Here is a 288,358-nt window from a genome sequence, read left to right as displayed (position 1 = left end):
CACAGGCCACTCAGGTCTCCAAGGGATCCTAAGGCAACTTGGCAGCTGAATCAGATGTGAAGAGAGGAAGGCAGACTGTCCCTTTCCCCTCAAAGAACAAGTCACCTCTGGGAGCAGTCAGGGCTACTCTTGCCTGAGTCAAGGGGTCAATTTGTTACACACTTCAGGATGGTGGCCATCTGGTGGTGGGAACACAAGGCCTAAGTTTGCTCCAAGAAAGAGCCAGCTTAGGCCCTAACACATGGCTATGACGCAAAACCACTGTCATAGGGCCAGAGATAGTACAATGATGGTTAGTCACTTGCCTTGTATGCAGCTCACCCAGATTCAATTCCCAGCTCCACATATGGTCTCCTGAGCACTGCCTAGAATGATCTCTGGGCACAGAGTGAGGAGTAGGCCCTGACCACTACTGGTTGAGGCCTTCTAAAAAACAAACAAAAATAAAACAAAATAAAATAAGACCATACACATTTAAAGGCAAACCATGGATGCCTGGTGTGCAAAGATGGTAAACTGGGGTTAAAATGATAGGTTGTTTCTTCTCCCTTGGTTTAATAAATTAATGGCATGTAAAAAGTGACAAAAAGAAGGCTGACAGCAAAAGAAGTGAGTCAGAGACAAAGAACTGGCTAGTTCTAATGGACTCAGGTTGGTATTCTTTGTACATAAAATGTGCTTGCAAAGTCAGTGGTAAATGCAAGATGAGGAGCTGTGCTGCTTAGTTAGTTGCTGTGTGTCACCTAGTGGGATCTTGTAGGCACAGGGCCAGGCCCAGCCAGCTTCATTCCCTAGCCGTATAAGGATCTAAGATACAGGACCCTGGTGTATGATCTCAGGAGGATATTTGCTGTGTTTAATTGATATCTGCACAGAAAAAAGAGGAAATAGTGACAGTCATGAGCTTAGGGTTTATTCTACATTTTCTTCTAATTTTTCTAACGTTTTAAATACAATAAAATATGTGTAATTAAAGTAGCATATAAATTGCATCCTAAGTGAATGATTTTAATATATGGTTATTTAACATAGTAATCATATATGCTCTATTATAATGCATGCATCATATGTGATCTATCAATGTATTTTATATACTCACAAATATATACCAACATCAAAATGACTATATAGATTCAATGCAATCCCTATTTCAATTAAGACATTATTCTTCAGGGACTTAGAAAATTCAATTATAAAGTTTGTGGGGAACAATAAAAAGACTGAGGATAGCTAAATCCACATTAAAAAGCAAGAAACTGGAAAGGTAGGACCTGTTCCCGCCATGTGCTTTTGGACATGAGTGCCATCTTGACCCTCCACTACTGCTGCCATGAAATACCCTGCCAAGAATAGCTCCTGACAGCACTTCAACAGAGGCGAGCTGACCCTGCTTTCAAAGGGCAAGCCAATGTCTAATCAAGAAGGTCATAGACCATGATCAAGTAGCTTTAACTTCAAGAATGCAAGGATGGTTTAGCATATGCAAATCAATAAACACAACACACCTATCAATAAAAGAAAAAATATAAACCATCTGATCATAGTGCATAAATGCAGAGAAAGTATTTGATAAGATTCAACTCCCATTCATGATAAAAGTTCTCAAGATGAGAATAAAAGGAACTTTTCTCAATATCGTTAAGGCCATTTACCACAAACAACACGGCAAATATTATACACAATGGAGATACAAATAAAACCTTTCCTCTAAATCTAGTATAAGACAAGGCTGCTCCCTCTTACCACTCCTATTTGACATAGTTCTCAAAGTACATGCCATAGCAATTAGGTAATTAAAAGGTATCATAGGCATCCAGATAGAAAAGGAAGAAGTAAAGCTCTCACTGTTTGCAGATGACATGTTACTATATTAAAAAAAAAAAAAAGAAAGAAATCTGGGGCTGGCAAGGTGGCGCTAGAGGTAAGATGTCTGCCTTGCAAGCGCTAGCCAAGGAAGGACCGCAGTGTGATCCCCCGGTGTCCCATATGGTCCCCCCAAGCCAGGGGCAATTTCTGAGCGCTTAGCCAAGAGTAACCCATGACCATCAAATTGATGTGGCCCGAAAAACAAAAAAAAATCTAAAGACTCTACCTAAAAGCTTCTAGAAGCAATAGATTCATATAGCAAAGTGGCAGGCAACAAAATTAACATGCAAAATTCAATGACCTTCTACACACAAATAATGATAGAGAAGAAATGAACTACATAAAAACAATCCCATTTACAATAGTGCCACATAAAGTCAAATACTTTGGAGTCAATTGAACTAAAGAAGTGAAGGACCTATACAATGAAAACTACAAAGCATTGTTTCAAGACAAAAGAGGAAACAAGAAAATGGAGACAGATACCCTGTTCATTTATTGGGTAGATAAACATCATAAAATGGAAATACTCCCCAACATTATACATATTTAATATAATTCCTCTAGGGAAACCCATGACATTCTTCAAAGAAGTGGATCAAACACTCCTAAAATTAATTTGAAACAATAAACACCCACAGATAGCTAGAACACCCCTTAGGAAAAAGAATATGGAAAGCATCACTTTCCTCAACTTTAAATTGTTCTACAAAGCAATAGTCATCAAAACAGCATAAATACAGACTCTCTGATCAATGGAATAGACTTGATGATATTCAGAGAATATTCCCTAGAAATAAAATCAATTAATCTTTAATGAGGAGCAAAAAACACAAAACGGAGCAAGAAAAGACTCTTTAACAAGTGGTGTTGGGACAACTGTTCAGCCACATGTAAAAATAGCAAACTCAGACCTCCATCTAACACCATGTAAAAAAGTCAAATCCAAATGAATCAAAGACCTTGATATCAAACCCAGAACATAAGGTTTACATGTAGGTAAAACACTCCATGACATTGAGAGACTAAAAGCATCTTCAAGGATGCCTCCACTGTCCAAACAAGTAGAAACAGAGATAAACAAATGGGACTACATTAAACTGAGAAGCTTCTGCACCTCAAAGGAAATAGTGCCTAGGATACAAAGGCCACCCATGGAATGGGAGAAACTATTCACCCAATACTCATAAGATAAGAGGCTAATATCTGAAATATACAAGGTTCTGACAAGAACTTAACAAGAAAAAAACATCTAACCACATCAAAATATGAGGAGAAAAAAATAAACAAAAACTTATTTATATAAAAATACAAATGGTCAAAAAGTACATTAAAAATGCTTCACATCACTAATCAGGGAGATGCAAATCAAAACAACAATGATGTACCATCTCATGCCACAGAGACTGGCACACATCATAAAGAACAAGACCAATCAGTGCTAGCAGGGATGTGGGGAGAATAGAACTCTCATTCACTGCTGGTGGGAATGCCATCTTGTCCTGCCTTTCTAGAGATTCATCAATAAATTGGAAATTGAGCTACCATATTATCCAGCAATAACACTCCTGGGGATATACCCTAGGAACAAAATAACACAATACAAAAATGCCCTCTGTACGCCTATGTTCACTGAAGCTCTACTTACAATAGCCAGAATATGGAAACAATGCTGATGCCCAACAACAGATGAGTCACTAAAGAAATTGTGGTACATATACACAATGGAATATACTATGTAGCCATCAGAAAAAATGAAGTCATAAACTTTTTTCCGTAGTAAACTTTTTTCCGTTTATGAATGGACATGGAAACTATTATGCTGAATGAAATAAGTCAGTGGGAGAGAGATAGACTCAGAATAGTCTTACTCATCTGTGGGATTTAAGAAAATAAAAGACAGGGGCCGGAGAGATAGCATGGAGGCAAGACGTTTGCCTTGCATGCAAAAGGAAGGTGGCTCGAATCCCAGCATCCCATATGGTCCCCTGAGCCTGCCAGGAGCGATTTCTGAGTGTAGAGCTGGGAGTAACCCCTGAGCGCTGACAGGTGGTACCCAAAAAGCAAAACAAAACAAAACAAGCAAACAAACAAAACCTAAATGAATGGGACTACATCAAACTAAAAAGTTTCTGCATGGTGAAAAAAAACCCTGGTTATAACTAGAAGAGAGCTAATGGAATGGGAAAAAATTTTGCATTCAACATATCAGATATATAGGATATTGAGACAATAATTAAGAACCTCCCCCAGAACAAAAGTCTAGGACCAGATGGTTTTACAGGTGATTTCTATCAAACATTGAAAGAAGAATTACTGCCTTTGATCTTCAGACTATTCCAAAACACCAAAAAAAAAACAGGAATCCTCCCTAATTCCTTTTATGAGGCTAATATCACACTCATTCCCAAAGCTGGCAAAGACACCACCAAGACAGACCAATCTAACTAATGAACATGGATGCAAAAATCCTTAATAAAATCTTAGCAAACCGAGTCCAACAATATATCAAAAATATTATACACCATGACCAAGTGGGTTTCATCCCAGAGAAGTAAGGATGGTTCAATCAATATCATACACCATGTCAACAATAAGAAAGACATGGTGTTTGCCTTGCATGCAGAAGGACGTTGGTTCGAATCCTGACATCCCATATGATCCCCTGAGCCTGCCAGGAGCAATTTCTGAGTGTAAAGCCAGGAGTAACCCCTGAGCGCTGCCAGGTGTGACCCAAGAACAAAAGGAAGGAAGGAAGGAAGGAAGGAAGGAAGGAAGGAAGGAAGGAAGGAAGGAAGGAAGGAAGGAAGGAAGGAAGGAAGGAAGGAAGGAAGGAAGGAAGGAAGGAAGGAAGGAAGGAAGGAGGGAGGGAGGGAGGGAGGGAGGGAGGGAGGGAGGGAGGGAGGGAGGGAGGGAGGGAGGGAGGGAGGGAGGGAAGGAAGGAAGGAAGGAAGGAAGGAAGGAAGGAAGGAAGGAAGGAAGGAAGGAAGGAAGGAAGGAAGGAAGGAAGGAAGGAAGGAAGGAAGGAAGGAAGGAAGGAAGGAAGGAAGGAAGGAAGGAAGGAAGAAAGGAAGAAAGAAGAAAGAAAGAAAGAAAGAAAGAAAGAAAGAAAGAAAGAAAGAAAGAAAGAAAGAAAGAAAGAAAGAAAGAAAGAAAGAAAGAAAGAAAGAAAGAAAGAAAGAAAGAAAGAAAGAAAGAAAGAAAGAAAGAAAGAAAGAAAGAAAGAAAGAAAGAAAGAAAGAAAGAAAGAAAGAAGACAAAAATCAGCTATCTATAAAAAGCCCACAGCCAACATTATCTTTACTGGTGAAAAACTGAAAGCATTTTTACTTAGGTCAGGTACTAGGCAAGGCTGTCCACTGTCTCCACTCTTATTCAAAATAGTTTTAGAAGTCCTATCAGTAGCAATCAGACAAGAGAAGAAAATCAAAGGAATCAAAATAGGGATAGAGGAACTTAAACTACATCTTTTTTGCAAATTATATGATGATATACATCAAAAACCCTAAAGAGTTCACATCAAAAGTCCCAGAAACATATAAACCAAGTGTCTGGCTACAAAGTCAATACACAAAAGACAGTAGCATTCCTCTATACAAATAATGAAGCAGAGGAGAAAGAGATTAAGGAATTGATCCCATTTAAAATAGTATCTAAAATTATCAAGTACCCAGGCATCAACCTAATAAAAGAAGTGAAAGACTATACTATGAAAATTTCAAAAAAATTCAGAAATAAATTGAAGAGGATCTAAAGAAGTGTAAGAACATCCCATGCTCATGGGTAGGAAGATTCAACATTATCAAATGTCTATCTTACCTAAATTATTATACAGATTCAGTGAAATCCCTATCCAAATTCAGACATCATTTTTTAAGGACTTAGAATTATAAAATTTGTATGGAACCATAACCCCAGGTTAGCCAAATACATATTGAAAAACAAAAAACTGGGTGGCATTTCTTTACCTAACCTGAAGCTTTACTAGGTAGCCATAGTGATCAAAACGGCATGGTATTGGAACAAAGACAGACTCTCAGACCAATGGATCAGAATAGAATACCCAGCGACACACCCCAAATATATAAAAATTTTGCACTTAACACATCAGATAAAGGGTTGATATCTAGAATATACAAAGTACTCAGAAAGTTTAGCTCCAAAAACCTAATAAAGCCATAGAAAAATGGGGAGAAGAAATGAATAGACACTTATCTGAGAAAGATAAACAGACTACTATATCTTAGTAATTTTTGTCCCTAATAAAGTATTTTTATTTGGTTATTAAAATGTCAACACCTATTGATGTTACTATGTGTTTTCTCCTAGGAAATGAATAAATCATACTCAAAAAATTTCCATGGGGAATCAATTATGTGTTGCTATTATAATCTATTTAGTTAAAATTGATCATTCTTTATAATAGATGAATTCTACAGGATAACATTTTGTGGTTTATGTTTGTGTGTGGTTAAGTGACTAAACTATTATTGTCCCCCTTTTTTTTACAACCTTCATCATATTTATGTTTATTCTTAATCAGGTCATTTATTAGAATCACACAGAAAGCTTTTGAAAATAATGATGTCCAGATCAAACTCCAGACTGAGTATGGATCCCAATTTTTAATACTCTGGTCATCCTAATTATGCAGAATATGCTATAGTTATATTGACTTATGTTCTCATTATAAGATGATAAATCATTCTAGGACTAAGCTGCTTAACTATTTTTTCCATATGCAATGTCTAACATTGTATCTAAAACAATCCAGGCATACTAGAAGATAAGAGAAAAATTAGAAAACCAGCAAAATAGACATTTATACATGGGATTGCAAATAATTGAATTATAAAGCACAGAGTATAAATTGCTGTCCTTAATATATGCAAGGACATAAAAGATAAAATTCTCAAAACTTTCAAGCAATAAAAAATATTTTCAAAGGGAAATTCTAGAATTTTAAAAAAACATAACCAAACTATAGAGATAGTTCAACAGGTTAGTGCAAATGCTTTGCTTGAAGAAGACCAGGCTCAATTCCTGGATGACATTGTCACTTGAGTATCATTAGGAGGATCTGAAAGCACTGGGTCAGGAATAGCCCCTGGGCATTGACAGGTGTGCCCCCCCAAACCAAAATTTTTTAATTCATAATTTTTCATTAAGGCACCATGACTTATAGGAATTCATCATTGAGTTTCAGATATGCAACTGTCCAACACCAATTCCACCACCAGTGTGAACTTACCTTCCATTCCACCAGCCTGCCTCCTTCACAGGCAAGTTTTTTAAGTTTGATTGTTGTAGTTTGGGTTTCATGATTTCAGTGTTGTTGGAGCTGTGGTTTAGTTTTGGTTTGGTTTGGTTTGGTTTGGTTTGGTTTGGTTTGGTTTTGGATCCACACCTAGTAACTCAAGGATTACTCCTGTATCTGTACTCAGAAATCACTCCTGATATGCTTGAGGAATTATATGGGATATTGGGGATCAAACCTGGGTCAGCCACATGTAAGGCAAGTGTACAACCCACTGTGCTCTCTGACTCTGTGGTTTTGATACCAGGAGGAACTCCTGAGTGCTGCCAGGTGTGACTCAAAAAGGAGAGAGAGAGAGAGAGAGAGAGAGAGAGAGAGAGAGAGAGAGAGAGAGAGAGAGAGAGATTCCTGAGCACAAAACCACTAATAAGTCTTGAACACTTTCAAGTATAACTCAAACCACCACACCCTTCAAGAAAATAATCATCCCCCTTACATCAAAGAAAAACTGTTAAAAAAATAAACAAAAACAAAAATACAACCACAAGGAGAACATTTTAAAGAAGCCTAAATAAAATAGAAAATAAAATCCTCAAAAGGGACAATAAATAAATGGATGGGTAGCATTTTGCAGAAATAGTAAAAATTAAAATAATGTGAAGATAGTTTCAAAGAACTGAAAGAAGAGCCAGAGAACTATTTAAAGTCTTAGCTTTTGATAGCTGCATTTATTAATTTTTAATACTCGGAGGCTTGGTGATCGCACCTGGGCTGGAGCACAAGCTTTGCCTGCAGGAGAATTTGGATTTGATCCTTCACATTGCAATCCCTGAGTGAAGCACAAGATACAGTAATTACAAACCTGAATTGTACAACCAGCAAAAATATCCTTTGTTGGTGTCGATGAACTAACAACATTTTCAGACAAACTTATTTTGTTTGTGACAAAAGTAGGCTCAGTAGCATAAGGCTGCTTAGAATTACTTTTTCAACAAGAGCAGAAATGTGATAAGCAATAGATTGTGGGCTTTGTGCCTGGCTTTGAGAACATCATGAATTGGATGCCTTTGGTCAGTTGCGATGGTTGGTGAGGATCACGAGCCTAAAGGCCTAAAGAGGAATAAATTGCATTTGGAGGGGGAAGAAATAAAGAAACATGGCAGCTGGGGGGGTTAATAAGAAAAAGATAATAGGGGCTGGAGAGGTGACACAAGTGGTAGGGCATTTGCCTTGCATGTGCTGACCTAGGAGACCTCTGTTCAACCACCCCCCTAGCCCATTAGGTCCCTCAAGCCAGGAGCGATTTCTGAGTGCATAGCCAGGAGTAACCCCTGAGCATCACCAGGTGTGGCCCCCCAAAATAGTATAACTGTATAGTATTTATGATGGTGAAATGACAGGTGCAAATTAGAATAAAAAATATGACCCTGCATAACTTTAAATAAGTTAGAGCTTTTCTTTTTCTCTTCTGCAGCTTAAAATCCAGGAAAAGGCCTAAGACTCTTAGTTCAGCAGCTCAAATATGTCAGGGATGAAGGAGTTGGGACTCTGAGCCTTTATTTTTTGACCTCAAAATGGCTGTTGGTGGTAATGACAATCAAATTCACATTTCAATCTGAGAAACAAAAGAGGGGGGGGGACAAGGAAAAATATTAAAACAATGGAAGCAAAAACCAAAATCTTCTGAAAAAAAATGTTAGGAGTCTTCCCCTTACATATCTGTTCAGAACAAGGTCATATGACCTTCTTCCCCAATCACAATGGAAACAGAAATACAACTGTGGTGAGGAGCAGGCTGGGGACCGAACCCCAGGCCTCTCTGCAGGCAAAGCACGGGCTCTAATTACCTGGCCCTAAGAAACAGTATTTTCTAGGGACCAGAGCGATAGCACAGTAGCAGGGCAACCCAGGGCAGACCTGGGTTCAATTCCCAGCATCCCATATGGTCCCCCAAGCCTGCCAGGAGAGATTTCTAAGCGTAGAGCCATGAGTAGTCCTGAGTGCAGCCGGGTGAGACCCAAAAACATAAGAAAAGAAAAAAGAAAAGAAAAGGAGCAGTATTTTCTAGTAAAATTACTCTGAACAAAAGCAGAATTTTGTCGGTTAAGAGAAGAGAGCAAGTAAAAATGGGGCGAACCATCTCCAGCCCTCCCATCACACCTGAAATTCATTATTCTGGCCTTGGAAAACCTTGGATTTGCAAAGTACCTCCATCTGATCAGTCAACATCTCCCTAAAAGTTACATTTTTTTTCTCTAAACAGCTGTAGGGTGTTTTGGATTGGGGAGCAGGGGAGTGGGTGTTTATTTTCTTACAGAGACTTCCAGGCTGAATTTGGGGACATGGTTTGGACACCACAGAGACTGTTTCATTCTTTCTGGTCAATGAAAAAAGTCCTTAGGAGTCAAAGAATATCATTAGAAATGCGATGTGAAAGGGTAAACACAAAATGACTTCCCAAAATGCTCCAATCGGATTGTTTTTCATTGAAAATGTCCTGAGGCTTCATTCCTCTCCACTGAGGTGGGCTGAGGAAATGCATTCATCCATCCAGTGGATAAACCATCTCAGCAGGCTAATGAGGTGCTCTTTGCTCAGCTCACACAACCTAACTAGAAGCAGCCTTCCCTGAGCCCCAGCCCGCCCTGCTCTTGTTCTCAGCAGGTTGGCCTTTTCTACAGAGAAAGCAGTTCCTTCCCCAGTGGAAAGAGGCCACTAATTGCAGGAGGGAGCTGCCCACTTCTACACAGCCTGAAGCAGCGGGCCAGACACTGTCCACTTCTTCAGACTAGCCCCTACATTCCCACACTGAGTTTTGTACTAATTTGGGAGATATGGGGTGATGGAATGGGTCACACCCCATAGTATTCAAGGTTTAGTCAAGAATCACATCTAGTGGTACTCAGAGTTAAGTCTGACTCTATGCTCACCGTATAGGGTTTTGGGATTGAGTCCTGGCCCAGCACCCACTCTCTATTCACCAATAGAGGGATCCAAGGCTATCTAGAGAACCCAGCTTTCACCCCAATAAAGCAGAGTCCATCCCATTTCTTCACCCACCTTGCTCTCCCCTTTATCCTGTAGCATGGGCCTGAGCTGCTGATCACCTCCAATCCCCACTAATGAAAGATATGCTTTGTTCTTTAAGAGTAGAACTTGGTTCGGGGCCGGAGAGATAACACAGCGGTAAGGCCTTTGCCTTGCATGCGGCCAACATAAGATTGACCCTAGTTCGAATCCCGACATCCCATATGGTCCCCCAAGCCTGCCAGGAGTGATTTCTGAGTGCAGAGGCAGGAGTAACCCCTGAGCGTTGCCGTGTGTAAAGCCCCCCTCAAAAAAAGAGTATTCCTTGGTGATTGATGTCTTTACAAAAGGCCAACTCAGGTGACAACCTCTAGCCCACTGCATCCGGACAGGCTAAATCTGACAGAAAAACTGCTCTGATGATATTGATGACCAGTCCTCAATGTAACCGTGTCATAGCCCACCTTTATAATACAGAAACAGGGGCTGAGTGACAACACAGTGGCAAGGTTTGTGCCTTGCATGCAGACAACCTGGGGCAAAACCCTATTCAATCCCTGGCATCCCATGGTCCCTCAAGCTTGCCAGGAGTGACTTCTTAGCACAGAGCCAGGAGTAACCCCTGAGCACTATGAGGTGTGGCATTAAGAAATAAATAAATATATAAATATATAAATAAATACAGAGACAGGACAGTGTGGAAGGAGCTTGCCTGATATGTGGCCAGCCAGGGTTCAAATCCACAACATCAAGCCCAAGACAAAATACACGGTTAAAGCTCTTGCCTTGCCCAGAGCTGACCTGGCTTTCATCCCCAGCAACATTTAGTGCCCCTTCTCCAAGTCGCATCTGGTGTGATCCCTAAGCACAGAGCCAGGAATAAGCTTTGAGCACCATCTATCTGGGTGCAGGTCCAAACTAAAAACCAAAATAAATAACTTAATCAAACATGTTCCTATGTTGTCTCCCAATGTGCTGACAAGGGCACTAAGTCCATTTTACTTCCTGCCCTTCTGACTAGACTAGGTGTTTGGGGGAGGTGAACAAGGGTAGGGGAAAGATGTAAAAAAAGAGGCTAAAATTTCTTCTAACACGCCCCAGAAATTTGTCATAAACATGGGACAGCAAAGCAAAGAGCAGGACCCATTCAAAGGGCAGATGTGTGTCTGGAGCAGCTGGAGCAGTGGTGTGACTGGCAGATCTGCTGAGCTGGGAGAGGCCAAGTATTACAGGTGGGAGGTGGCATGCCCTGAGCTGTGAAAGGGAAAGACAAATAAGAAGAGCAGCCATAAGGGGAAATCTGAGCGGGAATGGAGGAACTCACAGCGCTAACCCTCAGCCCCACACACTAGGTCAGCTCACATAGCAGCTCACTTGAAGCTATGCAGGCTGTCATGGAGAAAGAAGAGTGAGTGAAGAATCATTCAGAACCAGAAACATTACGGGCCTGACTTTTCAAAATGATTGTACTGACTCATTCTCAAATGGAGCAGAAAAGGGCTATTTAGTGAGGGGTTAAATTTGAGATGTTGGTAGATTGGTGCCATCCTGGAGGCACTGGGAGATAATCAGTATCTGCTTTTTCCGGAGACTAGACAAGGGCACCTACTTTTGATTACAGCCCTTTCCCCCAGCTCCAGTCAGCAACTTCAGGTCCCAGGCCAAGTCCTGCTCACTCTATCTCTTGCTTGTCTTTCGTCATCCAGCTGTGAAGACCCTAGTGACTCCATGGGGCCCTTCTGCATGACCCAGATTACTTTCCTACATCCCATCAGCAAATGAGGGGCCAGACTGTGAACTGGATACTGTGCAGGCTGGAGCTCCAGGTTCAATACCTGCTATCACCTGGCTCCCAGAGAACTGCTGGGAGCAACCTCAACCCCTGAGACATGGCTCCCAAAACAAAATAAAAGTGAAATAAAAGCACCAATTCACAGCCTTTACTCTACCAGCCACCTTAAGGTGTCCCTACCACATACATTGCCTATCGCATTTTCAGGGAATACAACCTGGACAATTTTGTGAGGTGGGCAGTATTGTTCTGTTTATCACACTCAAGTAAACCTTCAGCTCTCTGTGAAGAGAAGAACATAGTCCTGCTAGAAGAATCCCATGAGCTAACATCAATTCACTGACATCTAGAGAGGAGATTCTCTCTGAACTACTCTCACCCCAGGATCATCCCATGACTGGCCTGTTGGGAGCCCTTGTTCCGAGAGACAGTTCAGACACTCAGGGTGGTGATTCTCAGTACTGCTTCCTCAGTTTTAGTTCGTAGTTTGGGAGCGGAGGTTTCAGGAGTTAAACAGAAGTAAGATCCAATCTCAACAGGAGTGCATCAAGCCAGAGAGAGACACACAGCCTGCCCAAAAGCAAAGAAAGCTGAGGCTATTGAGTGTCCTAAAGAATAAAACTAATGAGGGCTCTCACAAGAATTTCAAAACATGGGGCCAGCGAGGTGGCGCTAGAGGTAAGGTGTCTGCCTTGCAAGCCAAGAAAGGACCGTGGTTCAATCCCCCAGTGTCCCATATGGTCCCCCCAAGCCAGGGGCAATTTCTGAGCACTTAGCTAGGAGTAACCCCTGAGCATCAAATGGGTGTGGCCCGAAAAAAAAAAGAATTTCAAAACACAAGGTCAATTATTTTAGCCATTTGAAAAATTAGGAGTTTTCAAAATAAACCACTGTTATTTTCTAGACCTTTTTGGGAGGATGGGGAGGATATATCTGAAACCCAGAACTTAGACATTTCATTTAGTACATCAAAATGTTATTCAACTTTCAAGTGAACAGCCCTGAGATCCTTCAAGTGAAAGATCTACCTAAATAAATTCATGCTTGAAGTAAAAGATGTCACAGAGATAAAATGTTGTAAAAAAAAAAAAAAAAAAAGGATTTACCCCACAATAGTGCTACGATTATTCAAAATTAATAATGGAAAGCAAAATTTATACCAAACTACTTCATATCTTCTAAACGGGGAAGTTATAAAGTATCCTTAGAATGAAGATTAGTGCTGTCTGTATTTGATAATTAAAGATTGAATTAAAACAATCACGTGGATTCACCTGTCAGCACTTAAGGGTGAGACCAATTCAGGGGTTTCCGTTTCACAGAGTCTCAGGGCGTAAGGCAACATTGCCACCTGGTGGCTGGATCCGATTTTTACAATTCATTTAGTGCGCTTGGCCGCCTTTAAAAGGAATTGCTCTCATTGGGGGGTGATTATAGTAATAGCTCCAACAAAAATGAACATGTCTGGGGGATAGGGTTGGCAGGCCCATATTAAAGCATGTACTGGAGCTCCAAAGCTTCCAAGGAAGCCACTGGCCCAGTTCCCTCTGTAGAAAAGAGCTGTCCTTCCTAACTCTGGGTGTCATTTCAGCCTTCCGTAACAAAACAACACAACAGCACTTCCAGGAACTTTTATTTGCTTGGCATAGAAGTCAACTCAACATTTAGCCTAAATAAAATCAGTAAGACTCTGGAGAGTAGAAGACAAAATAGATATTTGTCTAGTGCAAAGAAGCCTAAAAGACGCCTCAAGTAAGCTATCACTCAAATATACTGAACACTTCTGATTTCCATGGCAAACACATGGCAAGAGTTAAATTCTGGGGCTGAAAAATTTAGAAGAATCTCATACAAACAAAAAAGTAGGTCATTGAAGTGTTCAACTTTTAGTGGACAAAGAGAAGTTAATCCTTTGTGGAGATAGAGAGAAGTCACTCACCAGAAGTCCCCTGAAAGACCAACGGGGAGGATTTCCTGAGGTCTGACGAGGGGCTGAGTGCCCCTCAGTTGTGTGGAAGCCTTTTGATCCTAAAACCTCAACTATATGAATCCTAACTTCCACATAAATCATATATTGTCATAACTGTATGAACAATACCTAAAAATTTTAAGTTAAGACCACACGATCAAACAGCTCCATCAAATAGCTTTGTCATCAATGTACAAAGTCAAGCAGTGTGCCTTTCCTGAGCTCACTCCCTCACCTCATCCTTTGAGACACCAGGTGGCTTCATACCCTTCCATCTCTATCTCTCCTGTTTCGCCTCCTGAAGGAAATTCAGAGTCCCTCCTGTTCATCCAGACAAAATGAGTCAATCCATGCATGTGGGTCTCAACTTCCCTTCCTCAGCAGAGTAACCTCCAAGCATGAAGGCACGTTTCTCACAGGATGCCTCGGAGCTTCTGTAGGCCTGACACTGGCAGCCATGTTGCCTGCACTGGCATGTCAACTCTGATGGCTGTGGAGATCTTGGCAGTCACATGTCCTGTGAGAAAGGAAGAGAACTGATCTTCTCATGTTTCTCTCACTCCCTAATAGTGGAGTGGGTCAGAGAACAATAGTAGGCTAGAAAGACCCCAGAAATCTGTTCCACTGTGTCCCCAGTGGGGAAAAGCCAAGTTCCACAAAAGCACAGACCAATTGCCTGCAAACTCACCATCCCTGCCTGGTTTCTTGAGAGAAAACCTAAAAAGCATCCAAAGCCCCCCCCCCCCTTTCTCAAAACGCAATGAATACCTCACATCCAAATAATCACTTTCCTGAATGATTAATAATGCACAAAAATTATTTTCAGAAAAACTTCACCTCCATATCCTTGATCCTAAAACTCACTTAGAGGTCAGCAATGGGACTAATTTTCTTATACATGTTTCTTATACATGTTCATTCTCTTCTTATCCTCTTTTCTTTTTATTCTTATTCTCTTTTCTTATATAGATGTTCATTTTCAATACAATGATGGAAAAGTACGCAACTAAAATAACAGGGGATATCACTAATGCAAATAAAATCATTGAAATTTTCTAGAATCTTCTCTCAGATTCCAACATGGAACCAAAAAGGGCTGGTATTTTGCCAGCTAAGTAGAAATAATAGAATGAAGAATACTGTCTATAGAGAGAGGATTTGTAATCATGAAAAATATTTTCAGGTGAGGCACTTGCCTCACATACTGTCAACTGTTGGGTTTGATCCCTGGCACTGAAGAGTCCAGCAAGCACCATCAAGAGTGATTCTTGAGCACAAAGCCAAGAGCAGCCTCTGAGCACAGCTGAGTGTGTCCTCCCCCCAAAAAAGAAGAAGAGCCAGAGATAATGGATAATGGGTAGTGCTCTTGCCTTGCATAGCCAACCCAGGTTCAATTCATGGCACCCTACATGATATGCTGAGCCTGCCAGGAATAAGCCCTGAGCACAGAGGGGTGTGCCTCCACCACCACCAAAAAGAAAAGGAGACAAAATTGGAGTAAAATCTGAACGGGGAACAGTCCATTCCAGTAAGATGGAAGATTCAAATAAAAAGTAAAGGCATGGGGCCAGAGTGATAACACAGTGGTAGGGCATTTGCCTTGCATGCAGCCAACCCGAGACAAACCCGGGTTTGATCCCTAGCATCTCATATGGTGTCTTGAGCCTTCCAGAAATGATCTCTGAGTGTAGAGCCAGGAGTAAGCCTTGAGTACAACCGGGTGCCACCCCCCAAAAAAAAATTAAAGGCAGTAACATTAAAGTCCACAGGCCTCTCAGGAGCTCCCAGGGCTTCCTTGTCGTTGTCTGCTACAGCAAGGGGTGTTCTCCCACCTGCAGCTGCTGTGCTCAAGTCCAGACCCCGCCCAGCTGCCAGAGTTGTGCAATCCATAGCCAGGGAAGAGCTACATGGAGAACTGACTGAAAATTTTGGAGCTGAACAATGGCAAGGTTTTGTGTCATCTGATGTCTCTTCAAGATGAAGAAGCATAGCATGACTGGCATATAGGAAGTACCTATAAATATAGGAAGTATTGTGAGGCTGGTGAAGAGTGTTTCCAATTGTTCCTTACTAAGACAAGCTAAATTTTTATTTTTCTGCTTCAAGTCCTTTAAGCACCAGGAAGAGTACCTGGAACAAAAAAAAGAGAACTTAATAGTGAAAGAGGGAAAAAAAGAGAAGTGGTTTTTATTACTGTGTTAATTAAGAAACAATACAGGACCCATAACTAGATTACTTCTACTGCAAGTGATCTGTAAAATAGCTGTTAAACTAGACATGGTTATTAAATGGAAAGTGAATCTTCAGAGACAGAGGCCAGCCATAAAGTAGCCAGGAAAAAAAAAAGGAAATGAGAGTTGCAGTTAGAAATGCAGCATGAAAGGAGTATAGAGGCAGGTTCTGGCATCATTCCCAAGTTAAGGAGTTACAGTGGCATTGGTGGTATCGTGGTGAGCATAGCTGCCTTCCAAGTGAAGGAGTTGAGAGATTTGGGCACAGAGGGAAAGATCATCTAGAAAGATATAACACTGAGTATAGTCTCTGAGTCTTGATTATGACATCATGCTCCATAAGTAGCCAAAACGAGGCTAGATATTGAGGGTGACTAATGGAGTAAAGGAAGGGACAAGAATTGAGAATAGAAAGTGGAAGTCAGGGGCCAGAGAGATAGCACAGCGGTAAGGCGGTTTGCCTTAGATGCAGAAGGATGGTGGTTCGAATCCCGGCATCCCATATGGTCCCCCGAGCCTGCCAGGAGCGATTTCTGAGCATAGAGCCAGGAATAACCCCTGAGCACTGCTAGGTATGATCCCCCCTCCCCCAAAAAAAGAAAGAAAATGGGAGTCAGGAATATTGCAGTCCTGCAGGATATTTTAAGATTCTGACTTTCTGTTGTTCTAGTTTGATTTGTGGACCACCCCTAAATGTGCTCAGGGGAATACACCTAGCTCTGAGCTTGAGGTCACTGATGATGGTGCTTAGAGGCTGTATGATGCCCAGGATCAAACCCCAGGCTCCTGTATGCAAATCAGGGTAGGGTGCTTGAATTGTATGTCATCCCTTTGACCCATTTCCCTGGCTCAATATTCCAACATTTTTATGTTTGGGTTTTGCGATACACTTGAAAGTGCTCAGGGCTCACTCCTGGCTCTGTACTCCAGGATCACTCCTCGAGGGACTTTGGGGGACTATATGTGCTGCTAAGGCTCAAACCTGAATTGAATGCATGCAAGGCAAGGGACCTAATTGCTATACTATCGCACCAGGCCCATATTCCAACTTTTTACTCATAATTAAATCGAAACATTCTGGAGCATTATGAGCACAAGAAAGTTTCTCTGACTTTCACTATAAAAACAAACAGGGGCCTCATAGATAGTATAAAGGTTAAAGCACTTGCTTTGCATGAAGCCAACCCCTAACTGATCCCTAGCACCACATATGGTCCCCTGAACATTACCAGAAGGGATACCTGAGAGAAAAGCCAGAAATAATCCTGAGGATGGCTGTGTTGGCCAAAAATAAGCCTGACGTAAAGGTGAAGGGGCTGTGCATTTTATGGCTAAAACCCAATTACAAACCATGTGTAATGATGGTGCTTAAATAATATTATATTTTATTATAGATTATAAAATATATAAAATTATAAAATATATAGATTATAATATATATAATAAAATATATATAAAATAATAAAATAAAATAAAAAGTACTAAAAAGGACTGATGGAAAGGGGTAGTAAGTACACTTGTTATACAATTACTAAGAAAAAAATTAATAAATCAAGGAAACAGATTGGATTTAATAATAGAAGTGAAAAAGCCACCCAAATGCTGAGTATATTTTAAAGTAGAGTCAGAAAGCAATATTAGTAAGCTAGGCTATGACCCATGAAAGGAAAGAATCAAAGAAGATTCCAGCATGGCTCCATCAACCAGAGAGTGTTGGTGGTGAAGATTTCAGTGGAGCAAGAGTGGAGCATCTACTTGTAGTTGGGTTTGTAAATTTTTATTTGAGGGAAATATCTAATCTGGAGATACAGATACAGTTTAGAGGGAGAGAGAAGGAGAAAATGCAGCTCTGTTCACTATAGGGAGATCTGGTGATTTCCAAATCTCATAACATGATTGCAGTTCTCTCATATTCAGTAGTTAGATTGTATCACCACACTTAATGTGGGCAGACTATTTACCTGCTAAAGTCTCCTCCTTTAAAGGATTTTTATAGTTCTGACACCAACAGAAAACTGCCCAATTCCTCTACTAAGCTCCAAAAGAAAATGATGGCCCTGACTCATTCCCGGTAGTTTGGTTCAGGCTGAGAACTCTGGAATGGGAACAGGAAGATTCCCCTGTGAATGGGATTTATTTTAATGTCCATTTCTTCTCTATCATTATTTGTGTATGAGAAGGCCACTGATTTTTGCATATTCATATTGTAGCCTGCCACTTTGCTATACTAATCTAATGTTTCTAGAAGCTTTTGGTAGAGTCTTTAGGATTTTCTAACTATAGTAGCATGTTATCTGCAAACAGTGAGAGTTTGATTTCTTCCTCTCCTACATGGATGCCCTTGATACCTTTTTCTTGCCTAATTGCTATGGCAATTACTTCCAGTACTATGTTAAATAGAAGTGGTGAGAGGGGTAGCCTTGTCTTGTCCTAGTTTTTAAAGGAAAGGTTTTTAGTTTATCTCCATTGAGAATATATTTGCCATGGGCTTGTGGTAAATGGCTTTGACTATATTGAGAAAAGTTCCTTCCATTCCCATCTTGTGAGTTTTTATCATGAACAGTTGTTGGGCATTATCAAATGCTTTCTCTGCATCTATTGATATGATCATATGGTTTTTATTTTTTCTTTTGTTAATATGGTGTACTATGCTGATTGATTTGCATGTTAAACCATCCATTCATCTCTGAAATGAAACATACTTGGTCATGGTGTATGATTCTTGATGAGGCGTTGGATCCTATTTGCAAGTCTTTTGTTGAGGATCTTTGCATCTGTGTTCATCAGATAGTGGTCTGTCGTTTCCTTTTTTGCAGCATCTGTGTCTCCTTTGGTATCAGGGTGATGCTACATTCATAAAAAAAACTATTTGGAAGTGTTTCTGTTTCTTCAATATCCTGGAAGAGCCTAAAAAGGACTGGTAGTAGTCCTTCTTGAAAGGTTTGAAAGAATTCGCTAGTGAATTCATCTGAACCTGGGTTTTTGTTTTTGAGAAGACTTTTGATTACCATGTTATTTCCTCAATAATGATGCTTAGATAAGCTAGAACATCCTGCTTCACCCATGGAAGTTATAAGAGTCCAAGAATTTATCCATTTCTTCAAGTTCTCTTGTGGCATAGACTTTCTCATTAGAGTCTCTGATTACCCATTGAATCTCTGTAATATCTGTAGTGATCTCCTTACTTTCATTACTAATCCAGTTTATTAAGTTTCTTTCTCTCCTTTTCTCTGTGAGTTTTGTTAGTGTGGCTTATCAATCTAGTTAATTTTTCAAAGAACCACTTTTGCTTTCATTGAATTCTTTTTTTTTTTTTTTTTTTTTTTTTTTGGTTTTTGGGCCACACCCGGCGGTGCTCAGGGGTCACTCCTGGCTGTCTGCTCAGAAATAGCTCCTGGCAGGCACGGGGGACCACATGGGATACCGGGATTCGAACCAACCACCTTTGGTCCTGGATCAGCTGCTTGCAAGGCAAACGCCGCTGAGCTATCTCTCCGGGCCCCTCATTGAATTCTTTTAATTTCCACTTCATTGATTTCTGCTCTAAGCTTTGTTATTTCCTTCTGCCTACCTATTTTTGGTTCTTTTTGTTAAACATTTTCTAATTTTATAAGCTGTGTCATTAAGTTATTTATGTAGGCCCCTTCTTCCTTCCTGATGTGTGCTTGTAAAGCTATAGATTTTTCTGTTAATACTGCTTTTGCTGTGTCTCAATAATTCTAGTAATTTGTGTTTTCATTCATTTTGTTTCCAAAAATCTTTTGCTTTCCTCTTTGATTTCATCTCTGACCCACTGATTGTTCAACAGTGAGTTGTTTAATTTCCAGGTGTAAGTTTTTTCCTCTGTATCTGTTTGTAGTTCACTTTTAATTTCAGTGCATTCGGGGCCGGGCGGTGGCGCTAGAGGTAAGGTGCCTGCCTTGCCTGCGCTAGCCTTGGACGGACCACGGTTCGATCCCCTGGAGTCCCATATGGTCCCCCAAGCCAGGAGTGACTTCTGAGCTCATAGCCAGGAGTAACCCCTGAGCGTCACCGGGTGTGGCCCAAAAACCAAAAAAAAAAAAAAAAATTCAGTGCATTATGATCTGAGAAGGTAGTTTGTAGAATTTCTATGTTTTATGGGCCAGCATGTGATCTATCCTGGAGAATGACCCATGCTCACCCAGTTTTCTGAGTGGAGATATATATGCTATTTATATATACACTATATATGTATATATACATATATATTTATATAAATATATATGTATATATACTAGTTCACTTTCTTCCTTTATAGCTTTTTTTGTTTTGTTTTTAGGCCACACCTGGTGATGCTCAGGGGTTACTCCTGGTTATGAGCTCAGAAATCGCCCCTGGCTTTTGGGGGACCATGTAGGATTCGCAAATCGAACCAAAGTCTGTCCTAGGTCAGCCACATGCAAGATAAATGCCCTAACACTATGGTATCACTTTGGTCCCTATAGCTAGTATATTCTTGTTAGGTTTTATCCTGGTTGACATATCAAGTGATGACAGGGCAGTATTGAGGTCTCCCACTATTACTGCATTGCTACCAATGTCTTTCAGATTTCTCAAAAATTTTAAATATTGTGCTGGTTCCTCATTGGGTGTGTATATATTTAGGAATATAATTTCTTCCTGTTGTACATATCCCTGATTATTACATAATATCCATCATTGTCCCTTATAACATTTTTAAGTCTAAAGTTTGTATCATCTTATTAATATGGCCACTCCAGCTTTTTTTATAAGGGAGTTGTTTGCTTGAATGATTGTCCTCCAACCGTTGATTTTGAGTCTATGTTTGTTCTGACTATTCAGATATGTTCCTTGTAGGAAGCAGAATGTTGGATTCAGCTTTTTGATCCATTTGGCCACTCTGTCTCTGAACTGGTGCAATTAGACCATTGACATTGAGAGAGATAATAGTCATGGGATTTACTGTCTAATCTTTGTGTAGGAGTTTGGTGTGTCTGTCAGTCTGTCTTGTCTTAAAGTAGACCTTTCAGTTTGTCCTTTAAAGCTGATTTTAGTCTGTAAAGGTTCTGTGCTGTTATCTGTAAAGCTATATATACTTCCTTCAAACCTGAAAGTGAGTCCGCCTGAGTGCAGTATTCTAGGCGAAGCATTCACTTAGTTGAATTTTGTCACTAAGTCCCGCCACTGCCTCAGGCCTTGAGGATCTCTTGTGAGAGATCTGCTGTAAATCTCTGGTAAATTTCAAAAATAAAAATATATACCCAAAACAATTACAATAATTGAGGAATCAGTATGTTAAATGTTTTTCAATATTTATTGCTGAAGAAAAACTAAATTAGCAACAATAACTTTAAAACTTTAAAGTGCAGAAAACTGTAGCTTCACAGGTAATCAAGCTAAATCACAAAGGTTAAAATCCTTCAAAACTGTTTCCTCATCATCATCTGTATGTTCAAACAGAGCTTCAGCTGTATCTGATGTGAGGGTATCAGCATAGACATTATCATCACTGAGTTTGCAGGTATCATCACTGCTGTCAGTCTCATACAAAGCACAGAATATTGTGGATTAGATAGTTCAGTGGCATACAGTTCAGTTCAGCAGCTCAGCCTCGATTTGTGGACTGAGCTGAAGCATCGCCCCCTCCAGCAGAAGGCAGAAGACAACTAGACTAAGTGCATTTGACTCAGTGTGTGTGCACCAAATGAAATAACCTATATGGCCCACGTATAAGCTGATTTGGGTTTTTCAGCACAAAATTTGAAGCTTATAATTCAAATTTAAAAAGCTTATGCTAGAAGCTTATACTCGAGTATATACAGTACTTTAAAGCTCTTCTCCAATCTCTTCTGTTGTATGGAGCTATTATGCATCTCATCTTCCACTCACTGATTCCATCCTCAGCTGCTGTTACTGTTGGAATTTTCAGTGAGGTTTTCATTTTACCTATCTAGTTTTTCAGTCCTATTTGATTGGATTTCTTTCATTTCTATTTGTATAACCTCTTGATTCTTATTTGTGGTTCATTCAGCTCGATCCATGCTTTCTTTGAGTTCTATAAGGACCCTCTATATTTCTTCTCTAAACTCCTTATCTGAGAGGCTAAATAGGTGCTTTCTCTTTTCAGGTCATCAATGCTACCAATTCTGGTCGGTGTTGGCCTGCATTGTTTCCCTATTGTTATGCTTCTAGTGTGATGTTTTCTGCATGTCATGCTAGGGTTCATTGAATAGATGTGCTGGCAGCGGAGCAAAGTGGAGTAGCTTGGTTTCCCTGGCTCTGCCCTCTGTGAACAAAGCCAGCTCACCTCCATTCACATAGCTTTTATAGGCACTTCTGGATGGAGTTGGTTCCAAAACTGGCAGCCAGGGTTCTTGGTCAGCAATCATGTTGAAAAGTGTGAGGATGCCAGAGCGATAGCACAGCAATAGAGCATTTGCCTTGCACGCGGATCTTGGTTTCATTCCCAGTATTCCATATGGTCTCCGAGCCTGTGATTTGAGCACAAAGCTAATTTCTTTGCAAAGAAGTAAAGTGCAAAGAGTAACTTCTTTGCACTGCCCGGTGTGACCCTAAAGTCCCTCCCCCCAAAAAAATGTGTGGCAGGAATCAGGCTCCACCTTTAGTGAGTGGTGTCTGCTCGACTCCATTCACATGACTTCCACAGGCGCTTTGGATGGGATTGGTCCCCAAACCGGCAGCAGCAGGTCTTGGGCAGCAGCTGCATTGAAAAGCATGTGGCAGGGATCCAATGATAAGCTTTTTAAACTCACTTACCAAAATTCTACAGTTACAAGAGTGTATGTATAATTCAGGGGCCAGAAAGGTGGTGCAAGTGGTAAGGCATCTGTCTTGCTACTGCTGTTCAACCCCCAGCGTCCCATATTGTCCCCCAAGTCAGGAGTGATTTCTGAGTGCACAGCCAGGAGTAACCCCTAAGCGTCACCTGGTGTGGCCCAGAGACAAACAAACAAATGTATAATTCAGACACGGTCATGAAAGAGGGAAGTGTACTTTGAAGAAGCTCCATCATTCGCTCAAAGGCAGTCTTTTCAAAGACATAGCAAAGTTAAGTGTTTATCATCTGAAACCCACACAGCTTAGTTTGCTGACTCTTATAGGTGCTCAGGAAAGGCTATTTATTGCACAGGGCCATCCAGGTCTTGCCTTCAGCCTTCCTTGCTAATGATTTCAAATACAAAATTCTCCATTAAATACCCCCTGACATGTTTTCTTAATGAATACAAATGATCAGAAACAGTGCAGTTTGTTACCTCACAGGTACAATACACAGTCATCACTAATACTAGCTGGTTTGTTTTATACCATGCTCTGCCCATGACCTATAGCATTTGATGTTGCTCATCTCCTGTGAAGCAGCTGTGGTTACTCTCTGGCCTTACAGAAAAGCTGAGACAGAGAAACAAAATGCATAACATACATCCTAAAGTGATCAAGCCAAAATTACAAATTAAGGCATCATTCCAGACCTGTGAGAACCATTTGATATGCTTCCTTCCTAAGCTATTCATACTTGAGACCTTAACACATTCAGTACCATTTATACAACTATTAACTTAAGTATATTGGTAAGTTTAAGAGCAGCTGAATTTCAAAATGCTATAAATTTTGAAAACACATTGTGGCCACACCCCTTTTTCTAGCTATTACAGTACTGAGCAAGAACCTTCAGGGACATTCTTCTTGAGGCCAACGTTTTCCAAAGAAAGTATTTTATATACAACTCCTTAGGACGGAGAGCTATGTGAAATATCATGTTTATTGAACAGGATGCCGCTAAACCAGCTCCATGGTGCCATTCCTCTTTTTCAAAGACACAGAGAAGGCCCACACATGGGACCAGGGAAAGTTTTCAAACCTGGACAAATATATGAAAAGTTGAAAAGGTGGTTCTAAAAAGTATAAGTACCTGAGGTACAACAGGCATCCTTTTAAAGTAGCTTTTATTCCTATTCCCCAAACTTACGTTTTAATTGACCACATTTTGGACATTCTGGAAGGCAATCCCCTGCTGACAAAATTCCCTGTTAAATAAAGTATATTTTGCCCCCCAAAAGAACTACCTCAGATCCCACTATTTAGTCTTACATTTGTTATATTTCCCTATCTTCCTCCCATCCCTCGATACACCCAGCACAGGGAGACTATTCCTTAAGTAACTAGGGGGTACAAATACCAATGAAGATACAGACCAGGTAGACAAACATCAGAATCAAGTAATTGCAATGTAGGTCAAATGCACATATCCACACCCCCTACGGATATGCATGTAGTCTGCAGCAAATAGCCATGGATGTGTACTATCATGAAGATCTCAGACAGGTACATACCACATCTTTCCTTTCAGTTATTAAAGTGTATGTGAATAATTGCATCTAACAGAGAGACTTAGAGTGTACTTTTAGAGCAACAGTGTCCAGACTAACTGCTCTGGTCAGGCTTCCTATCTCTCAGTCCTAAAGTCAATCACCACCATTGGGGCTGGATAGCACAGTGGTAGGGTGTTTGCCTTGCACGTGGCCGACCCGCAACAGATCCAGGTTCAATTCCTGGGATCCCATATGGTCCCCCGCGCCTGCCAGGAGTGATTTCTGAGTGCAGAGCCAGGAATAACCCAAGCACTGCCACATGTGGCCCAAATACAAAAAAATAAAGAAAAAAGAAAAAGAAAGCCAATCACCATAACTGGCTATTGAGATCTAAGTAGTAGATGATATACATTGGAAACATTTATGCCATTCACATTAGATTAACTGCCACATTCTCAGTAAAAATAGCTTTCATTGTAATACATACAATGAAATATGAATACACTAACTTTTAGCACTCTGAAATCTTGGTGAAGGGTTTTTCATTTTATATTCCAAAATATCTACCTCCATGAAATTTCCATTCCACCCATCTTACAAAGTAATGCTACCCTTTTAGAAAGAGATGATGGGGCTAAGTTAAAGCATTTGCTTTGCATCCCTCCAACCTGGCTCAAATCCTTGGCACCACCTATGGTCTTGTGAGCATGACCACTAGAGGTAACATACTTAACACATTCAGTACCATTTATACAACTATTAACTATTAAGTATATTAGTAAGTTTAAGAGCAGCTGAATTTCAAAATGCTGTAAATTTTGAAAACACATTGTGGCCACACCCCTTTTTCTAGCTATTACAGTATTGGGCAGAGCCCCTGAGAACTGGGGATTGAAAGTGCCCTAAAAAAAAAAAAAACACACACACAAATTTTTTAAATTTTCTCCATAAGTCATTTCCTCAGTTCAGGACAGATGTCTTTTTTATGATTATGAAGTATACACATACCTAAAAGCATATATCTAATACTAGAATTTCTAAAAATATAAGGTAATTCCTAGCTAACAGATCGGATGGATCAGTGGGTCGGAGGCACAAAGAACAATGTAAAAGATTATTTTCTTGTCAAAGTGAGAATCCATGTATTTGATAAACAATTAAAAATATAAAAGAAAATATGAATTATGGGGTTGAAAATATAGCACAGCACTAGTTTTGCATAAAACTGACCTGTATTTGTTCCCCAAAACCCCAAGCCCCATTAAGAGTGATTTCTGAGCAAAAAGCCAGAAATAAGTTCTAAACACCACCTGGTGTGCCTCCAAAGCAAACAACAAAAGAAAATCCAAATTTTAACCCAATAATTTCATAAAATTTTGGGGTGGGGGGGTTTCCTGCAGTGCTCACAAGAGTTACTCCTGACTGCGCTCAAAATCGCTCCTGTCTGGTTCAGAGAACCATAACGGATGCTGGGATTCAAACCACCATCTGTCCTGGGTTGGCAGCATGCAAGGCAAATGTCCTAACGCTGTGCTCTCTCAGGCCCCATAAAACTTGATGACAAAAACATCAGAAAAGTATTTGCAGGGGCTGGAGTGATAGCACAGCCCTGGACAGACCTCGGTTCAATCCCCCACGTCCCCATAAGGTCCCTCATGTCAGGAGCAATTTCTGAGCGAAGAGCCAGGCGTAACTCCTGAGTATCACTGGGTGTGGCCCAAAAGAAAAGTATTTGCAACAAAACAGTTCCAAGCCCGGGGCCAGAGAGATAGCACAGCAGTGTTTGCCTTGCAAGCAGCCAGAACCTAAGGTGATTGGTTCGGATACCAGCGTCCCTATGGTCCCCAGTGCCTGCCAGGAGCGATTTCTGAGCAGATAGCCAGGAGTAACCCCTGAGCACCGCTGGGTGTGGCCCAAAAAAAAAAACAAAACAAAAACAAAACAAACAAAAAAAAACAGTTCCAAGCCCACCTGTTTTTTTCCTGTGAAATACTTCCCTAATTTTAAGCCAAAGTAGTGATATATCCTCCCTCATATGTTGACTATATATTTAAAGATATATACATTGCATTAAAACGGCAGAGTAAAAGCAAACCTTTCCTAAAATTGGTGCCTAATAATCCTCTACTTCTTGAATGTATGGAGGGATTCATTGCTCAATTTAAAACAAACTTCAATCACCTGAATTTCAACTCTTAAAACATAGTTGTTTATTTTGTTTTGTTTTGTTTTTTAGTTTTGGGGCCACACCCGGCGATGCTCAGGGGTTACTCCTGGCTGTCTGCTCAGAAATAGCTCCTGGCAGGCACGGGGGACCATATGGGACACCGGGATTCGAACCAACCACCTTTGTTCCTGGACCGAGTGCTTGCAAGGCAAACGCAGCTGTGCTATCTCTCTGAGGCCAAAAACATAATTTTTGAATTTAGACTTAAATCATCTCTTGGCAATTTTTACTTGGGATCTTAACTACATAACATTCTCTGTTCTCATAGAAACATAATGGTATCAAGAATTTAAACTACAGAATCATAATTCAGACCTAAGTAATCAATCTTAATGGATTCATACGAGAAAGAACTCACTTTCTCCTCCAGCCTTTAAAACATAATTTAATCCCATCTTTGCAATCTGTGTTGTTTTCTGCACCAGCAACAGGAATCAAACTTCTACTGGCCCTAATGATTTGCTTGAGTGGGTTCATGAGACACCCTGACTTGGAAACAGCAACAACTTACTTTCAGGGCAGATTTCCCTGCACCACCACCTACTGGTGAGATGAAACTAGAAGACGCTCAGTGATACACTGACTTCGGCATAGATATCTGTGCAAAAACCAAGATCTCTAATTACAGAAACCTGACTGCAACAACTGTGATTGTGAACTTTTACTGAGAACATGAAGACTTTGGGGTTAGACATTTTAGTATGCCCAGAGCTTGTAGTTGGTTTTATGTCAGGATGCTTCATGGGTAGGGTCTCCCTGTCTTTATCTTTAAGTCAAAGGTTTTTCCTATTTTCCCCCAATATTTGCTGCACCTATGAAAAAACTGCCCCCCCCCTTTTAAATAGGGTTCCTGCCTTTTTCATAGAACCTTGGGACACAGATCACTGTTTTTACCACATATTCCTGCATTTTTCTATAAAATTACAAAGAAAAAGAAAAGATGGGGGCAGGGCCAAGCGATCACAGGTGCATTGGAGAAAAAAATGACAGAATATCCAGGCCAAAGTCAACAACAGTAGAATCAAGAGACCTAAACTTTAACAATCTAAACTTAAATGGCCTGTTATACTGGCAGGCCAGGGGGCAAACGGTGATGGTATAGTTTGCACCTGGGAACATTGGTGGAGGGAGGTCAACACTGGTGGTGTGCTTGGCCCTGACACACCGTATATCTGAAATTCAACTATGAAAATCTTTGTAGATCAGAATGGTTTCAATAAAATAAAAAAAATAAAAAAAATAAAAAAATTTAAGTCAATTTATAAACCTTAAAGTTTTACAAAAAGAAATGTCAGTAAAGTTGCTTAGTGAAGTATGTTAAAATTGACTGAAGTGAGATAAATGGAATTCATTTACTTCTCATTTCTTCAGAATATATTCATTTTTTTTGTTTCCAGCTCTATACTTGGTTTATCGTGGGTGTTTTTTGTTTTTTGTTTTTGGGCCACACCTGGTGACTCTCAGGGGTTACTCCTGGCTATGCACTCAGAAATCACTCCTGGCTTGAGGGACCAAATAAAGGTCAGCCACGGCAAGTCAAGCGGCCTACCGCTGCTCTACCACTCCGGCCCCTATACACTACTTTTTAAATAAAATGTGAATATAAGGCCAGAGAGATAGCACAGCAGCAGGGCATTTTGATGCAGGGTTTATCCCCGGCATCCCATATGGTCCCCTAAGCCTGCCAGGAGCGATTTCTGAGTGCAGAACCAAGAGTAACGCCGCTGGGTGTGGCATCATAATCGTAGTTTTAGAGGCATTATTTGCCTCCACAAATTTACTTCCTTTACACAGTAGATTAGTCAATAAGGTAAAATAAATTAAGGTATTAAAATCCAGCCATCAGGATCTATATTTCTATCATGGAGCATTATAAGAAAGTCTGTGAGAATCTCTAAAATCATTCTGCCCACTGATGGGATGGCTATCAGAATAGTAGCTATTTCAAAGGACCCGAGTAAGAATTAAATGAGCTAACAGAGCTAAACCTTAATACATGGTGCTAAGCATTCTTGAAATCAATCTCCTATTTTGAAAAATACAATTCCTTAAATGGGTAAAGATGCTCAGTTCAGGTGTCAGCAGTGATTAGAAAATTGATTTTTAAAAGTTTGAGACAGTTCACTTCTACTTAAAAGTTAAAACTCTTAATGGTAGAGGCCATAGAGATAGCTCAACAGGCTAATCAGTACATTTACCCTCGGGAAGCTCAAGTTCTTCTATCCAAATAAAGCAAATTTAGGGCTCAGAAACATGAGTTGAATGAATTCATGCTCAGGTTCAATTCTCAGTACTGCATGATTCCCTAGGGAACAGCAAAGGCAGCCCCAAAACTAACAAGCTATCATTTATCAGTCTTCTCAGTTAATCCTAGACATATTCTATGGCTCTTGTACACCTAAAGATTTAACTTCTACTTTATTTAAATATACAAAAAAAAATCTGAAAATGAACTTTCCCTATACTGCTAGACTTAAATTTAACTTTGTATCTGACTGGCACTTAACCATAAAAAGCACCCTGTCTTACCACATTAAAATGACTGGAACAGTTCAAAAGCAGGGCAGGCCTCCATTGCGTACCAATAAACATCACTGGCAATAGTATGCAACCTTTAGATAATTTTTACGACCATATTAATGTAGTTTCTTAAATACCCCAGCTAAAACAAAATGAAGTTGCCTGTTCCCTGTACCCTTCAAGATGGTCTTTTTCACAAATACCTCTAAAATATAAACCTTTCGGCATTCAAGTATGTGGGAGGGATGGCGGGATGGAGGGGTACTGGGAATTGAACCCAGAATATAAGTATTCTATTGCTGAGCTATATCCTAGTATAGGAAACTGAGCTTTAAAATGACTAATGGGGGGGGGGGGCATTGCCTTGTTGCAAGCATTGTAGTATATAAAATATTCATAATCCTATGACCAAGAAACATCATAGAAACAAAGCACTTTGCAATGATTTGTACTTGGCTTTCATGGAGATCTTTTAGTAAAGAAAAAAAAATCAGATACAAGGTTATACATTAATGGGCAGGGGAAGAAAGACTGGAGGGTGTGATGTCAGAATGTTATAACTAAAATCCTATTGTTAACAGCACCATTTATTCTTGGTGTCTAAAAAGTCCTCTAAAATTACATGAATTGTGATTATGCTAAAACACAGTATCACAAGAAAATGTGTCCATAGAAAGTGATGCTACTAAATGGCAACGTTTGGTATTATTTTTCTAGTTTCAAAATTCCCTAAAATACACTTGCTTATTAGTTCTATAACCAGGTATGTACAAAGTTGAGTTTTTATCTTTCAAGGTTGACAAGAGTCAGGGAGATAAGTAAAAATAAATTCATCCTTTGCCTGAGGTACAGATTCAATCCAGGGAACCACATGGTTCCCTGAGTGCCATTGGGAGCAACCCCAAGCACTGGTAAATATGGTAACATATATTTATTTTGTCTGTATGTAAAATCGATGCTCATATGCTTGCTCTAATCTCCAGTAGTCTAAAATGCCACTGTACCTACCCAGAGCTCTCAAAGCACAACTGCTGCTTAGTGAACATAACTATCATACAAAAATGAAATGGCAGCTGCCCCATTTCCTACCAGAAGGCACTTCACTTCATGACAGATCACTTAGGTAAAGAAATGACATTAGAACCCAAGTTCCACTCAACAAGTATCTAAATATCATAAAGTTAAGATTTTTGTTGTCTTTTTTGAAAAGGAAAATGACACTTCGCCACATATTTTAACAGTTTATTTATTCACATGATAGACTGATTGCCTTTGAAAGCTAGAAAATAAAGATCATCTACTTAGCTTTAAATGTTTTTCCAAACATTGATCTTCTCTAACTTTCATGAAGGTCAACTTTAAAAAATAAAAAAAAAATCTATGCACATACCAAAATCACCAAATAGGAATGTGCAATGCTCTAGGAAAACTATTACCTGAATGTTTTTAGTAGTAAAACACAATTTGGGAATATAACTTTTAAGAACTCCCCTTCACCTTATTGATGTCTCTTCTCTTTAAAATGTTACATTTACATGATTACATCAAAAAGTCATTTCCACTGCCAATATCAATTGTAAAGGGAATTCCTGAGTTAAAATATTGGGAGAATCATGAATATATTCTTTGACCAGAATTTAATTTGATACATTTTTTCAAGGTGTAATTATATTTTTAAAGTTACTACACACTCAGAATGATTCTTAAATTTGTTTCTTGTAAATACAAGAATGGATAAAGATACGGTACATTAATTATAAGGAATAAAAGTAATACACTTAGCATCACAAATAAACTTAAGGCCTTAGTTACTGGATTGTGATTTCAGTAGTACCAACAGTATTATATTTCCCTCATGCTTACAAACATACGTAAGCAGGCAAAGCAAAAAAAAATTCTGAACATGTATGGAATGAAGACAATTTAATCTATATATTAAAGTTAAAATACAATTGGGACTTTTAAAGTAACCATTGGTAGTAAAATAATCTGATCACATGTCATACAGCAAGTAAAAAGAATAGAAATTCAGCTTCTTATACAATCAGAGAACTTCCTAATCAGTCAAGCAGCCAAGAAGCAGCTGTTTCTTGTATACTTTATTTTGTAATTACCCAGACTACAATCCATCTCAAAACCATGGCATAATGAATTTTATAAAACACCTGTTCAAAAGTACATTGATTTCATGTTTATTTATAGAGAGAATATGAGTGGACAAGGGCAGCAATTTTCTAGCCTTAACACTAAAACCAAACATGTACGAGACTGACTATTCAGCATTAGCCTGTAATACAATCTGATTGTATAACAAGACATTTAACATATACCCACTAGAATCTTATGCTCCTTTGTTTCAGTGATGAGAGATTAAGATTTTAAAAAAATTCTTTCTATAAAATTACCAAAAAGACAGTGATATAGAATCAGGAACAGATTTCTAGTCCAGCTATTTCTACCTATCTGTAAGACACAGGAAAGTTCTCTTAACCATAATAAAGTCCACAGACTCCTCTACTCTGCTCTCCTTACCCTCAATAAAGGCCTTAGACGCCTCAATTTTAAAGCAAAGGGAATAAACAAATTCTAATGTTCCCATAAAATGAGATTTTGATAAATTTTCAAATATTAAATGTTTAAAGGATGGCTATGAAATATCAAGCTTGAGACTTATAACCAGTATTTGAGTATATAGAGCTTTAAGCCAAGGAATTGCTGACTCTGCACTGATGGAACAAATGCAAGATTTTGGGGTAGAGGCATGCCTTTCCAGTTATCAGGAAGAATGGAAATTTTACAATGACTGAAAAGTAAACAGCAATGAAAACATTACCCCAGAAGCATGCAATGAACAGGTATTAATTGTGCTTGTGTTTAGTAATTTTACACATAGAAGAGGCTTTATAAAATATATCATAGAGAGCATAATGACATCTGATAAATTCAAAACACCTGAAAATAAGAATACAACAAAACTTTTCTTTACGTAATGTACACAGACCTGGGCCTAACATACATCACTGCACCACACCTAGTCCCAAAATCCAATTTCTCATCAGATAAAAACATTTTTTTCAGAAATAAAAATTTGATCAGTAATAGGCTGTACTAAGGATATAAAACCCCAATCAATATATTTCCTCTGGTTCCAAAATTTTCTATGCTCATGCACATGAAACAAGTTAAGATTAAGTGCAGAAATGGGGCCAGAGGGTTGGTGAGGTGGCGCTAGAGGTAAGGTGTCTGTCTGCCTTGCAAGCGCTAGCCAAGGAAGGACCCCGGTTTGATCCCCCGGCGTCCCATATGGTCCCCCCAAAGCCAGCGGCAATTTCTGAGCACTTAGCTAGGAGTAACCCCTGAGCATCAAACGAGTGTGGCCCGAAAAACCAAAAAAAAAAAAAAAATAAAGAAAAGAAATGGGGCCAGAGCAATGGCACAGCAGTAGGGCATTTGCCTTGCATGTGGACCGAGGCTCAATCCCCAGCATCCCATATGGTCCCCCAAGCCAGGAGCAATTTCCAAGCACATAGCCAGGAGAATCCCCTGAGCGTCACTCGGTGTGGCCCAAAAACAAAAAACAAAGAAACAAACAAAAAGATTAAGTGCAGGGAAAGTATTAGATCTTATAAGGCTTTTATTTATATGGAAACTTTGTTTCATATGAACAGATTTTGCGAAAGGAAGAAATCATTTTCACAAAAAAAATTTCCTATGGCTACCTTGGTAAATACTAAATATGCATAATGGAAATATATTTTGAGGGGCAAAATGAGCAGGTAAAAAAATACCTATTTTAACTATTAAATGCTCTAAAATGAAATTATCATTAGGTTTATTAAATAGCACTTGACTGAATCAGGGAGAATTTTTATCTTTGTTGAGAAAACACTTTGTAAGACCTGCTAAGAATGTGGAAAGTTAACCAGAGAAGAGTCACAGGACAAACTCATAAACTGACTCAAACCACATCAGTTTTATCCTTTTGGCGTTTGTTCAGATTATCTTGAAAGTACACTTATTATGGCCTTCCAAAATACCAAAAGTTGCTTGAAATTTTATCAATTTCTTTTCTTATTAGAGATTGAAAACTCTGAAGTCACAAAACTGCAGTGTCTAAAAGTGCTTCACTGAAGTGACAATGTACATTCTGAATCCAAAACTCCCCTTTGGTGAACTCCTAGTCTCCCCATCTAATGACACGACAGACACAAACAAGCTATTCAGCAAGAATCTGTTAACAGTTTTATTTTCTTTAATGTTAAATACCATGGGACAGGACTGTAAGGATGAGAAACTCAGTCAACAACTGCCTCACAAGGGGTAAGAAAATTCTGCCATGATATTAGCAAAGGTAAAGGAGAAAATTTACACTGTAAGAGGCACCATTTCCCCACAGACTACCTCTTGGCATTTCCTGAATGAGTGGAATTAGCAATCTAAATAAATCATATTTCAAGAGGTAACAGCAACAGATAAAATTTAAAGGGATTATTAAAATAACATTTACAAGACTCTGAACAATTCTTGAACTCTTATTAAAACCACAAAGAAAGAACAATTCTTTATTTATGAATTTCATAAAGGACTGAATGTGCAACTGACATCTGCTAGTGATCTGATAATATACAATTTTTGTCCAGTAGCCGAACAGTTTGTTTTTTATTGTGTTGTCTAACCGTAAGAGATCATTAAAGGCAAAGCCTATATGACGCTGTACACACACACACAACAAAAAAAAATGGTCACTGTGGGCCATACTACCAATGAAATGGTAGGTAAACAAATCTTTTCTGGTCAAGAGAAAAAAAAAAGAAAGAAAGAAATAGCACTCAGCATGCTTCACTCTACAAGATGAATTTCCCTAGAAAGAATCCAATGAAAATGGCTGCAATTACAACAAGAAGTGAAGGAAGGGGACTGGTGACATTATCTCTGAAGGATGCAGCTGAGGTTGATCCAGGTTTATCCGAATGTGCTACCTTTCTGAGCCGTAAGCCTTCATCCTAGAAAATAAAGCACAAAATTAAGATTTTAAAACAAGCAAGCATATAAGCAGACTACCAAACCAAAAAAAAACTATCAACAGAATGAAGATCAGTGTGTATATAGCTAGGAGTGAGAACAGGGGTTAAAGAGCAGAATCATTCTAAGGTGATATAAACAATCTATAACTGGATTCTAGGGATGGCTGCACAGCCCTAAAAGTTTATTAAAAATCACATTAGAGATATGCCCAGTGCCGTCTTTATGAAATGTGAATTATACCTTAATAACACATCTTTTTTTTTTCTTTTTTTTTCTGTTTTGGTTTTTGGATCATACCAGCAGCACTCAGGGGTTACTCCTGGCTCTATACTCAGAAATCGCTCCTGGCAGGCTCAGGGGACCATATGGGATGCCAGGATTCGAACCACCATTCTTCTGCATGCAAGGAAAACGCCCTACCTCTGTGCTATCTCTCCAGCCCTTAATAACACAAATTTTATAAACTTGTACTACTTCCAGAAAACTGAGGGAAAAAAGATATGGTTGTGTTTCCACAAAAGGAAAAATGCTAATAAAATTAATATGCATACTTCCAAGATAGTTCACAGAAATTCTTTTTTTTTTTTTTTTTTTTTTTTGGTTTTTGGGCCACACCCGTTTGACGCTCAGGGGTTACTCCTGGCTATGTGCTCAGAAATCGCCCCTGGCTTGGGGGAACCATATGGGACGCCGGGGGATCGAACCACTGTCCGTTCCTTGGCTAGCGCTTGTAAGGCAGGCACCTTACCTCCAGCGCCACCGCCCGGCCCCTCACAGAAATTCTTAAGTAAAATAGTTTTATTTTTAGAAATTCATGGGAGGGAGAGGGATACAGACAGATGTGTTCAAGAGAGAATAGTTTTCTCCAAAATGAAAAGCCCACAATATTGTTCATTAGTTATATCTCTCCTAGCCCCAACAGCTAGACTACCAAAATCAAACCTGTAAGGTTTTATCCTTGCTGGACCTGGACACTGGCACCAGAGGCAGAGAAAAGAGTTCACTGAAGGAGGAAACAGAACTGTGTAAGATTTTAGGGAAAGAGGAGACTAAAAAGAAATCTAAATAATGCAGTTTTTTATATGCTCACAGTAAAATAAAAGGCTCCTCTGTTAACATGTCAGCAGACCTGGACAGGTAAGATTTTTTTTTAAATGCTCACTAGGAAAGGAAGACACAAGTATGCACAAGATCATTCTTCTGTACCACATAACTCACTGAACATTGCCGTAGATAGGAGGAGGTCCCCAGCAACACCAGATGTGGACCTGGTGGTCCACAGTATGTGCTCAAATGCCCAAGCAGTGAACTATCCAGTCCATTTGGCCAAGTGGTCCCCCAAACTCAGGAACGTTTGCTTAGAAAAAGCAAAATAAGCTTCTCACTCCCCCCAGAAAAAAAAACCAACTGGATTAAGAACATAGCGCTACAAAAATAAAATGACATAGTGAAAAGACATGTCTGAGAAAGTGATTCTTGGCAAAAATGATAAAGATCTTATATGTGAAAAAATTAAAAGGCCTGAAAATTATTCCCACTTTTTTTTTTTTTTTTGGTTTTTGGGCCACACCCTGTGACGCTCAGGGGTTACTCCTGGCTATGCGCTCAGAAGTTGCTCCTGGCTTCTTGGAGGACCATATGGGACGCCGGGGGATCGAACCGCGGTCCGTCCTAGGCTAGCGCAGGCAAGGCAGGCACCTTACCTCCAGCGCCACCGCCCGGCCCCTATTCCCGCATTTTTAAAAGCATAAAGATTTTGGAGGTGATGGGCAGGATTAGATCAAACCGTATGGGGATTTCAGTACTTACTTCAGGCTTTTCTTAGGGATTTAGCAGTGCCCAGGGCCATATGCATATGCAATACTGGGGATAGAATGCAGGTCAGCCATGTTCAAGGCAAGCACCTTACCTGCTCTATTATCTTTCTCATACCAGCAGAATGATTTCTTCTAAAATAATCACTTTAGAGATATTAGCCAATCAGAGTACGGATAAAGTTTTATTCATCTCTCATTCAATCTTGCTATTTTCCGGTGCTGCCCACACCTGCTGCTATTCCTAGAATTTTTAGTTGCCATTTCTTTCTCTACCAAGAGACAGTAATTCCTCCCCCCCCCCCCCCAAAAACCACTGGGTGTATTTTTGGTCTTTCATCTAAACAGAAAAACATGGAAGTCATCCAAAGTAGATAAAGTAAAAGAACATTCCTTAAAACTCCCAAGCATAGATGTGGATGTGAAATGGTTATATTCTCCATTATCCATGATAGGTGCTAGCATAATGAACCCTTAGAGTGGTACTATCAATATGAAAACGATATTCAGAAAAAAATAGTATAACATAGATCAATTAAGATATAATGTCTTATTTAAGTTGGGTGGGATGTATGTGCCTGACCTGGTGGAGCTCAAGGATCAAACCTAGGCCTCCTGCATGGAAAGCACTCAGCCCTTTGAGTATAGCTCCTGGATTCACAAAGTATTGCAACAATTAAGAGTGTTTGCCTTCCATGTGTATTCAATCCTCAGCACCACAGAATATGGAGAAGAGTGTAGTTTCTATATATATTATACAGACAGGATAATCCTACATAGATTATGTCCCATAATACACTTTATTTCATATATATCTTTGTACCATTTGTTTTCATACAAAAAACTGGCATGGATGAAGTTATAGTGGGTAGGGTGTTTGCCAGTCAACCCAGGTTTGATCTCTGGCTCTACATATGATCCTCTAAGCCTCTCTAGAGTGATCCTCGGGCATAGCTGAAAGTAAGCCCTGAGCACCACCGAGTATGCCCCCCCCCAACACATATACACATGGGAAAAATAACATAAATGAACTTATCGAAAACTGTACATGCACTATGAATACAAAAGTCAATATACATAGTGATTGCCTGTGAGAATTGGAAAAAGACCTCCACAAACAACACAACAGTGATGGCAAGCAAATGTGAAACAGAATTTCAAACTTTTTCTTATGGCAAGAAAAAAACCCAGAAGAGGTTATACTGAAAAGGCAACAATAGGAGTTTCCAAGAGCAGTGTGGGTATGGATTGTATAGGCATGTTTGTATGCTTAAGGACAAGATTTTAGGACATTTCATAAGAAGGAAATGCTGAAGTTCAAGCAAAAGAAAAATGCTAAATTAGATGCTTCTTTAGGAAACTTATCCACTGGTCCAATGGAAAAGAAAGCTTCAAATGTAAGTCAATATTTTAAATATTCAAATGGCACATTAAAGGTAAAAAGAAACTAGTAAAGTCAATAAAATCTTAGTCAATCTAAAATAATATTTCTATGTCTAACAATACAAAGAGAAACCAACAGAATACATCTCAATCCAAGTACTCCTCTGGCAGAATTGTTTTTAGGGTTTTTTTTTTTTTTTTTTTTTGGTTTTTGGGCCACATGCAGTAACGCTCAGGGGTTACTCCTGGCTTGGAGGGACCATATGAGATACCGGGGGATCAAACCAAGTCTGTCCTAGGCTAGTGCGGGCAAGACAAACGCCTTACTGCTTGTGCCATCACTCCAGCCCATCGCTGGCAGAATTCTTTTTTTTTTGAGGGGGGGGGGGTTGGGGCCACACCCGGTGGTGCTCAGGGGTTGTTACTCCTGGCTGTCTGCTCAGAAATAGCTCCTGGCAGGCACGGGGGACCACATGGGACACCGGGATTCGAACCAACCACCTTTGGTCCTGGATCAGCTGCTTGCAAGGCAAACGCTGCTGTGCTATCTCTCCAGGCCCCGCTGGCAGAATTCTTAAATTTTTACTGGTGACTCATTTTTGCCCCCCCCCCAAATTTCTATAACTCCAGGTTCAATACTAATTAAACTTTTACTGGTAATAAGAATTTATTTTAAAACAAGTATTTCATGACCCAACTCACCCACCATTATTAGGGTCACACACATAGGAGTTACCCTAACTATGGGTTCAGTTGCAGGGGTCTCAAACTCAATTTATCTGCAGGCCGCAGCAGGCAAAGTCGGGGTGATCCTTGACTGCAAAGTCAGTAGTAAGCCTTGAACATTCGGGGATGTGACCCTAACAACTAAAACAAAAACAAAACAAAAAGATTCCTCTAGGGCAGGGCCACAAAATGTACGGAGGGCCGTTTGCGGCCCGCAGTCTGCAAGTATGAGACTCCTGGTTTAAGGTCTCAAGACATAGTGAAAGCAGCTTTATGCACAACACTAGGAAATTCAAATGCCTCTGGCACAGAATGGGAAAGCTGGTACAGGAGAGGAAACTAGTATTACCAGAGGACAGGTTACAGATACTTGGATCATTCACTAGTAATAGAACATAAGAAATCATAATAAAACTGTAAAAAATAAATAGGAATGAGGGTAAAAAACCAAGACATAATCAAAACGAGGAAAAGAGAAAGAATTGACCCAGAATAAATTTTAAACTGATAAAATGCCCTAGACCTGTTCACAAGTCCTGTGCTTGGTTTAAGTCAAAGAATCTTCCATATTAAAAAAGTAAGTAAATACTTACTCTCAGATGTCGATTTTCTTCTGATAGTTTCATCATTTCTCCCTGAAGTCTTTTACACTCTTCCATGAGTTTCCTTGTTTCAGTATCATTAAGTGAAACACTATGCGGTTTTGGCATGGGTCCATCTTGTTTAGATGCATTCAATGGAACAGCTTTGCTAGGTTCCATATCATTCTGTATCATTAAAATATCAGGAAAAAATTTTAATTTAAAACTCAAACAAATAAAACTATAAATTCCATATCCTGCTTTCCAAGAACTTATCTAAACAAAAAGGTTAAGAGTTTCCCATTTCATTAGAATTTTTTAAAACACAAGATTTTCAGTAAGAAAATTCAAAATAAGCAACCCATTCCCTTTACTCCCATAACCCTTGCACTTACCTGAGACTAAAGCACTTATCATCTATCAATGTATCTTTGATGTCCTTTCCTAGAACACTTCAAAGGCTGGTAGGGCAAGAGACAGTTTTCTGTATTTACCCCCTAAACTCAGCACTTTAGTTAGTGGTAGATATTCAATGACAGTATACTGAAAGACTAATATTAAACAAAATCCAAATATGAAGACCATTTTCAGACCATTTTCTAATTCTGCAATTCAAGTGAGTTTTTTCAAGGCAGAGGGCATTACTTGAATCAATCCAGTGAAATTAATTAGGAAACTTCCTAAAAAATATAATTTACAAGAACACCTAATTTCTATCAATGTAGAAAGCATAACTGAAGAATATAAACCTAAAAGGAAAATAATGAAAGTAATGAACACAAACTTATGGCAAAAAGACGGGGAAAGGACAGAAGTTAAATTCAAAACTCAAAGCATAAATGACTGTCAGATACTCAATAATACTTGGCTTTGATTCCAGTGAGTCAATTATGGAGGAATCACAGTAGCAGTTTTTAAAACTCAAAATTCTTACCACCAATTTTGAAATTTGTGACAAAAGCATCAAGATAACTAGGGAAGTATATTACTATGGCTTAAAATGCCTAGTATCATTTATAGTATCATATACACTCACTATGCCCCATACCACTACACCCAAATACCCCAAATATATGCTAAATATAAATGAATCATTCAAGAGGTAAAGCTATATTATATTTCTTTTTAAAGGGGGTATAATTTATCACTATACCCAATTCATGTAAAACATGTTATAAAGTACCTTTTATTTATGACTACATGACATATAACATCTGATCTTTGCCTCAGAATCTTCACATTCTGAATGATGTCTATGTCATTTCCCTTCTCAAAGTTCTCCTGTTGCTAGTTCTATAATTCTTTACTCTTTCCTATACTGTTCCAAATTCAATTCCATTTCCATTAAGAATTTGTTTTTAGCAGAATGTATAAGAGGTAAGGCACTTGCCTTGCATGAAACAAGCCCTGGCTCAAATCCCAGCCCCACATATGGTCCCCCAAGTATCACCAGGGGTCACGACTGAAGAGAAACAGGAGCAGCCCCAGAGCAAAGCAGGTGTGGCAAAAATAAAAGTTTAGATATATTTTTCTCTCTGCCAAAATTCTTTACTAAATAGTGTATCTCCCAAATAATCAACATACATAAATCACTTTTCTTTTACTGACTTAATAGCCTTTTTTAAATCACTTTAAATGATGTCATTGAGTAAGTCTATTCTATGCATTAGCAGAATTACTCAAAACATTTCATTGACAAGAACTTTTTCCATTCCTTGGGATTTAAGATTAAAAAGTCAGTATTTTTATAGAGGCAAATAGGGTTTTCCTGTTTATTAACTTTTCTTAATGCCAGAAACGTCACATATAATCTGTGGGACATAACCAAAGGAGTAGCATGCAAATGATAAAGCTTAAGCATTTCTCAAGAATGAGCTAATTATGTAATAAAACAAGCTACAGAGTAATTATTTCACATACTACTTAGGCCCCCCCTACAAAAGTCACAATATACATATATACATAAATTTCTTTTAAAAAATCTAATTTATTTATATATTTAAAGTTAAGATATATAACCTAACTTTGTTGGGCATTTAACAAGGGCAAGGGGATGAATCATTCATGTAATAACAATCTGAAAGTCCTGGTAGGAAACATTAAGGCTGCTGTGACTGTAAATTTATGATTCCTGAATTCAGGAGCTGCATTAGTGAGGTTAGGCTCCAAGAAAGCACCAAGTTCCTTCAGAATTTCTTCAGACTGATCCAAAGAGAACACTGGCTGTTCTGAGAACCATGAAACAAGCAAACTAAAGGAATAGGCTGTGACTTAAACTGATAGAAAAGTAACATTCTATTAACACATTTAATAATGTAACATGGAAGATTAAAGCCATGATACAATTAACATAAAACAACATATATTTTGAACTATTATTTTCCTTCTATAATATTTACCCTATTTATAATAATTCCTATCCATTACTTCATTTTAGTTCTGTATTCCTTTTAATACAGACCTCTTTAAACCTCTGGAATTTCAATTCCAATATTCTTAAACTATATCTACTGGGAATTAGGAAGAGAGTGAATTAAGGACTGGAATTAGAAAACAGTAAAATTTAGACAAAGTCAATATGGGCAATGCAGGCTTAACAATAACAAAGAAGTTAAGAAACACTTAACTTTGGGGCGGGGGGTGTGGGGGAGTGAAGGTGCAGTTGAAACTGAGGCTCCCACTAGTGCTCAGGAGGCTCCAGGAGCCAATCTCAGCTACATTCAACCTACCTGTTCTAGACAGGGTTCAGTGGGACCTGAATCAGTGGGACCTGATTCAGTGATGTTGAGGGCTTCCAGGTTTACCTGGCAGTTCTCAGAACAATAAAACTGAGGGCCTCTGCAGGTCCTAAGTTATTTCCCCAGCAGAGAAGCTACTGACTCTTAGTTTAATTATGGTACCTGAAGTATAAAGGAAGTCAAATGGCTAAAGTCAAGGAAATAGCACCAAATAATCAGAAGCATAATAGTGTCTAAATCGGGGACTTAAGAGACTATATAAATAAAGAGGACCTAAAGTCCTCATTATAGAAAATGATTAAGATGGGGCCAGAGAGATAGCACAGCGGTAGGGCGTTTGCCTTGCATGCAGAAGGATGGTGGTTCAAATCCCAGCATCCCATTTGGTCCTCCGAGCCTGCCAGGGGCAATTTCTGAGCATAGAGCCAGGAGTAACCCCTGAGTGCTGAGTGTGACCCAAAAAAAAAAAAAAAAAACCAAAACAACAATAACAAAAACCTAAAAGAAACAAAATTTACTTTCATTTTAAAAGTAAATTCTCTAGGATCAGTGACAAAAAAAACTAAAAATAAATGTAACAATGGGGCCGGAGTGCTAGCACAGCAGTAGGGCATTTGCCTTGCAGGCGACTGACCTAGGAAGAACCACTGTTTGACCCCACCCCCCACCCCACCTCCCGCGTTCCATATGGTTCACTAAGACAGGAGTGATTTCTGAGCGTATAGCCAGGAGTAACCCTTGAGTGTCACCGGGTGTGGCCCAAAAACAAACAAACAAAAATCAAAGAAACAAAAAGATTATATTATTTAAGTCATACTTGCAAAGTCAAGTATTAGAAACTTTTTCAAACTGTGGGGTTCCTTAAATTTCCAGTAAGGAAGAAATAATAAAGAAAACAAAGAAAACATACAATCAGTCACCCATCCAAAAGCTACCCTAAGTTTATTGATGTGCTGGCACTCAAAGAGAACAGAGTCCACTACACACACATACGTGCACAAATATTAAATTCATCTACAACCTAAGGTCTTTCGGACTTTAACCACAAATTCTCCTGTCCTTGGGCGCTGTAACTAACACTTAAAGAAGGATTACTGTTACATTTGGAAATAAAATACATGACTTTTTCATTTAGCTTTAAAAAATGCATTTATATAAGTACTTGCATAAAGAATTGTTATATGACAGCTCTGAGCTTTATTCCTAGTTCAGGCCTAGAACGGCCTACTAGTTTGTTCAAAATAAATGTCCAAGTAAATTTTGAAGTGTTGTTTCCAAAATATGAGTGGCAAGAAGAATATCACTAACTTTATAATACTGCTCATACTGATAATTTGCCAAACAGAAGTTTATGAGAGGAATTAAGTGATTTGTGGTTCTTACTAGTTGATCTATTGTAGGACACATTCAATATCCACATATTATAAGTAACTACAGTAACATAATCAGTAATACCAGTAGTTTCCTTATCTCTTAGCTCCCTAAAACAAACCTTCTGCTTCTCCTGTTTGAATACATTGAGTCCCCTGGAATCACTCTTCAAGAGAAAACAGGAAGGTGTAGCAACTGTGGTGGAGATGCTGCTCACTGAAGTGACAACTGGAACAGTCCCTGATGGAGTGTTGCCCTGAGGTAGCATGGGAAACATATTCTGAGATACACACCAAACTCTGACTTTTCTCCTGCATGGAAGTGGGAATGACTAACACAGAAATCATTAGGCTCTACATCATTTATATCTTACTATAAAATATCTCTAACATATATAAAATATTCATAGTAACAGCTCTATCCAAGTAAAAGTACAAGTTTCTAAACCAGTTTTTCATATATCCCAAATAAAATTATGACCAACCTGCACCAAGTTCACTAAATAACTGTACTAAATTTAAACTAGTCTCTTACTGTAAAAGATGAGTAGTTTCTAACTTTTTTGCTCATGATATGTCACTAATTAGTATTTATCTCTCTATTATATATTTACATATATGTGTGTATATATATATATATATAAAAGCTATTTTCTTATACTTGGTAGTACTCAACCTGAACTTTTTTTTTTTTTTTTTTTGGTTTGGGGGTCATACCCTATAGCACTCAGGGGCTACTCCTCCTAGGTCTATACTCAGAAATCGCCACAGCAGGCTTGGGGGACCATATGCGGTGCCAGGATTCAAACCATGGTCCTTCTGCATGCAAAGCAAATGCCTTACCTCCAATGCCATCTCTCCGGCCCCTCAAACTGAACAATTTTTAAATAAAAAGATTCTTCTTTAAATTCAAAAAATACAATTGTTTATAAAATTCTGCACTCAACACCCAAACTTCTCACACCAAACATTTTCGACCCCTTCAAGACCCAACAAACAACTGACATCCTCCCTCTGACCCTACCCCCATGCTCAGTGATCTCCCTGATAGTGCTGGATGTGAAGTGGCCAGGATAAAACACAGAGCCCCCCAAGTGCAAAGAATATGATCTAGACCACATGATTCCCTGAGTTTCACCAGGAACCCCCCCACCAGCAACTGTTAGAGGAGTAGCCAGCCCGTAGGCACTTCTAGTTATGAACACCCAAAAGGTTCTTGTGTATTTTTACATATACACATATACAACTAGGTACCATCTTTTGTTACAATAAATTGTAAAACATGTATTAGACACTAATAAAACATTCCAGTACTTTGAAGTTTCACATATTCTATAAAAGTGTAAGATCTAACATTAAACTCATGTGCTGACGAAAGAAAATCACACTAACAATTACTAAGATGGCACTGAGTTTCTGCTAGTTTGTATTCAACTTAAACATAATTCTCAATAAAAAAATTTAATGTGTGGTTTAGTAAATAACGTCACAATGAGTCTCAAGTACTAGTCTGTATTTCTAGCAGTGTATTTTACAGAATCCTATCTATTCTACAAGAAATCACATTATTTAAGTACAAATAAGAGTCACTGTGTTCAACATTTTCCTCTTTCATGCATCTCATATGCAAATAAATATGCTTCATTGCTTATACACTGAGAAAGAGCATTATTTTTAGAACTGTTCCAAATTCATTTGAACACAGAAGTCCTCAAACAAAGTACATTTCTGAGAAAGTATTATAAAAAGCAGTTTTTGGGTGCTGAGGAAGGGAGACAGACAACACAGAACAACTCCCAGGCAGTACTCAGGGGACCCAGAGGCCTCTGTCAATGTTACTCTGCTCAACTGTGTGGACTACACAAGAAAAACGCAGTGTCTTGCTGTTCACCAAGAACAAATTCAGCAGTAGTAAGGGAGAACAAACTAGAAATAAGAATAATAAGAAAAGGACAAAGTAGAAGATTTCCACATGGTACTAGTCCTTTGACTAGTCTTAGGCCTGTTAGTTCTTTTTTTTCATACTCATTAATCAAGCCTAGGTTTAGTTAGGTTATTTATTAAGTTATTAGGCCTTTCATTCATAAGTTTAATGAACTATCATTATTAAAATATAAAACCCCCATTTTATGTGCAAAACTAGAAATGTAAAAGCCAATGAAATATACTGATCAGAAATAATGGGCCAAGGAGGTCACTCAAGGGCTAGTGCATACATGAAGCTTCGGTTCAATCCTTGGTACTGCATGGTACCGCAGTGTCACCAGAAACAAGTCCTAAGCACTGTGTCAAGAATGACAACCCTAGCACTGTGTGGCCTCCAAACTAAATAAGGTGACTTTGACCTCTCTATTAGCTGCACAATGTTGCTAAACATTGAGTGCACACAAATCACCACCCTCACCCACTTCCATTCCCCACACCTACACCACCCCTACACCAGCTAAAAATCACTCATATAGACACTGTATACCAATAACTAACCACCAAAACACAGAAGAGACCTAATGCCTCCTGGAATGCATATATCACCTACAAAATAATCTTTCTAGGGCTGGGGAAACAGTACAGCAGGTAAGTGCTTGCTTCCATGTAGTCAACCTGGATTTGATTCCTGGCATCCCAGATGATACCCCAAGCCTGCCATAAGTGATCCCTGAGAACAGAGCCAGGAGTAAGGCCTGAGTCCCAACAGATGTGATCCCAAAACAAACAAAACCAGTAATTCAGCAAAAAACAAACTGAAGTTTTAAAAACAATCATAAAAAAAATCTCAAAGAAAAAAATAGGGCCGAAGAGATAGTATGGACGTAAAGTGTTTGCCTTGCATGCAGAAGGACGGTGGTTCGCATCCCATATGGTCCCCTGAGCCTGCCAGGAGCGATTTCTGAGCGCAGAGCCAGGAATAACCCAAGTGCTGCCAGATGTGACCCAAAAACCAAAAAAAAAAAAGAAAATACACAATATCTGCTCAGTAAAGAAATGTACAGGACAAACCCTATTAACTTAATGACTTGTAAGATGAAAGCAAAGATTAAATATTTCAAAATATATCTTCCATTAACACCAATAATGTAGATCTTATTTCAGACTCTATTAAAAGCAAAGTAAAAAATAAAACTAATGACATGTGTCAATATACTTGACACTTGATTACTAATAATAACGCTACTTGGTGTGATAGTAGTAATGAAATAAGTGTTTATGCATACATAAACACATTAATCAAGCTTTTAAAGACTTAATGAAGTTAGTCATTAAACTTTTTAACCATTTTAAAAAGTTGTTATCCATGACTAATACTTTATACTAATGATACTATTTTATGTTTGAGATTTTCCTGAAGACACTACATAAGATAGTGGGCTTTAAAAAATTGACTATACAATTAACAACTTATTAGAGTACATTACAAATGGTAAGTGGGGCCTGAGATGCAGCTCAGTAGCAGAGTCCTTGCCTTGCATTTGTGAGCTCCTAGATTTGACTCCCAGTACCAAGTGTTGGTGGGGTCAGACAGATAACTCAACAGACTGGGTGGAGCACATGCTTGGCATGCATGAGCTCAGGGTTTTGATCAAGCTCAAGAGAGCAACCCCAACCATAGAGCAGAGCAGTCCCTGAGCACCAGCACTAAATGCAGTATTTAAAAAAAAGAAGAAATAAAAAACTAATAGGCAATAATTATATCACAAATCCTAATGAAAATACATTCTGCAGCTAGTTCAGTCAGGATTAAATAGTCTCTGGAATAGTAGAACATCAATATGAAGGAGGTGGTTCTATCAGAGCCATGCTACTATTCCTTCTCTATAGTATTTTAAGTTAATTTGAAGCAAGATACGGAAGTAGTTCAATGGACTAGACCACATGTTCAGTCTGAGGAAGGCTCAGGACCAAGCCCTGACACCACATGAACTGATGAGCACCACCAGGACCAACCCAAGCAAATTAGCCCTGAGCACCACACCAGCAATAGTCCCTGACCACTAGTGTGGCTCACAAATCAAAAATAAAAATACAATTCAACTGATCTGAATTACTAGTAATATCTGGCTCAAGAACACTTCTAAAACCCAAGGAAGTTTGCTCATGCTCCATGATGAAAGAATCTGGATGTTCCACTCTGTATTTTGAACAGATCTAAAACCACTTTCTTAAATTACTTTTAGCTGTACAAAGTTAGGTATGTCTGACAAGGCTAATTGTCAGTCATAAATTTCTGTCAGTTGCTAGATTGGATTCCAAAGCAGTTCATGCTATTCTTAATCAGTAATATCAAATATGTGGTTGTAGCCCTTCTCCAATAAAATCTCTGCCAGAGAATAACAGAAGCCTTATGAAAGTCTGTCTGTTTATTAAATGACTGTAAAAAAATGACATACTATACAAAGAAAGAAAATACCCAAATGTGTTTTTAGAGTAAATCATTCCTTATTCCACTGAATTCCACTTCTGGGAATGAATCCAAAGGAAATGAAAACATTATCAAGGAGATGTGTGCTAACCCCACACTGAAAGTACTGTCTACAATAACCAAGACATGGATAAATAAAAAAAATATGAAATATATAGTAGAATATAATGGAATACTATAGGAATAAACCATAAGGGTTTTATGCTAAAGAAAATAAGTGAGGCAGGGGCCAGAAAGATGGCATGGAGGTAGGGTGTTTGCCTTGCATGCAGAAGGACAGTGGTTAGAATCCTGGTATCCCATATGGTCCCCCGAGCCTACCAGAAGACTTCAAATAGGAATCATAATTATGCCATGGAACCTCCCACTTTCCAAATAAGGCACTCATGTTGTTTTTAGTAAACAGATCCAAAAAAATTAGTACATTAAAAAAACAATTTGGTCAACACCTAAGTGACATTAGACAATTTTTCACTGTATTACAAATGCAATAACTGAACACAAACATTTAGACTGCGAGGTTACTTTTCAATAAGGCAAACGATCTTTAGATCTAGATTATGACAGATTGTGGCAACTTAATTTGGCCCTATTTATGTTAAGAGCTAACATTATCCATGTTACATATGTCCCCCAGTTCATCCCCCTCAAATTATATCTGCCTCAGACAAATCCAAAGGCAGCATGAAAATCACTAAGTATGGGGTGGGGGGGGGAGAAAAGAAAGAAAATCATTGAGTAAAATCAGGTACTATTTTAACCCAAATCAAGACTAAGCAAAATACATGAGAATATCTGCTTATTCATAGAAATTAAATTTAAATATTTTCCTCTTTATGGCATATGCACTTAACCACTTAATCACTTTCCCAGTCTTATAGAATATTCCTTTTAATTTCTAAACTATTCTTATTAATTACTAGAAAGCCCTTTCTGTAGACTACTTATTTTAATATACACATACCTCATTGATAAAAAGAATCTAAAATTATTTAAGTAGCAGAAATTTGATAGAATAAAATTCTCCATCATAGTGCTTGAATCAAATTATTTTTCCTTCAAACAAAAAGTTAAAAAAATTTAAACACGCTTTTAAAATACTGAAGAGAGTGAAGGCTGGAGCAAAAAGCACCTTGGATAGGACATTTGCCCTCTATGCAACCAACTTGGGTTCAATCCCAGCATCCCAAACAGTCCCCTGAGTCTGTCCGGAGTAATTTCTAAACACAGACCCAGGAATAACTCTTCAGTGCAGCCACCTGGTGTGGCCCAAAACCAAAAAATAAAAAGCGGAAGAGAAGTTTTAAAAAGTTATATGACTGGCACATCATACTCCACAAATGCCAGTATTAAAATTAATCTAACTTAATTATAAGCTTCCAATTTCCATAAATTTTCTACTTACCAATTTATCGTTTTCATTGGGCAGTTCAAACACACATCTCAATTTAGAATCCATTAATTCATCAGGTTTTGCCTCTTTCCACTAAAAACAAACAAAACCCAACATGAGGCATGGGAGATATGACCAGGGCAAGTCTGCATTCATTAACAAAACATGACTTTCCTCTTAGCAGTAGATCTAAATTGTTTCTAAGAAAATGCTTTTCCAAAATCCTTTAATACAATTTATCTGTAATGAACAGGCTTACCTTATTTTTTAAATTTTAACAATTATGTTTCTCAAATGAGAACTAAACAATCAGTTTAAACCATATTCCCCAAAATATATTCTGTTCAACTTCTATACTTACCACAGCTTCCATATCTGTAATGTTTGGTGGAGCAAAAATTGTCTGTACCATAAACTTGTGTTTACTCTTTTCGTTGGGATCATAGTCAAAAGGCTGAAGCATTACTAAATAAGAAAAAGGGACAGATTACATTGTCTTCTGTGTTTGCTCTTATTCCTATTACCTCATTTCACTAGTAATTAAATAAAATCAGGAAGGGTTTAAGAAACTGGAGAATTTACATCAAGAATCCAGAATCAAATTTATGGTTTAAATTTTTTTTCTGATTTGCTAACTCTTTTAACAACCCAGAAAATAAACAAAAGGCAACTTACAAAATGATTCTATGGTTGGCCTCTCTAAATTTGAGAAAATCTGCAAAATATTGCCAATATAACTATATAAGGCCCATAAGCTTGGGTTATACTGTCTTTTCAAGCTAGTTATTTATATTAAATGTTTCTATAATAGTTTTAGACAATCCAAATTATTATGTAAGTTTAGAAAATGATATTGAGATATCATTTTAGTATTTAGTCATAACAGCTCCTAAAGTTAGCAAACAAATATTTAAAGGAAAATAATCTAAGTAACTGACTAGGCTTTTTTAAGTTTTAACTGACATTTAAGAAGAGTTTATTGGTGAGAAAAGCTAGCTCCAAGGACTAGAGTCCATGCTTTTCATGTTATCTCCCCACCCCCAAAAGCACATAAGTGGGAACATTCTCTCAGCGCCAACAAGTATAGTCCTAAAACTTAACAACCTCTCCAAAAAAAAAAGTTTTTAAAGAACAAATTTTTTAAATCTGATTCCAACAAAGTATACTAGGAAAACAGTCCCATGATTTCTCACTTTTTTCCTAGCATTGTAAATGCCATATTCAAATTTCTCCTATATTTTCAATTGCCTGGTAAAGGTTCTCAAGATTACACATTTTTAATAAGTAATGAATTGACAGCTGGAGCAACAGCACAGTGGTACAGCATTTGCCTCGCACAGGGCTGACCTAGGAAAGGACCCAGGATCAATTCCTGGCATGGTCCTCCAAGCCTGCCAGGGGCAATTTCTGAGCACAGAGCTAGGAATAACCTCTGAGTGCCCTGGGAGTGGCCACGAAAATAAATAAAAATTAACAATTATACAAATATGTGTAAATATTATAAAAATAAATTTCCTCCCAATACTTAAAGTATGCCTAAGATCTATAAAATATAGATTAAAAAAACAATTTCAGGCCAGAGAAATAGCACAGCGGTAGGGCATTTGCCTTGTACACAGCCGATTCAGGTCAGATGGTGGTTCAAATCCTGGCATCCCATATTGTCCCCCATGCCTGCCAGGGGTGATTTCTGAGCGCAGAGTCAGGAGTAACCCCTGAACACCTCCAGGTGTGACCCCCCGCCCCCCCCCCCAAAAAAAATTCACTTTCAAAAATGCAAGTAAGTATATACAAAAAGCAACAATTACATAAGAAACAATATTTTTACATTATGTTCATTAAATTTCTATTATGGCTTTGAAGAAAATTTAAGTTTAATACATAGAAAAAAGAATACAAAAGACAAATGTCAAGATTCCCAAACATACATTTCCATTAGCATCCTTCACTTAGCAATCACTAAGTATTACAGTGAAACCTTAAAACATGGTTATAATTTTGAGTTCAACTCTAAAATTGCACAACATATAAAAATAAACAATTGTGTGTATGTATGAATTAAAAGTGCATATCTACAACCCTAAGTGCAAAGGAAAAGGAGGATAATGATAAGTATACAATAGTCAACCATAGAAAATTGCTGGAAGCAATATAGTAATTTGGAATGACTGGTAATTGGAAAGGAACTACTATAAAACGTAGAACAAAGGCTAGTACAGTGGGGAGGGCGCTTGCCTTGAACTTGGCTGATCCAGGTTAGGTCCCTGGCATCCCATACGGTCTCCCGAGCCCGCCAGGAGTGATTCCTGAGCGTAGAGCCAGGAAATAACCCCTGAACATCACTGGGGGTGGCCCAATAAAAAGAAAAAAATATCAGAACAAACAAGTTCTAATCACAGTAGATAAATGTAAGGATATAAAGTACAAATAGTAACCAGTGAGGCTGAGGTGCTCAATACAAATGTGGAAATGAGTGCTTTTAAAAGTTTATGCTTTCTTAGAAACATCAGCAATCTACAATCCTTTATAAAGTTATTTCTGAATAATGTTGTAGATACCTACAGAGGTGACAATAATAGCATCAAAAACTATTTTAATTATATGGATATAAACAATTCTATCTTCTTCCTACTGAACTAAGGGCTTAAAGAGTTAGAAAGCAACTTCCAAAAGAAAAGTTAAACCCACTGTTTATTTCAATATCCAGAATGTGTGTGATCGCTGTTTTATCGTGTTTCTCATTCTGTGTTTTTCAGATGAACTAACAACTTAAGACAAATGGAAAGCATTCTGTCCAGGCCATCACACTAAAAACAGCTTTTCTATGGTCTCCCAGTTCTGAGTTTTCAATTCTATCTACATTTGAGGTTTTAGTGTTACTCAACCTTGAAGGTGTGTCCTTTACTGTACTTACTGATAGGTTCCCGCTTCTGTACCACCCAAAGGGGCATTCTAGATTCACAATCATTGTGTGATTTGTTATTCATTTTGCTGTGAGCTTAAAAACCAAACACCTGATATAGAATTATTACATTTTATATTTTTTATATTATATTTTAGAATTATATCACCCAGGTTTAATTTTTAATTAAGAACTACAGCTATCTCTAATTACATACAAAATTACATTTCTCTAAGTGTACACTTAGATTATTGTTCCCATATTACAATAACCATGAGAGCAACTACTTCCCTCTAGATAAAGTATGAGACCTCCCCAAGATTCCTAGTATTCGCTTTGTTACTTGATATGGTTAAGGAGAATTGTCTTGGGAAGTCTTAGAAGAAAAGGAACCGTTTACAGAGGCATTAACTATGGCAACAGTATAGACTATGGCAAGAGTAAGCAATCCATATATAAATGGAAGCAAGCATATTCCTTGGATTACAAATAAATGAGAAAATTAGAAGTAGTTTTCAAATATACTGTTGGTATTTTTTAAAAAGTTCAATTTGATACACCAGGCAAAAGAGGTTCCTATGCTGCTAAGCCAAAATATAATATAGATGTACATAACCACATAAATAGGTAATAACAAAGACCTTAATGAAACTAAATATATCACAAAGATAATGCAATATTTCTAAAGTAACGTAAGCAGAGAATGTAGTTATAAAAATAAAAGGCATAAAATTTATAATTGATAAGTAATGCTTAAAAATTTACCAGTCTACCACTGTACTGAGAAATTTTCTGAGTTTGCACATAGTAAGACAACGGGACATCCTTAAAAATAAAACAGAACTTTAAAACTAGTACTCTCCACCTAGATAAATTCAATCAAAACCAAATCAAAGAATTTCAAACAATAAACTTTAAATTATATAAAATTGCATAGAAAGCATGACCTGATTGCTACCTGAAACGGTCACAGTTGACCCTGGTTCAATAATTCCACTGTTGGGCCTCACACAGTACCGTCGAGGGGCTGTAGTCTTCACTTTGAAGCATACTTTCCTATCCGATGGATTTCGCAACTTAAGATTTGTAGTGACTACATCTGTGAAGGGGCCTGTAAAGTTTAAAAACCAAAATTAGGGGAAAAGTCAGATTCACAAATACATTAAAAAAGCATAAATCAAAACTGCATATAACCTCAATTTTATTTGAAGTATATACTGAGGTTTACATATATAAATGACAACGTTGTTTCCCAGATATAAATTTCTAAGAATTGTATTTCTTCCTTATTCCTCACATTATTTTACAAATTATTTACACATATTTCTATCAAAAGCAGATCTAAATTTTCAATTCATGAAATAAGTCCATAATGTAGTCTTTTCATTTGTTTTGTTTTTGAGCAACACCTGACAATGCTCAGGACTTAGTCCTGGCTCTATATTCTGGAACAGCCCTAGTGGCACACAAGAGACCATATAGAGTGCTAGGAATTAAACCTGATCGGCTACATGCAGGGCAAGCAGCCACGCCCACTGTACTATTTCTCTCCAGCCCCTACATATACTCTTACAGCACACTTGACCAACTTGACCAACATTACTGATATGACCAGAATTTTCCCTGAATTGTACACACCAGCACCAATCTTCAAATTAATTTACAACTAGAAACATTTTCTGAATATAACCGACAAAAAAGTTGGCTCACTATCAACAGTGTTTGACTCATTCATTTATTCATTAGCATACTAGGTTTATTATGAACAGTGTCAAATATTTCCCAACGGTTTTCAACCACCAGTCCATGTGCCAGTAGCAGTTGCAGGAATAAAATGCTTTAAAATGCTTCCACTGTGGGGCCGGAGAGATAACATGGAGGTAAGGCGCTTGCCTTTCATGCTGAAGGATGTTGATTCAAATCCTGGCATCCCATATGATCCCCTGTGCCTGCCAGGGGCGATTTCTGAGCATAGAGCCAGAAGTAACCCCTGAGCACTGCCGGGTATGACCCAAAAACAAAACAAACAAAAAAAAATCCGGTGAGGTGGCGATAGAGGTAAGGTGTCTGCCTTGCAAGCACTAGTCAAGGAAAGACCGAGGTTCGATCCCCCGGTGTCCCATATGGTGCCCCCCCCCAAGCCAGGGGCAATTTCTGAGCACTTAGCCAGGAGTAACCACTGAGCATCAAAAGGGTGTGTCCAAACAAAAAAAAAAAGAAAGAAAGAAAACCTGCATGAAGAAACGTAATACTTTACATGGGAGTTGACTTGAACACTCTTGGCCCCATTGTATAGCTAGGAGAAGGAAAAAAATTGAGAAGAGAAACAAACTATTTGAAAAGATGGGGGGACAGGAGCCAAGAGGTCTCAGGTGTATTTGTGTTAAGAAAGGACAAAACGGGGGCCGGGCGGTGGCGCTAGAGGTAAGGTGCCTGCCTTGCCTGCGCTAGCCTAGGACGGACCGCGGTTCGATCCCCCGGCGTCCCATATGGTCCCCCAAGCCAGGAGCGACTTCTGAGCGCATGGCCAGGAGTAACCCCTGAGCGTCACCGGGTGTGGCCCAAAAACCAAAAAAAAAAATAAATAAAATAAAGGACAAAACTAAATACTAAGACAGAGATAACAATAATGTAATCATGAGACCCAAACTTTAACAATCAAAACTTAAATAAATGTTATGCTGGTATGCTGGGGATAGGGGTGGTGGCATGGAATGCACTCTGGGAACATTGGTGGAGGGAGATCGACACTGGTAGTGTGGGCTTGGGCCCTGATAAAATGTATGTCTAAAATCCAACTATGAAGAACTTTGTAAATCACAATGTTTTCAATAAAATATTTTTTTAAAAAACACTGCTCTCCAGAACTTCTGGTATTATGCTGAAAGACTATACCCTAGGCTCTGTCCTAGGTTCTGAACAAAAACCAAGACCACTAATCAAAGACTGATTACAACAGCAGTGATGGAACAGAACTTCTAGAACCATTATGAAAAATTCTCTCCTAACCTTCACCCTATGACCTACACAAATAACAAGATCTCCAGCTACAGAGGCAGGAGATCATCATCCCCATCTGAGTGAAAGTTTCCTGGCACCATAAAAAGACCTTGAGTGTGCAAAGGAGTGAGCATGGAGCCAGTAGTTGTTCCCATGGCCGTATGCTTCAAGGGTGGAGAAACCCTGAATCTCTTAGGCCAAGGGAATTCCTGCTGTAATTTTCCCTATATTTATTGTGCCTATAAAAAAGGAAGGAAGGAAGGAAGGAAGGAAGGAAGGAAGGAAGGAAGGAAGGAAGGAAGGAAGGAAGGAAGGAAGGAAGGAAGGAAGGAAGGAAGGAGGGAGGGAGGGAGGGAGGGAGGGAGGGAGGGAGGGAGGGAGGGAGGGAGGGAGGGAGGGAGGGAGGGAGGGAGGGAACAAGAAATAACCACCCTTTTTTTAAGTTGCTGGGGCTGTTTTTTTTTTTTTTCTGTAGCTGATGGTTTTGGTTTTTGGCTTATTCTGTGTTTATTCTTTTTGTAATCTTGTTGATACTCCCTTATTGTTTGTTTCTGGTTTGTCTTGTTTTACTACCTTTTTCTTCTTTTTTTCCCTTCCTTCTTCTAAATGGATATTTGTAACACCTAGACTTCTCCTACTTTATCTCTTTTTTTGTTTGCCTTTTTTTTTCTTTTTTCCATCTTCCCCCAGATAGTACCAAGGCCAGACAGTCTAATGTTCATTTGGTGGAAATAAAAACTGATCAGACATGCAAACCAAATCCAAAGTCAACAACAGAATCCATACCCAATCTACAACAAGTGGTACAAAGGGGGAACAGTTGCACTAGCATTATGGGGGTAAAGGAGGGAGATGTGGGATGCATGCTGGGAACAATGGTGGAGGGAGGCAACACTGGTGGTGGGAATGCGCCTCACTCATTGTCACTATGTGCCTCAAATATTACTGTGAGAGAATGGTAATTCAGTTCAACCATGATAAAAATTTAAAAAATAAACCACTGCTCTAATAATAAAAATTGTTAGTTTCAGTTATATACTCCTCCATAAAAGGGAGAAAAAAAAGAACCAAAAAATATAAAGCCAGATCTATCTTAGTCCCAAACTAGTATTAATTCCCTTCTATTAAGGGACAAAAAAATTACAACCACTTTTGCTTTTAATAAAAATAATCTGATCAAAAGAATGATGGGGACCAAAGAGTTAGACAATAGAGAAAAAAGGTAGGGTACTTGCCTTGCACATAGCCCACCTAGGTTCAATTCCTGGTATCGCATAGTTTCCTAAACCTACCAGGAGTGATCCCTGACCACAGAACCAGGATTAATCCCTCAGTATTACCAGGTGTGACATCCCTCCCTCCCCCACAAAAAAAAGGACTAATCAAGGGCTAGAGATAGACAATGAAAGGGGTAAGGTGATGTCATACATGCAGCTATAGAAGTCAGCCACAGCCCTGGTTCAAATCCCTGATTCTATATAATCCCCTGAGCACTGCCAGGTGTGCACCCCGTCCTCCCAAAATGCCAAAATAGTGTGACCTAAACTATAATTTAGGGAAAACTAAGTAAGTTACATTTTAATTGTTTAAATATATTATTTAATTGAATCACCATAAGATACAATTACAGGGGCCGGCAAGGTGGCGCTAGAGGTAAGGTGTCTGCCCTGCAAGCGCTAGCCAAGGAAAGACCAGAGGTTCGATCCCCCGGCGTCCCATAAGGTCCCCCCCAAGCCAGGGGCAATTTCTGAGCGCTTAGCCAGGAGTAACCCCTGAGTATCAAATGGGTGTGGCCAAAAAAAAAAAAAGATAAAATTACAAAGTTGTTCATGACTTTCAGTTGTACAATGTTCAACACCCATCCTTCACCAGTGCACATTTCCTTCCACCAATGTCCCAAGTGCAATGCTGTTACTGTGGGGTATCATGCATATTGCTTCACATCCTTTAAGCACCTAGTTCTTTTTCAGAGTGATCATTTCAACTATTACTGTCACAGTGGTCTCTTTTCAGTCTAACTGCATTCCCCACCTCTTTGTGGCAAGCTTCCTACCATGTACCAGTCCTCTCTAATGTCTTTGGGTGTAATTACCATACCAATTTTTTTTTGTTGAATATCCCACTTTCCTCTGACTGATTTTGCTCAGCATAATACTCTATATATGTATACAGAGTTCAGAGTATAAGCAAAGTTCCTGACTTCATTTTCCCTAACTCTATGTATCATTCCATTATATAGTTGTACCATAGTTTCTTTATACAATCATCTGTTCTTTGGCACTAGGTTGTTTCTGCATCCTGACTATTATGAACAGTGCTGCAATAAACACAATAGTGTAGATGCCTTTTCTGCATTGTGTTTTGGGGCACCCAATCAAATCAAAAAATGAAGAGAAGAGATAAACACAGAAATTCACTGAAGAAATACAAATGACCAAAAGGCACCAAAAAAAAAAAATTCCACATCACTAATCATCAAGAAAATGCAAATCAAAATTACTAGGAATCCTAAAAATTCATCAGATGCTCAGGGTTCCAGAAACAGAACCTAAGTTGGCCACATATAAAGATAATACCATAAACTCTGTACCAGATTCCACTTCTTAACTGTCTCAAAGTCCACAAATTACTACTGTGAATATATGCCCAATACTGTTTCAACATTAAGACATTAGCAACAATCATGAATTTAAAATATAATGTATGTGGCAGAGTACATCTCTGAGGCCCTAGTTTTAATGCCCCAAACTGCCAAATAAATATTAAATGAAAATACATAAGCAGAAATGCCTTTGTATTAGGGATGATTTGGTGACAGGGCATATGTTTTACATATGTGAGCCTGTATACCACAGAAAGTAATGAATTAAAAACTGGGGACAAGGGGAGTGACAGCTTAGCAGTAAGGTGTTTTTCCTTACATGCAGCAGACCCAGGACCAACCGTGGTTCAGATCCCCGGCATCCCATATGGTCCCCTGAGCCAGCCAGGAGTGATTTCTGAGCACAGAGCCAAGAGTAACCCCTGAGTACCAGCACCAGGTGTGGCCCAAAAAACACTAAATAAATAAATAAATAAATAAATAAATAAATAAATAAATAAATAAATAAATAAATAAATAAATAGTTAAGTTAAAAATAAATAAAAACTGGGGCTAGAGAGAAAAAAAATCAGGAATGGGGATCTTCCAAGCGGTGCTTGCAATAGGCAAGCCTGGCAAGGCAGCCCGGTACAAGGGCCAAAGATCCTGCAGTGTTGAGGATAACTGAGCCACTGTAGAGGTGCTGGGGGTGTCCAGGGCTACATTCAGCAACACTAACACCCTCCAGGGTTGCACCTGGCAATGATACTATGTATGGCCAGTAATCAAACCCAGGTTTGCTATATATGTGTACCTCAGAACACTAGTTACTCGTAACCTCAGAAACACAAGCAAACGCAAAGAATTTTCCTGAAGGAAAAGATTATGTTTGGGGAGATTTGGTTGAAGAGATGGTGAAGCTTATCATGATTACAATAATTCACTTCTGCATTTAAACACAGACTTCAGGTATATATAATTTTGACAATCAGGTTATCTTCAACAGAAGAGAAATTCACATTTGGAATTAGGAGGAGACTGAGCACTTATCTTTTGGAAGGCTCCTGAAAGTTTTTAACCCTGGCTGATCAAAAAATTTATTTACATTTTGAGGTTCTGAGGTTGGATGTATTCTAGGCATGAGCAAAATGCAATTATTAAGGCAATAATTTAACATTCATAAAATAAGTTAAAAATTATGCCTGACCCTGGACACAATTGTTAATAGCCAGCTTATTGCCACAATGGCCTCAACAAGAGGCTGGAAGTAAATTGTTGAGATTATCTCAATACTTCAATACCATGTTGAAAGGAGATGGGTTTTCTTATTGGTGGGGAGGGGAGTTGGCTTTGAATTGGGGGGGTAGTGCCCAAGGATTACTCCTGACTCTGTTGTCAGGAATTAAACCTGGAAGACTCAGGGAACCATATTGGATGCCAAGGATCGAACCCAGCTCAGCCACATGCAAGGAAAACACCTTACCTACTGTACTCTTGCTCCAAAACCACTTCAATTTAAAAATAAAAAATAAAAACCTGACAGCACTATTCAGAAACCTAAACTTAATTGTTCTGTGTTAAAAAGGACTGGTAAAAGGTATAAGGACTGCAAGCACCTGGCTAGCACAGAGCCAGACGTATAAAGGAATGCAAGCATCAAAACTGAAGTTTACATCCCTGGTGAATGCTTCGACTAAAAAAAGATGTTAGCACTTTAACCAGAAATGACCATCCCTCCCATGCAATGAGCATGTGTGGAAGCAAACCAAGTGTGTGAACCATTTATACCAACATAAGGAAGAAAAGGATAGAAAGGAGGAAGAATATATGATAATCATAAAAGAAAGTATCAAAGTTAACTTTGCAGAGAAAATGAACAAGAGCTTCTGGAAGGCTGGCCAGGTTCTATTTGTAGTCCTAAGCATTGGTTACATAAGTATTTTACTTTCTGATAATTTCCTAAACTGTCCATAGTTTTGCTTTATGTAAACAAAAATTTTCATCTCAGAAAAATAGATCTTTGGCCAGGGATATATACAGCTCAGAAGTAGACTACTTGCCTTGCAGTGAGATCCTGGAGTGGTTGGTTTAGCATGCTTAATACAATCTAAAAACAAAACTTCCTGGGCCAGGAAACTGCTGGATTGCAAGCTTTTGTTCAACCACTGAGCACTGCCAGGAGAGCCTCCAAGTACCTGACCAGGAGTTATCAGTACTCCCTCCCCCCCCCCAAAAAAAATGAACATTAGTTTTTATGAGAAACATGAACAATTAAAGCAGTTTCTATAGAAAAATAAATACTCATGTTCTAAGAATTCATAAAACTTAAAAAGTCAAACAATTCAAAGCAAGAGCCCTATCCTTATACCACCACCAACCCCCAACAGGCATACAGATATACTCAGTTTGAGATAGCCTGAGATGCTCTTTTGTTTGGGGGCCACAACCAGAGGTGTTCAGGAATTACTCCTGGCTCTGCACTCGGAAATCACTCCAGGCAGGCTCGGAGGACCATATGGGATGCTAAGAACCAAACCCAGGTCCATCCCGAGTGGGTCAAATACAAGACAAACGCCCTGCCACTGTGCTGGGTACTCTTTTTAACTAGAGTTAACCTTGAATGTTTGGTGATATTTAGAAATTTGAGAATTATGAAGTTGGGGCAATAGCTCAGCAATAGAACACTTGCCTTGCATGTGTCCGTTTGAGTGTTCTATCCCTATCACGACAAAAAAATAAAAGTTAGGGTTAATGAGGCTAAGGAGATGGCTCAAGGAATGGAACACATGTTTTGCAGCAGGGACCCCACTTCAATCTCCAGCATGGAGCCATTATTTGTTGAATATAAAAAGATTGACTATAACACAATTAAAAAGAGTATGTTTTTTAGAAGAGAACTTTTCAAAACTTTCCATTCAATAATTGCTTACAGTAAAGAGAATCAAAACGAGCAGTAAAATATAGCATAGAGCATATCAGTAATAGCTAAGGCCTCTGGGTACAACTTAAGAAAGGCAAGGTCCAGGGGAACAAGATCCCCCCACACCAGGCAGGTCTTCAGGGCCACGCCTGGTTAATCGGGCCCTGGGGGGAGGGGTGAGAAATTCCTCCCTATGCATCCAAAAACTACAGAGGCTCGGCTGGGCTCAAAACACTCCACATGCCAGGATTTCTGGTCCCTTTGTTTTGTTTTGTTTTGTTTTAGTTGTTTGGGTCACACACCCCAATGTTCAAGGCTTACTACTGACTTTGCACTCCGGATCACCCCGACTTTGCCTCCTGCGGCCCACAGGTAAATTGAGTTTGAGACCCCTGCCTTAACATATCCATCTATCCTATACTGAGAGAATTCAATCCTGACCTATCAGACCTAATGATTTTTGTTTAAAAATAACATAATTTTTGTTGTCTTTTTTTTGGGGGGGGGAGGTGGGGTCAACCCTGGTTCTGTGCTCAGGGAACCTTATGTAGAACCACATTTGAACTGGAGCCAACCACATGCAAGGCAAATAAATGCCATACCTCCTGTTATACTTCTCTAGCCATTACCTTATTTTTTTTGTTTTTTTTTTTTTTTTGTTTTTGGGTCACACCTGGCAGTGTCAGGGGTCACTCATAGCTCCACGCTCAGAAATCGCTCCTGGCAGGCACGGGGATTCGAACCAATGACCTTCTGCATGAAAGGCAAATGCCTTAACCTCCATGCTATCTCTCCGGTCCCACCTTAAATTTTTTTTTTTCACCTTAAATTTTTTTAAAGGAGTGCTTTTCAAACGTTTTGTTTTGGAGCTATACCTGACTATGCATTCAAGGACTACTCTTCTCTTGGTATTTGGGCAACACTCTGGAAATAGGGTATCAGAAATTGAACCCAGAACTGCAGCATACAAAGCATACACTCCAGCCCCACTGAATTATCTCCCCATCCCCACAATTCTGTGTGTGTACATGTGTACATGCACATGCATGCATGTGTGTTGGGAGGTTGTTTGGCCACACATGGCAGTGTTCAGGGCTCATTCCTGACAGTGCTCAGAAACCACTCCAGGCAATGCTCAAAAGACTATATACAGAGCAGGTGATCAAACTAGGGGATCCACTGTATGCAAAGCAAATGCCTTAACTACTATACTACCTCTAGCATCCCCCAAACCTTTTGATGCATAAATTGCTCACTCTAACTCACACAAACATCATGACATTCTTTAAAACAAGGGATAAAATAGATGGCCTTTACACAAGTATTTTGTAACATTTTTATATAAATTACCTGTCCTTCCACTGTGCAACCTTGTAACAAAAATTAAGATATAGTTACTTGATATATTTGCATTCAAGATTAGATATTAAATGTGCATGCTATTTAATATCTCTATTTTTAATTTTTGGGTCACACCTGGCAGTGCTCAGGGGTTACTCCTGGCTCTGTGCTCAGAAATCGCTCCTGGCTTGGGGGACCATTTGGGAAGAAGGGGATCAAACCTGTGTCCATCCCGGGTCAACTGCATGCAGGGCAAACACCCTAATCTCTGTGCTCTGTGCTCCAGCCCCCTACAGAAACCTTTTTTTTTTTTTTTTTTTTTGGTTTTTGGTTTTTGGGCCACACCCGGAGGTGCTCAGGGTTTACTCCTGGCTGGCTGTCTGCTCAGAAATAGCTCCTGGCAGGCACAGGGGACCATATGGGACCCGGGATTCGAACCAACCACCTTAGGTCCTGGATCGGCTGCTTGCAAGGCAAACACCGCTGTGCTATCTCTCCAGGCCCCATGAAACCTTTTAAATAGAGAAAATAGACTAAAAAAGAAACACTGCATGATGGGAAAGTACCTTATATGTTTTAAGGTGAGACCATACTCAAATTCATGTCATATAATTCACAGATGAAAGTAAACGTGTGCATATGTAAGCATAAGCCATAAAGAGTTACTAAAATGACTAAGAAACTTGTCAAATCATACAGCTAACAAAAAGTTTAAATCCTCATGATCAGCAGCTGGAGAGATAGCACAGTGATAGGGCATTTGACTTGCACACAGCCGATCCAGGACAGATGGTGATTAGAATCCCGGCATCCCATATGGTCCCCCCTTGCCTGCAGGACTGATTTCTGAGCGCAGAGTCAGGAGTAACCCCCAAGTGGCCGCAAGGTGTGACCCATAAGAAACAAAACAAAACAAAATCCTCACGATCAGTAATTTTTTAACTAACATTTAATTTTCAGAAACAATAACTAAACTTATACATTCAACCCTGGATTTTTCCTTTGGGGGAGGCAATCCTTGTAGTGATCAGGTGCTACTCCCCAAATGGTTGGCAAACACCCTACCGCTGTGCCCCACATTAGCCTCATTAACCCCCCAAACTGACAAGTCCAAGTGTTCTACTGTTTATTCCCAGTCCCATAATACACAAATTTAAAAACTGCACCAAACATTCATGGTTAACTCATTAGAAAGAACATCCAGACTATCTCAAAGTATGAATGGGAAGGAGGTATAAGGATTAGGGCTTTTACTTTGAATTTTTTTTTTTTTTTTTTTTTTTTGATTTGCAAGGAGTAGCCTAAGCTACTGGGTATAGCTCAAAAAAAAAAACCCCAAGTAAATCAGTAAGTAAGGGGCCGGGAAGGTGGCGCTAGAGGTAAGGTGTCTGCCTTACAAGCGCTAGCGTAGGACGGACCGCGATTCGATCCCCGGCGTCCCATATGGTCTCCCCAAGCCAGGGGCGATTTCTGAGCTCATAGCCAGGAGTGACCCCTGAGCGTCAAACGGGTGTGGCCCAAAAACCAAAAAAAAAAAAAAAAAAAAATCAGTAAGTAAAATAAATGCACCCAATTTGTCGAAAAAAAAGCAACTGAGCAAACTATATCTGAATGTTTTCTTAATTATTGGCCATAACTTACCAAAAAGGATAGGTATGAACAAATCTATTATATGAAGACTCAGGACACTGGCCTAATTTATTATTAAATGTCAGAACTCTAAAATATGTTCATGGATCGGAGAGATAGCACAGCAGTAGGGCATTGCCTTGCACTTAGCCAATCCAAGACAGGATTCCAGGCATCCCATATGGTCCCGTGTCTGCCTGGAGCAATTTCTGAGCACAGAGCCAGGAATAATCCAGAGTGCCACCGATGTGACTCAAAAAATTAAATAAATAAATAAATAAATAAATAAATAAATAAATAAACTATTTTCATTAGGGAGTTCAATCTTGTTTAAGCAAGGTTTTATTTACCATGAAAATAAAATCACAGCAAGTGACCAGAGATATTAAAGGGCTAACATGCATGCATTGCATGCAGTAGGACCCAGGTTCAAAGATGGCAAACAACCCCCAGAAACATGCTGGGAATGAACCCTGAGCACCTCAGATGCAACCAGTCTTTCCTCCACTACAAAAATATCCACAAAATCATAGCAATTTTGCAAGAATATAAACAATGGCAAAGACATAGGAAATGACTAATTCCTGAGAGCACAAGAATGCTTTGCACTCAGGGTCAGAGATAGCACACTATTAAAGTGCTTGTCTTGTACACCCAACTGATCGGGTTTGATTCCCAGCAACACTTAATGTCCCCAAAGTCCATCAGGAGTGAGCTCTGAATACTGTTAGGTGAGCCCCCTAAAAACAATGTGCTTTTCTTCAGCTCATCTCTCAACTCATTTCTACTTGCAAATAGCTGTTTCTAAATCTATGGCTTTAAGTTTTTAAAGCAATGTTTAAAAGGCCAATCTTATTTGGCCTACCATCTCCTTTTCAAGAAGAGAAAAAGTCAGTGGGCATTCCCCCTCCCCCCACCAACAGAAACCTGACTGTTTTAAAGGAATAAAAATGCCAAAACTGCCAACTGCATCACAGGCTACTTATTCCTCACCCCCCACCCCTGTCACCAGTGGTATTGTGATCACATCCACTTTGGGAAACTGGTTTAAAGCTTAGAAGCCTGTGCTCATCTCAGACAAAAGAGATTAAATTCAGATTCCACCTGTCAAACAGGGGTGTGCAGTTCAGCCAGAGAAGGGATCACTATGACAAAGATAGTTGGAAATGATCTCTCTGGACAAGAACTCATTGCAGAAAGGAGATAGTGATATACATTGATACCCCTTTGGTAACAATATTGCCACAGAAGAGGAGGTGAAAGGAAAAAGAAAAAGAAGGGGTGGAGACGAGAGACGGTAGAGGGGGGAGAGAGCCATGAGTAATCCTTGAGTGTGCCCCCCCCCCAAAAAAAAAAAACAAATAAAAAATCTGCCACAGAGGCAGGCAGCAGGCAGGGAGAGGGCAAGAAAACTGCAGTGGTAAGGTTGTTGTACATTGTATGACTGAAACTCAATCACAAACAACTTTGTAACTGTGCATCACATTATGATTCAATTAAAAAAATTATTTATAAAATATATACAAAGCCAAAGAAAAAATCATCACAGTAACACCACTAATGTTCCCCAGCACAAATACAAAAGGGAAGGCATTAAAACTGTGTCCATCACTAGCAAGTTTTATTGGTCTTCCTTGAGTTATGAGGCCATCACTGATGTTCAGGGGAAAAAAGGCTTATATAAACTTACATCGTCTTAAGTTCTCTGTGAGTCTCCGTAAGTTATCTGTTCCTTTGAGTCTGGACTAGATAAGTATATCTGTTTAGGGGCTACCTACCTGTCACACCTCTTTTATGTTTTCTAGAAGAGTGGGAAGATTGAAAACTACTGGTCAAGGATAATTCTTAGAAAATTAAATACCCCACACAAATATACATACTTCTATAAGACAATATCAACTCATCAATGAAGATCAATCAAATTTCAACACTCAAACTGGTTAGGTAAACATGAGTTTCTATTTGTTTTTATATGCCTTGAGTACACTGAACGCAAATCACAAATTATTTGCTTTTTTATAATAAAAAACTTCAGACTATGTAAAAAAGGTGTAACTTACTGGGGCCAGAGCAATAGCACTGCAGTAAATGAAATAAACAAGTGTGGCAACCATGCTAAGTCAATAAAAATTTCATGTTATAATTAATATATAAAATTATTAAATATAAAGTATAAAAAGTTTATTTTATTTTCAAAAAGTTTTTACATTCGTTTTCCAGTTTGGGGGGCACACCCAGTGGCGCTCAGGGTTTACTCCTGGCTCTTTGCTAAAAAATCGCTCCTGGCAGGACCATATATATGGGATGCTGGGATTCGAACTACCGGCTGTACTGGATTGGCTGAGTGCAAGGCAAACTACCTACAGCTGTGCTATCTCTGCAGCCCCTTTTAAGTCATTTTTATGCCATCACCTAGTAACCTAAATATAAAGCGAGATCATGACGGGCAATTCCTCAGTATTTCAGTACATGAAAAAGCAGTAGCTACAACTCATTGATTAGATGATTTCAGGGTCCAAATAGAAATTTTAAAGTCTTGAGGGGTTTCATCACAACAGATAATCGGGTGTCACCAACTATCCAAGTTTCCCAGTCCTAATAGACAGCATCAAGATTCCCCCAGGTAAGGAGGCCTGTCTCTCCAGACCAGTCCCTGTCCATGCTAGCTGCATGTCCAAGCCATTATTTGTATTTCTAACCAACTAGTCACAGATTGGATGCTCCCAGATTCTTTTTGTTTGTTTTTGGGACATATCTGGCAGTGTTCAGGACCTACTCCTGGCTTTGTGCTTAGGGATCATTCCTGACAGTGCTCAGGGAACAATATAATGTGCTAGGGATGAAACCTGGGTTTCATCCTGGGTCCATATGCAAGAGAAGCATCCTGATTACATTACTCTAGACTCTCAATCTTTTTCTTTTTCTTTCTTTCTATCTCTCTCTCTCTCTCTCTTTTTTTTTTTTTTTTTTTTTTTTTTTTTTTGGTTTTTGTGCCACACCCAGTAGCATTCAGGGGTTACTCCAGCTTTGCACTCAGAAATTGCTCCTGGCAGGCTCAAGGGACCAAACAGGATGTTGGGAACCAAACCCAAGTCCGTCAAAGGTCGACCACGTGCAAGGCAAACCCTCTTCTGCTGTGCTATCTCTACGGCCCAAAAGTGTTAATAGATTTTAAATATCACTCAAAAAATAAATAAAAATAAAATATCACTCAATGTGGCCCCCAAAACAAAGTGACCTCCATATGCATGCCAGCCCTATGGGATAACTCTTACCCAGTTTCCCCCTTTTTTTAATAAGGCTCTTTAAATAAGGTAACTACAATACTACATTTGTATTTTTAAAGGGTATTTCTGGCTGCAGTGTGAAAGAAGAGAAAGGAACACCAGAGAAAAGGAGACTATATGCTGAGTAGGAAAGAGTACATGAAGAGATTATTCAAAACCCAAACCTCTTGCTGAGTAATGTCTAATCAAAAGTATATTTTGGGGCCAGAGATAGCATGGAGGTAAGTTGTTTGCCTTTCATGTAGGTCAGTGGTTCGAATCCTGGCATCCCATATAGTCCCCTGTGCCTGCCAGGGGCGATTTCTAAGCATAGAGCCAGGAATAACCCGAGTACTGCCAGTGTGACCCCCACCCCAAAAAAGTATTATTTTACCGGGGCCTGAAAGATAGCACAGTGGTAAGGCGTGTTTGCCTTGCACGCAGCCAATTCAGGATAGACAATGGTTCGAATCCTGGCTTCTGATAACGTGCCGGTGCCTGCCAGGAGCAATTTCTGAGCACAAAGCCAGGAGTGACCCCTGAGAGCTGCCAGGTGTCAGCTATTTTATCAACATTAGAGTCCTAGAAAAACTTGAATGTATACAGGCTCCAAATCATAGTCCTCCTACCACTGTTCTGCACACCTTCAAATATGATGTCTGGTTATCACCCAGATATCCAGAATGTCTTCCTGCCATGTGTTTTATTTAATACATCATCCTCCAAAGCAGGAGGAAAAAAAAAAATCAAGAGATGTGCAAATACCTCCACTTCTCTCTCAATGGATACATCTAGAAGTCTCATTAGTCTTTCACTTTTCACCCTCAATGCCATTCCCTCAGTCCAAGTGCTTTGTTGCATGGACTGCTGCAATTACATAATTTTGATCTTCCTTCTACATCTTACTCTGTACTGCTACCAAAACACTAAAAAAAAAAAAAAAAAAGGCAGATGAGGTATCTATCCATTCCCTCTAACTCTAAAATGTTCCCCTACTTAAAATCCCTCAGCAGGTTCAATTTTTTAAAAGGAGCTAAGAAGGAACCCATGTTTAACTTGATTTATTAAACCCAGCAACACACTTGTCCTGTGAGTTTCCACTGATTCTCTCAGACTAGTAAATGTCTCCTGCTGTCTCCCTACCGAAATATCTGTGGATGAGTGGCTCCTGTTGTATTTTCCTTTCTTCTACACCTATTTAATTCAATCTTGAAAATTCGTAGTTCACTTGTGAAGGTATTTTAAGACCAGATCAAAGAAAGATGACTCAATGGGCACATACTCAGAGACCCAGTATTTGATCCCTTGCACCACATGGGTCACCCTGAATGCCACCAATGCATGACACCAAAAGTACAAGGTGGGAGTAGCACTGCTAGGGAGGAGAGGAACATAACTCAAAGGAAGAACTTTGTTATCTGCTTTTAAAATGACTTGTATTTATGTTGAAAGGAAGAAGCCAGTAGTGGAAAACATGAGAGGGAAAATTATCTGATGGGAAATTGGTCTAAGTATGAATCATGAGTGATTTTACCTTAACCAGCAAAAGCAGCAAAATAAGCTTGGCTGTGAGAATGGCTTTTCTTTCACAGGTAAGTATGGATGTGTGAAGATGAACAGATGTTACAAGAAAAATCAGTACATCATGAAAAAGCTTGTATGTACTATTCAAAGCATAAAAGTTTTATCCAGTGGGCAACCAAACTGTACTTGAAAGCTTTAAGGAGATGGAATAATAAATGACATCTATGTCCTGGCATGGACAGGGGAGAAATCACTCCAGGAGATTAACGTAGTCACAGTGAAGAGGAATGGATCTAAAACACCACCAAATGCCAAATATCCACAAAGAATAGAAACAGTAATATTCTATATCCTCACTTGTGCTTCCTGGATGATGCCTCAAAGTTGTTTTGGGTGACATATCACAAGTCGCTTGGTCCCACACAGAGCATAATTTTATTTACTCTTTGGTACTATTACAGACCACATTCAACACAATGGTTTAAATCTATTTTCCTCTTACTTTGACTACTGTATGAACATAAATATGCAACTTCTCTTAGAAATTCCTAAGCTTTTCAAACTTTCCTCCAAAACTAGTAATAAGTGAAAAGGATTGTTCATAAAATGTATACAAAGAAAAAAATTACAATAATAAAAATTTTAAAGACAAAAATGCCTTTCATATATGCAGTAATATCAAATCTCAAATCTGATGATTACATGTCAAATTACTATCAAATTTAAACAATTTTTAGAAATATGTTACTAGTTCAAAAACTGCTTTAAAACTCATTACCTCACTGTACAAAACACTGATAATCCAAGTTGTACTACAACAGCTGCATTCTGCACAGGAGAGGGCTAGAACACACACAGTCATTAGAGAGACCTTGGCTGTTCCTGGAAACTGGTTCAGGTCAAATTAACCTAACTGATTTTTCTATCAACAATATGGAGATTGCTGGAAGGGCTGAGCTTGCTTTGCAAACACAGTCCTAGTTCAGTAATGGATGCTCCACACACCTCCAAAATGGAGGGGTTGCTGATTCTATATTAGTACCCTAGACGTTGCACTCAGCATGTTTCCATCAAACAGCTTTTAACATTAAAGATGAAAGAGTGAAACGGGGGGGGGGGGGGGGGGGCCAGTATACAGCAGGTAAGGGGCTTCTCTAGAACGCTGCAGACCTGAGTTCAATCCCAAGCACATCCTAACACATCTTCCCTAAATCCTGCTAGTAGTAACCCCTGAGCACAATCTAATGTGCTCCACCAAAAGAATTAAAAATCAGATGATACCAGATGTCACCTTCAATTCCATCCGACTCCTCCTCCCTGCATTCCTTACCATTACTCATCTTTAAGAATCACACAAAACCAGGATATTCAAACACACATCAGACATTAACAATGAGTAAGCAATCCCCTCCTTGCCTACCTTCTCCTCCCCTGTTAAAAACAAACTTCTTCCTAAAAATGTGGAAGAGAGGATGAAAAAGGGGCATCTTTTATACTTGTGTATAACCTTTATTATATTTTTTCTGCCTCATTAGTTAATGGGGGTTCAAGAACAGAGTTAAGAACATCATTTAAAAGAAAGAACACATTTTGTAACTGGCTAGTTGCATGTTTTTCCCATAAACTACACACTACCTTTTCTTCACCTTGCTGAGTACAGAATTCCCAAATATAACTTGATTTGAAACCGGTTGAATTAATGTTTTTCTTTAATCAAATACAGGAATGGTACAAAGCTTTCAATGACTTTGCCAAACTTTTGGCTCAATGGAATGTGTCTATATACATTTTTCAAAATCAAAATCAAAAATTTTAAATGTGGTATGATATCCAAACTTTTTTAAATGGTGATTTCTAAGCTTTCATCAATATCACAGAATCTTTCCTAACTCCTATCCATAATTCAACACCTAAGTGAAACATGGAAAAGATGCTATGTAGGGTTGTTATCTAAGAAAAAGCATACTTCTCCCACTATTATTAATTTCTTAAATATGGCAACAGTAAACCTCTCTAGGGACTCTGAACCTAATACTGTTTTTAAAGGGTTCAACCTTCACAGCTGTACACACAAGCTTATACAGTAGCAAATATCACCCTTGCAAACTGTCAAAAAAATTTAAAACAAAATACTCTCCAAAGCAGGGGTCCTCAAACTTTTTAAACAGGGGGCCAGTTCACTGTCCCTCAGACCATTGGAGGGTCTGACTATAGTAAAAACAAAACTTATGAACGAATTCTTATGCACACTGCATATATCTTATTTTGCAATGAAAAAACAAAACAGATACAAATACAGTATGTGGACCGCGGGCCATAGTTTGAGGACCACTGCTCCAAAGAAAACACATGATAAAGGTTTAAATTTCCCTAGTTAATAATGGCTAGTTAAATAATGGCATAAAGAGGCAACTTTAAGATTCCCCAAAGATCGATTACTTCTTTTCAGTAAAATCATGGAAAGTCATGCATCATAAATTTGCTTCAATGAAATGAACTCGGTGGCCCCCAAAGTATTTCTCGGTTATTTTAAAACCAAAATACCTCCCCCTACTAAGCAGCTTGCTTACCGTTCAAAAGAACAGTTCAAAAGAGCTGTTCGAGAAATGTAATACCAAGCCCTCAAAATGCAGGAGTGAGACGCGACCACTCTCAAGTGACCAGGAAAAGAAAAAATAATTTTTTTCAACTGCTAAAATTGTTTTTCAACGTTACTGACGACCAACAACCCATTGGTTTTTCTTTTGAACTGCCTCCATATATATATATATAAAGAAAGAATCGGGGCCGGAGAGATAACATGGAGGTAAAGCATTTTGCCTTTCATGCAGAATGTGGTTCGAATCCCAGCATCCCATATGGTCCCCGGAGCCTGCCAGGAGCGATTTTTGAGCGTAGAGCCAGGAGTAACCCTGAGCACTGCTGGGTGTGACACCCCCCCAAAAAAAAAACCTCAACAACAAAACAAAAAAAAAAAAAAAAAAAAGGAAAGAATCGCTCCACAATGCATTAACCCTAAGCTGCCGAAACTTGAAATAGTCTCGCAATAAAAAAGGGCGACTGACCTTACACTGAACTCGAGATAGGAAGGGAGGAAGCGTGACTTTTTCATAAAGTATTCCTTCCCCAAGGAAAATTAAAAATAATAATAATAATAATAATAATAATAAATTTCAGTTTCACTCTCTCCCCTTAGAGTACCCCTCCTGCAGAGTGGCCCAGCGACTGGGTCCAACAGATGCAGGGAATTCCTCCAAGATCACGAGTCAGCCGTGCCCAGCAGCCTAGGTCTAGCATCGCTCCAAAATACATGAGCGAAAATGGGGCGCCCACCACCCCGGGTCCGCAGGGAGGGAAACGGCGGCGCAGCAGCAGCAGCGGCAGGCGAGAGTCCCAGAGCGGCCTGGGCAGCGACCGTGGGCTCAATCGCGCCTGCTCCGGGCACGGCCGTGCGGTCTCTGGTCTGCCGTGGTCCGGTGAGCCGCCTCCGAGCCAGCCGGGCAGCTCGCGGCCCGCGCGCGCCTGGGGTCGGTGGGCCTGACGAGCCCGACGCGAGGCGGGAGGCGAGGCCGCGCGGGCACCGGCAGCAGGGTCTGGGGCCGAGGGCCTGGGCTCTAGGGGCCGCCGGGATCCGCCTCCCCGGGCCCGAGTCCAGCCCGGGACCGCCGCCCCGCCCCGCCTCGCCCCGCCCCGCCTCGGCTCGCCCCGCCGCTGACAGCCGGCGCGGGAGACGCACGCAACTCGCGCCACTCGCGCCACCCCCGCCCGCCCGCCCTCGGCCCCGAGCCGCGCACGCCCTGAGGTCGCCGCCCACCCACGCCCGCCAGACCACGCCCGGCCCGGCGGCCCTCGGGGGCCCAAGGGCGAGCGCCAGGCGCGGGCGGGCGGGCGGCGGGAAGCCGGGCAGCACCCACCAGGCGCCCCACGGGACCGCAAGATGGCGGCGGGCCGGCGCTGGGAGCGGGCGGGAGGGCGAGCGCGACGCCGCCGCCGCCGCCGCCGCCGCCCTCCCGCAGCACCCGGCGCGCCGAGCCGGGCCAGGCCGGCGCCCGCCGCCCCGCGCGGCTGCCCTCGCCCTACCTTTGAATTTGAGGTCTGTGGGCGGGTCGAGGACCAGGATCTGCTCGTGCTTCGCCACGGTCCCGGAGGCGGACGCGGACGCCATGGCAGAGGCAGCGCAGAGCGGGGGCGCGCCCGCGGCGGCGGTTTGCTGGCGGCGGGGCCGGAGGGCGGGTGCGTGCGGGAACGACGACGGCGGCGGCGGCGGCGCCGGCTCGGCCCGACTCAACTCGTCTCGGCCGCCGAGGCCCAGCTCGCGGCTCCCGCAAGCCCGCGCGTCGCTCCCGCTGTCTGTGGCCGGGCCGCCCCGCTCGGGGTGTGGAGCCGCGCCGGGTCTCACAACTGACTCAACCCCACACCAGCCGCCGCGGCCGCGCGCACTGCGATCCTCCGCGGCCCACGTGACGGCCGCTGCGTGCCGACGTGCGCGCCCCCGACGCCCGCAGCCACTCGCGCTCGGCCCGGCCCGGCCGAGGCTGCCGCGCCTGCGCACTGCCGCCCCGCCGAGCCCGGCTCCAGCTGTCAAGGGAACGGGTGTGCTGGGTGGGCAAGGGGCGGAGCTTAAGAGTCAAGGCCCGACGACGTGCGCTAAAGAGCGCGCGCCGGTCCCGGGTCACGTTGAGTTGAGCTGAGCTTACGAAAGTGGAGAGCACGCCATGGCTGCTGAGCATCACCCTCTTCCTAGAGGGGAATGCCTCATGAGAAAAGAGGAGGGGGGAGTCTGGCTCGTGGACTACAACTCCCATCATGCTCTTCCAGGGAGCGGCCCTTTCGTCCAGGACCCGGTTCTCTGGCAGCGCCGCGCGGTGCATGCTGGGAATTGTAGTAGCCGCTGTTTGGTGGGCGGGAAGGAGAAAAAGGTCTGTTGGCAGGAGATGGGGTGGGGCGCCTGATCCTCGTTTTGACTCTGATAGTCTTTACGCAAGGAAAAGAAGAAAAGAAAAACAACTTTTGGGAGACTGACCCCCTAGTTAAAAATATAGATCTTATAATTAAAAAAAAAATAGCAACAGACTGGGGAACTATTTGCTTTCTAGTTGTAGCCATTCCTCTATTGGTAGAGTTAAATTCTGTCGTATGTTAAATCCAACCTCTCCTGATTCTTGAGTTCTCGCCAACGATGCAAAAGCGGTTGCGGATATACCTGGGTTTTTTTTTTTTTTTGGGGGGGGGGGTTTGTTTTGTTTTGTTTTGTTTATTTAGAGGCAAACCGTTTCTTTAGGAAAATCTGACGAGGCACTTTGTAGCTAGGAAGAAGCAGTCACGATTTACTGCATTCAGTTCCCTTCTTCAGTTTTGATGACTCGAAATCCCAACAGTTGTCACGTTCATAAGTTGGAAATAAATTCCATCTGTATAATTCACGGTAGCCTGTAGTAAACGGAACCAAATGAGGAAAAGAAATATCACGGCAGTAAAGTTGCTGACAAATCTTTAACCGATTGCCAGGGTAATCCGAGACTGGAGTATCGAATGAAACAAATGAATGTGCTGTAAATAAACCTTTATAGTACTACTTGAATTTAAATCCCCAGGAAGCAACCCTAAACAAAGGACGCATTGAGGCTGCTGCAGTGAAGGAGCAGCCGTTTGTCTAGAAAATAAATGAGACAAATGGATCACCAGTCTAGGCGTAGGCACCAACTCCTATCAGAGCTCACCCAGGAATAGCTCGCTGGAATCCATAACCCAGAGTTCTCAAAAGAAGGTGCTGTCCGGAGACTATATCTTAAACCAGGGGAAACCAGGGAGGATTCTAGGGCTTAAAGAGTTTAAAAAGCTCATTCTCCTGTACTTTTGCTCTGACAAATTCAAATAATTTGGGTGGGGGGATGGTTGAGGTTGATGGTGTGTTTCACAGGATGGTGTGTTTCACATGTATGACCCTAAAAGGCCATCCAAAACTCCCTTTTTTAATAAAAAAAAAAAAAAAGTCATCTATTTGTGTATTTTTGCTTCCTTATTCATGGGATTAGCCTTGCTAAACAGGTTCCTCCACAGCTGGATGGACACATCTTTTATTATCAGAAAACATTTGGGAGTCAACATGTGTGAACAGCCAATTAGCAGGTATGGTATGCTGAGAAAGTTCCCAGTCAGCCCTCTATGGGACAATCACTACCCATTCACCGGGAATTCAATAGGAAGTCTGAATTTGGCTTTATTCCAGTTTCCGGATCTCTATCACTGAGAAACCTCTGCCCTTTTACAGGCAGCACTTTTGAAATAAATGGCGTTTTTCTTCTCAAGATTACTGAAAATATGATCATGATCATCTTTAAAATCTGTTAGAATATAAATATTTGGTAGTCCATGAATATTTAGGACATCTTTGAAATAATCCCCCTATTGCTGTTTTAGAGTGTCACATTAATAATGACTCAGAATTCTGAATCATCCTATCAGTCACCAGTGTACTATTTTAAATAATTGTACGTGGTATTTATCAATACTTTTCTTTTCACAGTTCAAACATTTCTGCACCGCCCAGAACCACCTTATACCTGTTGGCAAGTGTTACTTCTGTTGCTCTGTTGTTAATTCTGGAAATGAAAATACAATAAGGGCATCTTCTGTCAATATAGAGCAGAATAATGATGAGAGCCAACTTTCACCCTAAATTGGTTACTGTTATCAATTCTGTGAAGTTATGCTCTTCTTGAATCACAATAAAATGACCAAAAGTGAATAATAAGCTTTCTTTGGGGACCACACCTAGCAGTGCTTTTAAGGAAACTAACTCTCTGACCCAAAGTCAATAAATGAAATTGCTCTCCTATTGCTTAACCTTTAATCTAGAAATATTAAAATATGAGTTTGTGGGGATTAGAGGGGACCTAATTGCCACTAAAGGCCATTGCTCTATAAAGCAGCCCATAGAAATATCTTAAAATATTAACAAAAAATATATAGTCAAACATAGTTCTCTGAGTCTAAGATGAGTCTAAGATGTATGAATATTGTTTCAGCCTTCTTGAAATACCATTTACCTTTGAACTGATCATCTATTATAGGTTTGGTAAGAATGAAAATTTTCCAGTGTAAGTAATCAATCACAAGGTAGACTAACCTCCACAGTTAAATATGTCATCTTTGCCATAGAGGTGCTTTATAATTATGAATATTCTTATGACCAATTAGGAGATATTTAAATGATATGATTTCAATAAATACTGAAGCAGCAAAGTTTATTTGGCATGCACGTTGAATCTGAATTGCTGGATTCAAGTGCCACTGATGTATTTCCCACTGTCTGATCTTAGCGACTTAATTCACCTCTCTGTGCCTGTTCTATGCCTATACATTAATGCATGAAGTGGAAGAATATTACAAGAACATTACAAGGTTCTGAGGATTAAATGAGTCAGTACAGAGTATAGAATAGTACCTAGTTCCAGCACTATTGCCTTATTTGTGTAAAATTACTGATAGTGCCCAGCGTTGTGATGGATGCTGGTCATACAGTAATGAATCAGTAGACATGTTCTCTGTACTCACAGGTTTATGTTCAAACAGGAGAGGCAACATTAAATAGTTCCTCTGCAGCTAGGAGTCTGTACTTGATGAGGTTTAGTCTATGCATTATACTTTTATCATCTATAAGTTAGATGTGAGACCAAGGCCAACTTTATGCTTTTTCTAGCTGGTTTTCTACTGAGGCAAGAGCACAGAGACTGAGGCTTTCCACGCCTGCATTCTAGGTCCTTTCACTGCCCCCCATGAATACCAGGAAGCTGTCAGCAGTTGCAAAGTCAGCAGAAGCAATGGCCCTCATGATTCCAGCTTCCTGTTATCTAGGTCAGAGGCTAGAGGTGCAACCTTGGAGGCAATTAAGTTCCTGCCTCCAAGGTATCATTCCTGGAGAGCTTCATCTAAAGTCTGCTACTCCATTTGCAAAGAAAAGTAGAAACAAACAAAGGAGACTAGAGCAAGCTGAAAAGATTCTACAATGACAAAGAAATGAGGCCTGAAATAAAAAGATAACCAACAGGCATGTGGAAAAATGTTCCTCATCACTGCTTAGCAGGGAAATACAAATCAAAATGACTTTGAGATATCATCTCACACTAGTGAGAATGGGCTATATCAAAAAGCCCAGAAACTGAGTTTTGGCAAGGATATGGGAAAGGGAATGTTCACACATACTAGTAGGACTGCAACTTGGTTCAGCTTGGAAAATAGGACTTCTCAAAAAGTATGATTCTGACCAGGTCAATACGAATAGATCCAACTCAGTCTTTTCTTTTCTTTGTAGTTGGACACTAGGGATTCTGTCTGTTTATCACTCAGGAGCTACACCAGGCTCACACTTTGGAGTTCACTCAGGAGATGTTGTTAGCTTCTAAAGTTAACCTCGGATTCCAGATCCATCCTACAAAGACCTACAGGAAATGAACAACACTGCAGTAAGATATGGGAGTTTATATACCAGCATTCTGGGGTCGCCCCTCTAAAGCCCTTACTGATCTCGCAGGTTCCAGAGGCTTCAAACCATCACAGTTAACTTTAAGTTGATTGTCTGTTGTCTAGGGTGTTTTCTTTTATGGTTAGATATCTAGAGTGGAATGTTGTGGTTAATGGAGCATCAGCTGAAGTAATAGAGGAGGGGCTTGACCACCCATTGGTCACCTGTGACCTTATCCACCCACAGGCTCCCAGGTGTTGCTAGCTTACCTAGCTAAAATAGTAGAGGAGGGACTTGGGTGCCCACTGGGCACTTGTGACCTTGTCTGCCCAAAGGCCTCCAGGTGACTGTTTTGGCCTAAATCTTTGTTCCTTAAAACTTGAGCCTATCATGGTGGCTGTACTTAGGTTCACAGCAAAGCTAGGTTACAGTTAATTCTAAATCAAACTTTAGATCCTAACAAGTCAGTGATAGAAGCCTGCTACCTCATGCAGAGCATGCCCTCTCAGCCTGAGCTATCTTTCTGGCCCAAACTCCATTGCTAATTACATAGCTTAGATTACCCCCATGCTATTATAATACCATTTGTTTACTCACTGATGAACCTGAAAATTGCTCCAGACCTAAATCACAACAAATAACACTACAGTGAGCATCCTTGTACATTTTACCAAAGGATTCTTTTTTTCCATATGGATTTTCACAGAGGTAAAATCCATGTATTAAAAATATTTCTTACTCCAATACATATTGCCTGCAACACAGGGTTGCAGCAGTTCTCATTTCTCCTGGGATTATAGGAAGGTGTTGAGCTCCCCCATCATCACCAAGTGTTATTATATCATACCACCAGCAACTGACCTGGTTTTTATAGTCAGTTGGATTATTGAAGTCAAGAGATTCAGGGCCCGGAGAGATAGCACAGCGGCGTTTGCCTTGCAAGCAGCCGATCCAGGACCAAAGGTGGTTGGTTCGAATCCCGGTGTCCCATATGGTCCCCCGTGCCTGCCAGGAGCTATTTCTGAGCAGACAGCCAGGAGTAACCTCTGAGCACCGCTGGGTGTGACCCAAAAAAAAACAAAAAAAAAAAAAAAAAAGAGAGACAGATTCAGTCTACAAGTTATACATATTCATTGATTCCTTCTTCCTCATACCATCTACCTTTTCTAGATTGCATAGATTAAAGCACTTGTAAACAACCAGAGAGTCTCTATAGCTAATATTCTCACCCACAAAGTCAGTTATTCTTTTTTTTAATTAATTAATTTATTTTTGGCTTTGGGGTTACACCTGGTGGTGCTCAGGGGTTATTCATGTTCTGTGCTCAGAAATCTCTTCTGGCAGGCTCAGTGGACCATATGGGATAAGGGGAACTGAACCCAGATATGTCCTGGGTCAGCAGCATGCAAGGCAAACACCCTGCCTCTGTACTATTGCTCCAGCCCAAAAGTCAGTAACTCTTAAGAGAAATGAAATTAAATTAAGGGGCTGGAGCAGTGGTGCAAGAGGTAAGGTGTCTGCCTTGTCCTTGCTAACCTAGGAAGTACAGCGGTTCAATCCCTTGGCATCCCATATGGTCCCCCAAGCCAGGAGCGATTTCTGAGTGTAACCCCTGAGGAGTAACCCCTGAGCATTACAAAGTGTGGCCAAAAACCAAAAAAATAAAATAAAATAAATTAAAAAGATGTCTATCCCAAAGGCCAGTCGCAGAATGGGAGAAACCACCCAATACCCATCAGATAAGGAGCTAATATCTAAGATATACAAGGTGCTGACAGAACTTAATAAGAAAAATGCATCTAATCCCATCAAAAAAAAAATGGGAAGAAGAAATGAACAAACAGTTCCTCAAAGAAGAAATACCAATGGCCAAAAGACACATTAAAAATATGCTCCGTATCATTAATCATTAGGAAGGCGCAAATCAAACAACTATGAGGTACCATCTTACTGAAAACAGTCAATGGGAGTGCTTAATTGACAGAGATCAAAAAAAAATGCTTTGCACTGTCTGACCACTGAGAGATCATGGTACTTTTAAGTCCAGGTGCATGTAATACATACTCTGTCTCTGCTTCACAAAATTTTTTATTAAAACACTTCTCTTTTTTTTTTTAAGATTTTTCTAATGCACTTCATTTTTTCTAAGTAAAACACTGGTTTGCTTTGTTCTATTGGGGGTGAGGGTGGGGGCTGAGGCATATTCTTGTTTTTTTTGGGTTTTTGCTTGTTTAAGAACAAAAATATTTAATGTTTACAGTTGATTTATTCACAAGGTTAGTTCACTATTACTTTACCTGATTAGATATAATCATTTAGTTGCTAGTCAAGAAGCAGAAAAGTTCAGTAAGTGAGTTCACTTACAAAGATGAAAGCCTGTGTGAAAAAGTGGTAGGAGTGTGAAGAAACCTTTCATCCAAGAAAGTTCTTGATTACACAAATTCATTCCTTAGGTACGTGTGTGTTTTGATAGATGTCAGCTGAGGGCATGTTGTCATAGAAGCAGGACTTAAGAACGTCAATGTGCTTAGGACTTTTTTCAGTACAAAGTTCTTTATACAGATTTTTTGATAACCCATCTTCAATTGAAAAGATTATGTCAGTAGCTCCAGGAATAGAGTGGACTTTAGCTCCAGGAATGGGCTATTCAACTTCATGACTATGGGGCTGCTTGGGAGCATTGACATAAAGTCCCATATAGTCCCAGAATGTGATCAAAAGATCAAAGTTCCAAATTTCAAAGTATAACACAATTTAGACTAAACACATGTTACTTTTACACCACCATAAAACAAAAATACCTAAACCTTTCTAAGACAGGGATCATGTGAAGTTTACTTAGTAAGAACGTTTTATCCACGAGGTTCAAGGGAGTACAGCAGGGACTGTGTTGACTTGAGTTAGATTTCTGGCATCACATATGATCCTCCAAACACTACCAAAGAATAATATCTGAGCACAAAATGAGGAGTAAGCCCTTAGCACCATTAGGTGCAGCCCCAAAGCATGAAAACAAACAAAAATCTTAGACATTTTGAATCTATGTTGAGTTTGAAAGAAGCTAAAGTCAAGTATGTGGCTGGATTTTGTATACATGTAATTATATGATTGTGTCATAAAAACTTGAAAAAATTCACTGACTTAGTTTCTGATACAGATGCTTTCTTCCCCTGGCTTACTCCAGTCAGGTTCAGGGTCTTCTCAAATCTTTGCTTAGTGAGGTCACTGTCAGCATTGGTTCAGAATTGAGGGGTGTAAACATGTGGTGCCTGGGATCTAACCTGGACATCAGGAATGCAAAGCATGCCTCCAAACAATAGAGCTATCTCTCCAGCCCTCTAATTTGGATTTTCAATGGGATAAAATTATCATGGATTTAATGTTTCACAAGATTTCACCATCCTAGGAATGTGATAGAATAAGCAAAAACATTTTTTTTGGTTTTTTGGCCATACCCGGCGGTGCTCAGGGGTTACTCCTGGCTCTGTGCTCAGAAATTACTCCCGGGGCCGGAGAGATAGCACAGCGGTAAGGCGGTTGCCTTACATGCAGAAGGTCGCTGGTTCAAATCCCGGCATCCCATATGGTCCCCCGAGCCTGCCGGGGGTGATTTCTGAGCATAGAGCCAGGAATAACCCCTGAGCATTGCTGGGTGTGACCCAAAAACCAAAAAAAAAAAAAAAAAAAAAAAGAAATTACTCCCGGCAGGCTAGTGGAACTATATGGGATGCCAGGGATCAAACCCAGGTCAGCCATGTGCAAGGCAAATGTCTTATCACTGTGCTATCACTCTGGCCCCAGAATAAGTAAATTCTTGAAGAAACACACAATGCCAACTTATTTTCAAATTCTACTTATCTCCTCTCAACTCTCTTATGATGATGGACCCACCAGAATCAGAACATGAGAGCAAAGCATCAATGTCACACCCCAACAGGACTTTGACTCCAAACCATAGCATAGAGCCCGATCTCTGGCTGCATTTCATCTTCCAGGAGATCTGCAATAAGCCTGAGACTGCATACTGTGTATTCAAAAACAATTGTTGCCATTGTCCCTCACCCTCCAGGGTGTTCCATGACCAGTTTTCTCACAGAGGGTTTGACACAACTCAGGCAAATAACTTGAGTGCAGAGTAGCTAGAATACAATTTTTCCTGTTCTTATTCTTGTAGCCCATTGGTACAATCACTGATACTAGTGATAGAATCTTGAAGAATCATAAACCTGATTGAAGGAAATGACATCTCAATTCAGAAACAATTCATAGATTCTAATGATGATGAATATTTTATTACAAATAAACTGCAATTGATAGCAGGTGGCTTAATACACCTAAATATTTTATCTTGAAAAATATGGAACATACCCATATACCTGGCTACAAGCATTAGCTAATAATTAATAGTAATTATTGAGGTACAGGGTGTCCCAGATAGCGGAGTTGCCCAGATTCCAAGCAGCAGTTGTGCATTTGATCCAGAACAGTAATCAAACTCATAGCCTTCTGCTTACAAGGCAGACACTTTTGCCACTGAGTTCCCCCCAAACATCAGGGGTCCCATACGTGGTTACAGTACTCACACTTTTCATTGAAACACTTGTTGGGATGGTATGCTTGGCTATGGCTTTTGCACACTGAAGATGGTGTTGGGAATTGCATGCTTGGTTGTAGTTTGCAACCTACATACTAGCAGTTCCAGGATCATACTGGAAGATGTAGGGTATTTTTTGTTTTGTTTTGTTTTGTTTTGTTTTTGTTTTTCGGTCATACCTGGCTGCGCTCAGGAGTTATCCCTGACTCTGTGCTCAGAAGTTGCTCCTGGTAGACTAGGCAGACCATATGGGATGCTGGTATTCAAACCGGGTCCATCCTATGTAGGCCTCGTGCAAGGCAAACGCCTTACTGCAGTGCTATCACTCAGGACCCAGATGCATGGGACTTGTGCCCACAACACAGGGGCTCAGCAACTGAACCATATCCTTGGGTTCTTTTCTCTTTTGTCTCCAGCTTGTGACAACTCGTCACTATTTTTGTTTTTCATGATCTTGCTACTTCTGAAGAATATGGGCAGTTATTTTGTATAATGTCCTCACACTTGGGATTTGTCTGAGATGCCTTGCTGAATTTGGGTTGAAATTATACAACATTAGTTGTGGTTATACACCATTGCATTAGTGATATCTATGAGACATAGGAGATGCCATTTTTTCTTTTGTTTTTGACCACACCCAGCGACACTCAGGGTTACTCCTGGGTCTGAGCCCAGAAATTACTCCTGGTAGGCTCAAAGGCTATGGGATGCTCGAGATCGAACCCAGTCAGCTGCGTGCAAGGCAAACGCCCTCCCACTGTGCTATCACTCCTGCCCAGAAGATGCCAAATTTGTACTGGGAGAAGTCCTGTGGTTAAAGTGGGATCTGCCAGGTTTCATGACCCTAAAGTTACTACTTTTTCCTTCATAGTAAGGATCTTGGGTGGCAATACTTAAACATAGGCAAATAAAGGCCAGAGAAATAGTTCAAAAGACTGAGCTGCATGCTATGCATGCACACCTGTATTGCAAGTTTTCCCCAGAGCATAGCATAGCCAGAAGCTATGACTAGGAGCAGCCAAAAAATAAAATAAAACAAAAGACAATGCAAATACCCTGTTTCTATCAGTATTTTCTTCACTAATTATTTTTGGGGTGCTGGGTCTCACCCGGCGGTGCTCAGGGGTTACTCCTGGCAGGCTTAGGGGTCCAGGGTTGGACACCTGCAAGGCAAACTCCCTACCGCTGTGCTATTGCTCCAGCCCCATCCTTCACTAATTTTAATCTCTGCTCAATTTTAATTCCCATCAAGAGTTCTTACCTGTCAGGGGCGGAGCGATAGCACAGTGGAAGGGTATTTGCCTTGCATGCAGCCAACCAGGGACGGACCGGTTCTATTCCTGGCATCCCATATGGTCCCCCGAACTTGCCAGGAGCGACTTCTGAGCACAGAGCCAGGAGTAACCCCTGAACATAGCCAGGAGTGGCCCAATAAACAATCAATCAATCAATAAACCTTTAAAAAAAAAAAGCTCTTTCCTGTAACAATACTGAGCGATTGTCCATCTCCATCACATGTACATTTTCCCCTTGGAATCTACACTAAAGAACAGCTTCCCTTCTCCCTGGTCATCATTTATTCATCTCTACTTTTTTTAGAAATATGGACTCAGAACTATTTGTTTTCTTATAACCAATATCTGTCAATATTTTATGTTCCTGGTTACCTTTTCCTGCATTCAGCCATTAGACACTCCTCAGATTAGCTCTGAAATCCTCTTACCATCCTTTCATTATTTTGAGTCTGGAGGAATTGAGCTACATCCGTTAGTGCCCAAGGATTGCTCCTGGCAGTGCTCAAGGACCATGCAATACAGGGATTGAAGCTGGCCCTTCTGCATGCAAAGCATGCACACCAGCCTATTTAGCTATTTTTGATGGTTTTGGTTTTGGGGCTACATTCAGTGGTGCTCAGTAGTAAAATCACACTACGCACCATATCTCCAACCCCAGGTAAATGAGTCTGAATCAGAGTCATGCATAATCTGAACTAGGCTGAGGGTAAAACAAAGATAATCTGGCCATCTTCTACCTAGAATCTCCACCAAGTTATTTGCCAGAACTGGTTTTTTTTTTTTTTTTTTTTTTGGTTTTTGGGCCACATCCTGCGGTGCTCAGGGGTTACTCCTGGCTGTTTGCTCAGAAATAGCTCCTGGCAGGCACAAGGGACCATATGGGACACCGGGATTCGAACCAACCACCTTTGGTCCTGGATCGACTGCTTGCAAGGCAAACACCGCTGTGCTATCTCTCTGGGCCCAGAACTGTTTTTTATTGAGTACAGGGAACACCCCCAGGTGGGGCAGCTATCCTGAGCCTGTACTGCCCAGATTTACATATAAGACGATCTCTGTTTTGGGGTAAATCCCAAATTGTGAACAAACGTACTAAGGAACCAGGGATGATCTGTGTTTTAGGTAATATAAGCTGTAACCTAACACTCAGGTTTTATTCCTGGTGGTACTCAGGACACCGTATGCAGTGCTAAGACCGCGGTTCGATCCCCCGGCGTCCCATATGGTCCCCCAAGCCAGGAGCAACTTCTGAGCGCATAGCCAGGAGTAACCCCTGAGCGTTACCGGGTGTGGCCCAAAAACCAAAAAAAAAAAAAAAAAAAAAAAAAAGAATCAAACCCAGGTGAGCTACATGTAAGGCAATGTACTTACATGTACTATCTCTGTACAATCTTCATTATTTTTTTTAAAATTACTTCCTTACTTTACACAAGGTTTCAAAATCACCTTATCCTTTCCCTGAAAGATTGCAAAATCCCTAGTCCCTATTATTGAGTAATGATATTTAGAAACCAAGAATGGCCTCTAGATGTGTTGATGGCTACAGGAATATTATACTCTCATGTAAAATATATGTGTATCATATATGTATTTTTACATGTACACATGCATATATTTAGCCCTATATCTAGTAATTTACATATATTAAAGTCCATAAGCTCATCCCGACCCTTTCCAATACAGTTCAACATCAGAGTTCAAGTAAGTCTTCTTTTCATTATTATTTGTAATTCCTTTCTCCAAAGAAAGAGATCTAATAATTATTATGCAAAATGTGAAAATTACTCATTTGCTCAGTCCTAGAATGTCAATAAAGAAATGTCATAAATGTTAACCCAGATACCTGTGAAGAGCTCATGCTTACTGAGTAACTTATGTTATTTGTATACAGTTCAGAAAGTCTTTTACTTTGCAGCATATAATCAAACATTTAATATGGTTCTGAGAATTAAAAAATAAAGATGAGTTTTTAAATTTTTGGCACAAATGAGCAGGTACATATATATTTTCTTATAGTCCTCATTCTACTTGAATAGTAGAATATAATTTTTTGCTCTTTTTTTATTAAATATTTTAGAAATCACTCCACATCTGTTCAGTCTTTTCTCATACCTGGTACAGCCACATAAGTACTCCATTGTGCCAATGTTTCTCAACTGCTTTCTTATTTCTGAGCACCTAGCTCTTTCCAATGTTTTGCAATAAGAAAATAAGGCTATTGAATAACCTTCTACACAAATATTTTTATATTATTTGGGTAGATTTTGTTGTTGTTGTTGTTGTTGCTGATGTTGTTGAGTCAGGTCATACCTTGCAGTGCTCAGGGCTTACTCCTGGTTCTGAGCACAGAAATCACTCCTGGAAACCTTGGGGGACTATGGGGTCCCAGATATTGAAACCAGGTTAGCCAATGTCCTACCTGTTTAGTATTGCTCCGTTCTCTATTTAGGTGCTTGTTTTTTTTTTTGTTTTTTTTTTTTTTTTGAGGAAATTTGCGTAGGTGCTGGTGTATACTCCTGGTTTTGTGCTCAGAGATTCATCCCAAAAGTGCTTTGGAAATCATGCAGTGTGGGGTTCCACTGCAGTCAACCACAGTCAAGGAACCTTATAAGACCCTTGTACTTTTTCTCTCCACTTCTTTCTCATACTTTTAGAAGTAAAGACCTAGTAGTGGGATTTTTAGATCAAAATATAAGTGCAGGTATAATTTTAGATATTAACTAATTGTCTTCCTTTTGACTTAATATTTTCCCCCTCCAAAAGCTATGTTTCAAAGTTTTCTCTTGGGGCCGAAGCAGTGGCACTAGAGGTAAGGCGTTCGTCTGCCTTACAAGCACTAGCCCAGGACGAACCGTGGTTCCATCCCTCGATGTCCCATATGATCCCTCCAAGCCAGGAGCGATTTCTTTGGAGTAACTCCTGAGCGACAACGGGTGTGGCCCAAAAACAAACGAAGTCAAAGTTTTCTCTTCCATACAATCATATTTTTAATTCTCTTGTTGGAAGTGCATACTCTGAACTCTCCTACTCTTTTGAACTATGTTCAGACTTAGTCATTTTTGGCAGTTATGTTTAGATTAACATTGCTAGTATTCTTCTTTTGTTGAAGTTTTTTCTCTCTCTTTGCTCACTTCAAGATCTTGTAGTGAGGAAATCATAGAACAAAAACATCAGAAATAAACTCTGGTATATCTATCTCCACTGTTGTTATTGTTTTTTTTTAATCCAACTTCAAGTGTGGCTGTAATACAAATACCTATCCAACTTCACCTTACACCTATATACTGAGTGGAGAAATCTGCAAACCAAGCTTGTGCTTTCTTCCTCTTTCATCTCCAAGTGGCCATGGATATGAGAGTGGTGGAAGAATATTGGGCAACCTCAGTGAATGAAATGGATTTGGCTACCTATTCAAGCTCTTCTACTTGTGCAATCTTTCCTGTTTGGGATTACTCTCAAATGCACTGTGCTCATCTTAGCAGAATCCATTTGTGGAAATCATCCAGTTTTATGATAGAAATCCTTGCCACAGCTCTTAGGTGTTATCATAGTTGTGTGGGTACTCAGTGCCCCAGTAACACTCCAAAATCTATTTTGCAAAGCTGTGAAATTCTCTGTTGCAGACCATCTGGGCATGACCAGAACACTAGAACTTACAACTAATTGTTCTGATTTTTTTGTTTTGTTTTGTGTTGTTTTGTTCTGTTATGCTATGTTTCAAAGATTCAGAACTCAAACATGGTACATTTTCTATTTCTGAGCCATATCCCCAACCTGCAGTGGGTTATTTTATTGTAACTTTTCTCACTGTTGACACCTCCAACCCCATGAACTCCGTTAGATTTTATGTGCCACATAGAAAGGCTAGGGATCCTACTCAAAACTATGGCCTTCCCTCCATGCCATTTGATGTAGAGACATCAATCCCAAAGTAGAATATGTTGCATATAAATATTAAAATTGTCCTTCCTTCTTGTGATAGGGAACACAGGAGCAAGAATTTACTTCTCAAGCCCTCAAATTCCTGTCGACTAACACTAAATAGATTGAATTATCAAGAATGAAATAAGGGCCTGGAGAGATAGCACAGCGGCGTTTGCCTTGCAATCAGCCGATCCAGAACCTAAGGTGGTTGGTTCGAAACCCGTTGTCCCATATGGTCTCCCGTGCCTGCCAGGAGCTATTTCTGAGCAGACAGCCAGGAGTAACCCCTGAGCAACGCCGGGTGTGGCTCAAACCCCCCCCCCAAAAGAATGAAATAAAATGGTGGTGGGAAATGTATACCGTATTTTCCGGCGTATAAGACGACTGGGCGTATAAGACGACCCCCTAATTTTGCAGTTAAAACATAGGTTTAGGCCTATATTCGCTGTATCAGACAGAACGTTCCTGTGCTGCAACTGTATGTACCACAGTGAGCCAATCACAACAAGCAAAGGTACAAAGTTTATACTGGAATAGAATTCCTCTCTAACTCTGGCCAATCTGAGCAGGCTTTTTACAGTGTAGATTCGGGTCCAAAACATTGTCTAATTTGCATGCATAAAGGTTGCTTGGATTGGCTGAGTTAGAGAGGCAGTCCGAGCAGCCTTGCAGTGATTGGTCCCTTATCATAGGCACCTTTTCTGGCAATTCCCTGGTGGTGTCAGTTAATCTCCCCCACTACATGAACCAAACAACACCCCATCCTCGGACCTTAGCACTGACCCACCAACACGGTTAGCTGGGTTTTGCCAGAAGTGGCCCCCAGATCTCCTGAGTACTGTTTGGGAGCCCCCAAGAGAGAGATTTGGAAACTCTGCGCCCTGATTTTGTTTATTTGTTTGTTTCGTTTAGCGGTATATTGAAACATTTTTCGGATATACTCAGCGTATAAGATGACCTCCGATTTTCGGTTGACTTTTTTTTGTTTCAAAAGTCGTCTTATACACCGGAAAATACGGTACTTGTGAAGGATTTTATATATTGTATGGCTGAAGCTCAATCATGAACAACTTTGTAACTGTGTATATGTTGGTGATTCTATTAAAGAATTTATTTATAAAGAAAAAGAGAAAGAAGAATGCAATAACAGGAAACTGAGTTAGTACAGGGGGTAGATACATGCCTTATTTTTAAAACATTGTTAGTTCAAATTCTTTAAAACTCTGGATCATAGAGGTAGTATAGGGGTTAAGATGAACCTTGCATGCAGCCAACACTGGTTTGATTGGTTTGATTCCCAGTACCTCTTAAGGTCCCTTAAGCATTGCTAAAAGCTACCTCTGAACACTGCTGGGTACGTTCCATTCCCCATAATAAATAAATAAATATAAATAAAAACAAAAGTGTCTTTTAAAAAAAAAGACTATGGGAGGAGGCAGGCAGTAGCACAGTGGGTAGTGTGTTTGCCTTGCATGCAACTGACCCAGGTTCAATCCCCAGCATCCCATATGGTCCCCTGAGCCTGCTGCAAGTAATTTCTGCATGCAGAGCCAGGAGTAACCCCTGAGCATCACTGGGTGTGGCCCAACAACGGCAATAACAACAAAATATGAGCTTGCCATTCAAGCCCGTGTTCTCTCTTAAACATATATATCACTTCCATGTCTCTGTTTCTCTGCTGCCCATGTTCTCCATTGAACATATCTTTCCCTTATTCTCTTCTCTCACATCTTTCTAGATACATTTCAATAAAAATTATCTTACTTCATAAAAATATATATTTATTTTGTCTGTGTTATTTTTGGGGAGAGGCACATCCTGTGGCACTCAGGGGTTACTCCTGGCTCTGCTCTAAGAAATCTCTCCTGGTAGGCTCAGGGGACCATATGGGATGCCAGGAATCTAACCCCAGTTTGTCCTGGGTCAGCTGCTTACAAAGCAAATACTCTGCTGCTGTTCTATTGCTCTGGCCCCAAAAATATATTATTGTTAAAAAAGTTTTTCAATTTGGAGAAGATATCTCAACATACCTGTGATTACAGGGCCCCTAATTTTTTCCCCAAAATTTCAGGTCCCTAAATCTCTACTATCTTGCCAAGCCTTGAGATCACTAGCCCCTTTGCTTTGTGAGCACAAAGTCACTATGACAGCCCACAAGCTATCAAATGTTCCTGACTTTTTTCATACTAGATGAGAAGAGAGGATGAAGAGGCTAGAGAATTAGCTCAGTGTGTACCTAGAAGAGAAGATGAGAAAGTTCACAATATCCTAGAGTAATCAAGTAATTAGATATTACTTTATTGTTACTTTATTGTGTTGTTTCATATGAATGTAAATGATTTATCTTCAGAATAGAAAAAGATCATACCTGCCTTGGCCATGGGCACTGAGGAGTGGTAAATGTGATTGAATACAGTTCTTATATGTACAAAGGCCTGGGTTTGAGTCCTAGTACCTTATGTCCTGGGTCACCACCAGGTATAGCCCTGGTAGTCTACAAACTCCATGAAATAGTCACAGTCCTTGTGAGGTCTTATTTAACTTTTTTTTTTTTTAGGTTTTTGGGCCACACCAGTTTGACTCTCAGGGATTACTCCTGGCTATGTGCTCAGAAATTGCTCCTGACTTGGGGGGACCATATGGGATGCCAGGAGATCAAACCATCATCCGTCCTAGGCTAGGGCTTGCAAGGCAGATACCTTACCTCTAGCACCACTGCTCTGGCCCCTGAGCTTCTTCATCCTTTTTTTTTTTTTTTAATTTAACTTTTTTAGTAATACTTCTATACTTTTTAGTAGCTGCTATGGAGCTCCAGGTGTTAACTTGGAGTTATTCTACCATTCAGATATTCTACCACTCAGGTTTTATTTCATTTGTCTAACCATTATGCTTTTGTTGTTGTTGTTGTTGTTGTTGTTGTTGTTGTGGGTTTTAGGGTCACACTTGCTGATGCTAAGGGCTTACTTTTGGTTTTGTGTTCAGGGATCACTCCTGTGTTCAGGGTGTGTTTTGGGGACACTGTATTGTGTTGAGGATTGAATTGCTAATGACCACTTAGTGGCTGGTGCCTTACCTACTATACTATGTCTCTGGTCCTTTCATTTATTATGTTGACCTGAGGAAAAAAGGCAGTTCAGAGTTGTGTATGAGCCTCCAACGTCTTACCCCACAGACCAAAAACTTAAAAAGCATGTTACTCCAGCTCACAATTATACTATATATTTATATATATATACTATATAATATATATACTTATATATACTCATATATATTTATATATAATATATACTTATATATATTTATAGAGTCAATAAAAATGACCTTTGGACACCTGTGTAACCATAAGAGAGTAATTATAAGCCATCCTTTAGCAGGACTATAAGATTGGAGCAGGGGCAGAGACTCACATACAAGACACACACACACACACACACACACACACACACACACACACAAAGTGACTTTTCCAATCCCTGGGCAGCCATGTCAACCTAGAAACCATGGCATCCCTCAGTCTACCATTACCTGCAAAGTCTGGTCAGCCCCTTTCTCCCAGTACCCCACAATCCATAGCAATAGTGAAAAATAGTAGAAAATTTCACTTGTTTATATTTCTTTGTTGGTATAGTCTTCATCTTGGGAACTGAACCATTTCTTCAAAGGGTTCTTTTTTTGTCTTTGTGATTTTTGGGGGGCCACACTCAGCACATCCTAGCTGTCTGTGGAGGACACTATTATATGTCATGAATTGAACAGGGGTCTTATGTGATCAAACAAGTGCCTTATCCTCTGTACTATCACTCTAAGTCCTTTTTCAAAAGGTCATACATGTGAAAATGTATTTCTAGGGCTGGTACTCCAACAGCCCTAGAAGCCAAGAAGATCCAACTATCTCCTCTATCTCAGCACTTTATTCTCTGATTGTCCCCAATGACCAATTTTATCCCCTACTGCACACTTCCCCACCATTTCTATGCCATCTTGGCTGATCCCACCTATATCTAACCCAGTAATCTGTGCAGGGCTTTTATACCCACTGTTCACACCACTAATCTTGTCAATTTTTGCAATCCCTTTCTGGGTTCTTGTGTCTCTTCCAAATACTTCATTTTCCAGTTTTGTTGGCTTCTCTAATGTCAGAGAGAAGATTCAGAGAGAAGGATTGTTTCTCTGTCCTTCACCTTCAGGAACTCTCCACTTCCCAGCTTATCAGATCAACTCCAATTTCTTACAGAGGCTGGATATGTAGACAGGCATATTTCAGCTTTTTGACTACAAAGGAATCTAATATTTATCCTAGAGGACTGTCAAGATTTTAACTGCTGGCAAGACAATAACCTTTAGAAGAATTTTAAGAATTAGAAACTAGCTTATTAATTTTAATTAAAAACAGAAGAATTCTTAGTTTTATATGTACCTCTAACCACTTTTCTCTAAAGGACAACCTAGACATTCTGAATATGTATAGCATTCAAAACGGTTCAGCAAACCAGGGATAAATGCAGTGTAGCTGTAAAGTGCTTACCTTGTCTGTGAGAGGACCTGAGTTCAATCTCCAGATCCAAAACAGTTTCTCTATATGCTGTAAATAGAGATCATTGCAATTCCTAACAAACGCACCTACCTTTTTGCCTTTAAACTGAAATGAATATTGTTAATAGGTATGTCTTGTACTTAAGTCACACACAGTAATCTTGTTCTTTAAAATACAACAAAAATAATAACAAAACAGAAACAAAACCAACCAAGTGGGGCCAGAGAGATAATACAAAGGGTAGGGTGCTTGCCAAAAAATGAGACTGACCCAGATTCAACAATCCCCAGCATCCCCTAGAGCCCTCCAAGCGCTGCCAGGAGTGATCCCTGAGTGCACTTTTGGGTTTAACCCCATCAAAACTAAACAAAAGAAGAAAGAAAGAAAGAAAGAAAGAAAGAAAGAAAGAAAGAAAGAAAGAAAGAAAGAAAGAAAGAAAGAAAGAAAGAAAGAAAGAAAGAAAGAAAGAAAGAAAGAAAGAAAGAAAGAAAGAAAGAAAGAAGGAGGAGGGAGGGAGGGAGGGAGGGAGGGAGGGAGGGGAGGGAGGGAGGGGTGGGAGGGAGGGAGGGAGGGAGGGAGGGAGGGAGAGAGAGAGAGAGAGAGAGAGAGAGAGAGAGAAAGAAAGAAAGAAAGAAAGAAAGAAAGAAAGAAAGAAAGAAAGAAAGAAAGAAAGAAAGAAAGAAAGAAAGAAAGAAAGAAAGAAAGAAAGAAAGAAAGAGAAAGAAAGAAAGAAAGAAAGAAAGAAAGAAAGAAAGAAAGAAAGAAAGAAAGAAAGAAAGAAAGAAAGAAAGAAAGAAAGAAAGAAAGAAAGAAAGAAAGAAAGAAAGAAAGAAGAAAAAGAAAAAGTTAGGAAAGAATCAGTGTTTAGATGGGGAATAAAGAAATGAATAGGGCAATTGATATCCAATTCATACAACTACAGCTTTATTTTAGAATTTCACATTTTTTGAAGGATTACTACTGGCTGGCAACTTGGGCCTGACAGTTTGGTTGTAGGGTCCAGCAGTAGTCAGAAACTATATTCTTCCAGGGAGAGAACTCAAGGTCTCCTGCATGCAAGGTCTGCTCTACATCTGAACCATCTGCCTTACCCCTATTTTATCATTTTATTTTTATGCACATATATGAAAAATAGTAGCCCCAAATTAAGAAGGATTATAATCTGAATAAATACATCATTTAACAAGTAAAACAACAAAATGATGGAGCTCAGCTCTAGAGTACCTGCTTTAATTTTGTGAGACTCTAGGTTCAATTCCTAGCAAAACACACACACACAATCTCAGGTGCAAAAACAGAAATTATTTGAAAGTAAGTGATTATCTTTATCATATGAATAAATTCAAATACACAGGAAGTGATCAAACAAATTAAAATTAATTAGAAAATAAGCATATGAAGGCGATCATTAAAATTCATGCAGATGGAATTATTTCTATTAACATTCAGCAGTTTCTGATAACATAGCACTACACTATAGTCTAACCACTTATTAAACTGATATGATTTAAAGGAAATCTTGAAAGCCTTCTCTGGGAGGTTGCTGGCCTCCACTGCCATTTTCAAACTAACATTCATTATCTGACTTGTGACTTCCTCCTTTATGTCCTAATGTCAGTGAAAAATATTGATCACTGAATCATTAGACTTGTATTCCACTTTGCCTGTCAAACTCCAATGCTTTGTGGCCTTCCTTTGGCCTGAGAGAGAAGCCGTTCTTTCCCCACCATCTTAAGTCCTACCAGTAAAATGGGTCTCTAGAGGGCAAAGACTTTCAACCACTGAGTGAAAACAGCAACAACATCTTCAGATGCTTTTTCTGTGTCATAACATCTCTACTCTTATTCCTCTCCTTGCTAGAGCTCGCACTTATTTGAAATTGCCATAAGATGGCTCAATTTGCATGCATAAAAATGATATGCTTCTGGGGCTAGGATGAGGTTGAGTGGCAGAATTCTGGCCATATAAATCTGGGGTTTTGGACTCAATTCCCAGCACCACCATAAAACACCGAGTGGGGTGAGAGATAGTACAGCAGCTAGAACCTAAGCTAATTGCTCAATCAAGACTCATTTCCCAGCACAAGGTGGTCTACACTGGATGTGGGCCAGAGCAATAGCACAGCAGGTAGGGCATTTGCCTTGCACGCAGATAACCCAGGTTCAATTTTCTGGCATCCCATATAGTCCCTTAAGCTGGGTGTGGGTATGGCCCAAAAACCAAAAATAAAATAAAATAAAATAATCACTGTTGTGGCCCTGGAGACTCCTAGCAGCATCAAGGTGACTCAGGTAATCCCCCACGTGACCCTGCAGAGTCCAAGCAGCATCGTGTCATATCCTCAGATTCTTGCATTGAACTGACTACTCACCTATTTGAGAATCACTACTTAGGATTCACTACCCCCAGTTCACTACTTGGGATGCCCCTCAAAAAATAAAAGAAAAAAATAAAATCAAAGTAATACATTCCTAGAATCATGGAGAGTTCAAATGACAAAGCATATGCCTAACATGTGTTAGATTCTAAGTTTGATCTCCAGTATCCTAATGTACCTTTCCCTGAGCTCAGCCGCAAGTTGTTCTGGTGGTACCTGGATGTTCCTTAAAAACAAACAACAACAAAACTTTCTAATCAATATGTAACAAGATGATGATTTTTTTTGTTTTCACAATTCAATTTTTCTTGATTCTAATTGTTGCCACTTTTAACCAAGCACTCTTCATGTTTTTCTTTTTCTATTGTCACCTTCATATGCAAATACATAATCATTTTTTGTATGAAAGTTGAAAAGTTTGTGTTTCTAGAGCCTTGGGGCTAAAGCCTTAGCCTTTATCTGACTCTGTATTATCTTGATCTCAATATTGGTCATTGTTGTATTATTGGGTAGTGAAAGTCATTGTAGATCTCAACTATATTCATGAAAGAATCTCCCCATTAAAGTACTAACACTACAGATAACTTTCTGTATTAAATTTTCCTTATGCCTTTTTGTTTGTTTTTGTTTTGGGGGGCTTCTCATAAATACCCAGTGATCCTAGAGACCACTACCATTGATACTTGACCAATTGGCCAGATAATTCAAAGCAAGGGCCTGAGGAGGTAGTGTTCTGGGTCCACTAGGATCACACTGATCCGGCCTTACTGCTAAGTCTGACTTAGCAGTGCTTGGAGCCTCCAGGACTGCTCCTGGGCATTCTGAGAGACCAACTAGATCTGTTGCTCTTAACCCCAGTGTTATCTCCTTAACCCTGGATACATTTTGTTTCTAAATTGGCTTCTATCTTCATAGACTATATTGAGGGGATATGGGAAACTTGAACATCTCTTCGAGGTGGGAGAGAGAGTACAAGATTTTAGGTGTTTTCCTAACACACAACCGACCCCAGAGATCCCTGAACACAGAGCCAAGAATATGCCCTGAATACTGCCAGGTGTGGCCCCCAAAAGCCTCCCCCACCTAAAAAAAAAATCTATTCAAAACCACAATGGAGGGCCAGAGAGATAGTATAGATGGAAAAGTCCTTGCTTTGCATGAGCCCATCCCAGATTACATATATTATGTATAATATATATGTGTTATATATATTATATATACAGGGCATTCTATATAGCCTCTAAAGCTCTGCCAGGAGTAATCTCTGAGCATAGAGCCAGGAGTAGGGCTTGAGTACTGCAAGGTGTTACTTCCTCCCCTCCCTCCAAAATTGAAAATACAACAAAATTCTCCAGGCAATGATAAACCCTAAATTAAAAACATTAAAATATTTGAATATCATTTATTTGATATATATATATATATATATATTTTTTTTTTAGGTTCAGGCCTCACCTGAAAAGTGATGCTGGAAGTGGACATGGGGGTGCAACTCCCTGCAATATTTGGCCCTATGTGAGCCCTGTGGTTCCATGCTTACACCAACTCTTGCAGCACTGCTCAGTTCTAAGATTCAGTGGGTCTCCAAAGCTATATTAAGAATTGTTGGAGATAACTCTGGGTGTAAGTTTTGGGACCCCAGAATCTTGAAACTGTTGTATGCAGAAACCCTAGGTTCAAATCCTGATACTGAATGGTTCCTAGAGTGCTGCTAAGAGCACCTCCTCCTAGCACTTCCAGATATGGCCCCCAAACCAAAAGAGATCCTCCACTCCTTTGTTTAGTTCTTCCAACAAGTTCATTGATTTACATGGCCTGCTGATTAAGTAGAATTGGCTGGTGTTATAATTCAGGGCTGGAAGCACAGAAAGCATGTGCTCCACTCCTTTGAATTATCTCTCTGGTCTCTCATCTTATTTGTGGGTATGAACCATGGAATAAATTTATAATATAAAGATGATCAGCAGAGTTGAGAGCCAGCAGCATCTCAAGAACATGGTTTAAGCCCTATACCCATCTGGAGCATTTTACATCCCTTAGGTGTTTTATTTTCTTTTTCTTTTTCTTTGAGGGGGGGGTACACCTGGCAGTGTTCAGGGATTACTCCTGCTCTGTGCTCAGAAATCTTTCCTGGCAGGCTCGGGTGACCACATGGGATGCTGGAATTCGAACCACATTTTGTCCTGGGTTGGCTGCTTGCAAGGTAAACGCCCTACCGCTGTGTTATCTCTCTGGCTCCACCTTAGGTGTTTTATTTTCAAGATCAAATGCTTTTATTTATTTTGGAGGGGCACAGCTAGTAGTGCTCAAGGATTAATCTTGGCATTGCACTCAGGAATGACTCCTGGTGGTGCTTGGGGATCACATGGAATTTCCTGAAATTCAGGGCTGAAAGGACAGAAAGCATGTGTTCTACTCCTTTGAATTATGTCTCTGGTCTCTCATCTTATTTGTGGGTATGAACCATGGAACACATTTATAATATAAAGATGATCAGCAGAGTTGAGAGCCAGCAGCATCTCAAGAACATGGTTTAAGCCCTATACCCATCTGGAGCAGTTTACATCCCATCAAACATGGGTCTACTACATGCAAGCCAAGTGCTTTACTTGTTGTACTATCTCTCTGGCTAATCAAATACTTTTAAAAGATTGGATATGTGTGTTTGGGCCATAACCAGCTGTACGAGATGATATTTTTGGCTCTTTGCTCAAGGTTTACTCCCAGCAGTATTACTGGACCATGAGGTGCTGGGGATCAAAGCCAGACTTTTTGCATGTAAAGAATGTTCTCAGCCCTTTGATCTATCTCACTGGCTCTATATTTTTGCTACAGCAACCTGCATTTTCACTGGAACTGGTTAAATCTGACTCTTTCCAACAAAAAACAAATATATTATCTAGCTCAAGACATCCACAATCACATAGACAATTCATTTCTTTTCTTTTCCTTTTTGGGTTTTTGGGTCACACCCGGCATCGCTCAGGGGTTACTTTTGGCTCTACCCTCAGAAATCGATCCTGGCAGGGGGACCATATGGGATGCTGGGATTCAAACCACTGTCCTTCTGCATGCAAGGCAAATACCTGACCCCCATGCTATTTCTCCGGCCCTCTGTTCTCTTTTTTTATTAAAAATACATTTTATGCAAAAAAGATGGTTACTTTGAAGAGATAAATTTGTCATATTCCAACCATTGGTCCTTGCTGAATAAAGTTCTTTCTCAACTCTGCCCTTTCTTCCATTGATTGACCCTCATAGAGCAGTGAATAAGGACTTCATGATATAACTATTGTGAATGAGACCTTTTTCATGTTCCCAATTATTCACCATTGAATTAGAAAATATTTTTTTCTAATTTTTAAAATATTACTCAGAGTATTGCCACTGTGTTGAGTTCTCATCAATTCAAACAAATTTTGCTGATTCTTTTGTTGTTGTTGTTGTTGTTTGCTTGCTTTTATTGTTGTTTTTGGGACACACCTGGCTCCACTCAAGAGATATTCCTGGCTCTGCACAAAATAATTTCCACTGATGGTGCTCAAGGAACTATATGGGATACTGGGGATTGAACCTGGATCAGCAGCATGTAAGGCAAGCTCCCTACCCACTATACTCTCTCTCCCACCCCCAAAAGATGTTAGCTTTTTTTTGTTTCTGGGCCACACCCAACAGTGCTCAGAAGTTATTCTTGGCTCTGCACTCAAAAATCACTGCTGGCAGGCTAGGGAGATCATTTTTGATGCCCGAAATCAAACCCTGGTCAGCCACATGTAAGACAAACATCCTACCTACTGTGCTATAGCTCTCATTAGTGTATTCTTGTCCACAGCCAATAGGATGTCCTGGACTCTTCTCATTAGAATTATTTCTTATATCTCTCTACATGACATGTTATAACTGATAGGAACTACTTGGCTCATTTTTTAAAAAAATAATTTGTTTTAATTTGGAAAACTTAATGTCCATCTTCGAGCATTCTGCCAGTGAACATAATTTTGATCTGGCAACTTTAAAAATGATCAAAGCAATCAAAAGAAATAATGCTTGCAGTTGGTAGTTTAGATCCTCCCTCCCCCCCCCCCGCCCCCAGGATTCAACTAGTTCATTAGAGAACCATGCATTTCTTTATCTTGCAGGATTATCTTCAAGGAATTGTATTTTTTACCCTTTCAGCTTAAATTATAAGGGACATTTGCTCAAAAGAAATAAGTGCTGAATTCAAACTTAAAAACTAGTAAAATTTTCTGGGCTGGGGCAGTGGAGAATGTATAAAATGTTTCTCTTATCTTGACTTCTCCCAAAAGTCTATTACCAGGAAACTAGGCCTTGATCAGAAATCTTTGTTTAGATCTGCTGATACAACAGAGTGTACCTCAGAGAACACTGAGAATTTATTGACTTTGGAAGTATTCACCAGTGTGTAAATAGTTCCTTCTGGAAGTAGATATTCCTGTTATTTTCTTATTAAAAGTTGCTCTTAGTATTGGAAACATAGTACACAGCAAGTAAGGAGCTTGACTTGCTTGCTTGCAACCAATTGGATTTGATCTCCCCATGTGTCCAGAGCACCACCAGCAGTAATCACTGAACAGTTGGGTGTGTCCCCAAGACAAAAAAATAAAAAATAAAATAGTTTATGACCATGCAGTCAAGACAGTTCTCTAAGATATGGGCTCGCCATTTTTCTGCTTGCTGACTTATTGCAAATAAATTGCTTTTTCCATATGTCATCTTGTTTCTTGATTGATTGACCTTTCTAGCAGCAATAGAATTGCACCTTTGTGGTTATAGGATAGTACAAAATCCCCTGGAAGAACTATTACCACAATTACTTAAAATAACTTTTGAGGTCCTGAGAGAAAGAGAGAGATCAACATGATCACCCTCATTTTTCCTGGCCTGCTCCCTTGATCACAGCCAGTAGTGACACACCCATCACACACATGGGTGTGTGTATGCACAAAGCACAACACAGAGCTAGGAGTAGCTCCTGATGCTTCTTGATGTGGCTTACAAACAAATAAACAAACAAAAGATACATATAAATATATTTTGGGGGAGTCGCACCTGGTGGTGCTCAAGGGTTACTTCTGGCTATGCGCTCAGAAATTGTTCCTGGCTTAGGGGACCATATTGGACACCGGGGATCAAACCAAGGTCTGTCCAGGATTGGCCACATGCAAGGCAAACGACCTACTGTTGTGCTATCACTTTGGCCCCAAACAAAAATAATTTTTAAAACTTTTTCTTTTTTGGAGGGGGGGCTTTTGAGTCCATACCTGGCAGCGCTCAGGGGTTATTACTGGCTCTGAGTTGAGAAATTGCTCCTGGCAGGCTCGGGAGACCACATGGGATGCTGGGAATCGAACCCCAGTCCGTCTCTGGTCAGCCATGTGCCAGGCAAACATCCTACAGCCATGCTATCTCTCCAGCCCTTTTTATGTCATTACTTAGAATCTAAATATACAGAAAGTCCATTCCTTAGTATTTCGGTATCTGAAAAAGCAATTGCTACAACTCATTGATTTGATGATTTCAGGGTCCAAATAGAAAATTTAAAGTTTTTTTTTTTTTTTTTTTTGTGGTTTTTGGGTCACACCCGGCAGTGCTCAGAGGTTATTCCTGGCTCCAGGCTCAGAAATTGCTCCTGGCAGGCACGGGGGACCATATGGGGCGCCGGGATTCAAACCGATGACCTCCTGCATGAAAGGCAAACGCCTTACCTCCATGCTATCTCTCCGGCCCCGAAAATTTAAAGTTTTGAGGAGTTTCATCACACCAGATATTGGGTGTCACCAACTATTCAAGTTTCCCTATTCAATTCCTGCAGGGTGTGTGTGTGTGTGTGTGTGTGTGTGTGTGTGTGTGTGTGTGTGTGTGTGTGTGTGTTGTACATGTGTGTAGACTTCCCCATATCAACAAGAAATTCTTTGACACTATTAGGTTTACAGAATTCAGTCCAATCGTTGAAATGTCTAAAATGGGATAGCACCAAGATTCTTCCAGGTAAGGAGGCCTGTTTCTTCAGACCAGTCCCTTTCCATGCTAGTTGCATGCCCAGGCCATTATTTGTGTTTCTAATCAACTAGTCACAGATTGGGTGCTCCCAGATTCTCCTTTTGTTTGTTTTTTTTGGATATATCTGGCAGTTTTCAGGACTTACTCCTGGCTCTGTGCTTAAGGATCATTCCTGACAGTGCTCAGGGGACAGACAATAGGGGGTCCTAGGGATGAAACCTGGGTTATCCATATGCAAAGGAAGCATCTTGCCTGCTTTACTCTAGGCTCTCGAAATCTTTTTTGTTTTGTTTTGTTTTGTGCCACACCTATAAGCACTCTGGGGTTACTTCTGCTTGGCCTTGGGAGCCCGCATCCCCAGTTATTTTGTTTTGGGGGAATTTCATTGATTGCTTCAACATTTCAAGGGCCCCTAGTAATTCCATTTGATTGCATTAACTACCCACCAATACTTCCAACAACCCACTCATGGCTCTCTGCTCTAAGATCTCAAAGAGCTGGAGCACATGCTTTTCATATTGGAATCCCCGGCTGAAACTTCTCCTATCCATACCCTAGCATCCTAAGAGTGGCTTCCAGCATGCTTGGAGATAACTCTCCCACAACCTTCCCATACACACACACACAAAGTGAGAGAGATTAAGTTTTTCTGATGCAGTAGAGGAAGTACCCTTGTAAAGGGAAAATCCCCTTTATGTACATAAAATTTGCTTTACAAAAAGACAACTTCTATTTAGGCCTCCTATGAAACAACTTAGGTCTAAAGAATATATCTTCAGGGTAGCTGGTTCTGTTCCCTAATCTAGCATTAATACTTTCTATGAGTCATTCTAGATCTTTTCAGAAAAAAAAAAGGCCAAGTATGAATGACACATAATGAACAGCTCAAAGAGATGTATGATTGGTTTCTCAGTAAGGAGATTACAGATAGGCACATTCCTGTGGTTAATTTAAGGTAAGGACTGTGGGAAAGAGAAACAGTACAGATGTTAAGTTGCTTGCCTTGCCTGCAGTCAATCCCTGGTTTATTTCCCTGCACATCCAGGGCTGATCCCTAAGCACTAAGTGAAGAGTAATCCCTGAGCAATCCACCCTTGTTTAAAAAAATCCAAAAGACCCCTGAATCAGCAGAAAATAGAATGGTGGCTGTTAGGATTGGGGATTATAGGGAGCTGTTGCTCTGTGGGTATAAAATTATACAATATGAATACAGTCTAGAGATTTGGTCTAGAGCAGGGGTCTCAAACTCAATTTACCTGGGGGCTGAAGGAGGCAGTCAGGGTGATCCTTGAGTGCAAAGTCAGTAGTAAGCCTTGAACATTGGGGAGTGTGACCCAAACAACTAAAACAAAACAAAAAAAGATTCCTTTAGGGAAGGGCCACAAAATGTTGTACGGAGGGCCTCAAACGGCCCGTGGGCCGTGAGATTGAGACCCCTGGTCTAGAACAATAGTTAACAAAATATAGTGTGCCCCTAAAATATGTTAATATGGATTTCATATTATTTGCATGTGTGTGTGTATATATATATATATATGTATGTAGTAAAAATCCATATAGTTTTATTTAGAAAATAAAAGTGAGTCTCCTAAAGAGAAAGGATATACCCCAAGAAGAGATATGGGCTACTCCAGAATGAAGTTACCTCTCATTATGTATTCTTTCTAGAACTGACTAAATAATTCTATTATTTGTCCAATGCCTTCACACCAAGAACTATCCCAAGGGGGTCTGGAGTAATAGCAAGAGGTAGGACATTTGCCTTGCATGTGGCCAACCCTGGAAGGACTCCGGTTCAATTTCCCAGCATCCCATATGGTCCAGTGAGCCTGCCTAAAGCAATTCTGAGCACAGAGCCAGCACCTCTGAGTGCTGCTGAGTGTGGCCCCACCCTCCAAAAACAAACAAACAAACAAACAAACAAACAAACAAAAACATCCCAAGGCCTGGCATCAACTGGAAGTGTTAGCTGTGAAGAAGCTATGTGATTAGTTGCACAGAATTACCATATACAAAGTCTCTCCCCCATCATCGTGTTGATCAATTAAAGAATCTGCACAGCCTGGCCCCCAAAACTGCAGACTCTCCAGAAGAAAAATCTATTTAAGACTCAGTTACTTCAGTTCTTGAGCTGGTCCCAAATGTATGTTGGGTGTATGTACTTCCAAAGCTTATAAAATTGTTTACATCTAAATATATGCAACTACCCTTATATATGTGTGTATAAGTATATATATATATACATATATATATGTTTAATGTATACATTAAACAATACACCAGCTATAGCCCAGACCTCAGCCTTTTGAACTCAGAAACATCTAGGTCTGTTAGTTACCCAGGAAACAAAGTACATATACTGAATGGTGGGTGCTGTCATCATAATGACATCAAGGATCATTCTGACCTCAGCCTGAATAATAAAGCCATTGGGCTGAGAAAATATACATTTTTGCACTTTCAGGTGCTGTATGAACTCAGAGACCTGAACTTGAGAAATCTGGAAGCATGGTTATGGTCTCAGCTCTGCCACCATCAAATCCCATACAGGTTTGGTGAAATTTCTCAAGCCCTCCAGAGCAATTTTTAAACAAAAGATTATGTTAGGATAAAAGAGGATGTTAAGTATATGTAAATCTTGCAAATGCTTTATTTCTAAAAAAAAAAAACACCTTCTTTGAAATCCCAATGAGCTAGAGAAGGCAAGATGATGATCACTCAAGTTTTAATTCTTACAGGTTTATCAAAATTCTAGTCTCCTAGAATTAGTTGAATTATTAAGAATAAGAACTAATACTCAGTTAAGACACTGGCCTTGCATGCAATTGACTCTTGTTCAATGCTTGGTACCACATATGATTTAACATAAGCAGGGGTCACTTGACGAAAACTCCTTTAGTTCAGAGTCAGAAATAATCTCTGAGTACCATGAAGTAGACCCACACCCCCACAAAAGCAATTAAAAGCAGAGGATTGAAATTGGGGCCAACTGAATTCCTTCTCACTTAAAAAGGAAATTTTAATATGAAACTCATCTATATACAAAAAAAAAGTGGCCACCATATGCTTTCATGCTTATTGTTTTTTTTCGAAAAGGCTAGAATTAACAGACTTGACCAGCAAATATTACCTGAAATACACATTTTGTAAAACAACAACAGCAACAACAACTCACAGCCACAAACATCTGACTGTTTAGGATGTTTCAGAGGACACAATTACTTTAATTTTTCAATAGTGGATTCCAGTTTGTCTTTAACGGCACCCCCAAATTCCTCCACCATTTGCTCATTTTTGTAAAATCGAAAAGCAGGGATGGCAAAGATGGCCTCCTCTTGGGCCAACTCTTCGCAATGATCTACGTCCACTTCCAGAAACACCACATCATCATGCTTCACAGACAGGGCATGGAAAAGGGGTTTCATGAGCCTGCAAGGCCCACACCACTGGGCCGAGAAATCTACAGCCACCAGCTTCTCCCCAGCCTCCCTGAGCGCCAGCTGGAAGTCTTCCTTGCTCAGAATCTCTCTGACATTGGCCTGGCGGGAGTCCAGGAAGGTGTCTGAGTCTTTTTTCTTGAAAATGTTACTCTCTGTAGACTGGACAATTTCTTTTGAGAGTTTGAGGGTGTCCTCCTGCTTGAGCAGGTTGGAATCCTTTGAGGATTTGAGAGTGTCCTCTTGGTTTGGTAGGTTGGATTCTTCTGAGGATTTGGAGGTGTCCTCTTCGTTGGGCAGGTTGGATCCTTCTGAGGATTTGGACGTGTCCTCTTCGTTGGGCAGGCTGACTTCTTCTGAAAGTTTGGGGGTGCCCTCTTGCTTAAGCAGGGTGGATTCCTCTGAGGATTTAAAGGTGCTGTCCTGCTTAGGGAAGGAATTTTTTGCAGAGTCACCCAGCTTGGGCAGGAAGGCTTCTTCTGATTTGGGGATGTTGCCTTGCTTCTTGGGGACCATAGGCTTGGTGTAAGCTTTCAAAAGGTCCGCTGGTTTAGAGGAGATGGTCTTTTCTGAGGGCTTGGGCATGCTGGGTTTTGCTAAGACTTTTGGGATATCTCCATGCTTGGGCTTGAAGGCATCTTCTGAAGACATGGAGATGTTACCCTGCTTGGGGATGATGGGCTTGGTGAAGGCTTGCAGACGGTCTCTCTGCTTAGGTGACGGAGCATTGCTAGAAGGCTGAGAAGTGTCGCCCTTCTTAGAGGGCATAGCTGCCTCTGAGGATGTGGAGAGGCTACCCTGCTTAGCATCTTCTGCAACCTTGACAATGTCGCCCTGTGTGGGGGTTTTTCCTAAGTAGTTGGGGGATTCATTCTGTTTGGATGCCATAGTCTCTTCAGAAGATTCAGGGATGCTGCTAGGCTTGGGGGACAATTGGTTTGCTGCAGAGAAGAGATTGCCCAGAATGGTGGGAAGAGTATGTTTTGGTGAGATTTGGGATGGGCCGGGTTTTGCTGAGGAACTTGGGATGTCAGGTTGCTTGAGGAGGATCTTTTTTTCTGGGGAACTAAACGTGTTAACCTGCTTGGGGGAAGCTGGCTTTGCTGATTTGAGAATGTCAGCTAGCTTCGGAGAGGTGGGTATTGCCGAGAATTTGGAAGTGCCAGCTAGTTTTAAGGGGTTAGGTTTTGTTGAGGTGTTGGGGGCATCAGTTTGCTGAAAGGAGACGGTTTTTTCTGAAAATTTGGGGGCGCCAGGTAGCTTGAAGAGGAAAGGCTTTGCTGAGGATTTGGAAGTGTCAACGAACTTTAAAGGAGTAGGTTTTGCTGAGGTGTTGGTATCAGTTTGCTGGAAGGTGATAAGTTTTTCTGAAAAGTTGGGGATGGTAATTCTTTTGGAGGAACTAGGTTTTTCTGAAAAGTTGGGGCTATCAGCTGGCGTGAGGTGGTAAGTTTTTGCTGGGAATCCAGAGTTGTTTTCTAGTTTGAATTGAATGGCTTTTACTGGATACTTCAAGACATTCCCCTGTTTAGGAAGGCCCTTTTCTTCAGGCTGTGGGTCTTGAGGCTCCTCCACTGGTGTGGGCTGTTCGTGGCTGATCTCATGGACAAAAGGGCCTTCTTTTGGATAGGGGCTGGATCCAAGACCAGATGAGTCACATGGCTGAACAGAACCTGTAATAATAAACTTTCTGAACAAAAAAGTAAATAAAATAAAAATGCAAAAGAAAAAAACCAAAGAATTCTGATTCTATTCTCCAAGGATGACTAGTGTTATTCTTAAGAGCCTATAAATTAAGTTCATTCATTGTTAACAACTGCATTCAACAGAAGGCAAGCAGTAGCTGCTTTTATACATATGTATATATTAACTTACAGGTTTTTAGTTTAGTTTTGATTTGTTTGTTAGTTTTGGGGCCACACCAGCAGTACTCAGGTCTTACTCCTGGTTCTGTGTTCAGGGGACCACATGAAAGCTGGAAAATCAAACTCAGTTTTGTGGAGTGCAAGGCAAGTGCCCTACCCATCGTGTTATTGCTCTAGTCCCTAAACATAGATTTTTAAAAAAATTGAAATATACATACAATTCATAAAAAGATATATGAGACATATAGTATATGTATACATATTAAATATAAACAATGGACTACTATTTGGTAATTTGCTACTATGTGGATAGAACTGAAAGGTATTGTGCTGCCTGAAGTCAGCAAGGAGAGGGACAGATGCAGAATGATCTCTGATGTGTGATATAAAGAAACATAGTAGGAAAATAATAAAAAGCAACAAAATCTAAGAATTAGTCATAGAAGTGAGTTTTCCATGATGAAGATATTGGAGGGTGAGAGTGGGAGATGTTGATATGATAGTGGGGACTAAGAAAGGTTTCAGGCAATAAAGGCATAGGATTGAAGTATATTCATGAGGTTTTATCATTGATAGTGTTGTACAATTGTAAATCATATTGATTAAAATAAAAAGGTGTATAAAAATTGTATATATATTTGGGCTGATGAGGTGGCGCTAGAGGTAAGGTGTCTGCCTTGCAAGCACTAGCCAAGGAAGGACTGCTGTTCGATCCCCCCGGCGTCCCATATGGTCTCCCCAAGCCAAGGGCAATTTCTGAGCACTTTAGCCAGGAGTAATCCCTGAGCATCAAACGGGTGTGGCCCCCCAAAACAAAACAAAACAAAAGTTTAAAAAAAAGAATTGTATATATATTTATACGTTTATTTTTTCTTGTTTGGGGGCTAGTCATACTTTGGGGACCCTCCTAACTCTGTGTCAGGAACCATGAGTTTGGTTCAAAGTTTCTCTGCTTATTTTGATACTGCCCTCTGCCTAAAAACAGGTCCCTAAAGCAACCATTTCCCATTTCCCTTACCATTAGTGCCACTTTGATTTGTTTCTTCTTGCTTATTGGACCTTTTTTCCAGTTCTTCTGGGACTCCAGCATTATCACTTTCCATTTCTGGATCCTTGTCTATCTCCATTCCTACTTCACAGAGGCCTCATAGAGCAGACAAAGCCATACCTTCTACCAGTTTCCAACATATCTAACCTAACTTATAAACAAAGTCACAAGTCACAGTTAGGTAATACTTACAGCTGGTTTTCCCTTTCTGTAATCACAACAGCAGTATTTGAAAATTTCACGACAAGGCAAGGACTTGGTTGTGGTGTCCACACTGATCATTGGGTTCTGTTCATTGGATGAGACCATGCCTAGTGACTATTATGCATTATTTCCTGTAGCAAATAAACCACTGAGGTAAGAGCCATTATGATCTCCACTTGTCCTCTGGAAAACTTTGACCTCAGAAAAGTTATGTAAGTGGCTCAAAGTCACACAGCTGGCAGATGAGGAGATTCTAAGACTATATTGAGATCATCCAGCTCCAGCTTTTCCTTTATGTCTTCTAACCATGGGACCTTCCTTGCCACATCCACTCAATGTTTTGAGCTACTTGTTAAGGAATAGACTGACTGATAGGAAGAAGCCTCTCATTAAGAGGAAGATCAAAACATCACCCTACCTATAGGTAAAGACAAGGAGCATGGATACCTGTGTTCTAGACTCTTGTTCTCAAGGGGAGTATAAATTCAGAGTAGACATGCTCAGAGATAGCAGGAAGCAAGTTCCAACTGGAAAGCTAGGAAGTGTCTATATTCACATGGACTCCATATATCATGGCAGCATGGTCCACTGGCAGAGAGAGTGACTAGAACATTAGGCCTGAAGCAATCTCATGCCAGGGTTCCAGAAGTCCTATCCATTTAAAATGGCCTGTGTGTATTCTGTAATGATTAGCAAATCTGCAGCTACCCTGAGAAATAAAAAAGAAGTTCCAGTGTAGGAGATTTGAAACTGCACGTGGCTGACCTGAAATCCCATAGGTTCTGTGAGCACCGCTTTGAATACACTACTGACTGCAGAGCCAGAGGAACTAACTACTGAGCACCACCATGTGTGGCCCCCAAACAAACAAGCAAAAGTACATCCCCCAATCCCTAGATGGAATTATAGTGGTCCTTGGGTCCTTAGTTTAGGGACCATGACAGATCAGTGACCTCACATGGGAGGTGAGCAAGAGGCAGAATTAGCAATTTGCTAATCCTACTGCTGTTCCACATATATTCTCCCTTATATATCTTTTGGCATTGGGATTACACCTGTTAGAACTCAGAAGCCATTTTTGGCTCTATACTCTGCAGCTATGTTTGGCATTCTTGGGGGTATCATATGTAGTGCTGGATTTAAATTCGAATGATACTGCAGAGGCAAGTGCATTTGCTTTGGCACTTCTCTCTGGCACTATTTACTAAGGTATTATGGAAAAGGAAGGAATAGAAGAGAGAACTGCTGCCAGAAGTAAAAAAAAAAAGTGCTCTGTAAGCTAAAATTCTGCAAAAGGAAAGAGTTAATTCTGCGGGCTGGTTCCTTGCCATACTTCCCCAATTTATTTTGAGAGAAACCTCATAGGGAAGAATAGATCCATTGTTAAGAAAAAGTAAAGTTAACATTATCACTGCCCAACTTAGTAAAAGGGAAGGAGGAATCTGTGACCCCCATTTCTTAGACCTGAAAATATGAGTTGTGTTTAAGTCTGTCAGAGTTTTTCTAATTATTTCTATTCATCATTTGACCATTCAGATAGATTCCAAGAACTTGAAATATTGATGTCTAGGAATATTTTATTTTTTTATAAAATGTATTTTATTCATTTCAAATCATTCCTTTTGTCAGTCATTCTGTCAGGAAAACAGAATTTTTTAATAAAACAAATGAAAAGTTTGTCCTTGGGGTAGATGTGGAGGAATGCTTTCCCAGAAAATTGTCAAGACTTGAAAGTTATTGCTAAAACTGATGACTTCATCAACTTTCTGCTATAGGATCATTCCACAATGAATTAGTGACTGTTCAGGCTTCCCTCTCCTAGAGCCAGAGATGGAAGAAGAGTAGAGCTCTCGTCTCCTCCACATTAGACTCCTGATAAAGGGATAATGATCTTCTCATGCAAGTTTGTTTACTTGGTAGAGCCTCATTGACATCCAGAATTCTAGTGGCAAGTATGTCAAGAAAATGTGGATTTTACACATGCAGCCTCTAGAAATTGGAATAAATACTGACTAAAAAAATTCATTTCCATCCCATGACAATATGCCAATTGACTTTTTTCCCCACTAAGTTAAATTGGCATGCTTTTTGTTCATAATCACAAAAATCATATTATGCTGTTAATAGAAAAGTTAGGGAACACAGCTATATAAAGAGAAAATAAAGGTTCCTTACTGCCAAGTCCAAGATATCATTCAATAGGTTAGGGACAGTCTTTGAATATAGAAAGCTTAGGTTCCATCTCAGGTGCCTCATGTTCTGCTGAGTACCATTAGGAACAATCCCTGAGCTATGAACTGGGTGTAGTTCTTGAGTACCTTTGGGTGTTATCTAAAATAACAACAAAAAATATGTATGCATTGTGGGGATCTGGGGCCACATCAAGCAGTGATAAGGGCTTATTCCTGGTTTGATACTCACTACCATATGCAGTACTGGGATCAAACTGGGGTTTGAAAGTGACTAATCTTTGTTCTATCTTTCCAGTTCTCCCCAAATAAATTGCTAATATTTTTCAAGTAAAACGTATCTTTCTATAGTCAATGTTGGCAAACATTTCCTTCTCTTCCTTTTTTGGAGAATGTTGGGGCTAAAACCCAGGGCCTTATACATGCAAGAACAGTGAGCAGTACTGCTGAGCACCAGCCCTGATTCCAACCAGTTTTGTCCTTAACAAAGCTAGAGTTTGACTTGATCTTTGCAGATCACCCTGTGCCAGGCACAAGCTCTCAGCTTTGTTATAGTTTGAATTGTGTCTCTTCCAAATTCATATGATTCAGCCTTATTCCCAGTATCTCAGAGTGTAACCTTATAAGGAGGTCATATTTGAGTAGGGTGGATCTATAACCCAGTATGACTGGTTTCCTAATAGAAAGGGGACACTTATGTAGCGACAGAGGGAGAGAAGATGTGAAGACGGGAATAAGAGAACCCCAGTTCGGCAAGGAGAGATGCTGGAAACAGGTCCTTCCCTCCCAACCAAATCCGTTACCTTGAAATTTTGGATTTTTAGACTTCAGCTCTGTGTGTTGGAAAGTACCTTTTTTTTTTTTTTTTTAAATAGTTGTATTAAGAAACAACTTACTGGGACCGGAGAGATAACACAGCATTAGGGCATTTGCCTTGCATACAGCCGATCCAGGATGGATGGTGGTTCTAATCCCGGCATCCCATATGGTCCCCCATGCCTGCCAGAAGCGATTTCTGAATGCAGAGCCAGGAGTAACTCCTGAGCATGGCCGGTGTGACCCCTCCACCCCAAAAAAGAACAAAAGAAAAGAAACAACATACACATATTATGAAGGTTTGCAACACTAGGGATTGATTTACATATGCTGTAGAACAATTACTATGATGTGTTAAGATAACCTCTATTATCTCATATAGAATAAAGAAAGAAGATTAGAGGGGCTGGAGTGATAGCATAGCAGATAGGGTATTTTCTTTGTATGCAGCCTACTCAGGTTCAACCCCTGGTATCCCGTAAGGTCCCTAAAGCCTGCTATGAGTACTTTCTGAGCACAAAGCTAGGAATAATCCCTGAGTACCATTGAAAATAAGAAATATAAATAAGAAAATAAGAAAAACAAAAATATCCCATCATAAAAACCTGTAGGATTTAGCTTTAATCAATTAATTTGTTTCCTTATTTTTTGTTTTTGTTTGTTTGTTTGTTTTTTGTTTTTTTTGTTTTGTTTTTTGTTTTTTGTTTTTGGGCCACACCCGTTTGACGCTCAGGGGTTACTCCGGCTATGCGCTCAGAAATCGCTCCTGGCTTGGGGGGACCATATGGGACGCCGGGGGATCGAACCGCCGTCCGTCCTACGCTAGTGCTTGCAAGGCAGACACCTTACCTCTAGCGCCACCTTCCCGGCCCCTGTTTTTTGTTTTTTGTTTTTTGTTTTTCCCAGCTCATTGCTCAGGGATCTTTCCTAATGACACATAGGAGACCGTGAAGTATTGCTGGGCATGGAACCTAGACTTCCTGTTAGTACTTAAACCTTTTGAATGGTGGTGTGTTATACACAGATATTACTTCTGCTTCTGCATTCATGAATTACTTCTGGCAGTGCTCTGGGGACTATATGGAATTCTGGAAATTGAACCCAAGTTGGTTACATGCAAAGCATGCACCATATCAGCTGTACTTTTTGCCTTCTGCCAACACTTTTTGAGTAGTCTTTCTAATCTCTACATTTTCAAAGGATACATATAAAGATTGTTTTTTATTTTTGATATTTTATTGTAGCAATAAACATTTCTTCTTTTATATATCATTATTTTTAAAAAGATTATGGAAAAGGAAATTTTTTTTAATTTATCGGCTACACCCAGTGGTGGGGCTTTTCTTGGCTCTGAACTTAAGAATCATTCCTGGCAGTGCTTGGAGAATGTGGTGTCAGGGATTGAACCCAGGTTAGCTATGTGCAAAAGCAAGCTTTCTACTTGTTGTCCCCAGAAAAGGAACTTTTAGATCAAATGGTATATATATATTTGGTTTTTTTTGGGTCACACCCGGCAGTGCTCAAGAGTTACTCCTGGCTCCACACTCAGAAATCGCCCCTGGCAGGCATGGGGGATCATATGGGATACTGGGATTCGAACCACCGTCCTTCTGCAGGCAAGGCAAAAGCCTTACTTCCATGCTATCTCTTCGGCCCAAGTGGTTGATTTTGTGTGTGTGTGTGTGTGTGTGTGTGTGTGTGTGTGTGTGTGTGTGTGTGTGGTTTTTGGGTCACACCTGGCAGTGCTCAGGGGTTATTCCTGGCTCCATGCTCAGAAATTGCTCCTGGCAGGCTCAGGGGACCATATGGATGCCGGGATTTGAACTGATGACCTTCTGCATGAAAGGCAAACGCCTTACCTCCATGCTATCTCCCCGGCCCCAAGTGGTTGATATTTTAAAGACTAGTCCAATTTATAACTATCAGCAAAGTAGGAACTTGAAATTTGATGAGAAAAAAATATGCTGGTGGCCAGAGCGATAGCATAGCAGTAGGGTGTTTGCCTTGCACCCTGCGGATCCAGGATGAACCTGGTTCAATCCCTGGTGTCCCATATGGTCCCCCAGCCAGGATCGATTTCTGAGCGCATAGCCAGGACTCCAGAGCTTCATCTGGTGTGGCCCAAAAAAAACAAAAAACAAAAATAAGTCGGTATCTTAACTTGCATTTTATTGAGTCAAATATATGTGCATATATAGTGTCAATTTCTATTTCTTCCAAAGCAAACAATAATATTTCTTTTTCTTGATAGATTTTCCATTAATTTAGGCACCATGTCTAGAATTAGTGTCAGTGTTGTACAGGATTTTAGCATGGGACATCATGGTGGCTCCACAGGTGGGCAGTGGCCCTCTCTACAGCAAGTGGTGACCACGACCTCTCTGCTCTATGGTTCCCCACTCACCAGTGACACTTTCTGCATTGTTTCCAATCACTGTGACTATTCTTTGATGTTATGAGAGTATATGCTTACTTGAACATATTCTGTGTAAGTCAGTTGGTGGGGTTACCTTAAGGAACTTTTGATTTTGGATTTTGATGTATCACCTCATTTTCTTTAGAACAAGTTTCACATATCAAAAGAGTTTATGTAGGTTTGCATTAAAAATGGTAAGCTAAAATTTCAGTTGAACATCTGTTGGAGGATTATAGTTTTTAATTTTTAGTTTGTGGGTCACACTTAATTGGTGCTCAAGGGTTGCTCCACATACTTCATTGCTTAGAGGTTCCTCTGGCAGTTCTTAGGGAAAGACATATGTGCTTAACCCATTGAGATTGCTCTCTGGCATTAGAAGATACTTTTGAAATCCAGTTTCTCAATGTCATAGTAACACATGCTATGAAAAATTCCAAAAACAGTTACGGTATGTTGAAAATCAAGGTGGAGTGGAAAATTGTTTATTGTCTGTATTTCTGGATTTTCTAGTTTCTCAAAAGCAGACATTTAGAGCAGGCCAGAATCTTATTTTTTGTTAGGGGAGAGTATTTCTTGGATTACACCCAGTTCTCAGTGGACCAGATGGCGCTGGAGATTGAACCAGGCCACCCCCTTACAAAGTAAGTGCATCAACCCTTTAATGTATCTCTCTGTCCTTAAGATATTATTAATTTTATTATCATTTTTGGCCTGGGATTATACTCAAATGTGCCCAATAATAATATTATTTTTAAAATTATGTTGGGTGTTTTGGAGGCTATCCCTAGGAGTACTCAGGGATCTCTCCTGGTGGTATTCTGAGTGTCCTGTGCCGAGCAGGGAATTGAACCAAGGTCTGCTGTGTGCGAGGCAAACACCTTGCACTTTACCCCTTGTACTATATCTGTGGTTCCAAGAGTGGGATCATGTTTTTAGTAAGTTAGCAGGCTTGTCATGTCCTTAGGCCAGGATGTTTCAGAAATAATCACTACTTTACCTACAGACCTGTGCCTTTGTCTCTGGCTCTCTAAATTCTTGCCTCATTTATTTCTCATCAGTTCTGAATGCAATAATATCTATGTTTTGTTCAAAGGAGGTTGGAATCTTAACTTTACATTGTCTCTTTCATTCTAACATTTAACCCTCAACATTTTTGTGGCTTAAATGACTTCTAATATAATAATGAAAGCTCTCCTGTGTGAATGTTTACAGGGAAATTTCATTTGGAGTGGCTTTGGTAAAAATCAAATTAGTTGTAAGTTTGTTGATGTTATAACACCACTAGAATGTAAAAAAGAGCTTTAAAATCCAAATGACCCCAGTCCACAGCTTTGAGGAGCCTATTACTCCTTACATATGGTCCCTGGAATCTCACAGTGCCTGCCTACCCCAGGATGTCTGATAAAGAAATTAGCAGTTTGTGCCTCCAGAACAAAGAGTAAGTCTCTTCTGGAGGCAGATTCCACTGAACATCTGTCCATGCATTAGTAGTAGCTTTGTAGAGCAGAGTCACCACTCTATACTTACTGGGAAGACCCAGTTCATTCTCCCCAGGGTCAGTTGGATATTCACCATAGGAATGGATGAAGGCACAAATGGGTGACTGCATGCATAAAGAGAAGGTCTATACACATCTTAAAATAGAGCTTCAGGCTGGGGGTGTAGCTCAGTGGTAAAATACTTGCTTTACATGTGTGGGCCTTAGTCCACATGGTAACTGGCACTGCCATTTTTTCCCCTTAAAAATTATCATTTTTATTTTTGGCTGGAACTTAAAGGAGCACATGTTATTTGACTCCTGCTACCACATGGTTCCTGAGCACTGCTAAGAGTGACCCTTGAGCGCAGAGCTTAGATCAATGTCAAGCATGATTGGATGCGATTCCAAATACTTCTTCCAAATTGTTTTTGGTGAAGGGCCTCCAAAACAGTGCTCAGGGAGCCTAGGAGCTATTTCTAGCCATTCTTCACTAGCCAGGCCAGATGTTCAGTTCTCTGGTCCTGTGACAGGCCCATGGAGCTGGAGGCTTCCAGTATAGATTGTGAGCCCTTGTCCCCTGGCCCTGGAGCTCTCTCCCTAGTCTGTGAAAGAATCTTTATTAATCTCTGGTTGACCACATCTACCATTTCCAGCTTGGCTATTAGTAACATTTGAGATGCCATTTATCTTTCTCTCTGTCTCTGTTTCTACCTCTTTGTCTCTGTCTCTGCCTCTTTGACTCTGGTTTGTTTTTTCTTTCAATCTTCCTTGTCTTTTCTGCTTTTTAGTATATAGGGACTGTCCACATGTTGTGTGTTTCAGGTAATACCAGGAGCCAGTCATGAGTGATAGGAAGACCACAATCCCCGTGGTCTCTGGATAGAGATGTCAGAAAGGTGTTAGATGGGCTCAGGAGGCCAAGAAGTTACACAAATCTTTAATCAGAAGCTTGCACATCCACAATCAGGTCTTCTTCTAACTTTATCCAGACCCCTGTAGGCACTGGCCCTCCTCACACCCCACTGCCTATTACTCTTCTTTCAAACCCAGGGCCTGGCACAAGCAAGTCAAGTGTTACTCAGCTATACCCCCAATCCCTAGCCTGCTTTTCCTTATGTAAACCTTAAACTCTGGCCCAAGAGTAAGATAATTTAGATCAACAATAAGTTCACCCTCTCCCCAAGTTGCTAAGTCCTGAATAAACCTGTTTTTCTCTCATCAACTGTTTTTTTTTTTTTGGGGGGGGGTCATACCTGGTGACACTCAGGGATTACTCCTGGCTTTGCAATCAGAAATCACTCCTGACTTGAGGGGCCATATGGAACTCTGGGGATAGAACCCAGGTCCGTCCTGGGTCAGCCGCATGCAAGGCAAATGTTTTACCACTGCACTACCAAGCCAGCCCTCTCATCAGCTTTTGTCTCTGAATACTGGCTTTGACATAGCACATTACTAGATGTTGGACTTAGTAACATGGCTTTTAAATAAAATAGAAAGGGAAAAGGGGTCAATTTAGAGTTAGTTCAGTGGGATAAGTAAATGTTTTGCCTGCTAGAGATTGAGTTCAAACCTCAGCTCTGGAGTCCCTATAGTATGACTGGGAATAACCCCTGCCCAGAATTGAAAATAGCTCCTGAGCACCATGCAGTGTTACTTCCAAAATACACAAACAAAAAGGTGAAAGAAGCTGCTCCTAGAAGACTTTCCCAAAGCATCCATAAGACATAAAAGAATATATCAAAAAGTGGAAAGAAAAGAAAAAGAAAATATCAAAAACATATATTTAAACCAAAAAAGATAAAACAGACACATACCAACACTTAGTCTTAGCACCTCAACCTGCCCTAGATCACACAGTCAGGGCCTCGGCTGCTTGCATCTCTTCCTTTGCTGGGTGTGAGCTGGGGACAGGGTCTTTGATTCCACTCTCATTAAACCAGACATTCAAGAGCATTAGTCCCTAAAGACTAAAGTATCACATGACTGTCTCTTCCTTGACATGCCCCACCCCCAACACACATACACCCAAGGTGATAGTAAGTCAAATTCCTGGTCTCTTTTATTTTTAGTTCTTTATGGGGGCCACTGGTCACTTTTTTAGTTATTTTTGGGGGGGGCCACACCCAGCAACCAAGGGGTTACTCCTAAATCTGCACTTAGAAATCACTCCTGGAAAGGCTCAATGGACCATATGGGATGCTGGGGATTGAACCAAGGTCTGTCTTGGATCAGCTGTGTGTAAGGCAAAGGTCCTACCACTGAGCTATCACTCCAGTCCAATTCCTGGTCTTTTGCCATAGTATCATGTGCAAATAATACAAATTAAAATTTTACTAGATTCATATTTTAATGCAAATAAAAAAGCACTGTTGGGCTGGGGAAATGCTCAAAGCACTAGAGAACATACTTTGTATGTAGACGGTTTGGGTTTGATACAATCCCTGGCACTTCTTGGACTTCCAAGCACTATGGGAGAAGCTGTTAGCATCCAGTGCTGCCAGGATTAGCCCAAAATCAAAAGAAAACAACCAAAAGTACAGTTTCCAACAAACAGAGTTTAACTTTAAGGCTGACTGATTGCTCCAGATTCTATAGAGATTACAACAGGGGCTGCTTACATCACCCCCTGCTCTGATGAGAGAGCTTTTTTCTCCTGTGTCAGAGTTGAATTTTCTGTCACCTTAGGAAGTCTTCCAGACAGTTTTGAGAAACTGACATATGATAAGTACTTGAGAAGACTCGTTCACTATTAATATGTACAATTAGTATTCACTGTCTGTACATATGTTTGAGAACCAAAGACAAAATTCAAAGACATTTGTTATGAAACTGCAATCATTGAGGAAAATGCAGGGAATCTAACTAGGGCACAGGAGGAGAGTGAAAAGACTGAAGAATTTCCAGGAACAAAATTTACATTATTTGGTAATTGCTTGGGAGAATCTGAAACTGTCAGCACTAAAACTTGAGCTACTGAATGCAAGTTAGGAAGCCCAGAAAATAAGGTGGTATAGGGCCTAAGCACCTCAAGGAGGCACAGGACAGCCCCAATATATAATTATAGAGTCAGTGCACTCAAAAATGATAAGGAATACCCCTGCACATGCCCACCTGACAAGTGGAAATCAAGGCCTAGTCTCTGGAAAGAAGTCAATCCAGACCACACATGAGAGGCTAAATTCCCAGGGCAACAATTGAAATTATGCAATTAGGTGAGTGCTGAGAAAGGTAATATATTTGAGCAGTATCAAAAGCAAGGATTTATAAGAAGACCTGCAGTTAAACATGGGGGAAGTGTAAGAGAGCCAAACCAGGGACCGGAGCTGTGGCGAAGTGGTAGGGCATTTGCCTTACAAGCGGCTGACCTAGGACGAACTGTGGTTCGATCCCCCCAGCGTCCCATATGATCCCCAAGCCAGGGGCGATTTCTGAGCGCATATCCAGGAGTAACCCCTGAGCATCACGGGTGTGGCCCAAAAACCAAAACCGAAAACAAACAAACAAAAACAAACCAGCCAATCTAGGAGAATAAAAAGGTTCAATGGGAGAAAAATGGGCCAAGTTTTTCCCAGCTCAGAAGGTGGAAAGAGCATGACCTGGAGGACGGGTGCTAAATAATAATATTATTTTTAAAATTAAAATTAAAATCTCAGATACTCACTGTGGGGCAAGGAGGTTCTGCTGGTCTTCTTAAAGAATGAGGGGAAGGACCATATATCAGGAAGGGTTACTAGAAGAGCATTGGAATAGGAGGAGCAGCAGAGAACAGTGGATGAGGAACCTGCTTGGAGAATTTCATTAGTGTGGGGGTCTGGGTATGTGACTCTGGGGTACAATATATTCCTTGCTATAGTGAGGTTCTGAATTTGATCCAGATACCATACCAATGTTCGGTCCCCTGCACCCCTCAACACTGCAACAAGAACAACAAAAAGGGGAAGGAATAGACAGATTAGAAATGACATAATCATTAGAAGTGACATTATGGATTTGGGACATTTTGGTGGTGGTGAAGATGCAATAACTTTGTAAATGAAAACCATAAACATTGTGCTGGGGAAATAGCTCTGGAGCTTGTCTTGCACATAACAGACTCAAGTTTGATCCCTGACCACCATGAATGACCTCTGAGCTCCTGGGCACTGCTGGTTATGGCCCAAACAATCCCTTCAAAAAACCTCTAGAAACCATGTTACCTCTACTACAAAAAAAAAATTTTTTTTTTATTGTGCTGGAGAGATAAAATGGGTTAAGGGACTTGTCTTGCATGTGGCCAGCCTAAGTTAGCACCCTGGTACCGCATGGTACCGTGATCACAGAATTAGAACAGCCACTAGTACAAACTTGGGTGTGGCTTCCTCCCCCTAAAAACAAATACACCATGACAAGATTTCTTTGAATTAAAAAAAAAAAGATCAAACATTCATTTCTGGGGGCCACAGAGATAGCAGAGGTAGGGCATTTGCCTTGCATGCTGCAGACCCAGGACAAATGGAGGTTCAATTCCTGGCATCCCATATGGTCCCCAGAGGCTGCCAGGAGTGATTTCTGAGCACAGAGCCAGGAGTAACCCTTGAGTTACTAGTGTGACCCGAAAACCAAAAAAATAATTATTACTGGTCTAGAGAGATAATAGAGACCTTGTTTTTTTTTACATAATTATCCAGGTTTGAATCCTTGGCATATAGTCCCCAATCACCTCCAGGAGTAATCCCTGAAAAGGGGGCACAGCCAGGTGTGGCCCCAAAAGAAACAATAAAAAAATAAGGATAAAGAGATGGGGCTGGGGCAAAGAGAAGGAGCTAAGATGGCTGTGTGTGTGTGTGTGTGTGTGTGTGTGTGTGTGTGTGTGTGAGAGAGAGAGAGAGAGAGAGAGAGAGAGAGAGAGAGAGAGAGAGAGAGAGAGAGAGAGAGAGAGAGAGAGAGAGAGAGAATGTGGGTGTGAGAAACTTGAAGTGCCTTTTAAAAATCTGTTGCGATCCTTTCCCAAAGCAGCAGGAAGAAAAAAAGAACCAGTACAAATCCAGAGAAAGCACATGCTGGGGAACTGCAGAGAAAGCAAGTCAACCAGTTTAGGGTTGGGTTCTCAGAGAGGCATGTTACAGATTTGAGGCCCTAGGAAGATGAAATTGCTGCACCTGACACAACTCATTTCAAAAAGCCAGTTAAGAACTTCAGTAATGGCTGAACAATGGTGTCAACACTGAGGCCAGGGATGCAGGAAATATAAATCAAACTGCCTGAGAGCAGGGGTCAAGGAGAGTCAGACCGGCAGTTTGAGATCAGATAACAGTTCAATGAAACCAGCAAATCTCATAATGGAGTGATTCAGCTTTTCAGGCCTGAGTTGGTTAACTCTTAGCTCCCCAGCTGACACTTTCTCCTAAGATGCAAGAATGGTAGCTCAGAACATAACAGGAATGAAGGCTGCCCTCCCTAGTGAACCATGGAAGACTGCAAAGTCACTTTAAGCCCTTCTCTACACTGGAGAAGAGTTGTGCAACCCTCAGGTTTGACTTGTAGACAAAATGAGATACCATTTGAACATATGTAGCTCATGAGAAGCTGCCAAAAACTGTGTACTTTTCATTCCTTTATATTGTGGTATACATTATGAGCAAAGAAAAGGAAATATGGTTGTAACTAATATTAAACTTCTCTCTTACACTAGTCTATACCGTATTCTCACATGTAGAATGAAAATAGTAACAGTTTCTAGTTCATAAAAAAGGAATTGACACGATTAACATGTAGCATAGTGCCTGGTACCTAGTTAGTAATTATATTTGTTTAGTTGTGTTTAGTTGAGCATTTGCTAAGAGCCAGGATGTTTAAAGGTACTTTTATATTGTTGTTGTTAGTTGTGATGTCTTGGTTTGATATTAGAGCCATATCTGGAAGTGCTTAGGACTTATTACTGAGTTTATGCTCAGGGGTCATTCCTGGTGGTGCTTGAGTGTCCAGATATCAATCCTGGGTTGCTACGTGCAAGGCAAGCACCCTACTAATGTGCCATTTGTGACTCCAAGAAGCACTTTTGTTTGTTTGCTTTTTTTGAGGGAACAATAACAGTGATGTTCAGGGGTGCTACTGCTGGCTCTATGTCCCAGGATTGCTCTGAGAGTATTTGAGATACATAGGGTGACAGTGAGCCATGTGCTCAATTTGCTGAATAATCTCTCTGACACCAGAAAAATTTCTTGATTATTATCTACCTGGGGACAAGAGACATAACTCAGTAGGCAGAAGCACATACTCTGCAGAACACATACATGCAGAACTGAATTCAGTACGTGGTAACCCATAGTCTTTCAAGAAATCCCAGAAGTGACCCCCTAAACTCTATCAGGCATGGCACAAAAATGGCAACAGCAAAAAACAATCACAATGTCTCCCAAGAAAATTAATGAAAATTAGTAACTGACAATTAGGAGGACAGAAGAAAAAGTTCTTCCTAAGTTAGGGCACAGGAGACACTAAACTTATTATAGCCTTCAACAAATTCTTGTTATTTGGATGAGTGAGTGGATAGATGGATGCATAGATGGACAGACGGATGGATGGATGGATGGATGGATGGATGGATGGATGGATGGATGGATGGATGGGTGAATAGATGAATGAGTGACTTTATGGAGTCAGTTATGATAAGGTGCTTACCCCAAAAATAAATGTCCTGTTTCACCTTCTCCTACCTTGCTTGATGTATGAAAGGTTAGACCAGAATGGCCATCCTAGCCATTTTGCCTATACTCTCCTATTTGCTCTGATTGTCCTGGACTGATGTTAACAGTATACCTTCACTTTCAGAAGTGGCCCAGTCTGGGTGATAAAGTCTGAATGTAAGGATTTTGGAACTCAACAGAACAGAACAGGTCCTAACAATGCTGGTGTAACATCATGACTGGTTCAATGACGGTCAATGGTCAATGGCCACAGGAGAGAAGCATAGAGGATGCTGAGAAATCCAATGTGCAGATACAATCTGGGTAACGTAGATCCAGCCTCTGCTTCCTATTACCTTCTTGGAAATGGAGTATGCATTGACCACACCCAGGGTGAATCATAGAACTCCAGTAAGACAGCAGAGTGCTGGCAGGCCCAGTGAGACAACTCCCCAACAAATATAAGGCTGTGGCATTACCACTCTCTCAGATTCCAGTTCTCTTCTAAATCTCCCCTGGAACCATAGGGGTGTGAAAATAGATATGAGGGAGCCAGGTGTGCACAAGAGGAACAGAGATCAGAGACCTGGGACTGTGGGTCTCTGATTTAAGCATTTCAGAATGCTTAAATGGCAACCATAAAACTGGATCCATTCTGTCTGTCTCTTCAGACAAATTTAAGGAAATGAGGAGCCTAATCCCAAAGGTTGTTTTAAATGTAAAAATGAGGGTCAGAGAGATAGCACAGCGGTGTTTGCCTTGTAAGCAGCCGATCCAGGACCTAAAGTGGTTGGTTTGAATCCCGGTGTCCCATATGGTCCCCAATGCCTGCCAGGAGCTATTTCTGAGAGATGTAATTGCATTGATTAGGCAAAAATAGGTTCAATTACATGCAGTCATTATAACTGGGACCAAGGGAAAAATTAAGTTGTTATAAAAAGAAACAAAAACAAAAGGATTACATTTTTGTTTGGGGACACCTGGCAATGCTGGTGTTTCTCCTGCTCTGTGCTCAAGGATCATTTCTAATAGTGCTCAGGGGACCACATGTAGTTCTGGGGCTCAAACCATAGTTAGCTACATGCAAGGCCTGTTGTACTATTTCTCCAGCCAGAAAGGATTATATTTTCTATAATCTTCTAGATTTGTGATCAGTATCACAAAACATAAATAATAAATAAATGGCACTATTAAAATATGGGCATAACTTTATAGTAGAACACTTGTCTTGCCCTGGGGTGAGGCCCTGGGGGTGACCACCGGCACTGCAGAATAGACAAATAAACAATAACAGTACTTGAAACAAGTGATACTGAGAACAAAATGGGACATGATTCACCTCTCTCAAGATCACTCTTGATGGTACTCAGGGAATCATGTGGTGCCAGAGGAAACAACCCTCATTTTCTGCATTCAAACCATGTACTCCCAGTCATTGGGCTATTGCTTATTTGCTTTTGTGATGCAAGAGATTAAACCCAGGTCTCAGTGTGCAAAGTATGTACTTTTAAAATTTATTTTGTGGGGGCCACACACAGTAGTGCTCAGGGCTTACTTTTACATGTGGTCAGAGATCACTCCCATCATTTCAGGGTCATATGGGATTCTGGAGATCAGATCTGGGTCAGCCTTGTGTATGACAAGTGCTCTACTCACTGTACTAGCTGATTCTAAGGCCACATTTCAAGACCTAATACTGTTAGTTTTAAGGACTATATTTATTTTATAGGTATATTTTAATTTACTGAATTAATGCATTAAATAAAATAATAATATATTTGGTTTTTTTCTAGCTTTTTGTTATTAGAAATCCTCTAAGAAACTAAGGTACAACTAATGAGTTGCAAATACATCTCACTAGTTGCATCTGTGATAGACAGACCCTGAGATAGTCAAGTGATTTCCTTGCTAGCTTCACCTTCTCATGAAATCTCATCCTGGACCCAAAAGGTCTGACCAGTGTAACTAAGAAGTGGCAAATCTCCAAAAAAAGAAAGAAAAAAAAAAAGAATTTGGGGACAGCGTGGTGGCGCTAGAGGTAAGGTGTCTGCCGTGCAAGCGCTAGCCTAGGACGGACCATGGTTCGATCCCCGGCGTCCCATATGGTCCCCCAAGCCAGAAGTGACTTCTGAGCGCATAGCCAGGTGTGGCCCAAAAACAAAAAACAAAAAAACAACAACAACAAAAAAAAGAAGTGGCAAATCTGACGGCGTGAAACCTCTAAGACGAGGTCATAGAAGACTACCTTCTGCCGATCTCTCTACTCATCACCTATTTTGTTGAGCTTCCTGTCTTGCCCTGACTAATGAACAGCCTCTGCAGAAGTCTAGATGGGGAAGAACTGAGGTCTCCTGCCAACAGTCAGTCAGTAGAGTAACTGGTACAGCCCCAGTACACTCAACTGAGGTCTTTATTTGCCCTGTTAGAGATCCTGAGCTAGAACTAGCCAGTTTTTCCTAGATTCCCATAAATTGGAGACATAAGACAACTAAGTATTTTTGTTATAAAATGGCGAGTGGATGTGTAATGCATTAAAATATGTATTAACATTAATTCTTGGAAAAATAGGATCAGTGGGTCATAAGATATGTTTTCCCCAATGTTTTAGATCTACATTGTCAAGCCACTCTCCAGAAAGATTGTAACAGTATATACCTTGACCAGCATTTTGAGATAACTATTTCCAGTGTCCTAGCCAACACTTGGCATTATCTATTTTATTATTTTATTCTGGGAGGGGGAAGGGTGCTTGGCTGCATTCATCTGTGTTCAGGGCTTTTTCCTGGCTCTGTGCTCATGGATCACACCTGAAAATGCTCAAGTACCCGGTGCTATATCTCTAGCCCTGTTATTATTTATTTAAATAATGGAATTCAGGAAAGATAACTTCACAAATGTTCAAGAAGACAATTCTATGTTGCTACAACATTTCTCAAAACATTAGAGATACATTCCTTGGGGCCAGAGAGAGAGCAAACGCCTTGTATGTAGCGATCCATCCAGCTGCAGATAGCATTGACCATATATCTGGCACCCCATATGGTCCCCCAAGCCTGCCAGAAGTGGTTTCTGAGCACAGAGCCAGAAGTAACCACTGAGCACTGTCAGGCATGGCCCAAAAAACAAAAACAAAATTAAAGAGAGACAGACAGAGAAGACATTCCTACAGATGAAGCTCGAGAAAGTACAATGATTTCTTCCTGCTCTACCAACCAGTAGGTCTTGCTCTTGGGAGAATCTTTGCCTAAACAGGATATGTTTAAGAACTACTTAGAGCAGCCATGAATATTGCTCCAGTAGACAAGCTGAACATACCTCAGGAGTGATCATTTTTATGGCCCTTCAATGAACTTAAATTGTTTTGCAAAAATATAGAGTGCACAGTGCATAACTCCTCAGAGTCCTTTGAGATAACCCTCTAAGGTGGGACTAATCAGTAGAGGCTGGGAGCCCCACATAGAATGTTATCTACACAAGCTAGCTGGCGTACAAAACTTGCTGCCCAGATCTAATCATGAGATGCTTTCTAAAGACATTTCCCAAAGCTGCCATAAATAAGTAACCACCTCTTAGGAAATACAAAAGAATGACTTGTTTTCTTACAAAATCATAACACCAGGTATCTTGGTAATGGTGGTTTGCGGCTTTTCCTTGTTTGGTTAAATATTGAAAACAGCTTCCTAGCCAATGACTTGAGTAGTGACTTAAATGTTGAAAATACAAGGCTCTACTTCCTTCCCTCCCTCCTTCACAGCCCGCTTTCCCGTATTCATCCACATGGAACTCTGCACAGAAAGAGAAGCTCTTTAGGTCACAAAGATAGCACAGGAGTTAAGACTCTTAGCCTTATGTGCAGTCAACCCGTTTGACCCCTCCTACTGTGTACAGTCCCCAAAGCACCACTAGAAGTGACCCGGAAGCATTATAGGGTGGGATCCAAAAACCAAAAGAAAAAGATGAATGCCTCATCAGAGTTTGATAAAGTATGTGCATGTCAGTGGCCAGCTGGGCTGCCTATGATGATGGAGAGGGGATGGGTAATAAGTGAACCTCATAACATTTTGAATACACGCTGACAACTCTGAAATTTTTCTTGTATGTTTAAGAAGTCTGCCTGATTATTCACTGTTTCTTATCTTCACATCCTATCTCTCTGGAAAAAGAAATGAAAGCAATCATAGAGACTAATAAAATGCACACCACAAAATTGCCAAGAGCTTCCATTCTGTCATTTGGTTTCATTTTTAATATTACTAAATAAAAATCACTGATAGCAAATTGCTTCTCTTCTAGGAGTCGTTGATTTACCTTACTCCCTAGAAGGTTTCTATTTGAGAAGAGGGTGACTGGGCTCCATTCAGTAGTGCTCAGGGCTTTTGACTCTGTTTTCAGGGTCATTCTTTGGGGTGTTCAGAGGACCATGTAGATCTAGAGTCAGTTGTAAGCAAGATAAGTACTTTAATTTTTATACTTTCTTTCTGGCCCAAGTTCTTTTTTTGTTTACATGCACACAATACGTCATTGTTTATTTTTGAAGTTTTTTTTTTTTTCGGACCACACTTGTTTGATACTCAGGGGTTACTTCTGGCTAAGCACTCAGAAATTGCCCCTGGCTTGGGGGGACCATATGGGACGCCGGGGGATCGAACCTCGGTCCTTCCTTGGCTAGCGCTTGCAAGGCAGACACCTTACCTCTAGCGCCACCTTGCTGGCCCCTGTTTTTGAAATTTTTATACTTTTGTACTTCAATTTTTTTTTTTATGTCCCTTCTGGCCATGCTGAGACTGAACCTGAGTCTATGGTCTGCAGAGCATGAACTGCACTGATTCATTTCCCCAGCATCAACCTTCTATATTTCATTTGCTTGGAGCCACAGTGCTGTTGCCCACACTACAGCTCCTGACGACTCCATTCATGCAGTCCACCAGGGGAGTGGTGTGTGTGAGAGTGGACATAGTGTAGCCTGCACACCATACATGCTGTTTTGAGATATAGCCTGATGCATGATAGATCTTGTATTCATTTAAATCACCCCCATCTCATAAAATACTCTACTGCATTTTATTTACTTATTTATGAAAGTCTTCAAGGGAAGACAAGTTGTGCTATTACAAATAGCGAGTACACTTTCTTTTTTCTTTTCCTTTTTTTTTTTTTTGCCACCCCCCTTCCCCAAGCAGTGCTCAGGAGTTCCCAGGGCCCTGCCAGCAGTTCTCTACAAACTGGGCCAGCAGTTTATATATCAAGAAAATGATGTTTCTTGAGTCCTGCAGTGCCAGGGGTATCCAGGCCATATTGGAGGTGCTGGGGGTCTCTAAAGCTATATCTGGTGATGCTTGGAGAGATGGGAGAGGATCATATCATGCTAAGAATTGAGCCTTGGGTTGGATACATACTAGATATGTGCCTTACCTGCTGAAGTATCTCCTGGCCCCCTGAATATTCTTTTGAGGGAGTGTCATACCAGGTGTTGCTCAGAGGCTCCTCCCTGCAGTGCTGACAGGCCACATGATGCCAGCGACTAAATCAGGGGCATCCACATGCAAAGCATATACCCTGTGAGCATTGCCCTCCCAGCCCCAGTGAACATTCTTACATATGTCTTCACAGATACAGGCATACAAAAAATATAAACTTGGTAAAACTTAAAGTATTTATTAGTATGAATCAGTGTGTTAAACCCAAAATGACAGATACAATTGGGTGTTGTCGAGGGCAATGCTTGAGTACAGAGTATAAATGGGAAAGGCACTAAGTGTGGCAAGGTCTTCTATATGCAAGAACTGGGTCCAGCCCAGACAAAAGCCCTTTAGAAAAAAAACCAATAAAAGGGAATGGTTTCCACAACAGAGCACTGACATTGAATCAACACTGGTTTCCACAATGATGGTTCAGAGCATAGAGCAAGAGGTTCGTGGATCCTTCTGTTGCTACGCCAATTCTAACCAACTCACTACAAGCACTGCAGCGCAAAGAGATGTGGAAGTCGCTCCATTTCAGTCCTCATGTGCCACAGTCCTTGATTTCAGAGAAGATACTTCCGTCTGCCAAATTTCTTAGCAAGTGAATTCAACTCTTTAGGGAGATACAGTTCTCATGATACCTAAGGGTTTGCTTAGGTCTTCAACCTCCTATAGTCTGCAAGGCTGCATCATAGTAATCACTCTAATGTAATATTTTCAACTGAAAAATTGGAGGCAAATGACCTACTCACAATAATTATTTGCATGATTCTACTGTAACCCTAGAGAATTCCACTGAGGAATAATCCCCATGAAAAGCCATCATGTGACACAACATAGACATGTGGCAGTCTGGGTGTGTGAAATGAATGTCATGATTGCCTAACAAATAAAAAACCATTTTTACACACATCTCCTCACGTACTACACAGGAAAAGCAAGGAAAAAGGGGAAGAGGCAAGTCTTGAAAAATAATAGGAAGACTGCCACTAGTATAAGAAACTCCTTGACATTTTGAACCAACAGTCCTTTTCGAGCCTTTCTGTAACATTAGGTGTTTATGACTCAATTCTTAGAACAGCCAAAAAGTCATCTGACGGCAACATTAAGAAAGATTTTTAAAAAAGGAAGCAGCAGTTTCACTGTGGACAAAGCTCCAGTGTGTCTTCAGCCAAGACTACATGTTTCTGTGAACTGTGCCCAAGTGCCTCTAATCTCCCTTCATCAATGGCTCCAAGTAGTATGTAAAGTCCTGTGACTAGCTTGAGTAATTAGGAGGTACATAAAGGTCAAAAAGAAGTTAACAACTCCTGCATTTATGAAATAAAACCATGGGTTCATTATGAGATGGAACTAAGATCAGATTTGCAGGCCAGAAACAAACACTGAAGTGCCAGATCAGAGCTTCAAAGTTGCAAGAACATATACTACCTCAGTTGGGCAATCTAGAGAAAAACTCAGGTTCTCAAACATTGAGAAAGGTTCCAAAACAAGCCAGGGTTGTCTCTTGGAAAGATGATATTTTATTTTTCAAAGCCTATTTTTTAAACTATAGAGATGTGAGAATTGCTTGACCTGCAAGCAGAATCCTGTTAGTCAGTCATATTGATAAAGGGGAGAAAAATGCTAAAACATTCCAGCAAAGGTCCTTCCAAGATCACCCAAATACTTGCTGCTAATAGTTTTTGAGGTACCTGTCAGGGAGCTCTAAGTGAAACTTTTGAAATAAAACTATGTTTCTGGCCTTCACATTCTAATATTATCAAAATGCTGGAGGTTGGTTGAAGTTGGACTAGGATCAAATTGATAGTATAGACTTTAATTAAAAAACCCAAGTCTGTGATTTCTACCTGAATGTTTTCTTGAGAGCAGTCCACATGTAGGAGTGTGAAATTGGCCTCAGTATCACCAAGTAATCTGGATTTTGGTAGTTGGTGGACTTGATTAATGATGGGCGTAGTTTTACTCTGAAGCACCAGTCGAGTTATGAAAATGCCAGGTCTTTAATCAGCTCCCAGTCCCTTTGCTGGTGTTTGTATTATAGGATTCCAGTCAGTGTGTGCTGGCCCTTGAATGCTCCTGGCAAAGAAATTTCCTTTTGGCTCTGCCATCACTTTCTGTGAGTCACTTTTTCAGAGGAATTCTTCTGCAGTTTTTTTTTCTTCACAAAAGATCCAAGTACACCGTAGGAACCTTTTTCTAATACAAGCTCTAATAGAAAGGAAATATACTGCTTCTTGACCCCAGATTTTCTGAAGGTAGTCATGGTCATAGGATTTGAATTATAACTGGAAACCCCTTCTCTCCTTTGCTTTTTCTCTTTTCTTTTGGATTCAAAAATTTTAAGCAAAATATAGAAAATTTAAAGGTTTTGTCAGACTGTTTTAGTTGGCAGTCTACAACTGGATCTCTTATTAGTCCTGATATCTACTTCCCCAAACTTGGTATTTCCGAACAAAATTTTTTATTTTTTAATTTTAGAGTTTACAACGTTAGGTACTGGTATTTCTGTTGGATAGTTTAACTATGATCTATGATTAAATCACTATTGCTAGAAATTGGCTCTATAATTTAGATGCAAACCTCTTCCAATTAGTATTTCCTCTCTACATTCGACACTGATACGTCTTAGGAAAACAAAACTCTGTGACTAATTCACTGAGAGGAAGGGGTGTGTGCCAGGCAACCTCTAGAATCATGTTTATATCACACATCTGTCACTCACTACTCACATAGATGAATCCATTTAGATGTTTCTTCTAACAAGGCCCCCAATCTCAAAATTACATATAGGATTTGAGTCAGGTTGTATCTGTTCATACATAATCACAACTTAGAAGAAAGTACATAAAGAGTCAGAGATGTGGACATGTCTAGGACACCATTCTCCACATCTGTAATAGTTTATCTCTTCGAGTCCATAACTTAAATGATGGTCCAATTACATCTCACTGAACGGTAAATCAGATTAAAGCAACCTTGTAGTGCAGGCTGGTAAGGTATCGAATCAAAGGCAGTGACACTGGAAAAGTAATTAAAATTTTGCTAAGAAACAAGAAATCAAAAAGACTATTTTAGTCTGATACAAAACCCAGGAAAACCCTTTTGTACAAATTTAAGAATATTTAAAGATTTTTAACAAAAGACCTAGACTTTACTATTTAGCTAATATCAACGCTCTTGTGAGTACATCTAACACACTAAAGGTCACTTTGTGGCTGGTGGAGTTTTCCCCAGTTTTCTACATTTCATTTTTATAGGGGCATTTCCTTCCCTGTTCCCTGGGGGGGTCTTCCAGGATGCAAAGCCCCATGGGCTTGTCTCTCTCTGAGTGGGGAGCCAGGCCACCAGCCCTGGGAGATGCCTGGGCTGTGCATGGGGAAGTTGGTTTGGCTTCAAGTACAAGCCCTAGCCCCGGGTCAGCAGCAACGACGCCTGGTTGGTGAGATTTGATTCCCCAGTCTTATGGCACCATTGTTTCCATTTTCATGAGGGTCCAAGGGTGGGATCTGACGACCTGGAACAAAAAAAAAAAAGGAGGTCAAGGTTAAGTTGCTTTGCCTCTATTGACACCACATGTGGATTGTGATTTTGAGGTGTAATAACAAGGAGAGAATTGGAGGAATCTACCCTTCCTCCCTCCTGAGTCTCCTTTCTTCTGCCCCTCCTTCAAGTCTTCCTTTCCCTCCTCTTCTTCCCTCACTCCCTTCAGGATTTCCTTCCTCTCTCCTTTCTTCTTTCTATCCCTTCACGTTCCCCTCTTTCCTTTCTTTCCTCCCTTTCTCTTTTGCTGCCTGACATTCAACTCAGAACAGCAAGGAAAAGGAAAAGCTGCTTCCTGTTAATACTGATTTCCTTGGCTCTAGAGGCTGTTGGCCAGAATCACTGGAGGGTGCGTCCCTGTCTTCAGGGACCAGCCCCAGCCTCTGCCTGGAAGAGCTGCTTCTCCACATAGAGGCTTCAGAATACCAGAGTACTCATCTTTCCTGCTCCTTAAAATAGAACTGGCCCAGAAGTTGGATCCTCCCTAGTACTATCATTTACTAACTCTTGGCTACCCGCATCCTTCATCCTGCCAATGGGCTTAAAACATTACTGGGTATCCCTAAGAGAGGCACTACACAGTATTTAATGCCATCCACAGTGATCTTTCTTTTTATTAATTTAGTGCTAAAAAGTATCCTTGAATCTCTATAAATAAAAACAAAGTCAAGACTAAAAAGGCAAAGAAAAGGGTATAAGATGTGGATAGCTAAAGAAGCTTTTCATTTTGTGATGATATAAATTTTAAAGCTGATTCTGAAGTTTGCACATATTTATGAATATACTAAATACCAGTAAGTTATAAACTTCAAATTAATAAAATGTACACACAATTCATACAATGTCCAAACCCTTCACAAATGAACATTTCCAGCCACCAATGTCCCTGGTTTCTCTCTTGATCTCCCCCATGTCCTTCTACCCTGCCTGCTTCTGAGGCACATTTTTATCTACTCTTTTTCTTTCTCTCTTCCTTTTCTTCTTTTAGACACCATGGTGTACAATTTTGAAAAGGCATCATGCACATCTCTCATCTACTTTCAGAACCTAGTTCTTGTCCAGAGTGATAATTTCCAACTATCATTGTCATAGTTTTCCCTTCTCTGCCCTAACTGCCCTTACTGCTCTTTGCGGCAAGTTTCCTACCATGGACTAGTCACTCAGGCCCTCATCTCAATTGTCTTTGAATATTATTATTTCTTATATATATTTTTAGTATTATACATATATGATCATTCTATGTTTATCCCCCCTGACTCATTTCATTCAGTAAAATAACCTCCATATCCATCCATATATAAGCAAATTTCATGACTTCATTTTCTTAACAGATATGGGGTATCTGGTATCCCATTGTGTACTACAGTTTATTTATCCATTCTTGGTCACTTGGGTTGTTTACAGATTCTAGTTATTATAGAGCTGCAATGAACATAGAGTGCAGAGGGCTTGTCTGCATTGTGTTTTTGGTATATTGTGTTAAGGGTATATTCCTAGGAGTAGTATTGCTGTGTAATATGGAAGCTCAATTTCTTTTTTTTTTTTTTTTGAGAAATGTACATATTGTTTTCCAAAAGGAATGAGAGTTCCCTTTCTCCCCATATCCATGCCAGCACACTAGTTGTTCAGTTCTGTGTGATGTGAGCCAGTCCCTGTGGTGTGAAATGATATCTCCTTGTTTTGATTTGCATCTCCCTGATTGATGATGTGGAGCATTTTTTCATGTGACTTTGGCAACTTGCATTTCTTCTTTGAGGAAGTTTCTGCTCATCTCTTCTCCCCATTTTTGAATGGGTTAGATTTTTTTTGTTAAGCCCTACTAGTGCCTTATATATTTTATATTTTAAACTCTTATGAGATGAGTATTAGGTGAATAGTTTCTCCCATTACATCAATAGTCTTTGTGCATCCTGGTCACTATTTCCTTTGAAATACAGATGCTTCTTAGTTTAATGTAGTACCATTTGTTTAAAGAGATGATTCATTTTTGAAAATGCTTTTACCTTTAATGGTAATTGAAAACTCTGCCTTCATTTTCCTCTATGTACCTTAGTCTGATATCAAGGTCTTTAACCCATTTTGATCAGATTTTTGTGCATGGCATTACAAAGAGATCTTAGTTCACTTTTTTGCATGTACCTGTCCAGCTTTCCCATCACCACTTGTTGAAGAGGCTTTCCTTGCTCCACTTTGTATTTCTTTCACATTTATCAAAGATTAAATGATATATAGCTGAGAGCCTGTTTTAGGATATTCAAGTCTATTCCACTGACCTAGTCTCTATTCTGGTACCATGCTGTTTTACCATACTGACGACTGCTTTATAGTATAGTTTGAAGCTGAAGAAAGTGATGCCTCCCATCTCTCATCTCTTTTTCCCAAGAATTGCTTTAGCCTCGTGTGGAGTATTATTGCTCCATATACATTTCAGGAGTGATTGATCTATTTCTTTGAAAAATTACATGGGTATCCTTCTATGGATTGCATCAAATCTGTACAACGCTTTGAGAAATATTGCTATTTTAGTTATGTTTATCCTCCCAATACATGAGCTGGGTAGGTGCTTCCATTTCCTTGTGTTCTCTTTTATTTCCTGAAGCAGTGTTTTGCAGGTTTTTTTGTAGAGTACTTTAACCTCTTTAAGGTAAGTTGATTCCAAAGTACTTGATTTTCTGTGGCACACTTGTGAATGAGATGTGTTTATAATATATATTTCTTCTCTTTCATTATTTGTACATAGAAAAGCCATAGATTTTTGCATATTAATTTTGTATCCTGCCACACTATACAAATCTATTATTTCTTTATGTAGATCTTTACGATTTTCCAAATACAGTATCATATTATTTGCAAACAGTGATAACTTGACTTTCTTCCATTCCTATCTGAATGTCCTTGATATCTTTTTTCTTGCCAAATTGTTATGGCAAGTATTTTCAGTACTGTATTGAACAGAAGTGGTGAGAGTGGGCAACCTAGTCTTGTGCCTGATCTTAAAAGAAAGGTTGTTTATTTTTCCCCATTGAGTAGAATATCTGCTGTGGGCTGTGGTGAATGGTTTTGATGATATTAAGGAAAGTTCCTTCAATTCCCATCTTAATGAGATCTTTATCGTAAATGGGTGCAGGATTTTGTCAAAAGCTTTCTCTGCACTGATTGAGCCTATGATTTTTTCATTAATATGATATATAATGTTGATTGACCTGTGAATGATTGATTTGTGAATCCTTTTATCTTTGGAATGAATCCTGCTTGGTCATAATGTATGACCTTCTTGATGAGTTGTTGTATTCTCTTTGCTAGTATTTTGTTAAGGATATTTGCACCTGTGTTCATCAAGGATATCAGGCTCTTTCTCTGTGGTGTCTTTGTCTGATCTTTGGTATCAGGGAGATGTTAGCTTCAGAGAAATTATTTGAGAGTGTTTCTATTTCTTCAATATACTGGAAGAGCCAGAAAAAGATGGGCAGTTCTCTTTAAAGGTTTGAAATAATTAACTAGTGAATCCATCTGGATCTGGGCTTTTGTTTTTGGAAAGCCTTTTGATTACCATTTTAATTTCTTCAATAGTGATAGGTCTGTTTAGATATTTCAGATCATTTTGGTTCAATTTTTGGGAGGTTATAGGAGTCCAAGAATTTATCCATTTCTTCTAGGTTTTCTTATTTCATGGCATTAAGATTCTAAAAGTAATTTCTGGTTATCCTTTGAATCTTTGAATTATCTGTTGTGACATCCCCCTTTCATTTCTAATTCAGTTTATTAGGGTTCTCTCTCTTTGTGAGTCTTCCTAATGGTTTATTAATCTTGTTTATTTTTTCAAAGAAGCAACTTTTGCTTTCATTGATCTTTGGATCAATGTTTTTTGGATGTCCAGCTCATTAGTTTATGCTCTAAGTTTTATTATTTTCTTCTTCCTACCTTTCAGCTTATTTTGTTGGTTATTTTCCAACATCCTAAACTGTGAGGTTAAATTATTTATGTAGATAGACCTTTTCTTCATTTTTGATGAATGCTTGAAAAGTTATAAAATTTCCTTTTAATACCACCTTTGCTATGTCCCACATATTCTGACAAATTGTGTCCTCATTCTCATTTGTTTCCAGGAATCTTTTGATTTCTTCTTTTATTTTCTCTCTGACCCAATGGTTGTTTAGTAGTGAGATGTTTAATTTCCAGGCATTAAAGTTATTTATCTATTTTGCTTTGTAATTCACTTTCATTTTCAGTGTATTGTGGTCTGAGAAGGTAGTTGATACAATAACTATCCTCTTGGTTTTATGGAGGTATTGTTTGTGGTCCAGCATTATATATAATTTTTAAAGAAATATGAGTCCTTAAAATGTTTACTTTTATTGATATATAATTGAAATTATAGCTATTTAAGTTTAAAGTAAGGTATATAATGTATTGATCTGACAGATTTAGAGATTGCAAAATAGTACCACTAAAGTGTTAGCTAACACTTCTTCTGTGTTATATAATGAATTATGTAATGCTTCTCTGTGTATGTGAGAGAGAGAGAGAGACAGAGAGAGAGAGAGAGAGAGAGAGAGAGAGAGAGAGAGAGAGAGAGAGTATTGGGAGCCAGTACGATTTAGTTCCTTTAGGTGCACACTTTACATCCTGGGGTGGCTCAGGTTACCTGTAACACAACAGTTAGGGCAGATATATCCTTGGGCCTCAAACTGAACCACCAAGACTCCAGGAGGAGACCCTGAGAGACCCAAGAACAGGTTAAAAGGCTTCCTAAGCTTCCTAAAATATTTAATGTTTTGTGCCCAGAGATGTGTCTTGGTGGGTAGAGAACACACTTTGCATGTACCTGTAAAACTGGTCTGAGCACTTCAGGTTTGACAAAATATATAAATGATTAGATAAATACTTAGTTTCCTAGTGACTCTGAAACTTAGAGTACAACATAGTTGTTTTGTTTTTTGTTTTTTAACATAGTTGTTGATAATCAAAAATGTGCAGGTTTTTTTTTTTTGTTGTTGTTCATTTGTTTTAGGGCCAAATCTGGTAGTGCTCAGGCTGATCCTGTCTCAGTGTTCAGGGTACCATATGATGCCAAGGACCAAAACTGGGATGCCAGGACACAAAGCATGCACTCTAGACCTCTGAACTTGGAGCTATGTCCTTGACCCTATGTGAATGTTTTGCTTTTTGTTTTCTTAAAAGGAGCCACATCTAGTAGGGCTGTGGTAAGCAGAGCCTGAAGAAATTGCTGGTAATATTCTTTTTTTTCTTTTCCTTTTTAAATATATTTTTATTTAAGTAACATAATTATAGTTGGGTTACAGTCACAAAGAGAACACTCTTCACCAGTGTAACATTCCCCCCTCCCAATGTCCCTCACTCCCTTCCCATCCCCTTCTTTTTTTTCCCTGGTAATATTCTGCCTTGTGATGTTGACATGTGGTATTAGGGATAAAACCAGAAAATTGAATATTCTTAACAAGTACTATACAACTTGAACCTTCTCTGTAGTCCCCTGACTTTTATCTCAATAAAATTCTCTTTAAAGGACCTGGGGATAGTCTAGACTTAGTGATGGAGTCCTGCCTTGCAGATGTGGCCACAAATTCAATCCATGACACAGCCTTACAGGTGGTACTGTTTGAGATCCTTGGCACAGCAGTAAAATATGTATACCTCAAAGTGCTGGACCCATGCTTTGCATGTGTGAGAGCTGGATTCATTGTTCAGTATCACATGGTCTGCCAGCACTATTGGGAAGTGATCCTAAGCACTTAGCTTTTACCACTAAATGTGGTTCCCCAAAACTAAAACAAAATGTGCTGCATCTTGACCAAGTAAATGACTCCTAATTATAGCAACAACAAAAGAAAGGGAAATGGAAAAAATAAACCAAATACAATAGGTAATAAAATCTTGCATAGAACTAAATATTTTAGAAAGTCACCATTTTGGAAAACTTTTGTAGGCTCCATCTTCTTGTCCCTGCAGGGTTGTTGTAATGGCAGACTTTTTCACAGTCTACTAACTTTGTTCTCAGAGCCTGGGCTATAGACTCACACTAATGCTTAGAAATCCTTATGGTTCTTTGATCATAACCTGCATCCAAATCTTCTGATGGATCCCAAACCTGTCTTTTGACCATTCTTCCACACACATTTCCTAGCCTAACTCTTCAACCCCCATAACACAGGCAAGAAACACTAGTTCTAAAATGAGGATCATTTTAATCAGCTAGTTATATGATCACCAGTTACATGATCATTTTCATCAGCTAGCTAGTATATCCATTCACTAAGTAATCAATACTTAGGAATAAAGAGGAAATCAGTTCCAAAGACAAAATCATCATGTGCAAGAGGATGTTACCAAGGCTGATAAGAAGCAGCTGAGTGTCCTGGTATACATTTCCACAAGGGCAAAAATCATTTCAAAAGAAAAGTAGCCATAACTTCAGACACTCTGATTAAGTCAGAACCTGCCAGTCAATTTTTTCCTCCAGAGAAAGTGATAATACCTTGGAGGAATGTCAGTGTCAAGCTATATCATTATCTAAATTAATATTTCAGGTGCTCCTAAGTTTATTAATAGTTGCAATAGGGACCTTTGCTTTTGCATCTAAAATAGTTTTGGACAAAATTGTAATGAATAATATGGTTGTGCTTTTTAATTAAGATTATCAGTACTGGGCTTGAGCAATAGTACAGCAGGTAGGGTGCTTGCCTTGCATAAAGCTGATGATGGTTTGATCCCTGGTATCCCATATGGCCCCCTTGAGCACCATCAGAAGTGATTTTAGAGTGCGGAGCCAGGAATTATCCCTATGCATCACTGGCTTTGGCCCGAAAAAGGTAAAAAAACAAACAAAAAAAAAGACTACAGTGCTTATTTATCAGTGTTTTAACAACATCAAAATTAATATCCTAGAAGTCAAATCAATAGCACAGCAGGCAGAGCATTTGCTTTGCACATGGCAAACCTGGATTTGATCTCTAGCATCCCATATGATCCTCAAAGTCTGCCAGGGGTAATTCCTGAGCACAGAGCCAGGAGTAATCCCTGAGCACTGCTGGGTGTAGCCCCAAATCAAATCCAAACTAAAAAACAAACAAACAAACAAAAACAAAAAAACAAAAAAATTAATTTCCTTAGGGGGTGGAGTACTGGAGTTAAGGTACTTGCATGTGGTCAACCCCATGATGATCCCATGTAGCACATGTGTTCATGTGTGTTCATGTTCCTGTGTTCAACCAGGTGTGATACCTGAGTAGAGCCAGGAGGTGTAAGTCCTAAGCACCTTTGAGTATGGCACAAAATCTAACAATAATAATTAGAAGAATATGTTTTTAGTTCTCCTACAATGATTTGTTCATTTTGGGGATGGGGGGTGGGGGCACATCCAGCAGTACTAGAGTTTACACATGGCTCTGCTCTCAAGCATCACTTTGGGCAGCTCTCAGTACCATATGGCATGCCAGGGATCAAACCTGGGTCATGTAAGTGCAAAGCAAGCACTCTACCTGCTGTATTATCTCCCTATCCCCTACAATGACATTTTTTTTTAAATTTTTGGGAGCTTTGGGTCACATTCAGCAGCACTCAGGGGTTACTCCTGGCTCTGTGCTCAGAAATTGCTCCTAGCAGACTCTCGTGACCATATGGGATGCTGGGACTCAAACCCAGGTTTGTCTCAGGTCGGCCGTGTGCAAGGCAAACACCCTACTATTGTGCTATTGCTCCGGTCCCTACAATGATTTATTCTATACACCCTGTATCATAAGCTCTACTACCTTTTTGACTATAAAAGAGATCGCAAGTGCAAAAAAAGTTTACGTATGATATTCATTAAAGTACAAAAGCAGTGTAAAATATGTACAAGACTAGTGCTATAACCCCAAGCTATGGAGTCAGCTCTAATAGAGTGAAAATTTAGAGACAAGATAGGTACACATAGCAAGCAAAGTAAGAAAGCAACATCCTTCCTCACTTTCCCCTTTTGCCTCTCACTAAGACAACAGTTGAGGTGAGATTGAGATAAGGATGAAAGATGTCACACTTTTTGTTTTAAACTGTCAGTAACACTTTTAAATCAGCCTTGAACCTGACTTCTTAGAGGTGCCAGGTTCTTCCTCCTGCTCCTGAGAACACCTAAAATCTCACAGGTACGAAGAAGATACTGCTTAAAGATGGAATTATTGCTGTTTCTGCAGATTTCATTTTCATTTTCTTTTTGTGTGTGTATCGTCATGTATATTTTATTTTTATTTTTTTAAAAATTATTTAAGCACCTTAATTACAGACCTGATTGTAGTTGGGTTTTAGTCATAAAAATAACACCCCCCCCTTCACCAGTGCAAGATTCCCACCACCAATGCCCCTCTTCTCACTCCTCCCCCACGCCCCTGCCTTTATTGGAGACAGGCATTCTACTTCTCTCACTCATTAACATTGTCATTTTTTTAGTTGCTAATGTAGTTATTTTTTTAACTGCACTCACCACTCTTTGTGGTGAGCTTCATATCATGAGCCTGTCCTTCCATCCTCATTGTCTCAGGGCATTAGTACAACAATGTCTTTTATTTTTCTTAAAACCCATAGATGAGTGAGACTATTCTGTGTCTATCTCTCTCCCTCTGACTTATTTCACTCAGCGTAATAGATTCCACGTACACCCATGTATAGGAAAATTTCATGACTTCATTTCTCCTGATGGCTGCATAATATTCCATGTACCACAGTTTCTTTAGCCATTCATCTGCTGAAGGGCACCTGGGTTGTTTCTAGATACTGGCTATTTTAAGATTTCATTTTTCTCACCTAGTAGAGATGGTCCAAGAGATGGGAGAGTTTCAGATGAGCTTGAGGAAATTGATTTACTATTTCCAAAGTATCTTCTCTTCATTTCTTTGTTTGTTTGTTTTTGGGCCACACCCAGTGGTACTCAGGGGTTACTCCTGGCTCTGCATTCAGAAATCACTCCTGGCTTGCATGGGGGACCATATGGGATGCCGGATTCAAACTACTGGCCATCTGGGTTGGCTGTGTGCTAGACAAATGCCCTACCACTGTACTATTTCTTCAGCCCCTTTCTCTTCATTTCCTAAGAGAGAAGATAGTTGCTTGACAAGAAATACACCACAGGGATATGTGATGAGGACTGACACAGGGCGAATGGATGATGATGGATGAGAGTGGTCAGTTATCTTAGGGTTTAGAGCATGACTTGGGATATTTGCATGGGACTTACTATAGACCCACCTCGCTCTTTGATAAAACACTCAAACCAGAAGGAGTCCCATACATTTCCATTTCCTGGGGGAAGAAAGTTTCCTATGTAGGGCAGAAAGAGTGGAAAGCAGGTCACATTTCATGAGGCAAGCAGCAGAATAAAGTAAGGCACCAAACAGCCTGTGAAAATACATGAACTACTGCTATCTTGTGGTGTCAGTCCTATGGCACTTACTGAAAGGTTAAATGTAATCAGACAAAAGAAAATTCTGGAAAGAAGTCACAGAAATTTGTACCAAGGTGATCACCCTAGAACAATACTGAATCTGTATTAGTTACACAGGAGGAGACATACAAAATATGTATAGAGAGATCTAAAAAGGCTTAAACATATCTGCACATTGTACTCCTACAAAATACCCTCTGAACATAACAAGTCATCCTTGAATATAAATTCTAGGCCAGTATTTATTATAATAAGGGTTGGATTGTGCTTGGGATAAGTTAAACGAATTTTTCCACCCAAGGTTAGTCTTCTTGCAAGTTGGCAGCACAGATAAAACAACACATTTCAAGCTTATAAATTTCAATCTAGCTCTGCGCTGAGAGCTGTAGTGCTTTTACATACAACCAAATTAGAATGGCATGTTTAGCAACAGCTGTCCCCTTCTGTGAGGGGTGGATGGGTCACTTCCTATGCAAACTTGGATACCTCCCTAACAACCTGTATTCTCCTCTCCTTTCACTCTTGTTCTGGTATTTCCTTGGCTCACTTAGCTTTTGTTGGGTATTCATAGTATCAGTTGTTGCTATGTAACCTCTATTGCTGGATGCCTATTTCCTGAATATACAGATTTATAAACTCACCAAATGTCTTGGCAGCCTGGACTTTAAATAATGAGTTCTAAGACTCTCAATGTGGGCGAGGTTGGGAGAAGAAAGAGAGAGAAGGAAAGAGGAAAGAGAGGAAGACACTCTGTGGCTCACATTCATGGTAGCCTGTCATAAACATAAAATGGATGACAGTGAGGTATAGTCAACCAAGTCCAGGCTGTGGCTAAGACAAGAAGCCTTGAGCTATGGAGGAAGACTAGACTGCATCTCAGGCAGATTTGGAGATGACCTTGTAAAAGTGACACAGAGAGCAACATGGCTTGAGATCAGGCCTTGTCCCTACAGTTTTCTATGGAAATTGGTGATAGGGAAAGCTGTTGGATTGGAAACAGGGGGTGGTAAAAAGTGCTCAAGGGCTACCCTGACTGTGCTCAGTGATCACTCTTGGCAGTGCTTCAGGATATCATATGTGGGACAGGGGATCAAACCAGGGTAAGCCATTCAAGACAAAAAACTTAACCCCGTATCTCTCCAGCCTTTAATGTTTTGGTTTTATGAAGTTTTAACCTATTGGAAACTGACTTTATGTGGAAAGAGAAAAATAGCTTGTTCTAGAAGCTCCTATACTCATTGAAAAGTCAAGCCTTGCTCAAAAGGAGTACAAAAGTTAATATGAACATTAAGTCACTGTTAAAAGGATTCCAATTTATCCATTAACTAGTTTTGTTTGTTTTATTAGGGGGTCATGCCTTAAGTACAGAGACAGGCCAGCTTACTCTACACAGAAAGGGCTCTGGGGTTGTGGGTCACTCCCAAGGTTGAATGGGGACCCTAATGCAAAAGACATCAGATGTAGATCTGCCCCAAACCCCAGTTTTCAGGACTTAAGAGAAACAAATCTTAGAGGCAATCTACATGATATTAACAGGTTAAAATCTGAGCTTGAGGATGAAAAGAAGAGTAAGCAGCTGGAGAGAGTCTAGGGGTTGCCTAGATTGAATATATTGCATGCAGCTGACCTGGTTTTGATCCTTGGCACCCCATAAGGTCCCGCAAGTACCATTAGGAATGATCCATGAGCAAAGAGCCAGTACATATAAAAATTTTTTTCATTACAGGTTCAGAGGGTAATTAAGAGGTAGAGCACTTGATTTACATATTTGAGGACTTAAGTTTGGTTCCCCATACCGCAAAGAAGAAAACAATCTTCCCACTATATTCTCAAACTAACCACAAACAAAAACAGTACAAACAGAAGTTTCCAGGTAAGATATTCAAGTCTCCAGGTAAGATATTCAAGATAACCAAGTGTTAGGTTCTGTTCTCTGTAGCTACATTAAAATGAACTAATGCAAGGCCCCACATCCCACCAAAGTTCAGGCATATTCCACAGAGCCTGCAGTCAATATTTTTTTTGCCTTCCAGGAAAATCTATTGCTTAAAGGTACTTGACAGACTGAAGAGATAGTGCTTTGCACACAGCTACCCCAAGGCTCAACCAACCCTTACCAGGAATGATCTCTGAGCACAGAGCCCAGAGCAAGACCAGAACACAAAAATAAATAAGAATAAAAAAACTTGAGTGACATAATGAAAACCCACAACTCTCAAACTGTGCTCTTTATACTACAAAATTCAGTTGCCAGACTCACAAGTTCAAGAGCTCTTGCTCCTCCGCCAAGCCTCCTCGCTCCAGGAACCAGAAGCCTGAGAATGTGCTTTTCTTTTGCACCCCTTCCCAGTCCACTGCCTTATGTCACTGTTCCCACTTTGAAAACATTTCTGAAATTAATTCACTTTTCCCTACCTTGTGTGAACCACCTTTCCTAGCACCCTAATAACCTCCCCTTCTCTGATATATTTCCAAAAGAGATATTTGGTCAATGTAAACGAGATAGTCTATAGCCCTGCCTCAAGCAAGAGATGAGGAGATTCAAGATATTGGCCTCTCCTGATCCTTCTAAAGTTATGAGGAGCTGGCTCTATTTTTAAAGCAATCTTTCAACACTGTCCTTGAATCTCCCAGTCCTCCTTCCTTACACATCTCAATGGTCCACCCCACACCACCACATAACCCACAACAAACCCCACCCTACCACATCCGACACACAACCACCCCAAACCAAAGTACCCCAAACCACAGCACCACACATTCATACCAACCCATACCATAGGACAACACCATAACTCACCACATCCCACCACACACATAGCACAGAGCACCATAAGTACATCATAATGCCCATGTCAACCATGCCATACCACACTATCCCCCATACTATATCCTCTTCAGAAACTCAGCTCAAGCTTGTCTAGAGTTCTTTGTCTAACATGTCTCATTTTACAAATCTAGCTTAAAAAATTTCCTTGGGGGAACCTCTTTCACCCACTGCAAGATTCCCATTTTTTTTTATTCCCACAATCCTTTTCATTGGTGTTTTTTTGGGGAGTGCTTATTATCATATGCCACTAACATCAATTTCTACCCACATGCTATTCATCACCACTGCCTAAGATCGGAAAAAGCAAGGATGTATTTGATGAATAAACACGTGAAGAGACATTGAGCCTATTCACTTGACTGGCATTATCCAAATTTAAGATCCTCTACCAGGGATCAGGGGGATAACTCAAAGGGCTTTGCAGGAAGGAAGCCTAGATTTGATCCCTGGGACCACATGCTTTAGGGGTTTGTCCCAAAACTGCAGAGAGGAAAGAGAGGAGAGGTGGAGAGGGAGAGAGAGAGAGAGAGACAGAGGAAGAGAGAGACAGAGGGCGGGAGGGAAATGGGGGAAGGGAGGAGAGAGGGAGGAAATAGCAACTATCCAGAAGTTGCTACTTTTCAACCTTGATCTCATCTGGGCGACTCCCTGTTCTGTGCACGGAGTCACTCACTCCTAGAGGTATTTTGTGGACCATGCAGTACCAGAGATTGAAAATTGGACCTTCTGCTGTTTATAAAACATGTGCTTAGTCCTTTAAGCGATCTCTTAGTCCCTTCCTTGTTCTTGACTTTTGATATTTTGTGCTTTTGGTTTTGTTTGGGGATATGCCTAGTCCTTGGAGCTTCATTCTTGATTTTAATTCCATTTAAATTAATTTCATTTGATTGAATCATCATGAGATCTGCAGTTATAAAATTGTCAATGGGGTTTCTGCTTTCCTATGTGAGGCAGCCAAAGAAGACCCTAGCAAACATAATCTCTTCAGGGCCCATCAAAAAGTCACAAGAAGACCCTAGCAAACATAATCACTTCAGGGCCCATCCATGTTTTCACCCATGATGGGTGGAGGCTGATTCCTGCCATGTGTTTGGGCACAAAAGGGACATTATAAAAGGCCACTTCTTTGCACCCTGTCTGGTTTCCTGCTTTCCTGTGTGAGGCAGCCAAAGAAGACCCCAGCGAACATAATCTCTTCAGGGTCCATCACAAAGGTAGGCTGTATCCACCCACAAAGGGTGAAGCCACAAGAGCACAGCTGTGCACATCTTCTAGCCCATGAACCACACCACAACATGTAGTAAAAACCACACTGCAAGCATGTCAATGGGGAAACAACGCAGGACAACAGCATGCTTAGCGAATGAAGATGGCAGTTCTGATGACGCAAAAAGTACCAACCACCTAGTTAGCCCCTCAGATAAGGAGTTTAGAGTAGAAATATGGAGGATGTTCACAGAACTCAAAGAAAGCGCAGATCAAGTTGAACAGACCACAAAGATAGAAATCAGAAAACTCCAAACTGAAATAACAGGATTGAAAAACTCGGTAGATGAAATGGAAGACTCAACGAAAAGTCTCTCCAACAGAGTACCAGCAACTGAGGACAGAATCAGTGAGCTGGAAGATGAGATGCATAACAACTCCATATAGCAACTCCATATAGCAGAAGAGATTGGATAAGAACCTTAAAGCAAATGACAAGACAATGGAAAAAATACTCAAAGAATGTGAACTGATGAAAATAGAGGTGTTTGATAAATTCAACAGAAACAACATAAGAATCATTGGAAGAAAATCCCCAGGAAGAATCAACAGTGAAGGACATCATTACAGAGAAACTCCCAGAGCTAAAGACTGCCTACAACCAAATCCTGCATGCCTGAAGAGTACCAGCTATAAGAGATCCAAAGAAAAGCATCCCAAGACACAGTCTAGTCACAATGATAAATCCCACAAATAGGGATAGGATACTGAAAGAAGCAAGATCAAAAAGGGAAATTACATTCAAAGGAGCATCCTTAAGATTTACAGCAGATGAACACAGATGCAAAGATCCTCAACAAAATTCTAGCAAATAGGATCCAACACCTCATCAAGAAGGTCATAAACCATGACCAAGTAGATTTCATTCCAGGCATGCAAGGATGGTTTAATATATGTAAATCAATCAACATAATACACCATATCAACAAAAAGAAAAATAAAAACCATATAATCATATCAATAGATGTAGAGAAAGCATTTGATAAGGTCCAACACCCAGTCTTGATAAAAAAAAACTCTTTAAGATGGGAATGGAAGGAACTTTTCTCAATATAGTTAAGGCCATCTACCACAAGCCAATGGCAAATATTATTCTCAAAGGGGATAAACTAAAATCCTTTCCTCTAAAATCTGGTACAAAACAAGACTGCCCTCTCTCACCACTCCTATTCAACATAGTGCTGGAAGTTCTTGCCATAGTGATTAGGCAAGAAAAAGATATTAAAGGCATCCAGATTGGAAAGGAAGAAGTCAAACTCTCACTGTTTGCAGATGACATGATACTATATTTAGAAAACCCTAAAGACTACCAAAAAGCTTCTAGAAATGATAGATTCATATAGCAATATGGCAGGCTACAAAATTAACACGCAAAAATCATTTTTATACACCAATAATGATAGAGAAGAAATGAACATTAAAAAACAACCCCCCCAAAAAAGCCAACCCCATTAACATTAGTGTCACAAAACTCAAATACCTGGAGTCTACTTAACTAAAGATGTGAAGGACCTATACAAAGAAAACTACAAAACCCTGCTTCAAGAAATAAAAAAGGACACAAGAAAATGGAGACACATACCCTACTCATGGATTGTGAGGATTAATATCATTAAAAAGTCAATACTCCCCAAAACACTGTGCATATTTAATGCAATCCCTCTCAGGATACTCATGACATTCTTGAAAGAAGTGGATCAAACACTCCTGAAATTCATTTGGAAAAATAAACACCTGCAAACAGCTAGAGGAATCCTTGGGAAAAGGAATTTTGGGTGCATCACTTTCCCCAACTTTAAATTGTATTACAAAGCTATAGTCATTAAAACAGCATGGTATTGGAATAAAGACAGACCCTCAGATCAGTGAAATAGACTAGCAGGGGTCTCAAACTCGGGCTGCAAACAGCCCTCTGTACAACATTTTGTGGCCCTGCCCTAGAGGAATCTTTTTTTTGTTTTTGTTTTGTTTTAGTTGTTTGGGTCACACACCCCCAATGTTCAAGGCTTACTACTGACTTTGCACTCAAGGATCACCCCGACTTTGCCTCCTGTGGCTCCCAGGTAAATTGAGTTTGAGACCCCTGGACTAGAGTATTCAGAGAATGTTCCCCAGACATACAATCAAGTAATTTTTGATAAAGGGGGAAGAAATGCAAAACGCAGCAAGGAAAGCTCCTATAATAAGTGGTATTAAGACAACTGGTCAGTAATTTGCAATAAAGCGAACTCAGACCTCTATCTAATAGCATGTACAAAAGTCAAATGCAAATGGATTAAAGACCTTGATATCAGACCTGAAACCATAAGGTACATAAAACAACACTTAGGTAAAACACCCCATGACATTGGGACTAAAAGGATCTTCAAGGAGAAAACAGCACTCTCCAAACAAGTGGAAGCAGAGATAAAAAAAATTGTTCATGGTTGAATTTCAGTCATACAATGTTCCAACACCTATTCTGTCAGCAGTGTACACCTCCAACCACCAATGTCCCCAGTTTCTTTCATGCCTGTCAGCTCTGCCCCATTCCTACTCTGCCTATATGCTAGAACCCCCTTCTCTCCTTTTCTCTCTCCCCCTTTTCCCTTTTAGACACTGTGATTTGCAATACTGTTACTGAAGGGGTATCGTGCATCTCACTTTATCTCCTTCTAGCACCCAGTGCTTGTCCATAGTGATTGTTTCCAACTATCATTTTCATAGTAGTCCCTACTCTGCCCTAACTGCACACACACCCACAATTTGTAACAAGTTTCCTACCATGAACTAGTCTTCCTGGCCCTCATCTCTATTGTCTTTGGATATTAATACTAAACTATCTTTTTTTATACTCCAGAAACGAATGCAGTCATTCTAGGTCTATCCCTTTCTCTCTACTCATTTCACTCAGAATAATGCTTTCCACATCTATCCATGTATGAGCAATTTTCATTTTTCTAACAGCTGTGTAGTACTCCATGGTGTTGAATACCATAGCTTATTTGTTCACTAATATATTCTTGAATTATTTCCAGATTCTAGTTATTGTGAATTGTGCTGCAATGAGCATAGGAATGCAGAGGACTTTTCTGCTTTGTGTTTTTGGGCCTCTAGGTTATATTCCTAAGAGTGGTATTGCTGTGTTATATGAAAGCTCAATTCCTCATTTTTTGAGACATATCCATATTATTTTCCAAAAGGCTGGACCAGTCTACATTCCCATTAGCAGTGAATGAGAGTCTCTTCTCCCTGCATCCATGCTAGCACTCGCTGATATTTTGTTGTTGTTGTTGTTGTTGTTGTTTTTCATGTATGCCAGTCTCTGTGGCATCTCATTGATATCTCATTGTTGTTTTGATTTACATCTCCTTGTAAATAATGAGGTGGAGCATTTTTTCATGTGCTTTTTTTGGTCATCTGTATGTCTTCTTTGAGGAAGTTTCGGTTTATCTCTTCTCTCATTTTTTTAATGGCACTGGATATTTTTTCTTGGTAAGTTCTACCAGCTCCTAATATATCTTGGACATTAACCTCCTGTCAGATAGGTTTTGGGTAAATATCTCTTCCATTCCAAGGGCCTTTATATCCTGGTCATTATTTCTTTTTAAATTACATCTGTCTCCAGACACATTTTCTCTGGAGCTTTGCTTTTAGAAGCATAGATGTCAATAATATGTCCTTCTATTTTGAGCTCAAGGCAGAATTCATGTAATACAAGTAGCAGTAAAGAGAAGAAAATAAATGAAATGTCTCCAGCAAGAAATTTAAGACATAATTAATGCCATGTTTTAAGTTAGCCTGTAATTAGGATAAATGCCTTATTCTGAAGAATTTCACCTTAAATGAGTGGGTTGGAGAGGCAACTTCCAAGTATCTCCATGGTTAGAGATTTGCTGTGGGCAAAATCTGTGCTTGCAGGCCTCTTTACTATGGTAATTATAACCAAGGTTTAATAAAACAAACAGTTGTTTGACATAGATAAGTAGATAATACAAGTATTTTACAGGAATATGAATGATTTGAAGCTTTGAACCCTTTGAACCTTGAGGGCTGTGAAAGAATTTTTCTATATTCTGATTCTGTAGGTCGCACCCAACAGTGTTCAAATCACACTCCTTTTTCCAAAGTGCTTGTGGGTTGAACCCAGGCTACCTGCTGGCAAAGCATGCACTAAACCCAGTTGAGCTATCTCTCCAGCTCCTATACAACATTTTTTTCCTATAAAACTTTATGATTAAAATAAAATTTTATTTTGCAGTAAAGGTGACTTAATTTAATTCACAACATGTAGAATCAATTGATTAAAGCTGAACATTGAGAATTTTATAACTAGCTCAGTATTACCAGTGCGTGCTATGAGTTTTTTTAAATAAGAAGTCATACAAATTTCTAAAGAGAGAAGAGCTCTCTTTCAGAACTTTGTAATTTTAAATTCATATATATACATATATATTTTTTATTTTTTGTTTGTCTGGGTTTTTTTTTTTTTGGTCATAATAAGTTGGTGTTCAAGGCTTACTCCTGTTTCTATGCTCAGGGATAACTCCTGGGTAGTGAATACTCAGGGGAATTAAAAAAAAAAAAGCTGGGAAATCATATCCAGCCTGGCTTGGGGGTGGGGGGTGAACACCAGTTGTGCTCCAGAGCCATGTAGTATTAGGAATTGAACCTAGTTATTTCACATACATCAGCCCTCAGATCCCTGTGACTTTATCTTTGTTCGTCAGAAGCCTACAAATGTACGCCAAGCTGCAAGAACAAGTTCAGGTACTTACTGATTCCTTGAAAGAGCTCTTCGATATTAATAGCATTTTTTGCACTTGTTTCAACCACAATAGCACCTATGGATTCAGCATATTCCTTAGCATCCTTCAGGGGAACTTCTCTGGAAAAGAAATCAAAGCAATAAGTGAATGCTTGTTTTTGCAAAATATAAATAACTCCAACAGATTATCCAAGAAGCTCAGTCTCCCTAGAGAATGCCAACTTGCACACTCAGCAAGGACTGAGAATCTAGTCTGGCTGAGCTTTCTAATGTGGAACACTGATCTCTTGCTTACATGGAGACAAGGCATGCCCAGCAAGACAGTGTGCCCAGTGCCACAGAAGAAAAAAAAAATTCTAGGACTGTAGGTAAATCATGAGGATGGCAGAGTACATTCCAATTTTCGGAGCTAAGATTAATTTCAGCACTATACCCCATGATACTGAAAAAATTTTTTTGTTTGTTTGGAGGCCACATCCAACAATGCTTAGGGGTTACTCTGCACTCAGGGGTTACTCTTACTCCTAGTAGTGGTTGGGGACCATATAGGATGCTGGGGACTGAACATGGGTCAGTCTTATACAAGGCAAGTGGCCAACCTACTATACTATCACTCCGCTCCCAATATTGACACAATTAAAAAAATTGTTTTGTTTTGTTTTGAGTCACACCCAGCAGTGCTCAGAGAGACCATATGGGATGTCAGGGATTGAATCCAGGGTGATCACACACATGGCAAGTGCTTTACTCATAGTATTAACTATTGCTCCAGCTGACTATTTTTAAAAATGTAGTTTTATGTTGCATCATAGTTTACAATACTATTAAATGGTTATTTTATAGCTGTAGAAATACTAATACAAAAATCTCTACCAGTTTCAAGATCTTTCCATCATTAGCCCATGGTCTCAGCCTATACCACCATTTTCCAGTTCTACTGATCATAGCTTTGTTTCCCTCTTCTTTTTTCTTGATACTTTCCTATGAGCCAGATCACTTAGTATTTAATTTTCTGATATTCTTCACTTATCACTTATCACGATACTGTCTGATTCATTCAAGTTGTAGAAAACTGAAATTGTTCTGCTTTTCTAATAGTTATGACCAGTTTTGTATTTCCATTGTGTTTTAGACAATTTACAATATCCAAGATCAATAAAAGATGAGTAAATACTTACACAATGTATTATTTTTAAATGTAGCAGGCACATATTTTTGTAGTACTTCCATGACCATTTTTCAAAAATTGCAGAAACCATAAGGCATGATTTGAAGATTTGGAAATAAACATTATTATAGCTAGAATGAATGTATTTTGGGACTTTTACCATTAAAGATAGCTATTTCTGCAAATATTTAATGGCATGCAATCCACTATAATGACTGATCTAGGCAAGATAAATAGTATAAGGAATAAGTTGCTTGCCTTGCAGGTTGACACAGGATTTTGTTGTTGTTGTTGTTTTGTTTTGTTTTGTTTTGTTTCGTGTTGGGGTCACACCCAGCAGTGCTCAGGAGTTACTCCTGGCTCTGTGCTCAGAAGTCGCTCCTGGCATGCTCGGGAAACCATATAGGATGCAGGGATTCTAACCAGGGTCTGTACTGTGTTGGCTGAGTGCAAGGCAAACGCCTTATGACTGTGCTATCACTCTGGCCCCTGACACAGTTTGATACCTGATACCATACATGGTCCCCTAAGCACTATGGCATATGGTCCTCACATCCAAAATTTAAAAATTAAAAACAATGAATAAAATAAATAATCTAGAACAACAAAATCCAGAGAAGTGGCTAAAAGGTCTTGCTTTGAATGTGGGAAGCCAAGCTTCCCCAGCACCACGTGTTCTTCTAATCACAGAGCTAGGAATCAGCTCTTAAGCACTACCAACACACACACACACACACACACACACACACACACACACACAAACCACACATACATAAAAGACAAGAAAATCAGAGCTGTGGTGGGGGGTGAAACTGTACCCATCTCTTCATTTCTTACCTCTCCCTCCCTACTCCAGCTATTATAGAAACGGCTTTAAATAGTTTCTAACGTGATTGGGAAAATGGCACTGTAACCCTAAAATGTTGCAGAGAAAAAGGCTTACATGGCCCCCTTCCTGGGTGGCACTGGCTGGGTTCCACCAGAGCACAGCTGCATCCTGAGTAGTGCCGTGGGGAATGTGCACTTCCACGACTTCATCTATCCTGCCCAAGCCAAGCTTTTATCCACTCTTCCCACAACTGGTCCAGGCTTCTCACAGGTGTTAAAAGAATCTTATGGTTTGGGTGATAAGTCTTTTTCCAGAAAAGGTCTTTCCTACATTTACTTTGGCCTGTTAGCCTGTGTTAGTGTTGATTTTTTTTTTAATTGCCTCCCAGTTTTTATCTGACTGTAAGCAGAAGGGTGGGTGAAATGGTAATCTTCGCCCTGATGGGGTGGACCTGGCAATTAAGGAAGCAACAGAGCCCACCCCCAGTCAAAAGTGAAGAAGAATACAGGCATAGTTTCCTACATTGCCCTCTTGTTGGCCCCATGGGTAAGCAGAGACAGAAGAGATTTGTTTGGGATGCAGATGAGAACTCTCACTTGCAGCAGAATCCATAGTACCAGCCTGGGAGCTTAGCATCAGGTGCATTCAGTAACCTCAGCCGCACCTTAGGTGGGGAGAGGAAAGCAGGGGCCTGAGTCTTTCCTCAGATAAATGGAGAGCTTAAGAGGGCACGAAGGGTAGGAAGTGGACAGACTCTGCTCACAACCTAAGTTCACTTCTAACAGGCATCCAGAGGCAATTTTTCTATCTTTACAGGCTGGTATCGCTCCCATGCCTACAGTTTAGGGGGGTTAAAACTCCTTCTACTGTAATCACTGGAGTCAAAGGTGGGTGGGAACCAAAGAATTTCATTCTAGGAGCCTCGGGTCCTCCGAAGTCCCTCTAATAAGAACCAGTTGAGAAGGCTCAGCCTTTCAGGCTGTGATGAACGGTGTTCACAGTTTATGTCCCCATCATACTTTGTTAGATGACTTGGTCCATTTGGTATCTTTCCTTGGTTCTTGCAAAGCAGAATCCCTAAGACCATGGATTCCTGAGTGACAAATGGACCTTTTGCTATCCACAAAGCATCTCACATGGATGAACCTGGATTTCTATAGCTTAACAATCAGGCTGGTTCCCAGAAAAACTAAATCATAAAATGAGGTTAGAACCTCAGGCCTAAGAGCTGCAGAACCCATGTTAGAAATAACAAGGCCGTGGTGGCAAAGCCTGAGGTTTTGGGACCCAGAAGCCACATTGGCAGTACTCAGGTGAGGGATGGAATAAGAATTAAAGACAAAGAACCATGGCTGCTCCACTTCATCCCGCTCAGAGGTGGGTAAGGGGTGGTCACAGGAATCCAATCTTTTGTGGTCTGCATCTATATGTGAGGTGACTCAAGATCAGTAGCTGGCATCTGGAGCAGAAGGCAATCTTTAAAAGCTGGGTCCCTAATTTGTGGGGTCTATGGCAATGTCAGTGAGTAGGATCAGAAATGAGTTGAATTGCAGAACATCCAATTGGTGTTGGGAAGTTGCTGTGACTACATTTGGATGAAGAGCTAAAGACAGATGAGAGTTGTCTTCCTTAGAGCCTCCTGAAGACAATGTCAACTAGTGATGGGATTTGGGAGGCTCCCACTGCATTTCAGTGGGGGCCAGCACAAGGCCCCAGGGCCCCAGGGAGCTAGTAAGTTGCAACCCTTGGCCTTCTGCCATGTTGTTTAATGAGATTATGGTATCCATGACTTCACTTTCAACAAATATTTATCAACACTGGACACTGTGTTAGGCAGTGCAGCAGGTGGACAGAAACTAGCTTGCCTAAGCCAACATATAAACACATACTGAGTCCATTTTGATGGGAAGACCATTTTTAACCTTTCTAGGCTAAAAGGCAAAAACTACATGCAAGAACGTTAGGACTTCCAGAATTCCCTGGAAAGCTTTTCTGTAAATCCACCAAGAAACCTAAAATCTCGTCAGCTCAGATCCTCCTCCAGGCAACAGAAACCAGCCAAAGGGAGCCTCAGCATGGGGAGGGGTGTCCTTATACACCATCAGCCCAGTGGAAGAAGCAGGAATGCTGGAGACCAGCAGAGGCTCCAGTCCCCTCACATAGGAGACACTGGGGTTCAGGAACATGCCAGAGACTAGAGTGGGGTCAGTGAAAAGGGCTAGAATCAAGTACTGAATGATGTGGTATAACAAGGGACTGCAGTTCAAAGGCTCACCTGTATGCACTTCCTGGTTCCAGAAACTGAGACTAGGGACAGTTCCTCCTCTCCGTCCCTCTAAACTGCGAGTGTTGGGCACCATCACTCAACTTGATACTCAAAGATGGTGCTAGGGAATCATATGGGAATCCTGGGGCTCCCATATGGTAAGCATGTGCTCCAGCCCTTCAAGCTATCTCCCTGGTCCAGGAAGCACTCAAATCAAACATTAAGTAAGCTAGCAAACAAATAAAATATACGTGCCATAGAGGAAGTAGCCAAGCATTCCATACTCTGAATCCTGGAATACAACTGCTAAAATGGTTAACACTTCCATCCCACCCCTTCATGTATAGTCAGTTCCCTTTCCAGGGTAAACCTTCAATCTTTTTTTTTTTTTTTCCTTTTGGTCAAACCATCCTCCTTGTGTAAGTAAGGTATTCTAGTCAAAAGGACAGGATGTCATACCCAACATTCCAACAGAGTCTTTGAGGAAGGCTGCAAGTTGTGTGCAAAAGCTGCTGTGCTAGTGAAGCAGTATTGTCTCCACAATGTCCCTAGGAGCCCTGAGCCTAACCCTCAGGGATCACAGTGCTTCTGTTAGATCACAGTTTCTCTAAATAGCACGATATTTGCATAACACATAGAAGACGCAACAAAGTTAGCCATAATTAAAGCAGCAAGAATCTCTCTTTGAAAATCTCTCTTTAAAATCTCTAGTTTAGGGGCCGGAGCGGTGGCGCAGTAGTTAGGGTTTTTGCCTTGCACACACTAAACTAGGACAGACTGTAGTTCGATTCCCCGGCGTCCCATATGGTCCCCAAGCCAGGAGCAATTTCTGAGCGCATAGCCAGGAGTAACCCCTGAGCGTCACCAGGTGTGCGCCCCCCCCCCAAAAAAAAAACCCCAAAATAAAATAAAAGCTCAGTTTAGAAAGACATGTGAAGGAGGCCGGAGAAATGGCATGGAGGCATGGCGTTTGCCTTGCATGCAGAAGGATGGTGGTTCGAATCCTGGCATCCCATATGGTCTCCAGAGCCTGCCAGGAGCGATTTCTGAGCGTAGAGCCAGGTGTAACCCCTGAGTGCTGCCAGGTCTGACCCAAAAACCAAAAAAAAAAAAAAAAAAAAAAAAAAAAGAAAAAAAAGAAAGAAAGACATGTGAAATAACAGAGGGCAGGGGTTAAAGGGATTCAGGTATTTTGGTGGTATTAAAGAAGCCATGGAGTCAACATCATAAAAATCATGAGACCCGGGGCCCGGAGAGATAGCACAGCGGCGTTTGCCTTGCAAGCAGCCGATCCAGGACCAAAGGTGGTTGGTTCAAATCCCGGTGTCCCATATGGTTCCCCTGCCTGCCAGGAGCTATTTCTGAGCAGACAGTCAGGAGTAACCCCTGAGCACCGCCGGGTGTGGCCCAAAAACAAAACAAAACAAAACAAAAAACAGAAAATCATGAGACCCAAACTTAAACAACTAAACTTATGATAAGATGCTTGTTGTGCTGGCAGGCTGGGGTGGTGGAGGAGGGAGAAAAGTATGGGATGGATTCTGAGAATCCTGGTGGAGGGAGATTGACACTGGTGGTGGGATTGGTTCTGGAACATTGTATGTCTAAAACTCAATATGAATAACGTTGTAAATCACAATGATTTAACTAAAAAATAAAATGCTAGTTATTAAGGGCTGAAAAGACATTATAGTGATTAGGGCACTTGTTTTGCAAGTGGCTGACCTGGGTTTGATCCCTGGCACCCTATAGAGGTCCCTGGGCCCATCAGGAGTGATTTTAAAGCTCAGAGCCAGGATAAAGCTCCGAAACAGTCGGGTTTGATCACCAAGAAAGTTATTTCTTGAGCCAGAGACAGCTCATCAGACTGGAGCACAGGCTCGGCATATAGGAGACCAGAATTTGATCCTTGGCACTGCATGGTTCCCTGAGCACCACAAAAAGCAACATGGAACACTGGGCTAGGAGTAGCCAGTCCAACATTCTCTGCTTTGGCCCCAAAACCAAACCAAACAGACTAAACACCAGATGGTAGTGTTTTTTTTGTTTTTGTTTTTGTTTTGTTTTTTGTTTTTGGGTCACACCCGGTGGTGCTCAGGGGTACTCCTGGCTGTCTGCTCAGAAATAGCTCCTGGCAGGCACGGGGGACCATATGGGACACCGGGATTTGAACCAACCACCTTTGGTCCTGGATTGGCTGCTTGCAAGGCAAACGCCGATGTGCTATCTCTCCGGGCCCCAGATGGTAGTTTTTACAGAACTAGTTCTTTTTTTTTTTTTTTTTTTTTTTGGTTTTTGGGCCACACCCGGCGGTGCTCAGGGGTTACTCCTGGCTGTCTGCTCAGAAATAGCTCCTGGCAGGCTCGGGGGACCATATGGGACACCGGGATTCGAACCAACCACCTTAGGTCCTGGATCGGCTGCTTGCAAGGCAAACGCCGCTGTGCTATCTCTCCGGGCCCCAGAACTAGTTCTTACACTGAGATTAGTTTACCTGTGAGGTGCATATAACAGGAAAACTTGTTGTTATTTTTTTTTAAGAAATGGAGAATAATTACCACCTTCACAGTGAATGCCTCATTGGACAAAAACACTTTACAATGGTCTACATGCTTGTCATGTGCACCCTGGGAAGAACCTCTGTTCCCACGGGCCTCACATGTTTCAGGACTTGTGTGCTGAGCTGCTATTCACCAAGGGCCACATTCTTGGTGTCAAGTTCAAGCGAGTCTTGTCAGATGCTTGCCACAGACTTAAACGAACCATTTCTCATGGAAAATGCTAGAGTTTGAATCGAATAAGGACTGAACAGAAAACACTTTCAAGGACTTTCTGGAGAGACCTGGCCTCCTAACATCCTTTTCCAGACAGAAATTGAGGCTAAACCCAGAGGTTGGAGAGAATCACTTATAAAGGCTATTGGCTGCCAACCTCTGAGCTGAACAACTGTCTTTTTCTCCTGGTTTTTGGAAATGCCTCTCTCAGGCATTTGCACTTCTCCCAAAATACAAAATAGCAGGGGTGAGAACAGCACAGGACAAGTCAGGTATAGAGCTAAAAGAGAGGCTCAAGGAACTTAGTATATGCTTTGCATGCAGGAGATTTCCTACTCCCATTCCACCTTACCCCAAGCAATTATCAACAAGTATCAGCAAGTGGCACAGTAATACGGCACTTGACTTGCATATGTGAAATTCTAGTTTTGTCTCCCAGCACTGAAAAATAAAGTCATAGTGGGTCAGAGAGATAGTACAGAAGGTAAGGCATTTGCCTTACAAGTAGCTGGCTCAGATTCAATTCCCAGAATCACATTTGGTCCCCCCAGCCCCCCATGGGTGATCCCTGGGTGCAGAGCCAAGAGTAGGCCCTGAGCACCGCGGGGTGTGGTCCAAAAAAAACCAAAGAAGCAAAAAAGAGTCATACGATATCCCTCTCCTAAAGATTAGAATGAATCATGTGGGTTTGTATTAGTCAGAGACATCAAGATGAACTTATGCTGAGCATAAAGTAGATATGGATAGAATGAGAAATAATTATATATGTACACCAAGTTATTGTGGTTATTTCCTAACTCTGTTCACTGAAAGGGCCTAGAACCAATGACACAAACCCAATTTCAATGAGTACATCTAACCTAGATCTTAGGCACTAAATACCGTTTTTCAAAACAAACAAACAAACAAAAAAACACAACAAAAAACGGGGCTCTTTAGAGGAATGGCTGCACCTAGGGCTAGAACCTAAAATGTATAAGTATAATATGAGCCTACAATGTGATGCAGACCAGAAAGTAAAACAATGCTCAGAAATCAAAAAGATATAATAGGCTCAGTGGCAGCCAGTTTGGTTTGCACATAGCAGCAGCTAGTTGGGCCCCTAGGACCAAAACTAAAACCAAATGGTAGATGCATATTAAAAGAAACAAAAAGAAATTTAACATAAAAGGCTGACTGAATTTGTCACAATATGAACAAGAAATGAAATAACCCAGTATTATAATATAACTTTACCTGCCCACAAGTTCTACTAATGTAAACCAGTGATTTAACATTCAAATTCAGGTGAGCTCAGGAATCACTCTTGGTAGTGTTCCAGAGACCACCTGGTGCTGGGCATTAAACCTAGACTTCCCTGGTGCAAATCTGCACTCAACATGTTAAGCTATTTCCCTGGTCCCATGATGTCTGACTTGAGTTTTAAAAGGCTGTTAAAGGGTCACTTCAGTTGCAAAATCCAAGTTTCTACAGTTTCCTGGTTCTGAGTAGCACAGAAAACTCTTACTTCAAGATCTAGAACAGTTCTCACAGACTACTTGGAAGCTGCCCTGTAGGTTTACTCTCTGCCTAGTGCTAAAACCTGAATTAGGAAGGGCCTTGAGATCAGAGTCTAGGAAGTCAGAGCCTCAAGAGAGCAGACATGACTTACAGGCAGTGGCTGCATTCTCACTCACAGTAAGAGAGGTGTAGGCAGGAGCATTTGCCATCCTATCTGGGCCAGAGATCTGATCACTCTGCATACTTTTAAGGCCATTCATAAACTATCTGTTCCACCATTCTCCTGGAAAAACAACTGGCCAGCTAATCTTGATGACTCCTCAGTAGTAACAAGTGCCAAACTCATGACCCCCCACCCGTCTCTTTGTCCATTATCTCTGCCTTCCTGGAACTTCCTCCCAACTAACTCATTCCTAGCAGCCCAGCTTGTAACATTCCATCTAGAACTCTTTCCAAAGCCCTCTATGACTGTGGACTTTCCCTTTCCTAAATTCCTCAGTCTTTTTTGGACTACAGCATAACATTTGGAACTTTATTAAATATAGCCTTGCATTGCTCATAGATCTCTTCCTCCCATGTGTGCTATTCTTGGCTCCTCCAAATAGAAGTAAATAGCTCTAAGGAAAATACTTCTCTTCTCTCCTTCCCACAGCACTTTGTACACACACAAAAGAACTATCAAAAAAATTGATTACTGTTTGACTGAATGCACTAATGTCAAGGAGTTCTTCATAAAATGAAGACAATCACATGACTTCTTTTTGTTTTGTTTTGTTTTGGAGCCATTTCCAGCGGCACTCAGGGTTAATTCCTGGCTCTGTGCTCAGAAATCATTCCTAGCAGTTCCGGGGGACCATATGGGATGCCAAGGATCAAACCTGGGTCTGTCCAGGGTCATCTGCATGAAGGCAAACACCTACCGCTGTGCTATTGCTCTAGTCCCTCACATGACTTCTTTACACAAGGGTTCTTTTCAGGCATATAGCTACCTTTTGTTTAAGAAAATATATTATTAAATTATACATAATGGAATATCAGAGCAACAAGTAGGATAATTTAACTTCTCTGTAGCAATAAGAAATGGATTTTTAGGCGGTAAGTTAGAGAAGAAAACAATGAAAGCGGTAGAAATAAAACTACTTGCTAATCAAAATACTAAACACTGAATTCAGAGTGGACACTTTTTTTTTCACTTCTGGCCCACCTGAACTTCACATGACCCCAAATCCTTTTCCCTTGGAGTACAACAACTACTCCAGGAAAAAAAAAATGTTCTCTAAAGACTGGCAACACCCTCACCCATTTCTGCGTCTCTTAGAGACAGCAGAAGTGTTGGGAAAATATTTCTGCTATTCCATTCTTCAGAAGAGAAAAAAAAAGGAGCAGAGATTAGCTTCTGGGCTTGGGGGATGGGGATGTACTTCTTTTATGGGAAATGGGAGGAGCCAGAAGAAGAGGTGGCCAGTGACAGGACTGTCCCCAGGTCACGTCCTACAGCTCCTAAATAGATGCTCCCTAGTCTCCATTGTGGCTTGTGAAGAGGGGTGAGGAATGACTTTGAAGTGACACCACTTGCAGAACAAAATACATTAGGCCGAGAAATCTTATATTAGCCCTTCTCAAAGCACTTCTCCTTCACCATTTCTGACTCTTCAGTGCTTAAACAACACCAGTGAGGTCCAGCATCCCAAAGAAACAGCCTGAGACATATTGAGCTGAAAGAACAGGTTCAAACATCAAGGTGCAAAAAAGGGATACCCCATCCTACCCAGTGTAGCTCAAGGGCTACTAGTTTAGTGATTAGGACTGGATAAAGGCAAGCACTTACTAAGCTTTTGAACTCTCTAGTTCCAGTGCTGGTAACACTGACTAGAAAAATTAAAGGGGGTAATTCTGCTTGGATCCATTCAGGCAGAATTACCCCCTTTAATTTTCCTAGTCAGAGTTACCAGCAAGCCTTCTTACAAATCATTCTTGGAAGCAATTTTTCCTACTCTACCTCCAGCCACCAGCAGGTCCTCATTCTGTTTCCAATGCTTGAACTTCTGTTTCTGATTGTGGTTTTAGAGCCACACTTGGCAGCACTGTGGGTTTCCCCCTGGTCTTGGGCTACCAAGTGAGTTCTGGGACAGCATCTAGGCCCGCAGCATGCAAGGCAAATCTTCCTACCCACTGTTCTATCACTCTGGCCCTTCCAGGAAAGTTATTAATATAGTTATTTTGTCCTTTTATACATTGGAACTACTCAAGACTAGTTAAATCCACCATTTGCTCAAGTGTGACTTCAAAACTGTAGTAAATTATACCTTATTTATTTACTATATGTGTGCATATTTTATAACTATTCTAATATCCATTTCCATTTTCCTCCCTCTTTCCCGACCCATATCACCCTTTCAAAATTATTTCTGGTAACCACTAATTTTGTCTATATTTCTAAATTGTTTTCATTTTTAAAATGCTATAGAGATGGGAGCTAGTATGGGGGGGGGAGGCATATGAAAGGCCTGCTCCTGACCCAGATTCAATCCCTAGTACCCATGGATGCCAACCTGATGGTACCCAAGCACTGAACCACTTGGTAATTTTCTTAAAAAGACCACATAAATGGAAATAATATACCAAGAAACCTGTGGGAGTGGTTTTCACTATTTGCACAATTTTCCTGGCAATGGAAGAGGGAAGGGGGACTAAAGCTACAGGGAGTTTGTTCTTGGCATTGCTGAGTAGTATTTCATGACACAGATGTGCCACAGTCTATGTTCTTAGTCACTCACCTTTTCAAGGACATCTGGGTTGATTCCAGGTTTGTACTATTCCAAAGCACCTATAAATATTCATGTGCAGGTTTGATGTGACTGAGAGTTTTCTGGGATAAATGCCTAGCAGTGTGATTGCTGAACCATAAAATTGCATATTAAGTTTGTTGTTGTTTTTACTTTCCCCAGCAGTGTTTGGGAGTCCTGGTGCCATAGCTGGTGTACTCAGCCTGCCTGCTAGGGCCACATGGTTCAATAAGGCCACTATTGTGGAGGCTCATCATGCTAAGAATACCAGGCCCACATATGGCAGAGCTTGGGGCCTCCATCACTACACGTAGAGATGTGGGGGTCCATGCAGTTTTCAGAGGACAGAATTTAAGATCTTGCATAGGCAAGGCATGTTTCTCTGAGTCATCTCCAAGGTACCTGAATGTTTTATCTTCTAAATTTTTGTTTAATTATTTATTGATAACTATGTATATTTAGTTCTTGTTTCCCTATAATGTTTCATTGATCTATGTGTTCAATAATATGTAGTATTTTTAAATGTTTTTATTTAAACACCATAGTTACAATGTTGTTCATACTAGATTTTTTTCACAGATGAAGTTGTTCATGACTGAGTTACAGACATGCAATGTTTAACAACCTTCAATATGTGGTATTTTTCTATCTGTGTAATTAAAGATATATAGTCCACACTTCAAACCACAATGGTAAGATCTTGAGTGGCCAAACTGGAAGAAAAAGGTAATTGCCTAGAGAATCTGGATGTCAACATTGAATACAATGAATAGCTAGAAGTCATTTGTCTTGGACTATCTCCAACTGGCACAGAGGCCAGTGAGGGAATTCATGGTTGGGAGTGAGAAGGAGGGCTACTGGTTAGTCGGGTATTAAAAAATTGCTCTTATAGGGAATTGCTGGACACAGCAGAAGGCTTGTTGAGGAGAATGCTTCATGACGCATAAAAGAATTCATCCACCCTGGAAAGGGGTGTCTCTGGTTATTGGCTATAAAAATAGGTTGTTCTCTCTCTCTCTCTCTCTCTCTCTCTCTCTCTCTCTCTCTCTCTCTCTCTCTCTCTCTCTCATTTTTGGACGTTCAGGGAATATTCCTAGCTATATGCTTGGGAATCACTTCTGGCAGACTTGGGGGGGTCATATAGGTTTCTGGGGACTGAACCTGGGAACTCAACCACATGAAAGGCAAACATGCTTCCTATTGTACTACTGCTCCAGTGCCCCCCAAACTATGCTTTCTTATTTTTTTAAGACCACCCACTCTCCCTTCTCATGTTCTGAAGAATGAAAATCATCTTGTGCCACATATCCTCTTCCTTTGCCTGTCATGCCTTGATGGGATACTGGAAAATCCTCCCATGGAAATTTAGACAAGAAGCAAAGAGTCCCAGGCAGTAATAAATGCAACCTAATAGACATGGAGCTAAAAGCAGTCATGCTCTCCACCAGCAAGAAGCAGTAACTCCCAATAAATCCCCCTTTTCCCTGAAATTAAGCTCAGATTGGTTTCAGTTTATATAACCAAGAGTCCTAGCCAATTCCATTGAAGTTTAAAGTAGCTTTTGCTTAAATTCTAACTCCTCAACTCTCCTCCAATACATAAGGCTTAATATCTTTCAAAGTGTCAGAAAAAACTATTTCTATGTTTTAGTCCCAACCTCTTCAGATGACAAAATTTAAAGTGACTTCACTAGTAATTCAAGGTGACTAAGTTGTTTTCAGATTACAGAAAAGATGTTAGTGATCTGAACAAAGTGTGAGGAATTTAAAGATTTATCCAGTCCCCAGAAAAACAAATGATTAAGTGGTGTTTATGGCTGTTATAATACACCAACCTGATGCAATGTGATACTAAGCTTGTGAAATCATGAAGAAACAAAGCAATTTGTCGAAGATTATGTTAAGAGCTTTTGCAAGGTCTATTTTCATTATTCATTGAACTTTGGCTTAATCATATTTGGATTAGCAAAACCTGAAGCAGTGTGTTGTATGAAAAATAGTAAAGGGATTCCTGAGAATTAAATTAATCAGGGAAACAGAGACAACATAAATTCACTATATCCTTTTAAAATAATCTTTAATTTAGTAAAAAAAAAATCTAGTTCATATCTAGCTCATTGGTCAAGATGGGACTATCATTAAATCTCCAGTCCATGTGGACAAAATATTTAAAACCTCTTTCTAAGTAAAGGAAATTCAACAATGCAGCATCTCTGGTGGAGCCAATATATGATTTATTAAATTCAAATCAGAGTTCAATAGTGAAGGGCTGCAGAGATAGTACAGGATATAAGGTACTTGCTTTGCAAGTGGTCATATCAGCAATGAGCCTAGATTGAAATCCAGCACCACAGGAGTCACTCCTGATCACAGAACTAGGAGAAGCCCCGAGCAGTGTTGGGTATAGCCCCAAAACAAAATCAACAGAATAATGAGATGATGACAGAGATTTGATCACTTAAGCTAAATACTTAAGCTAAATGACTGGAATTAAAACAAGGATGCTATAAAAAATGTTGAGAATTCTAACCTTCCTGACCAGATAGAAATAATACTAAAATGGTGGTGGTGGGGTGGTGGTTGTAGTGGTGATGATGATGATGATTATGACGATAATACCAATAGAAAAAATAAAATATGTGGGAGAGTGGTACAAATATATATTCAAAGCACAGACTCAAAAACACTAAAAACATGAGATCTCAGCTGTAACCACCAAACTTTGTAATGTACCTTTCAAGGTGTAGGTAGGGTAGAGGATGTGGGTGTTGCAGGGTTATAGGAACACTGGTATAAAGGAGGCTGACATTGAGGTGGGGTTTGTGTCGTAATATATGCCTAACTCTCAACTCTCAATAACTTTGTAAATCATAGTTCTTTAAATTAAATTTTAATTATTCTATTAAAAAAGGTAAAATATTGTTGACAATAATATTTTAGGTACATATTTACATAAAATCAGGGGGGATTCCCATCACCAAATTGTCCTCCCTACACCTCCGTTTCTGTCCTACCTCCCATTTCCTTTTCCCTCACCCCAGGGCGGCTAGAATATGTGGTCCCCTCTGTATCCAACCCACTACTTAGTAGTCTTGCACCTGTTTGGTCTTGATACCTCCCTTATTTCCCCCTCAAACTGGAGGCAGGACTAGCTAGTTCAAGTTGCGTGGTTTTGTTTGAAAAAGAGAAAAGTGATAAACTGGGGTAAGAGTCTAATACCCCGAAAATGGGCGGAGTCCTTCTAAAGGCTCTCATCATCAATTTGGGAGATGGAGAAAAAGAAGGTGAAACACTCCACTAGTACCAAAAGAAGTATCAAATATCCAGTGAGGGCTCCAGCTATATCGATAAGCACCTCAAAGAACAGACAATATGTAAGCCACTATGATCAAAATAAAAATTAAAAAAAAAATTAAACTACATAGCAAACAACTGCTGGTGCAGTTCCTAGAAATAATTGAAAGTTTTCTCTTCTCCCAGTAAGTTCATGTGTAGCATTTCTGAAAGTTATACAGTATATTAAAACTATATAATAAATACAACCTGTCCTATAAAAAAAAAAAAGAGAAGAGCCAACTGCCTGAAAGAGGTAAATGAAAATAAGCAACTTCTTAGTATTATTTCCTCTGTAACTAAATTCAGCATTTGGAATAAAACACTATTTTGACTGACAATGTGAAATGTATTACATGTATAAAATGTAATAATAATGATAAAATGATGGATAATTGATTTCAAATTTGTGAAAGATTTTCTACACATCAATAAAACCAAATATTCCCTGCTAAAGCTAAAAAAAAAAAAAAAGGTAAAATAAAGCTATAAACCGTTTCTCCCAATGACATCTAGAGTCAGGCATATAGCTGCTCTGTAGGGAAGACTTTATTTATTATTCATTATAGGACTGTCCATCATTTTTTGCATTGATCTAATGATTTCTTTTTTTATTTTTATTTTTTGTAGGTGGGGCCACACCAGAGGTTCTACACTCAGAAATCACACCAGGTGGGTTTGGAGGACTGTATGGGATGCAGGGATTGGATCTGGGTCAGCTGCATGCAAAGCAAGCACCCTGGACACTGTGCTAAGACTCTGGCCCTTCTAAATGTTTCTTTTAATCCTTTTATTTAAAATAGGAGTCACATCCAGTAGGGCTGGTAGGTGGTAGGGATCAGGGCTTAAAAGCCAGTGGTATTTGGGGGTCACCATGGCTATGTCCACAATGTTCAGGAGCCCATGTGTTGTGGAGAATTGGATTTGGGCCTAGTACATGCTAAACACGTGCTCTACCATTTGAACTATCTCCATGATCTGTTCCTGGAACTCTACTTGGATCAAACCACCAATTAAATCATTATGCAGAAAGAGTTTGGAAATGAATGCTTTAAGAGAGAGAGGATCTGAACAATACAACATGTCTTACCGAATGTCTGAGAGATCACACTTGTTCCCAGCAATGGCCATTACAATGTTTTCTGGGCCATGTTCTTTCAGTTCTTTCACCCACTTCTTCAAGGTATGAAATGAATCCTAAACCAAAAGTATAAAGCAATCATTGGAAAATGCATCAGCAAAATATTTAACCAAGTAGAAATTCAGCCCTAACACAACTTAGAGGCAAAATATTTTTAGGACTTTTACATTTTTTTGTCTCAAATTTTTAGATTACATTAAATTGTTTAATATTAACTGATCTTTTTGTATGCATAACTTTTGTTTTGGGGGCCCACAGCTGGTCATACTTTGAAGCTAGCCCCAGTTTGGAAGGTACTGCAGGCAATGGAAAAGGAGACCTTTGCATGATGAAGCAAGTACTTCACACAGAAAGCCACCTTTCCAGATCCTAGCTAAGTTAATAGTCTGTGGGAGGTACCTTTTTCAAAACTGAAAGTAATGAAATGAAGAAAATCTGTTTAGAATGTTCTTCTACAAGTCACTTTAAATCTATAGGCTTGGCCCCAAGAAACAGTGCAGTAGCTTGAGGCTCCTGCTTTGTAGACAGTCACGATTCTAATTCTGTAGTGTCCTAGGAGCACAGTCAGATGCTGGCAGCTCTGCTGGCAGTGATCCTCAGTAGAACTACAATTTCTAGGCCCAACACAACCAGGCATGTGTCATAAGAGCAGAATAACTAAAGAGATGTTTGAGTACTTCATCCAGGACGTACAAGATCCAGTGTGAGCACTGTAATGAACACTGATCCACCGCCAGTGAGTGTCAACTAAAAGTGGAATCCCTGGAAAGCAAGTGTGCAACAAAGAGTGCAGCCTGAAAAGCACTTTGGCCAAACGTATGAGCAGCATAGCCTGATGGATGACATTGGAGAGACAATAGTCTGGTGTGTGTGTGTGTGTGTGTGTGTGTGTGTGTGTGTGTGTGTGTGTGTGTGTGTGTGTGTGTGTGTGTATTACAGCAGCAGTGTTAGTAACAACTATGAAAGGTTGGCAGGAGTGGGGGAAGTGGAAGGGAAAATTATTGGGGAATAATATACTTTAACTCACTAAATAAATAAAATTATAACCATGACTCAATGTAAAGAAAGGGTCAGTTATAGGATTGAGGTAATATTCACGTCTTCTTTCTAAAAGAACATAAAAAAACTATGTACACATGCCATATACACACACATATACTTTACTCCTCCCTCCCTCCTTCTTTCCTTTTGATCAGCTACCTACCAGTATTCAGGACTTACACCTGGTTCTGTGCTCAGGGGACCATATGTGGTACCAGAGATCTAATCAGAGTCAGCCACAGGCAAGGCCAGTGCACTTCAGCCCCCTTTCTGTCCTTCACACACTAGCAACCACATTCCAAGATAGACAACACACTTAGTACAAGTGGGCAGGAACCTGTAGACAATAGAGCATCAAAGTGGCATTCCTGGGCCCGAAGCCAGTGCCTGAGAGCTGTGAAGCCGTTCCAACAAACCACTGCAGTTAGTCATCCTCCACATGATCAACACAGGTTTATATCTATCCAGATATCCTGCACACAGACATTATCCTTTGTCTTTAGCACTTTACACAATATGGCTAAAACATAAACTGAAAATAAAGATTTTATCATTGAATTAAAAGCTTAATAAATCTTTTTCTTTAAAAACTGCCATTCTGGGGGCCGGATCAGTGGTGCAAGCGGTAAGGCATCTGCCTTGTCCAGGCTAGCCTAGAATGAACCGCAGTTCAGGTGTCCCATATGGTCCCCCAAGCCAGGAGAGCCAGGATTTCTGAGTGCATAGCCAGGAGTAACCCCTGAGCATCACTAGGTGTAGCCCCCAAACCAAACAAAAACGAAAACAAAAACCTCTGCCATTCTGGGCCAAAGCAATAACACAAGGCATAAAGTGCATGCTTTCAACTCAGCCAACCCAGGTTCAAGCCGTTGGACTCCCCCATATGGTCCACAGAGCCTGTCAGGAATGATGCCTGAGCTAAGAGCCAAGTATAAGTCCGAGCACAGGTAGGTATGACCACAAAACAAAACAAACAAACAAACAAACAAAAAACAACAACAGGCTATGTTCTGGAGAACAGTGCTAGCCAACATGACCTACCCTCTTTAATTTTTTTTCTTTTTGGGCCACACTCCGAGATGCTCAAGGGTTACTACTTGCTATGTGCTCAGAAATCACTCCTGGCTTGGGTAACCATATGGGCCATTGGGGGATTGAACCACGGTCCATCCTAGGACAGCCGCATGCAAGGCAAACACTCTACCACTATGCCACTGCTCTGCCCCCTAGACTCTAAATTAAGTTTTGGACCACACCTGGTGATGCTCAGGGCTTACTCCTGACTCATGCTTAGGGATCATCACCATGAGCATTGTGATACTCAGGGGACCACATACAATGCTAAGCAATTGAGCCAGATTGCAAGACAACTGCTTAAATCCCCTATACTTTCTCTCCTACCCAGGATCAAGCCTCTAACAAACTGACAGTTTTAAAAATAGATGTTTGATCTGGAGAGGGCTCAGGGGGTTGGTTGGAGTACACACTTTGCAGAAAGTCTGAATTTATTTCAGATCCCTTGAGCACATGATCCCCTGAGTACTGCCAGAAATAATCCCTAATCATCAAACCAGGAGTAATCCCTGGGTATGGCAAGGTATGACAACCAAAGCAAAACAATAAAAGAATGTTCACTCTTGTTTCACTTGTTTCATTTAGTGCATAATCCTGAAGTGCTTGGCAACATTCATACAGGCACCAGGTAAACAGTACAGAATATAAGGCATTTATTTACTTTCACATGTCCAACTTGGGTTTAGTGCAGGGGTCTCAAACTCATGGCCCGCAGGCTGTTTGTGGCCCTCTGTACAACATTTTGTGGCCCTGCCCTAGAGGAATCTTTTTTTGTTTTGTTTTGTTTTAGTTGTTTGGGTCACACCCCCCAATGTTCAAGGCTTACTACTGACTTTGCACTCAAGGATCACCCTGACTTTGCCTCCTGTGGCCCCCAGGTAAATTGAGTTTGAGACCCCTGGTTTAGTGCCTGGCACTCCATATGGTCCTCAAGTACTGCCAAGAGTGCTCCTTCAGCTCAGAGTCAATATTAAGTCCTGAGTACAGCCAGATGTGCCACTATATGTGTGTACATAAGTATGTATAGGTATGTATGTATGTATTTATGTATATATATGTGTACATATATTGCTTTATATATAGTACGTATCATTCCTGACCACAATCCTATGAAATATCAATAGTAACATTTTAAAACTCTAGCAGTGAAATCTGTTTTTATGTTTTTAAGTTCAGAATCCTCTAACAAGCAGGTACGTTCTAAGTGGAAGTTTACTTACCTGTTTGGTGATATCGTACACTATGACGGCGGCAGCAGATCCGCGATAGTACATTGGAGCCAGCGAGTGAAACTGTTGAGGAACAATAAATAATTTTAGGACAACATGAACACACTGATGCTTGTATGCATGAGACATAAAAAGATTATCCCCTATCATCCCTCTAGGATTTCTGAATTCCCCCTAGAATTTGCTAAGGGTGTATTTTTGGCAATAATATTTCTTTCCCTCCTTAATGCCAGTATTGATTGAAGTACAAAACAAATGTAATATTAGTTTATTTGTTTGTTTGGGAGCCATAACTGGCAGTGTTCAGGGCTTACATCTGGCTTTGAACTTGGGATCACTTTGTCTATGAATGTTCTGTTCCCTGCCTTATGACCAGCCAAACTCTTTAGCATTACAAACTAGTAAGGAAGGATGCTTGCCTGGGGGAGGCACGAGCTGGAAGCAACAGTGCTTGAGTAGGAAGGAGAGACACAGCAGGAAGGGCCATCCCACTTCCTGGTGAGAAAGGACTGGGTGATCTGAACATTCACACAAACACAAATCACCAAGCACTCTCCTCGGCATGACCTGAGCAAGTAACCTTGATCACAAGACTACTCCCTCCTCAAGCAGGTTGATGATTCTGAAGACACATACTGATTTGATGTGTATTTTGAAGACTATTCCTTTGAATTATATTTGAGTATCTTTTGCTATGTTTGGAAACTACATTGTGTAAGGGTTGCAAAAGTCCATGAGAAAAGAACAACTCAGTTCAACAAAAATATGAACAAAGGAGAAAGAAACCACAGAGGAAGATATATGAATTGCCATGTTTTTAAACTTTCATTAAAAAAAAAAAAAGAAATGGTGAGGTATTTGTCGCCACATTAAATATGTGAAAGATTTATCATAGCCAGTTCTGTGTGAATATAGAAAGGAAGACAGACATATGCTGCAGAGGAATGCACTGAGGGAAGGTTTGTGGGTCACACCCAGTGATGCTCAGGGGTTATTCCTGGCTGTGTTCAAATGAACATATGTGGAGCCTGGAATTTGAACTAGAGTCAACTGGATGCAAGGCAAAGTGCCTTGAACTCCTATTTCTTCAGTCCAGGAAGAGTGCATTTTTAATACCTACTGATAAAAATGGTACTTAAACATCACTAATTACAGAAATTCAAGTCAACTTAATGCTGAGATACTACTTTACATCTATTATAGGCCAAAAGAGCTAGCTTAACAGGGTGAGCATATGCTTTTCAAGAGAAGTTTTCTCTGGAATCCCATTTGGCCCTCTGAGCACTATTAGGTGCAGTCCAAACTCCAAATGAAACAAATGAACAAAAAAAAAAAAAAACCTAGAGGCCAGAACTTGGCTCCCATAGGGCTTGTCTTGTATATGGCAGATCTGGATTTGATCCCTGGCATCCCATATAATTCAATGAACATGGCCAAGAGGGATTCCTGAGTGCAGAACCAGGAGTAATCCCTGAGCACTGCTGAGTATGGCCCAATAAAACAAAAACAAAACAAAACAAAACCCACCTTGATCCAAACACTAGGGAGCTTACTCAATTGGTTGGAGCTTTGATATGGGAGGTCCAGGTTTGATTCCAGTATCAATGTTCCTGAGCAACCACTACTGAGAACTCCTAAATAGCGATGAGTGTTAGACTCCAAAATAAGCAAGAAAAACACAGGATGCATATATTCTCCATGCTGCTGACTAGCTCTTGGGGTCCAGTTGAGTTGGAATTTTTTTGAGTTCCTTCTATGAGAGTGGGTGCATGGCGAGTAAAATATGAAGAAAATGAGATCACAAAATGAATGTATGGAAGAAACAGTGCTCTAAACTTTAATGTGTGGGGCAAGTATATATGAAGTAAATTGCCAGTCACAGGTATGAGAAGAATGTTCAGATTGACAAAAAACAAATACTTTCTGGTACACAGAAACATTAACAGTAGCCCTGTTTGATATACAATTAACCTGGCTAAAGGGATATGCAGCTCTAGTGAAAAGGACTATATTGAGTAAGATTCCTGAGTTAAAAGGGAGAATGTTAGTTGTAACATCTCAAAGCAGATCCTTCCCAGCTAGTTTCAGATGTAAAGTATTTTGGGAGTAGCAAGGAGCTAAGTTTCCCTGACAGGTTTCTTATTTCTGCAGGAAGACTCTTTTTATGTCATAGGAGTAGGTGAAAGAGATTGGCCAAAGAAATGTAGATTTTATGCGTAGTAAGAACAGCTCAATACATCATCTCGGCCAAGACTTTTCTATGTAAATTCAGAGCTGACAGAGAGAAGAAAATTGTCTCTAAGTGTCTTTGGTGCTGGAATTCTCCATGGTAAAGAGAAATTTAATCAAGGCTAATTTTGGCCTGTAAGACACAACAGGATGGAGAAAGGCCAATTAGATGTTAGTTGTGAAGGGAGTATCATGTCAGTACCATAACAGGAACCTCAAAAATATCTCTATGGAATTTATCAATTATCTGCATAAGAGTGAGGCTTCCCAGCAGACCTTTTGGTGAAATATCCTTGAGAGTATTAAAAATAGCCATCTGCGCTAATAATATGCTATCCTAGTGGGCTTTCTGTCTGTCTTCCTCATAGAAATATAGAAATTCCTACTAATGGAGCAGACAATTCCATTTGATGATCTCTCTCACATGAGGTATAAAGACAAACAGAGCTCAGCGTGAACGAAGAGGAGTGAGGTACTCCATGTCAACAATGCTGAGAAAAGGTCAGAATTAAAATTCTCCTAAAAAATCTGTATTCTGATAAAACAAACTTTAAACTAAAACAGTAAAAAGGGACAACAATGAATATTATACTTGAACAAGGAACTAATTGGGCTAAAAGACACAATAGTCATATATATGTAGCCACCATACAGAAAAGTAGTCAAACCATTTATTAGACAATTTTTAACAGACTTTCAGGAATGACTGACAACTAATCATCTTAGCACATCATATATAGTAATGGAAGGGTTATACAGACAAAAAATTAATACGTAAAAATATGACATTATATGAAGTCATCAAAGAGCTAGCTTCTGAAAGCGCCAGAAACTTTCATCCCAAAAGAAGCAAAAACAAGTACAAACAGACCATTCATAAGAACAGATCATATACTCAAGTCAGAGTCAGAAATAGCCCTTGTGGGCTGGTGAGGTGGCGCTAGAGGTAAGGTGTCTGCCTTGCAAGTGTTAGCCAAGTAAAGGACCACCGCTTGATCCCCCGGCGTCCCATATGGTTCCCCCCAAACCAGGGGCAATTTCTGAGCTCGTAGCCAGGAGTAACCCCTGAGCATCAAACAGGTGTGGCCTGAAAAACCGAAAAAAAGAAAAAAAAAAAAAGAAATAGCCCTTGAGCACAACCCAAAAACAACAACAACAACAACAAAAAAAAATCACTAACAAAATCTTGAAAAATGGATACATCAAGAAAATCATTCATCATGAGCAAGTATGATACATTTCAGGGATATAAGGACGGAATGTTCAAGATAATATGATCATAGAAATATGCTAAAAAAACTTTTAATAAACTTCAATATCCATAAAAAGTAACACTCATTTGGGGCCAAGGAGATGGGTCAAGCATGAGGGAACATGTTTTATGTGAAGAAACCTGGCACCATAGAGTTACCTTTAGTATTACCAGGTGTGGGACCCAAAATAAAAAACAAAACTCAATTTGGAATATACATATATATGTATATCTATCTATATCTTTATATACATATATATCAAGAAATATATCTCAACATGATAAAGGTTGAACCCTAGCTAACAACAAACTTGTGGGGCTGGAGAGATAACATGGAGATAAGGCATTTGCCTTTCATGCAGAAGGACAGTGGTTCGAATCCTGGCATCCCATATGGTCCCCTGTACCTGCCAGGGGCGATTTCTGAGCCTAGAGCCAGGAGTGACCCCTGAGCACTGCCGGGTGTGACCACCCCAAAAAACAAAACAAAACAAAACAACAAACTTGTTAGTAAAAACTGGGAGGCCTTTAGATCTGGAACTAAACAAAGATGTCCTCTCACCATAACTTTCTTTTTTTTTTTTTTTTTCATAACTTTCAACATAGATTTGGAAGTTCTAGCCATAGCATAAGACTAGAAAAAGATATAAATAAATCCAAATTGGAAAGAAGTAAAACCATTATTATTTGCATTTGGTGTGATAAAAAACAATAGAGAATTTTTAAAAATTTCATGAGAAGTCTAAGAATTGGGTTGTGGAGACAGCACAGAGGGTAGAGCCTTTGCCTTGCTCACTGCAACTCAGATTCAGTCCCTGAGCGCAGATCCAGAAGTAAACCCTGAACACTGACAGGTATGGCCCTAAAACCAAATAAAATAATGACTGAAGATTCAAAGAGATACTTCTCCAAAAAAGACCTACACGGTCAAAGAAACATGAAAAAATGTGCAACATTGGGACAATGAGTAAGAGATTTCCTTGAATGTAACCAAACCCAGGCTTTATCTCCTGCACTCCATACAGCACCAAGTCCATCCAGGAGATTATCCTATAGTTTAGAACCAGGAGTAAGCACTGAGCATTACTGGGTTGACCCAGAAATAAAAAAAAAACGCCCAAGATAACTTATTATTAGGGAAATAACAAATCAGATCACAATGAGCTATCATTTGACACCAATAAGAATGGTCAATATCCAAAAGATTGAAAATAATCAGTTTGTGAGGACATGAAATGCAAGGAATTCTGTTAGTGGGAAGGCACCTGGGTAGTATATGGGAAGGCATATGGGTAGCAGTAATTGTTTTACTTTTTAGGGTTTTGCTTGTGGTCACACCTGATCGAACTGAGGGCTATCCCTGACTTTTCTCAGGAGTTAGCCCCAATTGTGCTTGAGGCCTATGTAGTTTCTGGGATTAAACTCAAACCTCGAACATGCAAAGTATATACTCAACCCATTGATCCAGTTCTCTGACCTGGAGGTTCCTTTAAAAAAAAAATGCAATTCAATACTATTAAACAACACAATTCCTACACACTTATCCTGTTTATGAAAATGCTAATTTGAAATATCTGCACCCAGGGCTGATATAATAGCACAGCAGTTGGGCGTTTGCCTTGATGTGGCTGACCTAGGACAGACCCAGGTTTGATTCCCCAGCATTCCATATGGTCCCCCTAGCCTGCCAGGAGCGATTTCTGAGTGCAGAGCCATGAGTAACTCCTGAGCGCTGCTGGGTGTGGCCCAAAAAGAACCCCCAAAATATTTGCACCCTTATAGCTAAAATATGGAGACAATCTAAATACTCTTGACAGAAAACGAGATAAAGAAATTATAACAGCCAGGGATGTAGCTAAGTGGTAGAGCATTTGCCTTGCATATGTGGGGCCCTGGGTTCAACTCCCAGCATCACAAGGAAAACAATTGTTTGTGGTATGGATTTAATATTCTGCTATTAATAAAAACAAAACTGTCTTTTTTGATATAAGATGGATGGAACTTGAGAGGATTGTGCAAGTGAAATAAGGGAGTGAAACACAACTACAGAATGGATTTAGTTCTCAAACATAAAATTGAATTACCTAAGAAGCAAGCAAACTAAAAAACAACAACAACAAAAACTACCCCGCACATGTGAGAAAACCTAGATTGCTAACAGAGGGAATGGGGCAAGGTAGGGAAAGTGAGCAAAGGAGTCTTTTTGTGGAAAGGATGTTTCTGAAACTTTTGTTACAGCAGAGAACAATTACCTGCATCAGAAGGATGAAGCAAACCCACTGAAAGGCCACTTGGCCTTAAACCTTGCACTAAAAATAAAAAACCAAAAGGAGAGAAAAATTGCTGTATTGAATGTGGAAATTTGGTGATAGAAGCTACTTTCAGGTACTGTTCCCACACACACAAAAGCTGGTGATATGAGAAAATGAAGCATCAGTGACGATACTGTCATTTTGCTATGTATATGTAATCAAATCACCATTGTGTATACCTCAAATATACGCTCCTCATTCCTAAAATCATTACTATTGTTAATATTAATGTGTCAGGGACTAAACTCAGGGCCTCACACACAGGTGTTTTATCATTGACTACATTTCCAGTCCTCAATGTTTTTAAATTTAAATTTTGTTCATTTGAGGGTATTCCTGACTGACAGGAATTCCTCCTGAATAATTCTTGGGGTTTCATATATGGTGCCAGGGATCAAACTAGGGTTGACCATGTGCAAGACAAGCACCTAAACCCTTGTAATATCTCTCTAGTACCTTAATTAAAATATTCATAAGTGCTAGGGTGAGGCATGCCCATGCCACTTGGTTAATATTCTTGATGTGGGCCCAATACTTCAGTACTTGAACATGGAGTGTTTCAGCGCCCACTGGGGTTATACTTGGCAGTGTTCGGTGGTACATGCAGTGCTGGGGATTGAATTAAGGGCCTTGCAAATGTTAGGCATATAATCTGACATTAGAGTCATATCCTTGGTCCCCATAATCTCTTAAAATTAATTTGATTTAATTTAGAAAGGGGTATTGGTTCATACCCCATAGTATTTATTTCTGGTGCTCGGGGGACCTTATACAGTGCTGATCATCAACTCAGGATCAACCACATGCAAGGCAGGTGCCTTAACCACTATACTATCACCCCTGCCCCTAATTTTATTTTACTTTTGGTATTTTAATGATTCTATTGTTATGTGGGGACTATTCACAGCTCTGTGTTTGGAAGACCATTCAGTACCAAGGACAGAACTGGGAATGTCTACCATCATTCATATTCAGTTCATTGGGCTACCCTCTCCAACCCACACTTTTTATTTTTAAAAAGAGCTCCTTGACCAGGTGTTTCTCATGGTTATATGCCTCAATCAAGTCATTCTGAACCTATTTTTTGGCAATGCACTTCCATGTGTAGAAAAAACTAAAATCCATTCCTAAAGGGAAATCATAGTAATATGTTTATAAAACGTATCAGCTTCTAAGGGCAGAGAGACATTTCATATCCTATTAGTCCAACTATAAAAGGTGCCCATTTGAATTAAAATAACCTCCACTTTAGAATGCCCAACAAAGCACACCAAGTTGGTACAGAAGTTATAAAATCAAGATACTGTGAACTAATACCTAAAGAGGAGAAAATTTTGGCTCTCTTTTAGGTAAAGCTCACTTTTAGCTATAACCAGGCACTGAATCTAAAATGGTCACTGGTGTGCAGACTCATGAATTATTGAATAGATCTTTGTACATAATGCATTGTTCTTTCTTTCTGCAAATGGACTCCTTTTGAAATAAATCTGTTGGTAAAACCACTTAAATGACTTTATTGTAAGTGCTTGGGGGATTTTAATGAGTCAAAAATTCCAATCTTAGTTCTAAAACCCAATAATGCACTAACCAAAGGATAATATTTGTGGATAACAAAAAGATAAATTGCTTCTAGCCTACAATAAATAGAATTTCCCCGCATACAAATATCAAACAATATCACCACAAACATTCTCAGTACTTCACATAGTATAATTCACTTTTCTGTGGGGGTCAGAACAAAGATCAATGAAACAATCACATAAAATATTCTTCTAGAAACAAAGTTCAGAATCACAGGAAGCTGGTAAACTTAATAGAAATCGTATTGTGAAAGGTTTTTTGAATAGCAGCACAACAGAGGCCAATTCAAAATTCCTTCTTCCCCATTTAACTAAATATCTGAAATACTAGATTACAAGTGTCCTGATAGCTCTTAGGTGATATTTAAATATTTAAACAAAGACCAGAAAATTGTAGAAATACAATTTTCCTGCTCAAAAGAAATGACTATGTCCCATATGTTTTTGTTTTTCATCACAAAGCATCAACAGGATACAGGTGTGGGTCCATGGCTTTCTGAAAGCTTCTTAGTATTCACCATTTTGAAAGGCAGATGTCAATCATATACCATGTGCAATACTGGGAGATAAACAGGCAAGCATTTCAGGTAAGCAGCTTGAAAAGTATATTCAATATCCTAAAAAACTGTTCAACATTTTTATTCAACAATTCAGCTTGTTACGGAAACTAGAGTGGGTCACAAAGTGACCAGAATTCATTCTAGAATCATCAGTAGTGATACCGAAAATTCTAGAACCAACCTCAATATTTAATCATTGGAGATCGGAACCATATATTTTATCTTTGACATATAATGGACTATTGGACAACAATGAAACTTAGGTTTTTGAAAAGTCTATAAAAGTCAGGCCAATGCTTTAGAAACCTTTGCAGACCCGGGGGTCCTGGAGGTGTTTTAAATAAAAGCTTTCTTGACCAAGGCGGTTTGGGAAACATAAAATTGCTCTTTTGGAGTTTTACAAAGTAAAGTAAAAACTTTGAAAGCCTCTACAGTAAAGAATGCTAAGTGTTTGGGGTTTAACTTTTAAAAATTTTCTAATGGATTCCCCCTTCTTATAAGTAATGCAAAGTAGCATCTAAGGAGCTCAAAACCCATCTTGGGGGCAGAAGAAAAAGAAATTCTGAAGATCTGTGGCTGCTCTATAGTATTTTTTCTTAGCTTATGAAATGGGGGGAGGTAGTAATGGAAGAAGACAATTAAGGGTTTTTTCTTACTTCGCCAGTACATTCAGGTTCAAAGGAAAGACTGTTGGTGAAAGAAATCTTCCCTACGTCTGCCCTTGAATTTTCCAAGGTCTGCCTGACCTGTAGCATGAGCACCCCCCCTTCTCCCTATGTGCTTATGCCCACACACATGCATGTGTAGATACACACACATATATTATTCCAGGACATCTAATCCTTTAGACCACCCAGCTTGTTTCAGGCAAGATTCCTTAAATACAGGTTTGGGGCATCATAAATTCCATTGCAGCAAAATCCTGGATGTGAAGAGTGAACAGTGGTGGAAAACAGAACAAGTTTCCAAACAAGGACAGGCTCCAGCTGGGCTCTGCTTGCCTCTCTAGCAAGAAAATTACCCGAGCCAGCACACTCTGGCTCTTGGTCCTGGAACTTATAGGGACTGATGAAAGATCATGATTTTTCAGAGGACACTTTGTCCCTAGTGAGTCGCTGCATCATAGCCTGGGAATCAGCTCTGTTCTGCAACCATGCTCAGATCTGTCTGGGGAGGGGCGTCTGCACATGATGAGAAATTCTCACCTCCCCTCAAAGTCATGGCTGCGGACAATCAAGGGCAGATGCCAAAACATACCCTGTGGCTCATAAGAACTCAAAGAGGGAAGTGAGGAAAATTCCAGACATTCCCAACATTCTCAGCTGGCAAAAGTTGAATGGAAAAAACATTATTGAATGTTCTTTCTGTGCCATTCAGAGGAATGACTCTGATTTTTCAGTTAGACCCCCTTTCTCCACACAGAAGCAAAGGGCCTATTTAATGTCTTTCAGACCTCCAAAACCTCAAGAGTATGTAAAGCTGAATAGAAAAAAAAACTGGGAGACTATATAGTAAGCTATAAACAATGTTGCTGTTGTTTTTATCTGAGTAATCTATTCTAAAAAAACTACCACTTGACTTATTATTTCCACCAAGTCACATTCTGGCCCCACTATTTAAGAGTTCAAATTATTATTTTTTCATGTTAAACTATAAAACTTTAGCAATGAGAAGAGACCCCACCACCACTTTTTCTTTCCTTTTCCTTTGATTGTGCCAATTATAGTGAAAGAACTTTTTCAGCAGTCAGGGATCAAAGGAAAGAAAGACCCACATGTACAGGAAGGAGGCACTGGATCAAAGGTTCCAACTCCTTTTTACAGGATATGGGGCAAACCTTGTTGTTGTTTTTTTTAATTTATTTCTTTAAAATTATTTTTATTTAATTAAAGAACCATGGTCTGTAAAGTTATTAATAGCTGAGTTTTAGGTATATAATATTTCAACACCAATCCCACCACCAGTCTTGACTCCCTTCACTAGTGTTCCCATGATCCATCATAACTACATCATACATCCTACCTGTCACCTTGACAGGCACATTACAAAGTTCCATGGTTTCTGCTTAAATATCATGTTTTCAGTATTGTTGAGTCTGTGTTTTGGATATAGAACTATACCACTTTCCTACAACATTAATATAACCAAAGTCCAACCTTAGTTCCTGCATTACTTCCCTTTTTGATCTTCCTTCACACCATTATTTCATTTTTTTCTCCATAGACTCTGGGATCAAGAGTAACCTAGGCATCCTCTCTTTACTATATTTCTTCATTCTATATACCACTGATAAGTGAGAAAAAAACTGTATTTGTCTTTCTTCTTCTGGCTTACTTCACTCAACATGATATTTTTCATTTTCCAAATCAGCAAATTGCATGATTTCATTGTTACTTGCAGCTGTATAGTATTCCATTGTGTATCTATGTCACAACTTCACAATTCATTCAACTGTTGATTGATTGATCTAGACACCTTGATTGATTCCAAGTCTTAGCTACTGTACTAAATGCAGCAGTAAATAATGGTGTGCATGCATCCTTTTAAATGCATGTTTTTAAATCCTGGGGGGAGATACCCAAAAGTGGAATTGCGGGATCATATTGGCAGCTCAATTCTAAGTTTAGTGAGAAGTTTCCATAATATTTTCCACAGGGGTTGAATCAGAACCAGTAGTGGATGAGAGTTCCTCTTTCACAACATTGCTGTTAGCAAAGATTGTTCCTAGTATTTTTTATATGAGCCGTTCTCATTGATGTGAGATGATTATCTCATTGTTGTATTGATTTAGATTTCGCTAATGATATGTGCTGCTGAACATTTTTCATGTGACTATTGGCAATCTGCTTGTCTTCCTCTAAGAAGTGTTTACTCGTTTCCTCTCCTCATTTTTGATAGGGTTCTTAAGTTTGTTTTTATTAATCTTTGTTAGTACTTTACATATTTTGGATATCAAGTTGTTTTTTTTTTGTTTGTTTTTTGTTTTTTGGCCACACCCGTTTGATGCTCAGGGGTCACTCCTGGCTAAGCGCTCAGAAATTGCTGCTGGCTTGGGACCCCGGGGGAATTGAACCACAGTCCTTCCTTGGCTAGCCCTTGCAAGGCAGACACCTTGCCTCTAGCGCCACCTCACCGGCCCCGGATATCAAGTTTTTATCTGAAGTGTTGAATGCAAATATTTTTCTCATTCAGTTAGCTGTATTAATTTTAGCCCATGTTTCTCTTGCCATGCAGAAAATCTTTAAATTGATATAGTCCCACTTGTTTATTTTTTATTTTGTTGCCTTTGCCAGTGATTTCAGATCACTGTGTGTGAGTGTGGCGGGTGGACCTAGTTATAGAAAAGGATACCACACCAACCAAATATCAACTCAAAGAATGTTGAGAGGGTAGGACAGTTTAGTGTTGGAAGATCAGCTTCCAATTGGAGCTCAGGAGGCCCAAGGCTACACCAGTCGTTTTCATCTAACAAGCCCATCAGCTCAATGCAAGGGGCACAAGAAAGTGATGCTGCTGAGTCCTTGAAGTACTGGGCGCCTTACTTGGTGCTTAGAATTTCATGTGGTGCCAGGAATCAAACTCAGGTCAAATATGTGCTAGGCATGTGCCCCTAACCACTACACATCTCCCAGTCCCAATATAGTGCCTTTTTTTTGTTTTGTTTTGGGCCACATAGGATGGAGCTCAAGCCTTATTCCTGGCTCTGTGCTCAGGGATCACTTATGGTGATGCTCAGGGAAACCATCACCAATGCCAATGATCAAGGCACGTACCCTGCCCACTATATTATCTCTCTGGCCCCCAACTTTGTGCTCTTAAAGAAAAGTTGTAAGTGTAATGAATGGGCATTCTGATTCAGACAATGAATCAATCATTTTCTTTCAATAAGGTCCAAAATCAAGGTTGTTTTGTTTTTGGCTCTCACCCAGCAGTGCTCAGGTTACTCCTGGCTCTGCACTCAGGCATCACTTCTGGCAGGCTCAGAGAACCATAAGGGATGCCAGGGATCGAACCCTGGTCAGCTGCTTGCAAGGCAAGTGACATACCTGCTGTACTATTGCCTGGTTCCCCCAAATTAAAGTTTTTGAAATGATGTGGAATACATTTTTCCATCCAGGAAATGCCCAATTGCAGGGAACTTTAGCTCTCTTTCCTTCAGTTGGTGAAGAAATAAAATCAATAGAATACAATCCCAGAGTTATGTTCCACTTGGCCTTAAGATAAGGGCCTTTCTGGGCTACAGTTTGCCTGGTGTGGGAAACCAGGCATCATTGGCTGGCTGTGTCTCTTCCTCCCTCCCCTCTGCTCAATGTGACTTAATGACTGGCCCCTATTCTTAGCCTTTCTGTTTAGTCAAACTCAAATTACTCAGGGAGTCTCCCAGAGAGAGGATGGTCCTCAGAATGTAGTATATGTACCCCAGAATCTGTCCTAAAATCACAGGGGCTCATGGAACAGCATACCCTTTGTGGATGCCCCAGGGAAGCGAATCACTGAAATGCCACAAAATACTTCTTTCATTTACCTCCAAGCCTCAGCTGTTCTTGAGAGCCCTCAATGTGCACACAGTACATCCAAGACCCTCCTTTCCCAAGCCCAAGTCATCTTCCTGCCAGGATGAGCCAAATTCCATGAGAGCAATGAGTTATTTTAGTGACCTCATCACAGACACATACATAAGAGTCAGTGAGAGCTCATTCTAAACTGCAGAAGAATGTCTTCTGAAGCAAACTAGACAGCGATCAACATCAAATCAGAGTGACTTTTCTTAGGTCTATTATTTTCCTGTTGGAAATCTGATGTGTTGATCATAAAACACAAGCTCTTACACTGGGGTTTATGTTCCAAGTCCATCAGGTGCTCCTGAGTGGACCCTATGTTTGGAGTTTAATCTCAAGCCTGCTGCTGCACAGCCTCCCCAATGCTCTCTTCCAGCCTGGGGTCCTCTTCTCCACATTGCCCGAGGCCCACTCCAAACTTCACTCAGACTTTCCAACTGCCACTTCTAACAAAGATCCTTTCTTGATCTGGAGCAGAGAAGGGAAGCAACAAATATTTAATTATTGAACAGTCTATGTATCAATAACCTAGGAAGGTGGGTTGATGAAGTCCTCCCATTTTTAAAGATAAACCAATCTGATATTCAGAATGTGTAAGCACAATGCCCAAAGACACACAGCCTCTAAAATGGCAGTGGTAGAGGCTGGAAAGATAGTACAACAGGTAAGGCCCTTCCTGTCTCCACATTCCATTCCTTTTCACTTCCAGCCTTCCTATCTGACTGATGGTGAAGTGGAAAAATGAGAGGTAGAAATGGTATACTAAAGGCAGAACCTCTGAGAGACCCATTCTAGGAGCTGTGTAAAGCTGAACAGGTTATAAATCACAAAGGTGTGGCCAGGACAGAGCAAGAGAGCAGGTCCGATCAGGTTGCTTGGAGGGGAATGAAACAGAGTCTCAGAAACAATTAGTAAATGGCTATATGGAACTTCAAACAAATTGTAGTAATCACTGATTGTACCAACAATGATATGCATATGTTAACGGCCATTTGTATGTCAGATAAAAATGTTTTCCCAGAAATGATGTAGTCTGCATCTAGTCTAATTAAGCTCTTTATGGACTGCATTTGAGGCTTGGCCTATTTGGGCAACAGGTTGAATCATCGTGTGTAATAAAACTGGGTTATAGTCTCAGGTTGCTGTCACTCGGTCAAATGTCTGTAACACTGACAAAAGTCTTTAATGCCCCCCCACAAGTATTAACTCAGTTCAACATTGTAGACATGTTGGACATGTCCATCCTCTCTTTCTCCTGTAGGCACCAGTAGCTTTCAGCAATAGGAAGGCAATTCTGCCCTTATACTCCTAATTCCCTGAATGACACCAAAGCCCTTAACAGTACCAGCCTGGGAAGCAGGTCTCTGGGTGTAGTTGGCTCTTGCTCTGCCCACACTGCTGTCATGGAAATGTCCCTCCCCAGACAGAGGGATTCAACTGTGACATTGTGACAGAGGTGGCTCCCTCTGAGAGGAGATAGCTGACAAGTTCTGCTTCAACAGAACAAACACCACAGGATTGAGCTCTGCTGGTTCCTTACCACCCTCTTCACTGAGCAGTGATAGAGGGGAAATACTTCCTCCACATCAGGATCTCAATTCACCCTCCCTGAAGGTAAGAGAGGAAAGTCAAGTAAGTGCTTGTGGGTCCCACATGCTCCCACTGAAGGGCCATTCTCAGGAGAATGGAATCTCCCAGTTGTGGGTGTTGGGAGGGTGGGTGAGGCAAGTCTCCATGCATCGTGTCGGGAGGCATCCTTGGCTGTGTGTCAGTAGCTTGTGCCTTGCATAGCTGAACCTGGATTTCCAGCAGCTGCAGGGCAAGCCAGGCACAACAGACAGAACCACTCATTCTGCGCCCATCAGAGGCCCCATTCTTCCAGCACTTCCGAAGGTAAAAAAAAAAAAAATTCCTCCTGACATGAGCAAGCAGCCTGTGAATACCGCAAACTCAGGGGTGGGGGTGGGGGTGGGGTGGGGGAGGGAAGGAGAGAGAGAGAGAGAGAGAGAGAGAGAGAGAGAGAGAGAGAGAGAGAGAGAGAGAGAGAGAGAGAGAGAGAGAGAATGCACTTCCTTTGATGTTTGTGATGCCTGAGCTTGACCTCTGCATTTGCCTTCTTCAGTTCTTTCTTTCCCAAAAGCCCCGAGCAGCACTCACAGCTTTGCTGCTGCAGCCCTGTGCCTCCAACACAATTTCTCCAATTACCTAACCAGAGGTGCTGGCAAAATGAAGTGAAAGGAGAAGAGCAGGCTCTTTAGCTAATCAGCCTGGATTTCATGATTGCATCTATCACAAAGCCAACCCTAGGGCAAAGCATGGTTGTTCCTTCATTGGGTGTCTAGGGGACAAAAAAAATTGTGATTAAGGAATAAAGACTATACAAACATGGAGGCATAGGGAGTACAGATGAAAATGCTTGTTATATTTTAGGTGTCTGCGCTTTTTTTTGGAGAGCTTTAACCAAAGGACTGGTATACTAGGAAAATCACTGCATGCTTTTTAAATCACGAGGTTCAGGATATTATATTACCTTTAGACACAGGCATTAAATAAATAAATCTTGGTTCTAGGTTAGATAATGTTAGACAAAAATAAAACAAACCAAAGTCAGCTACAAAGTCATCTACTACTATTTTGGTTTGAGGAGAAGCTGAGGGGTTGTGGACTAACCAGGCTGCGCTCATGGGCTATTCCTGATTCCATGCTCTCCTGTGACTACTGGCAAGATTTTGTGGGTTTATCTGTGGTGTCAGAAAATCAGGGTTGGCTAATGATTTATCTCTTGTACTATATCTCTGACCTCAAGAATATTTTGTTTTTATTTGTTTTGTTTTCATTTTTAAGTTTTTGGGCCACACCTGATGGTGCTCAGGTCTTACTCCTTGCTCTGTGCTCAGGGATCACTCCTGGTGGGTCTAGGGGACATATGTGGTATTGGGGGTATTCTGAGAATGTGCCCCAGTATACAATAAATTAATCTTTGATAAAGGGACAAGAAATGCAAATGGAGCAAGGAAAACCTCTTCAACAAGTGGTGTTGAAACAACTGGTTAGCCACTTGCGAAAAAGCAATCTCCAACTTCCATCTAACACCATGCATAAAGGTCAAATGTAAATGGATTAAAGACCTTGATATCAAGCCTGAAACCATAAGGTATATAGAACAACATGTAGGTAAAACACTCCATAATATTGAGACTAAAGGCATCTTCAAGGAGGAAACAACACTCTCCAAACAAGTGAAAGCAGAGATAAACCGACTATATTAAGCTGAGAAGCTTCTGCACCTCAAAGGTAATAGTGCCTAGGATACAAAAGCCACTCACAGAATGGGAGAAACTATTCACCCAATACCCATCAGATAAGGGGCTAATATAAAAAATATAGAATGTACTGACAGAACTTAAGAAGAAAAAAATATCTAACCCCATCAAAAAATGGGGACAAGAAATTAGCAGACAATTTCTCAAAGAAGAAACATAAATGGCCAAAGGCACATGAAAAAATGCTCCACATCTCTAATCATCAAGGAGATGCAAATCAAAACAACAATGAGGTTGTCTCACACCACAGAGACTGGCACACAACACAAAGAACAAGAACAATCAGTTGGGGCCAGAGAGATAACATGGAGGTAAGGCATTTGCCTTTCATGCAGAAGGTTGGTGGTTTGAATCCCAGCATTCCATATGGTCTCCTGAGCCTGCCAGGAGCGATTTCTGAGCATAAAGCCAGGAGCGATTTCTGAGCATAAAGCCAGGAGTAACCCCTGAGTGCTGCCGGGTGTGACCCAAAACCCAAAACCCAAAAACCAAAAAAAAAAAAAAAAAAAAAAAGAAACAATCAGTGCTGGTGGATGTGGAGAGAAAGGAACTCTCATTTACTGCTGGTAGGAATGTCATCTAGTCCAGCCTTTATGGAAAACAATATGAAGAAAACAATGTTAAAAACAATGGAAAACAATATGGAGAAAACAATATGTTAATTGAGCTTCCTTATGATCCTATACCACTCCTAGAAATATACCCTAGGAACACAAAAACACAATACAAAAATGCTTCCTCACACCTATGTTCATTGCAGCACTATTTACAATAGCCAGACTCTGGAAACAACCAAGATGCCCTTCAACAGATGAATGGCTAAAGAAATGGTGGTACATATACATAATGGAATATTATGCAGCCATCAAGGAGAGATGAACTCATGAAATTTTCCTATATATGGATGTACATGGAATCTATTATGCTGAGTGAAATAAGTCAGAGGGATTGAGATAGACACAGAATAGTCTCATTCATCTATGGGTTTTTTTATTTATTTATTTTTTTTTTTTTTTGGTTTTTGGGCCACACCCGGTGACGCTCAGGGGTTACTCCTGGCTATGCGCTCAGAAGTCACTCCTGGCTTGGGGGACCATATGGGACGTCGGGGGATCGAACCGCGGTTCATCCTAGGCTAGCGCAGGCAAGGCAGGCACCTTACCTCCAGCGCCACCGCCCGGCCCCCATCTATGGGTTTTAAGAAAAATTAAGAACATTATTGTAATAATGCCCAGAGACAATAGAGATGAGGGTCAGAAGGACCAGCTCACAATATGAAGTTCACCACAAAGTGAACTGTGGTGGTGAGTGCAGTTAGGGAAATAACTACACTAACAACTATCATGACAATCTTAAAGAGTGAGAGAAGTAGAATGCCTTTCTTGAATACAGGTAGGGGTTGGAATGGAGGGAGGGGGGCATTGTTGGTGGGAATGTTGCACTGGTGAAGGGGGGTGCTCTGTTTATGACTGAAATCCAACTACAATCATGCTTGTAGTCGTGGTAATTAAATAAGTATTTTATACTAAAAAAAGAAAGAAGTCAGAGGGAGAGAGATAGACACTGAGTAGTTTCATTTATCTGTGGGTTTTAAAGAACAAAAGACATTATTGTAATAATGCCCAGAGACAACAGAGATGAGGGCTAGAAGGACTGGCTCTCCATGTGAAGCTCACTACATAGAGTGATGAGTTTAGTTAGAGAGATGACTACACTAACTATGATGACAATGTTAATGAGTGAGATAAGTAGAATGCCTGTCTCGAATACAGGTGGTGGGTGGGGAAGGAGGGAGATGGGGGCCAGGGAGATGGGGGGCAGTGGTGGTGGGAAGGTTGCACTGGTGAAGGGAGGTGTTCTTTTTATGACTGAAACCCAACTACAATCATGTATGTAATCATGGTGCTTAAGTAAAGAAGTAAAAAGAGGGGCTGAAGTGATGGCACTAGAGGTAAAGTGTCTGTCTTGAAAGCACTAGCCTAGAACGGATTGCGGTTCAATCCCCCGGCGTCCCATATGGTCCCCCCAAGCCAGGAGTGATTTCTGAGCACAGAACCAGAAGTAACCCCTGAGTGCCAACAGGTGTGCCTCCCCCCCCCCCCCGAAAAAAAGGGAAAAAAAAAAGAATTTCTGCTAAGGGGCCCATACAAATTGTACTGGGCCACTGATTGTGCATAGCATACATCAACACACCAGAGCTGAAACTGACCCCTTCCATATGAAATTCACAAATTTAACAAAGTAGTTACATGGAAGAGCGAAATAGTTTAACAAAATAGTTACATGGAAGAGCCCAAACTATAAAACTCTTAGAATAACAGAAACAAGTAGTTCTTTGTGACTTGACAAAAGGCAAGTATTGATGAGACTACAAAGAAATACGAACAAATATGACTGATGTATGGGGCCAGACCAATAGTACACATGACTGGGAGCTTGCCTTATACATGGCTGACCTGGGTTTGATTCCCAGAATCCATTATGGTTCCCCCAAGCACTGTCAGAAGTAATTCCTGAGTTTAGAGCCAGGAATAATCCCTAAGCACCATGTATGTGACCTAAAAATTAAAAACAAACAAACAAACAAACAAACAGAAAAACATGGCTGACAAAGACTCAGTTTAGGAGTTGCTCAGTTTTAGCACAGTTACCAAAGGTACCATCCATTTCATATATAGATAGATAGATACCCAAGAGACAAATAAAGAAAAAGAAACATCTGCATAAGAACTTACACATAAGTGTTCATAGCATTACTCACAATAGTTAGAGAGTGGAAACAATCCAAATGACTATCCTTGGTAAGAAGATGTAGAATATATATATATATATATATATATATATATATATATATATATCCAGCAGGATACTATTCAGTCACTATAAAAAAAAAACCAGGCTTTGACCTGGATACACCATAGTAAACGAAAAAGCCAGTTAACCCTAAAACCCCACAAATGCAGAATTCCACTTATATGAAATGTCCTGAACAGGCCAATTCCCCAGAAATGAGAAATCACAGCTCATGGGTTCATGGTTTCTTTTAGGGATGATGTTTTTAAATATTTTAAAATTTATTGTGATGATTGCACAATTTCTTATAGTCTAGGATCCTCTAAGTTGTAAATGTTAAACAAGTGAATGGTATGATAAGTGGGTTATATCTCAATAATCAATAGGCGTGTTTTCCCCCCCAAAAAAACCAAATCAAGTATGTAATTAAGGTGTTTAAATAAATTTAAAAAAAAAAAAAACAAAAAAAAACAAATCAATCAATCAATAGGCTTGTTTTTAAGAAAAAAAATAAAATAAGAAGAACCAGGGAAATATCTCAAAAGTCACAAAATAAATTTTGCATGCATGCCTTGAGTTCAATCCCCAGAAATACATGGCTCCTACAGCCCCACTGAAGAACAGTTCCAGAGCACCACCAAGTGTGGCTTGTAGGGCCCCTGAGCATTGCACAATTTGTCCTGGTGGCCTGAAAATGGCTGGGCTAAGCACCATGACATCACTGGGCCCTAGCACAGAGCTTTCAGGACTGGTATTTCCAGTGAAGCTCCCCTCCATAAACTGCTTGGGAGCACCTTATCCTTTAAAGGTCTAGAATATTCCATATGCTGAGAGTAAATAAATATACAGTCATGTAGTGTTTAATGACATGTTAATCAATAAAGAATCACATCACAACAGTGTTCCAAATAGGCTAACTCATATACTCTGGATATTTAGTCAGTCTACCATCTTGACTTGTATAATTATGCTCTAAGATATTCAAACAAGGATGACTGCCTAGCAATGCACTAATTAGAAGACAAAGGATAACCCTGTCATTAATCAATAAACACCACAGATAAATGAAACTCTAGGACAGATTAGCCAGAAGAGAAAAGGACATTCATCTGCTTACAAGGTGAATCAGGGAATGAAAAGAGGAGGATCATGAAGAGCAAGAGAGAAAAGCTCAATGGGCTGAGTGCATGCTTTGTGTGCAGAATGCCTGAGTTTGATCCCCAGGAACAGCTGTGTGTGACTCCCAAACAAACATAAATAAAGAAGCTCATGAAAAGAAGTTTTGAGTGAGGCTAGAATGGGTAAGGAGATGACAGGGAAAGAGACCCTCTTCTCTGTGGAAAGCAAATAGGGAATACCACACCAAAGTTCCTTCATTTTTAGAAACTATTTAGAAAATGCTTTTTAGAAACTATTTCCAACATTGGAAGGAATCTGTCTCAGTCAAGAGGGAGTAAAGAATATATTCTTCAAGTTGTGGAAGATCACATATGCTCTCTACAGTTTCACATTTGTCAACAAGAAACTCATTTCCAGGTACATTACATCATGAACTGTAAAAAATAAAGGTATATGGAAAAAGATCAAGGGAGATGGCTGAAAACTGGTTTCCAGTTGGAAGAAAATGGGTCCAATGAGGTATAAGATATGGACACCAACAGAAGCCTAAGGTTGACAAAGTTATGACCATCGTGGTTTTTTTTTTTTCACTTCTTCCCAAAACCATGCTATGTTCAAGCCAAATGAATGAAACTTTTCCATTTTTTTTTCTTAGAAATATCCCAAGGTTTCTTACAGTCTTGACTTTGGAATGAGTCCATGACTTGCTCTGATCAGTGGATTGTAGGCAGAAGTTATGTGTGCCCTTCTGACACTAGTGTTCATCCTTGACAGATCTCTCACCTTCTCCATTGCTCAAGAATCTTTTGGGTCACTGCCATAGGTCACCCCTGAATTATCCAACAAACAGACCTACAACTAAAGCCCAGCCACCTAGAGGGTTCCTGTACTAATTTTGCAACTTTAGGATTATTTTAGTTCGGGTAGGGATAGGGGTGAGAGTGGGAGAACAAATCCAGTATTTGCAGGGGCTACTTTGCTCAGGGATCACTTCCTAGAGTGCTTGGGACCATGTAGTACTTGATCAAACAAGCAGCTCCCACAGGCAAAGCATGTGCTCAGCTCTTTGAGGCACCCCCCGCCCCCCGGCTCAGTGTAGGATTATTTTGAACCTGAAAAATTAAAATAAAAATAAAGACTTCACACTCTCTGCTTACATTGATTTTTTTCAGGATTATTTATAGCATTCTAAATAAAGTTAGGCTTATTCAACATCAGAATTAGAATCTTACAATAGCTCAGTCTTAAAAAAGATAAAAATCAGTTTACTATGCAGCCAGAGTGATAATACAAAGGGCGGAGCATATGATTTGCATGCATGAGAGAGACCAGGGTTTGATCCCTGGCACCACATGGTCCTTAGGGTAGGGAATGACCACTGACCATAGCTCTGGAATAACCTCCAAGCATCAATAGGTTATACCTACAAACCCAAAATAACAATAATAAGAATACGTTTACTCAGTTGCATGCAGTACCATTAACTTAGTCTTATTTACTATTTCTTTTATTTTCAATTTTTCTTTTTTTTTTTGGGGGGGGGGGCCCACACCCGTTTGACGCTCAGGGGTTACTCCTGGCTATGTGCTCAGAAATCGCCCCTGGCTTGGGGGACCATATGGGACGCCGGGGGATCGAACCGCAGTCCGTTCCTTGGCTAGCGCTTGTAAGGCAGACACCTTACCTCTAGCGCCACCTTCCCGGCCCTTATTTTCAATTTTTCATCAAATATTTTAACATATCAAAAGAAGGATGGCAGCAGGACTAAACAATTTGCTGCACAAAATTTTGCTTAATGTCCTTTTTACTTTCTTTGTTCAATAATCTATAATTCTTGCTAAATATTAGGGAGGCTATTTTTTAATCTATAGGTATGGTGTCCAATTTCCTCATTAGACTTACTGATTTTCCTTTGAATTATTTGAGACAAATATAATAGTTTTATTCCTCCAGTTTGGGGAAAGGAAGACTCAGAGTTTACCCCATATTACTCCTATTCATGCTTGGAAGACAATATGAGGTGTCAGGGATCAAATTGAGTTGGCTGCAAGCAAGGCAAGCTGCTTATACACTGTACTATCTCTCTGTCCCTAAAAAAATCAAGTATTTATGAATAAAACTTTCACAACTCAAGCAATCTACTTAGAAAGGCAAGAAGCTAAACATTGATTACCACCCAAAAGAAACAAAAGAATAAGAATCATCCTAAAAATTTTTCCATGTTGGCTTCTGAGAGTACAGTCACTCTGATGAAGAGAGCAGCCCAAAAAATTCCACCTAAAATGGTTCCAGCACATTGACTCTATTTGTTAGTCATCCAATGGATGTGATTGTGTAGTAAAAGAATGATCTGGAAGTATCCCTTTAGAAACACAGATTGCATTTTCTATTATGCTGAGACATTTTTAATAGCAATGCAAGACTCTGAGACCTAGCTTACAGAGAAGACCAAGGAAGGAGATCAAAAGAAAGCCAGATAGGAAAAAACATGGTGTAGCCACCCCAAAACAGAAATGGGACAATATGAGGTGGTAGGGATTAAACCAGGGTTGGCCAACACTGCTGCATGCAAGACATGTGCTTTCCCTGATATACTGTCTCTCAGGCACATTTATATTTTCTCTGGTGAAGTATCTAACTTCCACCCATTTTCAATGGGGTAAAAAAGTATTGCTTATTTTTTTAACTTTTTTTTTTAAAAACAGAGACACTGTGGATTAATATGCTCTAGTAAAAGAATTTTGGGATATCTATTATTTATGGTCAATTGGCCAATAAAATTAAAGCTTATGAAATTAAAAACTTAGGAATGAACAAGCTCTTATACAAAGATGATGAGGGAAGACTCCTTTTACACTTCTGGTGCTTAAAGGGAAAATCACTCTTCAAGTGTAAAAACCTGTATCATAAATATGACATTGAATTATTACTAGGCAATAGATAGCCTGTTAACTGGCCACATTTGGTAGGCAGAAGGTGGCTGCATCAGCCAGTGGGACAGAGGATAGAGTCCTTAGCACTAAGGTATTAACCCCACCCACACCACCATGCCAGGACACAAAAATAGATGTCTTTATTTTGTCAAATCATAATCGAAGAAATTGTTTACAATGAAGAGAGCTGGAGAGAGCAGCAGCAGATTCCTACGAAGCTAAGAAAAAATGATCACCTACGATGAACTCCAACTGTTAATGAGACACAACCAACAGCAAGAAGCGTCAGCAACAGCAGGGGATTTATTTTTAGCTCACACATTAGGCAACGTCATTACAAACACGACTGAGCCTGGCAACAGGCTGCTGAAACGATTGAAAAATTGCCATCCCTGGAGAGCTGTGAGGTGGCAGCCGGGGACACTGGCAAGGACAGCCTGAGTGACACAAAGTCAGGCTTTGGGGGTGGGAGGGCTCAGGCAACCCCTATGCCAGGCCCCACAGGCCTCCACAGCAAGATTCTAGACAGCATTCACCTGACATTACTATCTCGTCCCTGCAACATATTAAGATGTTCCTGTGAAGAAAAGGCACAACAGTGGATACCCAGATACTGGTAACCTCTAATAGCCCATTTTAGGAAATACAATTACAATAATTAGAAAGATAGCCGTAAGAAAAAAAATATCTATTGCTCTTTTGCTTTGAGATGGTAAGTGAGCCAAACTTCAAAATGCATCAAAAGCAGCCAGAGTCTTGTATGTTAGATTAAACTAGGTAAGGGACAGGAGAGAGCCCATGGACCAGAGCACATGCTTGGCATGCAGGAGGCCTGTGTTCAATCCCTGGCATCACAGGGATGCCAAAGCACTGCCAAGAATGATGTGTGAACACCACCAGGAGTTCTGAGCACCCAAGCCAGGAGTAGCCCCTGAATACCAGTGGATAAAGCCCCCAAACCCAAATAAGTAAATAAAAATAAAGGTCAGAGCAACAGTACAGTAGATACCATCCTCTCCTTGCACAAAACCGATCTGGGTTCATTCCCAGGACCACATATATCCCTTAAATACAGCCTAGAATGATCCCTGGGCACAGAGCCAGGAGTAAACCCTGCACAACACTAGCTCTAAAGCCAAAACAAAAATAAATATAAAAGAAGTAGGTGAATAAATGTCACACACTCCATCCAAATCATACAAAAATCTCTCTTAAGGGACTCTGTATTATCAATAAAATCATCAGGTTATCCAGAACATGACCCACTGTAAATAATTACCAACATGCATATGAAATCTAAAGAACAATCTCTGAATGCCAAGATAGTAAATCTTGGATAACATTAACTTCCAAGTAGCCGGCTACCTTTTGTATCATTTTTTCCTCAGAACAAAAATCATAACGCTCAGGAAGCAAACTTCACCTAATGGGCTGTATGAGCTTGAGCAAGTGAATTATGTAAACTCAGAGATCTTACCTCTAAACCGGCAGAATAGTCCCTGCTTTAGCAGGCAGTGGGAGGTTGGGAGCTGCTCAGCACAGGGATGTGAGTAATGCCCAGTCTTGGTATGAGGGTCCTGATAACCCCAATACCTAAAAAGGACTATGGCTCCTTTTGGGAGACCCTAAAGTTAGTTATTGAGTTTCTAGGCTAAAACCAGCCCAGGAAACCCCCGAGCCCCTAGGCCCAGTAGCACTGCACCCTCAGGCCTTCATAGTGACCTGGCAGCATGAGTGGCAGACAATTACCAGGAAGGGCCCTGGACTTCTGAGCACTACTTGGGAGCCCAGACCCTCTCCAGATCCCCCAATTACCAAATTAAGCACAGAGAACCAGGGCATTTAGGGAAGAGATTCCCCAAGCAGGCACCTCTCCCAACACCCCTACCTCAATGCAGGAGTGGGCAGGTGTGATGGGATTCAAGTGCAGGTCTGTGGTCTCCTTTGAGCAGCCAAACAGAAGATATTCTAATGGGGCCTTTGTAAGCCAGTGAATTTGACCTAATTTTTTTTAATAGTTTTTATTTTGACCTAAATGGACTATAAATCATTCACAGTAGTATTCAATGTACATAGTGACATTGAATCAGGGACATTCCCATCACCAATGTTGTCCTCCCTCTACCTTTGTTCCCAGCATGCATCCCATATTGCCCCTCCTTTGCCCCCTGGGCTGCTAGTATAAGTGGTCCCTTCTGTGTCTAGCCTGTTGTAGACTGGGTATCGATTCTGTTGTCATTGGCTTTGGATTTGGTATTTAAGTCTGATCATTTTTTATTTCTACTCAAAGTTCATAGACTGTTTGGTCTTGGTGCCCTCCATTATTTCCCCCTCAATTTGTGAGGCAGGACAAGATGGTTCAAGTTACGTGGTTCTGTCGGAAGGTAAGAAAAAAAGAAAAAGAAAAAAGGGGGCACTTTAAAATGCCTTAATTTTTAAATGCTGAGACCTTAGTTTGGGGGATTTTTCTTGATTGATTGGTTTTGGTTTAAAGCCACACTCAGTGGTACTCAGGGGCCTAATCTTACTTAGCTCTGAGCTCAGGAGTCATTCTCAGTAGAACTCAGAAGTGTAGGGATAAAATGTGGGCCTCTTACAAGAAAAACATTCACTCTGTTCATTAAATTATCTCTCAATCATTGGAACCTAATATTGAAATAAACATTGTTTTCAATTTGGGCTATACTTGGAAGTGCTAGGGATCACTTCTGGCAGGGCTCTGGGGACCTTATGTGGTGCAGGAAATCAGATCTGGGTCTGCCATGTGCAAAGTCAGTGTCCTACAGGACTTACAATTTTTGGTGTTGAATCCTTGTGAGATACAGCATTATAAAATATTGATGATTGAGTTTCAGTTATACAATGTTCTGAAACCCATCCCTTCACCAGTGTTCATTTCCTGCCACTAATTTCCTGAAAAGGATTTTCATATAAAATAAAATTCATATTGCCACACATTTGATTTGTTCTGAGCTGATAATAAAAATGCAGGTATAGCCTGAATCCTTCCTTTTGTAAAGAAGACAATATTCAAGCCCATTAAGTAAATAAAATAGCATATTTAAGCATGAAGCTTAGGTGCAACTGAAGAAATTTGAACCAAATATCTCTATAATTATTAACTTTAGTGTTGTAATGTTAGAATAGTAGTCTCCCAAGTAGTACTAGGAATCCAGAACCCCTGCCCTCAATTCTCAGTCATGTGGCCTGTGGTTCTACACAAAGGCCTGAGTCTGTGGTACAGCTGGGTCCTGCAGTGCCAGGGACCACCAGAGTGGGATACTGGGAATTGAACTGAGTCCCTCCTGGGTCGGCCGCATGCAAGGCAAACATCCCACTGCTGTGTTATCTCTCTAGCCCCACAAGTCCCTTTTTTAAATAGCTACTATTAAGATTTATCAATATTTAGAAAGATAAAATAAAATAGGTGACCCTTAGACATTTTTCTCCTCATTGCCAAAGAATATGTGTCCTTTTCTGTCATTTCAGGTTCAATTTCTGTTCCATGTAATCAAGAGTCTTGCTAAAGACAAAGAAAGCTACCAAAATTGATTTCAATATTTTCCCTAAAATTTTTTCCTAAAAATCTATCCTAAAAAGTCATTAATGATGTGTTCTTACCCGTTCCTGACCAGCAGTGTCCCAGATGAGGAACTTATGGAGTTCATTTCCACAAGGCACAGTTTTGGTCATAAAAGATGCCCTGAAAAAGAGAATCAATATCTATGCATTAGCAAACACCCTCCAGCAGTTTTTCACAAACACTGTTTCAAACAAATTCCAGTTCTGTTTCAGCAGGACTCCAAAAGCCTCTCCATACCCCCTTATCCTAGAGAAAATGATCTGCATATTCTTTTCATCTGACTGAAGCTGTGGAGGAAAGCATACATTCAGAACAGCATTTCCATAAGCATTTGGCTTTAATAGTTCAAAGATAACATGCCCACATCTTAAAGGACTGGAGGAAACTCCTATTTAAAAATCCAGAGGCCGGGCCGGAGAGATAGTACAGCTGCATTTGCCTTGCAAGCAGCCGATCCAGGACCAAAGGTGGTTGGTTCGAATCCCGGTGTCCCATATGGTCCCCCGTGCCTGCCAGGAGCGATTTCTGAGCAGATAGCCAGGAGTGACCCCTGAGCACCACCGGGTGTGGCCCAAAACAAACAAACAAACAAACAATCCAGAGGCCTTTTTTTTTTGTTTTCCCCATATTTTTCTGGGCTTATGCAAACAATGGCGATTGCCACTGTTACACCTTTACTATTTTTTCATTTACCCTTATCCTTTAAGAAAAAAAAAAACAAGTTACTGAACTTAAAAACAAATAACTGTAGTAGAATGCCTGTCTCGAATACAGGCAGAGATTGGAAGGGGGGAATGTTACATTGGTGAAGGGGGAGATCCGTTTGTGACTGTAACCCAACTATAATCATGTTACTTAAATAAAAAATATTAATTAAAAAAAATCCAAAGGCCTGGATTCGATCAAAAGCACAAAATGGTTCCCCCACTCCAACCCCCAAACACCACCAGAAGTGAACTCTGAGCAAACTACTAGTGGTAGGTATCCTGTGGGCACCATCTAGTGTAACACCCCAAACAAGAGGAAACAAAGGCGTGATGAGGAGAGTATTGGGGCAAGTTGCTATTTGTACCTTACAATGACACAAATAGGAAATTATCTATTCACCTATGCTATGAGTTCATCTTACAGTAAAAGAACTTGATATAAAATTCTCATCTCGGGGGCCGGAGAGATAGCATGGAGGTAAAGTGTTTGCCTTGCATGCAGAAGGTCGGTGGTTCGAATCTCGGCAACCCATATGGTTCCCCAAGCCTGCCAGGACGATTTCTGAGCATAGAGCCAGGAATAACCCCTGAACACTGCCAGGTGTAACCCCAAAACAAACAACAACAACAAAATTCTCATCCTGCTTACATAAATGCAGGAATAAAGGCAGCAGTTTCCCAAACATTTATAATAACTTTTTTTTTTTTAAGAATATAAAAAAGGAAGGATAAGGGCCAGAGGGACGACAGGTAGGGTATTTGCCTTGCACATAGTTGACCAATTTTGATCCTTGGCATCCCATATAGGAATCCTGAGCCTGCTCGGAGTAACCCCTGAATGCCACTGTGTGTGGTCCCCAAACACAAACAACAACAAAATTGTAGGACTTAAAATTCTCAGCAGATGAAGAAACACCTCATATGTTTTTATTGCAAATTTAACATGCATTCAACAAGCCTATTCTTTGTGCAAAACCTTAATTGGAAATACTGAGTGCTCCTAGCTTTCCTTTATTAAATATAGCAAACTTCCCTAAAAGTAGGACAGAAGAACATGATAAATATCCTGATATAAGATATATGAAAGGGGGCCCGTAGAGATAGCACAGCGGCGTTTGCCTTGCAAGCAGCCGATCCAGGACCAAAGGTGGTTGGTTCGAATCCCAGTGTCCCATATGGTCCCCCGTGCCTGCCAGGAGCTATTTCTGAGCAGACAGCCAGGAGTAACCCCTGAGCACCGCCGGGTGTGGCCCAAAAACCAAAAACCAAAAAAAAAAAAAAAGTTATATAGAAGGATATATTGACCTATGCGGCATTCTGAACAAATTTTCATATGAGGGGCCGGTGAGGTGACTCTAGAGGTAAGGTGTCTGCCTTGCAAGCACTAGCCAAGGAAGGACCGCGGTTCCATCCCCCGGCATCCCATATGGTTCCCCCAAGCCAGGGGCAATTTCTGAGTGCTTAGCCAGGTAACCCCTGAGCATCAAACGGGTGTGGCCCAAAAAACCAAAAAAACAAAATTTTTATATGAGTTTAATAATGAGGAAACATAGTGCAATAATGAGGAAACAACTAGGCAAATCATTGTAATATTATATGACTGATATGAATGAGTATCTTGTCAGCAAGCAAACTAAACAAAATCATGGAGATTGTTTCAATATGAAGGAAGAGGGGCCAGAGAGATAGCTCTATGGTTTCAGCACCGCAAAACATGCTTCTCAAACAGGAGGTATGGATTTGAACTCTGGAAAAGTCCAATAAATAAATAAATAAGCCAATAAATAACCCATAAAGAAAAAGAAAACAGTAAAGAAAGACAAAACATCAAAAATGTACACGTACCGAATCCTGAATTAGGAAGAAAATAGATTGAAAAGACACTATGCGGACAATTGGGGAAATTTAGATTTAGACTACATTAATATATTAAATATCTATTATTTAGAGCCAGAGAGCTGTCTCGATGAACTGAGTGCATTCTCTGCAAGCAGGTTTGATCCTCAACATGGTATGGTATCTGAGCACCAAGTAGCAATAAATGTGACCCAAACACATAAAAAAAAAATCTCCAATGTGATAAAAATAAATTGAAGTATCACTCCTCTAATTTATTAAAGGTTATTTGTTTTAGTGTTTCTTGTTCACTTGTTTTATCTTTATGTTGTTGAAGCTTGACAGGGAATGATGCTAGAACTCAAACGTGAGAGTAGAGCATGCAAATCACTGTGGATAGAACGTGTGCCTTGGGGATACTTAGCCTGGGTTCCATACCTTATACCTCATATGGTCCCCTAAGCCTCCCAAAGAGTGGTCCCTGCGTCAGGTGTGCTCCCAAAACAAAACTAAAAAAAAAAAATCAGTGAACTCTTGCCCCTTCTATTTTTCTTTTGTAAATCTTTAGCAACTGATTTTGTTTGTTTGTTTGTTTTGGGGCCACACCTGGGAGCACTCAGGGGTTATTCCTGGCTCTGTGCTCAGAAATTGCTCCTGGCACGCTCAGGGGACCACATGGGATGCCAAATCAAACTGCATTCAAGGCAAAGGCCCGACTGCTATGCTATCGCTTCAGCTACTTTAGCTACTGATTTTAAAAACTTTTTAAATTGTTTTTTTTTAATTTAAAGCATTGTGATTTACAAAATTATTTATAGTTAAGTTTTAGACATACAATGTTTCAGTACTAATCCCACCACTAGTGCCAACCTTCACCCTCTCAGAATCCATCACATACGTATTATTTCCAATGCCATGATGTTTTGAACACTATGGCTTTGGGTTTTTTTCTTTTTAATCTTTTAAATAGGAGCTCCTGCCTTTTTCATAGAACTTTGGGACACAGACTACTTTGCTTTACTTAATATTTCTGTATTTTTCTATGAAATTAAGAAGAAAGGAACAAAGAAAGATTAGGGTCAGAGGCCAAGTGGTCTCAGGTGCATTGGTGGAGAAAAAAAGGACAGAAATAAATATCTAAGCCAAAGTCAACAACAATATAATCAAGAAACTTAACTTTAACAAATCTAAACTAAGATGGCCTGTTGTACTGGCAGGCCAGGGGCAAAGAGTAGTGGTATATAATGTACTCTGGGAACATTGGTGGAGAGAGGTTGATACTGGTAGTGGGATTGGCCCTGATTCACTGTATATCTGAAATTCAACTATGAGGGACTTTGTAGATCACAATGGCTTCAATAAAATAAAAATTACAAAAGATAGTATGACTATAAAAAGTCCATAGCCAGTATTATTCTTAATAAAGAAAAATTGAAAGCATTCTCACTGAGATCAGGAGGAATAAGGCAATGATGTCTATCGTCTCTACTCATTCAACTTAGTATTAGAAGTCCTAGCAGCACCAATCAGGCAAGAGAAGGAAATCAAAGGTATCCAACTTAGAAAAGAGGAAGTCAGATTATCTCTTAATTTTATAGAAAAATTCAGAAATATGAAGTAAAAAAAAGTCCCAAAGTTCTATGAAAAAGGCAGGAGCTCCAAAAAAACTAAAAAGGGGAGTAGCAGTTTTTTCATAGGCATAGCAAAAGTTGGGGAAATAGAAAGGAAAATCTTTTAGCCATACTATCTTGAAGAAGGTTCCTTTCAACCTTATTTTGCTGAAGGTTTCAATCATGAATGGATGTTGGATCTTGTCAAATGCTTTTTCTGCATCAATTGATATGATCGTATGATTTCAATTTTGACTGATGTGGTGTATGAGTTAAATGACTTGCATATATTGAACAATACTTGCATCCCCAGGATGAAACCCATTTGATCATGATGTATAATTTTTTTGATGCACTGTTGGATCTGATTTGCTAAGATTTTGTTGAGTTTTGCAGAAATCTGTCTTTAGTTTATAAGAGTAAAGTTGTTTACTGTAAGCTCTCATGATGTCTTGGATTTCTGGGAGTTCCATTGTAATTTCTCCCACTTCATTTCTGATCAATTTATTTGAGCTCTTTTTTACCTTGTGAGTCTACTGAACAGTTTGTCTATCTTGTTGATTCTTTAAACAAAACAGTTCTGGTCTCATTAATCTCTTTGTATTGATCTGGGTTTCTATAGCATTGATTTCTGTTCTGACTTTTATTCTTTTTTTTTTTTTAATATGTTTGGGTTCCTTTGTTGTCAATTCTCCAGATATTTAAAGCATGCCTTTGGTTGTTTTTATCTTTTTCTTCTTTTCTTCTTTCCTTATGTATGCCTGTATTACTGGAAGTTTCACCATAATTACTGCTTTTGCTATGTCCCATCGATTTTGGTATTTTCCAACGTTAAGAAGACTTTTTAGTTCCTGGGAGCCGGGAGTCTAGCAGGAGGAGGTTTGGCAGGCCCCCGCCATGCCGGAGGCCTGCTTGACCAGGCCTAGTGGGGGTGCGGGACTTGGGTAACCCCAGCGCCCCTCTACCGCCTTGCTCCAGATCTCCAGGGCTTCCCCGGGCCACATGCCTGGGCAAGCCGGTGAGTTGGGTACCTTGGTGGAGCTTGAAGGTACCCTAGGCCTTCCCCCATCATCCATGCAGCTCCTTAGGGAGGGTCTGGGTGGGGCTCTGAACTTCTGGTCTCCCAGCTTCTTGAAGGATCTCTCCTTCCTGGGAGCCAGGAGTCTAGCAGGAGGAGGTTTGGCTGGCACTGGTAATCTCTGTCCAGTCTATATTTTCAAAATCGCGTGGGGGCCCCGCGCGCACAAGAAACATTAATAGTACTCTCACAAGAAACATTAATAGTACTCTCACAAGAAACATTAATAATACTCTCACAAGAAACATTAATGTACTCTCACAAGAAACATTAATAGTACTCACTATCATTGAATTATGTTTTTATGTATGCAGAATGTCCATTTTGTACTCTGCCCTTTTGCATACCCCTTCATAAGTTCATATTTCTCTTTAACTTCTTTAATTCCTATCATCATTACTCCTTTTTTACCCTTTCTAACTTAAGTACTGTTGAGTCCTAAGTCACAGACCAAAGTGGTGCCCTGGAGTTAACACCCACCCAACTATTTTAAAAGGCATAAAAAGGACACATATCTTTTCAACATTTTATGGGTGTTTTCTTTGACGGCTATAACTTTTGCTGAATACTTTCTTATACAGTGATGATCCCCTCCCCCATGTTTTTTATATTCTCTTTGTGAACTGCTCAATATGGAATTTGGTGTGACAGAATCCCTCAGTTTAATACTTATGTTTGAACCAAGTCATGGGTCTTGTTGGAAATGTTCTTATGCCCCCATATATCTGATAGCACCACGTGGCTTTATATCTTGTTTGCGTAGGCACACTAACATGGGAAAATACTATACATACCAATAAGTTCTTATCTAATAGAAATGGGAACACACAAATCTTGTAGTGCAATGAGACCTTACACCCTGAACACTGACATAAAGACCTGGCACAGGCCTCAGAAGAATGGGCATTCTCCATTTACCCCTTGATCTACAAAAGACATTTACAAAACATCCAAGGTTGTATATAACATCACCCGGAGGCATTCCTGTACCAGGGAAGACCCTACAGCTGCTCTGACATCGATCTACTCAAAAGAGACACCCCTTAACACTGAGAAGACAACAAGAACAATGACCTGCTTACTGGACAGGGCTTGCTGTATTGCCCCTTAATGGTGAGGGTTGTCTATAACATCACCTGGAAGCAATCCTCTACCATGGAAGACCCTACCACTGCTCAGACATCGTCCTGCTCAAAAGAGACTTCCCTTAACACTGAGAAGACTTAACAACAACAACCTGCTTACAGGACAGGGCTTCCTGCATTGCCCTTTCATGGTGAGGTGAAACGAGAAGGCACTCCACATCATGACTTCAATGTAGGACATGCAGATTCCAGAATCTTTAATACAGAAACATGATATCAACAACAGAGACTGTGTGATAAGTGTGTTGGCGCTATGGACAATGTCTTGGATCGAACGATAACTTGCCTGAGGCCTAGAGCTGGTCTTATGCCAGGAAACTTCAGGGGTAGGATCTCTCTGTATTTAGGCCAAGGTTATTCCTTTCCATGCCTCTCATATTTTGGTGGGCCTATGCAAACAACAATTGCCACTCTAACACCGTTTTTACTGTGCTCCTTTGACTCTAATCCTTAAAACGCACCCACTTAAAATTTGAGGTTAACTTAAGCTAATATGCATGTACATGGAAATGTAAAAAATACTATGCCTCTAATGTTTAAGGAGTTATGTAAGTTTGATGGCTTTAGATTGCCTTGTGTGCTGTTAAGAAATATTATAATGTGCTACAATCTGGGAACTTGAGGGACAAAGTAATTGCGCATGGATTCTGTTTTATTTATCTTAACTTTCTTTGGCTGAAAGTTCAAAGTTAAGATATCAGCAAGGGGACTTCTTCTGAGAATTATGTTATGGGTGATTGTCCTTCCACTCTAACTTTACCTTATCCTCTTTCTTTGCATCTTTTGTTCTCATAATTCAAAATAAAAAAATTATTAAAAAAAAAAAAGAAGACTTTTTAACAGATGAAAAACTTCTTAAAAGTCGGGGGTCATATCATACGCCAGTATACGGCATGCTGAAACTTACTCCAGCTTCAGGGACAAGTGATCCGCCCCCCTCTTACAGCCAGATCCCATCCAGCTGCCAGGCGTCATCACTCAGTCCCCTGCTTGTCCTGATTCATCTTTCAGGGCACACAGAGGAGCTGAGTTACCGAGCGCCACATCTCATCCAACCACCGGATATACAGCTTCCGGTGCTCAGTCCTCTGTTCAGCTTTTATGGGACACAGAGGAGGTGCTCTGTCTCCCTCTAGCTGTCCTATTAATCACTGCACCCCAGTTAGCTGCTCTTGGAGGAGCCCCCTCACCCTGCTCTCAGTGTAGATCACAATTTAAAAATCACAGTCACTCACCACAAATGACACATGTAAAATGATTGTTGGCACTCCAAAGTCTAGCTTTATTAAACATATACTGTTAACCTTTGAGGGTTTTGCTCTTTTTCTCTTACTTTTTTATTCCATTTTGTGTGCGTTAAAAGAGAGGTAGTTTTACATGGAGAATATAACCCAAACCCTATATTTTAATGGAAAAATAAGGGGTCATCTTATACGCCCAGTCGTCTTATATGCCAGAAAATATGGTACATTTCATTTGAAGGGAAGCTTGTGATGCAGGAGATATTAGGCCACATCTGGTGATATTGAGGGGATTATTTTTGTTCATTTGTTTTAGGCAATGCCTGATCGTGCTCAGGGCTTACTCCTGTCTCTGTGCTCTGGGGTAACTCCTAGCAATAAAAGGGGACCAAAAAATGTTCTTATTAACCTTTCTCCCTTTAGCCCTGTTTATTAAAAGAAAAAAGTTCATATTGCCTTATAAAACTTTATATAGATTACTGTCACTCCACCCCCATCTTCCTGCATAACCTTACCTGATGGCAAGAGCAGCCCTTTTCTGGGAAGGGTCTTTGCTAGGTAACAAAAGGATTGCCTGAGGAGCAGAGGAGAGATTCAATGGGAGATTGAGGGAGAAGCAGCAGGAGACATGGCAGAAAGAAGTGGATATATCAGGGCAGCTGAAGAGAGCATGCTTAGAAGGTTTAAGATTAAAGGCCATACATGGTGGCTAGGGCCTTAATAAAGCTGATGTCTCCTGAAACCTGACTGACTGTGGATCATTTTCCTGTGGCTACCCTGAACCCTCAGACCCACTGGCAGGAGGGAGTTGCAGGTGTGTGGCCTGGGCCAGCAGAGAAAGGCCTCACCATGCCTCCATCTCACTATCTTCCACCTCTATCCAGGACTCAATTATTAATATGTTTTTCAACAGACTACTATACCAATATTTTGTTTTATGTGTTTACTCTTGGCTTTTATTGGGGGTGGGATTGACTGTTGGATTGATGTGGAGGCCACATCTGGCAGTGTTCCAGGAATCAAGTGTGGGTTTCCTGCATGCAAAGCACCCTAGAACTTTAAGTCTTCTTCCCAATATAAAGTTATTGATTTAACTCTGATTAAAGTTTCATTCATTCAAGAATTTTCATTCATTCCTTAGTGTGATAAAGGCAGTGGGATAAATACTACAACCACACCATTTTTCAAAATTTCTCACACTTAAAGTACTAAATACTTGACTTCAAATGTGAAAGATCAGACTCCTCCAGCTGGAAAAGACATAAACTATCTAGAACAATCCTTTCATTTTCTATATAAGAGAAGGAATTGGGAGGAATTTGATCAGAATCTTTCTCTGGTCAAAGAGTTAAGGAACAGTTGAGAGTGGGAAACAGACATTTCACAGGCACTGAGGAAAAGTGGTGCAAACAAAAGCCCTCTGATTCTTTATCTCAGAATCAGTCAGGACCAGTCCCTACTGGGCAAGACCTGCAAGTTTTCCAGGAGAAAGAAAGAAATTTCCACATACATGTAAACCCACATGGGACAGTCTCAGTCAAAATCTGCAATGCAAAATGTTTCTCCTACCATCTCCATACCCATATATAGACAATATAAACACATTCCCACAGCTGTGCATATAGATGTCATCTCTGTGCACAATCATGAATACACACATCCTCTATTTATCACTTTTTGTTTGTTAGTTTTGGGGGCATTCCTGTCAGAGCTCAGGGTTTACTCTGCCCTCAGGGATCATTCCTGTCAGTGTATGGGAGATTACATACAGTGCCAGAGATCAAACTCAGGTCAGCCGTGTGCAAGGCAAGAGCATTACCCACTTTACTATTGCTCCGGCCTCCTGACTTCTTACTACTAGGAAAACAACTATTAATCATTGAAATAATGATCAACAATCATTGCCTTTTTGGTTGTGTGTGTGTGGGGATCCACAGTTTCTGCAAATCTTTAATTTTAAGAACCTTAGGGGTTCTTCTTCTTTCTAGATTATCTATCTATCTATCTATCTATCTATCTATCTATCTATCTATCTATCTATCTACCTACCTACCTACCTACCTACCTATCTATCTATCTAAAGGGTAGAAGGGGGTATCTGCAATGCTAAACTGACTTCATTATCTATGGGAGCCCAAATCTGGCAGAGAAGAAACACTATTTCCTTGTAAAAGTCTAAATAATGAGGGAAACACACATGCACACATTCAAGATGTCACCACAATCTGCCAGATATCAGAGCCAAGCTTTGTCAGTGTGAGTGGCAGGAGGCAGACAGAAGAGGCACTTCTGATGCTAGAACAATAGCATCTTAGTGTCCATATCCTTTCCAACTGCTAGTGTGATCACAGTGCAGAGAAGAAGCAGGATGGATATTTGAGAGTTGACACCCTGGCTATGGGTTCTAAGTGTGCTGCTCACTGGCTGTGTGTTTCTAAACAAGTCACCTAACTGCTCTTATTCACGAGATTAGGGGGGCTATCCTGAAAAGAGTTTGTGGGTCAGGACACAAACTGTTCCAAGGGAACAGACAGGACACACAAATGAGTGAGGTGGAGAGAATGATAACAGGAATAGTGAGGAGAATGAAGGTGATAAACAGCAGAGTGACAGATAGGAATCTGTCCCCATATGGAGGGCTGGGACTGAGTGCACCTGGCAGTTGTCCCCAGGGCACGCATGCCCAATACCCCAAGTCTATTAACTGATTCTCAGAGAGAAGCCAAAAATATAAATGCATTAAGTCAAAATCTGATTCTTCATTCGTGACTTAACATTTTTTAAATATACAGATTAAATCAAATAAGCCAAATTTACATCCCTATATCTCAGGCACCTTTTTTTTTTGTTTTGTGTCATTTATTTGTTTGTTTGTTTTTTGTTTGTTTCATTTATTCTATCTCCCAAGATATCTGGTACACTCCTGGTAGTTTTATTTTTTAGTAAAAAAACACTTTCTCAAAGTCTCAGAAGAGGAAAAAATAGTTGAGACCACATGTGGCAGTGCTCAGGGTCTATTCTTGGCTCTGTGTTAAGGAAGTGACTGCGAGTGGTGCTCAGGAAACTACGTGTGGCACAGGGGATTCAAACCTAAGCCCTGGCTGCATGCAAAGCAAGTACCCCCAATGACACATCAACATAAAAGATGTTGAGCACTGCAGCCAGCCCCCCACAAATGTTCCATCTAGAATGTGCATGAACACCCCAACTAAAGAAGTGTAAACCCTGCCGAGCACCTAGACAACCACCTCAGCTATAAAGCCTGCACTCCTAGGGTGCATAACAGTTGAATGCATGCAAGCCCTAGTCATCACAGCCATAGGAATTTCCTCTACGTCACTGACCCAGTCTCCAGGCGAGTCTGTAACAGGACACAATTGCCTACGGGTGCCCTGATTCAGGGTTCCTGTCCTATCATATAGCCTCCTTCATGTGTGATGCCAACAGACTGTCCTTATATCATGCAAGTGGGGGACCATCCAGCCCTCAGACTAATGTGGTCTGGCCCTAACACACAATGCAACAGATACTGATGCTTCTTGACGGTAGTCTGTGGTCATCTCCCTGCACTGTATGAGTGAGAATGAAGTTATAAATAATCCACACAGCCCTTGGCATAAAAAAAGGTTCCTCATCCCTGCCCTCAGGAAAACAGGGCTCTGGGAGCTTCCAGCATCAGTTATTTCTCTTTGTCTGACCCTGGCAGCACCGGTCTTCTGCCAGCATTCATGAAAAGAGGGCAGCGAACCTGTCAGCCTACAGAATCTTCACAGTCCTTGACACATATATTTGAGATGTGTGTTTAAGCCAGTTTTTCACTATGAAATGTGTTGGATTTGTTTCTCACCTACACCAGCCACTAGGTCTGTCAGCCAACTGCTATTGAGTACTGACAGCAGCGAATTTTCCCCCATTCCCTGGCAAAGGCAGCTTGTTCCTGTCTTCATTAGTCCCCCAGGTGCCTCAAATATAGGTGCATATTGCTTCCCTCTTAAGGAGAACAGGTGGCTTTGGTTTTTGGATCTGGATTTTGCTCTCTGCACAGAGCATGGCATCTTTGGGGAAAAAGAAAATAATAATAATAAAAAAAAAGAAGTGGAGGCATATTCGAACAGTAAGAAAAGGCATAAAATGGTCCAGCCAGAGCACATTTGGTGAAAGAATCCATAAGGAAAGGAGGAATGCTCCTATTTTCCAAGGTCAGAGTCTCAGTCAGGCAGGGTTCCCTCCGCTCTGCTGCTGGAGCACAAGAATGGAAATGCTGACGTGTGCTTAAGCCAGGAAAGGAAAATCAATCTGCTGCAGAGGGAGACACAGCCCTGCTGCATGTCGGCCAACATTTCCAGGCTCACTAGCAGGCCAGTGAAAGCTGAGTCTTCAGGGATTAGGGCTGTGGGTCTCTGCTTCCAGCTAGAAATCAAGTTGGCAGGATTTACAGAATAATGCTCCTAGAGATCAAAGAAATGGCTTAAGGCTGTAGCATGGCTCTGAAGGAGGAACTGCACAAAAAGACCTGCAGAGAGTGAGCCCTGCAAAGTCCCTGAATTCCTGCCTAAGAGTTCATAGTGAGGACTGAATCTTGCTCAGGGCCTGAGAGCAAAAGAGGTGGAAGAATCAGTTATAGTACAGCTGCTCTGAAGGATTTAAGAGGAGTACATGCAGGGACTTACCCAATGGTCGGGCTGATGTTGTGGTCAAAGTGATCCTGGACAAATCGACACACTATACTTGATTTCCCAACACCAGTATCCTGGAAGAGAAGAAAGATGGGCATGAGGGCCAAGAGTGGCTGTTCTAACCCCACTGAATGCAGAACTGAAGGACCAAGGATCATATCTGATTGATGGGATAAAAGGAAGTGGGATAGGGAGCAGGGCAGTAGGCTATTTTTTCTATTTATTTCTTGTTCATTTGGTTTTCTTTTGGGAGGTGACATACCCAGTGACACTCAGGCTTACTCCTATGTTCTGTTTCACTCCTGGTTCTGTGTTCAGGGATCATTCTTGGCTTGGTAGACCACAGGGGTCAAGTCTGGGTTGTCCATATGCAAAGCAATCATCCTATTCACTGTATTGTTGCTCTTGCCCTAGTTTTCTTCTGTTCCTTACCAGTGTTTTCTATGATTGAATTTTTCTTTATAAAAAAGAAAACAAAACAATGACCAAAAATATCAGTTTCAGGGGCCTAAACGAGAGCACAGTGGTAGGGCATTTGCTTTGCATGCGGCCAACCCAGAACCTAGCTGGGTTCGATCCCCTAAGCCTGCCAGGAGCAATTTCTGAGCACAGAGCCAGGAGCAACCCCTAAACGCCTCCACTGGGTGTAGCCCAAAAATAAAAAAAAAAAAAAGTTTTAAAACAGGTACCAAATATGTACAATTAATCTAGAACTGACATGTTCACAATGTGTATTGCCAGAAATTTGGAAATATTGAGGGACCTACAAAAGAAGTCTGGTCATCTATCACATTGACTAGAAATAAAATTTTGTTCAAAGCATTGGAACTAAAAATTTTTTTTGGTTCGAATCCCGGTGTCCCATATGGTCCCCTGTGCCTGCCAGGAGCTATTTCTGAGCAGACAGCCAGGAGTAACCCCTGAGCAACACCGGGTGTGGCCCAAAAACCAAAAAAAAAAAAATTTTTTTTTAATTTTTTTGTTTTTGTTTTTGTGTCACACTTGGCAGCACTCAGGGTTACTCCTGGCTCTACGCTCAGAAATTGCTCCTGACTGGCTCGGGGGATCATATGGGATGCCAGGATTCGAACCACTGTCCTTCCGCATGCAAGGCAAATGCCTTACCTCCATACTATCTCTCCGGCCCCCTAAAAATATTTTTAAACAAAAACCAAATCTAGGTGGCTTCTCCTGTAATACTTACGAATTCTAAGTATTGTGTTCTTAACACTTTCTCTTTAGAATCTAACAGCTATGCTATTAGTTTTGCTTAATTATATAAAGGACTCAGCTCAGCTCTTTCTCTGACAGATAATTCATTAAAGCTGATTAGGACAGGGCTCCACTTACTCAGTGGAAATTGAACATGTGCATTTCTATCCACTCACTTCCAAAACCCTTGTCAAATAACTTCAGGAATAAAAGGCACAAATCCACAAGGTCAAAGGGAGAGAAGAAGATGACATCAGACCAACCAGAACTTATCAACTAAATCCAGGAGGATGACAGTGGGAGGCAAATGAGCCTTGAGAAAGAGTCAGCTGAGCACCAGAGCCTACTGGGAGAAGAGCAATGAGAAGTCAGTGGGTCAGTGCTGCTGAATTCCAGGAAATACCAAGAACTGGGTGCATTTGACATCAGAACCTCATCAGTTCTGCTCCTCTATATGCCACAGAAAAAGGAAGTCCTAGCACATTTGTCTTATTCTGACTTAAGTTTGCTGAGTAGAATGCCCTCAAACATGTTATTGAAATGGTATTTCATCATTTTTCAGTTTTTTTGGATTAATATTTTTAGGGGGAGGGAAGGTGGAAACACACTTAGTTCTATTTGGGGGCTACTCCTGGCTTAGTGCTCAGAAACTATGCTGTGCTAGGCACCAACCTGGGGCACCTGTGTACAAAGCATGCTCTCTGGTCCTGAAAGTCCTCCCAGTCTCTTTTTACAAAGCTAAGCAGTGTTCTGGCCTGGGGAGAAAATACAACAGGCTGGAGTACATACCTCCCACGTAGTAGGCCTGGGTTTGATCCCTAGCACAGCATGGTCCACTGAAGATGGCCAGGAATGGTCCCCAAGCTGGGTGCAGCCCTTAGAGTCAGTTCGTGTGTGTGTGTGTGTGTGTGTGTGTGTGTGTGTGTGTGTGTGTGTGTGTGTGTGTACACATGTTCACCACACAGTCTTTGCCCAGTCTTTGTCAGCAGAACCAGTCAAAGGGCTGACTGTGGCTGTGGATGGAAACTGGAGGGGTGGTGAGGATGCCAGTGAGGTGGCTGTTGGGTGGATCACGGTGCAGTTGTACCTGAAACAGGCTCCATCTGTGGCATTGGTTCCTAAAGGGTTCCCTTCACTAAGTCAAGGTCTGTCTGTTTATTTGGGAGTTAGGGTGCCACACCCACAGTGCCCAAGGGTCACTCCAGGTGGTGCTTAGGAAACCATGTGACACAGGGACTGGATTTAAGGTTTCTTTATTCAATACTAACACGGTTCCACTCCCCTTCCCTTTGCTGTTGCTGCAGAAGCAAATGGGGGATGGCTGTGGTTCTCACACTCATCTGCCAGGCTTCCAGCCAGTGGTGCCCTCACCCTAGCATCTCCACATAGCATGTACTGGGTCACACTCCAGCTGAGGGGCATGCGCAGGGATCCAGAATTTGCTTGTGTTTGCACACCACACAATAGTTCTCAGAAGTCATGATCTCCGTATAGTGATCAGAGGTGGGGATGGGGGAGGTTCCACTGGAACCATCTCCACAAATGTGTTGACTCTGGAGGGGATCCACCCAGGGGCTTGTGCTTGCAGGCAGACAAACCACCACTGAAATATGCCTCTGGGCTCTAATATATGAGCAAGGTGCCCAAACCCCACGATGCTCAGGGGCTAGTCCTGTGCTCAGGGGTGGCTCCTTGCGGGGCATGGGGGGACCAGATGAGGTGCAAGAAATTTAAATCAGGGTTGGGGAGATGCAAGCTAGTGCCTTCATTATTTCTCCAATGACACTATTAACCTATTAACTATTAACTTACATTAAACACCGTAGCCCAGGTACCCCAGTTCAGCAAAGGGTGTTTCAAGACTGGAGGGTGAGGGGAGGTTTTACCAGGACAGGGCTGGGCTTGTAGACATCAGAGAGAGCAGGGGCTTCAGAGACCATTCTCTGCTTTGTGGAAGTCCTGATTACAGGACAAAAGGGGTCTCTCGTGGGAATAAAAGGGGCCCTGTGACCCTATTCGTTGCAGTCCCTCCAGAAACGTTCTCAAGTACCAGGCACACAGACACAGCACACGCAGAGCTTTCAGGATGCATCTCAACCTTAAACCTTTTCCAAAGAAACATTAAACTAAGAAATAACAGACATGTCCCGCACCCTCACCCCTCGCCACACATACACAGCAGAATGTTGTTTTAAAGGACCATCTGAGAGGAGCCTGAGAGATAGCACAGTGGTAGGGCATTTGCCTTACACACAGCTGATCCAGGACGGATGGTGATTCGATTCCCGGCATCCCATATGGTCCCCCGTGCCTGCCAGGAGCAATTTCTGAGCACAAAGTCAGGAGTAATCCCTGAGCACTGCCACCAGGTGTGACCCAAAAAACAAACAAACAAAAAAAAGACCATCAGAGAATAAGATGGATCTCTTAGGGATTTAAAGTAGAAGTGGACCTGAATCTCTCCACAGCAGCACTACAAGGTTAATCAGAAGATTGCCCAGAAGAAAGAATAGGACAGGCCAGAGCCCAAGCTATAGCTGTTCTCCTGAACACTGAGTAGGCAAGAAGGCACCTGCTCAGAAGCAGGGGCAGGCCCTGCTGCCTGCCTGCTGGTAGCAGACACATACATCAGCTCAGGAAAGGGATGCAAGGCAAAGCTTTAGGCCAGGAAGAGAGAAGGTGTGTATGAAGAAGAGGGAGATTTCTCTTTAGTCAAGGGGTATTCTTCCCACAAAGCAGTCAGGATGTCTGAGGACAACTTCCAACAGTCTGGGCCAACAGCACCGAACAGCCAATGACATGGTGATTCTTGGGCCCTACATGAGAGGAGAGGACACTGGGGCATTCCCTGAACAGGCTATAGCCCCGGTCCCTAACATCACGGCTTTCAAAGCCTAAACATGGCGGAGAAAATGTTGAAAGTTGGAGCAATGTGCTTGTCATTCAACACTGACTGTGAAATGAGAATTGAAACATGATCGGAATTCTTGAGACTCCTCCTTGGGTGCCCTCATTCCCCTTTAGGGGACATTGCAGCAACCCTGTGGCCGTGGGCCTCAGCTGATGATAATACGTGGGGAAACCTACTTCCTGGGGGTCTCCAATGCTGAGAGCACTCTCCAACGTTCACTGGCTCTGGGTCACAATCAAACAGCTCTGACCCCCAGAGCCATTTCTTCTAGGCAGGCAGATCGATGCTTGAGTTGAAGCAGGTGCATTATAACATCTCCCTAAGATTCCCGATCGATACTGCAGCTATTTTTGAGTGGCTTTTAATCTGGATCCGGCTCATATTCCCCTGCAAGGCCCCCAGCCTTGCAGCTCTGCTGTTATCTCCAGCAATGCTCTCTGTGCCTTCAGGCCAAGCAGTGTCCTGCCATCCTGGAGTACAAGAAGCAGGGAATCTGAGACTGGGAGCAGCAGGTACCAAACCCTGACAGAGCTCTCTTGCATGAGCCTAGCTGTACTCTCTCTCTCTCTCTCTCTCTCTCTCTCTCTCTCTCTCTCTCTCTCTCTCTCTCTCTGCAAACCATCAACAGGGAGTGGTCTGGAGTCTGTGTCCACCCCTGACACCAGTGTTACCTAGCTGTGTCGCCAAGCCTCTGCCACCCATGGCTAGAGGAGCCCCCAGATGTGTTAAGTGATTCTTCTCTGTCCCTCATGGATTCAAGCCCCAGCCAAGTGCACAAGCACCATAACTAAACATGTACATAACTCCTGCTCACTGCAACAAGGGAAGGGAGAATATCTACTTATTATTATAATAGATAATATAATATGCAACAACAAATATATAATTCTAGATATTATATATAATAAATATAAAGCCATGTATTTGTTTATATATAAAAATGTGCATTATGTCCTTTTAATAAAAAACTTTAAAAATCATCTTGAGGGGCTGGAGCAGTGACACAGAGTGATAAGGCGTCTGTCTGCCTTGCCGGAGTGATTTCTGAGCGCATAACCAGGAGTAATCCCTGGGCATCACCAGGTGTGGCCCGAAAAACCAAAACAAAACAAAACACAAATACAAACAGCAACAGCAACAAAAAAATCTTCTTGAAATCATTTTTCTCTGTTCCTTGTCACCAACAGATTACCTGATACAAGCTTTTCTGAGGAGATAAAACAACAAGCCTGCCTAAATTTAGATTCTCATTAACACTCGCTCCCTGCTCCCCAATTTTTGCTGTTGTGATGTCTGCAGCCACTTGAACCCGGATGTGCTGCTTGGGGTCACATCCAGGACATGGTCCTCACAAGTTCAGTTCCAGGCCGTCTGTTGGGGGCTTGCATATGTGTCACACCCTCTGTAGCGGGCACAAAGCATCTGGCTGTGGTGCTCATCTAGGCTTGCCACAGTGCTCACACATGTGTTTTTCAGAGGCTGCATATCATTTTAGTTGTGTTGCTTGGCACATGTGGAACATGAGGAATTTGAACTCATGACCACACAATTACGGGATAGATGGGGCTATTTCTCCACATGGTCCCCCCCTCAACCGTTTTAACACTTAATTCTCCTAACGAATATCAGTGAGAACAGGCCCAAAGATAGGCAAACCTCGGGGTTTCCTAATCCAGGACGGAGACTGCAATTCGGCTGCTGGCCACCAGGGGAAGGCCCTGCTTCAGGATTAGCGCAAGGTGCTGCAGCACGACGCCAGGGAGTTCTCATGAATCACTCAGCTTCACATTTTCATTTTTATGCATTCAGGTGATGACATCTATACACAACATGGGGAAGTAGAGGGGCCATAGAGCCCAGGAGAACATAAAGAGAAGTGTCCTGCGGTGAGTAAAGGAGGGAGTCTATGAGAGCAGGATGGGTCCGAGGGTCAGAAGGGCCAACCCTTCTCTAAAGCTTCTTTAGCTACAGTGGGCTTGCCCTCTGTACATGGTCCACTTGGGTAGGTATTTTTCTTTTCTTTTTTTTTAACTTTATTTATTGGTTGATTGATTGGTTGGTTTTTGGGCCACACCCAGCAGTGCTAAAGGGTTACTACTGGCTCTAACTCAGAAATTGCCCCTGGCAGGCTAGGGAACCACATGGGATGCCGGGAATCAAGCTGGTCCCTCCTGGATTGGCCACATGCAAGGCAAACGCTCCACCGCTGTGCCATCTCTTTGGCTCCTGAGTAGGTATTTTTCAGTTTCTTTGGTAGACCAGAATTTCATTGACAGTGTCCTTCTAGCCTGGCCTTGCAAAGGTGTAAGCAGAGTGACTACCTCATGGTTATTACTGGATGAAGTTCAGAATAGAGTGTCAGTGAGGTGTTTACTCTGCATGCAGCAGATCCTGTTTGAGCCCCAGTACCCCAGTATATATACTTAGACCCTTGAGTACTTCCAGGAATTACTCCTGAAAACAGAGCTAGGAATGGCCTCTGAACATTGCCTGGTACTTCTACCCTCTCCCTACTTCCCCTCTTTAAAATAATAACAAAACCTTTTAAGCTCTTAGCAGGCTTCATCAAGTTCCCTTTGTTTAACCATTAAACCTTTGTTTAACCATTTTCTAGAACTTATGAGAAGTACAATTATTTTTGCTTTCTAATCTTGGTTTGCATAGTAACAGCATGAGTTTAACAAGATCTGCTGAATGGGAGAGGAAGTACAAGGTCAAGGAGTTTGCCATTTTGTGGCTGATCCTGGTTGTATCACCGGCACCACTCAGTTTCTCAAGCCCCACCAAGAGTAATTCTGGAGAAAAGATCCAGGAGTAAACCCTGGGCCATGTCAGATGTAGCTCAATGCACTGCCCCCTCCAAATAACACCATCACCACCAACAAAAAGATAGATCTGCTGGGGAAGAATTATATGCTTTTCATCATCCTTCCACACTGTCTCTGGGTCCCCTCTCCCCATCTATGTGCACACTCAATATGGGGGGGGGTTAAAATCGTTTTAATATTTTTTTTATTTAGGATTCACACCAACTGTTCAGAGGATACTCTCATCTCATTGCTCATGAGTCTTCCAAGCAGTACTTGGGGGAATATGCAGTACTAGAGTCAAACCCAGGACCTCACACATGGAAACTAAGTGCTCTACCACTGAAACATGTCCCCAGCTCAAAGCTGAGAGACATTTTGTTTTTGTTTTACAGCCATATCCAGCAGGGGTTGCACCTGACTCTAAATACAGGAATTACTCCTGGGGGAATCGGGGAGGTGGGGTAATATGGGATGGCAGAGATCAAACCTAGGTCAGTAACATGCAAGGCAAACAACTTATCTGCTGTACTATTCCTCTAGCTTTTCAAAATTGAGTTTTATGGACAGATTTTCAGGATCAATTAATGATCGTGGTTTATTCCCTTATTATGTTTCTTTGTACTCCACATATTGTAGAGCCATTTGGTATTTGTCCTCCTCCCTCTAACTCGATTCACTCAGTATGACACCCACCAAACCTATCCTAGTTGCACCAAACTGCAGGGGCTCATCTTTTCTCCTAAGTAGAATTCTTTTGAGCGCATATGCCACAGTACAGCCTCACCTATGCAGTTGGGCCCTTGATCTTGTCTTCTGTCAATAGTGTTGCAATCAACACAGGCATGCAAATATCTTTCCACATTGAAGTTTGTATGCTCTTAGAGCAGATGCTAAGAATCAGAATCACTGTCATACAGGACTCAATTCTTAATTTTTTTGGAGCAATCTCCATACTGTTTTCCAAAGTGTAAACTATTTGGCATTCCTACCAACAGTTAAAAAAAAAAAAAAAGAGGGGAGGGCCTGAGTGATGGCATAGTGGTAGGGCGTTTGCCTTGCACATGGCTGACCCAGGACCAATCGTGGTTCAATCTCCTGGCATCCCATATGGTCCCCCAAGCCAGGAGCTATTTCTGAGTGCATAGCCAGGAGTAACCCCTGAGCATCACCTAGTATGGCCTCAAAAAATAAACAAACAAACAAACAAACAAAAAAAGAGGGTTTTTTCACCATGTTGCTCAATTTTGTTTATTTTTCATTTTTATTTTTAATGAAAGGAAAAATCTTGGGTGTTAGGGAAAGATAAGAATAAAACCAATTTTGATACTTTCTCTCTAAAGATACTCACTGTTCCACTGTATTTTCAGCTGGGTCAGCAAAGACTGAAACAATTCCATTGAATGACTATGAAATGGAATGCTCATTTGATCTTTATCACATGCTTGTTACTTGGGAGGACAAATAATACAACTTTTCAGGAAATAGCACTCACTCATAGTATTGTCTGTTGAGTTAGTATCTATTAATGAGCAGATCTATTAATCATTTGCAAATGTATTCACAGAGAAATTCCAATCTTCCACCTGCTGCCTATGAAAAGTCTGGGCACCTCTCCATCCTCTCCTGCACTGTGTAGTTCTTGACTCTCCAGAGATGCAAAGACACAAGGCTGAGTATCTATCGCCGACCTGGGTGGGAGTCATCATTGCTTATCACTGCTCACTAACATGAAAAGGGACTGCAAATGCCCCCCCCCCCAGCATGTGAGGAAATCACTGGTACTCTCCAGGGGTCTTCTTCTCTCAACAAGATTCCACCCAATAATCAACACACCCCAGCCCACTGCTCCACTTCATGGCAGCCATAGCTGCTGTGCAGATGTGTTAGACTCACAGATGGGAAGGTCTGGGAAAATGAATGAAAAACACTCCATGGGGCTGGAGAGATAGCATGGAGGTAAGGTCTTGCATGCAGAAGGTCGGTGGTTCAAATCCCAGCATCCCATATGGTCTCCCGAGTCTGCCAAGAGCGATTTCTGAGCGCAGAGCCAAAAGTAATCCCAGAGTGCTGCCGGGTATGACCCGGAAACAAAAACAAACAAACAAAAAAATAACACTCCAGATCCAAATGTCACTAGTCTGCCTCTGAGGGAAGGACACTCAGAGCTCCTTGCCTAAGAACACAGCTAAGAAAAGGCACACCCAAGAGTCTGCTGGAATATGAGAAATTACCTGAAAACTGCCCAAATGGAGTATGCACACAGTCCTAATCTCTCACTTCACACCCATCAGAATGTCAAAGAGATATCATGTGTCCACCAGGTCAACTGTGGAAGTTTCAGTGTCAGTTAAGGAATCAGGGGGACCCTAAATGACCAGAGGTTGGGCCCTGATGTGCTTGTGTCACTGTTGTCTGTGTGTCAGCTCTCTCTTAAAAGTCTTGTCTTATGCCTTGCTCAGGAGTATAATAAGGCAATTCAGGAGTAACAGACTGTGGATGGAGAGACATAGGTAATACCAGGGCACAGTTAGGCTCAATCTTCTAAACTAGATGTGAGAAAAGCAATGGGGTAGAGACCTACTCAAGGTATGGGGGCACATCATCCCAGCCCAGTCACATGTGCAGAAGGCCTAGCATGGGGAAAGAGAAGCAGTGAGTCATTAGCAGAAATTCAGGGCACAGCTAGTCAGCTCTACCCTAGGGTAGATGGGGGACACTGGGGAGGAAGCAGAGGATGCTGTTGCAGCCTTGACATTCACAAGGCAAGTTTCCATTTCCTGAGCTGGACTCAAGGCTGCCCAAAGCCTTGCCACTCTGTCCTGGATCAGCCCAGCTCTTCAGGTCAGGGATTCTGGACCCCAAATACTATCTACCCAGCATGGACTCCAGAACAGGTGCTGACACAGACCTCCCCACTTCTGGCCAGCTCATGGCCATTGGGGAAGTTCTGCAGGCTACACTGAAACAACTTCAGAGAAATACCCAAAAAAGAACTTGACAAAGAGGGCAGAGACCTGCCAGTGTTTCTGGAAAGATCTGGCTGGAACAGCAATACCCCCCCCCCACACACACACCTTCATAAGCACTGCAGCCATGTCTGAGGCACTGGCATGGGCAGAGTCAAGGTTTCAAGGTCAGAATCTGCACGTCATTCCTTAATCCTTCCCTGACTCCCTAAAGTTTCCTAAGTGACCGTAGCCTCCAAGCCTCTGGTCTCTCCCAGTGGGAGACACTGGAAAGCTGACCCGGGAACACTATGGCTTTGGACATGTGGATACAATTATTAGTTGATGCATTCACAGATTCAACCTGGCTCTGGCAGTCTTAATCCACAGACATGGAGCCAACATAGGGTTTCTACTGCTTGGGCTGTGGGCAATCCTAGACTCCTGCTGTTCAGGGACAATGACACTTTGCTCCTGGATGTCTTTAAGGAATCAGAAATTCAATCACCTCTTTGCCCCTGTGGACTAAATGATAACTTGTTAGTATAAAATGCCTAAGCATCCGGGGCTGGAGAGATAGCATGGAGGTAGTGGATTTGCCTTACATGCAGGACAGTGGTTCAAATCCCGGCATCCCATATGGTTCCCCGAGCCTGCCTGGAGCGATTTCTGAACGTACAGCCAGGAGTAACCCCTGAACACTGCTGGGTATGACCCCAAAACAAACAAACAAAAAAGCCTAATCATCCCAAACATTATTTTACAACAGTCCTTAGCACTGCAAAGTAAGATTCAAGCAACCAGAGTCTGATAGCACATAAATTAAGGGGCTTGTCTTGTACGTGGCACACCCTGATTTGAGCCTTAGTACCACGCATGGTCCCCCATACACTGCCAAGACTGAAATCAGAACACAGAGTTAGGAATAAGTCTGGAGCACAGCCAGATATGCCTCCTACCCCAACCAAAACAAAACAAAGAAAGAAAAGAAAATGGCCCAAAATTTATGAATCACAGTAAACACTGCTAAAAAAAAAATGTGTCTCAGAAGCAGCATGAAACTCGGATTCATATGCCCTTTATTATCACATAGTTGACAAGGTTCCCTTTGGCACTACTCAGTGCTCTTTCCAAGAGGAAACCTCAGCTATTGTACTATGTCCTAGGAATGAGCGAACTAGCGATGCAAGAATAGCCAATACTAGGCACCTTGCTATATTTAAGGAAAAAAAAAATCCACACCACAAAATTACTTGGGGGAAGGGAGCAAAGAAATAGTTCCTGAACATTCCCAGAAATAGCTCTGCAATTTCTGTTCTCAGGGCTATTTTGAAACTTGTCAGTGGCGCTAATAGTACCAAGTGACTAAGAAGTCATTTACAAAGGGGAACTAGCTACATATTTTTAAAAGTGCCACTCAATTGTCTCAGGCTTAAAAGAGTGGGTTCTGCTCTAAGCAAGCATCCTGAGAGTCAGCTTTCTCTATCTAAATGTGAAGTTGGGGGAGATTTGTGCAGAAACCTCCTTTCTAAGCATATGAAAAGCAGAAATAAATTTTAGTCTTTAGATTAATGTACCATGGTCATGGATGAGCATAGTTTGATAATGACCCTAATTAACTTTTAAGTATAAAAGAAAATCATCTAAAGTCCTCATTATAGAAAATGATTAAGATGGGGCCGAAGAGATAGCACAGCAATAGGGCGTTTGCCTTTCATGCAGAAGGACAGTGGTTCGAATCCCGGCGTCCCATATGGTCCCCCGAGCCTGCTGGGGCGATTTCTGAGCATAGAGCCAGGAGTAGCCCCTGAGCACTGCTGGGTGTGACCCAAAAACCAAAAAAAGAAAAAAAGAGAGAAAGAAAATGATTAAGATACAAAAAAAAATGAAAGGGCGAGAAAAAGAGAGAGAAAAAAATAAAATAAAATCACACCAGGGAAGGTGGAACAATAAGCAGAAATAAGGCACTTGAAAGCCACAGAAAACTAAGTAGGGACTCAAAGGGGGAATAAGGCACCCAGAGTTATAACATTTTTACTGGTGCCTCATAACAGCACTTTGTGAATGTGGGGGGCTAGTAGCACTGGCACATTTCTCATGAAATGGTTCTCATATTCGACTTGTACTCCTAAAGCTCTGTGGACATCACCATAATGGCCTTGCCCTTTCCTCATCTCCAGCAGAGCCAAACTCCTACACTCCAGGAAGTAGACTCGTATGCTTCCTTCCTTTACTCAGGACCTGTACAGGCAGCCATGTGCAAGGAGGGAATATGGGAGAACACTGATTCCTGCTGCTAGAACCTGGGGACAAAGGGATACATTAGAAGTACACGGCAGCAACTCCTAGTTTTGTTCTCAAGGGTTGTTCCTAATGACACTTAGAGCACCATGCCAGGGAGCACATCAGAGTATACATGTCAAGTGTACTTTCACTCCTATGAGCTTTCTCGAGTCCAGAACATTTGTACACCAAACTTAAACTTTACAATAGAATGTAGAGAGAGGTAGGGCGATCATGCCTGAGAGCACTGGGCAGGCTACCCACAACATTAACTAGATTCCAGATGGCTGCATTCAAGCCCTATTTGTTGGTAAATCATTTGAGACCCAGAGATGTGTTTCTATAGAAATAATGCTATAAATAAATAATGAGTGTCTGAATCTTGCTACTGACCTACAGAATTCTACAAAGGGAGAACTCATTATCATTTATAACATTCCTCCCCCCCATAGGAAAACGTACTCTAGTTTCAAATTGGGTGTTGAATTAGACTCTCAGGTCATCAGCACCAGTAGGACATCTGAGGAGAGGAAAGAGCACCAGTTAACATATGGTCCCGGGGATTTGAACTCTAGGAGTATCACCAACAGTACAACTGTTTCATAGAATAGGGAGTGAACAAAATAGTTGTCTCAACCCATGCAAAAACTGATATTTGCTGATCATATAAATAGTTCTAGGTATGAGACCAGAGCAACAATACAACAGGTAAGGCCCTTGCTTTGCAAGTGACTGACCCGGGTTCAATCTCCAGCCCTACATATGGTTTCCCATGCACTAGTATGTTTCCTGAGTGAAGAGTCTGGAGTACAGAACCAGAAGTACCAGCTTTGAGTACCTCTGGGTGTGTAGCCCAAAAATATAAAACAAAAATTAAACAAAAAGAAAACTAAATATAGGGAAGGCATCAGACCTCTGGGTTGCTTTGAGTAAACATAATGCACCACCCTCTGAGGACCTACAATGTTTTGATTTTTGTGTGCGTGCATGCATGTGTGTGTGTGTGTGTGTGTGTGTGTGTGTGTGTGTGTGTGTGTGTGTGTGTGTTGGGAGGGTCACAGCTGTGCTCAGCGCTTCCTCTTGACTATGTTCAGGGATCATTCACTGCAGTGCTCAGGGGTGCTAGGGATAAGAGACACTGCTCCTATGTTGTTCTATTAAGTAAAACCATTCTCATTCCCTTCTTACTTCTTGCTGAGTCAACAGGACTCCACCAGAGAGTGGGGCTCTATGATTCAATCCTTCTCACCTTCCGTTCCATCCTTCAAGGACCTTCTCACAGGAAAGGGAGGAAAGAAAGGGCAACACCCAGAGGAGGGCCTGGGTGTTGGTCAGGCAGTCTGATGCTTGGAAAGAAGGAAGCTTGGAAGACTCACTTCCTCTTTAATCCTCTTAATCTACCTCATAATAGCTACTCTAAAGAACAGCTCAGGAAATAGAAGGAAGATCTCTATGGAAAAAAATGTGTTATTCTCAAGACTTGGCCAGAAGGCCAGGGACAACCCAACTCTCTACCTACCTGTCTATGATTCAGCTCCAAATGTGCTGTTCTCCTGGGCGGAGGGGGGGGGGTGCTGCTCCCCATGCCTTAGGACACACACACCAAGGGAACTGGATTCATCATATCAAAGCCCAAACTGCAGAGCAGCAGTACTTGGCCTTTTACTAGCAGTGGTGCCTCTTTTTTCATTTGCACTATCAGCAAGAAGAATTTCCATTCCACTGGAGGCAGGGCTGTGCCCTGAGTCTTGAGCTGCTCCCCAAGGATCCCCCCCTCACCACTCCCCTCTCTTGCAGCCTCAAGAGCTAAGGACCTCCTGCAAAATCTGTCAGAGATGGGCAGGAATTGTCATCAGGGGGCTGGAAAAAGGGCTCAGAGGCTGGATCACAGACTTGGGATGCAGGAGCCATGGGTTCAACTCACAGCATATCATGATCTCCCAGCACCTCCAGGAATGACCTCCAAGCACTGTGCCAAAAGGAAATCCTCAGCATGGCCAGGTATGGACCCCAAATCCAAACAATAAAAATAATAGAACAAATATCAGCTATCTGAGTCCCATCTGCACCCCAAATCCTATGTAAGCTTTGTTGAAGGCCAGTCTTTCTGGGGAGAAGGTCCCTTATCACCCTCTGTGTCTCCTGAGATTTCTATGAAATCTGACAAATGCACAGGGGCCCTCACGGGGACCCAGTTTTTGAGTATTGAAAATACCAGCATAGCCAGATCTGATCTGCTGCCTGTTTTTTTTTAAAGAGATTTTACTAGAACCCCATCATGCCCCTGCATTTTTATTCACTATGCAGGACTGCTTCTGTGCAGAGTATTGGGAATTTGCAACAGAGAGTATGACTGCAGTCTGAAACACTTGTTCTATCTGGGCCAAAGCAATAGTAGAGCAGATAGGACACTAGCCTTGCCTGTAGCCAACCCAAGTTAGATTCCCAGCACACTATATGAACCTCTGAACCCACCATTCCTGAGCACAGAATCAGGAGTAAGCCTTGAGCGCTGCCAGGTCTGGCCCCCAAATAAATAAAACCAACTATTTACTATGTCACCCTTGGCAGAAGGGTTTGCCAATGTTGACATAAAGGAGACATAATTTTATACGATGCCCAGCATCTGAGGTGAGGTTCCTGCTGCAAAGCAACCTCTGCTCACTTCATACTGAGCCACCATGAACTCCACATGCAAAGCTCCAGCCTTTTGATTTTTTTCCTCAGGCCCCACAGTCTTATTCTATTTTTTATTTCTTCCCCTCTGCCTTCTATTGCTATGGGCACTGCCCACTGGGCTGGCAATATTGCTAGTGCTATTTTTATGATAGTTCTTGTGGGAGACAGCCCAACAGATCATGGTGCTCACATGCTCTGTCATGGCCTGTGCCCAGGGAGAACTTGTAGTTGAGGGGCCTAGATCATGGCTGTAGCACTTATCAGGGATTGTTGCAGGACTCACATACCAGCTTTTAGGGATTGGAGGAGCTCACATCTTTTCTACTGAGGTGCTCATTGCAGTCACATCCCTGTCTGTGTCTCTATGAGACACAGTACCCTTGGAGCCCATGTGGCAGGGGGTTAGAGACTACTAGGTTCTTACTCAGCACATGTGGAACACCAAGGAATTGAACTCATGACCATATACTGGCAACGGTAGTTGACCTAAACCCCTCTAGGCCCTTTAATTTTTCTTCAATCCTATCATTGTGTTTTTCTTTTCTACGTTAAAAAAAAAGCATGTTCAAGTAAAAATAACATTACTCAGAACCTCAAAGTTTTTAGCAGACTTCCCAATCACTGAAGACAGCCTTGAGGCAGCACTGAGTCCTGCACAGAAAGGGCAAAGCTACAGCTTCTCCATCTCAGATCCACACACAACCTTATCTCAGAAACCATGAAGCTGTTTACATTTCCACTGCCTTCCTTCCGGTTCATGACAACTAGGGAGGTCCCAGAGACTCTGTGTCACCCTTTCCTGAGGCGTCACCCTCTCTGCACACTCCCAGATCAGGGAACTGGTGGGATGGGATCATCTGACACTGTATGGAGAGGCCGGTAGAGGCCCTGATGAGCTGACACATGTACTTCACAAATAAAGCCTAGAACATGACTGAAGAAGCTGCCCACATTCCAGCGATTCGGCTGATGGCGCTAGAAACAGAATTCACATGCAGAGCTCCATTTGATCCCAGCACCACTGGGTTCCCCCTACCCACACCGCACTGCAGGCTCATACCTCTGTGTACCTGAATGTGGCCTCCAAACAAAGAAAGCCAGCCCTTTTATTCCTTGCATGCTATCAGAAAGGAGGAAAGTGATCATGGCCAGCAAACTGCAACAGGATCAACTGTCTCTATCCCCTCTACTCCTTTTCTTTAGAACTCCTGGTTCAGAGCAGAAGGGACAGGTAAACTGAGGTACCATGAAAACAAAGGAGCTCTATGCCACATTTGTGCCATCTGTGCAAGTTCCCTGGAGAAAACAGGGAGACTGAATCTGAAACAAAAGAATGTAGTGGCAAGGAAAGGTGCGACTGGGAAGAGGAGAGCGGAGAACTACAGCAGCATAAGCACATGCCAGGCAGGGGATGGGGACAGCTGAGGTGGGCAGAGACAGCCTGACCAGAAACTGTGTTCTTGCATCCTGCAGGTCTGAAGCTTTGCTCTCTGGGAGGCAGAGATGTTCCCCAGGCTAGCAGCTGCCCCCTCACCTCCCACTCTCTTTTAGCTTCAACACTCTTCTGATGGGGAGAAGCTGGGCTTATAGATGCCCCAGCTTCTCCTTAATAGGCCCAGCTTCTCCTTAACTAAGGGGGCTCTATTTCCTCACCTCTGACATCCCTGCCTCCTGCCTATTGGTGGCTCTGTAGAGCTTTACAGCAATGAAGAAACCCTAGTGCAGGAGATTGCATGTACTACTTACAAACACAAGCACATACATGTATACATGGCCATACATGTGTATATGCAAATGAAATCACACATATGGCATGGACACATAGATGTAGAAACACATATAGGCACATGAACATGCATGGATATACACAGATACAAACAATGACACATAAACATGAACACATAGAAACACACGGACACCACCACACAAACCTGGTTGCTCCTACTGTTGTTAGCTTGGCCAAAGCAGAGGCTGCCTCTCCCAGGAGCTTCCTGTCCAGTTCTGGGTTAGAACTGTCCCAAAGAGGCATATACAGATACAAGAAAGGCTAAGAGCAGCTCCCTGGGGTGTGCAGTCACCATGGCTCTCAGCCTCTGCAGGCAAAAGCCTTACAATCCACTGTCCCATGGTAGCTTCCCCATCAGGAGGCTTTCCTAGCCACCATGAGTACCAAATGTGGTAACAAATGGCAATTGGTAACACAACACACTCTGCTTCCTCACACCACATAGGCCCTCTGCCTTGTGGTGTGAGCCTGCATAGTCTCACTGTAGTCACGCTGCATAATTTCTCTACTTTCAGGACTGTCAGGCCTAACTTACATAAGGCCCCTCCAAGGATCAGGGAACCCGGGACAAAAGAACAGGAGAATGCACAGAAGTCTCGGGGCTGGGTACAGTGAAACCCCCACAAGATGGCAAGTACCATAAAGGAACATCAACAATCAGATGAATGAGGCCAGGAGGGCCAGCAGGTAGCTGTGGTACACAGTAAGGGATTGGTTAGATCCAGGCAGCTCAAAAAACAAATCAGAAAATCAATCGAGTTTATACACTGCCAAGCCCAGACCTCCTCTCTGTGAGTTTGGACCCTGCCCTGTGGGGAGTGCGGGCCATGGAAGCTCACCCATTCTGGGACTACTGGGAAAATGGAGAGAAGTCATGCAATGGAGCACTTACTCTATCCCAAGCACTGTCCTCAACAACAAGAACCAAAGGCTGTCATGTCAATGCTGAGACTACATGAAACTTAGCTGAAGCTCACATCTGTAGCAGAGACCAAAGGAACAGCAAACAGCCTGTCCTGCTCACATCCCTGTTCACAGGTTCTGCAGACTTCCAAGCAAGATCTTGTGTGATCCTTCAATGAGTACGTGAGATCACAGCAAATGTGACCAACTGGAGTGAGGGGGCAAGCACACGTAACTTGCTTAAAGAGCAAGAAATCCTGATGCTTTCTTGCTACTTATGAGTCAGGGATTATATGCTCACAATGGAACCACCTCCCTTCTTGATTGCTGATCCTCTTAATGAATAAGAGCTTTGAATCAGCGAGATAGTACAGACAAAAGGCACTTGCCTTTCCAATGGTAGGACTCTATACAATCCCCTGGTTGCCATGAGAAGTAAGCCCTGAGCTCAACCTGGTGTGAATTAAAAGAGAAAAAGGAGAGATAGCATGGAGGTAGGGCATTTGCCTTGCATGCAGAAGGATGATGGTTCGAATCCCGGCATCCCATATTGTCCCCCAAGCCTGCCAGGAGAAATTTCTGAGTGTAGAGCCAGAAGTAACCCCTGAGCACTGCCAGGTGTGACCTAAAAATGAGAGAGAGAGAGAGAGAGAGAGAGAATGGAAGAGAAGAAAAGGAGAAGGAGAAGAAGAACAACAACAACAACAAATGAGGAAGAAGAGGAGAAAGAGAAGGAAAACAGTGTTGACCCTAGATGAATCAGGAATTTTCCTGCTCTGACATAACCTTCCCAAGATAAATCTAAATTCAAAGGCCATAGTGGCATCAAGAGCAGGACATGCAAGAAAGGAAGAGGAGGAGGAGGAGGAGGAGGAGGAGAAAAAGAGAAAGAGAAGGAAAAGAAGAAGAAGAAAGAAAGAAAGAAAGAAAGAAAGAAAGAAAGAGAAAGAAAGAAAGAAAGAAAGAAAGAAAGAGAAAGAAAGAAAGAAAGAAAGAAAAAGAAAGAAAGAAGAAAGAAGAAAGAAAGAAAGAAAGAAGAAAGAAAGAAAGAAAGAAAGAAAGAAAGAAAGAAAGAAAGAAAGAAAAAAGAAAGAAAGAAAGAAGAAAGAAAGAAAGAAAGAAAGAAAGAAAGAAAAGAAAGAAAGAAAAGAAAGAAAGAAAGAAGAAAGAAATAAAAGAAAGAAAGAAAAGAAGGAGGAGGAAGGAGGAGAAAGAAGAAGAAGAAGAAGAAGAAGAAGAAGAAGAAGAAGAAGAAGAAGAGAAGAAGAAGAAGAAGAAGAAGAAGAAGAAGAAGAAGAAGAGAAGAAGAAGAAGAAGAAGAAGAAGAAGAAGAGAAGAAGAAGAAGAAGAAGAAGAAGAAGAAGAAGAAGAAGAAGAAGAATGAAGACATGCAAGAAAGGAAAGTAGTGTCAGGCAGTGGGCAGGACCTACAGACCGAGAGAAACCATTTCCTTGATTGTCAGGCAAGTAATTTTAAAGGCTCTGAGTTCCTGCAGCAACCCAGCAAGTAATCAAAGCTTATAAAAGACACATAGAAGCTACCAATGGGGCTCCTTCACTTAGTTTAAAAAAATGTGACTAGGCCAGCCATTTTGGAAAACAATATGGATATTTCTCAAAAAACTAGAAACTGGGTTTTCCATATGACCCAGCAATTCTACACCTAGTAATATAACCTAGGAGCCCAAAAACACATTGTAGAAAACCCCTCTGCATCCCTATGTTCATCGTAGCACTATTCACAATCGCCAGAGTCTGGAAACAACCCAAGTGTCCAAGAACAGATGAGTGGATGAAGAAACTATGGTACCTACACAATGGAATACTTTGCAGCTGTTAGGAAAAACAAAGTGATGAAATACACTTACACAAATATGGATATGGAGAGTATTGTGTTGAGTGAAATGAGTGAGAGTGAGAGGGATAGCCATAGAATGATCTCACTCATTTGTGGGATATATACATATATGTATATATATGTAATATATATACATATATAATTTTTAAATGACAGGGGCCGGAGCAATAGCACAGTGGTAGGGCATTTGCCTTGCATGCAGCAGACCCAAGATGGATCCAGGTTTGATCCATGACATCCCATATGGTCTCCTAAGTCTGCCAGGAGCTATTTCTGAGTGCAGAGCCAGGAGTAACTCCTGAGAGCTGCCAGGTGTGGCCCCAAAACAAACAAACAAATAAACAAAAAAAACTAAAAAAAAATGTAAAAGACAGTATGGTAATAATATCCAGAGACAATAGAGATGAGAACCAATAGAGATGAGGACCAATAGGACAAGTCAATGATATGAAGCTTCCCACAAATAGTGAGAGAGTGCAGTTAGGGCAGAGAAGGGACCAGTATGACAATGATAGTTGGAAATAATCCCTCTGAACAAGAACTGGGTGCTGAAAGGAAAGAAAATGATAGACATGATCTCCCTCAGTAACAATATTGCAAACTGGGGCTGGAGTGATAGCACAGCAGTAGGTTATTTACCTTGCATGTAGCTGACCCATAATAAACCCGTGTTCGATTCCTGGCATCCCATATGGTCCCTTAAGCCTACCAGGAACGATTTTTTTTTTCAGTATAGTGCTCACAAGTTTATACTTTTAGATTGGATAGATTCGTGTGTATCTTCTAAATACACAAACAAGTTTGGAAGTTTACATACATGTCTTAGGACATTTATACTAGGCAGGTAAAATTACATTTAAAAAAATTGGTCTTCGTAAAAGATCTTCCCAAAGAGCTTTTACAAACAGCAGGCAGAAGAAAATTTTTTTTATGTTTACAGTGTTTAAAATGCTGATTTCTCCAATTTCATGATGGCCTTGACCATCCCTCTTCTACTCAACCCCAAAAATTATGTTCCAGGGGCCGGGCGGTGGCGCTAAAGGTAAGGTGCCTGCCTTGCCAGCGCTAGCCTTGGACGGACCGCGGTTCGATCCCCCGGTGTCCCATATGGTCCCCCCAAGCCAGGAGCAACTTCTGAGCGCATAGCCAGGAGTAACCCCTGAGCGTTACCGGGTGTGGCCCAAAAACCAAAAAAAAAAAAAAAAAATTTATGTTCCAATAGCCAGGGCACTCCAACTTAAGAACCCAATGTAACAAAATTTAGGGACTAGAAAACTTTAAAGTGTGCTTATCCCTAAAACATCTTCAGTTATCTAGAATTCTTGAACTTCACTCAGAAGCAGGGATACAACAGAGAAATACTAAAGTGACTAAGAAAAAAACTTGTTAGTTCTAAGCACATGTATTAGGTACCATAGTTAAGTTTAAGGATGTGGATGATTGAACAGCACAAAAACAGGTTCACAGCTAGTTCTTCAGGTTAAAAACCATCCTTTTAAAAATGAAAATGCCACAGCCAATAAATAAATAGCATGTGCTACACTGAGGTTGAGTGTCTTAACTACAGTCAAATAACAAAACGGCTGCTTTATCGGAAGGCAGGAGTAGTGAGAATATTACTTGAGGGAGGAAGAGACACTTGATTTCCAAATAGCAGTGTCAGAGATAAAAGTCTTCAGATTGCTTTAAAAATCAAATATAAAATTTGTTTAATGAGGCAGCAATAAAGTCCCCTTTATAAAAACCAGGAACGATTTTTAAGTACAGAGCCAGGAGTAACCCCCGAGTGTTGCTGGGTGTGGACCAAAAGCCAAAATAATAATAATAAAAATAAATCTAAAAAAGAAAACAATATTACAAACTACAGCACAATGGGGGAGGGGCGGGAAGAAAGAAGGAGTGAGTGAAAGAAGAAAACCGTCAGCCCTAGAGGCAGGTAGGGGAGAGGGCAGGAGGAAAACTGGGGACATTGGTGGTGGGAAATTCGAACTCGTGAAGCGTGTTGTATACTGCATGACTGAAATTCAATTATGAATAACTTAGTATCTGTAAATAAAGAGCCAATTGTATTATAAACAATCTTGTATACATGCTGTTTAATAAAATCTTTTTTTTTTCACACACACAAAAAAGAAATGTGACCAGGGGTCAGAGTGATAATTCAGCAGGTAAGATACTTGCCTAGGTTCAAATCCCAGCACCACATATGGTCCCCTGAGTCTGCCAGGAGTGATCCCTGAGCACAGACCCAGGAGTAAGTACAGCTGTATGTAGTCTAAAAGTTTTTAAAAATGTGAACAGGTGGGGCCATAGAGATAGCATGGAGGTAGGGCATTTGCCTTGCATGCAGGACAGTGGTTTGAATCCCGGCATCCCATATGGTCCCCCAAGCCTGCCAGGAGTGATTTCTGAGTGAAGAGCAAGGAGGAATCCCTGAGTGCTGCTGCGTGTGACCCAAAAACAAACAAACAAAAATATGACCAGGAGGAGCAGGAAAGACAGCTACAGCAGATAAGGGTCTTGCCTTGATTGACCCTGGCTCGATCTCCAGAATCCCCAATCCCTGAGCACCACCGGGAGTGATTCCTGAGGACAGAGCCAGGAGTATACCTTAAGTATTGCCAGATGTGAACGAAAAACAAACAAACCAAACAAACAAAAAGAGAAATGTGATCAGAAAACATGAGACTGTCTCCATCACAGCCACTTGCATGATACCCCCAACACGTCAGCCTCTATATTCAGCTGTTGACTCCCCAAACTCCCTGCACCTGCCCTCATCACCCAGATCTCCAGGGCCCAGGATGAGCACCTCAGTCCTTTCCTTTACTTGTACAAAGGACAGAGTGTGTGTGTGGGGGCGGGGGGGGTGTGGCTGTGTAGATGAGACAGACTTGGGACTGGACAATCTCTTGATAGCAAACTGAATCAGTGCCTCTGACTGCATGCAGTGAACCCAAGGAAAGCTGTGTTTGAATTCCTGGATAGTGTCCTGGGAGCAGCCCCAGCCAAATGCAGGTCACAGAGGAAAGCTCATGACCACAGTGCCAGCTGCCCTCCACTAGTGAATGTGCAGGGTCGCCTTGGCGCATTCATGTTCAGACAGAACACTACATCCATGCAGATAGGGGAAAACAAACTTGAAAACTTGCTAGAGTGTGACAAGTTCCTGCTGAAAGATACCAGGACCCAGAACACAGAGAAGAACCTGGCCTGAAAATAAAAAAGTGCATATAGTTATCCAGGAAGAAACTAGAGTTAAACGTGGCAATGAGGTGGGGAAAATAAGCAAATGGAGATATCAAGGCACGGGGCGGGGGAGCATCTGAGCTTCCAGGTTCTGAATTGTCATGATCAAGAGCTAATAGTAACACTAATCTAGTTTTCTCTACTGCCTCTGGCATGTGTCACTAGGTCAGCCTGCATGGAGCTCATCTGCATCATTTCATTTCCTCTTTGACCCAACTGTGTGAGAGGTGACTGTGGCTCGGCCCTGCAGTGGGGAAGGGTGAGGATGTTAAGCAATGCACCTCCGCCTGCAGCTCTGACATCTCCCATCCTTCACCTGCTGCTCTTACAACACCACTCAAGCTCCCAGTGCAGCAACAAGTCCCTGGAGATGCAAACACGTGCCGTGATGCATTGTCTCTTGCTCACCTGGACACATCCCATATGTCAAAGGCTCACCTAGCTCTGGGTTAGGTTCTGACACTCACATGTACAGACATAAGGCACATGTGCACTTACACATACATGTACCTACAGGGACAAGGTCTGGAGACAAACCTCAAAGAACCACCAGCCTGAGACACAGGTTTCCACCTACTCTTCATGATCATGGCCTAGAATCTAGCAGCTGTGCCACTGACTCTCGCCCACCATGGCCTGTGCTGTTCAGATTCAAGGTGGCCTCTTCCGCCTCTCACAGTTCCACTCAGACATGAAGTCTTGAAACAGGTGTATCACCTGAGAAGACATGAAAGCGTAGCCTGTGTTCATCTTCATTCATCCTTATACTCATAGCAGACAGGGCACTCACTTCCACTCTGGCCTTTGAGCATCAGACACTGAGACACCCAATTGCAGTGTGAGGGGAGAAGAGCTTAGGCCCAGAGCCACGAGGCTATAATGCTAGTAGGAGTGAAGGTCCAGGCCTCCATCTCCTGGTGCTCTCTTCTATAGCACAAGAGATTTTCAATATTGCATATCCCAAGTCAAAGAAGCTGGCAAAACCTTGTAGGGTCTCTGCATGAGGGACCAAAAGAGGCTTCAAAATCCAGAGCTGCTATTAAACCTCGGATAGAATAAAAGGCCATTTGTTTTGTGTATGTGGACAACTTTTTTCAGTCTTAACATTAAAAATTAGCCTCAGGTACAATGGAGGTGGGAAAGTATGATACAGTTATATATCCAAAACACAACAACCAAACTTTAAAATGTGTTCATGGGGGCCAGAGTGATAGTACATTGGGTAAGAAACTTACCAAAAATAAACAAGCTTAGGAGCCGGAGCGATGGCACAGCAGTAGGGAGTTTGCCATGCATTCAGCCTACCTGGGACAGACCCAGTTTGGTCCCTGGTATCCCAAATGGTCCCCTGATCCTGCCAGGAGTGATTTCTGAATTCAGAACTAGGTATAACCTCTGAGTACTGCTAGGTGTGGCCCAAAAACCAAAAATAAATAAATAAGCCTGTAAAGGAGGCAAGTCTGAGAAGATGGGTTGGAAAGGGAGCCTGGGGACATTGATGAAGGGAAGTTGACATGGGTGGTAGAACTGGTGTTGAAACACTTTGTCTAAAACTAAACTATGAATCACTTTGTAAATCACGGTGTGTTGATAAAAAAATTTTTTTCAGCTTTTGAGCCACATACAGCAATACTCAGGTATTATACTTGCTCTGTGCTCAAGAATCACTCTTGATTGTGCTTGGGGAATCATATTGATTGCTGGAGATAAAACCTTGGTAGGCTATGTGCAAGGTGAGCACTTTTTTTGTCTGTTTTGAGCCACACCCAGTGGTGTTGAAGGGTTACTCCTGGTTCTGCATCTCAGAAATCACTCCTGACAGGCTCGGGAGACTGTATGGGATGACAGGGATCAAACCTGGGTCAGCTGTGAGCAAGGCAAACACTCTCCTCACTGTGCTATAGCTTTGGCCCCAAAAGACTTTTTTGTTTTTGCCTTTTGGGCCACACCAGGTGACAACCAGGGGTTACTCCTGGCTATTCACTCAGAAATCACTCCTGGCTTGAGGAACCATATGGGACGCCGGCGGATAGAACCTTGGTTCGTCCTAGGTTAGGGTGTGCACTTGCATCACCACTCCAACCCAAAGTTTTGTTGTTGTTGTTTTGTTTTTTAGTAGTTATGGGCAGGAGGAAACTTGGTGCTTGTCTGTCCTGCAAGCATGAGGTCATGATACCTGGGCCTCACGTATGCCAAGCACCACGCTGGCAGCTTCACTGCCTGAGATCTCAGATACTGCAAACCATTTCCAATCATTTGACTCAGATGAATGCCACAGTGAAAGGCCCCATCCAGCAAGAGCCACTGTTAAGCAGCTTGGCCAGGCGAGTAACGACTCCCATGGGTGAGCACCAGAACTAAAGCATGTCAGTCACTGTCAGCTAAACACCACTATTAAGAAGCTTGGACCTGTGACTATGTACGCCAGCAGCCCAGATAAGTTGTGTGTGCGCAAGCCCTTGTCTGCCCAACTTAAGCAGAGGATGGGAAGGGGCAGGCATGGGGGTAAGGGGTGGGGTAAGCAATCATGCAAATAAAAGAACCTGAAATCCAACCCATAGCTGGACCAGGCCATCTCCTTCCTCACTGAGCCAGGAGGACAAGCATGTGCTTGAGGTCCAGTACCAGCTCCAGGGATCCTACTGGTGAGTTCTTTGTGATCTGTAGCTACAAATGTCTTGTTGATATTTCTTTTAGGGTCAGGGAAGAACATGTGTCATCTCTGTTTCCCATGATAGGAACTGCTCCTCGCATGAATCACCAGTTATTCCCAGAGTTGAATATCCTGCATGTAAACATCCCATAAGGAGGCACTGCGATCTGCTTGCACAAAAATGCCTACGTGCACCTCCGGTAGGGGTACGTTGATTTCCAAACTGTATGAGTGCATGAGTGTACGAAGACAAACATTTAAGAAACAGATGCGGAAACATTTCAATACTGGTCAGTGAAGCTGAGCATAAAATAAGCTGTAGTTATCTATCCTCCATGACTCCAGAGTTCTCCTTTCTGGCCATCCACAGAGCCTTCCTGGAGTTCAATGCAGGGAACACACACACATGTTTACAGGCTCTGAGTTCAATCCCTGGCACACACTCAAAAGCTCCTCAAGTGTCACAAACAACAGATTTCTAACAAATGATGCGAGCACTGCGGGAAGAACTCGGTGTGTCCATGCACACATAGGTCAGGAAACAGGCGAGATGAAGGCTGTAAAGCAGCAGTAGGAATGTGGGGTGACAGGAACCCACACAGAAAGAGGAAGCAACTCAGCAGAGAGAAATTGCATTAAGCAGACAGAGCCAGCATTCATTCCCAAAATGCTGGAAACCCCAGCACATTCTCTATTCCAGAGATCCTACTGCTGTCCTGATTCCGGGTTCCACTGTGCCCTGGATCCTTTCATCTACTAGGAACATGTTGGAACCTCTGGAGATTCAATAGCAGCACAACAATGGGTTGAAGCGGAATCCCTTCAGTGGGAAACATCCAGAGTACAGACACTCCCACACGCCATGCTCTTCCACCTGGCCCCACAGCCTTCACATCATCACACACTGGCTCAGATTACTTCTGCAACAAGTGTTCCTTATCATAACCCAATATCCATTCATTAATGTGCTGCCTTCCCACATGATGGGAGAACACAAAGATGAGTTCTTCAATCTTGAAAAAATCCATAGGCAGAGCCCAGGAAAGATCACCAGGGCCTGATGTTCAAACCTTGCCAATAGCAAATCCACCTGCCTCTGATTTGTTTTTGGTTTATTCGTAGTGCTCGGAGCTTTCTCCTGGCAGGACTCAGGGCCACTCTTCCTCTAGTGTCAGCACCAGGAATCCTCACTCAGCCACATTTCATACCTGTGCTTATTTCATTGCACCCTGGGATACAGTCAAACATTTCTATGCATATATCCAGAACCTACAATTACAGAGAACTTAGTGTAGCCTTTTTTTTAATTTTGTGGAGAGGTGAGTAGAGTGGGTTCTATGATCAAACCAAGGTCAACTTACATGAAAGCAATTTTCTATTACTGGGTCACATCCCCTGCTACAGACAAGCTCTAATCTGTCAGAAAATATGCACTTATATAGTCTAACTTCCCCCAAATACCTTACACATACACAAACATAAACATGCACACACAAACACACACACATACAGTACTGAGGATATAACTCAAAAGGTTTTCAAACATGCTTTGTCTGTTAGAGTCTTGGGTTTGTTCTCCAGTACAACAAGGCCCCAAGCAGTGTCAGAGGAAAGGGAAAAAAAATGATAGGACTTGTTATGAACAACAGTCACTTGTTCGAGGAGCAAAATTATCATCTGGTTTCTATTTGGACCTTTCTACATATTCAAGCTTTGGGTCTGGGAAGCAAACTCTTCACCCTCCCACTTCTTCCCAACAGATTCTCTCTCAATCAGGCAGGAAGATTGCAGTTAGATTGTCCAACAGGACAAAGGATTACAAATGACTTAGGTGAACCAGAGGAAGTGTGTTTCTTCACTCTGTGGTTCGGAAATTTTCAGAGCTCAAGGAAGATACTGCAGACCAGACTGAATTTGGAGTGGAGCTTCTGGTCAATGGGAATGTGATCTTATGACCTTAATGTCTCATTTTAATCTTTAGTTTCCCACTGTAATCTATTGTCTCACCCAAACTTTCACAGATCTCTCCTAGGCTGGAGAGAGAATCAATGTGCTGGATCACATGCTTTGGATATAGGAGCCCCTTGTCACATCTCTAGCACTGCAAGCACCAGTGGATGTGGCCCAAAAACCAGATAATTATATATATAGTTTATATTTATATAGAGACATCATAAAAATAACTTCTAAAGTGCTTGATGCTAAAGGAAACATGGTAATGCTGCCTAGAATCCCCCCAGTGCCTCTCCTTCCCAGATGAAGTATAAATACACTGAAGAATGAGTCACTGAGTCAAGAGTGAGAAGTCAACAGGCCTTACAAGTGGAATACCAGGTTCCATACCTGACATTGCATGGTGCCCAGACCACTGTTCTGTGTGTCTCCCCCAGAACCAGTGGGGTTGGCCCAAAAACAAACAAAAAAGTTCCCAAGGCCCAGTACACACAATGTCTATATTAACCAGGGTCCTGTGCTGTAAAATGGATGTAAGATGGATCTACGTTGCAGCCTGTTCCTTGGCAGATAAGTAGATCTAAATGGCAGACTGCACTCTCTGTGGCCAGGATCAGGGGTCAGTCAGGACACTGGGGCATTCTGCTGACCCAAGAAAAATATTTGGAGTTTGAATTTCCTCTTACGTCTCTTAATGCTCAATCCAAACCAGCTTGCTGCTTGTGCTCCCTCAAAAAAAGAAAGAAAAACAGCAGCAACAGCCTCGCAGGCATCACTGTTGCTTTTTCAGCTCTGCAAACACATTAAATGAACCCCAGCCCTCCCTCACACACATCTCCAAAGCAGCTTCTCACGTGGAGCTCCCTGCCCAAAAGAAATCTCTCCTGGCAACCATCATTGGTTCACTTCCATGCTGACTCCCTCGAAGTCCTGAGCTCCACTGGGGAAACACAATGACCTAGTGTGGAGAGAAGTTGGGATGAAGCAGCAAAGGTTATCGCTCAGCTGTCATGAGCTTCATGGACCTAGGCTTTTATTGGGGTACCCTAGCACTGGTTGGCAGGGAGAGTGGGGAGGTCATATCACTGTATCAGTGTGTCTTCCCCTGGGCATGCAAGTCCCGAGAGAAATGACCGGGATTAAATCTCCTTCCTTTTACTTTGGTTTGTGGGCCTCCCCCAGCCTGCTCCTGATCCTAGTTACTTAGGGGAGCAGGCCCTGCCAAAGTTAGACCATATGACTATAGACCATTTCTGCCTAGGAATGGAGCTTGCAGCTTCAGTCCACTAAACTCTCACTGTCCCTAAAGATTTCTTCAGTAAGCACTGCAAGTTATGATTAGAGATACACTTTCTCTGGCCAGTGGATCATGATAGCTTTGTCATTCTTGGAAATGACTTTGCAAGCCTTAAATATAATGAGTTCACTCTTCTGATTCATTCCCTTTCTCTTTTTATTGAAGGCCGACAGCGTTAGGAGAATGCCAATGAAACAGAAAACAAGCCAAGAGGTAGAATGCAGGAAGCTGTAAATAATGATGAGCTCCACTCGGCCACAAACTGTATAGTGGAACAGAATGTCCACGTATAATGAATGGAATTGTGAACAGAATTATAGAAGCTCAGGCTGGAGAGACAGTCCAGGGGTCAACAGCTTGCCTTGCATGCAGCTGGCCCCAGTTTTATCCCTGGCACAAGAAGTGGTCCTCCAAGCACTGTTATCCCTGAGCTCAGAGCTGGGAGTAGCCCCTGAGTAACACTGGGTATGCCTCAACCTTCCCCAAAACAAAAAATCACGGAATTTCACATTCTTATTGGTCTCTCTATACTTCAATTGAACTGTCTGTAGAACAGGAGGAATCAGGCCAATTTCATAGGTGTGGTGAAGACTGGGTGAGATGTGTTCCCAACCTTCAGGGCAAACACTCAGTAAGTGCTCAGTATTAGCATGAGGTTCAGGCAGTCACTGAAAAGAATGAAGTGGGCCAAGGAGATAAATAAAGGGGTATAGCCCATGCCCAGGGCTCACAGCCCTGAGTTCTATGCCCTATACCTCAAGGTTCCTTGAGGAGTGCTAGATGTAGCCCTACAGTCAGTACCAGTACCACTGGTTCCAAGCAGTACCACATCACACCAGCCACACCTACAGTTATTCAATGAGACTACTCATGGCTCTGAGCTCTGACCCCTTCAGAATGCACAACTGGGTAAAGATTGCCAGTTGGGCCCTTTGAGAAATGCACATCAAAAAAAAAAAATCAGTCCATCTGTAGTTGCTGCTACACATAGAAAAAGAGCCAGGACATAATGGCTGAAAAAGTCAGAACAGAGGTGGGGAAGCAGAGAGGGAACAGGGGAGGTGTGTAAAGAGTAAAACAGAGGATTATGGAGAGAGGAAGGTCCACATACAGACTTGTAACTAGAAGCTGAGGCAGTGCTAGGGATATAATGAACAGCACAGAAACTGAAGCTAGAAATACTGTGCTACAGTATTATACCATGGTGATCTATCTGGATTACCTACACATTTTAAACTATATGGTGTACACTTGAATTTTATATAATACTTAAGTAAATCACATCACAAGAAGACATAAAAGACAGAATGTCACATATACAGATTGGGTTAGGGAAAGGGAAGGGGCTGAGCCATCCCAACAGTGCTCAGGGGCCACTCCCAGTTGTATTTGGGCATTGACTGAGTACAAGGCAAGTGCTTGCTATAACCCCTGTTCTATCTCACAGGCCCATAGCAGACTTGAAACGATGCGGGGCCTGAGGAAGGTCGGTGGTGAAACACCAGCCTGATAGGATTGAAACTGAATTCCATACCCCAATCCCCCAAATTATTCCACATTCACTGTTCCAGCAATGATGCTACTGGGGATCCCAGTACCCCAGCAAAGCGTAATCCCTGAAACACAGAATGTTTGAATCCTGGAGAGCAGCATGACCTAATTAGTGTGTGTGAGCAGAGGTCATCGCAACAACCACAAAAAAAGAAAAAGAAAAAAGAAAGAGAAAAGGAAAGATCTTTTTTTTTTTTCCAGAGAAAAATTCATGTAAGGACAAGCACACCAGCATAAAATTTCTCCTTCAAGTACATCTTAAAAGATAATAACAGTGATGATCCCCGGTAGAGAAGCCATGGCCTTCCCTCTATCCCCTTCAGAAGCAGCTGCAATTTCTAATCCCAAGCAAAGTAGCCCTTATGTTGGCTTTTGAGGGGGACACACTCAACAGTAGCATCGAGTTGATCCCAGCAGTGTTTAGGGGACCATGTACCGGTAGTACTGTAGATGGATCTGCGAATTTCTGCTTACAATGCATTTGACTAGCCTTTTGGGCCATTTCTCGGGTTCCCTGTATTTTCTTTTTTCTTTTAAAAACCAGCTGTGATGACCTAGGAGCAAAGGCAAGTGAGTATACTGTGTGTCCATCTTTCAACTGTCCAACAGAAATGCCACTGTTTCCACTCCTGTTCCCTCCTTCAAGCTTCACAGTCCACCTTCACAACAGGAGAATTTCAAATGCCCATGAGGGAAGTCAGAGATACCTGGTGTCTGTGACACAGGCCATGTACCATTTGTATTCATAAGAGTCAATGCACCACGACTGATGAGGCATCCGGGAACTCGATGGGAGAGGCACAGCTCTCCTGGGAAATCCTGCTTTCTATGGGTTGGAACTATATTGTGGGCATGTGTTTTTGGTGGGAAACAATTCATCCTGCTGACCTAAGCTATCTTCCTCCGGGGAATTAGCTAATCACATAAAAATGATGTCAAGCATGTCACGTGACACAAAATTAGCCATTTACAATAAACTCAGTGCAGTGGACCCCAATATTGTCCAAGCATCACCTCTGTCTAGCTCCAAAACACTTTCAGCACCCCCAAAGAACTCCATTCTCCTCCCTCTCCCCACCTCCACTGTTGCTGTGCAATCACAAAGCTAGGTTGTTTCTGGAGTTCCCTCATCTGGATATTGCCCGTGGATGACATTGTAGCACTTGTCATCTTTGTAGCTGGCTCTGCTCAGAAAGCACACTCTCAGGGCTCACCATCTTGCAGACTGGGTCAGTATTTCCATCGTTTTTAAGACTGAATATTATTTCATTATATGAATTAGATTTCATTATATTTCACAACTTGTTTGTCCACTGAAGGACATCTGGACTGTTTGTACCTATTAGCTACTGTGACTAGTGCTGATTGAAATATTTATATCCAAGTTTTGTTTTTATAAATTTGTGCCTGTTTTCAATTATTTGTGGGTTAAAATAGATTGCTGGGCCACATGGCACTTCAATATTTAACTTTCCAAGAAACAAAACTGCTGAGATGGGGCTTACAGCTTTGTACTGCTGAGGCAGGCACCAGAAACATTGCTGGGCTCTGAGATCTCCTCAAATGCGTGAATATAGGGCTACAAATTTCCCTCTGAACACAGAACTACAGCATCCCTTGAGTTTGGTTATATGCGTTTGCATTCTCGGTGGCCTCAGTTATTTTCTAAATTTAACTCTAATTTCTTTGAGGAGGAGCATCCAAAGAACATTCAGAAGGCCCAGGGGCCATTCCCATCAACACTCTATCTAGTGGATCAGTGGGGCAATACTGGATCAGGTGATTTAAGGATGCGGTGCTGGGAACCACCAATGCCACTAAAGCAGTGGTGGTAACTACAGTGATAGCTGACACTGTTTGGGGCCTCCAGGGTTGTACTTGCTCTGCTTTCTCAAGCAGAGCATGGCACCATGAGGTGCCAGGGGATCAATCCATAGATCTCCATACACAAAACATGCACCCCTGGCCTTTGTCATTACTCCCAGAGTCATAAATTCTATTTAGAATTTATTTTTCACTCACTAGTTGCTTATTCATCTAGACTCATTTTTATAATATTAAGAGAAAAAATTCCAGTGCCATGAATTACAGTTGACCCTTGAACAACACAGGTCTGAACCATGTGAATCCATTCATAGCAAGACATTTTTTGTTTGCAGGTCTCCTCTGTCCAGACATCTCCAATTGCAGGTATTGGTTTATTGGATCCAAAGGTGTGGAGCCCAGCCATGAATACAAAGGGCTTGCCAAGGTCAAGTAAGGCTGCTCAGCTGTGGGAAGTCAGTGTCCCTTAGCCCTGAACTATTCAAGAAACGATAGGAACTGGATAGATAGTTCAGGGCTTAAGGTGCTTGCCTTGTAAGATGACAATCCCTGACATCACATGTGGTCCTCTGCCAGGAGTGACTTCTGAACACAGATCCAGGAGTAAGCATGAACACTGCCGGGTACGGCCTAAAACCCCTCTCAAAAAAAGAAAGATAACTGTAATTATATATTTTTTGGGGTCTAAGAGTAAGTTTCTCTTACTGAGTTCCATTCTTGTCACTAGTTAGACAAAAAATACAACCCCTTTTTAAACCAGGGACCAAAGACTACATTAAAGAATAATTACCAAAGATAAAATCATGCCTCATGTAGAATAAAACAAAACATGGGTTAAAAATTTCATTGATTTGGGGCCGGGCGGTGGCGCTGGAGGTAAGGTGCCTGCCTTACCTGCGCTAGCCTAGGAGACGGACCGCGGTTCGATCCCCCGGTGTCCCATATGGTCCCCCAAGCCAGGAGCGACTTCTGAGCGCATAGCCAGGAGTAACCCCTGAGCGTTACCGGGTGTGGCCCAAAAACCAAAAAAAAAAAAAAATTTCATTGATTTCATTAAAAAGGAAATCAGTTAGATATTAACAACCAGTTCAAAGGAAACATTAGCGAAGCAAAATCTTCTCTGGATTAAAGAAATAACCCAGTTAATTAAAGAATAAAATGAAATTATGCCTGAACAAGAAATTGAGGTTTGTTTTGTTTGTGGTTTTTTTTTTCCACAAAACTCTAGAAAATAAAAAATAAAAAAACTCTAGAAAATAAATTCTCTCAAGCATGTCTATTTCTGTCAAAAGCAGTTCTAGAGGCTGGGGATGGACCTCAGTGGTAGGAAACATGACTCGAATGTGTGAAGCCCTGGGTTTGATCCCTAGCAGAAAGAGAGAGAGACGAAGACAGAGACAGACAGAGAAGAGACAGACAGACAGAAACAGAGAGAGAGAGAGAGAGAGAGAGAGAGAGAGAGAGAGAGAGAGAGAGAGAGAGAGAGAGAGAGAGAGAGAGAGAGAGAGAGTTTTGGAGCACTGCCTTTTCTCTTTATTTTCAGATGTGCCTAAAAAATAAAGAGGTACATTCCGCTTTGCTAGAAAATGTCTCCCAATGTGGATAGGCCTCAACGGAGGCTGCTGATGTCAGTAAGACAATGCCTGGCGGGGTGGGGCGGGGAATAAAGAGAACATCCTCAAAATCCACAAGCCAACTGCTCCCAGCTGTGCTTCTTTGTCCTCACCTCTCTGGAGATTCAAACAGTTTCCCAACCACAGAAAGTTCTGACTCAGCACCAGAGAAGATTAAGGGAATATACTGATGCACTTCGCTTTTATCAGTGAACTAAGTCTGTTAGAAACGAAGGCAGGTATCAACTGGACACCTGCCTTTCTTCACTAAGGGACACATGCAATCTCTCCATGCATGTGACTGACCAAGGCCGCAAGTCCAGGGCAGACTCAGAGAACAGGGCAGCTCTGAATAAACCTCTTTAGGGAATTTGTTTCTCTCTGACCTGTAATTACACTTCACGGCAGTGACCACTTCAGTCAGAACTCAGAAAGCATTTCAGAGGCCACTCACAACTGCTTTTCAAAGGAACGTTTATCCCAGCTACATCATATCTTTGATTTGCGCACAAAAATTCTAGTGAAGAAAATACCAGCAAATACCTCTATGTTCACTGGCAAAGTCAGGATTCTTCGCACAGGCCAAGTCAGGGCCCCTCAACAGTACTCAGCTGTTCCTCTGGCTCATTTGCATTTCTGTCCTTTTCCTGCCCAGACAAATGGGGCCATTGTTGAGGACAGGAAATACCAGAAGACCCGCCAACTCTTCCATGAGAAGCAGTGACAGTGTGCATTCGAGATTCTCTGACACCCTCAAAACCCTCTCTTCAATTTCTACCACTCTTGCACTGGACGCCTGATTCTTCCCCAATCCCAGCTGAATCCGGGCACTGAACAATTTCAACTTCTAATTCACCTGCATGAGCCCTTGGCTCCTGTCCCAAGTCCCTGCCCAAAGGTCAGGATTGAATTTAACTGAGTCTGAGGAATGAATGGACTATTGGTGAAGCCCAGGAACGATCTGGGTCAGGAGAGCAGGTCACCACCCAGACACACACACACACACACACACACACACACACACACACACACACACACACACACGAGCATGTCACCACCCAGACACAAATATACACACACACAACGTCGACCTGGACCTAGTTACCACTGTGAGTTCTGTTTCATGCCTGTTCCCCAGAACCCTGTACCACAGGAAGCCTGCTGGCTGCGGGCACAAAGCTAATGAAATCTCCTGCCCTGTCCAAGTCCAAGTAGGACCCTGTGGTGGAGCACATCTGGACACTAAACGCACCTGGGGCTTCTGCTGCTCCCCAGCCTGAAGCAGTAAGAGAGGGAGCCTACCTGCAAGGAGCAATGCCGCACATGCTGCAGAAACCCAGGGACAGGGGTCAGGGTCCTTACTCCTGCTCAGGGACCCCCAAAAACTGGCAGAACACTAAGGGCTGTGTACACAAAGGTGTAAGATCCCAGACAAAAGAGCATACAGTGTAACAAACATGCTCCAACGGTAGAGAGAGTGCTCTTGGGCATGTTCACAGGTTTTGCATGTGGAAGGCTCCAGCCCAGTCCCAGCACTGCATAGTTCCCTAATATGGAGTATGAAGACATACAAGAAATACATAAGTTTACATAGAAAGTTGATAATTCCAGGGGAGTGGCAGAAAGAGATAATTTAAGGATTCTTGATTTGAATTACCTTAACGCAGGCATCAGCAAAGAATGCTTTGCTGAAGAGGAGTTCTGCATTCACCCTTTTGTCTGCCATCTCTCCCAGAGGAAGATAATCTAGAGACTGTCCTAGCTTCCTCTTCCCTTCACAAGCTTTGAGATGTAAAGACCTATTTAGAACAACCTCTGCCCTTCCTCCCATGTTGACTGACACAAAACAATAAATATAATTCGTGGGGCCGAAGAGATAGCACAGTGGTAGGGCATTTGCCTTGCAAGCAGCCAAGTAGTGATTCGAGTCCTGGTATCCCATATTTATCCCATATTCCCTTGCCTGCCAGGAGCAATTTCTGAGTGCAGGGCCAGGAGTAACCCTGAGCACTGCTGTGTGTGACACCCACCCCCCAAAAATAATAATAATCCATAAATGACAGTCGGCAGTTCTCAATCCATGAGGCTGGAAGCCCCCTGACCCTGTATTTCCCCCTCATATTTTTGTGTAGTTTTCTTAATTTTCCTGACACCTCTGCTCCAGGCCCATTTAGGGGCTGGACTCTGGCACCCTGTCTGGAGTGAATCCAGAACCCTAAGCTAGGAAGCAGCCCCTGGGATGTCAGCCAAAACAAGATCAGAATTTCTGGAGATGGTAAAGATCAAAGGGTTTGCCTTGCACATGACAGGCCCTGTTTGATTCCAGATATCTTGAATATCTCCAAAACCCTGCCAGGAGTGATCCCTGAGTAGAGGCAGGAGTAATAGACTTGAGGTTTTCCAGAACAGCTTCCTCCTGTGCTCAACTTGGGGAGCATGAATCTTGCTGGGTTAGCTTCCTAGGGTAGGAGCAGACAAATCTTTTGGCCTAGGACCCTCTTTTCTGGGGGAAAAAGAAGGTTATTTTTCTAGATAAAAACAAAACCTTTTTTTTTGGGGGGGGGTGAATAAAAGGTCTAGCATCCCCTGGAATCTACCCTTTTTGAACAAACAGAAAGTGGGCTCCAGAAGCAGTGCCTACCACCACCCCGTGGATGGCCCCAGTGCTGCCCACTTTGGGAGATACAGCTCTGGTCCATGACACAGACAGCATATTCTTCTGTGATTCCAGTATATCCCATAGTCCAGCTGGGGCCACACGCATCCTTGATTCTGACTCCACTATCCCAGTCCTCACTACACGTATACACATCTTTGTCACTTGATACTGGCCTTAATTCTGGGGCTACCTCATTCCTACATTTTCTGCAACATGCCCAGGATGTCACTGACCATCTCTCACATCTCTCACTCTCATCTATCATCTAGCACACAACCCCAACCAGGAGGACAGTCGGCCTCAAAGATTGTACCTGTCAGGGCTTGCCCTGGCCTGGCATTTTGCATTACAAGACACAGGGATTGTGGGATCAGGTCAGGAGCAGAATATCAGTAATGTACTGATAGCAGCTCAACAAGGTTCCCCAGCCTTTAGGAGGTACACACACACACACACACACACACACACACACACAGCCACTGTGGGCTGAGAAAGGGGCCCTAAAGGGTACATTCCATTTTCATTAACTGTTTTCCTTCCAGCATCTATATGAAGAGAGATGACAGTGTGAACTGCCTCCCATAGAACTGAGCTCATTGAAAGGATTTAAAATTTTCATTTGAAGAAGTCAAATTACCTCTTCTGAAAAGTGGCATAATTCTGATGCAATAATGCATAGTAAAATCAAGTTTCTGAAGGAACGAGGGGGGGGAACAAATTTGGTGGTGGGTATTCCCCTGATTCAATGTTAATATGTACCTAAAATACTAATGTAAAAGATATGTAAACCATTATGATCAAAATAAAAATTAAAAAAAAATCAAGTTTCTAAGTAAATCTACTGATTTTGCTGAAAGTGTTAGGGAAGATGTCTTCTATGATTCACCCTAGAGAGGGGAAAAAAAGCTCCCTTTTACTGACAAATTGTCCTATGACAGGCCTGGTCCAGGATATTTTTGCTTCACTCATGATATTTACCCACTGTAACAACTCTGACATCATGTACTGTCAGCATTTTACAAGTGAGGGATCCCAGCTTCAGAGAAGTTTACTGACCTAATTTAAGGGTGTAACTTCAGCAATCCAGTAAGTGAAGGGATTTAGTCCATGATTCAACTCAAAGTTCCAATCAAGGCATAAACAGTCTGAAAGTAACTCCAAATAAATATCAAAGGTACTAATGGGAGAAACTGCTCCCAATATCCATTCTCCCCTTCATCCACAATAAAAAGAAGTGGTTTCAGCTGAAGAGATAGTACAGCAGGGAGGGCATTTGCCTTGCAATAGTGGTCAAATTGGGTTCAATCCCAGTATCTGATATGGTTCCCTAAGCCCTGTCAGAATGATCCTTGAACATAGAGCTAGAGGCCAGAGAAAGCCCTGGTATGGCCAGGTATGACCTAAAAAAAAAAAAGAAAAGAAGTGGCAAGGGATATAGCTCTGTGGTAGAGCACTTGACTTATATTGGCATATATGTGTGTGTGTGTGTGTGTGTGTGTGTGTGTGTGTGTGTGTGTGTGTGTGTGTGTGTGTGTGTGTGAGGCCCTGGGAAAGAGGAAGGAAGGAAGGAAGGAAGGAAGGAAGGAAGGAAGGAAGGAAGGAAGGAAGGAAGGAAGGAAGGAAGGAAGGAAGGAAGGAAGGAAGGAAGGAAGGAAGGAAGGGGAGAGGAGTGAGAAAAGAAGAAAAAAGAAAGAAGGATGGGGGGCTGGGAAGGTGGCGCTAGAGTTAAGGTGTCTGCCTTGCAAGCGCTAGCATAGGATTGGACCGCGGTTCGATCCCCCGGCGTCCCATATGGTCCCCCCAAGCCAGGGGCGATTTCTGAGCACATAGCCAGGAGTAACCCCTGAGCGTCAAACGGGTGTGGCCCCAAAACAAAACAAAAAAAAAAGAAGGATGGAAGGAAGGATGGAAGAGAGGGGCATAGGATATCCAATAACTATCTGAATGAATGAATATTTGCCTTCATTTTCTGCTTTAACTGCAAGATGTTTATCTAATTATTTTCCACACAGGTGGGAAATTAATGTCCTAAAAGTAAAGGAGGATCAATATTTTCTGTGCCTCTGTATCAAGCATGTCCAGCAAAAGTAAAATGCTTACTTAATGCTTAATTTATGTTCTGTTGGGAGGAACCCACACCTAGCAGTGCTCAGGGCTGAGCTCATACATCACTCCTGGCTGGGCTTGGGGACCATAAGTAGTGCTGGAGATGAGAACCAAGCTGGCCACATTGAAGGCAAGTATCTACCTGATGTGGAAGGAAGGGATGGAGGGACAGAGGGATGGAGGAATGATGGGACAGAGAGACTGAAAGAGATAAAGGGAGAGAAGATACTCTGAGTGTTATGTGGGCCCCCTAATCCATGGGGATTAGGTTCTGGCAAACGAGACAGAAACAGTGGCAATAATGTAGACTCTATTAGTCACCAAACTGACACAGAACTTGCTCACAAGGAGTGATAAAATAGAAATGACTACTCTGTTTTGCTCTAGAGTAACCCTTGGCAGTGCTCAGGGTCATTCCTGGTAGTGCTTGGGGGATGACACAGAGCCAGGGATTGCATCCAGGGTCTCCTGTCTGCAAAGTTTTCTCTAGCCCTCTATCCTGTTTAAGCTATGATACTTGGGAATGTCTTGCTTGATAGTTTAACCTGCATCCTAATAATAAATCAATCAAATGTATCTCAGAAACTTGAAAACCTGTGTATCCCTCTCTAACTAGGCTAAGAATTTTATTTTATTTTATTTTATTTTTTTTGGTTTTGGGTCACACCTGGCAGTGCTCAGGGGTTACTCCTGGCTCTATGCTCAGAATTCACTCCTGGCAGGCTCAGGGGACCATATGGGATGCCAGGATTCGAACCACCGACCTTCTGATTGCAAGACAAATGCCTTACCTCCATGCTATCTCTCCAGCCTTAAGCTAAGAATTTTCCTCATAGCTTGTTCAGCCTATTTCTTTGCCCAGCATCACTTCTTCAGAAGAAGGTACAGAAGCAAATTCACTTTGGGCTCCGAGTCCCCTCATTATTGCTGCTGATACAATGACCAAGAGTCTCTCTCTCTCTCTCTCTCTCTCTCTCTCTCTCTCTCTCTCTCTCTCTCTCTCTCTCTCCTTTTCTTTCTCTTTCTCTCTCTCATTCCTTTCTCTCCTCTCGACACACACACACACACACACACACACACACACACACATACACACATCTGCCTATGGTGCTCACACACCAGACTTTAGTGTCACAGGGAGTTGTACTCATTCAGCTGCAGTGCTTACAGTATTTTGGTGGACGTGCTCCACCAAGCACTGCTGTGGTGCTCACACATATGCTCATCTTCAGACTGAACTCTTGACCCCACACTTATAAGGAGACATCCTTACCACGAAGCCATTATCCCCCAGGACCCAAAATCCACTTCTTTCCCTTATCCCTATCTAGACAAGGTCTGTCTGTCCCCATTGCAGCCTTAAGCCAAGGCTTCTACTGCCCTGCTAGGTGGCACCTGTCCCTCTTTAGCAGCTGCTCTTACTTCCACACACGTGGGGCCATGGAGATGCTCTGGCTGTTGGATCCCTTGAATGCCAGCTGCCTGCCAGGGCAGTTGTTGGTAATCCTGTTAGCATCCAGGCAAACACAACTCTTTTATGTCCATGGAGTAACAAGAGCTTTTCATAGCACAGAAGGGTGGGGTATCTCCTAAAACCTTCTGACCTACTTAGCAACGTTGGTTGGATGTCTGATGCTAGGTTATTTTGGCTCCTTGAGGATAACCAGTCTGGGTGCCTGAGATAGGTTACTAGGTCTAGGCCAACTTGTGCTGACCAACTTGTGCTGTGCTTTCTGTGACAACCTGCAACCAATCCAAGACGGATTTGCTGTGTGATTCCTGCCTTAAGGCGCTGGGTGGAGAATGCCACACACGCACCCCGCTTTGCCATTGTGGTATCTGGTGAAGAGCTGCAATAGAGAGTGATATACATCTTCCCATTAGCAGCAGCACAGATCAAGGGCATTATTTACACCCCTAGCATAAAGTAGTGTACGGAAAACAAACTGTGCTCCAGAGGAACCACACCAGTGTTTCTTTGCTGAACCCAATTAGCTTTCACCACCATCAAACTGGACAATTGAAACAAATGTGGTGTTACATTAATTTAAATCATGTTAATGAGAGGAGAGAGAGAGAGAGAGAGAGAGAGAGAGAGAGAGAGAGAGAGAGAGAGAGAGAGGAGAGAGAGTTCAAAGGGCTGAGGGCTTTGTATGCAGAGGCCCCAAATCCAATACCTGAGGACTAAATAGCCTCTAAGCACCACAAAGGACACCCAAAATAAAACAGAAAAAGATCAACTAAATTCATGTTATATATGTTCTATAGCCTATGTAGAATATAAAAACAAAAACAAAACTATGTGTTTCCCTGCTACAGTGGCCTAATGGAAATGGTGAAGGTAAACAGGCAGCACAGCAGCTGGCTATAAGACACAAAACCAAGCTACTACACAATGACACTTTCATAACTTTAGAGATTTTACATGCTTTGAGCTTGTCACTATAGCAGCTTCTATGGAAAGACATAAAACAACGTCACCTGGGCATACTATTCCACACCATCCTCTGTGACAAAGAAAATATATATCCATTCTTATACGTAGTCTATAAAATATTAATAGATGTGGGACCAGGGAGATGCCACAGGAGCTTGGGCTGAATCAAGCCAGGCAGGATTCAATTTCTTGCACTGCCTTGTCCTCCACAAACCTCTGGGGAGAGAGCCATAAGCATTAGGCCTGGAGTCGCCCTGAACCACACCAACTGTGGCTCCTCCCACACGCCCAAGTATATATATATATACTTGTAAGTAAATATAGGTAGTGACTTTTCATAGACCTTTAAAGAGTAAGCTGAAGATAACAGATTTTAAAATCAAAAATATCTCAGAACAGCAAACCATTTCAGTATTGGGGTAAACTTGGAATCTTACTATAAAAGAACACTGTGCTTTTGGAATAAATTAGCATAATGTGACACAAACTTCACACCAGTTTTCAAAGCAAATGTATTGCCATCATTGTTTTTTTTAACACTCAAAATATAACTCAACAAAGAACTTTTTTTTTTTGGAGATCACAGAGATAGTAGTATAGAGATTAAGATTGAACCTGAGTGCCACATGGCCTCCTGAACATCTTGGGGTACAGCCCTGAAAACCCCCAAAAATTTTTGAAGTGGCCTGAGTAATCCATAGTATTTGAGGGCCCAAGAAAAAAGAATGTCTTCAAGACTCAGTTAATTCCCACTGCTGCCTCCCAAGACAGATCATGTCACTCCCAGTTCACACACAATGGAAAGCAAAAAGTTTGAACCTGGATCCAACATACTCCAGCACTGCCCATTGTTAGAGAAGATGAGGAAACTAGAATCAAGGAATCTGCTTAGTTTTTGGTTTCTCAGCCGCATCTGGTGGTGCTTAAGGCCTACTGCTGGCTCGGGGCTCAGAGACCACTCCCAACAGAGCTCAGAGAGCCAAGTAGTACTGGAAATCAAACCTAGGTTCCTACATGCAAAGCACATGAACAAGCCCTTTGAGCTGTCTTGCCTCTCCTTGGTCCCTAGGATCATTTTTAATAGATGGTTTTACATGTTAAGCTCAATTTATCCCTAACTTCTAGGCTCCAAGTTTCCAGTAACAGTGCAATTTCTGGACTTAATCCAACGGAAGTGACCACATTCATACCAAAATGGAAAAAAATAAAGACTTAGAGCATAGAAAGTACACAAGCACTGGAGATGGTGGAAACTGTAATTCATCACTTCACTCACTTATTCTTCTGCCACAGCTCCAAGTTCCTACACTATGATACTTCAGATACAAGTACCAATCAAGGGGTGACTAATTTCATACTGCTCTTTTCCTGTAGTCACCTCAATTCTCACTCATTAAAGTGTCTTCCAGTAACTACCAAGTAAATTCAATAGAAATGATGCTCTAGATTATAATTTCTAGTAAGGCAACACTGTCATAGATAAAGAAGCCTTAATATGCACCTAGCCAAAAACGAATGCATGTTAATAATGGCTCATAAAGCATTTGCTGAACAAGCAAATCAGTGAACTAGTACAGACCTGCAGATTTGGTGTTTAAGGCATCCTATACCATTCATGTCCCTTCATGACATTTCTAAACTTGCTTGATCTGAATCAGTAATCAATAGATTTCTTTGTAAGACGAAAATGAAGTTCAGAAATAAACTGATATAACCATTTTTATGAGAAAATTTAATCAGTAAATAATGATAAATTAACCAGAAATATTAAACAACTAACTAGGAATTGGAGGTTTGTTTTGTTTTTAAAATCTGACATAGGAGGGGGCTAGAGTGATTATAGCAGAGCAGGGAGGGAGTTTGCCTTATACGCTGCCAACCAAAGTTTGATCCCCAGCATTCTATATGGCCCCTGAGCCTGCCAAGAGAGATTTCTGAGCTCAGAGCCAGGAGTAATCCCTGAGCACCACCTGGTATCACCCAAAAACAAACAAAAAAAGTTTTTAAAAAATCTGACTTTGTATTAAAGCTCCTGGCATCATATAGAGTCCTGTGAGCCCTACCAGGAGTTATTCCTGATCACTGAGCCAGGAATAAGCCCTGAGCTCTGCCAGAGTGGCCCAAAAACCATCCAAAAATCACAAGTAGCAGATCAAAAAGATACCTCGACAGACTAGAGCACATGTTTTGCATGCATAAGGCCTGAGTTTGATCCCTAGAACCACTTAGTCTCCATCTACCCAAGCACCAAGCCAGGAGTAGCCCCTGAACACTTCAGATGAGCTTTCTCCTCCCAAAAATAATAAAAACAATGTCTACAATGACTGGGATAACTATTTTCAAATAGATTTACAAATTTTAAACATATTTACATACTATAATATAGTTTTCGTTTCAATCGGTTAATTTTTAAAATGCCTCTAAAGACAGGGCTCATGAAACTTTTCCACATCTCAGTCAACACAGAAAATGGTATTTTTGGTACAGTACCCAAGTCCATGGGGCTGCCTGACTCCACCTGCCAAAGTCAGCCTCTGAATTTGTGCACTTCTGAGACTCATAGAGATCTTATAGTAAGTAGATGATACAATTTTAAAAACTAATAAAAATAATGTTATGGGGCTGGATCCATAATTCAGTAGGTAAGGCTCTTGCCTTTCACGTGGCCAACCCAGGTTCAATCTCTGCCATCCCATACGGTCTCTGAGCACTGCCAGAAGTGATCCCTGAGCACACAAATAAATAAACAAACAAAAACAACAGAAAAGAACAAAAAAATAATGTTATGGTGTTTAAAGTCAGGACAATAGCTTACTTTTTCTTCTTTTCCTCTTGCTTCTATTTTGAAGAATAATGCCCTGAAGGAGGGCTAGGGCTAACTTCCAGCAACAATCATTTCTCCTTTGATCTGAGGGTCAACTTGGATCTTCTTTTGTTTATTTTCTCCATTTTTTTTTATTTTAATCAAAGTGGATTACAAATCTTTTACAGTAATATTTTAGGTAATAGTGATATTGAATCGAGGGCGTTCCCACCACCAATATTGTCCTACCTCCACCCCTGTTCCCAGCATGCATCCCATATCCCCCTAATTTACCCCCCAGGCTGCTAGTATAGGTGGTCCTCTCTGTGTCTAGTATGTTGTAAATTAGGTATAGATTCTGTTGTTTTTGGCTTTGGATTTAGTGCTTAAATTTGATTCTTTTTATATTTCTACTTAATGTTCATATGACTACTTGGTCTTGTTACCCTCCATTATATCCCCCTCCATTTGTGAGGCGGAACAAGATGGTTCAAGTTGTGTGGTTTTGTTTGAAGAAAAGAGAAAAAATATAGTAATAATAATAATAAAAAATAATAATAATAATAAAATAAACTGGGGCAAAAATCAAACAAGCATAGAATGAGAGGAGTCCTTCTAGAGGCTATATCTATCAGTTTAAGAGCAGAGAGGGAAAAGGAAGAAAAACATAACAACAATACAAAAAAATAAATAAATAAAATAAAAAGTAAAAAGAAATCAAACAAAAATCTCGAAAGCACCAGAACAATATAGACAGCAACCATACAATAATCATGGTCCTAAAATAAAAAAGCAAACAAACAAAGCACAAAAGGAAAAACAATAACAATAAACAACAATAACAAAACTTAAAAAAATTTTGATTTGTGCTTTTTTTATCCTTGCATAGGATATTGGGAACATTAGAAAGGGAATTCCTGGGGCTGGAGAGATAGTATGGAGGTAAGGCGTTTGCCTTGCATGCAGAAGGACGGTGGTTCAAATCCCGGCATCCCATATGGTCCCCCGAGCTTGCCAGGAGTGATTTCTGAGCATAAAGCCAGGAGTAACCCCTGAGCGCTGCCGGTGTGACCCAAAAACCAAAAAAAAAAAAAAAAAAAGAAGAAGGGGGATTTCCTTGGCCTAAGAGATAAGAGATACAGGGTTTCTTTGTCCTTGAAGTATACTGTCATGGGAATAATTACAGGCTTCGTACATGCTCTTTTACTCTCCCCTAGCTCTTTCTGTGGTGTCTGGAATCTTTCTGCTCTGTCATGGGTGATAAAATCATGCCTCTGTAGCTAGAGATCTTGATATTTGCACAGGTCAAAGGATGTAGCCTAGGATGAAGTCTTTCTTTACAGTTCTCGGAGTTGTGATCCATCACTGTTGTTTTAATCAATCTTCTGTAATTGGTGGTCTTGGTTTTTGCCCCGATCCTAGGAGGAAGCCTAGGATAGTCTTTCATTATGTTTCCTGATGATCTGCTCGGTTGCAGTTGTTTCAATCAGACCTTTGGAATAGACAGGGTCCTTTTTATTGGTCCCAGGATAAGTTCTGCCCATTCATGGTTATCAGTCAGTCTTCTGTAGACAGCAAACTTGGCTTTTGTACAAATCAAAGGATGACCTGTCTTCTGATTTCATCTTATCCTTAGGAGGTAAGGTAAGACTACCTGTCTTAGTCCAAGTTGTTGCCATTTTCTCATTGTCAGGATGTCATATCAAAACTGACATATGTTGGTGTCAGAGCAGTATTAGGAATGTCCCAGAGGGAGATTGGTTCCTGGAGCTGTGGTAGAGAGCTATGTCAGTTCTATGTCTGGGATCTCAGGTTCAGGGATGGATGGTTGCTGTCTAATCACCTGGAATCCAAGTTGGGTTCACATGACATATGTTCAAGGTGGGAGGTGCCCCTGTATTGTAAAGTGTATGAGTTCTTATCTCTAGTAGATAAGAGCTTGTTTCTATACATACAATTTCCCTTTCTTTAGTATACCTTTGCAAGAAGACATGGTGCTATATTATATGCTAGTGCATTTGGGGATGAGAACTTAGGCCTTCTTGGGTCATGAAAATCTATGCTTCTCTGCTAAAGATGTATACATGGAGAGAGCTCAATGGACTGGAGCAGGAGGGATCACAGGTTTAGTTTCCAGACCTGCAAGAAGCACCAAGCACCACCAGAAGTGAAACCTGAGAACAGCATGAAACAAGCCTGTCATCCATCATTCCCAACTACTTCCCCCCAAAACAAAAACATGTGCACTTTTTAGTATGTTACTATACTTCTATGTAAACATGTAAACCATATGTTGCAAACTTGGTAGAATTAAATAATATAATGAGGTTTCACAGTTTCATATGGAAATCAAAATCTATGATTTAGTGCTTATGCCTTACCAGGTCCCATGCAATATAGATTAAGAAAACTTCTTTTTTTTAAAGTTTATTTATTGTTTGATTGATTGGTTTTTGGGCCACACCCAGTGGTGCTCAGAAGTTACTTTGCACTCAGAAATTGCTCCTGGCAGGTTGGAGGACCATAAGGGATAGGGGAATGGAACTGGGTCCCTCCCTGGTCAGCCTCAGGCAAGGCCAACACCCTACCGCTCTAGTTCTATGGCTGTGCTATCTCTCCAGCCCAGATTAAGAAAACTTCTAAAGGGAAGCCCGGACTTGATCCCAGCTGCCTACTGCACAGCCAAGAACCACCCCAGAGGACAAAACTGGGAATAGCCCACCAGCACCATCAGGTATGATCCCAAAATCAAAATATTAAGAAAGGAAAACATCTAAGTTGGAGGTCTTCTTTGGAAAGAATCTATATTAACTCTCCTGAGGCTATAGGGTATAACATGGTTTGCAGAGACTTGGGGGCAAAGAAAGGAGAGTGGGGATAGAGGGCTGTGGGGGTCTATCAAAGAAATTTCAAAAATAAAGGGGCCAGAGTGGTGGCGCAGCAGTAAGACATCTACCTTGCCCACACTAGTCTAGGACAGACTGCAGTTTATTCCCCCAGCATCCCATATAGTCCCCCAAGCCAGGAGCAATTTCTGAGAGCATAGCCAGGAGTAACCCCTGAGCATCGCTAGATGTGGCCCAAAAACCAAAACAAGAGGAGAAAAAAAAATGCAATTTCAGGCTGGATCCTTTATTAGATGGGCTATATATACATACTGCCAGTGTTTTACAAAAGGAGAAGCTAATTAAGTTTAAGTGAGTGGCTTAATTAACTGATTAGGTAAGTTGCCAAGGTAATCAAATTAGTGAGTGGCAGAAAAAGAAGATGTCTGCACATGCCAGCCTATCCTGAGGTTTATCCCACTCCTGGCTACACTGCACTGGGAGGGAATCATTCCATTGTAATGCCAGTTTTATGGACTGATTCGGAAACTTTTCAGAGCTTAGGGCTTCCAAAGGTCCAGCAGGATGGCCTGCGTGCTTGCTTATGATGTATCTCTGAGATTTCCTGATCATAGTGTTGAACCAAGATCCTATGAGGGAGTAAAGGATGAAGAGGAACTTACTAAAGACTGCTTCTCTGTTGGGCTGGAGAGATAGCATGGAGGTAAGGTGTTTGCCTTGCATGCAGAAGGTCGGTGGTTCGAATCCCGGCATCCCAGCCTGCCAGGAGTGATTTCTGAGCATAGAGCCAGGAGTAACCCCTGAGCGCTGCCAGGTGTGACCCAAAAACAAACAAACAAAGAAACAAAACAAAACAGAAAAAAAAAGACTGCTTCTCTGTTTGAGTGAAATAGCTATGTAACCAGACCATGGCACTGAAGGCAGAGACCCAAACAGCAGCAACCAAACTTTAAAAGCCTGCTACATGCCATCCATGTATGCACAGTTGATCCCCTGGGTCATTCATATGTGTATAGCTGATCCCCATAGGCCAGCGATGGCAAACGTATGGCACGCGTGCCACAGCATGCGAAAGCTTGCAGCTGGCACTCAGGAAGGTCCGCAATTAAGATATGCGGTGCGGCGGGAGGCGAGTATGTGGTGTCTGCTTTGCAGCTCACCTGGCAAAGGGCTGGACTGGCCATTGGAAGGACGTGCTGGAACTTTGAGGAAATTCTTTGGTTTTGCGCGGCAGTTTAGGCACTCGTGCTCAAAAAGGTTAGCCATCCATATGCTGACTGTCTGAGCCAAAGAGGTGCTATTCTACTTTCAGGGTTTTCCAACCACCTGCATATCAATGGTTTGAATTCAGAGGTGTGATGGGATAAACCCACAGATGCAGAACCAGAGCTTGAAGGCAAACCATCCATGACACATCATGGTTTCCAGCTACATGAAAGAAGGCAACCCAAGATTGCAAGCCACCTCCACTACTTTTATTCAAGACTCTGCCGGGCTTCAAACTCAACTCAGAGGATCCTGTTGATCAGTTCTATATTACAGAAGTAGTACAAGAAATATTATAAGACCTTTATGTTTTTTGAATCCAGGTTGAACCAGGGGTTCTCTGCCTATATCCCAGTAGGAAATAACTTGTCATAACAATGAAGTCTCTAAAGTAAATTATTCTTATTTGGGGGTTTTAGGGAGTAAAGCAGCTCAAGGGAGATCCATGGGTCATCCCTGGGTTGTTTAGGTGGTTCAATGAAAAGGCTCAAGGATGGAGAGGGGCCTGGCCTGTAGTGCGGCGACCACCAAGACTACCCAGTCATGCTCAGCACTCTGCAGGCTCCACCCAATACTACTCAGGGGACCCAGCATTGCCAAGAATTGATCTGGGGCTATCTGCCTAAGCTCCTAATCCCTGTGCCCTCTCCCTGACCCTGTACATGAACTGGTTTTTGAAGTCACACTAAGCTAGAAATAATTTTGCAATCATCACTTATTATAGCAGTTACATGTTAACTCCTTGAGCTTTTGTTTTTTCAGCATAAGGTGGGAGTGAAATTGAACTTAGTAAAAAAAAATCCTTTAAAACTCCCATTTATTCAGGAGGGTTCATTAAAGATGCCACACAGTCTTGCGATTTCTCCTATTAAGAGGTAAGGTCTAGCACTAGAGAGAGAGCCCAGGGGTTGAGGCATGCATGTAGTTAGCCTGTTTGATTGCCAGCACCACATACAATCCCATAAACAGCACCATGAATAACTCCAGAACAAAGAGCTGCATTGGCCCCTGAGCACTGCCAGGTGTGGTACACACACACACACACACACACACACACACACACACACACACACATCCCCACAAAATAGAGATGTCTGATTCTCCTCCTTTTGCTTCTGACTGGTCTTGCTTGATCAATGAAATGTGGGATTACAAGCTGCATCACAGACACCTTTTGCATCAACCTGAGTGTGTGACCCAAAAACCTGAGTGCTATCTATGAAGACTCTGGACTCCAAAGAGGTGTGAAAACCCAAACTAGAGGAACTATGGTGAGAACTGGCTAGGAGAAAGATGTTCAGTTCAGCATGAACAGGTGAGTGAGATGGCCCCTTCCAACTACCTCAGGATGCAGCCATCATCTGATGAAGTGGCTTGAGAAGCCCCTGACAGGAACCTGCCCTCTCAGTCCAGTTGATAGGAAGAACCAATGCCACATTGTTGTTTTAAATAGCTTTTTTAGGATGTTTGGTTTCACAACACTGGCTAAGTGAAGCACTCGATAGAGCACCTGCATATGAGCACCAGCTCTCTCTTGGGGTGTGGGTGGGGACTGACACTCTTAAACTAGAGGGAATTCAAGTTCTTCTGCATGGTGGCAAGCTTCTTGGTGTTTGGGAAAGTCAGATCTGGCTTTAGTTCCAGGACTGTGAAGCAATCCTTTTCAACTATTACTGATGTCACTGTAATTACAGTGGAGAGAAAGCACTTACAAACTATCATAGTGCCTGTGAGTTTACAATCACTGTTCTTCTCTTACCTAAATTGAGGGAAGGTGCTCAGAGATTATTCCTGGTTCTATCTATACTCAAGAGTCACACCTGGTGTATTGATCCAGTACAATATGCAGTACTGGATCAAACCAAAGTCAGTTCTATCTAAAGAAAGTGTGGGCGACCGAGTACCCACATGTTTAAAGGAACTTTGTATGGATTTTTCACCGCTGCCTGATTCAAGCCAAAAGTTTGCATAGCCCTGAGCCAAAAGAACCCTGCAAATAAACTTAGCTCACCACAGAGAACCTGGCTTAACTAGGTTCCTTAATCTTTCCATGGAATCTGTTTTTGTAACTGCTCTCAAGCATAGTCATAAATAGATTTTTGTAAGGTTTAAACTGTTAGAATCTATTAAGGATTTGCTTCCCCTCCCCCCATCCTGCCAGGTTTCTCCTTATCCTTCCCGCCATCAAAATGTGTCTGCTCCCATTGGTTAAAAATCGTTGTACCTGTACAAATCTGATTGGTTTAAGTTTCAATCCTGTGTTTTTGCTCCTCCCACTGAAACAGGCTATAAAAGCTTTGCTTATTCTCTCAATAAACCTCTTGACAGGAATTCAGCTTGAGCTTTTATTATTAACTTCTACGGATTAATTTTCTAGGTGTTCACAAAAGAGCTTAACACTCGCGAATTATTTGTAGCTGCTTTTGCCTTCTGTTCCGGTTAAGAGAAAGCGGCTGGCCGGAATTCTCTCCCAGCAAAGGACAGGAGCAAAGGCTGATACAAAATGGCGCCCCACGTGTGTGTTTTGAATCCTATGTGATCATCCCGTCGGCTGGAGGCAGGCGAATCCAGGAGCTAACGTGGTAAGACGTCGGGTAAACTCCCATCCGGAGTGACGCTGCGTAAGTCAGCCTTTCTTATGTGTGCACACATTTATTTTTGTGCCGACCTATCGTCCCGCAATTGGCTTTGGGACTCCTGTGCTTTTTTATGGGCAGCCCCCCTCAAGCACAGAAGCCAAATTCAGTGCTTAATATTCAGTCTGCATTAAAACGCAGGCACATAGAAGTTACCAAAAAATATATTTGTAATTTCTTAATGTTTTGTTTATGATGTTTACCAAAAATCTAGTTTTCAGGTTCCTGTCGCTTTAAATCTCTCAGTTCCCTCCCTCCTTTAACCCTTTATCTTCACTTCTGCTGCTTCAACCTCTGTGCTAATCCTGTTAAAACCGCCGCCTTTTTCCCTGAACAGCTCTAGCCGGCGGGCGGGCCAAAATTTCGCCGCTTTTTTTTTTCCCCCCGCGCTGTTAATCTCTAGCCAGCCGGCGGGCGGGCAAATATCCCAGTCTCTAAACTCTTATAAAAACAACACACATTTTCCAAATCCCAGCTTGTCAGCAACTCTGTGCCTGAGTCACTCTCCAGGTCTGTGTCACAGCAACCAACTTCTACTAACTCCCGCTGCCACTCCCTTCTCTATGCCTGCACCCCCCACAGCCCCCCGCGGGGCAGAATGCCGGCGAGCTAGAAGCTGTGGCCGGTTCTAGCCCGCCCCCATTCCTGAACGCCTAAAATTAGGCTATTCACACGCTTTTCCGGCTTTTTAACCTACCCCCAAGCAAAATAAATTACCTGGTGTTCAAACACACCTGTCTGGGTTAGCCAGTGGCCGTTGCCTACAAAAACTTCAGGCTGCTTCAAAGATTTAAGCGAGCAGAACGGTCCTCCCCCCTCCTCCTTCCATCCCTTACAAGCTTTCCTTTCTCCTAAGTCGAAATGCCTAAGTTAAAATGTTTTTCTAAAGATAAAGGCCACAGTTGGTGAAATTAAAAAGTCTTATATGTGTTAAAAAATGTCATAATAAGTTATTTAACCTATGCAAAGGTGGCGTATATGTGGTATACTTTGTACCTGTTTTAAAAACTGTAGGTTTCTGTGTAGCTAAGGTGCAAAACATAAAAAAAAAAAAAAAAAAAAAAAAAAAAAAAAAAAATTCTCTAGAAAAAAAAAAAAAAAAGCAACTAACAGCAATAAACACCCTTTGTTCATGCCTCTCAAAAATTTTAAAGCAAGGTCATAATTCAGTTACTTGTAATAACAAATTATCAGTAAATAAAAAACCTTTTCGTGTTTTAAAACTTAAACAAACACACAAGTATTAAAGTTTAAATCTTATATTTCTATTAAAAATTATTTTTAATCTTAAAAGTATATAAAGTTTGTAAAATAGTTCATGTCATGGGCATTTTTTAGTAGCTTAGGCTCCTTAATCTGCATTTAAATATTTCTTATATTTTGTCTTTTTAATTGCTCTTTCCTCTCCATGTCTGCTATTCAAATCTAATAGTCAAATAACATTTTGTAACATTTTTAACTTTGTTTTTTAAGGAATAATTTGTAAATATAACACAGGTGTCTTTCTTACCTCTGCATTGAAAAAAGAGCAAAACTCCTTTGTTAAAATTACTGCACATGTTTATAAAGTTAATTTTTTAACAACTAAAATAATACAAGTAAGCAAAATAAGTTGGTCAGCTTTCCTTAACAATAGTGTGTAAACATTCCAAAACTCTAAACTAAGCCTAAGTTCTTTTAAATGCATAATAAATATAGCAAAATAGCATTGCCATTTAAAAAACTTAAACCTTAAGTAGCCTTATCCCTTTTCTCAATTTCAAGCTTAAATTTAAACTCAAAGGTAAGTACAAATAATTTTGCATTCTCCAAGTTTAATCTTAAATTGTCTCTGTTCATGTTCTGGTTAGCCTTTTTTAAAATAATATTGTTAATTAGCATTATAAAGGTACCTAAATTTTATAAGCAAATTCACAAGTACTAAAAATAATTTTGGTCTTCAGTTCTAGGTGTAAAAATGCATCAAATGTCTTTAACTATATTTTATAATGTCTACACATCTTGTTAATTTGGTATATAATTTTTACAAATTATTCACTTAAAATCTTCAAAGTACAAACAGTTGTTTTTTAAAGTCAGTTTTTTATACCTTTAATAATCATAGTTCATGCTCTCGTCTTTAATCATAAAAATTTTAACACTTTATTACAGCTGTCTTACTATTCTACTGTGAAACCAATTTATAACAAACCTGTTCATTTTCAGCAAATAATATACTTCAGCGTGGAAACTCCTTCTTCAGCGCTCCCCTAACCATGTCACTTAACAAAAAAAAAAAAAAAAAAAAAAAAATTTTTTTTAACTGCTAACATTTTACTTCATGTTTTAAACTTCAAATTTAAATTGTTTTAAAAATGTTTTGTGTTAAAGCCAACCTTAAAATTTATTTTCAGCAGTTCCATTCCAGCTACATTAAAATAATTTTTTTTCCTTCTTCTTTTCTCTCACAAATATGCCGGCTAAATACTTTAAAAGCGCTTGTCCATTTTTCTAATGCAAGTTTTCATTCAATCCTTTTGTTCAGGTGTGCGTGTTATCAGTGAAAGTGGCCACAATGTTGTGTTTCTTGTTTGTTCTGTCTGTCTATTTGTTGTTTTTGCATTTCTATAAATACAATTTTTATAGTCTTATCCATTTTTAAAATTTCAATTAATTTTTTACCTAGCTTAGTCTAGTCATCTATAAACTGTGAAATCATGCTAAAAATCCTGTGCTAAGCTAGCTTTGTTCTATCAGCATGGCAAAAAAGATAGGGGATGGTAAACCTCAAAAATTTCTCAAATGGCCATCAGGAATAACTTTTTCCTGGAGAATTTTTGAACTTTGCAATCCCCAGTTTTTCTGCTATGTATAGTTAAGGCCAATACAATAAGGCCAAATGTGGCTACAAAAAGAAGCATCTAGCTTTAAAATAATAACTAAAAAGTTTAAAAGAAATCATTTAAGTTCAGTTTAAAGGTTTTTAAACAATTGGCTATCATTAATTATAAAATTTTTTTTTGTGTGCTAAAGTCCAACAGTAGTCATAAGGCATTCCAGTGGCATTCAAAAATAACCATTTTTGCCTCCTGCCAAGCAGTTTCCTTAGCCTCCTGCAGTCCTCTCTTCATTCACTTCAAAACAGCCTGCCACCTCTCCTGCTGGCTACCATCCCTGCAAACCTGTTGCTGACTGACTCCACCTTTCACAATGCTGAATGGTACTCTGCCTGGCTGCCACCAACCACCCCCTTCAAACCAAGGCTTCATTAATTTGTTTGCTTCACTTCACTCTTCCTTGCAAGACAATGACAACACCTCTAGTTCCTTCCCTTCTCCTTCTACAATGGTGCCGAAAACATAGCCAACTCCCTTGGCAATGTCAGCTCAACCTCTCCCATACCCTCGGCTCTTCAAAACTCTGCCGGCTTCCCCACCCTTCCAGCCCATGCTGTCCTCGGGACCCCCTCCTCTTCTCAGCTCATCCTTGTCATAATCAACGCTTCCGCCCTCCGTCCAAACGCAGACGCCTTCGGTACCTGCTATTCACCTCGAACCTCATCCTACAAATGGTCAACGCCTCCACCATCACTGACCCAGCCTATCTGCTATTCATCTCAACCGCCCTTCTGCTTTGGTAACCCCCTGCCTGTCTCTAACCCCTTCGCTCTGCGATCCAGCCCCAAGCCTCACTTCAGCATCACCTTGTAACAGGTGGTAAAACTTGGACTTTGCCTTTTGGTACCCAATATTGAAAATTGTAATCAAATTCTTGTCATTAATTCCTCCTTTCAGTTCATGATTGCCCCCAATTTAACGTTTCTTGCCTGTTCTACTGGTTTATCTCCCCACATTGTTTCACATTTGTTTTTTCAGTCCTAAAACTACTGTGTTTTAGTTGTTTTAATGCCTAAATTAACTGTTACACCTGAAACTAATTTATTACCCCTTAAAAATAACTCTGTCTCTCTCCCTCCGCAGGAAACAGCCAGCTACTGCTCTTACCCTTGCCTTATTAATGGGCCTGGGTATTATTGGTGCTGGCACAATAATTTATTCATTAATTCATACTCTAAAATCTGTCAATGCCTTAAGTATAACTGTTGTTAATAATGTTTCCAAACTTAAACTAAGTTTACAACACTTAAAGCACATTGTTAAATCCCTAGCAAAAATAGTGCAGCAAAACCACCATGGTTTAATTTGGTTTCCTTTTTTTTGAAGAAAGGGGGAATCTGTGTAGCTCCTAAAGAAGAATGTTGTGTTTTTAAGGATGAAACAGGTTTACTTAGAGACAGCATTCAACGTATAGAGGATGATTTAGTAAATAAACAAAAAGATTTAGAGCAGAGTGAGAGCTGGTACAAAAATTGGTTTTCTACCACTCCATGGATAACTACAGTGCTCCCAGCTTTTTTGGGACCCTTCATTGGCTTCATGTTGCTAGTTTCTTTTGGTCCTTGGGCTTTTCGCAAACTCACCACCTTCGTGAAAAATCAAGTGGGTGAAGCAACCAGAAAGGACTCAAAAGTTTTATACCAACAGCTATGCACCTCAGAAGACCAGCTGACGCCTGACATCTCCCCTCCTGCCAACTCTCCACCACTTAAGTTTGAAGTAATCGAGGAGCTGGCGCATAGACCTCAATCTGTGCGCTCGCGCCTTGCCAAGCTTTGGAAACGACTGACTCAAGGGTAGCAGATGCGGTGACTGGAAGCCCCACACCTCTTCACCCAGTGTGGCCAGTCCACCGAGGCACATCTGTCCCTTCCATATTGTATACTAAACAGGGGGAGATGTGGGCGACCGAGTACCCACATGTTTAAAGGAACTTTGTATGGATTTTTCACCGCTGCCTGATTCAAGCCAAAAGTTTGCATAGCCCTGAGCCAAAAGAACCCTGCAAATAAACTTAGCTCACCACAGAGAACCTGGCTTAACTAGGTTCCTTAATCTTTCCATGGAATCTGTTTTTGTAACTGCTCTCAAGCATAGTCATAAATAGATTTTTGTAAGGTTTAAACTGTTAGAATCTATTAAGGATTTGCTTCCCCTCCCCCCATCCTGCCAGGTTTCTCCTTATCCTTCCCGCCATCAAAATGTGTCTGCTCCCATTGGTTAAAAATCGTTGTACCTGTACAAATCTGATTGGTTTAAGTTTCAATCCTGTGTTTTTGCTCCTCCCACTGAAACAGGCTATAAAAGCTTTGCTTATTCTCTCAATAAACCTCTTGACAGGAATTCAGCTTGAGCTTTTATTATTAACTTCTACGGATTAATTTTCTAGGTGTTCACAAAAGAGCTTAACACTCGCGAATTATTTGTAGCTGCTTTTGCCTTCTGTTCCGGTTAAGAGAAAGCGGCTGGCCGGAATTCTCTCCCAGCAAAGGACAGGAGCAAAGGCTGATACAAGAAAGTACCTTAACCTCTGTACTATCTCTCCAGCACCAGACCTTTTTGCAGATGAGAGTCACACCAACCAATGTTCAGGAGCTGCTCACAGCTCTGTGCTCTGAGATTGCTCCTGGCAATGTGCCACGAATTGAAACTTGCCTCCTGCAAACAAAGCATGTGCTCCATCCCTCTGAGCTATCACCCCAGCCTCCAAAAACATATTTAATAAGAAAGATGTCAGGGACATTGCAAGAAGACACAAGTAAGAGTACCTGTAACATAAGCTATTATAAGAATATGCATGTTAGGTTAGCCTGCTATAATTAACAAATCATTTGTAAAAACATGTAAATCAAATGCAAGCAAAGTGTGCAGTAATTCAACTCACATTAAGGGCAGCAACAGATGCAAGCCAAACAATTGTGATGATTATATTTTTAAAATATTTACACTTTGGTTGCATAATATTCATACTAAGTCAACTTCCTAGAATCAACCTCTGAAGTGAACCTAGAAATAATACAACTCATCTTTTTCCATAGAGATCTTTATGTCATTTATGTAGTGTGTGTGTGTGTATGTGTGATTTGGGGGTCACAATCAGCAATGGTCAAGGGTTACTCCTGCCTCTGCATTCAGAAATTACTCCTAGTAATGTGTGAGGGAACAAATAGGAGGCTGGGAATTAAATACAACAAAGCAAACACCCTACCCACTGTACTGGTACTCCAGCTCCAAGATCTTTCTTTTATAAAATGAAAAAGATATAAGACTATGGGGATGGCTCAAAAGGCAGCAGCATGTGCTTTGCATAAAAAAATTCCCTTGGGTATAGTCCTGATGGCCCACAGCACCCTTTGGAAGGCTGAAAATGCAAAGGGGCTAGAGAGATAGCACAGGGGTGAAGACATTTGCCTTTCTTGCAAATGACCCTGATTTGATCTCCAACACCACATATGGTCACCTAAGCACCATCAGGAGTGATCCCTGAGTGCAGAGCGAAGAGTAATCCCTGAGCACCACCGAGTGTGGCCCCAAAACAACAATAGCAAAACAAAACAAAACCTAAGGCAAACAAAGATCTACTACAAAGTATAAATAGCTTCTTTTTCATTGAATTGCTTTGGAAAATCTGAATACCAATGAGGTCATGATTCAGGTAAGCCACAAATAAAGTCTTAACTAGAAGAGTGGTTTTTAAATGCTGGCTGTATTCTCTGCTTTATTTAGCCAGGTAAATCGTCAGACTACCTATATCCACTGGTGTTATCCATTAATTGTCACGCCCTCTAAAAAGTGGTAAGATGGGAGGGGTGAAGCCTGATCCATGAAGAATCAGGTCCTACATACCACTGGCATGTCACAGGATACACCTCCGCCACATACCACCTGTTGGTACCCAGAGACTCTGGTTCCAGATACACAAGTGGCTCTGCTTACCTGGTCTCACCAGAGCTGCCACCTCAGGCAACATCAGCCTCCATTATAATATCCAGGACCAACCTGGATATTCAAGCTGCTCTTTCAGCCCCTTTCAGATTCTACCAACTTAATATCAAGAGAAAAAGCAACCTCCTGAACCCTGGAGTAGCCATCAACTGTTGTGGGTATACAAATAACGAAAGTGGGGGTCAGAGAGAAAGTAGAGTAGAGCATTTACCTTACACATGGCCAACCCACTTTGATCCCTGACACCCCATATGGCTCCAAGTCTGTTAAGACTAATTCCTGAGCGTAGGGCCAGGAGAAACCACTGAGCACCACTGGTTGTAGTCCCCACCCAAATAACTAATAAACAAAAACTACACACAGACTGCTTATACTATTGTAAAACTATGAAAATAAATATTAACCTACCAACTAAATACAAATGAAACCATCAAACTAAATAAAATTCAAATAAACTTCAATTCAGCAGAGGGATGATATTGCTCAGCTGAAATAAAACTGCTCCAGGCTGTGGTTGTGGAGTGGCCCCAGAAATGACCCCAGAGACCTGGATTCACTATCAGGATGCAGAAAACGGGGCCCGGAGAGATAGCACAGCGGTGTTTGCCTTGCAAGCAGCCGATCCAGGACCAAAGGTGGTTGGTTCGAATCCCGGTGTCCCATATGGTCCCCCGTGTCTGCCAGGAGCTATTTCTGAGCAGATAGCCAGGAGTAACCCCTGAGCACCGCTGGGTGTGGCCCAAAAACCAAAAAAAAAAAAAAAGGATGCAGAAAATCTGTGTCATTAGAGGTTATTAGAGAGGTTTAGAATGACTTATCTTATTTTTTTTAGTCAAATAGAACTTTCAGGTTGCGATTTAATTTGAATATTTGTAGCATTTACTTTTAAACTCTGGCATATTGTTCATCACAAATAAAGAACAAGTTACTTACTTGTTACTATTCAAGGTTTCTTTTTAAAGCAAACAAACTTCAGAGATAACAGTTCTACAGATCCATTTTAAATATTGGTAGGATGATATCCAACAGTTTTGTGTTAAATATTCATCACCCCTAAAATTTTTCAAATAATCCCTAGGCTATTCAGAGAATGTGCCATAATCTTTGTCGTAAAAGTTAAAAGAGTGGAACCTCAATCAAAAATCTATGTTTGGGGCCGTAGAGATAGCACAGCAGTAGAGTGTTAGCCTTGCATGCAGCAGACCCGGGAGGGGCCCAGTTTGATTCCCAGCATCCCATATGGTCCTCCAGCCTGCCAGGGGCGATTTCTGAGTGCAGAGCCAGGAATAACCCCTAATCAATAAATAAATAAAATTTAAAAGAAAATCTATGTTTGCAGCACCCTGGAAGTGTGCCTTGGGAAAACCAGAGAGAACGACTGACCTGCTGGACGCCTGCCAACCCATCACCTGGCCTTCCTCAAACTCGGCTTCCTATAAAACGGCTTCTTGTGCCATGCAGACAAGATGTTCTATTTGGGACAGGAGTCCACCATCCTCTCAGATTACAGCCTAAGTAAACCTGCTTTTTTTGCTTCCACTCTTGCCATATGCACTCTCTACAGGTTGGTCCAAACAAACCAAATGGGCCTTCTCTCCACCTCTATGCCCCATTCCCATGGAAATTGATGGAGGCTGCCAACAACCAGGCTCTCCATGTCCTCCAATGCCTGGGATTCCGCCCACTCCCCCCCCCACACACACACACACACTTGGGTAATCCTGACAAGATAAAGCAAGGCAGGTCACTGCTGTTTGAGAACTTTCCAGAGTTGTGCACAGGATTCTCAGGAACACTAAAAAACTTACCTAGTCAGCCAGATGCACATGAACAGGCCCCAAATGCCTCCTGCTCTCCTCTCCCAGGCCACCTGCATGCCCTCACACCCAAGCCTGGCCCCTGCCTTGGACATCCTGGGCTGGGAGGATCCAAACAGCTCATAAATATTTTTCTGCATTTTAAAGCTTTTTTTTGTTTGTTTTATTTTTTTGTTTGTTTGTTTTGGGGCCACACCCGATGACACTCAGGGGTTACTCTTGGCTATACGCTCAGAAATCGCTCCTGGCTTGGGGGACCATAAGGGATGCCTGAGGATAGAACGGCGGTCCATCCTAGGCTAGTGCATGCAAGGCAGATAGTTTATGCCTTGCGCTACTGCTCCAGGCCCTCGAAAGCCTTTTTGGGAGAGTTTCATTCAACCCCTACTTAGATCTAAGTAGGGATCGCAACCAGCGCTGCAGACCCTCCCCGAGGAGCCGTGAATGTAAGCACTGCAATAACAGGCATGGCCTCCAGCTTGGGACCCACCCCCAGTCACACAACCACCTAAACAGAGCAAAGGGGAAAGGATAAGGACCAGACCCTACCGTAGGGGACAGCCACTTGGACTTGGGAATCTTCCAAACTGTTCCCAGCTTGTTTCTGAACCATGAGAAGAGGCCACTCCCTTCCCATGTCAGCATCTCCTTCCCTTGACAATGCTGCCAGCTCACATTCTTCCTTCTCTACAGCAGGTGTCCACATGCCCTGCTGCACCCCAACTCCACCCACCCTTACCTTGCAAACTTCTGGTGACTAATGAGAGACAACCATCATGACAACCTACAACACCCCCTCAGACCAATACACAGCTGGTCTGGAATCCTTAAGCACTGTTGCCTCCTTTGCGGAACAAAGGTGCCTAAACTTGGCACTTCAGCGTTGATATTTAGTGCACAAGACACATTTCTGATGTCCTCAGCCCATCCTCACAGAATCAAATGAAGTTGAGAGTTGAAGTCACTAGACTTGCCTCCACAGGATGAGAGCCTAGTAGGGTCTGGACAAGAGCCAAGGCTGGTGATCAGGGCTTCTCTACACTGTCCCTACTCAGTGAGGTGAGACGGTGAAAGCAGACTCAGAAACACTTTCCTCCAAGACCTGGCTGCCTCTTTACTTGCTTGCTTTTATGTTGGGACCACACTTGGCTGCTTCTGGCTCTGTACTTGGTAGTCTGACTCCAGACAGTGTTCAGGAAAACATCTGGTGCCAGAGATGAAACCCAGCAAGCCCCACAAACACCATATGCTTAGCAAGCGTCTGTCCTTGAGCTCTCCCGCCCCACAAGCTCTTTCAAGGAGGACAGGCTGATGATTCATGGATGAGGACAGAGAATAAGAAAGCAAAGTAAAATCATGGAAAGAAATGATCCTGTGGGGCAGAAAAGACTTGAAGAGAGGAGTATGGAGCAGGGTGGACACACACAAACACACACACACACACACACACACACACACACACACATACCCCTGAACCAAACACTAAAGACCAGTCAGAAGAGTTCAGAGTAGGTGAGCAGAGGTGACCTACAAGGCTAAGGAAAGAATGCAGAATTCCCACACAGGAGTTAACTTAAAAAAGAAAAAGAAAAAAAAAAGAGGTTACTAACCTTTAACCGTTAAAGGCATCCTCCTGTATCCCTAATCTTTATAGGTTCAAATCAAAATCAACATATCACTGCCCCAACCTCATCATTGGATTCAAGATTTAATTTAATTAATTGTATTATTTTAAAATGAATAAAGCTTTTTAGAAAATTGAGGGGGAAACTTAGCTACTAAAAATGTCTGTGAAGTACTTAGTATTGATGTTTCTTTCAAACATGAAAAGGGATGGAGAAATAGTACAGAAATTAAGACACTTGACTTGCATGAATCTGTCCGAAGTTCAAATGCCCCAAACCATAACATCTGTGGTCCTAAAGCACCACCAGAGTCACTCCTGAGCACAGAGATAGGAGTAGCACCAGTGTGGCCCAATCCCTTATCTCCACTTCCCATTTCAGCAAAAACAAACTATGGGTCAGAGAAATAGCATGAAGGTAGGGCATTTGCCTTGCATGCAGAAGGATGGTGGTTCGAATCCCTGCATCCCATAACGGTCCTCCGAGCCTGCCAGGAGCATTTTCTGAGCACAAAGCCAGGAGTATCCCCTGAGCACTGTCGGGTGTGATCCAAAAACCAAAAAAACAAAACAAACAAAGAAAAAACCAACAACAAAGAAACCCAGAAAAACAAAAATATAAATAACTCTTGGGGCTGGAGCGTTAGCACACTGGTAGCACATTTGCCTTGCACGCAGCTGACCCAGGAAGGACCTCAGTTTGATCCCCAGCATCCCATATGGTCCCCCAAGCCAGGAGCAATTCCTGAGTGCATTGCCAGGAGTAACCCCTGAGCGTTACTGGGTGTGGCCCAAAAATAAAAAACCAAAATAAAAAGCCCAAATAAATAAATAACTCTTGGGACCAAATGAGTAAAAGCAGGTTTCATTCCTGCCATTGCACATCATCCCCAGAGCACTGAGCCTGGACTAGGCTTGAACACTGCTGGGTATGAGCCAAAACAGCAACAAACTCTGAAAAGTTATGTCTTAATTACAAGTTCCACAAAAGTAGTCGCCCTGGTCAGTCCAGTAGTCCCATTCTTTATTCATGGCTTCAGCTTTTATGGTTTCAGTTATCCAAGATCAGCCAGGGCTTATTGCTGGCTCTGTGCTCACAGTTGGTAAGATTCGGGGACCATGTAAAGTGCTCGGGATCAAACCCAGGTTAACCACATGCAATACCTATCTATCTCTCCAAGCCTTCTCCTGAAATTCTCCTTTGTTCCTTTTTTGTTTGTTTCCTGGGGGGCAACTTGACTGTGCATAGGACTTACTGCTGACTCTAGGGATTATTCGTGGTGGGGTGCAGGGAACTATACGAGGTACAAGGGATAGAAGCTAAGTCAGTCATGGTCAAGGCTATACCATCACTCCAGTTTGTCCCCATGAAATTCTTTTCTATGGTAAAAGACAAAGCACCCAAACCCTTTCTTTTTCCTGCAAAGAGCTTAACCTTGGCTCAGCCCGAGAGTAAGAACTCCCCAACAACAGGGGTGGTCAGTGGGGACAGCTTCCACATAGCACACAGCCAGCGGACCTCAATGCCCAGGCAGTCTGACTCTCCACACCTCTCACCCTGCTGCGCCAACAGGTACAAATTGATATGCATACAAGAATGCATGCACACACTCTGCTCACACACATGTGCATGTACAAACAAATACACATGCATAAGTTGACCTCTCTCTGCCCAAACCTGTCCTTCCTTCTTTCTTGCCTCTTCTCTCTTTACCTACAAGAGCATCTTTAATAAAGGTATTTTTGGGGGTACTTTAGGGGGCCATGCCCAGCAGAGTTCTGGGATTACTCCTGGCTCTGTGCTCAGGGGTCATTCCTGGCAGTGCCTGAGGGACCTTGTGGGATGCCAAGGATCAAATCCATCAAACCTGTGTCAGCTATTTGCAAGGCAAATGCCCTACCCCCTGTGCCATCACTCTAGCCCCCCCAAAAGGTATGTTTTGGGACTGTGCGTTTTACTTGCAATCCTAGTGAATCCAGGAGTAAAGAAGAAAGTAATATTGGAGGTTGAGGTACCTTAGTCCTCTAGAAAAACAAATAAACTTAGGGCTCAGAATGCAGCTCAGCAGGAGAGTGCTTGGTATGTGAAAAACCCCCATTTGATCCTCAGCACCACAAAACAAACCCAAAAAAACGCTCTTGATGGAAAGGGATATAGCTCTTTGGTGTCTTGTTCAAAGACGAGAAAAGGGGGCTAGAGACATAGTACAGTAGGGAAATAGTTGCATTGCATACGGCATTCTAGTTTGATCCCTAGCACTGCATATGTCCCCCAAGTCCCACCAGGAGTGACCACTAGGAGCAGAGCCAAGAGTAAGCCCTGAGCACTGCCCCAAAATCAAAAATAAAATAAAATGAAAATAAGAACTTTTATTTATTTATTTTTGGTTTTGCAGCCACACCTGGTGATGCTCAGGGGTTACTTCTGGATCTGCACTTAAACATTGCTCCTGGCTTGGGGGACCATATGAGACTCTGGGGGATTGAACCTCGGTCCGTCCTAGGTCAGCGCATGCAAGGCAAATGCCCTACTGGTTGTGCCACTGCTGCAGCCCCAAAATAAGAGCTTTTAACCTAACTTGTATCATGTGCTTGCCAAAGCACTCAGCCAAAAGCAGCAAGAACACAATATAATTAAGACCTGGGGGCGTACTACAAGACAACATACCTGAACTTTATAAAAGATATAAGGTCAATCCAGGTCCCACAAGCCTGCCAGAAATGATTTCTGAGCGCAGAGCCTGGAGTAAGCCTTGAGCACCACCAGATGTGACCCAAAATCCAAAATATATAATATATATATATTTATATATATTACCCCCCAAAAAAAGGGAAAAAGGAGATGTGTGGTGAGCTGTGGCAAGCAGATATCACATAGAAATGTAATCTCTGGTTCAATGCTGAGTTTCTGAGACAGCTAAAGAGAATATTTGGAGGGGAATAACAATACGGTGTGACATTCAGAACTTTGACATATCTGTATTCAGTTCAGGAGTGAGGTGATGGTCTGACTGTTGAAGAGAAGAAGGTTCTTTGTCCTAGAATATCCACATGGAAGGATTGAGGGATGGATTGTGCTGTTTGAGTCTTAGATGATTCAGAGGAAAAAATCAGCCTTCTCTATTAGAAAGAGAGATGGATGAAGCATGAGGGGCAAAATGTTTTCCCTCACTGAATCTAGGTGAAAGGCATACAATCTCAAGATTCTATACTTAACAATTTCCTTTAGGGAAAAGGGAGGATTGGAAATAGAAGACTTAGAGTCAGGTATTTGACTTTCAAAAGAAGCACATGCCGGACATGCATGAGACTTGAGTACAATCCAGACTCCACCCAAATCAAGAAAAGAGAAAACCTATCCTTGTTGAAAAGGCAGTAAGGTCAGCCAGAGAGCAGGTAGGGAGGAGGCTGAAGAGATAGATGAGACTGCTCCTCCCTCCCGAGGACCTCCAACCACCACCATTCTCCAGAAAACATCTGACAAGGACCCAGAAGGCCAACGACCTACTCTACAGGTCCTGAGGGGTGCTGTTCAAATCCTTTCCAGAGGCATCCAGATTTATCCCTTCCTGGCCCCCAATGAACTCAACTGAACCTTCACCATCCTCAGTGCACCCCCCACATGTCGTCCATTCTCCTGTCTTGCCCACACAGTGAGGAGTCAGAAACACCCACAGCTCTCTTTGTATACCCAGCAGAGAAAACCACCGGCTCCCAAGCAAGTACTCAAAACAAATCTTGAGCCAAAAACCTGCTGTCCCTCCTCTATCCCAAGGTCTGATAAGATGGGAACCAGTCTCGGTACTCCCCAGCACATTTTGGCCACTATCTCCCTCCTACGCCAGCCTCTGGGCTGAGGGTTGTCTCAGTCACAAGTGACAGAGCTTAGTCCAAAGACACCCTTCAAAAAAGGGTGTCTAGATCCTTGGAAAGACTGAGACCAGAGTCATCCATTCTCCCTGCAGCTATCCACAGCTCTGCCTGAAAATAGCTCTCACAGGCGATATGTGGTGGAGTGAAGGAATGCATTCTTCATTTCCAAACAACCATTATACATTGTAATGATCCAAGAAAAGAGGGCAGGAAATCAACTCAAAAGGCTGAAGAGAGTCCTGGATTCTGTCTCCAGCACCACATAGTCCCCAAGGCACTGCCAGGAGGGATGGATCCCTTGAGCACTGAGAAGCAACCCTCCAGGACTGCCAGTCATGTCCCTAAAACCAAAAGGGGAGAAGAAGAGACCCAAAGAAAATCAAATTGTAATATTCTCATAGACATATAATCATGAAAATTGGTCAAGAATATTGGGCATAATTACATTTTTAAGTTGTTTCTATTTCATAAGCTCAGATATTTTTCATCTTTTAGCACCTTAAAATGGGAAGTCTTGGGCCCGGAGAGATAGCACAGCGGTGTTTGCCTTGCAAGCAGCTGATCCAGGACCAAAGGTGGTTGGTTCGAATCCCGGTGTCCCATATGGTCCCCTGTGCCTGCCAGGAGCTATTTCTGAGCAGACAGCCAGGAGTAACCCCTGAGCAACGCCGGGTGTGACCCAAAAACCAAAAAAAAAAAAAAAAAAAAGAAAAAAAAATGGGAAGTCTTGTGTTTCTCTTCCTTTTTTTCCCTTTCTTCTCTCAAATTGATATTTATAGCCTCTAGAAGGACTCTGCCCATTTTTTGCTTGTTTGATTTTTGCCCCATTTTATTTTTTTCTTTTCTTCAAACAGAGCCACATAACTTGAACCATCTTGTTCCGCCTCACAAATTGAAGGGGAAATAATGGAGGGTACCATGACTAAACAGTTGTATGATCACTAAGTAAAACACCAAATCCAAAGCCAATGACAACAGAATCGATACCCTCTCTACAACAAGTTAGACACAGAGGGGACCACTTCTACTAGCAGTCTGGGGGGTAAGGGAGGAGGATGTGGGATGCATGCTGGGAACGAGGGTGGAGGGAGGGCAACTTTGATGATGGGAATTCCCTGATTCAATATTAATATATACCTAACATATTACTATGAAAGATCTGTAATCCATTTGGTCAAATTAAAAATTATTTTATAATTAAAACAAAAAGGAAAGTCTTGTATTGGCCATGGCATATACTCACAGAAGGATAGGCAGAGACCCTGAGAAGTGTGAGAAAGCTCCACACATGATTCTATTACCTACCAGAGACCTGCTGAGCTCTGTCCGTAGAGGAACTACAGAGCAACCAAGCTTGAAGGAGGAAGCATGGGTGGCTAATTAGGATCCAATAGTCTGGCCCTAGCTATGTGTCCCTACAGCAGGCCCTGCCAGGAAGAGAGCCTAGTTTGTCTCTTGTATTGGTTCTCTCCAGCATCACCAATGAAGAACAATTCTAGGAGGAAAAATCAATCAAAGCAGCAGGTTTACTAAGAAATAATCTATGTTGTCACCTCTATGAAAGAAATGCTAGTTTCTGGGAAAGAAAGAAAAAATAAGTCTGCTAACAGAACCTCAGCTTATAAAAACAAATCTGATGGTTGCCTAGTCTACCAAGTTACCTACTCTACTGATTTGCACGTCCAATATACACAAACATTTCTTCTCCAAATCACCCCCACAAAGTCACATAAGCATATTGGATACTTTCAATCTTGGGTGCTCAATATCATGGACGCAATACATCCGCCATTCCCACAGGGCTCTCTACTCTGGGTCCTAGAACCCTTAAGAACCACGGGCAATGCTCTGAATTCTGGGACATTCTGTCTGCCCAGAAGACACAGTGAACTGCAGGAGCTGACTGCCCAGTGATGAGCCACCATGTATTGTCTGCCCGCAGAGGCTTCAACACACTCTTCCCAAAGCAACCACACTCTCAGCTGTCTTTTCACCATGCCTGGGCACTGAGGAAGTAACGGAATTGTTGTCTGGACAACCAAAGCAAATATAAATCTCTTTGGGATTCTATCCGGAAGTGGTTTGTAAATGCACATGTACACTCACTCACACACACACAATTTTTTTTTAAATCCTCTCTTTCCTCCCCACCCTCTCCCTCTCGCTGTTTTGCCACGTGGCGATGTGTGTTAAAAATTCACAACTGGGAAACATTCCACCTTTGGGACTGAAACAGCTGTTGTCTCAGTATTGTTTTTGTTAGTTTTTTTTTTTCCTAACCTACTCTGCTGCTTTTAAGGGTGTTATTTTTAAACTATGTGTTTCATAATATTATTGGAAATGATGAAGTGGGACAACTGGCATTTCAGTGGCAACAATAAAACTCATGGGATCTGGGGGTGATAGAGGATCCCTACTCATACCCATATATGGCAAGACACACAGATGTCCAGGTTTACCAGAAACAGCAATCCCTGGGCCCAAAAGATAGCTCAAAGAACTGCAGCACAGGTCTTTCATGTACAGGAACTTGAGTTTAATTCCCTGCTCCCCAAGTACTTCCACCATGGCCCTGGTGACTCCCAGCACTGTTGGATCCAAGCGACACCATATCACTGATCTGAGCGTTGAATTATCTTATCTATATAAGTGGTCTGTATGCCATCTGGAGTGGCCCCTGAAAGGGAGAAGGGGCAAGAGGAAAGAAGAGAGGTAAGGGAAGACAAGGAGAGGAAAGGGAATTTACAGAGACTTCCTAGGCTCTTCACATGTGAGACTAACATGAGAAAACCCACCCATGAAAACAATGAAAGCTACAGATTAAGAATAGGAACCCCAAACAGACCCAATATTCTGGAGTTCTTGGTTCTTCTCCGAACAAAAAGCATTCAGAAACTGTTCCAGAGTTCTGTCAATTCCATCTAGGAGAATTCACCCAGAGAAGTAAGAACTGGTATGAGGAACAAGTGGTTCAAAAGACACAGTACACACTAGTGGAGAGGACACACCCAGGGCCACTCCCAAATTCCCACCTGCAGTTAGAGGAAAACTTCTGACCTTGTGGAGGAAGCAGGGCACATCTGCATTACTCAGGCATGAAACAAGTGGTTCCTTCAATGCAAAGCCTTATCTTTAAGCAATCACTGTGTAACCAGGGATAGGAACAGGCATAGAGACCAGCCTTCACCTCTCCAGAGAGATGATGGTATGTCCATGACAAGATCTATACTCCCTAACTTGCATTATGGGAACCGACTCAACATTAGTTTCCACCTAGAGTGATCTGAGCAAAGCGTGTCTGCTAGGATCTGGGCTGTAATGAAACATCAATGAAGTATGGCAGAGGCTAAAAGCAAGGAGAAAGAGAAGGCTCAAAGCATTAGAGCACAGACTTTGCCTGAAGAAGATCCAGATTCAATCTCTGGCACCATCTGGTCCCCTGAGAATAACTTCCAAGCAACACCAGGTATGCCCCTAAACCAAAGAATAATAATTCAATGGAAATCAGGTAGACAGGCTTAGCCACATGCAAGACTTGATCCAGAAATGAGCCCTCCCAACACAAAAGGCTCCTGTTAAAACACTGACAATTCTTTCTAGTTTAGTACTGACATCTCATCCAGCCTCTGATCCACAAGGTTGGCTCTCAGATCAAGAGAATTTACTGGCTTTGACCTTCCCCAAATGCTCCCTCTCAGATCATCTTCTTATCAGAATACAATCTGCCATATACATCTTGATAGAACAGGACATCAAACCAAAGAACCTTAACAAACATTTGTGTGGCTGATGGGGCTGTTGGACCTTCTAACTAAGATAATCCTGAGATTTATGGGCTAGAAATGTGAGTCACTCTGGAGAAAAGCAGGCCCCACGCGTGGGATGAGAGATGGATGCTTCGCAACCTTCATTCCCTCAAAAAGATCTAAATAGGTCTCTGGCTGGCACAATTCTTTCTCCCAAACTATTCCCAACACAACCACAGCAAAGAGCAAGCAAATCAGTACAAGGCACTGAATCTGGGAAGTCAGTCTCTAAGCAAAGTCTGCTTGACTCTAGAAGATAAGATTTCAAAAGCATAAAGACTTGCTCCAGTTGTTCACCTCCCGGTCTTGCTACTAATTATTATCCTAGAATCACAGGTTAACAGGAAAAGTCATCACATATCTTAGGAGCTCATCTTGGTATTGTTGACCATTGTGAAGAAGTCAGATGTTATTGTGCCCACTTTATGGAAGTGATGACTGAGGGACTGATGCAAAGTGAACTTCTCAGAGGAGAGAGGAATAAGAGTTTGGGTCAGTAGGAAGGAATAAGGAATTCAGGGTCGCTTCCACCTGACTGGCAGAAACATCTAGAAGACAGTTAAAAGTGCAGTATGGACCTTCTCCACTCTCCAGGAGGGAGCAGGGAAGACAACTCTGGAAAGATCTACGGGGGTAGTATTAGTCTTGGTACAATTGAAAGGTGTTTTGTTCCCTTAAAGAAGGTAGATTTATAGGTGAGAGTTTAGGGGTCTTTTTTCTGAAAAGAGGTTCCCAGTAATCTTGGGAACTTCTGGCCTGGAGACTCATCCCTAAACAGAGAAAGTGAAAATAAGGTTCCTATACTGCACATTTAGATGAGGGAGAAAGCATAAAAAAAAAAAATGTCTTTTGTTCCCTGAATTATGCGATGCACAGCTGAGTGGCCTCTGGTTCTCAAAGTACAGCGTTTGGGGGTATTCTGGGAGGCTGGCATAACTGCTCACAAGGATAACTTGGGATTTCTGGAATTTAGTCTGGACTATGTCAGAATGAAACCCACCACTGATAAACCCAATACTGATAAAAAAAAAAGTCTCCGGATTGGGAGGGTGGGCAGGACAGGGCAGAGGGCAGTGTTGGAAGCGGCAGAGTCCATCCCTGGGTGAGGCTGCCCTGGGCCCTAGGGACAGGAAACCCTTGGCCAGGTTCCCTGGTATTCTTGGCAAACTAGAAACTCTGGTATAAATGAGAGCTTGTGCAGGACAGTGATGGAAGAGACTACAGTTCAGGCTCCTGTCCAGAGGGGCTCCCAGACTTCGGGGCTGCTGCCCATGGCTCTAAGCTACACTCTCCTCTCTCCCTCACACTGAGGCAGCGCCCCCAAAATTAAGTTCACTCTTTGCTCCGTCTCATTCTTTAAGGCATGTTGCTTTGCCCACAGCAGGCCCCGAGGCACCAAAGGGCTGACCACACCAGCTCTATGAAAAGAAGGAATTTTAAAATTCCGAGTGTGCACCCTAAAGCCACGACATCGTAACTCGCAGGGAGGTTTAGAGGGGCGCTACCTGCCAGCCCCCCAACCCCTCTGCACTCGGGTGCGTCTGGGAGCATTTTATCGAAGTCCGGGTGCTGTATACTAACTTTTTTTTATCCCCCCTCGGCCTTCTGATGGGCTCTTTTTATTTTTAAGGACAAAACCAAATGCCCCCGGAAAAGTGCCTCCGCAGAGTAACTTCAACTTTCCGCAGGAAGGAAATGATCAAAACCCCCCGCGGGGCCGAGCAACCGTGCCGGGCAACGCCGCCGGGTGCCCAGTCCGCGTCGGGGTGCCCAGAGAAGTCCGGGTCCGCCCGGTCGCATCCCCGCAGCCCCCGGCAGGGTGCGAAGGACTCAGGCCCGCGCAGCGCAGCTCGGCCGGGCGCAGCTCCGACCCGGACCGGGCTTGCTTGGGCCAGGGCGCAGGGCGCAGAGCGCGAGCCGAGCGCGGAGGCGCAGGCTCGTCCAGGGCGCACGGCCGCGGGGCGCAGCACTCACCCCCAGAAGACACACTTTGAGCTCCCGGATCGCCATCATGTGCTCGGGGCCAGGCCGGGCAGGGGCTCCGCATCCTCCGGGGCCTCCGCGTCCGCCGCCCCTCGCGCCTGCCCGGGCGGAACCGCAGCCAGAGCCTGTCCGGGGTTCGCCGGCACCGCCGCGCGCGTCACGTGGCCGCCGCGGCCTCCTCCCCGGCTTTGGGGCTGACCTCGGTCCCTGCCCCTCGGGAACGGCCCGTCCCCCGCCCGGCCGCCCGCGCCAGACACCCCGGGAACGCGCGTCGTCCGGGCGCAGCGCCGCACTTCCTCCCTCGGACCGCCTCAACAGCTGGTGGGCGCGGCGGGGGACCGGGGAGGGGAGCGCCACTGGCACCCTACCAACCCCGCCCCCCCAAGTGCCCCAGATCCAGACCCGCCTAGGGGTGCTTGGTGACTGGTGGGACACGTTGAGGCTTCGCTGGAGTCTAGGACTCCTCTGACAACGGGGTGTCCTCTCGAAGGAGAGTTCTTTTTTTCTGCCCTATTTGGGGGGCGAGGACACACCGGCTGCTCTTAGGAGTTACTCCTGGCTCTGTGCTCAGAAATCGCTCCTGGCAGGCTCAGGGGACCATATGGGATGCTGGGATCGAACCCGGATCAGCTGCGTGCCAGGCAAATGCCCTCCCCGCTGTGCCATGCCTGGACCTTTCAGAGCTGTTTTTAATCTATCCACGGATAGGTCTGTAGTCCTGAGAACATTTGGGGCTCCTGGCAGAAACCAAGTCTCACCCCCATCCCCACCCAGATACTGCTGCAAGAACACAGGGGAGATGGGGTTCCCCTATAATCTGCACTTACGTGCACCCCCCGGGAATTCCTTCTCAGCCACTAAAGTACATTTTGCTGTCTGTGGGTGTCTGAAACAGAAATGCCCTTTTAGGAGGCCTTGTTTCACTGTGGTGATCCTGCCCCTAACTCGCAGACCCAGCACCTGGGAACTGCAGCTGGAAATTTGGGGTTCTCAGCAGCACTAGGGGCTGGAGGAGAAATAGAGGGGCCTGAGGAGAGCCGCTGAGGTGAGATGGTAGAGGGATAAACCTGGAACCCTATGCATGTCAGGCATGTATTCCAGACCTTTTTGCTATTTGCTCACTCAAGAACCCAGGTTTGGGGGGAGCCTCAAAAGACTGGCTCCCAAGCCAGCTCAAGAAAGCAGCGGTCACTCTATATTTTACCAATCCAATCAGAAGGGTCTGTGCTGGATGGCACAGGACCTCTTCTGGTGCTTGAATGCCTTCAGAGCTATGCTCAGAGGTGCTGAAACAGGCATGTAGTTGATTTAGGATCTCAGGCATGTATGTTCAGAGCTCTGTTTTTCAAATTTCTCTAGGACAGACTTCTAGGCTTTTCTCCGACTTTCCACTTTACCTCCATATTGTTCCCAACCCCCAGGTGACCAGTGATCTGGCCTCATTCCTGGCAAAACCTTGTGGAAAGTAAGAGACATTGGGGTATCTTCATACTTGAGACTTCCAAGTCAAGGTCTCCAGCAAGTAGACAGAACACAAACTATTCGAATCATGAAAGGACCCTAAAATGGCAGTTAAATACCCTAAAGATCCCACTTTTCCTGAACAGGTGCAGGATTGTGGGAGGTTGTTCACCCTCCGAAATCTGGGTTCAACTGTTACCAGAGTAGCTATGGACTAAACAGAGGGAAAAGGCACATCAGTAGGACCCATTCTTGGATAAGAAGCCAAAGAAAGCCAGTATCCTACTGGGTCTACCTCTGATGGAGGCTGGGACATTCGCAGACAAACTGACAGGAGAGTACAAAAGCAGAAATTCCCAAGCGTGTAATTTGCAAAGCAGGATCTAGGAAATAAGTACATTTGGAGGACATTCCCAGGTTACCAGGGTTACAAAGTGAGACTATGACTATCAAGGGCAACCTGAGTACTTTCCATAATTATGCCATGTAACCCAAATTCAGTTGCTCCTTGAAAGCTCCTCCTCTTCGTGTGATCCTGTTGAAGCTATCCTATATGAAATATAGATAGAGGGTTCTTTTCCTCACCTGCAGAGCAAACATCAATTACAAAGCTCTAATCTTCCTCCTGGGTCATGTTTTTGAACCTCATAGGTCCCCCTCCTCTTGCTCTTAAAGAGCATGTAAGGTCCGGACTCTTCCCATTGCTGAGCTCAGTATATATTCAGTGTGCCCCCATTGGATATAGAATCCACATCTATGTGGTTTCTTCCTCCATATGCAATTAATCCCCCCACCCCCGCCACTAACCTGACTGATATTCATTCAATTACCCAACCCAAAGGAGGGGGGGTTTAATGGAAATTTTCCAATTCATTTCTATAATCCCCATGGGGGGAGGGAGAAGCACATTTTTCTATCAGTCTCTTACTCTTTTACACCATTCCACTTTCTTTTCTACTCTATGTCTGGGACACTTGTGTAGTTTCTAGGCTCTTCTAAAATAGTTCCTTCTAAATACAGAACTACTTTGGCCCGGAGAGATAGCATGGAGGTAGAGTGTTTGCCTTGCATGCAGAAGAATGGTGGTTCAAATCTTGGCACCCAATATGGTCCCCTGAGCCTGCCAGGAGTGATTTCTGAGCATAGAGCCAGGAGTAACCCCTGAGTGCTGCTGGGTATGACTCAAAAACCAACCAACCATCAAACAAACAAAAATAAAAACAGGACTACAACATGTTATGGCCCTTGGCTTGTCTGCAGTCAAATCTGTGTACAAATTTTCCAAGATGCATACAGTCCCCTAAGCCCTGAATACAGCTGGATGTAACCTAAAAACAATAAATAAATTTTAAAAAAGAATAAAAAATCACTTATACTAGATCTTGGCCAATCCCAACCCTGAGAACCATTTCATCTGCCCTTCCCTCTCTAACCCTAGTAAAAATGACCTCGCTTGTATGTGATGTTGATAAGACTTAGAGTTCTCCTTTACTAAGTGATAATACTGCCTTTGGAGTGTGTGTGTGGGTGGGGGGAGTTGGGAAGGGAGGCACATCCAATGGTTCTCAGGACTTACTCTTGACACTGAGCTCAGGGATTCCTCTTTGTGGGCGAACGGGAACTATAGAGGATGCTGGAACTAGAATTCAGGTTGGCTGTGGGCAAGACAAATTGCCCTACCTGCTGTTCGATGGCTTGAGTCCCAAACTGTCTTTCATCAGGACTTTGTTGATGGGTTATCTCCACTTTTCAGCAAGTTTCTCTCAAAAAGCGGGACTTTAAAAACTGGGTCCCCATGACTAGTAAATTTAAGGTAGTGATTAAGTTGTTACCTCAGAAGGAGGAATGATGACTAGTAGGAGATGTAACTGGGAGAACTGGTCTCTAATCTTATAGGTTTTGGTGTTCTCTACAAAGATATACTGTTCCCTATGTATACTATTATTCTAGAATATAATTACTGTATAAACATCTCATCCTGACTTCTCTGGAATTTTCTACAGATATGAATAGATTCTGACAGAACTTATGCAGGGATAAAAAAAATGCAGTGGTCTGGCACAGATACAATATGGAAGACTAGGAGATAGGTCATGCTTAGTTCCTATGGAAACTAAATACTTGTTTTATATGGGCTTTTATTGAGTTCTCAACATGCTATTACCAAGTGTAACCCCTCAGATATTGATGCACAAGCATTTGTAGCTTGGGCATTGATGGAATGGGGAGAATAAAGCTTAGTGTTGTGACCTGTTTAAAAAATAAAGAATCTTAACATTTTTAAAATAAAGTCCATTGATCAGAGAGATAGCATATGTATGAAGGCACTTGCCTCAGTAGGCTGACTCGAGTTTGAACCTCCATAGCCTTATGGTCCCTTGAGCCTCACGAGGAGTGATCCCTGAACAGAGAACACAGGGTCAGGAGTAAACCTCAGCACTGGGAGTGTCCCCAAATAAAAATAAAATGAAATTGAGTAGCATAGAACTGATTGCTTTTTGGCTTGAATTTTGAACCATACCCAGCAGTGCTCAGGCGCCACTTCAGACTAAGTTGCTCAAGTGTTTGGAGGGAGCAAATGTGCTGCTGGAGAGTGAATCCAGGCCTCTCACATTCAAGGCATGTGCTCTAGCCCTTTCATCACTCTTCCCAGCCCCATGACTAAAAACTATTAAGTTTAAAAAAACAGACTACACAAGTTTCTCTGGTAAGACTTTTGTGAAGTAAAAGATCAGTCATTGTACTAAATCAGACTTCTGCTTTTCAGCCCTTAAAATCTTCAGCACATCTTGCACCCCACTATGCAAATTAACCCCTTCTCTTGCCACACAGAAAACCTCATCATCCAAGTAGTTGGGAGAATTCAGGTTTATTACGCATGCTGACACAGTGGAGCTCATGCTCAAAAAGCTCATCATGAAGAACAGAATTTGGGGAGATTGGGGTGCTTTCAGAAGAGGACAAAAGCTGAAATTCCTAAGTATTGTACTTGCAAAGCAGGGTCAGAACCACTTCAAGGATGTAAGCACACATTCTGAAATAACTATGTGAGCCCAAGACCATCACAAGGACATCCCGAACATATTCACTCTGTGGCCACATCAGGTGGCCCACACTTAATTAGTGGCCCCCTGTAACTTTCTTTTTTCTGGACCTTTTTCTGTTAGAATTGTGGGCATGGCTCTCTCTTCCTCATGGCTTTAGGAACTTAGTCAAGCTTTTCCTCATTAGTAAAGCCTCCCAACCAACTTGTATACATGTTTTGATCCACTTAGCATTCACTCAGCCAAGTAAATCAGTGACTGATGGTCAAAATAAAAATTATTAATATAAAAAACATAAAGCCATTAGAAGAAATCATAAAAAAATAATCAGTGACTGAATCACTTTCACAAGAAATCTGCATTTAATCAAAAGCAATTATCTCCCTAGAGAAGTATCAAACATGAAGCATTATTTTTGTATCACCATATTTAAAAATGACTAGAAAATACTATAAGTGCTAGGAATGAAAGTTTTGTTTTGTTTTGAAACTACAGCCAGCAGTGCTCAGGGCTTACTCCTGATTCTGTGCTCAAGGTATGAGAGAAACTCCTGGGGGCCGGCGCAGTGGGGCAGAGTGGTAAAGCATTTGCCTTAACGGTGCTAGCCTAGGTCAGACTGCAGTTCGAGCCCCGGGCATCTGTCCCCCAAGCCAGGAGCCATTCCTGAGCGCATAGCCAGGAGTAACCTCTGAGTGTCAATGGGTGTGGCCAAAACAAACAAACAAACAAAATCACTCCTGTTTGCAGAGTGCCATGGGATTGATCTTGTATTGGCTACATATGAGGCAAACACCTTATTCACTGTGCTATCTCTTACACCCTTAAAAAAAAAAAGAGAATTCTTTTATGATGGTGATGATGCCGGAAATCAAATACAGAGCCTCACACATATAAGGCCACACTGCTACTGAGCCTAGAAGTAAGGTTTTTTGTTTGTTTGTTTGTTTTACTTAATTTTTGCTTGGGACTTTTTATCAAACAGGCTGATAAATAAGGCCTGAAATAAATATTGTGGCTCGGTCTGGGAGACACAGAATTATCTTTTCATGTGAGACAGAAATAAACCCAAAGAATCATCTTTACATGGGCCAGAGTGATAGTACAGTGGTACAGTGATTGCCTTGCATGTAAATGACCTGGGACAAACCCGGTTTGATCCCCAGCATCCCATATGGTCCCCCAAACCTGCTAGTAGTGATTTCTGAGTGCAGAAACAGGAGTAACCTTTGAGCAACACTGGGGTTACATTTTTGACCCCCAAAATTTTGGTTTGGGGCCAAAAAACAAAAACAAAAGAACCATTTTCATAGTATGGTGTGATGTGTGTGCAACAGTTCCCCACACCATGGACAGCTGAGTATCAGACATTCTCATCTCTTAGTCTTCATCTCCAAAGACTCTGCAGGAAATTTCTTTCCAAAGAAAAGAACAATTTACCAGTATGTATTTTATGAAAGTCTGCCAAGTAACTGGAAAAATCATCTATTCTTTTAACCTGTAGCATAATCCAGTAGCAAGCATAAAATTTTTTTCTTAAATACAAAAACTCCTTTTTTAGATTGATAACATAGAAACATAAAAACAAACAAATATAATGCTTCCCTGTTTGATCGCAAAGCTGCATGCAAAGAAACAAAGCAGCACATCAGAAAAACAAAAAACCTTATGATAATTTGGTTAAAATCCATTGAATTTTATCTTTGAGGGGCAAATAGCTGTGTTAATTGTAATTTTATTGTAACGTTAAAGTCATGGAACTGGTGAACTCTCTTAACATTTGAGAACTTATTAAGCAAAGGCCTGCATCTTTGCTTGGTATATTAAATGGTATTCAATGGCATATTTTATTTAGATCAAATGTGTATGCTATATAATAAGAATACATAGCCACAAAATATGCTGTTAGCTTATAAAATTGTATGAGATGAAGGCAATAAAGTTCTAAAGTTTTCAGAAAAGCTTTGTTTTGTTTTATTTTACCTCTCTCATTTTTGTTTTTTCTTAATTAAAAACGTATTGGGGCCGGAGAGATAGCACAACAGTAGGGTGTTTGCCTTGCATGAGGCAGACCAGGGAGGGACCCATTTCGATTCCTGGTATCCCATATGGTCCCCCAGCCTGCCAGGGGTGATATCTGAGTGCAGAACCAGGAGTAACCCCTGAGTGCCGCCAGATGTGGCCCAAAAACCAATCAATCAATAAACAAAATAAATAAAAGCATAAAAAGAAAGTAAAAAAAAAACTTATTTACTTCTGTTGCCTTTCTGTTTTCCTCTTTCTTAAATGCATAAAATTAGAGAGGAGCCTACAATGGGAAGGTGGCTATTACAAAAAAATAATTTTTTACAGCAGAAAAAAGATATCTGCAAATGTTTTCTAACCCATCTTCTGCTTTTCTAATCTTCCTATGAATTATCTTTTGTAAAATCCCAGGCCCCTGTCCCTTCTTAGCCCTGGCTGCCATATAAGCCCCAAGCTTGAAATTTAACTTGCTTTCACTCCCGTTAATTTATCTTTTATCCATTTAATTATCAGGACACCCAAAGAAACTAGAAGGGAAGAAAGGAAACTGTTTTCCACCTCCACTGTAAATTTACAAGAAAATCTGTAATAAATCAGGGTCTGTGAAAATAATATAGCACAATATTGGGGCTGGATGTTAAATGGTTTAAGTCAAACAAATCTGTTACAGATCCCACACCGCAGGCAAGACTCAGCCAACAGATGCTGAATCATCAGCTCCTCAGAATACAATTAGGGAAAAATAAAAATGAAAATGCTTATGAGCCTTGTTTAATAATTGTATCTTCTGCTTTGTGAATCTTAGTTAACTGTAATATCATTTAACAAGTTCTCATTTCATGGATACATTTCTTTTCTGCCTTCCTTTATCTCTTCTTTAAGTTTTAGAATCATTTTCTTTTATTTTTTCTTTTTTTTCTTGGAGGCAGGAGTGGTGGTGGTGAGAGGGAACAAGTATTCAGGCACCATTGACTATGTTTTGAGTTGCTTCAAGGATGCTAACGGGTAGTGGATCATGCAGTAAGGATGATCTCAAATCACAGCCAGCAGCATGCAAGGCAAGGGCTTCAACCTCTAAACTATCTCTTCAGCCTTTAATGCCTTTCTAATGAATGTATTCTGTCTGATATATTTTCTGTAACTTGAACACTTTGCTTTTTAAAATTTATTTTTAGTTCTGTTTTGGGGGTCATACACATAGTGCTTGGGAGACACTATTCCCTTAACATCGTACTTGGGTTCAGTCCTGGTGAGGCTCAGAGAATACACTGCTGGGAATTAAATCAGAGTTTCATACGTGCAAGGCAAATGCCCTATCACTGAACCACTTCCCTGCCCTATAGTCTGGAACCTTTATATTTGTGGGAGAAAAGAGGGGTTTAGCCACAGCGGTGCTGCTCAGGAGTAATTCCTGGCTCTGAGTTTAGGAGTGATGTGTTGAGGTACGTGAGAGACTATGAGTAATTCCAGGGGCTGCTACTTGTTAGGCAAGCACCTCACCTCTTGTGATCTCTCAAGACACGTAATTCAGATCTTTAAACAAAATCAGAGGAGCTGAATCCTGGACTAACTAGGATCAGAGAGAGACTTAAAAAGATTTAGAAAGCAGAGGTGATCAGACCCCCACAATTCCACCACCCCAATATGGAAAAAGAGATTGCATACAAGTGAAGGGACTTAAACTGCTGAAGGGTATTTGGGATCACAGGATCCCTTAAGATACCCATAGCCTCAGAATCTCTGGAGCTCTGGCTGAGGAATGCAGAATGGAAAGCCCCCTCTGTACAGCTGGGTTGTCCTCATCTCTGAGTAGAAAGGGGGTGACCTCTTTCCCAAATCAGAGGCAGCAGAGAGAACATATATGAGCTGTCAGCATCCGCACGGATAGATGGGAGCAAGGTCTCAGAATGGGAGGGTTCAATAACAAACAGATCAACCTCACTTGAAACAAGGGAGACCTCTGTGGGGTTCCACAAAGAATTGGTGTAAGGTGATGATTTTAAGGTTTTCCTGATATTCTTTCCTAGGTTGACAACTGAACATTGGGCAACAGGCCAGCCTCATCATCTATCAGGCCTCTTTAACCATTCTGGTGTACATAAAATAACTATAAGTAAATATGGCTGGAAGATGAGACCCCAAGAGTCTAGCCACCCTGTACCCAGTGGGTGCTGTGCATTTTCATGTCTTTTTTTTATATTTTATTTAAACACCTTGATTACATACATGATTGTGTTTGGGTTTCAGTCATGTAAAGAACACCACCCATCACCAGTGCAACATTCCCATCACCAATGGCCCAAATCTCCCTCCTCACCACCCAATCCCCACCTGTACTCTAGACAGGCTTTCTATTTCATATATTCTCATTATTAGGATAGTTCAAAATGTAGTTATTTCTCTAATTAAACTCATCCCTGTTTGTGGTGAGCTTCATGAGGTGAGCTGTAACTTCCAGCCCTTCTCTCTTTTGTGTCTGAAAATTTTATTGCAAGAATGTCTTTCATTTTTCTTAAAACCCATAGATGAGTGAGACCATTCTGCGTTTTTCTCTCTCTCTCTGACTTATTTCACTCAGCATAATAGATTCCATGTACATTCATATATAGGAAAATTTCATGACTTCATCTCTCCTGACAGCTGCATAATATTCCATTGTGTATATGTACCACAGTTTCTTTAGCCATTCGTTTGTTGAAGGGCATCTTGGTTGTTTCCAGAGTCTTGCTATTGTAAATAGTGCTGCAATGAATATAGCTGTAAGGAAGGGATTTTTGTATTTTATTTTTGTGTTCGTAGGCTATATTCCTAGGAGTGGTATAGCTGGATCCTATGGGAGCTCAATTTCCAGTTTTTGGAGGAATCTCCATATTGCTTTCCATAAAGGTTGAACTAGACGGCAATCACACCAGCATTGAAAAAGAGTTCCTTTCTCTCCACATCCCCGCCAACACTGATTGTTCTCATTCTTTGTGATGTGTGCCAATCTCTGTGGTGTGAGGTGGTACCTCATAGTTGCTTTGATTTGCATCTCCCTGATGATTAGTGATGTGGAGCATTTTTTCATGTGTCTTTTGGCCATCTGTATTTCTTCTTTGTCAAAGTGTCTGTCCATTTCTTCTCCCCATTTTTTGATGGGATTACCGTATTTTCCAGCGTATAAAACGACCGGGTGTATAAGATGACCCCCTAATTTTGCAGTTAAAACATAGGTTTAGGCCTATATTCGCTGTATCAGACAGAACGTTCCTGTGCTGCAACTGTATCTTCCACAGTGAGCCAATCACAACAAGCAAAGGTTCAAAGGTTATACTGTAATAGACTTCCTCTCTGACTCTGGCCAATCTGAGCAGGCTTTTTAAAGTGTAGATTTGGGTCCAGAACATTGTCTAATTTGCATGCATAAAAAGCCTGCTTGGATTGGCTGAGTTAGAGAGGCGGTCCGAGCAGCCTTGCAGTGATTGGTGCAGGATCGAGTTGGAAAATTCGTTTTGTGGCAATATTCAAACAATTTTTGTTTAGCAGCATATTGAAACATTTTTCGGGATATACTTGGCGTATAAGAAGAGCCCCGATTTTCAGTTGACTTTTTTTTGTTTCAAAAGTCGTCTTATATGCCGGAAAATACGGTAGACTTTTTTTCTTGTAAAGTTCTGTCAGTGCCTTGTATATTTTGGAGATTAGCCACTTATCTGATGGGTATTGGGTGAATAGTTTCTCCCAGTGGGTGGCTCTTGTATCCTGGGCGCTATTTCCTTTGAGGTGCAGAATCTTCTCAGCTTAATATATTCCCATCTGTTAATCTCTGCTTTCACTTGCTTGGAGAGTGCAGTTTCCTCCTTGAATATGCCTGTACTCTAAATGTCCTAGAGTGTTTTGCCTACATGTTGTTCTATATATCTTATGGTTTGGGGTCTGATATCAAGGTCCTTAATCCATTTAGATTTTACCTTCTTACATGATGTTAACTGGGGGTCTAAATTCAATTTTTTGCAAGTGGCTAGCCAGTTGTGCCAACACCACTTGTTGAAGAGGCTTTCTTTGCTCCATTTAGGATTTCTTGCTCCTTTATCAAAAATTAGGTGATTGTATGTCTGGGGAGCATTCTCTGAGTATTCAAGTCTATTCCACTGATCTGAGAACCTGTCTTTATTCCAGTACCATGCTGTTTTGATAACTATTGCTTTGTAGTAAAGTTTAAAGTTGGGGAAAGTAATTCCTCCCATATTCTTTTTCCCAGTGGTTACTTTAGCTATTCTAGGGTGTTTATTATTCCAAATGAATTTCAAAAGTGCCTGGTCCACTTCTTTGAAGAATGTCAAGGGTATCTATAGAAGGATCACATTAAATCTGTACAATGTTTTGGGGAATAGTGCCATTTTGATTATATTAATCCTGCTAATCCATGAGCAGGGTATGTGTTTCCACTGACTCTCTTAGACATACAGTTTCATATTTTGTCAAATGAGAATATAGAAAGACTTTCCATTACTTGGAGACAGAACTCTATGAGGGGTAGTTGTGTCACCAGCAAACATAGATGACTAACTGTATCACTTTGCATGGGACTGTCCACTTTTGCAATGGACCAAAAGTTCATTATCCTATGAAACCTCTCAATTCCTGGTGAGCAGAAATGGCTACTTCCCCTAGGCTGGTCCCTAAGACTGAAAAACTGCTTTTGGGAAGTGTCAATTTTCAAGTATCCTCACTTCCTTCTTCAACTCTGCAAGTAAGAAAAAACTTCAGGCTTAGAAAACAGAATCAAAATTTTATATCTTGCCATAAATATTTAAGTGCTCTATCATTCTCTCACTAAATGAGTCTCTATCATTCTAATCAGTTTGCACAAAATGTTTAAATGTGTAAATCCAAACTTCAGCTAAATTTAGTTTCATAAAGAGAAATACCAGTCTCTTTTAAAAAGAAACAGGAAATAAGAAAAGATTGCTCTGTTTCCCTTGTCCAGACCCCTTCTCTCTTTGCACAGTTAGGTTTAAATCTCTAGGATTTCTCTCTCTCTTTTCAGTTTTCCCTGACTACCCCCACATCTAGGCATGTGTTGAGTATTATATTATTTTACATAATTGACCCTATTTCTCAGAAAATTAACCCTTCACAAGTCTGCTAAATTAGGATTTTGAGGGGAGTAGGGGGTTGCATAAATATTTCTGGCGAGTTGACCTTCCTCTAAACAATTCCTTTAGCCTGTAAATGCCTGCCTGAATTTCAGAAGATTGAACTTCTCTTGATTCTGTGTGAGCATGACTTGAGAATCAGAAAGATAATACAGGATTGTGGTGTACCCCAAGACCCGCCCATATCTGGGAGGAGTTTTGGGAACCGGATAATAGGTGTAACTACCTGCAAGACCTCCCATTTCTGGGAGGGGTCTGGAAAAGGATAGATAAACCTCTGAGCCAGGGGATTCGGGCCCTTTTGCCGTTTCTTTTTTGGCCCGGCTTGGTTTCCTGGCTTTTGGATCTTTGGGCCGCATGGAGCCCAAAGGGAAGATGGCTAACAGGAGATAAGATGCAGGGCTAGCAAAATATTGCTGAATGCTTGAAAGGTTGACATAGGCCACACACCTGTGGTGGCTAGGGCATGAATAAAGATGATTCTTCCTGAAGCCTGCGTGTGAGTGAGTGATTTCACCTGGGCCTGGAACTCGCCGGCTGCATGGAGGTTGCAGAGCCATGTGGGCTGGATGGCATCCTCCACCATCCAGCCCCATCCTTAATTATTTGATGCAACATCTGATTCTGTGTGAGCATGACTTGAGAATCAGAAAGATAATACAGGATGTAAGGCATTTGCCTTGCATGTGTCAAACCTAGTGCAAACCCCTTGCATGACAGATGGTTGCCTGAACTTTGCCAGGGGCACTTTTGAGCACAGAGCCAGGAATAACCTGTAAGTACCAATGGGTATAGCCCAGCTCCCTCCTCCAAAACAAAATGAAAGAAAACATTAAAATGTGGCCTGGCAAGATCATTCAGAAACAAGGCTAGAGAAGTAGTAAAGGTATTCAGACGGCATCACAAGGAGTGATCCTTGAGCAGCATTGGATACAATCCCAAAACAAAAGACATCCAGAAAGCATATTCTAAGTCTCAGATTAGCAGTCATGAAAGCTGCAGGCTTCTGTGAATAGCAGGGACCATTAACCAAGCCTGGTCAGATTTAATTCTGCCCTGACTTTTTAAAGTCCAACATTCCTTCTTTATTTTTGTTCCTGACTTCACACCACTACACCTGGGTGCCTTCAGTCTCTAGACTCTAATGCAATGTTCAGCTTTACTCTCCACCACAATAGTGTACTTTCAACATCTCAAGCATTTTAGGTGTGATGGAAGTGGTACAAAGAACCTGAAATGTTTCTGCAAACATATAGGTTTTGTGTATAGAATGTAAGTGGGAGAAGGAAATGGACAAAGGAAAACTGGTGATATTTCCCTTTGAATGTAAAATGGAAGGGAAAATGACTCTACAATGTGTTTTGTGCTATGCTGTCTGGGTGCCAATTGTTTGCCAGAAGCCAGGTACCAATTTACCAACTATAGATCAATGATATCATTGTTCTTGCTTGTAGTAAAATGTGCTGTTGTCCTACGTGAATTTTAGTCTGAGGCAAAAGTGATGGCTGAAAAGGAAATGAAATATCTAAGTTATATGTAAAGTTAAGCATTGGCTGCAAAAAGAACAGAGTTGGTTTTGTGTGGCATAATCAAAGTGCATAGAAACATACATGTGTGCACATGTATCATCATATAAACATATGTACACACAACATGCAGTTATTCATATAGATCTACATTTGACTCCCAATGAGCCCAGAAAAATAATCCTAATTTTCCACTCAAATCTATTGTGTTTAATTCCCTGGTGTTCTAAAGAGTGCACAGTAACTCAACTGTAACAGTTATGATGATTAGTCTTATGCATCAACTTGGCAAATCCAAAGTACCCAGATAGTTGGTCAAATATTATTCTAAATGTTTCTGTGAAGTCATTTTTAGATGTCATTAAAATTTAAGAGATTTAGTAAGTTATCCTCAGTAAGATGGGAAACTTCATCCAAACAGTTGAAAGTGCTTAGTAGAAGTTCTGATTTTAACTACAGCTGTACAGATTTGGGGTCTGGGGTGGGTGTTTGTTTCCTAAGTGGTGCTCAGCAGTCCCAGGGCTCCTCCTGGCAACTCTTGGCCAAGAATTGAACCAACTGGCTGTTGGTTCAATTTGAGACCCAAAGGTGTGACTCTGCTCAGGCCCTGAGGGCCAGTGACTAACCAGGCCATTCTGGAGGTGCTCAGGGGCCTCCAAGGCTGCACCCAAAAATGCTTAGGGAACCATGTGGTGCCAGGAATGAAGCCAGCAGTAATCACATACAAGTCACATGCCTTAACTCATATCCTAGCTCTCTGGGCACTCATCAGATTTTAGATCCCACAATCATATGAGCCTGTTAGAGTAGGAGTTTGGCCTCAACTGGGATTGTTTAGGGACTCTTCCTGGCTCTGTGCTCAGAAG

The 288,358-nt window shown here is 41.3% G+C and overlaps 3 protein-coding genes across 3 annotated transcripts; all 3 read right to left on the bottom strand.

The window, feature by feature from the left end:
- Positions 1 to 33,420: 33,420 nt before the first annotated feature.
- VAPA (VAMP associated protein A) lies at positions 33,421 to 72,058 on the bottom strand. Its single transcript, XM_049770139.1, has 6 exons — positions 71,892 to 72,058; positions 52,509 to 52,661; positions 49,010 to 49,113; positions 48,661 to 48,741; positions 38,743 to 38,916; positions 33,421 to 34,204 (listed from the first exon to the last, which is right to left on the bottom strand). The coding sequence occupies exons 1-6, from the start codon at positions 71,974 to 71,976 to the stop codon at positions 34,046 to 34,048; spliced, it is 756 nt and encodes a 251-aa protein (XP_049626096.1). The 5' UTR covers positions 71,977 to 72,058; the 3' UTR covers positions 33,421 to 34,045.
- Positions 72,059 to 102,238: 30,180 nt separating this feature from the next.
- TXNDC2 (thioredoxin domain containing 2) lies at positions 102,239 to 105,449 on the bottom strand. The gene is made up of 2 exons (XM_049770894.1): positions 105,341 to 105,449; positions 102,239 to 104,130 (listed from the first exon to the last, which is right to left on the bottom strand). Exons 1-2 carry the CDS (start codon positions 105,447 to 105,449, stop codon positions 102,239 to 102,241), a joined length of 2,001 nt encoding a protein of 666 aa, XP_049626851.1.
- Positions 105,450 to 124,775: 19,326 nt separating this feature from the next.
- RAB31 (RAB31, member RAS oncogene family) lies at positions 124,776 to 274,426 on the bottom strand. Its single transcript, XM_049770149.1, has 7 exons — positions 274,293 to 274,426; positions 204,092 to 204,171; positions 191,843 to 191,924; positions 165,553 to 165,624; positions 162,167 to 162,273; positions 146,432 to 146,541; positions 124,776 to 128,119 (listed from the first exon to the last, which is right to left on the bottom strand). Exons 1-7 carry the CDS (start codon positions 274,329 to 274,331, stop codon positions 128,022 to 128,024), a joined length of 588 nt encoding a protein of 195 aa, XP_049626106.1. The 5' UTR covers positions 274,332 to 274,426; the 3' UTR covers positions 124,776 to 128,021.
- Between the last annotated feature and the right edge of the window lie 13,932 nt (positions 274,427 to 288,358).

Source organism: Suncus etruscus, chromosome 3, assembly GCF_024139225.1.
Source record: "Suncus etruscus isolate mSunEtr1 chromosome 3, mSunEtr1.pri.cur, whole genome shotgun sequence".
Classification (NCBI taxonomy): Eukaryota; Metazoa; Chordata; class Mammalia; order Eulipotyphla; family Soricidae; genus Suncus; species Suncus etruscus.
The sequence above is the reverse complement of the archived record's forward strand: the minus strand, read 5'-3'. Positions and strand labels throughout refer to the sequence as shown.

Bases quoted from the DNA above. Each gene is read 5' to 3' on its own strand.
- TXNDC2 (XM_049770894.1), bottom strand. From the start codon at position 105,449: ATGGAGATAGACAAGGATCCAGAAATGGAAAGTGATAATGCTGGAGTC. The intron at 104,131-105,340 runs GTAAGGGAAATG...TTATTATTACAG, and splicing joins AAATCAAAGTGGCACTAATG to GTTCTGTTCAGCCATGTGAC.
- RAB31 (XM_049770149.1), bottom strand. From the start codon at position 274,331: ATGATGGCGATCCGGGAGCTCAAAGTGTGTCTTCTGGGG. The intron at 204,172-274,292 runs GTGAGTGCTGCG...CTTCTCTTCCAG, and splicing joins TCAAAGTGTGTCTTCTGGGG to GATACTGGTGTTGGGAAATC. The intron at 191,925-204,091 runs GTAAGTCCCTGC...TCTCTTTTTCAG, and splicing joins AACATCAGCCCGACCATTGG to GGCATCTTTTATGACCAAAA.
- VAPA (XM_049770139.1), bottom strand. From the start codon at position 71,976: ATGGCGTCCGCGTCCGCCTCCGGGACCGTGGCGAAGCACGAGCAGATC. The intron at 49,114-52,508 runs GTAGCAATCAGG...TTTCTTATTTAG, and splicing joins GTCAACTGTGACCGTTTCAG to TAATGCTTCAGCCTTTTGAC. The intron at 38,917-48,660 runs GTAAGTAGAAAA...TTAATGATACAG, and splicing joins CCAATGAAAACGATAAATTG to AATGATATGGAACCTAGCAA.